Source organism: Urocampus carinirostris, chromosome 7 (assembly GCF_059441175.1).
Source record: "Urocampus carinirostris isolate Australia breed hairy pipefish chromosome 7, RoL_Ucar_1.0, whole genome shotgun sequence".
Lineage (NCBI taxonomy): Eukaryota > Metazoa > Chordata > Actinopteri > Syngnathiformes > Syngnathidae > Urocampus > Urocampus carinirostris.
Window position 1 is genome coordinate 29580464 of NC_142355.1, and position 288358 is coordinate 29868821.

At 39.1% G+C, this 288358-nt stretch overlaps 3 protein-coding genes and 1 pseudogene across 10 annotated transcripts in view; 1 reads left to right on the forward strand and 3 right to left on the reverse strand.

Moving 5' to 3' along the window:
- Positions 1-7435: 7435 nt before the first annotated feature.
- Positions 7436-168787, reverse strand: LOC148362916 (transcription factor SOX-6-like). The gene is made up of 16 exons (XM_088340508.1): positions 168540-168787; positions 137983-138053; positions 106451-106661; positions 103286-103511; positions 86086-86175; positions 80759-80931; positions 71964-72032; positions 56426-56549; positions 54314-54393; positions 43346-43498; positions 39407-39566; positions 34359-34624; positions 24371-24479; positions 19912-20082; positions 17238-17451; positions 7436-12493 (listed from the first exon to the last, which is right to left on the reverse strand). Exons 3-16 carry the CDS (start codon positions 106658-106660, stop codon positions 12199-12201), a joined length of 2340 nt encoding a protein of 779 aa, XP_088196634.1. The 5' UTR covers position 106661; positions 137983-138053; positions 168540-168787; the 3' UTR covers positions 7436-12198.
- Positions 66968-67083, reverse strand: LOC148362917 (U2 spliceosomal RNA; annotated as a pseudogene).
- A 7015-nt stretch (positions 168788-175802) lies between the features above and the next one.
- c7h11orf58 (chromosome 7 C11orf58 homolog) lies at positions 175803-185797 on the forward strand. Its single transcript, XM_088340518.1, has 5 exons — positions 175803-175978; positions 176148-176237; positions 177302-177362; positions 180633-180742; positions 185393-185797. The coding sequence occupies exons 1-5, from the start codon at positions 175925-175927 to the stop codon at positions 185576-185578; spliced, it is 501 nt and encodes a 166-aa protein (XP_088196644.1). The 5' UTR covers positions 175803-175924; the 3' UTR covers positions 185579-185797.
- LOC148362919 (pleckstrin homology domain-containing family A member 7-like) overlaps positions 185661-288358 on the reverse strand; it is a 154541-nt gene continuing 51843 nt past the window's right edge. For 3 of the 8 annotated variants that reach the window (XM_088340509.1, XM_088340514.1, XM_088340516.1), the window contains 25 exons: positions 260960-261043; positions 248046-248157; positions 234602-234709; positions 232318-232390; positions 229366-229466; positions 218459-218628; positions 216852-217328; positions 215133-215679; positions 213725-213808; positions 211421-211597; positions 209533-209586; positions 205582-205647; positions 205114-205194; positions 204894-205043; positions 203016-203117; positions 202833-202941; positions 201632-201762; positions 200175-200372; positions 196263-196347; positions 196082-196188; positions 194986-195177; positions 187341-187502; positions 187134-187267; positions 185995-186125; positions 185662-185908 (listed from right to left, as the gene is read on the reverse strand). In XM_088340509.1, the coding sequence (XP_088196635.1) occupies positions 185883-185908; positions 185995-186125; positions 187134-187267; positions 187341-187502; positions 194986-195177; positions 196082-196188; positions 196263-196347; positions 200175-200372; positions 201632-201762; positions 202833-202941; positions 203016-203117; positions 204894-205043; positions 205114-205194; positions 205582-205647; positions 209533-209586; positions 211421-211597; positions 213725-213808; positions 215133-215679; positions 216852-217328; positions 218459-218628; positions 229366-229466; positions 232318-232390; positions 234602-234709; positions 248046-248157; positions 260960-261043 (3661 nt within the window). In that variant the 3' untranslated portion in view covers positions 185662-185882. Of the gene's footprint in view, positions 185909-185994; positions 186126-187133; positions 187268-187340; positions 187503-194985; positions 195178-196081; positions 196189-196262; positions 196348-200174; positions 200373-201631; positions 201763-202832; positions 202942-203015; positions 203118-204893; positions 205044-205113; positions 205195-205581; positions 205648-209532; positions 209587-211420; positions 211598-213724; positions 213809-215132; positions 215680-216851; positions 217329-218458; positions 218629-229365; positions 229467-232317; positions 232391-234601; positions 234710-248045; positions 248158-260959; positions 261044-288358 lie in introns of all 8 variants that reach the window. The other 5 variants (XM_088340511.1, XM_088340512.1, XM_088340510.1 and 2 more) reach the window with 5 other exon arrangements.

Genomic DNA, 288358 nt, shown 5'->3' on the forward strand with positions numbered 1-288358 from the left:
CGCTAATCCCCAAACGATGTGAATCTTTCACTGTGGGGGATTTTATTAAAGACTGATCAAACAATGGCAGGCTGAATAGTCGGCCCTCACACATTTTCACCTTACCAGGTCCAGCCCGCTTTCTCAAACTATCATTGCACTGATTTCTGACATGGCAGCACGGCGGCGCGGTGGTTAGCGCGTGTGCGGCACAGTTCTGAGGTCATGGGTTCAAATCCAGCTACCAACCTTCCTGTTTGCATGTTCTCCCCGTGTTTGCGTGTGTTTCCTCTGGGCACTCCGTTTTCCTCCCACATTCCAAAACATGCATTTCAGGTTGATTGGCCGGTCCAAATTGTCCCTAGGTGTGAATGAGCGAACGATTTGTCTGTCTCTGTGAGCCCTGCGACTGGCTGGCAACCAGTTCAGGGTGTCCCCTGGCCACTGCCCGAAGATGGCTGGGATAGGCTCCAGCACTCCCGCAACCCTACTGAGGATAACGGATGGATGACACACATTTCTTGAATTTTAAATAACCCAAACGAGGTAGTCATGAGTATGGAGTACCGATAGGCTAAAAGAAAGCTGGTAACTACACAATACGAGTATACCATGTGTAGATACAAACCTTAGAAATAACACAATATAATTATAGGCTAATGTCTTGCATCTAGTTTGTTTTAGTTAGAGTTAGGGCGTTAGGGGGGTTGGGTTTACGGTAAAGGGATAGTAGATAGGGGTTAGGGTATTTGGTTAAGGGTGAGGATTTAGGTTTAGGCTTAAGGGTTACGTTTAGGTTTAGGGGCAGAGGTTAGGGCTTAGGTGTTTGGGTTAGGTTTAGGGCCAGGAGTTACTTTTCAGGTTAGAGGTTAGGGTTGGTGGTTAGGGTTTATGGTTAAGGGTCCATGGTCATGGTTTCTGGGTAAATATTTGGATTCAAGGTTAGGGTTCAGGTTTAGTTTAAGGGTTGGGGTTGAGGGTAAGGGTTTATTGTTGGTTTTGGGTTTACAGTTATGGTTAAAATAGCCAATAGGGGGAGACAGAACTCCAGAGAACAGATACCCTAAAAATGGACCTTGTAACGGACATACTTTGTATTAATATTCGCCCATCTGTGAGAAAATTGAGTTATTTCCTACAATTATTTTTCATATCAGAAATACATTCCCTATGGTAGACACTAGAACATGAATATTTATTATTGAGAGTGCCAGATTCAATACCAATTTATACTGCAATTGTGAGTATTGATAACTAGAATTATAGTTTGATATTGACCTGTAACCATGTTCCAGTTCTGGTTCATCTCAAATTGTTATGTTATGAATTGTGTTTAGAGGTATTTGATCATGTGCATAGAAACTCTAATGTGTGAGCTGCTGATTAGCCCGCAGACCAGTTCTGATCATTGCGGGCTTGTGGAAAATTTGATTTCTAACTTGAATGCTATTTTAACGGTCTATCAAGCCTAATTTAACCCGACTTCTAATGATTACAACTTTGTAATAACATATTAATCATATAGTAATAACACAGTAATAACTTAAATAATTATTAAACTGATTGCTTTTCGCGGTGAACATTCACAAAAAAAACTTAAATTGTGACAAATTCTCAACTTTTTGGAGTTATCGAAAACATTCTGACTTTTTGCTTTGGATCTGGGCCCGAGTGTTTGCAATGTAGATTTTATTGTGTCCACCTTGTTAAAGATAGCGGCCATAACACATTCTTCGCACAGACCAAGGTTGCATGAAGCTGTGTCTTTGATTCAAACAATCAACTTAATTTTTTTTAAAGTGCCCCACTCCCCACTTTTACGACCGCACCCCCCATCTCATACGCATCATATTTAATTAGTAGACTATCAACTTAAAAGGACCCAAGGACTTTTTTTGAAAGACGAAAGAATCATCCTTTTGTTCATGGTTATTTTGCGGGGTGAAAAAAAAATTGCTTTAGATTCGCTCTAATTGCATTAAAAAAAGAAGTATAGGCCTTTATGCTGCTTTTCAAAGCATCCTTGAGCTTTCAAATGATTTTTTTTTTAATATTTAATAAAACATTCTTTCATGCCGGCATTGCATTTAGATGTGTGTTATTGTCAAAGGCTCGCCAAGGCTGCTGACCCCTGCTGTTGTGCCAAAGCGCCCCCCCTACCCCTTCAATATCTACAGTACACTTTTCATGGAACGCTAATGTACACGCCGACTTGTTTTTCGTGTTTTGCTTCCGAGTCCTTGGTTCTTTTGTCTCCTGCGGCGGTATTTCAATTAATGGCTTGTTTTAGGCCATTTTTTTTCTTTTAAGTGTCGGCAACTTTTCTTCCCCCGTCCAAACACACAGAGAAAGGGGTTTTGATACGATAATGGATGGAAAAGTACCGATTAAAGTGATTCTTTATAGTTTAACGCCAACAATGTCAATGCAGAAGAAGGCATTATTAAAATGTTCTACTGAATGCGGGAAAATATTAAAATAGTTCCTTATCCTGGCTATCTATCTATCTATCTATCTATCTATCTAGATATCGATGAAATGAAATGAAATGAAATGATCTGCATTTATATAGCGCTTTTCAAGTCAATGACTTCCCAAAGCGCTTTACATTTACATTGTGCTTCACATTTCCCAATAGCGGCCGTGATCTGTGCAACCATGTAAGGCGCTAACCTGCTTATTGGGGGTATTGGGGTTTCAGTGTCTTACCCAAGGACACTTCGGCATGTAACACGGACAAGCCGGGATTCGAACTGGGATCCCTTAATCCTAAAACGATCGCTCTACCTCCTGAGCTACTGCCGCCCCGATCTATCTATCTATCTATCTATCTATCTATCTATCTATCTATCTATCTATCTATCTATCTATCTATCTATCTATCTATCTATCTATCTATCTATCTATCTATCTATCTATCTATCTATCTATCTATCTATCTATCTATCTATCTATCTATCTATCTATCTATCTATCTATCTATCTATCTATCTATCTATCTATCTATCTATCTATCTATCTATCTATCTATCTATCTATCTATCTATCTATCTATCTATCTATCTATCTATCTATCTATCACCTTTCCTACCAACCAAAAGACCTATTCAACCTTCCTACCTACCGCCCTACCTTACAAAAATACGACCTACCTACCTACCTATTCAACTTTCCTACCGGCTGACCAACCTACCTATTCACCATTCCAATTGACCAACTTACCTATTCACCCTCCATACTGACCGACCTACTTACCTACCGATTCAACCTTCCTACCGACTGACCTACCTACCCATTCATTGTTACTACCCACTGATCAACCTACTTACCTACCTACCTACCTACCTACCTACCTACCTACCTACCGACCGACCTACCTACCTACCTACCTATCTAGGTAAAGCACTCGTCTTGAGATCAAGAGGTCGCAGGTTCGATTCCTGGCTCCTCCGATTACATGTTGAAGCGTCCTTGGGCAAGACGCTGAATCCCTAATTCCCCCAATAAGCAAGTTAGGCGCCTTGCATGGCTGACTCCCTATTGGTGTGTGAGTGTGTGTGTGAATGGGTAAGTGTCCCGACGGATCACCACCTTATCGTGGTGGGGCACTTTGCGCGTCTCCATGACCCCTAGAGCTATGTCGGCGGGAGTCTCGTACTCCTGGTAGGGTTACCCAAGCCGATCAGGTCGAAGGGTAGAGTCCAGACTAAGAGTGATCCCAAAAGCTGGTGGCGGCACGCTTTGAGGCGGTTTCCTACAGACCTGGATCCCGTTAGCCCCCTGCAGTTGTAGAAAGATGTCGGTCGTCTAGGGTCTCCCTTGCCACTGGAACCATCTTCTTTACAATCAAGATAGTGGCGTTGGGGAAAGTGCACCCCTTACGCCACTTTAAAAACCGTCATTGCGCAGGTATCCTCTTTTACCTGAGTCTCCGACCACAATCCAGGATCGGACTGTTCAAACATCAGCAGACTCACAAATAAAAGAAGATGGTCATCATCGAATCGATGGACAACCCCAACAACAACAACGGGTAAGTGAAGTCATTGTAAAGTGCTTTGGGAGGTTTTCATTGACTTGAAAAGCGCTATGTAAATGCAGAACATTTATATTTACCTACAGTACCTACCTACCCACCTACCTCCCTACCTACTTATTCACCCTTCCTACAGACCCACCAACCAACCTACCTACCTCTCTTTTTTTACACTTACTAATTGTATTTGGCATGCAAAAACTGTTAGTTATACCTAAACCTAGTGCTTTATGTTACTTTTCAAAACATGTTTCAAAACCAACTTTAATAAACTGCCTATTAACAAAAATATAACAGAAAATTTAACCCGTGCATAGACGTTTGCATGTATACATTTTCATATATACAATTGATGCGTTGCCAAGGTATTGGAAGGAGACTCTATCAGCATATACAAAAAAAAATATCAAATCAATCTTTAACCCAATGCAAGGCAAAAAGTTTGACTATCCCTGTTTTACAATGTAGGACCTTCTTAAAATGTCCAACTAAATACGCAATATTGTATCAAATCCAACTTGATTTAATGGCTCCAGTCAGGCGTTATGATTATGATGTCGCCGGTAAAACCTTCACATAAACAACATCAAAATCAACATCAAAACATAAACAGACACTTTAGTCCAATGCGCAGCAGGATTTTTGGATGACAAAAAAGGCAAATCCTACGCACAGGGCGGCATTCAAGTCATTTCGGGGATTACAATCAGGATTTACGACGTGGTGCCGGAGGTGATGGGGTGATGGACATTTGTATACACAATGGAACAATACGCCACTTTTACTGTAACCAGCCACCAAAATATAATGATGTGAAGGGGAAAAAAACTTTGGAAAATTGAATCCATGTGCTGGAAATACTTACAAGCGTGAAAAGACATGATTGAGTCACGGAGGCGAAAGTTCTGGCATTGGCCCCTACGAACAAAATTACGAGAAGCTGGATTTGAGGAGTTTAAAAATGTCTTTACTTAAAATCTAGTAGACGCTGCCCTACTTACGAACGAGATCTAGACGATCGTTCGGAAGTTGAATTTGTTCGTAAGTTGCTTCAGTGCTATATTTTGTATGTAAGAATTATATTAGTATGTTTAAGGCTTGTATAAGTAACCTGTATTGTTTTGTACTCAAAAATAAACATTTCATAAAATAATGTGCTTTATAAGAAAAATAAAATTGAGTTAAACTTACTTTTGGAAGATGGGCTTCAAGAGGTTCTCTGCCATGGTGGAGCGTGGACGAAAAAAAGGGATCCAACCATTTTCTCAACCGCATCAAGCTTTCTTATTCCACTTTTGTTTCAAAAGAAACGGCTCTCCTCTTATTTACACTTCACACCAACCATATTGAATGGATACACCATGTATTAAACAATAAAAATGTCAAAGTTCTTAGCGCGCTGGAGATACAGTGTAGAATGTTTACAAAAGAACTAGGGAGAGGAAGTCGGATTTCTCCTTCGGGTTGGTTGCTGGGTGACCTCTCACAGCGCCACCACTCGCCAGTAGCGGCGGAAAGAAGCACTACAGTAATGTCCTCTACTCGGAAAAAGGTGCACACAATACAAAATCTAACTTACACCAAGGTCAGGATATTTTTCGACATCCCGAAAAAAATATAAGTATGTACCGTTTTTCGGAAGTCGAACGATCGTAAGTAGGGGAGCGTCTGTATGTATTTATTCATTTGTTTATTTTTAATAAAAAATAATAATTTTAATTATCACTGTTGGTTTTATACAGTACATTGTCGCTATCATGACAATAAGACCTATCTCTATTTTATTATTTTCAAGAAGATGGAAAAATACACAATTTTTCTAGATGTCTATTTTTCAATATAAAAACAAAAGCCGATTTAATAATAACAGATTGGAAAAAACACTCCTTAATTAACTCTTTAATTAATTTAGTCACTTTGAAAGTCTGAAACCCCCCAAAACGTTTTTCTAAAACATCTGCAAAAACCAGTTCAATTAACTTTTTTTAATTGTTTCAAAACATAGTCTTTTAGATTTTTGTCTTTCGGAGATTCGTGTCTCAGAGCTGTTATCACTTCTCACAGTATCATTGCCCACTTCTTATTTGTATTTATTTTTAATTGAAATATAATTTTGTATGCTTTTTGTGAACCCCACTTGTCATGAACCGGAACAGGAGGAGAACCCAAAATTTTCACACAAGCTTTTATTTTACGGGATATGGGGCAGTCATTCACGTTAACACAAACGCCAGTGATTCGGCGATCGTTGGGCGAAGACGTAAGGCAGCAGTCTGGTGTGGAACGACAGGAAGCCAGAGGCCGACGAGATCGATACCAATTGCACGAGCAGATATCGGACAGATGGGGGTCGACACGGACAGGACGGGACAGACAGGATAGATATCAAACACTGGAGATCGAATTAAACAGGACAAACTAGACGGGAACGAAACTGGGGATCGATATTAAACAGGACAAAATAGACGGGAACAATACCGGACAGGAAACACAAGCAGGAAACTGGACAGAGTCAAAACCCACGTCTTACGGGTGCAGAGGTTCGTTGAGTGACTGACAAAGGGAGATTGAGAGCACTGAGCTTAAATAGAAGGGAAGCCAATCTGTCAATGAGCTGCAGCTGGCGCCACACAAGCGGGGCCAGGGCAACCGTGACACCGCTTGTATAATTTTTTAGGATGTTATCCAAAATGTTTACGACCATAAACAAAACGAATATTGCAGTGTATTCAGAGAATGACCAAGGGGCTGCAGTTATATTTTGTACCAGAGATGGCAGTCACGAGTAAAGTCCTCACTTCCTCCATCATGCACCATCAAACTTTTCAACCATCTCTAAAAGTCAAGTCACATTTATTTGTTACACCCTTAATCACAATGAGTCTAAAAGGGCTGAACAGAGCTCAGTAGGTAGAGCGCTCGTCTTGGGATCAAGGGATCGCAGGTTTGATTCCCGGCTCCTCTGTGTTATATGTCGAAGTGTCCCTGGGCAAGACACTGAATCCCTAATGCCCCCAATAAGCAGGCCAGCGTCTTGCATGGCTGCATGGCCGCTTTTGGGGTGTGAGTGTGTGAATGGGTAAGTGTGAAGCACATTGTAAAGCGCTTTGGAAGGTCTTCATTGACTTAAAAAGCGCTATATACATGCAAACCATTTACCATGATTTCAAACTGCAGACTATTATTACAACAACCCCTGATCTAAATCCTACATGACGGCAAGGAGGAACCCAAACAAACCTTATCATGAGGAGAATGAAGAAACCTTGAGAGGTATAATTTTATACAAAATATCTATTGTCATACACCTATTGAATTCTGTAGTTCCAAAGAATATCTAGATTTTTCCGACTCATTAGTATGCTCGTTGTGAAACTTTATTACCCACACTAATTGAAAAGAAAGAATACAAAGACACTCTCAAATTTCTCATTTATTTCTTTTTTTTCCTTTGATTGTCTTTCTCACCAGTATGACACATACTGACACTTTTTAGAGCCATATCCGGCTAATAAATACAATGAAATGTTTGAACGCACAATTCGAAACACCAAAAATAGTCATCTTAGAATAAAAAAACAACTAATTGTGTGTCTGTGTGTGTGTTGTCTGTAACGACATTAGAAATAGGCCAAATCAAGAAAATAAACAAAAAAACTGGACCAAAACTATGACGTGAGGATAAAAGCATTGCCTCGGTCGGTCATTTGAAGATAAAAAAAGATAAGAAATAAAAAAGTAGGAAGCTGTATCCAGTGCTTAGGATGCGATGCTCAGGCCCAGCTGTTGAAGCTTGACGAAATCATAGAAAAGGAAAGAAAACCGAGGTAACGAGTGTAGAAAGTCAAAAAATCTGTTCCATAAAAAGTGTGAAACATCAAAATTGGGGAAAGAATAGTGTTGAAATATTTGAGTTCCAATCCCACCCATTTCTAAGGCTTGTCAATGTGTTTTACTGAGTAAGATTCATTAAAGTAAATGTCTGTTTTTAGGTGTTATATTGATTAGACATATTTTGTCTTTATTTCTTAACAGGATATTGGTGAAATTAATATCATAACATAGGCGTAGACCAGGGGCCACCAACTTTTTTGTAGATGAGAGCTAATTTTTTGTTATTTATTAGCGCAAATGGCTCCCAATTTGATATTTGATACGAAGATCATATAAAGTATTGTTCATTCTACATTTTCTACATTTCTTTTATTCCGCTTGCAATTAAGAATGATCAAAATGCTAGGGTAGGTCTATTTTTAAGTATCAAAATCTGGCAAGCTATTTTTAATATTAAACACTTGCAACCATTTCCTATAATGCCAGGGTGGTTCTTTTTGTAATAAAGAAACGATTGCAAAAAATAATGCTTATGAGCCAGGGTAGGTCTATTATTAAGTATTAAGAGCTTGCAAATAAGAATGCGCACGTCAGAGTAGATTTTGGTTTTTCTTCCATAAACACTTGTCGAGAAGAATGCTTAGAATGCCAGGGTACGTCGATTTTTATTTACTAAACACTTGCAGAGAGGTTTCCTATAATGCCACGGTGGTTCTATTTCTAATTAAAACCACCTGCAACCATTGCCTATAATTCCAGGGTAGTTCTATTTGTAATAACTAAACAATTACAAGAAAGAATGCTTATAATGCCAGGGTAGTTCGATCTTTGAATATTAAAAGCTTGCAAATAAGAAAGCGCATAATGTCAAAGCACGTCTGAAAAAAAAATACCTCACACTTTTCAAAGAATAATGCTTATGATGCCAGGGTATGTCTATTTTTAATTATGAAACATTTGCAGAGAAGGTTGCTTATAATGCCAGGGTGGTTCTACCTGTATTTTTATTATTAACACTTGCAACCATTACGTATGATGCCAGGGTAGTCCTATAATAAATACATAAATGATTACAAAAAAAGAGCCAGGGTAGGTCTATTTTTAATTCTCAAAAGCTTTCAAATAAGAATGCGCATGTCGGAGTAGTTTTGTTTTCTTTTTAAATCTCTAAACACTTGTCAAAAAGAATGCTTATAATGCCAGGGTAGGTCTATATTTAATTATTGAACACTTGCAGAGAAGGTTCCTTATAATGCCAAGATCGTTCTACTTTTTACTTATAAACACTTGCAACACTTGCTTATAATGCCAGGGTAGTTCTATTTGTAATAATTAAACAATTGCAAAAAAGAATGCCTATGATGCCAGGGTAGTTCTATTTTTGATTGTGAAACACTTGCAAAAAAGGTTGCTCATGATGTCAGGGTAGTACTATTCATAAAACGCTAGCAAAGAAGAATGCTGATACTGCCAGGGTAATTCTATTTTGAATTATTAAACTTGCAAATATCAGTATCATGCAATTACCAGCCTTATTTTAGAGCATTGGTAACCGGGACTCATGGGTGCCCCCTATTGGCTGTCTTTTTAAAGAATGACTGGATATCAGACACTGTGTTGTTGAAAACTACTTGAAATTACTTGGGTGAGTATTGATACATAGTATATAAGTAACAGGGCATTCTATTAAGATATCGATACTCCAGACTCAAGGCCGTCCCCGATTGGCTAAACCTTTAATAGAAACAATGGTACATTTTATTGTCATTCAATGCAATTTTAAAACAACAATATAACGTATTGGTGGGGTTTCCAGTTTTAATTCACGGTATATGTACTTTGGGAGTCATGGCTGCCTTCTATTGGCTTTTATCATTACTACACAAAATCAATGACTAAATTTCAGACACGAACACAATATGTAGTCAATAATTTGATATCATTTTAAAGGAAAAAAATATGCTGCCAAAATCTTTATGTATTTCTTTAGTCTTTTGGATTTTATGTAATCAAGTTGGTGACCCCTGGTGTGGAATTTACAATGAAAACGAGCACATCTTTTCCCTCAATTGTTTACCTTCATAAATTACTTTCAAATATATATAGTAGAAAATAGGACTACATAACAGAAAAAAACCTAAGTACTTTTTTTTTTAAGAACAAAAGTTTGGTGTTATCCACATACGCTTAGCCTGAGACATTCACAAACATCCACTAGCCAAAATACATTTTTTTTCCGCGTCAAAGAAAAATTAAAATAAAATACACAATTAAAAAAATACAGTGACAAGAAACGTTCCCATCCTACAGTAGCGCCATCATGCTAAATGAATCGTAAGAGCTGTAAAAAAACAACTAACCAAAAAATGAAATTTGGCCTCAAGGAATTCTGGGAGATGTGGTTCACACGTGCCGAGTAGCATGAATGCGTAAGACTTTATTTTTTGTTTGTCGTTTTCGCAGAATTTTGCGGAAGTTAAGACTACAAACTTACGGAGTGAGTGTGAATGTAGGTTTTGGCACAGTTTGCGAAAATAATAATAATAAAAATCGGTAGCAGTGATCGGGATTTGCTCCGTGTTTAATTGACAGGACACACTACGTCTCTCTCGTTGTACAAAACCAAAAACACATTCACAAGCTGGCACATCATACCTGAGCTGGGATAAAGATATATTTATATATCGGGAAATATCATAATAATCATGTAAGCGTACTAATACTCAAAGTCATAATAATAATAACAATTAGAAATTTCACGAGTTGTGTTTGTGTGAAACATGAACATAAGACTAGGTTTATAAGCGCTAGGACCTTTTCTTTTTTTTTTTCCATGATAAAACTTCTTAAAGGGACAGTGTGTGTTATTTAGCGCCTGCTAGTGCTAAAAACACGAAATTCATTTAATGTTGTTGTAACATGCAAAATGCAGAACACAATTAACATTCGTCTCTGGTACCGTGACAAAAGATAGTGTGATAAGAAAAAAATCCAGTGCCTTTTTATGTGTTATCCATATCACTAGTGATCCAGTGGTTGGAGTTGGGCACTCTCACTGCTTTGACCTGGGTTTGAATCCTGTTACAACAATTGTTTGGCGATAATATGTTAAAACCTCGTGTATAACGTGCACCAAAATTTTGAGTTCTCTTTCAGGTTATGAATACATTCGGTAGTTTTGCCTTTCCAGAAAATATTGGGTATTTTCATACAACACCATGAAAATTGGGTTAGATTCATCCAAATAACAGATCAGTCCAATTTATTTGACCCAATTTTGGGCAAAACAACCTAAAAATTGGCTACTTTAAAAATATAAAAGTAAAATTATGCGTTGTAGTCACCTTGAGTCTCCGTATTTTGTATTCTTCCTTGTTCTTTTTAGCACTCGTCTTTGGTTGCACGGCACTCGTGGTCAGCAACCACTGGGCTGCGGACTGATACCAGGCCGTGGATTGTGGCCTTATTTTTTTGCTTAAACTGTATATAACAAGCAATTTTTCTACCCTATATTCGCACAACATTGGATGCAACAGAAATCGAACCCGGATCCCAGCGGTGTGAGTGCCGAATCCCAACCACGAAACCACATTAAATGTAGATGACGTCGGAAAAGGCATTAGATATTTTTCTTATCATCACGCAGTTTTTACGGCACCACCCTGTTGAATATGTGGGGCTTAAATAGATTATTGACAACTTTAAGCTCTGAACACAAAATAAAAATGAATGTCCTACAAAGTCCAATTATCCAACACACCGAAGAATTGTTTCCCTCGTTGAGCTTATTTGCATTTATTTGTATCTTTCAGGGCGGATTTCTCTTTTCTCCGATCTCTAATGTTATGATTCTAACTTTGGTCTCTGGTAGTGTAAGTAATAATAATGAGATGAAACCCACTGCCTTTTTCTATGTCATTTACATCCATAGTGATCTGGTAATTACACAATGAATTTAGGCTTATTATTATTATTATTATATTATTATTATTATTGTGAACAAGGATATTGAGGACCACTGCACTTCACATTAGGCGCCATCTGGTGGTCAAATAATACACACTGTGCCTTTAAATTTCAAGTTGTGCCAGTTTCGAATTTTTGTTCAGGCAGCCAGTAAGCCGTCCGGTCATTAAACATTAAGATATATATATTAAAAAAAAAAAAAAAAAAATTAAATATCAAAGAAAGAGCTCACTCCTTTTTAAAACACTTAAGACCGAATAGCTGCTGAAGAGTCTATGCATGCCGGTTAAGAAACAAAAACAGAAGCACGGTCACGCGACGCCGGGATTTTCGTTAGTTCCCTTGTCCAAAAAAAGGTTCCTGTACGTATTTAGCGAGCGCGCTCAGTTAGCGCTGACGTGGTGCCGCGTTTCGTGCTCGCTGCTGTAATCCGATTTCGGCTCGTCTTCGTATTCGTCGTACATGTCCGTGTCGTCGTCGCCGTTGGCGACGGGGACGGGCGCGTCACGGGGGCGTTCGGTCTTGTCACCCCGGGCGACGGGGGCGACGGGTTCGGGGCTAGCAGAGTTGCTGGAGCAGTCCGACGTCAGGATGGGCGGCGGGGTGTTGCCCGTTGCCATGGCGATAGTACCCGGGTATACGCCCGCGCTGTTTCCCAGGGGGAGGGGGCCTTGAGGCCTGTTGGGGAGAATTGAGATTAAGATTAGAAGTAGCCAAGAAGACCGCTAACACGAGTGTCTGTTTTGGGTAGTGCAAAAACTGGCATACCTTATTAGAAGTCACATACATTTTTTAAAGGAAAAACATAACATGAGCTATTTCAAAATAATTAAACAGCATACCTGTACTTTTCTTTCACAAACAGTGCTTGCAGCGATCTATATTTGTATTTAGAACATGGCTCAAAACGCAATTGATATTTGTAGCGCAGAACCCTACTTTCCTTTTATATTCTCATCTCATCTTATCTCATTAGCTGTAACGCTTATCCTCATTAGGGTCGCGGGGGGGCTGGAGCCCATCCCAGCCATCTCCGGGCAGTGGGCAGGGGACACCCTGAACTGGTTGCCAGCCAATCGCAGGGCAAACGGGGACAGACAACTCACTCGCTACGTAAAGCAAGAGTTTTGTGAAACATTAAAACAAAAAACAACAACCTTTTGTATCGAAATTCTCAGGTTTAGCAGTGCTTTTATAAAGAGTTACCACTGTGCTATCCATCCATCCATTATCTGCACCGCTTATCTTCAGTAGGGTCGCGGGGGTGCTGGACCCCATCCCAGCTATCTTCGTGCAGTGGGCAGGGGACACCCTGAACTGGTTGTCAGCCAGTCGCAGAGCACACAGGGACAGACAATTTGCTCGTTCATTCACACCTAGGGATAATTTGGACCGGCCAATTCACCTGAAATGCATGTTTTTGGAATGTGGGAGGAAACCGGAGTGCCCGGAGGAAACCTATGCAAGCACGGGGAGAACATAACAAACTCCGCACAGGAAGTCTGGAGCTGGATTTGAACCCTCGCAGGAGGTTCCCATGACATGAACTGTGCTGCACATGCACTAACCACTGCGCCGCTGTGCTGCCCCCTTTTATATTCTGTTTTTCGTTAATAGATGTTTATACATCTTGCCTGTTGTTGTTTATCTATGTTAATTATGCGCACATATCACCAATTTTTCTTCCTTTCTTTCCGTCTCATTTATGTCCTATTATAAAGTAATTTAAAAGAATGATATCAAATGAAAGTGGCAGTAACACAGCACTAACAGGGCACTAAAACTGCCTCGTTGAAAACGCTTTATTGACATTTGTTTGTGTATTTAGAGCACCCTCTAGTGGTCGATTTTTTCAATGGCATTCCACAATATTAACGACTATAATATTTTCTAATGACCCTTGCGAGTCAATCAATTTTCACCCAAATAATTTAACATGATATATAATGTAGACGCGGGATATGGCATCCTTGCCTTATGGCGTTTTCACTATATGTTAACGAATACAATGATTTTAAAGCACCTTTTTATGGCATTTTCTCAACTATACGACATCAACAACAAATTATTTTGTGAGCCTAAAAACTTAAAAATAAATTCAAACTTTCGGTGATTGATCCTGTCTGCTATTGGTCGACGTCATGTAAAATGCATGTCTGCTTACTTGTTTGCATCATCACATTAAGCATAAGGCCGATATGCTATTGGCTTAACTACATCCCACAATAGCTTTTTCTCTTTTTGTTCAGTTCAGAATCTAGTTGTAAATGCAAATGTTCTGCATTTATACAGCGCTTTTCATGTCAATGAAGACCTCCCAAAGCGCTTTACAATGTGCTTCACACTTTTCCTTTTTACACACACTAACTACCCGATAGCAGCGTCAGCCCTGCCAGGTAACTACCTGCTCATTGGAGCATTAAGCATTCAGTGTCTTGCCGAAGACATATAACTCGGAGGGGGTGGGAATCGAACCTGCGACCTCTTGATCCCAAGACGAGCGCTTTGCCTCCTGAAAAGTTAGTACGGTATAATACTGTATTTTTTGGTACTGTGTTTTTTAATCTATGGCAGCAATACTAAAGGGGAGAGCAAAAACATGATGACCATAGAAATGAAGCTTGACATTTTTAAGAACTGCGATGAAGGCACACAAATTGCTACCCTCACTAAGTTGCATTGCCGAAACCTATTGATGCGATTACTAATGATTTTATTATTCGTATTATTGGTATCCAAATAATGTAAGTGAGAAGAAGCTTTATACAGGCAATAGATTGGTCAAGTTAATAATTAAGCTTATCATTATTGCAACGACAATCATGATTATTATGTTTATTGTTGTTCTTATTATTATCATTATCAACTACAGTATATGTCTATTCTTATTGCTATTGTTGAACATTGTTATTATATAACTGTCACCAGAATATTATGCAAATCCATCAAAATCTGTTTTTTTAGTTATAAACCAAAAATATGAGGTGAATAAATAGGTTGTTGCGGATGCTGAAAAACAAAAAAAAAACTAAAGGAATGTGGATACAATCACATAGATATACATCTTGAAAAGAACACAAAACAGAAATAACCTGCACATCTCATTGTTAGGGCAGACAAGTGGGAGCTTGATTCTGGAGACATCTGGCTCAAGCTCCCGTTACTTGTATTTTTAATGCACAGTTTAGGAAACTCAAGAATAGTGGTCCTGCTGCCTGGGGGAGAACCCCCTAAGGTATCAGGTCCAAAGACGACACACAGCACATAGCAGAGAGAACTATTATTATCATCATACATACTTTAATTATATAATCCTCGTATATTAGTTTTAAAAACAGTTCCCTCCTGAGAACAGACTAATATTGTACCCCGGGGTTCCACAGTATTCCGTTTACTTAATGTCCTCGGGCTTTTTGGACTTTACACAAAGTAGTTTATTTCCATAAATCGGCTAATCATCGTAAAAGGCCCACACTTTAAAACCTAAGAAAGTAGAAGCGTACAATCAAAGCTGCGGATTCCACCCAATTGCCACCGTGGCAACTTCCACGCTTCTTTGTCGGCAATTATCAACGTTAGCGCCGACATTTTTTATGAGAAAGACTTGAAAAACAGCAGCCGTCGTGTTGAAGTGGGCGCTTTGTTGGCGGCTCCAAGTAGCCGTGATTGAAAGCGCAGGCCTTCCATGACTCTCTTTACTTATTGAGCACGCGCTGTCGCAAAAACGCATAAAAAAACGCACAGGCACGCAACTCTATGCAGCATATGTGCTTAAATTTCTCGCTGTTATGCCCCCACGTTTAAATAAACTATTAAAACGGCTCCTGTTCTACAGAATTCATCTATGGAAATCAAATGGCTCCTAAGATTTCTCAACTTTACCTGAATAAAGTGCAATTGCACCTCCACTACACTAGGGCGCAGTGGTGTTTTCGTCAGCAGAGTGTTGTGTTTACATCTAGCCTCTACGCAGTCCATCAAGCATTGAGTATGAAGTGTGGACGCGAAATAGCGCAGACCCTGAAGCGACCGCATCAAAAAATATATTTAATACGGATGCAGAGACAGGCGAAGGGAAACGGGTTTGATGAAGCGTACGTGGCACTTTACTGCAAAAGAGCAGGGTGCTTGCTATGTTTGAAATGTTGGTAGCAGACTGCATGAAACCAAATAAATAAAGCTGTCACTTTAAGACATTGCCACCCTTTCAAGCTCATAAGTTGCTCGGGTCTTTTTTTCTAGCGAAAATGCCAGAAGGCGAAGATTTGGCATGGACGGGGAGACGTGTTTCCACCAATATCGAGCAAAGGTTGTTTGGTCAATATTATGTGACCACCCAAAAGAAAAAATCCATTAAGGACAGAGGATTTCTTCTTCCGAGGGGGAGTGACAGAAAGTAATTGAGAAGCACAATGTTGTGGAGTGACCACCTGTTGATCTACTGGTATATCAATATTTTTTCCCTATAGTGGCAACATAAAAGCAATCTTCATTAATATTAATTTGGAAACCAAAGGGGAACTAAAACTCGAATGACAAACATGGTCCCACAACATTGTGGAGTTACTATCGGTTCATCTAATGGTATATCAATCATTTGTTAAGACACTGGCATAAATGATAATCCATTTTGAAGACTTCGGGGAACTTAAACCTAGAAGACAAACATGGACTCACAACATTGTGGATCTACCACCTATTGATCTATTGGTATATCAAGCAGTTTTAAAGACAGAGGCAACATAATTTTTTTTTTAACAATATAGAAAATTTGATTCAGAAACCTGAGGGGAAGTAAAACCTGGGTGCCAACCACGGTCCCACAGCATTGTGGAGTTCCCATCTGTTGATCTAATGGTATGTCAATCATTTTTAGACAATGGCCGAATGAATGCAATATAAATGGTATGAAATAATATTCCATTTTGAAAACTTAGGGGAACTAAAACGTAGAAGAAAAACATGGACTCACAACATTGTGAAGTGACCAGTTGTTGAACTATTTGTATATCAACATTTTTTAAGACCGTGGAAAGATAAATGCAATCTTCATGAATATTAAATCGGAAACCTAAAGGGGAAGTTAAACCCGAATGACAAACACGGTCCCACAACACTGTGGAGTTACCATCCGTTCATCTAATGGTATATCATTCATTTGTAAAGACACTGGCAGAATTAATGCAATTTATATGATGTGAAATAATATTCCATTGTAAAAACTTAGGAGAACTTAAACCTAGAAGACAAACATGCACTCACAACATTGTGGAGGGCCCACTTGTTGATCTACTAGTATGTCGAGCGCTTTTAAAGACTGTGGCACCATTAAACCAGTATAAACATGATATTAAATAATATTTAATTTTGAAGAAGCAAAATCCAGACAACATTGCGAAGCGACCCGTGTTTTCAGACTCACCCGACAAAGAACTGCCTCATCTCCTGACGTCGCGATCGCATCATCTGCTTGTACTCGCCGATGCGGAGCTTCTTGCCGTCGATGATGCAAGTCCTCTTGGGCCGAGGCTTGTACTTGTAGTTTGGATACTTCTCCAGGTGGATTTTGCTGAGGCGAGCTTGTTCCTCGTAGTAGGGTTGCTTCTCCTGGTTGGTCATTGCCTTCCAGCGAGAACCTGGAAAAGCCAAGAAGACCTCGTTAAATGAACGGCATTCATTTAGGGTTCCTTGCTATGCCACGCTAATGCTAGCAAAAACCATGTCCTGGATGGAACAATCCAAAGAACGGACATTTATGGATGTTTATGGCTAAGTGACCTCACACTTCAACACAGCCGGTGGAAGAAAACCCAACAAAGATAGCCAACAGAGTCCAGCTGTGTTATTATCTCTATTGTATACATGCAAACAACGCCTTCTTCCGCTCTAAACAGATTCCAGAGAATTATTCATCAAGTATGAAAGACACCACTTTTGGAACCACGGACCTGTTTTGCCGTAACGATAAGTAAAATGCTTTAGCTTCACTCTTTATAGCATTTTTGCTAACATAGAATATCACTCAGCGTAATTTGTCATAGTCCGTCTTTCTTAATTTGGTTCAGTTCAACTTAGTGTTCCTATATGTCCTGCAGTGTCTAACTTTCATGTTTTGTCCAGTTAGAGTTGGTGTTGCAACGGTCTCTACGTTTTATCCATTCTTGTTTTGTTCATATCCTGAGTTGTCTTGCTTTCATGTTTTTGTTCGGTTAGATGTTTAGTGTTCCAACATGTGTTGTCTTTCTTACATGTTTTTGATCGGTAAGAGTCAGTCGGTCTTCCAACATATCACGGGTTGTCCCTTCTTGTTTTTGTTCAGTTACCTGGTTAGTGTTCCAATCTATCCAAGTTGCTTTTTCATGTTTTGTTTAGTTAGAGTTAGTGTTTCAACATATCTTGTGCTGTCTTTTCTCATATTTTGTTCAGTTAGTTAGTTGGTTCAAGCATAACCTGCAATGTCTTTCTTTCACGCTTTTTTTCTGGTGCAGCTTTTTGGTGATAGAATATTATGTTCACTGTGTTGGTATGTTTCCTGCCTTCTTTCTTTTGTGTTTAGTTCAGTTTGAATTCCTCCATATCATTTTACTTTTACGGTTTGTTTATTTTGAACTAGTTAGTGTTTCAACATTATCCAGCAGGGATGCGTAGTTAAGCCTGTTAGAGTGGTTGATGTCTTTGAATTCTGAAGATCCTAGTAGAACTCATTGTTCTGTTTCTGTATACCAGGCGATAGTAAATTGTTTTCTAAAATCTTGTTTTGCGTCTCAGATTATGGGATACTTTTCTACGGTCACGCAAGAATCTGACAGGCCGTTTCGCTAGCCCACCGTGTGAACGCTATTATCAGAGTGTCAAAGCCTGTGTTGAAGCAAGACTGTGTGACTAAGTTTTTCTTAGAGATAATGTCGCACCTTTGACAAATCTCCACATGCGCTACGTTTCGTATTATCCGCCTAATCGCCCCAGAACTGTAAAAAATTGTCGATTTTTGAACTGATTCGTGGGAAACAAGAGTAACATAAGAAAGGGAGCATTGTGAAGAGTGTTAGCTTGTAGCTAACAAGAACAGAGATCGACATCATTGGACTGCTTCCTGGTTTCTCAGCAGATTTGATCAGGCTCATGCTAATATACCAATCAATATGAAATTTATATATGGACATTTTCTTTAGTCCATCTTCAAATAGTACATTTAAGATATTTTCATTGCTAGGTTAGGATTGCGAGGTACAGCGTTTTCTCATTACAATATGGAATGCAATGTTTTTTTCTTCCTGCATTTACGCCACCATACTACACCAACAATAAATTATTTTAAAATTTGCAAAATTATTAGCACTGTTGGTGTGAGGTACGTACCTCAAATGTCTCTGAGGTATCATATAAGATGCTGGTCTGCTATTAGTTAGGGTAAAGACATTATGAAGATAAAGATATGCTATAGGCAGAACTCCCTCCCACAATGCATGTCTTATTCGGTACAGAATCTAATGTGCTTTGTATAGACTTCTCGAGTACAATACTGCAATTTTTTGCTGTATTCATAAGCTAAGCGTCCGAAGACCTGCAGTGATGCTAAAGGGGAGGCAAACACATGATAACCATGGAAACCAAGGTTGGGATTAGCAAAAACTACAAAGAAGGCACGCAAATCACCTTATTCGCTACATTGCATGGCCCGAAACATTTAGCAATCAAGACTATTATGAAAAAAAGCAGACGATTATTCGTAAGTGAAAGTTTTAAAATTAGTTTTAATTTTGGTCTGCAGGCTTCTCCCCTCTCTGCATCCACCCACTACTCTACAATACTGGCTTGAGTCATATCTCACCAAAAGTAAATTAAATTTTGGTTTTATCTATAATGTTATTTTATCATATTCACATAGGTAGTACTTCCTGCATACTATTTTAATGTTTATGTATTAATCTTGGGTTACTGACGGTTTATAACGCATTAGCTACGCATTAGCATAGGTTTCTACCCCCCACTATTTAACTTCATGATCCTCACTTATGTCGTATCCCAGTGTCTTTTATTTAAGAACGCTAGTATTTCAGCAATTCCAAGTTAGACCTTATTGACAAAATTCTTACCGAGAATCTTGCTAATGTTGGAGTTGTGCATGTCCGGGAAGGTCTGCAAGATCTTTCTGCGTTCGTCTTTGGCCCAAACCATGAAAGCGTTCATCGGCCTCTTGATGTGCGGCTCGGTGTTGCCTCTGCCTCGGGCCTCCCGGAAAACACGTGCCTCCGCTATGTTGCTACCTGTGAAGAAACGCAGAATTTTGATCGGATTAAGATATCAAGATCCCATGACTAATCTTGGACTTGTTGCCTTATTGACTCAGGACATAAAGTGTCTTGAGACAGAAGGCCCATTGCGGAATTCGTTATGTCCTTTTTAGCTGTCCATAGAAAAATATTTTAAAAATCAATTCTCAAAGCTAATTACTCTCAACAACATGAAGCTTTGACAATCACAAGTAGACCAACAAAAAAGTCTTGTTTACCTCTTGCTACTGCGGGATTAAAAACAAAACGTTCAAGGGGTTTACTTGTTGACATGGAAAGTTTCTGTTGAGTTCTGCTCGCTAAACTGGACAATAAATATTTGCACTGGTTGAATACCTGAATGTGACACAGTGATGCGTTTTGTAATTTAACAACCATAATGAACGCTAACCTTATAAGGCTTGTTGTAAGATTGTAATTGCCACGATTTCTTCATAATCTTTCTATCATAGCTTTTTCATTTCTTATTTATATAGTCGTAATTAATTGCAATCTTAAGGAAAAGTATTGTGTTGGAATATAAAGGTAATTCTTTAAAAACCTGTATTTTTCTCAAAGGAAAAGGGAATTTATTAACTAATTGTCACGGTTGCCATGGCGCCCAACTGGCCCCGCCCGTGTGGTGCCATCTGCGGCTCGATAAGATATTGGCTTCCTGTCTATTTTAAGCTCAGCGCTCTCACACTTCCTTTGTCAGCCCATCAACAAACTTCTGCCCCGCAAGACGTGGGTTTCGACTCGGTCCTGTCCATGTTGGTGTTTCCTGTACGGTATTGTCCCCGTTTATTTTGTCCTGTTTAATATCGGTTTTCAGTTAAGTTTCTGTCTATTTTTGTCCTGTCTATTATTTTCTCCAGTTTTCGTTCCCGTCTAGTTTGCCCTGTTTATTTTCCATATCTTGATTCATAATCTGTCCTGTCCGGTATCGACCCCATCTGTCCGATATCAACTCGGGCAATTGGAAACGATCTTGTCGGTCTTCCTGTCTTTCCACACTAGACCGCTGCCTAACGTGCATGACTTCCTATTTCCCGTAAAATAAAAGGCTTGTGTGAGAACGTCACGTATCAGGATGTGGCTATACCAGCTTCTAATTGCCATTGAACAAGTATTATCAAATTAAAAGAATGGGATACGGCCGTTAAATAAATACGATATCCAGAAAAAAAATGTGATTTTTGCAAAAAGAAGAGGAATTGATGCAGTTAAAGTAACAGTATGTGGTTGACTACTCATGAGTTATTGAACATCGATAAAAGATTTCTAAAAAAAACAGTTTTCCTTGCAAAACTATATTTTTTGTCAAATTAAAAACAAAACATAGAATGGTATGTGTTTTCTCATAAAACGATAAAACTATGACTTTTTACAATAAAATTGGGCCCCTGTATCCCCCATTTTTCCCGTAGGTGGTTTATTTTCCTAAATGACTGAATGAATGGCCTTTATTGTCATAATACAAGTACGGTATAACAAAATTCGAGGGCTTCTCTTCTTATTCAAAAAAACCACAACGTCACCTAATGAGGACAATTAGATTTTGGTGGAAACATATGTTGACCAGAAGAGGGATGGCTGTACTTGCCCAACATACCCCACATGAAATGGTGCCCCAATAATCTTAGTGGTTAAGTGATCCAACCAACCAACCATAGCCGTGATTAGAATGAAGAAGAGTTTACTTTTATTGTCATTCTTTGTAACAATGCACACAGAACGAAATGTCGATACACCTGACCCGTACAGTTAAACTGTAGCGAGCCGATGCAGCCGCAGCCAAACAGGGCGCAGCCATTTTAGTCATTAGGTGACCAAACCCCCCCAATTCCAACCCATAATGCCGAGCGCCAAGCAGGGAGGCAATGAGTACCAATGTTGTAAGTCTTAGGTATGACTCGGCCGAGGCTTGAACCAGCGACCTCCCAGTCTCAGAGCGGGCGCCCAACCATCTAGGCTACCGAGCTGGTAATTCATCAATCTATTCATTTATTCAGTCTTCATTATTCAGCATCTCCATTCTTTCAGCTGTATTTCATTTTGTAGTTAGATAAAGACCTCGATCAATAAAAGTTTTAACAACAGGCCGTTGTGCAGTGAAAATTTCAACAATCTAATTTGTTTAGGTTTTATCTTTACCCATGGACCACCCTCCCAGTATAAAAGTAATTATCAGACATTTACGCTTGTGAATTTTACAGCCATTGTTCTATGCCCCATTTGTGGCCGGAATATTCAGTAAGAAGAACCACAACGGAATAGCTCATTTCCATTTCATGTTTTGCCCGGCCCGTCATCTAATAACTCAGATCCAAACAAACATGCTTAGGGAGAAACGCTCATCAGAGTCCACTTTGGCTTATAACGAGTAGAAAACGAGTTATCCTTATCTGTTCAGGAAAACCACTAATGAGAAAAAACGAAACAAAATCAAGAGCTAGTTAGTGTTACCTATTGATTTTATGTTTGCAAAACGTGTTCTATAGTTTTATGGAGCAAAAAAAAAAAAATTATAATAGGATTTCTTTGGGAATGCCTGGTGTTTTTTTTTTTTTTTTTTTAACTTTCCTTATGACAACTTGAACAATGTTTACCTCTGGAATGATGCTTAAAGCCTTAACCTTAGAATGATTGCTTGATACTATTTTAAACTTTTTGATTCATGGGCCGCATTGGGTTAAAAAAAATAGGAGAGCGACCGGGCCAGGAAGAAAAAAATGATGAATTAATTCAAAATCTTGTATCTGTTGATAAAGAGTCCTGATCCGATGCCTTGACAATGCATGAGGAAAATAATGCATGCTATTTATTCATGAATTGATAAAAATGCATTCATATGCAGATGTCATTTTTGTTTATTTGTAGACCAATTGTTTTATGCAATTGGTTTTGCGACACTCTGATTTAAAGTAAAGTCATATATGATGGCCCATTTTTAATCACTAAATTTGATAATTTGCAATAAAAAAACTCGAAATGCAAAACAAAAACAATTTTCTATTAGTCAGTGGATTCTAATTTTCTACGGCTGTCTGGGCTGATAGTTCTTAAAAATTTTCACATTGCGGTAAAGCTTTTAAGTTTTGAATTCGTAAAGCAAAATTCTAAAAAAAGGAGAGGCTACCTAACAAACACCTACTTAAAGGGACATTTTGTACTATTTAGAGACTCTTAGTGGTAAAAAGTACCTCAATTATTCAAAAAACAAAAACAAAACAATTTTCATTTGAATAATAGGCAAAAATGCATGAACTAACATATTAACGTGCATCGTTTGCATGCATTTTACACAGCATAAACTCGAGGCAGCTGACATGATTGTCTACCATCTTTGTGCTAAGGGTACCCCAAAACCCAAAAACGTTTTGAAAGGCTTGGCTATAAAATTGGAAGAAAACTGGTGCTGTTTGGTCTCATTCAGTCTCCTTAGTTCGTATTCTTTCTTGTGCTTTGTAACGCCGGTTTTTGGGTGGCACTACACAATAAACACCCGCTGCCTGACCTACTTACAAACGAGGGTTGGGACGATCGTTCGTAAGTTGAATTGGTTCGTAAGTTGCTTCAGTGCTAAATTTTGTATGTTTAAGGTTTATATAAGTATGTTTAAGGATTGTATAAGTAACCTGTATTGTTTTGTACAAAAAAAATAAACATTTCATTAAATAATATTCTCTATACAGATAAATAAAGTTAAGTGTAACTTACTTTTGGAAGATAAGCTTCAAGAGTTAGGCTACCTTCTCCTCCGTGGTAGAAAGTGGGTGAAAAAAAGGGATCCAACCATTTTCTCAACCGCATCAAGCTTTCTTATTCCACTTTTGTTTCAAAAGAAATGACTCGCCTCTTCTTTACACTTTACACCAACCGTATTGAACGGATGCACGAGATACTAAACAAGAAAACTGTCAAAGTTCTTAGCGCGCTGGGGATACAGTATATTATGTTTACACACGAACGAGGAAGAGGAAGCGAATGCTGGGTGACCTCTCATAGCGCCGTGTGGCGTAAAGTAGAACTACAGTACTGTCCTGTACTTGGAAAAAGGTGCATATAATACAAAATCTAACTTATAGCAACGTCCGGATATTTTTTAACAACCCGAAAAAAATGTTCGTATCTACCGTTTTGATTCGGTTCAATGGTCGTAAGTAGTGGAGTGTCTGGTCAATAATTACATTACCTTTAAAGCCGATTAGCAGTCTGTACTGCTTATTGCTAAACGGTACATGAAGGGCACAAAAACAAACACCAAAAGACGGCTCACCATCCAGATCTTCTGGTCTGGTCAGGTCGATCACTCGATGGACCATCTTGCCAGCGTCCTCCCCAAGCTTGCCCAGGTGGTGACTCAACGTTTCGTAATGCAAACGTTCCTGCGGGGAAGCAAACACATCTAAAATAGTTTTCCTTTGTTTCCTTTTTGCGATTTCGTCGACAAAACAGACCACGGAAACGTCCTTCCCGCTTTGTATTTTTAAACGTACGGATTCTTTTCATTTGACCGCCTTTGATGGTAACGGCGATCAAAGTAATTGCTGGGTTCATCTGGCTCTTTTGCAGAAGCCTCCGTGGTCTCTCCTTGCATCTAATATGACCTTCCCAACATGCACCACGTGAAATTCGCCATCCTCCCATTTCTGGCGACGGAGGCATTCGTTTTGACGCAAGAGATGGTTGCTGGGTGAAGTCATGTTGGCGTGGCGGCTGGAACTTGTGGGCCGCGGCGAATAGAAGCGTGTGTTTAAGTGTTTGGGGGCCAATGTCAGCACCACGACGGGGCTGTAATCAGGGCGGCCGCAGAACATGTGCCCGGGCAGTGCCGCGCTCGCCGCAGAAGAAGACAGCGCCTAACAAAGGCAGCACTTCGAGGAGGAGGAGAAAGTATGGAAAGTGCTTTGACGGAGAAGCAGAAATGAATTTGCAATCGTATGCGTGATAAACCGTACAGCACAATGCCAGTGTACACACAGGGCGGCTAACAACATAAATTTGGATTGGAAGTTTATTTTCCTAATATATTTCACATGCTGCACAGTGCTAAAAAATAAAAACAAGGTAAAGAAAGACGGTCGGTTGGACGGACGGACAGACAGACAGACCAAGCGATAGATAGGTATGTAGATAGATAGATAGATAGATAGATAGATAGATAGATAGATAGATAGATAGATAGATAGATAGATACTGTAGATATAAAGATAAGGCTAGTGTGTAGTAAGAATTCTTTCTACGACAGATTTTTTTTTTGTTTTTCTCATAGCCTGCACTCCTAGTATAAAAGTGACTGACATGCACTCCAACTGCACACTTTTGAATCAGCTTGCTCTGTTCCTGTTTTTTACACAGTATATTCTTATAATAATAAAATAATTAGTAACAATGATAACGCAGTGGTTAGCGCTTGTGCGGCACAGTTCATGTCATGGGAACCTGTCGTGGGTTCAAATCCAGCTCCAGACTTTCTGTGCGGAGTTTGTATGTTCTCCCCGTGCTTGCGTGGGTTTCCTCCGGGCACTCCGGTTTCCTCCCACAGTCCAAAGACATGCATTTCAGGTGAATTGGCCGGTCCAAATTGTCCCTAGGTGTGAATGAGCGAGTGAGTTGTCTGTCCCCGTGTGCCCTGCGATTGGCTGGCAACCACTTCAGGGTGTCCCCTGCCCACTGCCCGATGATTGCTGGGATGGGCTCCAGCACCCCCGCGACCCTAATGAGGATAAGCGGTACGGCTAATGAGATGAGATGAGATGAGATAACAAATATATGTTAGTTATAGAGTTCATATATGAACAAAGTTTTTGAGTTTTATACAATCTGTTGTTGATTTTGATTTTAATGATAACAATAATAAGAGTAATAATAACAATATTAGTTGTTACGTTTCATTGGACATAACCACAAGTTTCGTGAAAAGAAAAATAATCGACTTTCTTATAGCTAACCAATTTATGTAACAATTCCAAGGATGTACCATTGTAATTTCATCATTGAATGCAAATAATAAAAAAGTTTAAAACCCTTAACCATACGGCACCATGCTTTGCTTTTAATTTTACTATCTATCTATCCATACAACCAAGCTACCTCATGGGAGGTGGCTAGAGTCAAGAACACACTCACATTCACCAAACATTCATTTCCCTTTGCTCTTCCCAACCTGACACCGAACATTAAGCCCACAAAACAACAAGGGGTGAGTTGCTGTGCCATGCAACCCTTCATCAGCAGAGAGGCTCTGCAGCATACACTGGTTTACCCCTTCCGCATCATATGGGTCAATATCAGTCTTTATTAACTATCCTTTGCCCTTCACATCTATCCCTTGCAAACACGTTTGCATCCATTATTTACCGACCTCACATCCAGAGCAGGCTTAACCCCAACCATCCAACCATATTCAAGCCTTCCTCTCCTTCTGTTTCCCATAATTTATGCACTACATACTTTTAGTCAAACAGCCTTCATCCATTCTTTCCATAGGTCCAATTTATCACAAAACATTTTCATCAACACTCTCAGCAAGCTCTCACCAAACCAGTTCTTCTCCTTACTTCTTCATTGCTTAACCTATCCAGTCGTCTCACTCCACACATACTACACTAACATCTCATTTCAATGATATTTACCGATTATGCGCATTTACTCTCAAACCCCACGCTTCTGAGCCATACATCACTGTTGGTACCACCACACCATCATTTTACTAATCCTCTTAAATCTTTTAGTCTAAGATTGCTTTGATGCACGTTCCCATATATTAATGAACCCTGAGGGCAGCATTCACAACTGAGACATTATCTCTCATCCAATATGTTCTTCCCCCTCAAAAATTGATTTTCAATATAAAAAAAACTTGTATGGCGTCTAAAGAAACTAAACAACCCCCCTGCAGAGGCGCCGCACACTCTACACTATTTCAAGTCGTTAGAGCAAAAACAAAATGTCCACAAAAAACAAAACAAAAAAAGAGTAGGGCTTGAGCAAGTTGACTAACAAGGCCTCCGTTAATGAAAAGTGATGAAGGACACTTAAGCGAGCGGTAATTAAAAATATGCTCATAAAGACCACCGAGCCTTTTGAAACATTTCATAAACAACACGCTTCGAATATGTTAACTTTCCACTCAAAATGCGGTCAAAACGCTACGTCTTTCCAAAGCCGCACTAGATTGACTTCATGACTAAAGAGTGAAGCCTCCACAATGCTGTGGAACCAAGGGCCAAGGAATTATGCCTCCCGTTGTATTTGTTGAGCGCTGTATTGCTCAAGTGATGTGGAGAGGCTGATCTAGTTTCCAAGTCACTGAGAGGTGTTAGCTCCACGATGTTGGGAATCATTTCTTGTGTTCTCAGTTTCACACACACCAATTCCCTTTACATTCTGAATGACACAAGTGATATTTACCATTGCAGCGGCCACTCCATAATGTCGTGTGTGCCCATGTTTTTGTTTCAGATAACGTCACAACTTAGTAGTCGCATAGAGTTCTCTTCGAAAACTTCAGAGTTTTTAATATATTAAATAACATGAGATTTTTGGCACGTGGTTGCTCCTCAATGTTGTGTGCACTAAATGTTTGTGTTTTGGAAAACAACACAGCTCAATTGTTCCACAGAGTGCTCTTAAGAAATGTATTTGTATACATTTGATATTTGCGGATTTCTAACATGTTCATGTTTGTGTTTAAGTGAACACTTAGTTGTTCTATAATGTTCTCAGAAACACTTTATTTTATTATAAAGAATATATGGGTATTTCTAACATCTGATTGCTCCACAATATTGTGTGTGCCCACGTTTGTATTTTGGAGAAGAATATGAATTGGTTGTTTTTCAAAGTTCGCTTCCGAAAAGCCGCATTTTAGTGTAATACATTTTTAAAGATGTCTAATATGTGGCTGTTCCCCAATGTTGTGTGCACCCACATTTGCGCTTGGGAGAACAACACAACTTAGTTGTTCCAGAGAGTTTTCCTCAGAAACGCAGTATTTTAATAAAATAAATATCTGAGAATTTCCAGCATGTGATGGTTCCTCAATGTTTTCTAGAGAATCACATATAATCTGCTAGACCCAGTCTACAAATCTTAAGCTATTCAGAGATGCTGAATTTTAATGGAGTAATTTCTAACAAATTGTGTTGTCAATGTTCCACAAACATGTGTGGGCCCATGTTTGTGTTTCCGAGAACAACACGACTTAGTTATCCTTAATAAGAAATAATATCTCTGGATTTCTAACATGTAGTTGCTCCACAATGTTGTGTGTGCCCATGTTTATGATTCATAAAGGAACACAAACAATTAGTTTGACCCCTCTTCCAATAACAAGTCATTCAGAGATGGCAAATTTCAATGGAGTAACATCAAATGAATTGTGTTGTGATTGCTCCACAAAATTGTGTTCAAATAATTTACACAGCTCATTTCTTATTGTCAGACTGTCTCAGATCAAAAATTAGGTTAATACAGAATCCATAGAAATGCCTCTTTACTTTAGTGCACTCCTAAATGTTGTGTGAGCACTTGTTTAGCTCCAGGTAGCCAAGCCCCTTGTAGCCTTCAATATACCACCAACTCATTTTATGTTATGTGGAGGTTATATGGCATTCGCTTGCCCCGCAATATTGTGGTATTTATTTTCTGCCAAACTCATTTTTCCTACCAAACCTGCATGTGCTTTTCTATGTAAATCATTATAATGACAGAAAATAAATCCAAAAATGTGGCAAAGTTGCATGGTTTTGGATCAGAAAATTGTAGAAGATAAAGATAAGGCAGTGCACACAATGTATCGGCTCAAAAGCTAAAACTAAATGAGACTTATCTTGCATTTAGTTCAAGTTTGTTCACAGAGGAAAACCTCCTCACAGTTAAAAATAAAAATCAGTAAAATGGCTGTCAATTTATAACTTATTATCATGAGAAATCTTGGCATTATGTTACCTTATTTCCTCTGAGCTACTCTAATCAATTAAGAACCCCCCCCAAAAGATGGATGTCACTCAACTTTTTGCGCCTCAACCCAGAAAAGACTGAAACGTTAATTATTGGTCCATCTAAATACCGTGACTTGTTCTCAAAAACTGCTCTAAACATTGACAAATGTAATATAACCAAGAGTGACATAGTCAAAAATGTAGGTGTCACATTGACCCCAATCTGTCCTTCCAAACACATGTTAAGAATATGACTGGAACATCTTCCATCTTCGTAATATTGCTAAAATTCACCCTACGCTGTCTCAGTCGGATGCGGAGATTATAATTCATGTGTTTGTTATCTCCTGTCTCGGTTACTGTAATGCACTACTCTCCGGTCTCCCTAAGTCCAAAATCAAGAGCCTTCAGCTGGTACAAAATGCTGCAGCGAGGCTTTTAACTAAGATAAGAACGTTTGATCACATTACCCCGATTTTAGCTAACCTCCATTGGTTCCCTGTTAGGTTAAGATGTGATTTTAAGGGGGATTACCTCATGTGCATTCCCTTCTCAAGTTTTCTTCATTTTCCTCATGTTGAGGTTTTTGAGTTTTTCCTTGCCCTCATGTGAGTTTTATCATAATATGTTATAATAGCCTGCGGTTTGCAATAATCTGTGGTCTGTGCAGCTTTTTGAGACTCTTTGTGATTAAGGGTGTCACAAATAAACATGACTTGACTTTAAAAAAAATTGCAAGTGTTTGCTCACTTCGCTACAGTCGACGCTTCAACAACTCGAGAAGAGACGCACTTCTAATCTCCCGTTTCTTGCATTGTTCACAAACTCGCTTTTTGTAATCAGTTCACAAAGTCATTCTTTCCTACATGGGTGGCTGAGTCGCCGCTAACAATAGCGCTAACAATCGAGCGTCGGCTTCCTAAACGGGAGCGCTCGACTCTCAAGTGTGCTCAGCGTGTTTTTTTCCCTCCGTACACGCGCGTTCTGGCTATTTCCATCGTCTTCGGCAGCCGCTAGCCAGCTGGAAGCCGGTTTAGGGTAAGAAAATACCCAACAATGCCACTAACCCGTCTGCGCAGCGGCTAGGATGACATGAGCGTACACACATGCTAGCATACGCTACTCAGATCACTTTCAGCTTTCAGTCAACAAAGTCCACGCGTCAAATTAAAACATTGTGACAGAAGCACACAAACGGAATGTCCAAAAGCTACGCTTTCTAAAACCGCTACTTTTTCTTGTGTTTTCGTTTGCAAAGCAACTTCTGTCCGTTCAATCTGGTACACACTTCTGTAATAGCACCATAAATCTTTTTTTTTCTCTGAAGGATGCTAGAATTTCCTACACTGATGAAAATTAAATTACGTTATTACTTTAGGTTATTTTGAGTTCTGATATGAATTTCTAATCCCAAGAAAATGATTCAATGAAGCAAGCTGATTATATCAGCACACACACAATGTATTAACACAGAGAATTAATGATGAGGAAAAAAAGGGTAGGACAAGGCGCCAGAGATTTTTGGAGCTTTCGACCGCTGAAAGTCTGGTAGTTACTAGCATAAAAAGAGAGTTTCCCGCTCAGTTTTGACGGCGCACAATGTCGGCTCGAACTGCAGATTAAGATACTGGGTAAACTGGATATGCGATCATCCAGACATCAAGCGTTCGGTGCTACGACCACTCGGGAGTGTTTATTAGCCACGGACTGCTATGTCAACAAGACCCAGCGGCCTACAAAGCAGCGAAGCATAGTGGCAAGACAGCGGACGAGGAAGCGAGGTTGCCGGGCCGGGCTAACAGCTAGGCTAAAGGCTAAACCCTGCAAAAAGCCTCTCCCATCCATTTTCCTCTCCAACGTTCGCTCTCTGGACAATAAACTGGACCATTTAACAACTGGAAGTGGCATCAAACCGCGAGATGACGAACTGCTGCGCTAAAATTCTGACGAAGACATGGTTAATCTTATCTATCCCGGCTGACGTTCAAAGAAACTGTGCGGTTCAGATGTATCGACATTTCATTCTGTATACACGTGTACAAGGATGACAATAAAGTAAATCTGAATCTGAATCTGAATCTGAATGATGCTCGTTGATTTGGGGAGATTTCCTTGTACAGAAAAAAACCCTCGTTCCCAAGAATCAGCAAATATGGTGTTTAATCTGAAACCATCTTCTTACTTGTTGCGGAGAGATTTGACTCGTGCTCTGTATGCTCTCAACGTATGGCCCACATGCTGGGTTTAAGGCTGCAGTGCAGACCTGCCCAGTAGCGCCACGCGGCCGCCATGCGAGACAGTAGAAAAAAGAACAAGAGGGCGATCTATCGATCAGCTCCTCCTTATATATGGACCAGGGACGCCTGACCAGGTCAGGCCTTTTTGGGTGGGGTCATAGACATCTGAGACCACCAGAATTCGGATCACGGTGATTGATGTTGCTAAACTTGTTAGATAGCCTAAGAAGTGGGAAATTTGTGTAATGTTCTGTAGTTAAGAACGTCCCTCCAATCGACATAATTACGTGAGAACATTATTTTATCAATACATAGCTTTGGATGTTTTAATTACATTCAAACTTCATGTTATCAGATTTCATTATGGTACATGGTGAATTGGTACGTCCGGGAACTGTCCAAAACGGGACACAGTCGTTCCATCCATTCCAAAGTTCTGAGTTACTTGGAAGACAATTTTGTGCTGGGCTTGTTTGCTCTACACTTCTTTTAAAGTAACATGCCCAAAATTATCATTGGATCTCAATGATGCCACTCACTACTTTTTAAACAAATATTTTTTTCCCCTTTTTGAAATGGAGTCGGAGCTACTGAGTCATGTGCAGACTAAAAATTGTTGTAGAAGACCCGGAAACGAAACGTACTTCTGGATATTTGAGGTTCTGTAGCTAAGAAACCGAACGGCAACAACAAACACGAGTTGGCCGCCGCGGTTGAGAGAAGACCGCGACTTTAATGACAATTAGTGTTCCAGTTGACGCTTACGTGTGGTCGCCTCACAACGTTGTGTGCCCATTTTCTGCTCTCCATGCAACATTAAAGACGATATGAAAGTTACATGGAGAGAAGAAAAAGTGTGGACTGTGTTCAAACACAAATTCGGTTTACGGGCGAAGAATTACTGAGTGCACACTTTCGGGTTTCTTCTCTGGTTTTATCAGCGTAATGGATCTTAAGGAATCAACTTGGGAGTTCATCAAAACAAACAAAATTCGGGATATTTTGGGCTGATTGGGTTCAAAGGCTGTGTCCTTTAAAGTATTCATGAGCATACTAATTCCTAAACCGGGATGTTTCATCAACCTCAGAATAGACCTTCTCTTTGAGTTCGGCCTCTAGTCCTGGTCTACAGTGCCATACCAGTGAACTAGACTTCTATAACCGTCGTTGGCAGTATAGGAGTTTTTTGTTTTGTTTTGAAAACTCATAATTGAGTCAAATGAGATAAAAAAACGTTTTCTATGATCTCCAACTGGAAAATCAAGGAGATGCATTTGTAGCATAAAAAATGTCTCCACAAAAACATGGGGGAAAAAAACAATACAGTTGACCCCAGGATACAGCGTCCCTGTCATGATTGCTGATGCGGAGCACCTGAGTCTGCTCCGTTGGTGCCAACAGCCGCGGCCGTTGATTGGCTGCTTCCTCTTTTTTCAAATCCCGCATTCCTGACAACATTTTTTGGATCGTCTGTGAACCTACGCTACACGCAAGGCAAACTTTTGTGACTCCTGACTCTATCCTGCACTGTTGTTCTGTCTGATTTCCGTTGCAGACCTTTTTTCTGGACCCGTTTATGTTTTTACTCCTCCGTCCCAGCCATCAATCTGTTTTTCCTCGCTCTCGACATTGCCTGCGCTCGACACGGAAGTGCCACTTCCACCTTCCCAGCGATCTGCTACCCGTGACCGACGACCCCCAGATCGTGGGTGCTAGTCCTTTCCCCCTTCTAGATAAAACTGAGTAAAACGAACACAATTGGGTCCCGTCTCCATTCCTGATCCGTGACAGTCCTCACCTTACGATGTTTTCACTTTACAATGTGTAATATAACGTTTTACGGCATTTACCCCTCCATTTGACATCCACGAATTTCATTGATTTGCCCCACACAAAATTCAAACTTTGCAGTGATAGTGCATATGACAAGTTAGGATGTTAAGATGCCTCTCTTCTATTGGTCGACCTCTTGTAAGATGGCAGTCTGCTATTGGTGTGCGTCTTTACGTGATGATGACGTCGATATGTTACTTGCTGAATTGCCTCCCACAATGCTTTTCTTTCTCTTCGATCGGTTCTGAATCTAGTGGAAGAAACTTGAATTTGTTTGGCAGTGGGGTCCGACACAGTGATGCCAAAGGTAGAAGCAAAACGTAATTACCATGGAAATGCTATGATAATGGCAAAGAAGGCCCATGCATATTGCTACAAGGAGGAACCGGCAGAAGTCACTTTTGTCGAAGGGTGTGCTGTTCTAGCCTGATTAAAAAGAAATGCACTGTTGTGACCACTATCCATTATCCCGATTTGTGTTGCTGATGTGTGCCGCCTAATATGAACTGCACTGTTTTTGGATGCAATCCATTACCCCCCAAGTATTGCTGGGAGAGCAAATTGGTGTATTGAGTGGGTCTATGTTTCTGTTCTCTCCAACTAAAATGAACTGAACGGTTGTGGCTGTTATCCATTATTCCTGGTTAAATTTTGCTGCAAGCGGGGGCCGGCAGAGCACATGTTAAAAAGAGGGGTGGGCAGGGTTGACGTTTTGGTCCCCATTAACCCCGATAAACAAAGGATTAAAGTATAATTATGATATTAAATTCTAAAATTATATAAAATTTAATCATTAGCAGATGCATTGTTATCTTTACCATAACCAATCAACTGTCAGGAAAATGATGAAGAATACAAAGGCAATTAAAAAAACATCTTAAATGGGCATGCTAATTTTTGCAGGTGAAATTTTTTTAACTCAATTTTGATTTTATACAGCCATCTCTCCCTCCCTTTGCATCCACCTGTAACTCCACTCGACCAGCCGAATCACGTCACACCCAAAGTGAATACAATTTAATTTTCCATCAAAAGTATATATTTTTACAATATTATTTAATCATATACACACATTACATATAATTAGTACTTACTATATACTATTTGGTTTTTTAAATGTTTCTACCTGGGGAAGCGGGGGAACACTTTAGGTTATTACCATAGGTTTGTAACAGCAATTTCACTTGCAATCCCCACCACAAAAGGGATTTATGTCATATCCAGAGGGTCTACTGACCAAATCTCTCACCTTGTTGCCGTTGTTGAGGCTCATACTGCTCAGTGCAGAGAGTTTGGCCTCCAGACTTTGGTGTCCGGGTGGTGCACCATGATGGTGATGATGATGATGATGATGAGGAGGAGGTGGCTGAGGAGCTGGAGGAGGAGGAGGTCCGTGCTGGTGATGGAGCTGCTCCCTCTGGATCTGCTCCCTCATGCTTCTGGCCTCCTGGATGGCTTTCATCACGGCGTCCTGGTCCCCGAACAGAGCCGTGGAGTTCAAGCTGGACAGGATATCTAAGGTGGAAGACGGATAAGATTGAATAGCGTCCATTATAAAAAATGAAACATTGAATCATTAATTAGGGCTTCTGTGTTACTTGGCCATTAAGGAATGGTGTTGTACAATTTTTCAGATAGGGAAGGAAGTGTCAACAAGTTATCTTAGAAACAAACAATTTCTTAAGATTACACAGAGGAAAAATAAAATTAAAAATCTTTAAGCATTTTCATCAGTTTTTCACCAATTTTAAGCGTTTTACTTGTTGGTTTCGTATAACATGAAAAGGTACTTCTCAAACAATATAAGGTTAATTTAATATACACATAGTTCAACTCTCTAATTCGTTTTTGTATGTCCATTATCTAATTTGTGACTCAATGGTTTATCAAATAATCATTTAAGGTGTAAGTTTTCTTAAACAGTCTATAATAAATGTATCGTTGCTTTTACTAATTGATTTTTTTCAATTTTCCTAAAAAAATCACAATTATAGATACTTTTCGAATAAGAACTTTGACATTTTTATTGTTTAATATATTGTGCATCCATTCAATATGGTTGGTGTAAAGTGTAAAGAAGAGGCGGGCCGTTTCTTTTGAAATGAAAGTGGAATAAGAAAGCTTGATTTGGTTGAGAAAATAGTTGGAACGCTTTTTTTCTGCCATTTTTTACTACTCAGGAGGACCACTTGAAGAGCATCTTCCAAAAGTAAGTTAAACTCAAATTGATTTATGAATAGTTTACCCAGCTTACACAATTAACGATATTTCTTTAAGGCAAACCCTTTGGGAACCACCCCCAAAAAGACACCATTATTGTGTTAACTGAGCCAAATTGTATCTTGTATCTTTAATAGCATCTTTGTCGCCCGACGCGGCCCTGAATTGTTTTCCGGCCCCGTCCTTGTTTACGCCTTTCCCACTCGTGAAGCGGGTTTACATGTGAAGAATAAGGAAGCGGGCAAATAAAAGGACGCCAAAGTTTCCGTCGCCTTTGCCGTTTTAATTAGCGGAGGAGTGAGGAAGCACTAAATGCTTGGGTGGCCGTTAAAATCCCGGGCAGAAAATAGCACGGTCTGGTGAAATTGTTTTTCATGAGAATGGGGGGGCGATGCGTCGTAATGAGAGGCTTCAGATTAGCCTTAATAACAGATAGCAGATAGGTAGGCTCGTAAAGAGGTCTGGGCCCCGGCAGACAATAATGTGAGGAAGCTCTTTAAAAGGGAAAAAAAAGGCAAATAAATGCGAGCTGGATTTCACTGTTTCCGCTGGCAGGCTTTTCATGGAGGCTAAATACAGGGCTGGGCTAGAGCCTCCAGTAAAACACAGCCGAGGTGTCTGCAGTCTCGCTGGCACGTGCCACCCTGACTTCAAGGGGGTGGCAGCAGTCTTTTTCTTATCAAAGTAAATCAAATTTAATTGTCAGGCAATTCTCAGGCAAAATATTTTCCACTCAATAAAAATAGTTAGCATACAACAAGACAGTAAAATCCATCCATCCATGATCTGCACTGCTTATCCTCAATAGGGTCACAGGGGTGCTGGAGCTCATCCCAGGTAACTTCAGGCAGTGGGCAGGGGACACCCTGGTTCCCAGAGACAGACAATTAACTGCCAATTTGAACAAGCAAATTAACCTGACATGCAAGTTTTTTTCGGAATCTGGGAGTGCCCGGAGGAGACCTATGCAAGCACGGGAAGAACATGCAAACTCCACACACGGAGGTAGCGGTAACTGGACTTGAACCCTGAACCAATGCACTGTGGGCGCTAACCACACAGCCGCCGTGCCGCCTGGTTAATATACAATAAGAACACAGTAGCGATAGAGATCAAATATGATTATGGCAAGGCACAGACTAGCCATGTTAGGAAAGGGTCCTCAGAAAGGCTTATCCACACTGATAAGGATGGCAGCCCCTGGATTTTCAGCCATTAAACCACACCCAACCAGTGTGGCACCCCCAAATGAGGACACACTGAAATATAAAAATAGAAATGAAAAATAAAAACAACTGCAGAACAAATATAAAAGTATGGAATACAAGTAAAGTATTTAACAAAGTTTAACACATTCAAAAGCAAAAATTGATCAATTAAAAGCCATATTAAAAAAGTGGGTCTTGAGCCTCCACTTAAAAATAGGAAGGGAAGCTGCGGACCCCATGACCTTGGGTATGACGTGATTCGAGCTGGTTGAGTGGAGTTGAGGGTGGATGCAAAGGGAGGAAAAGGTGGCTGAAAAAAATTAAAATTCAGTTTATTTCACCTGTAAAAGTTTGCATGTCCTTTGAAGATGTTGTTTTAATCGCCTTTTTATTCTTAATAAATTTCCCAACCGTTGATTGGTTATGGTCATATTCCTTAGCGAAGATACTGTAAGACTGTTCCATAGATAAGGACCAAAGTGGCAAACCTACGAGCGGTGTCGGGCAGGTTACTTGAAAAAAATCATTCTTTATAGTGACTCACTACTACTACTAGTATCACTCTATCAGTGTTCATTTTACCTGTGAAAAGTGATGGGTACCGGGGATTCGCAAGCTCAAAAATCTATGGGTCCCAACAGAGATCTATGGGTCCCCAAAATTTAGTGTTATCGAGGTTGAAATTGTAAATCGGCGACAAATATCTAAATAAATCTATACATTTATATATTCATTCAGTTTAATAATCACACTTAATTGGTGATACAAAGCAGTTATCACTTCAGATTTTTCAGTTCACAAAAATACTGTACAGTATACAAAATAATATTGCTTAAATCTATATAGTCTATATATTCATGCAGTTTTTCAGTTCATATTCTTCGTGGATTGCTGTCCCGCCACAATTGTAATGCCTTCTCAAGGTCCAATTGCAGCAACGGAATTTCCATAGCTAATTTGTGGTTTCCATTGTCGTTGTGCCGATCCAATGTGCTTTTTCTGAAAGTTCGGATTGCGAAATGATTTATGCAATCCAGTTTTTTGTCACGCTGGGTGCACGCATCACAGAACATGTAGCGTCCATTATCATCCTCCTCATAGCGTAACCAGGAATATAATTGAGTCCATTTTGGCAGAGAAGTCCTTTTCTTGCTAAGAGTATTCTTTTGTTTATCTTTCGTCGAATCCTTCGCTTCAAAACATGTGTTTTTCTTGCCTTCGCAGTCTTCTGAAGAATTTCTCTGCCGTTTTTTCGTGCCGGAGTTATTGCCGTTGTTACCGCTTTCTGTATTATGTTTCGACTTATTACCGACACTGAAGAAATTACCAATTTTTTATTGATTTGCACCTAATACCACTGTTTTTACGGAGGCATACTTCTCTTTCACTCGACAACCACCAAAACAATGACGTATTCTAGAAGTTTGCCGAGATCTCGTTTACTGAGATCTCGTTTGCCTGACGAAAAGTTTGGAGTGCGGTAAATCTTTATTAAAAAAAAAAAAGTTATCGGGTAATAATGACAATTTGGTGTCAAAAAAGTTGCGTCCCGAGGACGCACGTTGATTTGACACAATGCGTCCCCAGCAAAAATGATGCGTCTAGGACGCAGGGACGCGGGCAAACGAGGACACCGCTCTATAGTAAAAGTGACTTGCACCAAAAAAATAATCGAGATTACACCGGAAGAAGGCGGTAGCCCCTTGGCCACATTCACCCTAGATTTCTGTGAGAATTTTAGCCCACGCTGTTTCCGACATGATGACTGTAAATAAAAAAAGGAAAGTTGACTGTGAAGGCTGACATTTCCAGGACAAGTGGAGATTAGAGTATTTTTTACACCAAAATCGGAAACATCTGCATCTGCCTGATTTGCCAAGATACTGTGGCGGTTGTTTTTCTTTTTTTGCATTTTACTTTATTTTTTTCATTTTTCTTACCAGGATATGAAAAGGTGGATATATTTCCAAGGAAAATATACAAGAATGTATAGCAAAAAACAACCTTTTCTTAAATATTCATTTTTAATTCAATTTAAATTTGTTTTCATCGTTTTTTTCCCCAACTTTTATTTATCTATTCATGTCTACCTATAAATAATGGGATTTTTTTCTATGTAGCTTTTTTTGGACTACTTTTATTTTTCTGATTTTACAAACATATTTCCAAATGATCAGAAAGTGTTTCACTGGAAAGAAATCGAAAATAAAATTGAAAAGATATGTAAAAATATAATTAAAGAAAATTAGAAAAAAATGGCACTACTGAAAAATAAGTGAATAAATTGTGAAAAGTAAGGAAAAAGTACTGACCGTTATCGAAAAGTAGCGATAAATAGTGAAATGTATTAAAAATGTACTGGAAAATAAGTGAAAAATAGTGAGAAGTGATGAAAAAGTACTGACAATTATTGAAAAGTAGTGTTAAATAGTGAAATGTATGCAAAATGTCCTGAAAAATAATTGAAAAATTGCGAAAAGTAAGGAAGAAGTACTGTAAATTATTGAAAAGTCGTGTTAAATAGTAAAAAGTATGGAAAATCGACTGAAAAATAAGTGAAAAAAGTGAACAGTGATGAAAACGTACTGACAATTAAAGTATTGAAAATGTGTTAAATGAATGGAAAATGTACTGGAAAGTAGGTGAAAAATTGTGAAACGTAAGGAAAAAGTACTGAAAACTATTTTATTTTCGATTGCCTCTCAAGATGAAATGTATGTTTTTGGTGTTTGGTCAAATCAATTTCCACACAAAGTGTGACTTATACTCCAGAGCGACTTATAGGCCGGAAAATACTTGCGATGGACGTGCTGACCGAATCTCACGGCGTGAAGTGAGAACAGTCATTAAAGGTGCGATTTGTACTCACCCAGGGATGCGTTGCGGCCCATGGCGGAGACGGGACTCGGGATTCGAACCTTGGTGGCGCCGTTGGGGCTGCTTTTGTTGCTAGACAGCAAGGTTTGGGACGTGGGCGACATTTTGGGGCGAGCCGATAGGTTGAGGGGCTGCGTGGAGCCTTCCTCCAACTGAGGACCAAAAGATGATAACCATTACTCTCTTTTCGTACTGTTATTTTTTTTTATGTATTTCTCTCTAAACCTGTGTTCTATCTATTCCTCTCTCTCTCTCTCTTGATCTATCTCTTTCTTCTTTTATCCCTCTCTCAACCTCTCTTCTCTCACTCCCTCCTTTCTCTCTATCCCTCTCTCTGACTCCCCACCCCTCTCTTTTTCCTCCCACTCTGTCTTCCTTGCTCCCTCTCTTCACTTGTTTTCTTTCGATCTTTCTTTATCTCTTTCCCGGCCTCTCTTCTCTCACTCCCTCTCTTCTTTCTATACCTCTTTCTCACTCTCCTCTGCCCTCTCTCCATCTCTCCTTTTTCTATCTCCCCCTATCTCTTGATGTTTCTCTCCATCACTTGTTTTCTTTCTATCTCTTTTTTCTTTAATCTTTCTCTAAACATCTCTTCTCTCACTCCATGCGTTCTCTCTAACCCCTCTCTCCCTATCTCTCTTTTTCCGCGCTCTCTGTCTTTCTATCTCTCTATCCCCTTCTCTCAATTACTTCCTTTTTTCTATATCTCTTTCTTCTTTTACCTCTCTCTCAACCTCACTCCTCTCACTCACTCACTTCTTTCTATACCTCTCTCTGATTCTCCTTTCCTCTCTCTATTTATCTTTTTTCATCCCTCTCTGTTTTTCTATCTTTCTTTCTCTTTCACTCTATCACTTGTTTTTCTTTCTATCTCTTTCTTCTTTTATCCCTCTCACTGTCTTCTCTCAATCCCTCTTTCTCCCTCTCCTCCTCCTCTTTCTATCCTCTTTTCCCTCCCTCTCTGTCTTTCTCTGTATCTCTCCCTCGGTTAATCCCCCTCATTTATGTCTCAATTGTTTTCTCTTCATCGCTTTCTTCTTTTATTTCTCTCTCAACCGGTTTTGTCTCACTCCTTCTCTCGAGCCCTCTTTCTCACTCTCCTCCCCTCTCTGTCTCTCTTTTTCCCCTCTCTGTCTTGCTCTTTCTTTCTATTACTTGTTTTCTCTCTCCATTCATATATCCCAAACATTCTCGATCTCTCTACTTTTCTCTCGCTTGCTCTCAGCTTCTCTCTTGTCTTTTCTCACATTCTTTATTCCCTCTCGCACTCTATACTTTTCTTTCTCACTCTCTATTGTTTTCTCTCTTTTGGTTTCTTACTTTCTATTTTTATATTATATTTTCTATACTTTTCTTTCTCCTTTTCCCTCTCTTAAGCTCTCTCTTCTCTTTCCCCTCACCCATCCACACTCCTCTCTTTCCCTCTTTCCCCCCTTTCTTTCTTTCTCCTTCTTCTCTCTCTCCCTTAACACCCTCTTCTTTTCTCTCTTTCTTTCTTCTTCTTTTTTCTCTCTCACTTTCTTTATTTTTCTCTCTCTCTCTCTCTCTCTCTCTCTCTCTCTCATATATATATATATATATATATATATATATATATATATATATATATATATATATATATATATATATATATATATACAGTAGGACCTCGCTACTTCGTGGTTCCACGTTTGCGGGTTCAGAGCTTCGCAGGTCTAAAAAATAATAATAATAATAAAATAAAATAATTTAAAAAAAAAGTTTGTATATACAAATATACAGTGAATAAGAATAAGTATTTGAACACCCTCGTTTGTTAAAAAAAATCATGCATTGCGATTTTTGGATTTTTCTTTTTAGTTTAGCTCTCTCACAGTGGACACGCAATGAAAATTTCTAAGTGGGAAAAATCGAAAAATAGCAGGCTGTTAAAATACTTATTTTCTGCACTGTATATAACCCTCTCTCCCATTCTTTTTACTCTCTTTTGTTCTCAGTTGCTCTTTTGTTCTCTCTTTCTCTCTCTCTCTCTCTCTCCTTGTATCTCTCTCTCTCCCACTCTATTCTTTTCTCTCTCACTCTCTATCCACTTGTTCTCTCTCTTTGTTTTTATATGTTAATCAATTCAAACATTTCGTAAACATTTTCTCGATCCATTTCGACGATTTCTATGTGTGTATTTGCGCGGTGGTGCGCGTGCTCGGTGTCTGGCGTGCAGTTCAGAAGGCGCTAGCGTTAGCGTTTGAGTGCGGTTAGCGCTGACGTGCGGCCATTGTGGATGGCAGCTGCTAACACGCGCACGCAGCACGCACGCAAAACTCACAGAAAACTCACACGCCACACATGTGGCTTCCATTATAGCGCCGGACGTCAAATAAAGACGAGGCGTGCGCTCTCTCGGCGGTGAAGAGGTTTGGCCTCCGGCCAAACGGCAGCTAGCGCCAGGCTCACTTTGTCACTGTCTATGTAAGCGCCGGTATGTGTGTATTTGATGCTAATTGAAAAGGAGAGAGGAGCTGATTTACATGAGAGGCCAATTGAGAGCTGAATCATTCTCATACACATCATATTCTCACACATGCACATCTATACTCTCATACAGACGCTATTATACACTACTACACTCTCATGCAGACTATTATACTCCCTCACACACACTACTAAGCTCTCATACTCACACTACTATACTCTCTCACACATACCACTAGACGCCCTCACAAATATAACTATAGTCTCATACATAAACTATTGTACTCCCTCACTCATTTTACTTTATTCTCATGCACACACTAGTATGCTGTCACACACATACGACTACTATACTCTCATACCTACTAAGATCTCTTACACAAACAACTATACTTTGATAAACAGACAACTCTTTCTCACATATTTCCATACCCTCATTCACACACACTACTATGCTGTCACAGACATACTACGACTCTCTCAACCATACTACTATACTCTCATACACACACTAATATGCCTTTACACACATACAACTATACTCTCATACTCACACTACTATATTATCTCACACATATCACAAAACTCTTTCACAAATATTACTATACTCTCATACATAAATTATTGTACTCCCTCACATATATTAATTTATTGTCACACACTACTATGCTATCACACATATACTACTATACTCTATCAAACATGCTACTACTATACTCTCATACCTACTATAAACTCTTACACATACAACTATTCTTTGATACACAGACGACTATACTCTTTCACACATATTGCTATACTCTCATTCACACAAACTACTATGCTTTCACACACATACTACTATACTGTCTATATGACTGAGAGACCGTAGACAAAAGTGAATATGTTTTCATGTCAAGGTGGAGACAAAATGGAGTGAAAAAGTTTTTTTTGTTTTTTATGAGAGTCTGAGAAGTAATACTTGCCCTAAGATATAACAACATACTCTCATACGAGCACAACTATACTGCAGACACAGTCATAACCATGCACTACTATACTCTCATACCTACTGCTATGCTCTCCCACACATAATACTCTAGTCTCACACACACTACTATACTCTCTCACACATGAATGAATGAATAAATGAATAAATGAACGAATAAATGAACGAACGAACGAATGAATGAATGGCCTTTATTTTCATTATACACAAGTTACGAAATTGGAGGGCTTCTTCATTCAGAGCAAGTAAAACAAATTAAACAATGTATATAATGAATAGTGCATACACTATTATACTCTCTCTCTATATGATTTATGTGAGAGAGTTTGAATGAGAGTATAGTGGTGTGTATGAGAGAGCAGTGATTGTGCACGGATGGCTCTGGCTATGTCCGTACAAGAGTAGAGTTTTTCGCAGCTGTGGCAGTAGAATGTTATATGTGAGAGCAGGTATGATTTACTTCTCAGAAGGCCTCTCATGGATTTGGTCACTTACTTTGACTTGCACGAGTGGACTAGACGCCCGCTTCTCGCTTTTGAGGGCGGAGGGCGACAAGGGGCCGGATGCGCTGGGGGCCCCTGGGGGGACAGGGCCCATCTTGGCCCCCGGTGAGATCTGCATACTTGCCAGCTGGGCGGCGTACAGCTGCTGTAAGAAAAGAGAAAGAAAAAGTTGAGGGAAAAAAAAGAATATATACTTTTTTTTTTCTCGCTTTCAATCTCTCTTGTTTTCTTTCTTCATTTCTCTTTTTCCTCTTATCCTTTCTTTCTCTCTTTCTCCTTCTCTTTCCTTCTTTTTCTCTCTATGACTTTTTTATTTCTCCTTCGATAGCTCTATTTGACTTATTTTATGTCTTTCCTTCTCTTCTTTTCAATCTCACACACTCTCTCCTCCCTCCCTTATGTTTTCTAATTTTCTCTCTCTTTTCCCCGCTTTTTCCTGCTCTCTCTCTTTCCTTCACCCCTCTCTCTTCTCTTTCTTCTTTTCGTTCTATTTTCTTGTCTTTTATCTCTCTCAGTCTCTTTTTATCTCCACTTCTGTCTCATTTTTTTCTATCTCACTTTCTCTCTCTTATTTTCCGTCTCTCTTTTCGTTTCTCTTTTGATTTTCTCGCTCTCTTCTCACTACCTCTCTCCATAGGTCTCTTCTTTCATTTTCTCTTGTTTTCTCTCTTTCTCTTCATTTTCTTCTAGAAAATCTGTTAATCCCTCTGTCTCTGCTTCTTACTGTTCTCCCCCCCTCTCCCTCTCCCTTTCTCTCTCTCTCTCTCTCAAGTCAGGTTGCATTTATTTGTATAGCCCTTAATCACAAAGTGTCTCAAAGGACTGCACAGTCCACAATTACACCATCCCCTGGTTTTAAACGAACCATTTATCTCTTTTTGTCTTTCTCTTTCTCTCTGTCCCGCTCTCTCTCTCTCTGCCTCTTGTTAGCTCCCTCACTCTCTTTTTCTTTCTGTCTATTTTTCTTCCCTTTCTCTCTTTCTCCCTTTCTCTAATTTTTCTATCACATTCTCTTTTCTTTACTTTTTCTTTCTCCCTCTCATTCTTTCGGCTCCATCTTCTTCTTGCCTCCTCTCCCCCTCTCTTGTTTTTTTCTCTCTTGCGCTTTTCTTCCTGTTTATCTTTTAGTTCTCTCTCTCTCTCTCTCTCTCTCTCTCTCTCTCTCTCTCTCTCTCTCTCCCTCTCTTTATTCTGAACTCCCTTTCTCTCTTTCTCGTTCTGTCTATTTTTCTTCCCTCTCTCTTTTTCTCCCTCTCTCATTCTTCTATCATATTCTCTCTTCTTTAGTTTTTCTTTCCACCTCTCTCTATTCTTCTCTCCCTCTCATTCTTTCCTCTCCATCTTCTTATTGCCCCCTCTTTCTTCCCCATTTTTTCCCATACTCTTTTCTCCCCGTCTCTCTTTTATTCCTCTCCTTCTCTCTCTTTCTCTTTGTAACTCACTCTCTCTTTCTATCTATTCTCTCATTTTTCTATCACATTCTCCTTTCTTTATTTTCCCCTCCTCACTCTATTCTTTTCTCGATTTATTTCTTTCCTCTCTTCTAAATACCCGCTCTTTCTCTCCTTTTTGTTGTGATACCCTGTCTCTTTTTTTTATCTTACGCTTTTCCCTCTCTCTTTCTCTCTCTCTCTTTCTCTCTCTCTCTTTCTCTCTCTCTCTCTCTCTCTCTCTCTCTCTCTCTCTCTCTAAAATGTGGGTGCGCGAGCGTAAGTCGAATAAAAGTCCAAATGTTAGCATCGGTCAGCGGCTTTTTCCTCCTCCAGTATCTTTCATTCAGCCACACTCACGTACGCAGTCAACAAGTCACTCATGCGGAGTGTCCCGCTAACAATTTGAGGCCATTGTGTCTCTTTAAGTCTGCTCCAAAACACCAAAGTCCCTTTTTGGGAGCGTATCTTTAGATCACCCACGTCGTGGCGCTTGTGCAAAATAAGCTCCGGTTGCCACGGCAGCCGCGAGTAGAAACCGCTCCGATTAAAGTCTTTTCGGTGCCCGATTTTGGACGCCACCGGCACGCTTTGATCCTATAGGCCACACAAAATGGCGGTTTCAAACTAAGATGGCCGCCTTTGGGTTCCATGTTCATTTTCAAAACGTTGGATACAGACACTGCCCGACTTATGAACGAGATTTTGGAGGATCGTTCGTAAGTTGAATTTGTTTGTAAGTTGCTCCAGTTCTATATTTTGTATATTTTTTAAGGTTTATATTAAGTATGTTCAAGGCTTGTATAAGTAACCTGTATTGTTTCGTACTAAAACATAAACATTTCATAAAAGAATGTGCTCTCTAAAGATAAATAAAGTTGAGTTTAACTTACTTTTAGAAGAAGCGCTTCAAGAGGTCCTCCCCCGTGGTAGAAAGTGGCCGAAAATAAACGATCCAACCATTTTCTCAACCGCATCAAGCTTTCTTATTCCATTTTTATTTCAAATGAAACGGCTCGCCTCTTCTTAACACTTTTCACCACCCATATTGAATGGATGTACGAGATATTAAACACTAGAAATGTTCTTAGCGCGCTGGAGATACAGTATAGAATGTTTACACACAAAGAGGAAGAAGAGTTCTTCTTTTGGGTGGAAATGTTCCTATTTTCTCATTTTAAAGATTAATTCATGAATTCATCTCTTTTAGTTTATAGATTTTATTAGATTTTGAATGTATGTATCCACTCAAAAAGACAATTTTTATATTTTGTCATTTTGAAAATTTTCCGATGTAAATTTTGTATTCATTTATTTATCTTTTTTTATTCATTTTTTAGCATTCGTTCACGTATTTAATTATCTACAGTTTTACTTTGTAATGTTATTATTTTCTCAGTTTATTTATTCCAAATATTTTATTTTTATCTATTTATTTGTATATATATTTCAAATTGATAGATGTATTATTATTTGTTATTTTTTTATTTATGTTTATCAACTTAAAAACTAAGAAAATGTATTTTGAAGGGTTGTTATTTTCTCATTAAGAATATTTTAATGTTTTCTCTTATTATTTGATGTATTTGTTTATTTTGTAATCATAGTTGTTTTTTTTACTTTTTTGCGAATTGTCTAATTTATTTTATATTCTTTCAATATTTTCTTTGTTTCCTTGTTTTTTGTTCTTTCTTTGTTTTTTACTTGAGTTTTAGCGGTGTCAATCTTTGTACTAGCAGATGCATGAAACTAGGGGACCGAACCAATTTTAGAGTCAAGTGACACAAAATAAGCAAACAATATGTCTGAAAACCTTTGAAAGTGTTTGAGTAAGCATTGGCCTTTAAAGTTGCAGTTTGTTTTTTTTAGTTTCAGACGCACTAAAAATACAAGAAAACAACAACAACAGCGCAACTGAGAAAAAAAAAATGACTTGCAAGGGATAATACCACACTAGAAGAGGGGGGAAAACAAATATTTTTTTTGCCGACCGACGTACTTAGCAAAAACCACATACCAGCAAACCAAAGTCTGGGCCTATCCAAGTACTACTCAGGGAAGAAAAAAGAGGGGAAGATTGTGGTATTGTTCGACTTTTCGTAAAAAGTGACTGGACTGCTGATGGGTCCCTGAGGAACTCCACTAAGAGTCTGATTTATTGTTAACTTTGATGGGATCTCATGGTGCAAATTTGTGTGTTTTAAATCTCCGTTTTTGACAAAACTATCAAGAGGTATTGTGCTTGTTTGATTTGAATGGGTCTTGGAGAAAAGTGACCCACATTTCCAAACACATTACATACATATTTGGTTGTATAACACTATGTTACACCGTTAGCTTGACTTGTGTATCTAGCCTAATTAAGGATTGCAGTGCAGGAAAAAAAATATTAACATGCTGTAGTATTTTCTGGAAAATATTATTAAGAGATCAAAATGAATTTGTGCTACTTCAACTAGCTACATTAGCTCATTGTAGCTTAGGTAGTTAACCTCAGCTTTAGATAGATAGATAGATAGATAGATAGATAGATAGATAGATAGATAGATAGATAGATAGATAGATACTTTATTCATCCCCGAAGGGAAATTCACTTTTCCAGCAGCATCCCTAAGCTGAGAACAGTCGACTCTGAACAAATTATTCTAATACATTGAAATTCCTGGGACCCTGGTGATGATATTTGAAAGTAAAAAATAAAGAAAATTGAGGAAAGGCTTAAAAGAAAAGCAATTATTTTAGCAGTTCAGTTATGCTATCATTGAATAGTGTGATTGCAGCTACTGTACATTAGCAACTTGACTAGCGTGTGATAAGACTTGAACTTGGATGGCTTTTTGAGAGTATTGGAAATAGTCTTGCACTTCTTGGTGCACTCAAATCATGTCTAACAATTTACGTTTTTCAAAGAGGCTAACTGAAGATGTGATATTAGCGTCTATACAACGTTAGCCTTCTATTCTTCTCCCAAAAAAGGTCCAAGTCAAAATGGTGTGTGTTTTAAACCATAGTTCTTGAAAGTTGACTACAAGGAGTGATAAGGGAAGATGCTACGTTAGCTTTTTTGCTAACTTACTAGCTATCTAATGTTTTCTTATGGAGTACACCATGGATTTTTTTCACTCTTTCCGCACTAGCATCTGTTCCGTTCCACCCCTTCCTCTAATCCTTCTCCCAGTCAAAAAAAGACCCCCATTTTTCCCCAGCAGTATTGCCATATCCTATTTCTCTGTAGTGGAAACTGCGTTTGTGGTTGGGTCCTCTTCTCCAGGATTAAACATAAACAGAAAAATGAGGGCTTGGCCACTGCCTGAAACAAAGCTACTTGTTTTCCTTCGAAGGCGATGGTAGGCCCTTAAAATAATTTCTAAGAATGGGGCGCTAGCAGAATCCAATCCAGGGGCCCTGCTGCTGTCCATCAAGACCACCGCAGAGTTGCTAACCGGGGAAGCGGCTAATCATATTTTTCTGTCTGTCTTTAATCAGATGAATCTAGATAATCAACAGATAAATTAATGTGTTCATATTTGCTAATGGATAAGTGTAGCACTATGATCTATTCCACCCCAGCATTGGATGTTTTTGGCTATTGGATTTTGGGCTAAATCAGGTCTGTTTTCGATATGGCAGCCTTTTTCTTCTAGATTTTACCAAGTCTTTCTCAGAGAAAGACCAAAAGAAGGAAAATATATTTTTCAAAGGAATAAAAAATGGGTAAAAAAAATAAGAAAAATGAACACAAGAATCAAAAGAAAAGTAAGGAAAAATAAGGAATATGAAGAAAAAGAAAGGAAAAAGGAAATAAAGAAAAGAAAGGAATTAAAGACAAAAAAAATCATATTTTTCTCCTTTTTAATTTTTTTTTTTTATATTCTTTTCATTTTTTTCCAGAGTTTTACGTTTTATTCATTATTCATTATTCATTACAAACTTGAACATTTGTCCTATTCATGTTATGTTAGCATTTCACATAAGTCTTCATCAAATACAAGCCAAAGAACAAACACTACACTTAAAGTAGCTTTGTTCTTCTGTTTTTTTCATTTTTGAATAACCGTGCTCTAAAAACCCAACTGGTCTTACTCCGAGAATCAATTTTTGAACGCTAGTTTTGATATGCTACGTAAACAAGCCTGGTTTCAATTGGTTTCCCCTTCCTGAAGGAAATCAAAGCCTCCGGTCTCTTAATTACGAATTGTCTGAACGCAGCAAAGAGTGGACTACTGGAGAAGCTATGCAAACACAAAAGCCTAGTAAATAACAACATGTTCTGTCAAATGTCCTGACTGTAGTCAACTTTATGCTGTATTTGAATAGAGTAGACTCTCAGGAAATGTATAACGTTTACACTTAACGGTGTGAAATTCGATGTAATTTTGGCCCCTCTTTCCAGTATTTTTGTTTCAAACAACCATTCAATCAGATCATCAAATCATCGGAATCCAGCCAACCAACAATAACTTACTCTCTAATTGTAAGCGTCCGTATTTAGTTTGTTTTTAGATGTGGGGCTACAGCTATATACACTGCACATAGAATACAGTAAATCCTAACCCAGCTCACAAGTGCCACTTAATGGTTGTTTGTGTAACGAACCAGGACAGGGAACAGGAAGGAGAACCCAATCGCGTAACGTTACTCACAATTTATTGGGGAGAAGAGGAATGAGAGCACACTCAATCTGGAGATCGTTGGTCGCGGAAGTAGCTTGATCGGAACGAGGAAGTGGTCAAAAATCAAACAGATCGGGTCGAGAACAAAACAGGAGTAAAACACAGGCAAAAACGGAGATTCACAGGGCTTTGGCAAAACAAGAACAAATAACGCAGGCAAAAAGGGGATTCACGGGGCTTTGGCTAAACGAGAGCAACAAACGCAAGCAAAACGGTGATTCACAGGGCTAGCAAAACAAGAGCAAAAACACTGGCAAAAACGGGGATTCACAGGCTTGACACATCTCAACCGAGTTTAGCAGGAGTTTTTCAGACACTCCGACAACAGGCGCCTCACAAGACAGAGTTTAAGTAGTCAGGCAGCAATCTGTCAATGCGTTTCAGCTGGTGTCAGTGGCCAATTGGGCGCTGTGGCAACCGTGACAGAACCTAGCGCCACATGGCGGGGACCAATTGGGCGCCATGGCAACCGTGTCAGTTTGGGTCACTGGTCAAATCTAAATAAAAGGTCTCTGACAAAATAAATGCACCTTTCAGAAACGAGTGGAGGCGATTTAAGCAACGGGTTCAATATAGCCTGATGCAGTGGAGTAAGAGTAAGGTTTATTTTTCACAAATCTACCAAGTCAAAAGTATAGTGATTTCACAAGTACAAAGTCTTCCATTGCGTATTCAAGTAAATGTAATGGGGTAAATGTAACTCGTTACGACCCACCTCTAAACTTGACTTTGCGATCCTCAGCTAAGAACAAGATCATGTCGTATTCTGGGGGTCTAATTTCAAATTTTTTTTCAAAAACTGCAGAATTTCGCTGTATAACACTTCTCTCTAAATGAATTTAAGACTCTAAGCTCCATCCTTTTTGTGTTTTTTGCACAGCAATGAAAAAGTTCCTAAAACAATGCTCGTAATGACTTTTGGCGAGGCAAATATTTTGGCAACAGCGTCCAAACACGCGTGCCTCCCTCGCCACCTCGCAAAAATTCCCTGCTTAATTGCACGCGAGTCAAAAAAACTCCCCCGTTGTGCCCATGATGAGACGTTTCACCTTCATAAAAAAGCAAAACGTGAAGCTGAGCGAAAACAACAAAGGAGGAATTCCAAACATGTTTCCGTCTTCTGCAACCGTACGCTACGATAACCATTAGCGCTAAGCGCTATTCTCCCCGATGCAGGTGTCAGTAAATTGCGTGATGAATTGCCTGTCCAGGTGTTCCGCTTTCGGGAGGTTTCCGAATTCCTGCCGTCGTGATTCATCGCCACTAGGAGCTTTTGTCTGTCGGGCCAACGATAATAGGAGTGGCTGCTCGCGTCTTGTTCTTGTCTCCCCGAGCTTGCTGGCGCTTGCACAAAAGGATGTGCTTTCAGACCAGGCCAGCACCTAAATCACTTTGTTATTGGGGGAGGAGGGACACTTTCGTTCTTATCATTAGGAGAGTTGTAGCTTACAGGTGGGATCTTGGGCCCGGGGAACGAACCAGGCCCGAACCCGGCTCGAATATAGCCGAAAAACTGCCCAAATCTGGCTCGAACCCAGCCTGACACCAGCCCGAACATTGGCCCGAATCCTGCCCGAACCCAGCCTATACTCAGCCTGAATCCGGCTCGAACCTGGCCCAAACCCTGCCTGACCTCGGCCTGAATCCGGCTCGAACCCAGCCCGAGCCCGGCCTGAATCTGTCTCGAACCTGGCCCGAGCCCGGCTCAAACCTGGCCGGAAAGCGGCTCAAACTCGGCTCAAACCCGGCCCGAAAACTGCCTGAACTCAGCCTGAATGCGTCTCAAACCCGTCCCGAGCCCGGCCCACTCAAACCCGTCCCGAGCCCGGCCCATACCCTGCCGAAAACCTGCCCAAATCCGGCTCAAACCCGGCCCTAGCCCAGCCCGAACATTTACCCCAACTCGGCCCGAACGCTGCCCGAACCCTGCGCGAACCCTGCATGACTTAACCGAAATCCGTCTGGAACCTGGCCCAAACCCTGCCTGAACTCGGCCTGAATCCAGCTCATACCCGGCTCGAACCTGGCCGGAAACCGGCTCAAACCCGGCCTGAACCCTGCCTGAACTCGGCCTAAATCCAGCTCAAACCCGGCCCAAACCCAGCCTGCATGACTCAGCCTGAATCCAGGCTCGAACCTGGCCCGAGCCCGGCCCAAATCCGGCCGGAACCAGAACCAGAAAGCAGCCTTTTTCTTCTAGATTTTACCCAGCCTTTCTCAGAGAAAGACCAAAAGAAGGAAAATATATTTTTCAAAGGAATAAAAAAAATAGGTAAAAATAAATAAGAAAAAGGAACACAAGAATAAAAAAAAAGAAAAGTAAAATAAGGAATATGAAGGAAAAGAAAGGAAAAGGGAAATAAAGAAAAGAAATGAATTAAAGACAAAAAAAACCCACATTTTTCTCCTTTTTAATTTTTTTTTAATTTTTCTATTCTTTTCATTTTTTTTCTGGAGTTTTACGTTTTATTCAATATTCATTATTCATTACAAACTTGTCCTACACATGTTATGTTAGCATTTCACATAAGTCTTCATCTAATACAAGCCAAAGAACAAACACTACACTCAAAGTAGATTTGTTCTTCCTTTTATTTGGATTTTTGAATTACCATTCTACAGGAACCTCTTTTTATTTCTTTGTCTTTTCTTTCTTTTTTCTTTATTTCTCTTCTTTTGAAAAGTAATAATGTGCGTCCTGGTCACTTTGAGCATTCTTCCTCAGTGTTTTTAGCACTCGTTCTCGGTGGCGCGACAGAATACAGCGAATACTGTAATGTGTTAAAACAATACACGCTGTCCCTTCGAAGGCGGAGGCTTCAAACTATCATCCTGGAGGGGGCGCAATCGATTTAGGCTTCTAAGGGAGTAGAATCACAGGCAACACTGCCAAGCCATTTTCATCTCCTATTTAGCAAAACAGACCTCAGAGAACTACACAAACAATGGCACAGACAGCCATGACATATTTCCTCGCCCCGTTTTTTGCTTTCAAGGCGCTCGGCCTTGAACCCGACACCCGGCCGAGTGGTTTCATGCGGCGGGTAGACGCTGAATAGATATCGCAGCAGGCAACGGATAGCGTCCCCGGGATGAAAGCTTCCCTTTCCTATATTCTTCACCACTCGACCTCCGGGAGGCGGCGGATGCAGAGTCGGGGTTTTGTTTATCGGGTCAATGTTTCTTCAAAATACGAGACTTGTTTTTTGCGCGCGTAACGGGCGTCTTGAACACATCGTTTTGTTCCGCTCCGAGAGGTTGCTTTTGTACGCGCTTCTTTCAGGAACGGGGAAAACAGAGAAGGTCGCGTGATGGATACATGTAAAGCGGTCTTTATGTGATGCCAAGGTCAGAGTGGTTAAACCGTTTTTTTCTTTAAATTACCGAGCATTGTCGAGGAAAAGAGAAACGAAAAAAACGCGAGCTTAACATCAGAAATGGAATTACATACAAACTAAAGTATCTAAAAGCATTTCAATATTTAATAAAGCCCAATTCGTTTTAAACTATAATGCATTGTATTTATTATATTGTTCTCTAGTTCTGCCATACTTAACATATTGTGCAAAAGTCTGGGGCAATAATTACAAAAGTTCACTCCAGCCCCTTTTTATCCCTCAAAAACGTGCAATTAGAACCATACACACGGTAGGATATCGAGATCATATTAATATTATATTCCTGCAGACCAAATCATTCAAATTAGATGATTTAGTAAAATTGTTCACTGCACAACTGCTATTTAAGGTCAACAAAAACATAGGACTAGAGCAGGGGCCTTCGGGGTGACCCCTGAGGACAGCTGAGGCGCCCGCGGACCTGTCCTGAATGTTAGCTTACTTGGGTCATTGTGATTTATTAATAAAATGTTATAGTTCATTGATAAGTTAAACGGAGTGACCTCCAGACTGAGAGGCTTTCGCATTAGAAATTCAGACTTTCCTGAAGGTAACATCAGCTGCAGCCTGGTCATCCTGGAAGAGGGATGACCTCATGTGCAGTCCCTTTACAAAGTTTCTTCATTTTTCTCATGTTGAGCTTTTTGAGTTTTTCCTTGCCCTCAAGTAGGTTCTAGATCAGGGGATGGTGTCATAATAGTCTGTGGTTTGCAATAATCTGTGGTCTGTGCAGCCCTTTGAGACTCTTTGTGTTTGAGGGCGCCACAAATTAGCAGGACTTGACTTGGCTTTGCGCTAATTAGTAACAAAAAGTAGCTCTCAGGTTGAAAAAGTTTGGTGATTACCGTTTTAGAGTCGATCTCCACTGTTAGTATAATAGGATTCGGAATAATGGCTCACAGCCGCACAAGTGCAGTTCATTTAAGGCGAAAAAACAGTAACAGAATTGAAAAAAAAAACCTGACAGGCCTGACAAAAATGCACTCTGCAGGATCCTCCTCCAAGAAATTGTCGACCCAGGATAATAGATCGCGGTCGCACAGTTGCTGTTCATTTTTAGCAGAAAGAACGAGAAGCCGACAAACATGACACAAATTTGCTCTTTTGGCCCCCACCGTCAGCAATCGTTGACTGGGAACAATGGATCACGGCCAAAACCGGGCATTTTATTTTAGGCAAGTCAGACAAAAGTGACAACTCTATGAGATTGGGATTGCAGCCTCACAAGTTTAGCTCATTTTGAGTAAACGCGTGAAAAAAAGCTGCCAGTGCGACAAAAATGCACTCTGCCGACTACCGCTCGCGGCGATATGAATCGGGGATAATGGATCGCGGACACACGAGCGCAGTTGACTTTTTGGTGGACACGACATCAAAAATGAGATGACCCCGCCCACAAAAATATGCAATCGGGGATAATTGCTCACGGCATATTTTTCTACCCGCGAAGGACTCTCACCTGTAGCTGAAGTGGACTAATCCCGGACGCCGCCGCCGCTGCCATGGTGGAAGGAATGAACTGCATGGGGTAGTTATCACCTGGAGAGAACACACACCAGCTTTATCTTTATATTCATATGCCGCTCACACTTTTCCATTACAATCCGTTCTCCCGAGATTGGACTCTAAAAGGTTTTTCATGTCCAGGCCTTTGTTACAGTCAATAATGGCTTTTAGACAAGCGCCCTTTACCCTTTGAAAACAAAGTCTAATAATAATGTCTCTCGGGACAAGTGGGCTCATGCAGGAGGAAATCTTTCCGATTGGTGGAACACCTAGACCAAAGAATGTGCACGATTTTCCAGCGCTGTCACGACTATTGTTGCATAGTTCGTTCATGCGTGTATTATTAAGCCAGTGTGGACAGGGCTACTGTACTTGATTTGTATTTTAGTTTTACACATTAGAAAATAATCATTGTGTGTTAGAACAACGAAAATGTATTTACAGTTTTATTAGAATCATAGCTACCAAAGTGGTATTAATACTTTCTTTCAATATCAGTGACTGGTAAAATAATTTTTACTGGTATCTGTCACGACCGGTACAAGCAGGGGACCCAAATGCGTTTAACACAATGCTTTATTAAGGGATCGGCAAGTCAGGGCGAGAAGAAAAAGATAGCAATATGGTGCTTGCTGGGCAGGAGGAGCGGGAAGCCCTCGCGAACAAAGCATGGTCGGAGATCGGAAAAAGACGGGCAGCCGGGACGGGAGACAGAGCGTAGTCGGAGATCGAAACAAGTCGGGTAGCCGGGACGAGCGGGAAGCCAGGAATCAGGGATCGATACGGGAAACAGAATCGGGCAGGATACGGGTAGCCGGGACAGGAGAACGGAGCTTGGATTGGGGATCGATACAGGAAACAGGTCGGGATCGAAACGGGAGCTGGAGTCAAAAGTGCTTGCCTTGCATGTGCTGAGGTTCGCAGACAGACTGACCACGAGTGAACGAGAATGACATGTTTAAATAGGAGGAGGACAAATTAGGGAACGAGTGGCAGCTGAGGCTGAACGAGTGAGGGCAGGTGAGGGCAATGTCATGACAGTATCATTCTGAAAAAGTATTGTAACAAACTGCTCTAGGACATTAAAAATAAATAAATATCAGGCCCGCTAAGGGATTGAATCCGGCCCGCAAGACAACGCTCAGAGAAGCGCAAGAGAAAAACGAGCTGCAGGTTGAAATACGTCCACTTGATGTTGCCAAAGCCAGCTGCCTCTCACAAAGACGCTGGACTTCGATTTCTTTCCATATCTATCTCTCTCTCTCTCCCTCTCTCTCGCTTTTCCTTCTCTCTTTCTACTTCTCCTTGGATTTCTTTCTCTCTCTTTCTTTCCCCCTCTCTCACTATTTCTCTTTTTACGTTCTCTCACTCTCTCTTTTCTCTCTCTCTTTCTCCCTTTCTCTCTTTCTTTGTCCCACCCTCTCTCTTTTTCTGTCTCTCTCTTTCTTTTATTTCTTTCCCTCTAATCTACTAGGCCGGCCCCCGAAAGAATGTTTGTTGCATGGTGTGGCCTTCAAGTTAAAGTGAGTTCGACACCCCTGATAACATATCCAGTTCAGACAGCCATGAGGTCACTGAAAGGTTTTGGGGGCTGCTTTGATGCACCCAGCACTGGACGACCTGAATCTTTGCCCCCAGTAACTATTGAGGCAGTTTAAAAGCTATTCTCATACTATCAAATTGTTCTTATGTTTGAAACATGTTACTGCCTACCCGGAAAGCAGATTTTTGGAGCAGCTTTCAACATGTTGTCGAGACAAAAAAAGAAAAAGAAAAGAGATGACATGACATTCCAGGCTGGGCTGAGTCCAATGTATTGTTGAGCGCCTTGTAAATCTCTCCGCTCATTTCCAGAACATTCCTCACCTGACACACCTCATTAACCGGGACCGGGTTCCCAGTCTATGTCTTCTTGGATATGTGTGCATGCGGGACAACGTGGGAGGTGCCGCTGATAAGAGCTGTCTTTGTCAGAGGGGCGGATTGTTTATCCAGAAAACCTTGATTTCCTCCACAACCGTCACTACATTGTTCCTAGAGGGCCAGTGTGTGTGTGTGGGCATACCTGGCTTGTAGGACATGCCCGGTGGGAAGAGGAATCCCTGCTGAGCGGCGGCAGCGGCGGCCGCCAAAGATCTCTGGTCGTGAGGGAACACCGGGATCATGAGGGGTGGCATGTGACCTTGGACCTGTGAGAGAGAGAGAGAGAAAGAGAGAGAGAGAGAGCAAGTGAGAGAGAGAGAGAGTGAAAAAAAAGAGGGAAAAAGTCAGGGAGAAAGTAAGAGAGAGAGAATGAGAGAGAGAAACCAAAGTAGAGGGAAGGGAGGGAGTGAAAAAGAGATCAAAAAAAGAGGGGAAAATAATAGAAGAAGAAGTGAGAAGAGAAAGAGAAGAGAAATAAATGAAGAGAGAAGAGTGGGGGAGAAAGAGAAAGCAGAGAAAAAGACGTAGAGAGAAAGAAAGAAGAGGGAAGAGAGAGAGTGAGATGGAGAGTGTGAGAGAAAGTGTGAGAGAGAGTTAGGCAAAAGGTAAGAAAGTGAGAGGGAGATTGAAAAGAATAAGAAAGAAAAGAGAAGAGAACAGAACAGAGCAGAAGAGAAGAGAACAGAAAAGAACAGAAGACAACAGAAGAGAAGAAATGGAGAGAGGAAACACATGAGAAAGAGGAAAAGAATAAAGAGAAATAGCAAAAGGAAGAGAGACATCGTGAGAAAAAGACAGAGAGAGAGAAAGAGCGTGAGAAAGAAGAAATAAAGGGAGAGAGAAAAAAGAAAAGAGAGAATGAAAATATGGAAATAGAGAGAAAATAGAGGATAGTAGAAAGAAAAAAAGAGAATTATAGTGAGAAATAAAAAAGAAGGAAAACAGAGATGGAGGCAAAGACAAAATAAAAATAAAAAGAAGAGTGAGAGAGGGAGAGAGGGAGGTCGAGAGAAAAAAAAAAAATAGAAAAAGAGGTATCGAGATGGAAAAACAGTGAGAGAGAAAAGAGAAATAAACAGAGAGAAAAGAGAGAGAGAGAGAAAGGAAAAAAGAGAGGGAGAGAAAGAGAGAGGAAGAAAAAGAGAGAGGGAGAGAGCGGGAAAAAAGAGATGTCAGAGAGAGGGAGAAAAAAGAAAAGCGACAGAGAAATTTGAATTAAAAAAACGACATTTACTCAAAAATATGCATTTTACACTACACAAAAATAGGCCACAATGAAATAAAACATTCTACTTTACTTGAGCTATCTCTATAACTGCAAAAGAGTCATACAGCTCCTACATAGTCAAAACTAACCGAACATTTCATTGAAAACAAATAAGTGAACAAAACAAAAGTGTGTTACTCCTATAAGGCCTTTTTTGGCTTGTCGTTAGCGCAGACCCCCCAAAAAAGCTCCCATTCATTGCGCTCCTCTGGGATTGACTAGGAGCACAAAGATCTCTTTTTACCCAGGAGGTGGCGGGGTCCCGGCCCCTCCTTGGCCCCAAAGAAAACACAGGGGCCCCTACCTCACTACACACTCTCATTCCCACTATTAATAGTCATATTGTGCACGGGTGCAATGAGGACAGAGACGTCACCATGGCGACCGGCCAGGCGACAGAACCTAAAGCGTTTTTAAATGTTTAAAACGTGTTCTTATTGCTGTCTTATCATTTTTTAAATAACTTTTAATTATAATACTCAGGTTTTTTTTTACCATAAGAACGCTTCAAAGTTTGAGTGCGCGTCTAGAGTGACACACAAGGTTTTAAGGTGGTATACTACGTATTTGTGCAAAGATTGAAAAATATCGCTGAAACATCGGATGCAATGGGAATAGAACCCGGGTTGCGGTGGTGAGAGTGCCAAACCACTTTAGATGGCGTACGAAAAGATGATGGATTTTATCTCTTTATAACCCTTTTTTTATTCAAGGTACCAGAGACAAATGTTGAAAAACGGAGAAAACAGATAGCCGTCCTGCAAAAAAACATGATAAAGGGAACAAAAATGAAATGATCTGCATTTATACAGGTATAGCGCTTTTCAAGTCAATGACTTCCCAAAGAGCTTTACAATGTGCTCCATATTTCCCAATAGCGGCCTTGCAGCCATGTAAGGCGCTAACCTGCTTATTGGGGGTATTAGGGGTTCAGTGTCTTACCCAAGGACACTTCGACATGTAACACGGACGAGCCGGGATTCGAACTGGGATCCTTTGATCCCAATACGAGCGCTCTACCTCCTGAGCTATTGCCGTCAACAACTGTTGTATATTCTGATGAATTGGACTTTGAAGGAGATTAAATAAATACATTGTAAATTAAAAGTTGATTTTTCTTCGTAGTTTACGTTGTCTATGAATGTCATCATGATAAACAAATAAACGTAAAAGAGCTGAGAAAAAGTGAAACAAAACTTGATACCGATTTTTATTTTTAAAAAAACAGGACGGCCCGGTATACAGTGGTACCTCTACATACGAAATTTTCGGTTTACAAAGTACCTGAACTGGAAAATATTGCTTCTACAAAATCCAAAATACAGTATGCGCTGCTTTTCGCCGCTCCCAGAGTTTCCTGAATGTAAACAAACTAGCTATTGCTTCAAATGCTCCCAGCATGCTCTTCATGTCACCGTCAAAGCTCAGAGTTCATGAGGAGGAGGGGTTCCGGCAAGAAAGCAGGGAGGAGGATGAAGAGATCATTCATTGAGCCCAAATTAAGGACATTCTAATAAAATTCCACGGAGGCTGAGGGGGATGTTCTTTGAGGTCTTAAACTGCATCTATTTCCGGGAAAGGAATCACCCGGGAAAAGTGTTCACAAGTCGGGCTGTAGCTACGTCTAAAGCTGGCAAAAGCAGACGTCATTGGATCAGTTTTTCCTTTTTCCTCTCTCTCTTCTCTCTCTCTCTCTTTGTTTCCCCTACTCTCTTTCTTCCCTTCTCTCTTTCTCCCCTTCTCTTTTATCTCCTCTTTCTATTTCTCTTCGGATTTATTTTGTTTCTCTCTCTTTTCCCCCCTCACTCACTATTTATCTTTTTTGTTTCTCACATTCTCTCTCTATCTCTCTCTCTTTCCTCTATCTCTCGTTTTCCCTTTCTTTTTACCATCCTCTCTCTTTTTCTCTCACTCTCTTTCTCTTATTTATTTTTTTTGCTCTTTTTCTTTCTTTCTAATCTACTAGTCTGGCCCCTGAGAGAATGTTTGTTCTATCGTGTGGCCCCCAAGTTAAAATGAGTTTGACACCCCTGATCTAAATCAGTACTGTATTAGGTATTTTCTTTCTGAATGAAGTTTTAACACTGGGGGGATGGTAAATAATACACACTGTCTCTTCTATTGCCGTTATTGCATCGGGTCGACCTTCAGTTTGTGTGGATTTAAGAGAAGTTCTGATCTTATTATATAAACCAGGGGTGGGCAAACTACAGCCAGCGGGCTATATATGGCCCATGAGGCTTTTTTAACCAAATGAAAATAGTAAAAATATGATGATCATATATGGAATTGTAAAGTACTAGTAATTAAATGTTTTGGTGCCGCTCTTGTCCCCAGTGTCCCCTCCTGAGTACCGTACTCAAGGCTAGCATGCAGATTGCTGGCTACATTTTCTGTACTAGCAATTTTTTTATTATCTATTTATTTTATTATTTTATTATTATTATTTTCTTCCTGGCCTAGCCAAATAGTTTACCCCATTGCGATATATATGCAATATAAATCATACAAACATATTCTACTTTTTGCTGTTTAAATTTAGTCCTTCGAGCCAGAAGTCTGTAAGCATGTCAACCTGGACTTGGCCTCACTCAAAAACGAAATCCACCACTAGATTTTCTCAGTTATCTACCACATATGAGTTCTATCCACCAGACACATGGACGATGTTAAATTGTGTGTCACTTAGCGCTTAAGTCATTGCACGTGGGCGCAACACGGCGTCAAATTTTAACAACTCGCCCCAAAACGCAAAACTCAACTAAGTCATCCCGCGCGTGTGTTGTGGCGGTAAATCACTCTCGTAAATAAAATAAATCTTGGACGGAGAATCGATTGCATCATGCCCTTTCTCTCTTCTTCTTCTTGTTTTAAGTCGTTTTGCACGTGGGAGGACGGTTTTCTCGGTGACTCACTGCAAACAGTAAACCCCAAAGGGATGTTTACAGGTTTCTATAGCGATCCAAAAACACTCAAAATGCGATGCGACCATAATAAAAGAACAATGCATAAACGAAAACCTAAAGAGGGAAGCGGTGGGACGAGCTAGGAAGGGGCGGGGGTGCCTATAAATGACGAACAGAAGGAGGAACGAGGAAAAGGGGAGGAGGAGTGTGGCTTTGCAGTCATTAATTAGTCCCGTTAGCTCGGGCCCCGAGCGCCGCGGTCGGGGCCCGAGCGCCTTTGTGGGTCCTGGAGGGGAAATGAGCCACATCTGAGAGCCATTACGGGGACAGCTTTAACAAAGACGCGCGCCTGTCAGACAACAAACAGGGCTGCGTGCAAGAACTGGAGTCATTATGAGTTGCATGTCTTGCAAATGTTACTGGATTCAAATTTCGAGACACAAAGTACAAAAGAGGCCACTAAGCAAACAAGGCGACGTAAATTATCTTAAGCTGAAGGGACAGTGTGTATTATTTGACCACCAGATGTCGCTGTTTGCGTAGTGCAAAAAGTGAGCAAAATGCACCGTTTTTCTTATCTTTTTCTGCCCAGTCTTTTACCGGGTTTTTTTTCGGTACCCGTAGCTGCAAGAAAATTACTGAATATACTCACATATAAGCTGAGTTTAGAACCTTAAAATAGAATACTGAAACCAGAGGAATGGCTTATGTGTGCATAAAACAAAATGAAAACAAGGAGGGTAAGAAAAGAGCTTAATGGTTGTGTCCCTATGCTGTGTCCCTATGCTTATTCATCGCCCAGTCTCTTCTTCCTGTAAAGGCAAAAGGGGGCGGTTCCAATTGTGTCTGAGAGGGGCTATATTCCATTATAATGTGATTTTGCGTGTTTTATTGCCTTATGGCTTCGAAATATTGGGTTCCAAGAAAGTTAGCGATAAGGGGAAGGAAATCATCGCAAACTACAAAACATTTGCTTAAAACTACTGGAAATGGTTTAAAAAAAATTTCATTTTTATGATAATTCAGTTAATTTATCTTTATTATCGTTGTTTTGGTACACTTTTCATTATTAATGTAGATTCATAATTGTTTTAATATGTAGCTATTTTAAAGCTGTTTAGGGGGCCATCTTATTTGCAGTGTAGGCTTGTATACCAGCATTTATCTCCTTTTAGCTAAGGGTCATGCTATGTAAAAAAAAATGTAATTTTTTTAAACACGTATTTTAAAAAATGCACGTTTATATGATAATTAGATCGATTTTTGCTTATTTTTGCGTATTTAATTCCTGTAAAACGCATATTTCTTCTGAACCTGTAAAATAAATCAAAGTTCTAGTATACGTCATACATGGGGTTTTACGGTATATTACGGTATGGTATTTGCGCAACGGTCGAAATTATCACTGACCGTAATTATAAAACATTGAATGCAACGGGAATCAAACCCAAGTCGCAACGGCAAGAGTACCGAATCCTAACCACTTGACCACGAGTGTCATGAATGTTAGAGAATGGAGGAAACAAAAAACTTATTATGAAAGATATAAATAATACATACGCTCCCCTACCGAAAAACGGTAGATACGAACATTTTTTCGGGATGTCGAAAAATATCCGGACACTGCTGTAACTAGATTTTGTCTTGGGTGCGCCTTTTTCCGAGTACAGGACATTACTGTAGTGCTTCTTTCCGCCGCTACCGGCGTGTGGCGCTGTGAAGGTCACCACCCCCGAAGAAGAAATCCGTCTTCCTCTTCCTAGTTCATTTGTAAACATTCCATACTGTATCTCCAGCGCACTAAGAACTTTTTATTGTTTGATATCTCGTGCATCCATTCAATATGGTTGGTGTCAAGTGTGAAGAAGAGGACTTTGAAGCATAGCTTCCAAAAGTAAGTTTAACTCAACTTAATTTATCTCTATAGAGCATAATATTTTATGAATTTCCTTTAGTACAAAACAATACAGGTTACTTATACAAGCCTTAAACAATCTTATATAAACCTTAAACATACACTCCATACAAAATATAGCTTGATCGTAAGTAGGGCAGCGTCTGTACACACTGTCCCTTTAAGTGTCAGAACCCAACTTGGACTACACCATGGGAAATAATAGCACAATGCAACTAAATATTGCCGCCCCATTCATAAATAATGTGTTTTAATTCTGCAAGTAAGCCTTTTTTCATAAAGAAAGTTTCATGCTAAAAAAAAAATCGACGGCATATTTTTGGGTTCGTAAAAAAAGGAGGAGGATTTACTTATTGAAAAGTTTTATGAAACTAGAGAAACGAAATCAAGGTAAATCACAAGTGTGTTAGAATACAAGGGCATCATTATTGTAAAGGCGAGACTGTGAAAAAAATGGTTATACATTGCTCACCTTTGTCCAGAGTTAACTTTTAACACGGGAATTTCAAGCGTATTCTGCAATTGTGTGGGCGCAGAACGGTTCTATAAGAATAGGGGTCCTTCGGAAGTATTTCTTTAACCGATGGACTCCCCCCACACCACTGGCTCTCCACACCATTTAAAACCACATGACAGGAAACTCGGGTCACTTTGAACTTTGAAGAAGCGAGCACACAAGCACATGCACGTCAACACGATTTTACAGGGGGGGGGGGGACAACGCACCTCTGAACTTTGCAGTTGTTTGCATTTTTTTGCAAGACTTGTTAAGAAGAGGAGGTGAGCGGAGAAGACCGAAATATGCAGGAAGCAATAAGACACCAGATTTTGACAGGCCTGTTAAAATCGACTGCTTTCGGGGTGGGGGCGGACCCAAGCGCAGGGGCTTGTCTCGTTTCAAAGTGATCTGATCTCCCTCTACAAAGTTGCGTACGACCCCCAAAAAAACTGTTTACGGTTGGATTACATTTAATGCTGGCTATGAATACATAAAATAAAAGTATTTTCCTTCATGGATGCAGCACTTCATTGTCAGATAACACACTGACAGAATACCAAATCATCTATGTATCTGCCAGGTAATAGATCATCTTCCTCATCCTCTACATTTGACCACAAAGAAGAGGACAAAGGAGACTGTGATGATGATGATAATGATGGAGGGAAAAGACGGTAAAGAAGAAAAAGATGAAAAAAAAGAAAGCAAAAGTCATAATGGAATAAAAAGAACAATATGATAGAGAAGACGAAAAGAAAGGCGAAAACAAAGTAGAAGCCAATGATGACAAAAATAAAGAGGATAAGAGAGAAGTGGGCGAACAAGAGGAAGAAGATAAAGAAGAAGACAAAAAGGAATGAGAAAGTGAAGAGGACAAAAATCTGGAAGAAAAAGGAGGACAAGAATAAGACATACAGCAAAAAGATGAAGAAAAAAAGAAGAAAGATGAAGATGAAAAGGAAAAAGGAAAAAAGAAGAAGGGTGAGACAAAGAAGCGTGAGTAGAACATGACAAAGTCAAAAGGAAGAAGATGGAGAAAATCTGGCAAAGAAGACAAAACGGGAATGAGGATAAAAAAAAAACAGGCAGACGAACACAAAAGTTAGAACTAAAGAAATTTGAAAAAACAAGAGGATGAAGAAGAACAACAATAAGAGCATGAATATATAAGAACAAACCAAAAACAAAAAATAGAAAGAACAAGAACAAGACCAAAAAGAACAGAAGCACAGCAACAAAGACAAAAAACACAAAAAAACACAAACAAGAAGGACAAGAAGACAAAGAAAAAGTCTATATAGAAGACAAAACAGAAAAGAAAAGAGAACTTGAAAAAAACTATCAAGAAGAAGAAAAAATAAAGTCGAAAAAAAAAGACAAATATAAAGAGGACAAAAATTAGACACAGAACAGAAAAAATAAAATGAAAAAGGCAAACAGGGAGATGAAGAAGAAGACAAACAGAAAGAAACAAAACAGAAAGAAGAAAGAGAAAATAAACTCGACAAATAAAACAAACGGGAAAGAGAAAAAGAAAAAAAGAGAAGAGGAAGAAGAAGAAGACTAAGATAATTAAAAATCAGATGAATAAGACAAACAAGAAGAAGGAAGAAAAACAAGCGGATTGAAACTACAGTAACTTAAAAAAAATAAAAGTGAGGGGAAAAAAGGAAAGAAGAAGAAGAAAATAAGGAGGAAGAATATTTAGAAAAAAAGGAATATTAAAAGGAGGTGAAAGGAAGATTAATAGAAAGCAAAAAATAATACAAACCAAAAAAAGGAAAAAACAAGCAGACCAAAAAGAAAATGATGGAGAGGAGAACAAATACAAACAAGACAAACAAGAAGAGCAAAAAACAAGATGAAAAGGAACAAGAAGAAGACCAATAACAAAAAGGAAGAAGACGAAAAAAGAAAGAAAAAGACAAAAGTATAATAACAATGGCCACTAGCTCCCTGTTTGTAGAACGAGGATTTACTGCACTAAAAATGAAGGCATCTACTATAAAACAGCCCCCCTCCCCTCCCATTGATCAAGTTCATACTTGGTCTTGTTCTTTCTGTCAGGAAGTGAAAACAGTAGCGCTGTCATCTCCGCCGGGGAGGAAAATCTGGATTGGATGAGTGGAGGCAGAGCCACTGAATAAACAGGCCATTTCAGTGGCGAAAGTCAGGCCCTCGGAGAATTTCTTTCGGCTCTTTTCGGGAGAAATATGGAGTTAGGGTTGGCAAGCGCCACCGGAAACTAGACGCTCCGGCTCGGAAAGCGCAGATAAATGAGCGTAAGGATTGTTTTATGCGGAGTCATACAAAGCACACTCCTTGTTTTGTATTATTTTACGAGGCGAAGAACACTGAGGTGGATTGTGAAGCCGTTTCGCTAGTTTCGGCTCGTTTATTGGTTGTGCTTCTCTTTGACGAGTGAGCGACATGAGACGGAAAGGTTGCTTACTGGAGAAGTTCCAAAATCCCTTTTCCTCGGAGTGGTCCTCGGTCTCTCTGTCCATCCATTTGTATTTTGGGCGAACTATCCATGAAATATAATTTACTGAATCTGTCCATTCTTGTTTCCCATTCTCTCCTCTCCTCCACTCCTCCTCTCTATCTATCTATCTATCTATCTATCTATCTATCTATCTATCTATCTATCTATCTATCTATCTATCTATCTATCTATCTATCTATCTATCTATCTATCTATCTATCTATCTATCTAACTATATGTGATCATGCTTTCCCTTTATAATTCTCTCCTTCCTCTCTAATTCTTTCTAATTCATTTCTGTCTTTCTTTCTTCTTCATATCACTTTATTTCTCTCTCATTTTGCTTATTTCATTCTGTTTCTTTTTTCCTTATTTCACTCTCTTCTTTCTTTCTTTCTTTCTTTCTTTTTTTCTTTCTTTCTTTCTTTCTTTCTTTCTTTCTTTCTTTCTTTCTTTCTTTCTTTCTTTCTTTCTTTCTTCCTTCCTGCCTCCTTCCTCCCTTCTTTCTTTCCTTCCTTCCTTTCTTCCTTTCTTTCTTTCTTTTACTCTTCCATCCATCCTTTCTTTTTTTCTTTTTTTTCTTTCTTTTTTAGCATCTGTCTGTCTGTCCATCTGTCTGTCTCCCTCCCTACCAACCTCCTTCTGTCCCTTCTTTCTTTCTTTCTTTCTTTCTTTCTTTCTTCATCCTTCCTTCCTTCCTTCCTTCCTTCCTTCCTTCCTTCCTTCCTTCCTTCCTTCCAGCCTCCCTCTGTCCCTCCTTTCCTTCCTTCTTTTATTCCTTCCTTTCTTTCTCATTAATCAGAATGTTATTTGCCGAGATGTAGATAGCGCGCCAGTGCAAACGGACACTGCTGGAATTGACGGTTGAGAAAGGAGCTCCAGCTGTGAAGAAAGACGGCTCCATTTCTGCCCCTTTCTTCCTTCAAAGCGGCGGCCTCTTCGGACAATCCCGACCCGCCGTCAGGTCCGAGGCTGCCGACCCCACCCCCCACCGATCCCCGTCTTCAGATCCTCGCCTCTTCCTTGAGGTGTGAGCTAGTTAACGAGCTCTTGTTTGGCTTATTTTCACCGCGAGATTGCCGCCCCCTCCAAGCTTAATAAAATTCGTATTTGACTTCATTAGGAGCGAGGCACCGCGGGGGGGTCGGGCCGGGGGCAACGCGTCCGATGAGGATTCGTGCTGTGAAGCACTACCGGAAGGACGGCGGTGTGTTGTTATGGCGATCTCGGCTGGACCGCTCGTAAGCCAAACATTAATTTTTTCCAAATCTAATCCTAAAAAAACAGTACAAATGCCATTGAAAATACATCTGATAAAAATGCAATTAATACATTTTAGAGGTTTACAACAAAAAAAACAACTAAACTCCACAGTGAACTTTCAAAATACGTGAAGTAGAAACCTTTAATCAATTTCCATACAATTTAAATACTCAATTCTACATTTAATTGGGGGGAGGGGTGTTGTAGAGGTTTACTGTTCTTTATTCTTTATCAATTATCCATTATCCATTATCAATCATAATATACTACAAAGCCGAGAGGCTGAGACACTTGCTCCCAGCCAAGAGGCTGAGTCAAGGTCCTAGCCACAAGGCCAAGCAGCGATCAGTGCGACTGCACCGTTCCCGGAGGTACTGCAATACCGGGCCGATGCGTGGAATGGACAGAGCAAGCTCTTATTCCATCTCCCGATTGCAAAAATCAACTGAAAGGGGATGCAGATATGGTACACAATTCATCCACCACAATCGGCGTACACAACTCAATAACCACAGCCGGAATTTAATAGGCTTGATACGTTTACATTTGAGTAGACACTGAAAAAAGTAGAGAAGAGAACGTTTTTAAACCTGCAAGGAGAACAGGGAGGAAATCCAACTTGTTCTGAAGGCCCTCACCTGAGTCCATTCTTTTTATGAAATCTCCTAGGTTAAGAGGAGATACGCCCTAAAGGGTGTGAGTATCAAAGAACCGCAACATAATTAGCAAATAGTGACAATGAGGTAAACAGTTTGTAAAAGTCAAAATAACGAACAACAGTGAGGTATGATAGTCCAAATAAAGAACTGTCATCTGATGCAACATGATTGGCCGATAGGGACAATGATGTGAACGGTGCATTATAGACGAAAAAACTACAGTGAGGCATAATAGTCAAAATAAAGAACAGGAGTCTATTCAACACTATTGGCTGAAAGTGTCCATGTAAGTAGTGCATAAAAGTCAAAATAATAACCACGTGTAGGCCAAACGCCAAAAGCCATCTCGTATTGGCAAGGGTCCAGGGTCGTTGGTGGGGACTGCGATGGGCTTATACCTTCACCCGCTTATTGTCATTAACTTTCTATTATTCAGCCCTGCAGTTGGGATTGGCCATGTCTTGAAACTTGAATGTAATTAAGTCAGCATATTAAAGCCGCTAGTCAAGTCAAGTCATGTTAATTTTTTTATAGTCCTTAATCACAAGGAGTCTCAAAGGCCTGTAAAGACTTCAGACTATTATGACACCATCCCCTGATCTAAAACCTATATGAGGGCAAGGAAAAACTCAGAAACCTCAACATGAGAAAAATGAAGCAACTTAAAAAAGGGACTGCACATGAGGTCATCCCTCTTCCAGGATGACCAGGCTGCAACGGATGTTACCTTGAGGAAAGTTTGAATTCACATTTTCCCTTCTAATGCGAAAGCCTCTCAGTCTGTAGGTCACTCCGTTTAACCAATTTATGTACTAAGTCTATCTACATAACGGGTATCCATTTCCATGTTCCTCTACCTTTCATCACAACACCCCTTTTTACCCTACTTACATTCCTTCCTACCTTCCTTCCATTCTTCCTTCCTTCCTTCCTTCCTTCCCACCTTCCTTCCATTCTTCCTTCCTTCCTTCCTTCCCACCTTCCTTCCAAACTTCTTCCATCATTTGCGTTTTTGTTTCTATTGTCCTTTTTTCTCCATCTGTTTTTTCTTTTCATTCTATTCTTTCTTCCCACCTCCCTCGCTTTCTTTGGTTCGTTTTTCTCCCATTCTTCCTTCTATTGCTTCGATCTCTTTCTTCTTTCCACATATCCATCCATCCATACATCCACCCATCCATCTTTTCTTCCTATCTTCCTTCTATCATCTTGCTCGTTCTGTCCTTCCTTCCTTTCATGCTTTTTACTTCCTTCCTTCCTTCTTTACTTCCTTCGTCTCATTCTTTCTGTCCTTCTGTCCTTCCTTCCTTTCGTCCATCCTTCCTTTCCCTCTTTATTTCTCTTATTCTTTCGTTCTTCCTCTTTCCTTAATTCCTTCCTTCCTTTCATTCCCATTCCTTCCTTTGTTTCTTTGTTTCTTTCTCTCTCTCTCTCTCTCTCTGTACTTCCTCCCTTCCTTCCCTTCTTCCTATGTTCTTTCTTTCCTTCCTTCCTTCCTCCCTTCCTTCCATCGTCTTGCTCTTTCTGTCCTTCCTTTCATCCCATTTCCTTCTTTCTCATTATTTCCCTCATTCTTTCTTTCTTTCTTTCTTTCTTTCATTCTTTCCTTTTTCTTTTTTCTTCTTTTTTCTTTCTTTCTTTCCTTTTTCTTTCTTTCCTTCCTCCTTTCTTTCTTTTCTTGCTTTCTTCCTTTCTTGCTTTCCTCCTACCTGCCCTCCCAAATTGTCTCCCTCTATTCCACTCTTTCTCTGCTCCCTTGTCCTCTATTTCATTTTTTCCCTCCAAACTCTTTCTTTACTTTCATTCATCCATCTTGCAATCATTTTTCCAACCATCCATTTATCCTTCCTTTCTTCTTTGCTTCCTATTTCCTATGTTCCTTCTGTCCACTAACCCTTTATTTTCTTACATCTTTTTCTTTATTTAACTGATTTCCATCCATCCATCCATCCATCCATCCATCCATCCAACCATCCATCCATCCATCCATCCATCCATCCATCCATCCATCCATCCATCCATCTGGGTCAAGGCATTTATGAACACCCTGGATTGAGTTTCCCTCTACTAAACAATCGAGTGCTATTACCACTGCTTCAAAAAAAGAAAAGAAAAGGAAAAAAAAATGTGTTTCGAACAAAATCATGTCTCTTTAAAATTCTATTTCTCCATTTATGAGAAAGGAAAAAAAAACCTACAATAAGAGTTTGGCGGAATTAAAAAAACGAAGAGGTGATGTCAAGACGTGAGAAATGAAAGCGCGAGGATGAATAGAGCGGGGACGAGTGGGCGGCCGTCTGGGGGGCATGGATCGGAGTCTGGCCGATCAATGGGAGGGTGAGCGACCTAGCGATAACGCGGCAACTACAGGGTCAGCTAAAGCTTGAAAGCCTCGCACCTCTCTGGGACAAAAGGCGAATGTTTGGAACCTGTCGTGTTATTAACGCCGTCTCACCACAGGCCGATCGATGCCAAAGGACAATGGAGGCGTTTGAAAGAAGGACGGGCGGCCAGGAATTAATGAGCGGTGGCGGCGAAGGGGTCAAAGTGCAGGCGGGAAGTATCCGATGTACACGTGTTTATAAAGCATATGTTTGTCCCTTTTCTGGACAAAAAAGCAGGGACAACCAGATGAATGCTATAAAAGGTTTTAGTAATTGTGAAAAAAAAATTGAACACAGCTCTAGAGGGAATGCTGGTCTACTAGTGATCCCAAGAGTCAAGAAGAAATCCGCAGGGTTGATAGCGTTCTCCATCCGGGTCCCTGTGCTGTGGAATGTCCTGCCTTCTGAGATTCCATCTGCAGAACTTAGATTCCATAGCTTATGAATGATCTATATCTGTGTATTTTTGTTTTTTGCTACATGCATTGCAACTTGGTCATTATTTTGACTTCATATTATACTTTAATTATTTTATACTTTATTTTTAAATTGATTGTTTGTTAATGCAACATCCGTTGCAGCCTGGTCATCCGGAAGAGGGATTACCTCATGTGCAGTCCCTTCTCAAGGTTTTTTCCATTTTCCTCATGTTGAGGTTTTTGAGGTTTTCCTTGCCCTCGTGTAGGTTTTAGATCAGGGGACGTGTAATAATAGTCTGTGGTTTGCAATAGTCTGTGGAGCCCTTGTTTTTGAGTTTTTCCTTGCCCTCATGTAGGTTTTAGATCAGGGGACGTGTAATAATAGTCTGTGGATTTCAATAGTCTGTGGAGCCCTTGTTTTTGAGTTTTTCCTTGCCCTCATATAGGTTTTAGATCAAGGGACGTGTAATAATAGTCTGTGGATTTCAATAGTCTGTGGAGCCCTTGTTTTTGAGTTTTTCCTTGCCCTCATGTAGGTTTTAGATCAGGGGATGGTGTCATAATAGTCTGTGGTTTGCAATAATCTGTGGAGCCCTTTGAGACTCCTTGTGTTTAAGGGTGTCACAAATAAACATGAGCTGTCTCGCAACTTCCATTGTGTTCTGCATTCTGATTGGCCACACAGCCTCGCCGCTCATTATTATTCAGCAGTAGTCATTTGTATAAAAACGTTTATAAAGTACTTTTAATTGTTAAACAAATCTTAAGCCTTGCTAAATGTATTCTTTTTTCATTATTGGCCACCTCCAAAGCAGATTGCATAGGATGCAAATTCTTTATCTTGACTATTATACCTCACTGTTAATTACTTTGACTGTCATGCACATTTACATTATTGTCACGATTTGCCCATTATGTTACATAAGATGCCAGCTATTAGTTTTCACTATTATACCTCACTTGTTATTTTGACTATTATGCATCGTTAACATCATGGTCACGAACGGCCAATCATGGTCCATAGACGTGGGTTCTGACTGTCCTGATTCCCTGTTGATATCTTCAGTTCGGTATTGTTCTTGTTTATTTTTGTCCCGTTTTATTTCAGGTTGCAGTTGCGTTTCAGTCTATTTTGGTCCTGTTTATTATTTTCTCCAGTTTTCGTTCCCGGCTGGTTTCACCTGTTAGTTATCGCTATCCTGATTTGTTGTCAACCCTGTCTGTCACTTCCTGTCCGGTATCGACTCCATCCGTCCGATATCAACTCGGGCTATTGGAATCGGTCTCGTCGGTCTCTGGCTTACTGTCCTTCAGCGCCAGACCGGCTTCCTAATGTGCATGACTCCCCATTTCCCGTAAAATAAAAGGCTTGTGTGAGAACGTCTTGCGATTGGGTCCTGTATCTGTTCTGGTCTCTGACATTGGGTTGTTAATGATGCTGTAGTGAGAAAAATGCAGTGGAAAGAGGCCTCAAAAGATCGTCTTCCAAAAAATACCTTTGAAGCCAAGTATGTAAAGGGCAACCCTGAACATTTTACTGCTTTAAACATTCTCAAAATGTCAAGAGAAAATAGTTTTAAATTGGACCGAATGATTGTTTGAATAGCAAAACTTAGTTTAATGTAGCCTGATGTGGTCTTTTCTCGAGCAAATAAATTGAGTGGATGACAAAACATGACACAGTAAAACAAATATACTGCTTTAACGTCAACACATCGTAACATATATGTTTTCTACGAATTTCCCCCCGCGCATTTTCCAGCCATTTATGGCGAAAATGTCACTTTTTTTGGGCGACAAACGGCCAGTTTTAACCCGACTCTCATCTCCGTGACAGATTAGCCTTTCTAATGGAAGCGCGACATTTCCCGAGCGCAACAACTCACCTGAATTTGCTGTTGGAGTACGTTGATCTTGTGTTGTTGCTGCACCAGCTGTTGCTGTTGTCTGGCAATCTGCAAACGCAAAAGAAATATCCCTGTATTCCAAAGCATGAAGGCAACAGAAGCTAGCATGCTAGTTAGATAACCTCAACAGAGGCCATTGTGACTTGAGATGGTAATATTGATGTGTCAAAAATAAACAAAAACAAATTATTCTTGGGCTAGTTTAGCTGATTATGGTATTGCTTATTATATCTTTACAAACAACATCAACGTTTCTGTTTTTTCTTTAGTCTTGGCAATTTCTTTTAGCCATGCTAATGATACAATTAGCTTTTATCGAGTGAAGGTCATTTAAAAAAACATAATTGTAAAAGGTACTTTGATATCAAACGCAATTCGGTGCCAGAGCTTTGTCGTTGAAAAGATGAAAGTTTTGACTGCTTGGCTGGTCTTTGAATGCACTACAAGTCCAGATCTGTCATTTAATAAACAGTGTCTCTTAATATTGTCACAACAAGAACGGAATCAGGACCCAAATACGTAGCGTTACCCAAAGTTTATTGATAGAAAGAGGAAGGGCAGCGCCCGCAATCCGTTGTTCGCTGGACGCGGGAAGCAAGCCAGTCACACAATCGGATCCACAGAAGTGGAGATGGCGGTGTCAATGACGGATTAAAAAGAACAATAGCAAGGACAGGAGAGCAAAAAACGTGGTCGGGATCAAAAACGGCTCATAAGCCGGGACGTGAAGCAAACGTGGTTAGGGTCAAAAACAGGTCGTAGCGTGAGACAAACGGGGAGATCAGGAATGGACGGGTGGTAAAACAGGTGCAAAAAGCGGGATCGACGCGAGTCAAAGTCAAAATGCTTGCCTTTTAGGAACAGAGGTTCCCTGACGGAATGACAACAGGAGAGTGAAAGGACTGGGCTTAAAAAGGACAGGGAACCAATCAGGTAGGCCGCAGTGGCTGGCGCCAAATGAGCGGGCACAGCTGATCCAAATCAGTCATCATGACAAATATTCTTTATTTTGATTTGTTTTCGATACATAAATTCAACCAAAAGGCTATTCATATCGAAACCAATCTAGCATGATTGAACGTAACACTGTTGGGTGTTAGCTAGCAAGATTTAGCAAGAATCTGTCTTTTTTGGGGGGCAGGTAGGGGCGCTGGCTTACTTTCATTACATACATTAAGCTAAAGATAATTTAACTACAGTGGTACATCTACTTCAAATGTCTCTACAAACGAAAATGTTTAGGCTACCAAGTATCTGAACAGAAAAACATCGCCTCTAGTAACAAAGAGACCAGGAGTAGGAGGCATTCCAGCAGGGAGGAGGAATGCAGCTATCGTTCAGTCAGCCCAAATTAAAGACATTTTAGCAAAATTCCACAAAGTCTCAGAATTTGTGGACAAGAATCACCCAGAAAAAGTGTTTAAAGTTGGGCCGTCGTTAAGTCTGCCTCACGCACTTCCGACAGATTGTCAAAAGCTTACGAAAGCAGACGTCATTGGAACAGTTTTTCAAGAAATGCACTGCAAAAAAAGTGAATGAATATTTTGATTATTTGCTTTATTCTTTGTTTTTTTACTTGATGTGCCTCTCATTTTATGTTCATTTTACAGTAATCTAATTTTAACATTATTTGTTTCATGATCTGATGCTCGTTTACGATTTTATTTAAAACATACTATACTATACTATACGTTTTGTTAGATTGTTAAAATTGGTGACTGTGTATGTTGTCACCATAACATAGGTTTTTCAGCTATATTAAGTTTATTATTTAAGCATCACAGCACTTCAATGACTTACTTCAATGTTAACATTACTCATTTAGTTGTTATAAATGCACTTATGTTCATCCACATATTTCAAGTCAAGTAAAGTCACATTTATTTATATAGCCCATAATCACAAAAATGTCTCAAAGGACTGCACAGGATTACAATGACACAATTACCTAATCTTAAACCAACATGCGGGCAAAGAACAACTCAAAACCTCAGCGTGAGGAAAAAGAGAAACCTTGAGAAGGGACCTCACAAGTGGTAATCCCCCTTTCAGGATGACCAGGGTGAATTACATTTAGCATTACAGTACACAAACATAGTAAAACACTAGGTAACATGTTGAAAATTTGTCCGTAAAGTGCATGACCGCAGCGACGCCCCCAGCCTGTAAACTAGTTCAGAAAGTCTTTGACGGCCACGACGCAGCTTTAAGTTAAGTATTTACTTGCTGTATCCTTTCTTAGCAGTACTTTCCCAGCAATGGTCTTCCCCCCTGTCTTATTATACAACCTTCAAAATACATCTGCAACAAAGGGCTCTTGAATAAGATGTAAGTTCCTTTCTTTGCCTGTTGAAGTTTCATGTACCATTTTGCAAATCCACACCCCTTTCCTATAAAAACTGTGGTCAACCATTTTCGATGACCTTTTGACTGTGAAAAACTGTCTCTTGATCAGACCGTCCCAGAGTACTCTGTTTTACCTTTATCTTTAAACTTTGTAATAAATGTCCTCAACTGCATTGCTTCTCTCCATTTTTTCGAAGTCAGAAATGTCCTTTCGCCTTCAGTTTTCAGGTTAAGAAGCTACAAATTGAATTAAATTATATAATTATATAGCTTATATAAGTAGAGGTACCACTCTATTTTTGTCTCTCCGGTGTCTTTGAATATTAGCGTGTATGTATTTTGGCTAGTTAGCCGTAGCGTGCATCTGTGGACTCCCCCCTCAATTTGTTTTACTTCAAACATTCGAGATCCATCGCCGACGGTAAAGCACCTGAAGAAAGGAGGAGTGAAAAAAAGCAAAAAAGTCTCCAGGACGGGCTCGTTCGTTATATTTATTCCGTGTGGTAATTACAGGCCGGCGAATGGAAGGCGGTAACCCATTTGTGTACATGTCATATTTCATTAAAGGCACGTTTTTGTCTGCAGGGCGTTAGCAGCCTATCATGTCTCAACAGTTAAATGACTGCTAGCTGTGAAAAAAAACAAGATCTTTTATTCTCCTGCCATCTTTCCTTTCTTTTGTCAGCGCAGGAATGTGTTGTGACGGGCAGCTAGCCAAAGGAGCGTTGACCGAGCGCTAACGTGCTAACGAGCGGCGATCTCACCTCTCTGTTTTTAATGGATAGGTACTAATTATTTATTAAGTGTGACGCCTGCAAACACTTTTCACTTAAGGCTGATGTGCTAATGGACCTTCTCAGGTAATAGCTTGTTTGCTCGGAAAGGACTGAAACTTTTCCATTTTAGGATCAGGAAGTTTTGTTTGCTTATTAATTAGCATGAGATAAGAGAGTGAAACTGTGCTAGCAAGTTTAAAAAGGTTTCTCAACCGTTTTTCGTAGTATAAGAAAAATGCTGCTCAAAAACTATTGTTTAAATGAAAGGGGGGGGCTTTAACGTCGGATGCACGCTAATGCTAGCTACGTAAAATGCATCAGAGTTAGTCCTCAGACATACTGAAGTTTTTTTCAGAGTAAAACGTGAAAAATAATACCTAAAATAAGCAAATTTGACAAATTGGAGATAACTATACTAATTCTAAGTACTTTTTATGATAATAAGGTTAAATAATACCCCTTTTTTATTTTAGTTAATATAAATACCTCCAAAAATAAATCCTCAGATGAGCATTATTATGCTATGCAAGATTTTTAATGGAATATGTATAATATCAGATCATTCTTAAGGACTTGTCCTATTTTTGTCATGATTACTGATTTGACTCACCTGTGCTTGCTCCTTTGGCACCAACTGCCTCGGACTCTGATTGGCTCCCTGTCCCTATTCAAACCCACTCCTATCTGTCCCCTGTTGTGAGTCTGTCTGCAAACCTCAGTTTACACTAAGCAAGCTTTTTTTCGACCCTGACTCTAACCTGTTTTTGCTCCCTTCCGTCCCCCGGCTTCGACCCGTTTTAGATCCTGGTAACGTCTACTCTCCCGTCCCGGCTTTTGACCTTTTTTGTCCTCGACCACGTCTACTCTCCTTTCCTGCCTTACGACTCACTTACGACCCAGACCATGTTTTTGCTCTCCTGTCCCAGCTACTGACCCGTTTTTCCGTTCCCGACACCGCCATCGCTCGCCGCGGAAGTCCCACTTCCACATTCAGAGCGACCTGCTTCCCGCGTCCAACAATTGCCGGATCGCGGGCACAAACCCTTCTCTTCCTTCAATAAAACTTGTGAGAAACGTACGCAATTGGGTCCTGTTTCCGTTCTGGTCTTGACAATTTTAGAAAGAATAAAAATGTGAGGTATAGTGAGTTTTTCTTATTTCATAGAACAAAAATGGAAATAAAGTATAGTTAATTAATGATAATCTTGAAATGAGGGACAAAATGTATTTATTTATATATTGTTTGTTTATCTAACTAAATATTTATTTATTTAATCCTTTAACGGGCCTGTAAAATTCGCCTAAAATCCCAATCGAAGACGCACCGATACTAAATTGAATGCTGTTCTTGAACCGTTTGAAGAAAAAAGAATGTTTTGGTCTCTTTTGAAAGGTAAGATTCTGAAATTCTGTCCCAAACTGAACTAATCACTGCAAGTGCTACCAACATTGAGTGATCTGAGTTAGAACACACAGCGATAGAAGGCTTTTATTCTCGCCTGCATGGTTTTTTCTTGCAATTAAATGCCTGCTGATGAGTGTAGCATGGGCCTCTTAGCTGGAAAACAGGTGAAACAATAGCTTTAAGCCTTACTGGGTACCCTGTCAAATTTGATCCCAATCTGAAAAACTAAACGTTTTATTTCACACATTTTTCTAATGGTAGCTCAAAGTTTTCCAAAAGTGGCCATTTGTGGATGACCAGTTACAGCACTAAAAACTGTGCAACTGTGTATTTTGTCCGATTCGTTAGACATTTTGAAAGAGTTTTAAATGTTTGACTTTTCTTTCGAGAAGTCAATCAGGGATTATGCACACCTGCGCGTAAAAATGGCACGTAAAAATGAATCATGAGTGGGTTTACGCACACTAATTCCAGGGTCAAATTTAATTACAATAGAGACATCTTCATATCGAAATATTCAGAATTTCATTGGCTAACCAATGTTTCCATCATCATCTCAATCACTTTTGGATAGTTATTCGGAGGGGAAGATGTTGGGTCCTTTTTAATAAAACAAAGGCTGCAATTGGCCGAAAAAGATGTCAATCGCAAGTTTGGATGCCAACAGCCTATAGAAAATAATTTTATTTAGAAGTTATGGGGCTAAACAGATGGTTAGCAACAAAAAAACGACCAATAATGCGGAGATGTTTTTCAGCGTTTTTTTTGTTTTTTTTTTATCTGTTGGCAGTATGGTGTGTTTTGGAGTAAATATTTTACCCGGTTGGATTCACTAGACCCTCGCGAATGTAAGGAGGCTCTGGTTGCATACTATCATTGAATTTAATGGCCGCATGATGACGTCTTAGGTGAGTTACGACGGCTTTATAGTTTATGGAAATCTTGTGTACGAAGAAGCCTAGCAAGTTGTTCTATTCTTATTCTAAAATAAATGTGTTTTTTTTTTTAAATAGTAGATTTTTCTTATTTTACGAGGAAAAAAAGTTTAGTATATGAATAATAATATTTAAAATGAGGAGCAATATTGTTAACTATGTATTTATTTTTTAATACTTTCATGTATTTATTTTTTTAATGTATGTAATGTATTTAATTTATTTTTCACTGTATGGATAAGAGGCAGCACGGCGGCGCAGTGGTTAGCGCGTGTGCGGTACAGTTCTGAGGTCATGAGATCCAACTTCCTGTTTGCATGTTCTTCCCGTGCTTGCGCGGGTTTCCTCCGGGCACTCTTTTTTCCTCCCACATTCCAAAAACATGCATTTCAAGTTAATTTGCTGGTCCAAATTGTCCCTAGGTGTGAATGAACATGCAAATTGTCTGTCTCTGTGTGCCCTGCGACTGGCTGGCAACCACTTCAGGGTGTCCACTGCCCCAAGATAGTTGGGATGTGCTCCAGCATCCCCACGACCCTACTGAGGATAAGAGGTGCAGATAATGGATGGATGGATGGATAAAACAAGCATATTTGAAGACATACATATTTGAATATATAGTAAGGTATTCTTATTTTACCAGAAAAATACATGGAAAAAGTATAGTAAATTAATAATAATATTTGAAATGAGGGATATTTAATTTAAGTATATGGAGAGGCAGAGCAAGTAGTTGCTTTTGAATCAAAGCTATTTTTTAATTATCATTTTAATTATTTGAATGACATTTTGAAGAGCTTTCAAGCATCCACAATCAAGAATCGCCAGGCAAATCAATTTTAAAAATCCTTTTAGTATTTTTTTTAATAAATAAATACCTCTTTTCATAACATCAAGGTTATTTTAGGGCAAAAATTTAAATAAATGTTTTTGTCTAATTTGGCAAACAAAACTAAACAAACGGGTTCTGGGCTGTTGAAATCAAATTAATCGGGAGAAAAAAAGTGTTTATTGATGCAAAGTACTGTAAAAATGGGAGAATAAGCCACAACGTTTTTCACAAGCTTTTAACCCTGCGGCTTATGTGTCACAGTTGCCATGGCGCCCAATTGGCCCCCGCTGTGTGGCACCAGCCTCTGTCACGATTGCCAATTGGCCCCGCTCATGGACACCAGCAAAAACTCGTTGACAGAGTGCTCCCTGTCACTACTTAAACGCTGTCCTGTGAGTCGCCTTTTGTCGGAGCGTCTGCGAAACTCGCCAAGCCCTGTGAATCTCGTTTTTTTTTCCTGTGTTTTTGCTCCTGTTCTGCTCTTGCCACGATCTGTTTACTTTTGACCACTTCCGCGTTCTGAGCAATCTACTACCCGCGACCAACGATCTCCGGATCGAAACGTGCCCTATATATAGTGCCAAGCACAACTTTCATGTCAGCTTTGGTTTGGCTTTGTGAGTCTTTGAACAGGATTAATAGCTTACGTTTTGGACGAGATGGAGAAAATTTGCATGCAATCAAATTTGTCTCCGAGCCACAGGTACTCATAGAAAGAGCCATATATGGCTCGCGAGCCATAGGTTCCCGACCCCTGCTATAGCCTATGAATAACCTATATTTTTATTATATTATATATTTCTGTGTATTATTTGTTCATGCTTCATCCATTGCAGCCTGGTCATCGTGGAAGGTGGATATCCTCATGTGTGGTCCCTTCTCGAGGTTTCTTCATTTTCCTCATGTTGAGGTTTTTGAGTTTTTCCTTGCCCTCATGTAGGTTTTAGAACAAAGGGATGGTGTAATAATAGTCTGTATTTTGCAATAATCTGTGGTCTGTGCAGCCCTTTGGGACTCCTTGTGATTAAGAGGTATACAAAGAAACATGACTTGACTTGAAACAAACGGATTACAACAAGCAACGCCCAATAAAGCAGAAATGTTTAAGGCAGATTCCTATTTATCTTTTTGCATTATCGTGTTTTTAGAGTAAAAAATTTACACGGTTGGATTCTATGGGTTGTCTTTGATGTAATGAAACCTTTTTCACAGACATTCAAAGAAGGTGAAGACGGCCAGGGGACGTAATCGGCTTTATAATTTTTGGGTATCTTGTTTCAGACAAATCATGATGTTTCTCTGATGGCTTTATTTTGAAATGTTTGAAATGCTTATTTTGAAATAGCTTGAATCCCAAGAGTTTAGGCTTTCCAAATAATATGTAGCATGACGTATTTCAGTGACTGGTGACATCATACAGACGCGTATTTGTTTATCAAAAGTCAGGCGGCCCACCGGCGGGGCGTCAGATCGTTGAGGGGTTAAGGTACCAGATATCAGCAAAACTCTTTCTTTATGAAAATCTCGTGTTTCAATGTGGGCACATGCGGCTTATAGTCAAGTGCAGCTTATGTATGTACAAAATGGGTTTTCCTTTAAAAATGTACTGGGTGCGACTTATAATCAGGTACGCTCTTTAGTCTGAATGTTACGGAAGTTATTTTCCCGGTTATTTCCTCTTCTCTTTCTGTGTAATATTTGATCACTAAATGTCGCCGTAGTGTGGAGAATGACCGAAAACGAGTGCTAAAAAGCACATGGAAGAATACAAATTACAGAGACTCAGACAGCAGTGTTTTTCTTCTCTTATTTTTTCCAGCCTTTTGAAAGATATTTGTTTTTTGGGGAGTAACCATAGTAGCAAGATGTCTCTCTCTCTCTCTCTACATATACATATACATACATAACTATATATTTTTATTGTATGTTTTATTTTTATTTTATAAATTACATTTTTACAACTAGGATGCACTTAAAAATTCATACAATACAACATGTCCCTTTAATTATATTTTACAGACTCTGGAGTACAAGTCACACCAGCCATAAAATGGGTAAGACAGAAGAAAAAACAAATACATCGCACTAGAGTATAAGTCTATTTCTGTGCAATCTTTCTGATAAAAAACAAAACCAAGAACAGCTAAGTCATTATAAATCTAAATGGTGAATTGTTCAAAATAAATAAGGGTCAACAACCAGCTGAATGGTATGCTTACGTTAAATGACTAAATAAAGAAAGTGCGTGTGTATGTTCATATACCATTTTAAGAGTTGTTCCAAAAACTATAGCAGATATAGTCTGTAATCAAATGTCATAATCCCGGCAAAATGTGTTACTTTTCTGTACTAGTCACTCAGAGCAGAAATCACATCCCCACTAGAAGACGCTAAATGATACACACAGGCCTTAATAATTATTGATTTTGATTTAATTTTTATGCGACTTAAATGGAGGGCCCCAAAATGGCAGTGCGTACCTGCTCCTGCTGTTGCCTGGCCAGTTCCATCTGCTGCCGTTGCTTTTCCAGCTGCGAGGCGGCCATCTTTTTCTGTTCGTCGTGGGCGCAGAGGAGTTGCTCCCTCAAGTTAATCAGCTGACCGATCATAGCCGACAACTGCCGTTCTTTCTCCTCCAGAGACTCGGCTGTCCCTGCGTGACAAAATACACAAAAAAATACATGAAAAAATTCGTGACAAAATAAATAACAAACTACACCACAAACTACGCTGCAAACTACAGAACAAAAGGCATGACGACACGCACTAGAAAATACTTGACATATTAAATAAAAAAAATAAATGACTACATGAAAAACTGTGCGACAATAGTCACCAAAAATACTTTATAAAATGCAAGACCAAATATATGAGACACTACAAACTACAAGACAAACTACATGAGATAAGACACGACAAAACACATGGCAAACTACATGTTCTGTAAGATACACGAAAAAATAAATGAAAAACTACACGACAAACTTCACGACAAAATACATGTCAACCTACACGACAAAAGTCACCACACACTATATTAAATATATTAAATGCATGGCAAAATAAATGACTAACTACACGACAAACTACATGACAAACTACACGAAAAACGACACGACAAAAGGCACCAAAAATACTTGATAAAACACATGACAAAACACATGTGCAAAATAAATGACAAAATAAACCACAAAATAAATACTGGAATAAATACAAGACAAAATACACAACGAAATACATGACAAATTACTCGACTGAATACACAAAATAAATAACAATAAACTACGAAAAACAACAACAACATAAAATCCTGAAAAACGACAAAATCTATCTATCTATCTATCTATCTATCTATCTATCTATCTATCTATCTATCTATCTATCTACCCTGGTCATATCCCTCGAGAGGGGTGACCGACAGCAAGACGAACACGTATACAAAAACAAGGAAAAGAAAAAAGGAAAAAGTAGCAAAAAACACAGACAAACATTTTTGGGCGACCATGCCCAACCCAAATGCCCAAACACCCAAACAAGTTAATCACCTCAGCACCTAAGTTGGTCATGCTTTCGTCCCTCCAGATGAAACGGGACACCAGAAAGCGGCCATGTCTCTCGGGTCAGGGGTGACAGAACACACTCTTTTGTTCAACAGCAGGGCCCGACAGCTTTCACTGGTTTACCCCTGCCGCATCATACAGGTGTCCTGCCCATCCCTTAGAATGCATCCAAACATCCTACTATTCTTTCACAACACCTCTCCACATGGCAAAATACTCGCCCAAATACAGTACGTTACAAAATGAATACAAAAAACCCCCCAAAATAAATGAATAAATTTCATTTACGTAATATCTGTAAGTATTTCATTCTTTCTCAATGTATTCATTGATTTATAGGGCATGCATTTGACTGTCTTAATGTACACAAATATTTCTACATGAGTCAGTATGGCTCCTCCACAACGGGGATGGTCTTTGAGGATTTCTTGCAGCTTTTGCAACGGAAAATAACTGCGTCGGATCTAAGGTTAAGATATTACTTGTAGATGTCACAAACGCGTTATCCGCTTCCCACTTCGTTCAAGTGGCTGGCATTCTTCTTTTCAACCTTGCGCCGGAATCCACAAAGGCCGCGCCTCAAATCATTCACTCCTTTTTTTTGTTCCAATTAACGAGAAAATCTGCAGAACGATAAGACTCGTGTAGCTCGGAGTGCTCTTCGCCTTCAACCGGCGACGCTCTTTCAGCCAATGTCAGGGCAGAACTCCTTAACAATGAAAATGACTTCTCCGGGCTTCGAGGAAATATGACCGCTTATTAGTCGAGCCCGCACACGCAGGGTGGGCGTTTTGTCCTGCTTGCCGCAACAATCAAAGACGCTTGCTCTTGCGAGCTTTTGTCGGTTTGATGATTCGCATGCTTGGGAGGGCGGAGGAGGTCACACACGAGTGGATAAGGTGTTATTGAACATCTTTAAGCAAATGCAGTTGTAGTTCTATTTTTCTGGCTATATATCTATCCACAGTGAAGAAAATAATTGTTTGAACACCCTGCTATTTTGCTATATCTCCAACTTAGGGGTCTGAAATTTTCATCGTAGGTGCATGTCCTCCGTGAGAGAGATAAACTGAAAAGAAAGATCCAGAAAAGTATGTATGAGGAGTGAACATTGATTTGGGCTCACGTGAGAGCTTACTCTTTTGTGAGTGGATTTTCAACGTATCAACATTATTTGTAGTCAGTGGTTTTTAGCCTAAAGCCCCTGCACTTCATAACACTCACTGCAAACTTTGCCTCAGCGCCCTGACCGCCACCTTCGATTTCAAACTCCAAAGGTAGAAGACAATATCGTAAATAAAGTTTCCTGCAAGAGTCAGTCGGAAAAACAAACGGGATACGTGTGTCGACGTCTGCGACTTGTAGAGCGTGCACATGTGTGTGTTTGTCTACAAGGTCCTGCCCCGGGGCCATGTAGGGAGACTGAAGGGTGGCCCCGACATTACCTGCATACTAACAAAGTCTCCATTGTAGTCCCCTTTGTGGGGGTGGGGGCCCCCGGCCGAATACGCCCCTCAACACACACGCGCGCGTACAGAGAATTAGCCCTCAGCGCCCCCGTATCAAAGGCAACATTCTCCTCTTCTCGTCTCTTTGTTTTCCATCCTTTCACTTGTTTTTCTTTGGCCGGCAAACAAGCTCACACGGTTCTCTTCGCCTTTCTGGTTGAGCCCCAACAAGTTAGTGTGAGAGCACAGAGGGCCAAACAGACTTCAGTCCGTCCGTCTAGAGAGACAATACCGGCCGAGAAAAAGCACTTTCCCACACGCCGAGTGTCGATGCCTTGAGGAAGACAAGCATGCGGGGACGATTGGACGTGCTCAATGAGCGCAGAAATGAGAGGCCCGCAGAAAAGCGGCCATCGGATTGGGAAGCGACGGAAAAGAGTTCGGATCGCGTTACGAGATGGACAGATGCGTTCTGTATGTGTCTAAGAATAAAACAATTCCAAATAGATAGCTGGATGGACAAAAGAAAAAATGATAAATTACAAAAGAAAGAAAGAGCCAATGGAAGAAGGACAGATAGACAGGCAGGCAGAACGATAGATAGATAGATAGATAGATAGATAGATAGATAGATAGATAGATAGATAGATAGATAGATAGATAGATAGATAGATAGATAGATAGATAGATAGATAGATAGATAGATAGATAGATAGATAGATAGATAGATAGATAGATAGATAGATAGATAGACGGACGGACCGACGGACGGACAGACAAACAGACGGAAAGACAGACAGAAAAAAAGCCAGAAAGCCAGTATGAGCAAAAAGTAGAGAAGGAAAGAGAAAAAATAATATGCAGTGAAAAAGAGAGTGAAAGAGAGTAAGCGAGAGGGAAACAAAGATGGAAAGTGAGAGAAAAAGAGAAGGAGAGAGAAAAAAATGAAAGAAAGAGAATGAGAAATAAAGAGAGAGAGTGAGAAAAGAGGAAAAGAGAAAGAAGGAGATAAAAGAAAGAGAAAAAGAAAGAGAGAATGAGCAAGAGAAAGAGAATGAAAAAAAAATAATGGGAAGAAGAAAGAGAGCGAACAAAAGAAAGAGCAAAATGAATAAAAAAAACAAAAAGAGAATAAAAAATGAGAAAGAGAGAAGGAAAGAGAAAGAAAAAAAAAGATCGATAGAAAGAGAAATAAAGAAAGAGAAAGAAAGGAAGGAAGGAAGGAAGGATGAAAAAGTGGATCTTGACTTATGGGTGAGATCTTGAATAGTTGTATCCAAAATGAATGACTAAAATGGTGTAAAAATGAACAATAAGAATGTGTCACTTATATTGGTATCATGTTGAGATACTAAACATTTTTCTACTTCAAAATAAGTCAATATTGACTCATCTGCATGAACAATCATCTCACAGTGTAATAATTGTCCTGTTCTCAGACTAACTCGTATAAGTAACATTTCCATGCAGTATATTTGTTTTTCTCATGTTTGACGTTTGGGCTTTGTCCATTATTCTGTCGAAACACAAACTTGACACTCCCTCTGTGCATACACTGCGTACTATATAGGACGTACTTGTCATTCGTTATTGTTGCATTATAACAATACGGCATACTGATTATGACTGCAAGGCGTGTGGACCTTGGATATTAACACAGTGTGCAACAAACACAGTAGACCCTTGTGTTAAAGCATCCCCGCCTTAAGACGTTTCCGTTCCTGATAACAGCATCAAAATTCTAACTTTGTTTTAGCATATAAAAAGTTCTTGTCTGCTATTGGATGACGTTATATAAAATCCTAGTCTGCTATCAGTTTTGCGTTGAAAATACAGATACGCTGTTGGCTGAACTCCCTCCCACAATGCCTTTTTCTCTTTTCGTTCAATGTACTTTGTAAACTCTTGGCAATACAATACTGTATCGTCTGTACTTTTTTTAATCACTATCGCCAAGGCTTGCAGTGATGCTAAAGTGAAAAGCGAATACATGACAACCATGGACACTAAATTTGGGTTTATCAAGAAATACAAAGAGGACACACCTTTGTGATGTTGCGTGGCCATAACCAATTGACGATCAAGACTATTATTTAAAATAAACGGATGAATAAAGCATGGAAATCATCCAAGGACATTACCATTACTTGCAAGTGGTGCGTTTAAAATCAGTTAACATTCTAAACCTTGTCGCCTTCTTCTCCCTCCCCCTGCATCCACCCGCTACTCCACTCGACCAGTTAAAGTCACGTCACATGAAAGGTAGGTAAAATTTAAATGGTATCAATTGTTATTATAAGTATTTACATTTTTATTTAATCATATAGATGTATATTACACATAGAGAATTAATTACTGTGTATTATTGTGGTATTTTAACCCTTTTAACTGGGGTACTGGTATTTTGGAAGACATAAGCCGATTTGAATAGGTTTCTTTCCCAAGTATTGCGGCAATTTCACTATGCGAACGCCACCTCAGACCAGATCAATGCCATATTCAGCCGTCTACTGTATTTGAATTTTTTGCTTGTATTGTGTCCTTAGCATGCTAACATGACGCCGCTTTTTTCCCGCATCCGTCAACCGGAAAGGTGTTTACGTCATAATTACATTGTTTACACATTCAAGTCGACTCTAATGCATCCGGGAGCGCATGATGCGGAAGAATTACGGCATGTTTGCACTTTTAATGGCGCTTAGATTTACACGCACTTTTTTGGAAACATTCCAACTGCCTTGTTTTTCCAAGAATGGACGCTATTTTTTGGGACGGCCAGAGCTCCGACCCACCACCCACCTTTGACGTCGCCCAAAAGCTCGGTGGCATCCAGGCGGTCGATGCGTTCCTTCCACTCGCTGGGGAGGAGACTCTCCATGTGCAATGAATCTGAAAAGAAAGAAAAAAAAAACATTATCAACACTGTTAGCTGTTGGCTACAGGAAGAGATAATGTTGGATAATCAATTGAAAAAGATAGAAAATGAATAGAAAATCATTTGAAAGATGTGAAGAATACTGTAATCCTGTGCCCCACCCTATCCCTATTTTTAACTCGAGCTCTGCCATTCCCCAATCGCAGCAATGGTAGAGCGGGGATAATGGATCGCGACCGGGCAAGGGCTGTTCATTTTAGACGGAAAGAACGGAAAAAAAGCCACTACGCATGACACAAATTTGCTCTCTCGACCCCCGCTCTCAGAGATAGTCTCCTGGGGAATGGATCACTGCCACAGTCAAGTCATGTTTATTTGTAAAGCCTGTCAGGACCAGAACGGAAAAAGGACCCTCTCGCTTAACGTTTACCACAAGTTTTATTAAAGGAACGAGGAACGGGTGCGCCCACGCTCCAAAGTTTGCTGGACGCAGGAAGCGAGTCGCTCTCGTATTAGGCTTGTGATCCGAACACAGAAGTGGATCTTCCGTGGCGAGCGATGGTGGTGTCGGGGACGGAAAAAACGCGTCGGTAGCTGGGACAGGAGAGCACAAACATGATCGGGGTCGGAAACATGTCGTAAACCAAGACCGGAGAGCAGACGTGATCGGGATCAAATCGGGTTGTAGCCAGAAACAAACGGGAGCAAAATGGTATTGGCGGGAGTCAGGGTCGAAAAATGCTTGACTTGAACACATGGAGATTCGCAGACGGACTGACCAAAAAGGGACATATAAGAGTGGATTTAAATAGGGACAGAGAGCCAAACAGAGTACGAGGCACTTGGCACCAAAGGAGCGGGCACAGCAGAGTCACATCAGTAATCATGACAAAGCCCTTAATCATAAGAAGTCTCAGAGAGCTGTACAGACCACAGGCTATTATTACAAGATCCTCGTGTTTTAAAACCTATATGACGGCAAGGGAAAATTCAAGACACCAGCATAAGGAAAATTATAAACCTATAAACCACCTTCTAGGATGACCAGGCTGCAATGGATGTTGCAATAACAAATAATACACAGACATCATCAACACGAAGTATAGGTCATTCATAAGCTATAGAATAGAAGTGTGTTTTAAGCCTGGATTCGAACAGTTCCACTGAGGTTGCAGATCGAATCTCAGAGGGAAGAGCATTCCACAGCACCGGAGCCTGAATGGAGAATGCTCTCAAACCTGCTGATTTCTTCTTGGCTCTTGGGGTCACTAGTAGACCAGCATTTTCTGAGAGAAAGTTCCCAGCAGGAACAGCAACATTTTATTCCTTGAAAACAAGTTTAACCAAATTTCACAACATAAAACTATGACAGTATAATATCCCTCAAATTTTTCTGCAGAACCTATTCGAAGAATGTGGGGGTGCTGCAACCCCGATAAACAAGGTATTACAGTATAAACTAAAAATTTGATTTCATTTGCTTGCCCACTTGGGACTATTACCAAAAATTCTGAGGACACAAGTACTCAACCAGTTAATTTTCCTAATTGGGCAGAAGAAGGTGATATACGGAATAAAAACGTGAATTTGTTGCCAGAAAGAGTCGCAGTAGATAGGGAAGAGCCGCGTAACTGTGATTTATAGGTGCACTTAAGCAGGAAAAGACAACTCGTGTGTACAATTTATGAAAGCTCCCATGGCGGTAAACAGCGCGCACCATGTTTCTTACCCTACATGGATCTTTATCTGTCGGGATCAAGTGCTGTTTACAAAGGCCGCCCGTATCAAAATTCCCCGCAACGCTTCATCAAGTGGAGGAAGAGAAAAACGAGTGTCGCCGAGGGTCGAGTGAGAGCCGGGTGGCCGAGGAAAATTCTCTCGGACGGGAAACGCCGAATCCAAACGGGATGCAATTCATGGAGGAGACTAAAACTAAATTGAGAGAATTTAGTCAGCTGAGAGGTAAGCGCATCCGGGGCACAGTTCTGAGGTTATAGGTTCAAATCCAGCTACCAGCACTTCCTGGGCGGAGTTTGCATGTTCTCCCAGTGCTTGTGTGGGTTTCCTCCGGGCACTCCAGTCCCCCCCCCCACATTCCAAAAACATTAATGTCAGGTAAATTGGCTGTCTCCTGCCCACTGCTCGGAGATAGCTGAATGGGCTCCAGCAGCCCCGCGACCCTACTGTGGATAAGCGGTGCAGTAAGGACTGATAGCGACTCGATTATTTGTACTCATTTGAGATTTAGATAATATGGTTTTCTGTTTATTTATGTTTCAAAATGCAAACCAATAACATATGTCTGAAAAACAGTTGTATCTATAGTGGAGGCTTTAACTCTTCAACTGTGAGCTAACTTCGAGTTAAGTTTCAAAGATATTTTTTTAATTCAGGAATATGGAAAATTAAAGTTAAGTTAAAACATCTATTAAGCTTTCAATTGTTGAAGCTCCTTCAGATATTTAACTTTCGGGGTTAGGCTTCAAAGCAGTTTTAAATGCAGAGATCCAGCACATTAAAGCTTTACTCAGAGTTAAGTTAAAGTAACTTGGAAGAAGTTAGGCCTAAAACCTGTTTTGGATAAAGAAATAAAGCACATTAAAGCCTTTACTAAGGAGTTAAGTTGAAACGGCTTTTAAGCTTTCGGTTCAAAACTGTTTCTATGCAGCATTAGAATTATAACTGTGCAGTTTCTCAGAGTTAATCTTTCAAAGTTGTTTTAATCCAGATGTAAATATTATACTAGCTTTAACTCATAGTTAAGTTAAAATGTTGTGAATTTCCCTGCGGGGATGAATAAAGTATCTATCTATCTATCTATCTATCTATCTATCTATCTATCTATCTATCTATCTATCTATCTATCTATCTATCTATCTATCTATCTATCTATCTATCTATCTATCTATCTATCTATCTATCTATCTATCTATCTATCTATCTATCTATCTATCTATCTATCTATCTATCTATCTATCTATCTATCTATCTAAAACAGTTTTGAAAAATTAAGCTTCAAAGCTATTTAATATACGAAGATAAGACACACAAAAAGTCTAATTTAAAAATAAGTAAAATCAACTTTATGTCCAAGTAGATTTTAGCTTCAAGGGCGAGTTAATTCTGAGTTTAGTTGTTTTAAATCCAGCAGTAGAGTACGTTAAAGATTTCACTAAAACAAAAGCTGCTTTAAATCAATTTAAGTTTGAACTTAGAGTTGAGTTGGAACAGCTTTTAAGATATAACTTTAGGGTTAAAACTTTATGTTCAAGCTGTAAAAAAGGTTTAACTGTTAGCTAACGTTGAATTAAGCTTCAAATCAGTTTTAATTTCGGAAGTAAGGTAAATCAAAGGTAATTTAGTTCTAACACTTAATTTATACTAAAACGTTTGAGTTAAAACTTTAAATCTTTACCTTTTGACCTTACTGTCATTGATATGAACGCTGTGAAACATTGTATGCAATGAGATTAGACACGACACTCCAGTGTAAACATGTAATCAAGACTAAAAAAAGACCATAAGGATTAAAGGCAGTAAAAATAACGTGGTGCTTAGAGACTTAAGTTATATAAATAGTGCAATGATTGTGAATGAAAAATAAAATGGAGGATCGAAATAATAGTGGGATGAAAATAAGTAAAATGCCATTTAGCACCCACAAGAAAGCAAAAAAAAAAAAAGAAAAAGTCGCAAAATATGTCTTCACAGGTTTGTGCTCCCGTTTAGGGTTGTGACGCCCCTGGGAAAGACATGCTATCAGTTATCTGTATCGGTCCGGAAAGGCTGGACATTATCGGTTCTTTGTATGGGTAGCAGAAGCTAGTTAGCTGTTAGCTGAAACAAGAAGTGGTTTCGAACGAAATTATTCAATGAAGTAAATCACGAAAAACCGAAAATAAGCAGTAAAAAAGGTTTTAATTGTTAGTTAACATTGAATTAAGCCTCAAATCAGTTTTAATCCCGGAGGTAAAGTAAATCAAAGCTTTAACTCAGACTTAAGTTAAAACATCTCTAAAAAGTTAAGCTGCAAAACTTAGCGGCTTTGAAATTTGTAGTTAGCGCTTCAACTGACAAATTTTAAACTTTAACTTTAGAGTTAATGCCTTAAATATGCTTTAACTCTCGAGGTAGTTTAGTTTTAACACTTAATTAACACTAAATCGTTTGATTTTTAAGCTTAAAACCTTTTCTGTTAATTCTTATTTTTTCTTCAGCTCAGTGTATCTGATCAGAGATCATACATTATGGTATCCTTGCTCCTTGTTTTATGTGCGTATAGAAATGCTCCTAAATATATATTGAGCTCTTCATAATACTCCGGCCATTTCCGCACATGTTTGACTCCTAGCCAGTTAAATCTTTAAAGCAGGGGTAGGGAACCTATGGCTCGGGAGCCATATATGGCTCTTTTCATCAGTACGTATGGCTCAGAAATAAAATGTCACTATTGCACATCTCTCTGTGGCGTTCCAAAGTCAAGTGATTTCATCCCGATTTTGGTCCATATAAAGCCGAAGCAACTTAATGCAGAAGTTTGATAAGAAACCATTTAAACTGATAAATAAAAACGCTGGCAAACGACTTTGATTGGGTGAGCAGTACAGGTGGGCGGATCCCTGCACACAGCGCAAGGCACTTCCTTCCCTCTCTCTCGCTCAGTGCAGTCTACACCGAAAGTGAATATGACGATATGCTTATCGTTAGCAGTCATTTGTGACATTTTTACAAAAGAACTTTGCATGCACATTGTTTTGAACCCGTTATTAAGGACAAATGTCATGGAAAAAATTGCCTCAACACTCTTAACTGAAGGTGGAAGAAAAATTGTAAATGGCATACTTATATTGATTTGGGACACAGGATTTGGCATTATCATCATTTCATACATTTGATTAAATCATCAAATGACACACAGAGAAATAAAATGTGCTGAACAATTAACTTTTGTCTAGAGAGCGTGTTTGGCAGTTTTTTCAATTTTGTCTGAAAATATGTGATGTGGCTCAATTTCTTTCCAAAACATTTTTTGCTTTTATGGCTCTTTGGGTCAAAAAGGTTCCTGACCCCTGCTCTAAAGCTTTAACTTCGACAGCACTAATTAACATATTTGTTCCTTTGTTTTATTCTGGCTAAGCTTAAAGTTATTTTAATTGCTGTTAGTCTTTAGTTTTTATTCTAAAATTATTTTGGACAGTTTTTAGCTGAGTTAACTCAAGATTTTGAGAATCAAACGCTTTTACACTGAATCCAATGGCATAGTGTCAAGACAGTGCTTTAACTGTGATCTGGATAAGACGAAACAATAAAAAAAGAAACAGGAAGTGGGTGACAAGCAGGAAACGAGAGGGGTCGGGATTGGAAGTGGCGCAAAGGAGCAGCTGTCCCACTCCTCACAGCTGTCCGGCACGATTGATGGCTATGTCAAATCAAGCTCAACATATGTCCAAACATCAGGACACACACAGACTCGCACGCACACGATCATAAGTACACGTGCATCGGGGTTGTTAAACCATTAGAACGCCATGCGGTTGGCAAGGTTTCTGTTTCACACGTGCGCTATTTTCGTCCGACAACTGACACCCGCTTGACATACACAAGGCGTACAACCTCGGTTGCAGGGAATCTTGAAGTGCAACAGATAATAACGAATACCATTTTGTTTCAAATCAGAAATAAAATGTGAGTTTTCAAAACACTGTATGATAAGTTTAGAGTTTACTAAACACTCAAAATAAGGAGAGAAGACATCAATGGATTTTAAACTTGCAAGGAGAACAGGGGAGAGCCCAAACCTCAGATAAGAAATTCCAACCTGTTCTAGAAGCCCTCCTAGTGCCCTTCTTTTTAATCAAATCCAAACCTAAAGGGTGTGCATCTCTAAAAACAGCAAACTTGATTGGCCGATCGTGACAATGACGTAAGCGGTGCATAATAGTCAAAACAACGAACGACAAAGCACGATACTAGTCAAAATACAAACTGGCATCCTATGCAATCTCCTTTCCCCCTTGTCCAAAATGAATTGCTCATTATTGCTTGAAAAATATATGGTATATACATTTTTATTGATTCTATGAGAAATGACCATGAATCAGAAACACTAAGTGTTACGGTTGCCATGGCGCCCAATTGGCCCCGCCCATGTGGCGCCAGCTGCGGCTTGTTGACAGATTGGCTTCCCTTCTACTTAAGCTCAGTGTTTAAGCCTCTGCCCCGCAAGACCCGGGTTTTGACTCTGTCCGGTTCCCTGCGTGTGTTTCCTGTCCGGTATTGTTCCCGTCTATTTTTTTCTGTTAAATATCGATCACCAGTTTCTTTGTGTCTAGTTTGTGCTGTTTAATTTCAATATCCAGTTTTGATATCAATCCTGTCTGTCCCTTCCTGTCCGGTATCGCTCCATCTGTCCGATATCTGCTCGAGCAATTGGTATCGATCTCGTCGGCTTCTGGCTTCCTGTCGTTCCACACCAGACTGCTGCCTTACGTCTTCCGCCCAACGATCGCCGAATCACTGGCGTTTGGGTTAACGTGCATGACTGCCCCATTACCCGTAAGATAAATGGTTGTGCGAGAAATGTCACGCATTTGGGTTCTCCTCCTGTTCCCGTTCTTGACACTAAGTTCCCCCCAAAATAAATAAATATATAAACTACAAAAATAAAATACTATTTTTTTTTTAATATTAGGGGGAAAATGAATTTCAAAAATGACAGTAAAGAAATAGAGATTTTTTTCTGCATGTTTTTGGAAAAAAAAAAATCGTATTTATCTACTTATCACTTGTACAGTCTAAAAACATATCTCCATATTTCAATAACAGTGTTTTTTTTCATTCTTCTGAAAAAAAGAAGAAACAACCACAGAACAGAATCACTGGGGTCAAAAGACAAAAACTAAAATAATTAAATTTATTAATTAAAAAAGGGAAAAAAATTGGGAAAATAATAAATACATAAATTAATTCAATATAAATCAATTATTTAATTAAACAGTTTTAGAGAGCTTCTTGACACTAAGTTCCCCCCCAAAATAAATAAATAAATAAATAAATAAACTACAAAAATAAAATACTAATATATATATATATATATATATATATATATATTATATATATATATATATATATATACACAACTTTCCACTGTCACAAAAAAATCCTCCATATGGTGAACAACAGTTATTTTCAACCGATTTTGGACAATACATCATTTGAGGTGCCATTGTTTCCATTTGGTTTTTAGGATGAGAGCGTCTGACATTGTCAGGGTGGGGGGTGCACAAGTGTTCCTTTGTGGTAGGCACGCTCCCCAAAACCGCAACTGTTCCAGACTTGGGCTTCTGGTTCCACTTTAGCCCTGATATGTGAAACCGCACGCATGCACACGCAAAATCACACACGTGTGCTTCAGACACAATACAAGCATTGTTTTGGGCCCCGGGTCCCGCTGGGAGTACCTCTGATTTGGGTCACACAGGAGTGATATTGTGTGCATGCAGGAGGGGGTGTATTTGTACAGCACCCCCACCCCCCACCCTAACCTGCCATTTCAATAGACGCAGGCAACAAAGTCAAAAAGCGTTTTGAAATGATCCCAATATCAATTGCTGAATTTTAAGGCCAACAGATGGCGTTATTTTGTTCCATTGATAGCATGCGGCGGTTTGGACAATATTAAAAACATACATTTGCGTAGTTACCATATTTATTCCGGTATAACGCACTTTAATTAACGCACAGTTGCCATGGCGCCCAATTACTGTCAATCCCCTTTGGTCAGTCCGTCTGCAAATCTCCGTGTGTTCAAGACAAGCCTTTTTCAACCCTGACCCCCCCTGTCCCGTTTTGCTCTCGTTTGTCTTCCGCTACTATCTGTTTTGATCCCGATCTTGTCTGCTCTCCCGTCTTGGCTTACGACTCGCTTCGGATCCCGACCACGTTTTTGCTCTCCTGTCCTGGCTACTGTCCCATTTTTCTGTTCCCGACAACGCCATCGCTCGCCCCACTTCCGCGTTCAGAGCGACCTGCTTCCTGCGCCCAGCGATCATTGGGTCGTGGGTGCAACCCTTTCCTTTTTTCCAATAAAACTGAGAAAAACAAGTGGGTCCCTGTCTATGTTCTGGTCCTGACAATATATGCATATAACCATATTTATGAAATGATTGATCAGTTGGCATTGTGTTCATAGTTTATGTTGTCATTAAGTGATTTTAATTTGGTCTGCATGTATTCATCATTGTTTGTTATTGACAATGTTCAGTTTTAGCTGGGAAGCGAAAAAAAAAATTCATTCTTATTTTTGATCAAAAATTAGCGATGTGCGTTATACATGAGAGCGCTTTATCTATCTAATTTAAGCTACTTTAAATGGTAAATGGTCTGCATTCATGGAGCCCATGGAACCTCCCAAAGTGCTTTACAATATGCTTCACACTTACCTATGCTCACATAAACTCACACACTGATTGCACCTACGTCCTGAACTACTGTGTGCATATGTGACTCATAGGCTCTAAAACGAGTGATCCGATTTTTATGAAAATTTACCCAGATGTACTTTCGGCCTCCGCGAGTGTGTGTAGCTAGGTATTGTGTCAATACACCCACAATAGATACCAAGAAAATCGATAAACACATGCTTCCGTGAGGCCTGCGATGCCCTCTGGCGGCCAAACTGGGTACAGCTCCTGACCACCGACCACACCAAGCAGCCAAATCCCATCTTCCGCCCGGCAACACCGGGACCATAATGTTTGCGTAACATGTGTAATATGTCAGCTACTGTTAATCTCAACCCACACACACGCGGCCCACCGCGTCAATCCGGTCGAGTCAATGCAAAGAGTGTGCCCCCCGATCCAAGACCTCGTTAATTAGCCAATGAGATTAGCTCTCGGACCCAGCCCAACTGGGCTGTTAAGCTGTCATCACAACGTCTTACACCTTCCTTCTCGGATCTATAAGCCCCCTACGCGTGAGCCCGGGTCAACATGGCCACATCCTAGCTGGGGAGGGTTATAATCGCAGAATGAAGCTAAATGAAAGAAATTAGAGACCACCTATGCAGCTAAATTATCGGACTGGCACGTATCAGACATAACATTACTTACCCTGAATTGCAGCCTACACATTTTTCTAAAGCCGCGTGAACAAATTTAAGATTGAAACGCAATTGAGGCACCAGATTTAGAGCTTCGGTGTGTGATATTCGACCACTAGATGGCACTGTGTTGTGCAATGCGGACAAACATGGCAGAGACCTACAGTAGGATTCCAATACCTGAAAGAAATACAAGTTTCTCGACTTGTTTAGAAAATATAACAATGGTATGATGGTTGAGGCATTGTTGGCCTGGAGAGGAGTGGGAGGCACCAGGTTGTACTTGCCCAAGACACACCACAGGAAATGGTGCCCCTAATACCCAAGTAATCAAGGGATCCAACCAAGCATTTAAATGTCATGATTACCGATGTGAATCACCTGTGCCCGCTCATTTGGCGCCAACCGCCGCATGCTGATTGGCTCCCTGTCACTATTTAAACCCAGTACTGTCAGTTCCCTGTAGTCAGTCCATCTGCAAACCTCTGTTTTTACACAGCAAGCCTTTTTTTTCTCGATCCTGACTCCCGCCTGTCCCGTTTTTGCTCCCGTTTGTCTCCGGCTACGATCCGTTTTGATCCTGACCACGTCTGCTCTCCTGTTCTGGCTTACGACTCGTTTCTGTCCCTGACACGCCATTGCTCGCCACGGAAGATCCACTTCCGTGTTCGGATCACAATCCAAGTCCGAGAGCGATTTGCTTCCTGCACCCAGCGAACACCGGATCGTAGGCACAGCCCTTCCTCTCTCTTTCAATAAAACTTCACACAAGTGGGTCCTGTTTCCGTTCTGGTCCTGACATTTAATCTTTTTTTTATACTAAATTAAAGTTTTTTGTACCACTAGGAGACACTAAATCCTACACACTGTCCCTTTTAAGCCCAAAAAACGCAATGGCGATATAGATTGAATTGATCTTTTGTCATTGATATGAACGCTTTGAAACACTGTATGCAATGAGATTAGACACGGCACTCCAGTGTAAACATGTAATCAAGACTCAAAACTCAAAACAAATATAAAAGACCATAAGGATGAAAGCCAGTAAAAATGTTTACAACGTAATGCTTAGAGACTTGCTTAAGTTATATAAATAGTGCAATGATTGTGAAAGATAAATAAAATGGAAGATTGAAATAATGAAACAACATTGAGCAGCAACATATAAAGATAAAAAATAAGAAAAAGTCCCCAAATATGTTTTCACAGCTTCGTACTCCCGTTTAGGGTTGTGATGCCCCTGGGAAAGAACCTGTCTCCAGTTATCGGTATTGGTCTGGAAAGGCCGGACATTATCGATTATCTGTATATGCGAGTATTGGCTGGTAGAACTGTTTTCAAATCAAATTATTCGTTGAAGTAAATCACGGAAAAACGAAAATAAAACACCCGATGGAATTAGTACCAATTAATATTTCGAATGATACAAGATCAATAATGTCTTTTTGAGAGTTTTGGATGTAAAAATGTGTGTTTTTCTTTTTTTTTTAATGGTCTTATTATTTTGGTTTCAAAAACATTCCAGAGTTGAGTGTCCACAAAATATTGACGCCGTCGTGCAGGAGTGTCACATAGCGTTACGGTGCACGTCAACGCGGTGCGTGCACCCAACACTTGAAAAATACATGAACTGACCGTCCGTCCGTCACGATACGTGACCATTTTTGAAGTTTCCTCAAATTGTGCCCTGCGGTATCATGGTAAGAGGGAGCCAAGGGGGCAGGGCTTGTGTCCCACTGAGGGACTACTATAGGGCAGCCTTTTGTATCATTTGATTCAATCCAGTTTAATTTAGTCAAGGGTAAATAAACACATTTGATACATATCAAGTCCAGTCCTGTTTATTTGTGACGCCCTTAATCACAGGAAGTATCAAAGGCCTGCACAGACCACAGATTCTTGTAAACCACTGACTATTATCACACTATCCCCTGATCTAAAACCAACATGAGGGCAAGGAAAAACTCAAAAACCTCAGGATTAGTCAAGTCCTGTTTATTTGTGACGCCCTTAATCACAAGGAGTCTCAAAGGGCTGCAGAGACCACAGACTACTGCAAGCTACAGACTACTACAAAAATACATTTTAATACTAAAAAAAATAATAGAGTAAAACTACAAAAAGACAACAGTAAGATTACAAAACACGAAAGCGAAACTACAAAACTACTTCAATAATACTACAGTACAAAATACAGCTATGGAAATACTACAAAGATACTACAGTAAAACAATAATAGAAAATTACAACTATGAAAATACTACAAAAATACTACAGTAAAACTACAAAAATACAACAGTAATATAACAAAATATGATAGTCAAACTACAAAAATACATCAATAAAACTACAATACTACATTACAGCTATTAAAATACTACAAAAATACTATAGTAAAACAATAATAGAAAATTACAACTATAAAAATACTGCAAAAATAATAAAGTAAAACTACTAACTAATACAACAGTAATATTATGAAATACCATCGTGAAACTACAAAAATACTTCAATAATACTACAGTAAAAAAATACAGCCATGGAAATACTACAAAAATACTACAGTACAACTATAATATAAAATTACAACTATGAAAATACAACAAAAATACTACAGTAAACCTATACTATAAATTTACAACAATGGAAATACTACAAAAATACTTAAGTAATACTACAAAAATACTACAGTCATACTACAACACACTTCAAAAAATGTACAGTTAAACTATAAAAAATACGACAGTAAGACGATGGTAGTACTAAAAAAATACTATAGTAATACTGCAACAATACTTAAGTCAAACTGCAAAAAATTACGACAGTAATATTACAAAATTCGATAGTGAAACTACAAAACAATGGAATTACAAGAAAATTTACGATCGTAATACTACAAAAAACTTATAGTAATACTTCAAATTGTAATTCTACAAAAATATGACTAAAGTACCATAGTACTACTAAGTACTACAACACAAATACTACAAAAATACTAGGGTAATAGTACAACACACGACAAAAAATGTACTGTAAAACTACTAAAATACTACAGTAAGACTATGCTGATACTACACAAATACGATAGTAATACTGCAAACATATTAAAGTAAAAAATACTGCAGAAAAATGAACTCTCTTTATTCAAATAACCCATCATGTCTTTTTAACCTCTTAAAACTAAAAAAAGCAGCCATTCTCGACATTCAAAAGGTCAGAAATAATAAAAAATGATGTTTGCTGTTTATTGTGACATACTTACAAAATAACTCTGCTCGCACCTTGTTTTAAAACCACTATTTACTGAAAAAATGAAGGTGATAATGAGCCTTAATGATCTTCAGTAACAGTGGAAAGGAGATAAGTTTAAAGATGGATATTTGTTGAGATGGAACACTTGCTATGAATAGTTTCCAATTCACTACTTTAAATATTTTGATTTTAAATGACAATTTTGTGTGTTTGCCTCTCTACTTTCATTCTTCATCTCAGGAAACAAATAAGGGCAATAATTTAAGCGCTTTAAAAAATAATAAAAAACCTTTTAAATAAAAATGTCAGTCCTTTTTTCTTGAGACCCGTTAATCAGGGCAAAAAAAGGGAAATCGAATCAACAAAATCAAAATAAAATAAGATGTTGTACCTGTCAAACGTGCTGATTGACCAAACAGATAGAAATGTATAGTCTGTACAGCCCTGGAGGACATTTTGATTCAAAATGTCATGTCATAGTATAAAAAAAAGTACTCCAATGTTTTGATTGGATTGTTTCTTGTTAATTTGAAAATTGTGTAATTATTTTTTAATTGTAATTTAAAATTGCAAGTACTTTTGATGGAGAAGATGTATTTATTTTAGATATCATGAGCCTCACCGACAGGGAACTGAAATCATTATCAGGCATCTTGCTGCTAGGGGTACCTGAAAACACTCTGGTCCCTTTGAGTCTCCAAAGTTTGCATTCTTCCCTGTGCTTTTTAGCACTTGTTTTCGGTTGCATGACACAATACAGAGGTCATAAAATGCACACTGTCCCTTTAAGTGTTGTTGTTTTCTATCCATTTTCTATTTTGAATATCAGCTTTTAATAGCAGGTATCGTTCTTCATGAACACCAATAGTCGGTATCGGTAAAAACGATATCGTGGACCTCTAATTGAAAATACTTGTGCGTGCGTGCGTGCATTTGGACGCTTTTTTGTTTTTCCTTTAGCAAGTTTTCTTTTGAACTTCTCAAATGACAACAGAGAAGCTCTGGCTTGTCAGATCTCGATCAGTACAAACGCAGCTTTCCCTTTCTTTCTTCTTCTTTTTTTTTTTTCCGCGCCTCTCTGATGTGAAGCGTATCCCAGCATGCCTCGGCCTGCCCTCCAGTAGCCAATGGCGGCGGCACCTACGAGTACTCGTCTGGATATCAGAACGCCGCTTGATGTTTTTTTTTTCCTGACTTTGTCGCCGACGCGCTAAACACGACGCCCCTCGGGCGCTACCACGTGAAAGCTGGCCGCCCAACTGCCTCTGAGACGGGGCTCTCCAACGGGTGGTCCGGGAGCCGATTGGGGCACGCGGGATGACAGTTTGAGGCCCCTGACTTAACACGAACGTTTAAATGGATGAGGAGTATTATTTAGCGCTCCCTAGTGGAAAAAAGCATTCATTAAGATAGCAATATTGAACAATACATCAACTATGATCGAAACGTGCATTATTTAAAAATGCTCTTAGGTCAAGAAGTTTGCATTTATCGGACAAAACATAAGGCTCACATTTCCTTTTTTTATTTCTTGCTTTTTTTTCCCCTGTTTTCTTATCACTTCTATTTTTCTTTTTTTCCCTTCCTTTTCTTTTTTTGTTTTATCTATTTTCCATATCATTTTCTTTCTTTTTTCCTTCTCTTTTTTTCTTGCTTTTATGTCTTTTCCATTTCTTTTTTCTTATTATCTTTTCTTTTTCCTTCTCTTTATTTCTATTTTTGAGTTTCATTTATTTATTCTTTAACTTTATTTTTCGCTTTTTCTTTTTGTTTCATTTTTCTTGTATTCTTCGTTCTTTTCTATTGCTGTTTTTCTCTTTTCCTTATTTATTCTTTCTTTTATTTTTTTTCATTTATTTATTTATTTTTGCTTTCTTTTTTTCCTTTGTTTTCTGCTGATTCTCTCTTTTTTCCATTCTTCCTTTTTAAAAGGGCAGGCAAAAACATAAAAGTGAAAATGTGTGTTTTGGTCACTTTGAGTCTCCATGATTTGTATTCTTCCTTGTGCTTTTAAGCACTCGTTTTGGGTTGCACTAAACACTACAGCAACAACAAAACATACAGCTCACCTTTCCTTTTTTTCTTCTTCTTTCATTTCCCCCTTTTTTCTTGTCATTTTCATTTCTCTGTTTTTTCTTTTTCATTTTCTTTTTTCGTCCTTTATCTCAATTTTTGAGTTTCATTTTTCATTCTTTAATTTTATTTTTCTCCCTCTTTGTTTTTCTTTTCTTTTTCTTGTATGTTTTGTTCTTTTTCACTTGCTGTTTTTCTCTTTTCTTTATTTCTTCTTTTATTTTTTGGTTTCATGTTTTATTTATTATTTCTTTTTTTCTTTGATTCCCTCTTGTTTTCTATTCTTTCTTTGCAAAAAGAAAGAGGAAAAAAATGTGGGGGGTTTTCACACTGAGTCTCCATAGTTTGTATTCTTCCTTGTGCTTTTTTATAACTCGTTTTGAGTTGCACTAAACAATACGGCGACACCTAGTGGTCAAATAGTACACAGTATCCCTTTAATAAAAGTGCCGCCCGCTCAAAACATCAATTCAAAGATTACTGATTGATTTTAATATTAATTCTTAATATTTTTTATACTTAGATCTTAATCCGTCTAGAAAATCTTAAGAAAGATATTTGAAAACAGTAGTGTTTTAATCAGAACTTTTATTGTGAAAAAAAAAAAAACGGATCGTCCCATCCTCAACCAGACCCCTTCTCAGGCGGTCCCCAGGTATATTGAGTTTAAGACCCCTGCTTTAAAATATTCTGGATAATTTTGCCCTGCTTGCCGACTGCCAGGTTCTTCTTACCAAGTTTATTTACTCGAACTCCTAATGATTAAATCTTCATTGAGTAGTTGAAAAGTGATGACCGAGATGCGTTCCTCTCGTTAGCCTTTTAGAAACTTGGATCAATATGTCGTTAGTATTGACCACAATTGTCAGGTGTGCGAAGACCTCCCGGTAAACGGGTTCTCGCGGGGATGCTTTTTTTCCAGGTTTTTTCGTCAGTTGATTGATCGACAGTTTAACAATGGCCTCCTGCCGCCGCAGCTCGCCGGAGAGGGCCCGCCCCCATTAGCTAGCGCCATCAAACGCTTAGCGTAAACGTCCCTGTTAGCAAGCCCGCTAATGAACAGGATGCAACGGATTACTTAAAAGTGCTCAAGTGCTCATTAAGGTGGTGCAGGCTAGCCGCATCGCCGCACAGCGGGTGGGCGTCCTTCGGCCATCTTCAAGAAAGTCACTGTCCCTAGCGTAGCTGCATTAGCTTGAGCTGTGAATTTCTGTTTTTCGACCATTATTTATGACATTTTTCCCCTGCTTTTTTTCTCTATTTTATAATTGCAGTTCTTTTCAACAAATGACATGTTTTTTTCAAGGGACAGTGTGTTATATTTGATCAATAGATGTCGCTGTTTATTATTGTGCAACTGTAAACAAGTGCTTAAAAGCACAAGGGGGAATACAAACTACAGAGACTCAAAGTGACCAAAATGCACTAACTTTCCACTCATTCTTCACCTGGTCTTCTGATAAGAAAGAATAGAAACGAGCCGGAAATAGCAGGGGGAAGGAAGGATAATGAAAGAAGAAATGAAAAAAAATGAAAGAAAGAAGGAAAAAGGAAAAGAGAAAAAAAGTGAGGGGGGAAAAACAAAGAAATACAAGAAAAAAGGAACAAAAGACAAAGAGAGAAAACGAAAATAGAGAAAAAAGGCAAGGATAAAAAGAAAAGAAAAAGACATTTAAAAAAAAGTAACATAAAAGTGTTTTTTTCTCAACAAAACCATCATTTTTAACAGATGACATCATTTTCTTTAAGGGACAGTGTGTATTATTCAACCACTAGATGTTGCCGTTTATTGTTGTGCAACCGTAAACGAGTGCTTAAAAGCACAAGGGAGAATACAAACTACGGAGACTGAAAGTGACCAAAATGCACTATATTTCCTCTCATTCTTTACCTGGTCTTAGAGAAGAAAGAATAAAAACAAGGCGGAAATAGCAGGGGGAAAAGTAAGGAAAATGAAAGAAGAAATGAAACAATGAATGAAAGAAAGAAGGAAAAAGGAAAAGGGAAAAAAAGCAAGGGAGGAAGAACGAAGAAATACAAGAACTGGAAACAAGTGCTTAAAAGCACAAGGGAGAATACAAACTACGGAGACCTAGAATGATCATAACGTACCATTCTTTTTTACGTGAATACAGAAACAATGCGGAAACAGCAGAAAAAAAAGAAATGAAAGAGGTAGGAAAATAAATGTAAAAAAGGAAAGAAAGAAGGAAAAAATCAGGAGTAAAGAACAAAAAAGAAAAGAAAAAGGGAACAAAAGACAGACATAGAAAAGGAAATACAAATGATCAAATGAACAAAAAGAAAAATTAGGGGGGGGAAAAGCAAGAGAAAAAAAGAAAAAGAAAAAAAAAGAAAGAAAAGAAGAACGTTTCATGCTATTTTTTAGTTTTGAATGAAAAAATTAAATAAATGCGATCAAAAAAAAAAAAACAATAAGCCCTTTCGGCAGGATGGTGATACAGTCAGATGAAAAACCCAAAGAACAAACCAGTCGCCAGAGCTTTAGATCTGTAAGTTGGAGATTCCCGCTGGTGGTCATTGAACGCACCATGACCGAAAATAATGGATTTTGCAGTTGAATTCAAATTCTCCAAATTGGAATCTGAATCCTGTGTTTTGACTAGTGAATATACAGCTTAGCGGTCGGGTCTCCTCCGAGCGATCGCGGGCAAGCGTCCTAAGCTCCTTCTTACCGTCTTGTTCCGTCTTGGTCATCTCCACCATCTTCTTCTGCTTCAGCGTGTCCACCACATCTGCCAGGCTCCCTTTCCGACGTTCCGGTGTCGCCGAGGCCAAAATCGAGCCTGCCCCCGCTCCCGTTTGCTCGCCGCGATCCCGGGTGGCTTCGTCTATCTTGGGCGGGGAGGTGGAGTTGTACGAGTACACCACTGGTGAGACTTTATTGGTGCACTCCGTTTCCTGAAATGGGGGAAAAAAAGAGTGCGTTACTATCCCTGTAATACAGGTTTATTTAAGGATTACTTTTCAGGATTTCAATTTTATTCAAAAGCGTTTTTATGTCGCGCACTACAAAAGACAACATTGGAGTCCGGTGTGTGTTAGTTTTAACATTTTCTTCTTCTTTTTTTTCTCATTTGCAATAAACTTTGTTTCCATTCGCCATATCGGTATGCGCCTCTCTCTCTGCCGTCTCATTCGTTCCACACACACGCAGCGGTGCGCTCACCATCAGGACCAACAGCCCACCCCCTTTCCTCCATCCGCGGAGCTGCCCAAGGTGCCTGACATCCATAGGTGGGTAGTAACCAAGTACATTTACTCCGTTACATTTGGTTGAGTAAGTTTTGGACCTTTTTGTACTTCTAGGAGTATATTTAAATCCAAATACTTTTACTATTACTTACTATTAGTAAATTTGTGAAGAAAAAATGGTACTTCTACTCCGTTAGGCAACATTGAAGTCGTTACTTTGTTACTTCATAAATCCCCTCCATGTAAGGACGTGTCTGTCTGTCTTCGCTAAGGCGCAATTATTTGGACGGAGATCTCCGGCAGGCTCCAACATGTTTAACCAATCAAAGGTAGCAGCCTCGTCACGTGACCATATTCAACTTTGGGGGCGGGGGAGAGAAATTGGTTATGGATGAAACATATGTCTCTTAGCAATACCAACTATGAAACCACAGAAGAGGAGGCGCACCCATGGCCTCACATCAAAAGCATGTTCCCCTTAAAAAGGCTGCCGAACATCAGTTACAATATGCAACGTCTCCTTTGTTTCAGATCATGGGCTAGCTTGTTGTTCTGCTAGCAGAGCCTGATAAGTAGTGGGGCATCAAATGTGCTTAAATTATTCATTTGATTTATACTATTTTTATTTCATTGTTTATTAAAGCACTCCAATTTACGTTGATTATTTTAATCTACTTTAAAAAAAATTGTGTGTGGATTGGATAGACTTTGATCATTTGATGATCTGATTGGTTGTTTGAAAAAAAATTAATAAATACAACATAGCTACTGTTACTCAGTACTTGAGTCATTTTTTTCACCCAAAAACTTTTTCCTTGCACTCAAGTAAGTATTTGGAAGACTACTTTTACTTCTACTTGAGTAAATTATTCTAAAGTAACGGTACTTTTACTTGAGTAAAATTGTGGCTACTCTACCTACCTCTGCTGACTAATAGAAAAGTCTCGTGTGATTAAAGTGCTAGTAAATAGACAACATCAAAAATCAAGTATGGACAAATGAAATAACGAAATGAAATGATGAATGCACGCTGGGTGGTAAGCACGCAGCCCCAAGGAGGAAAGGTTCAGGGTTCAAGTCCAGCTATTGCAGTCTCCCTGTGTAGAGTTTGCATGTTCTCCCCATGCTAGCGTGGGTTTCCTACGGGCACTCCGGTTTCCTCCCAGATTCCAAAAACATGCAAGTCAGGATTATTGGCCTGTCCAAATTTTCCGCATGCGTGAATGAACAAGTAAGTTGTCCGTCTCTGTGAGGCCTGGGACTGGCTGGCAACAGTTCAGGGTGTCCCCTGCCCACTGCCCGAAGACAGCTGGTATGGGCTCCAGCACCCCCGCGACCCTACTGAGGATAAGTGGTCCAGATAATGGATGGATGGACAGATGTCTGGTCTGCGCCTCTCTCTCTGCCCTCTCATTCGTTTCACACACACACAGCGGTGCGCTCACCATCAGGACCAACAGCCCACCCCTTCCCTCCACCCGTGGAGCTGCCCAAGATGCCTGACTACAAAACATGACTATATGATCATATACTTTGAAAAGTGCTATGTAATTAAAGTGCTGCTAAACAAACAAGCATGAGCAAATGAAACGAAATGATCAATAAAATGTAATGCCTGGGAGCATGTGTCTTCTTCCACAGCCTCCTTTCAAGCATCCATTCATTCGATTCATGCACTCCTTCACGTGTCTTACATTTACAAACACATAATTCACTCTTAGATGAATTTTGACTATCATAATTTCAATTACTGAGGCTAGAGACAGAAAGAGATGTCCATAAATCCCAGAGCGTGTTGTAAATTTAGAAAGTGAACAAACCTGACTCCTGACTTTCTTTTTCAATATTACATTGTTTATTCATCATATATAGTTTTCTTTGTCTTTTACTATCATATATGGTATTGAAGTAATCCAAAAGTATCCATCCATTATCTGCACCGGAATGTGGTAGGAAACTGTAGTGCCCGGAGGAAAACCATACAGGCACAGGGAGAACATGCAAACTCCACACGGGGAGGCTGCGGTAGCTGGACTTGAACCCTGAACCTCTGCAACGTGGGGCTGCGTGCTAACCACCCAGCCGCTGTGCGGCCCCTAACCAAAAGTAATCAAAAGTAATAACGTTACATTAATGCAATATTAGGGTATTAAGATTATCTGACTAATTACATTTTTCTACAGGTAATCAATGAGTAGCTGTATCCGATTACATTTTTTTAAGTAACACTCCTGACCCTGTTAACATGCTAGAAAAAACAGAGTTATCTGTTAAAGCAAGGGTCTCAAACTTGTTTGACTTGGGGGCCCGCTGGAGCTAGGGTCAGGTCGAGCCAAAATCTGTTTTCCACTGTTTTTAAATATCTTTTATAACATATATATATATATATATATATATATATATATATATATATATATATATATATATATATTTACAAATTCTGGATTACATCCTGTACCGTCCATTTTTTCAAAGTATTTCCACAACACAAATAGTGTACACACACACCAAAGGGCCGAATTCTCCAAAGGAAGACCCTCGCTGAGCTGCCTTCAGCAGTGCCTGCAGCACAGGACCATAGTTTGTGTGCATGTACCCCCCCTGCCAGGTTTCATGCGTGTTTCATAAGGCTTGTTTTGTCTCACCATCGTATTCGGGTTGTCCCAGGGATCGGTGTCGGACGTCTTCTCTCTGATTAGCTGCTCTTCGCTGGAGGGGGGCCGTTCGGGCGATGGCGTCTCTTTGGGGCTGCGCTCGTCCAGCCAGGTTGCGTTGTTGGCAACGGGGCGGCCGAGGGCATCCTCCACCTCGGCCGCTGCGTGAAACGGAGACGACGCTCGCATGGAAGACATCATTCTGGGAAGGAAGAGAGCATTTCTTTTTAGGAATAATATACGTTTTATGTTAACCGGTAATTGAGTGTTAAGACGAACAAAAATGTATCTAAGTCAATCCTGTCAGGCCTGGTGGATAATTTTTTGCAGTTCTGTCCACCAAAAAGTGAACTACACTTGGCTGGCCGCGATACCTTATCCCCAATCGCATATTGCTGTGAGCGAGGATCGGCAGAATACATTTTGGTTAGAGCTGGCGGTGAATCACAGTCGTGTGGCGGCTATCCATTATCCCCACTCCTATATTGCTGCAAGCAGGGACCAGCAAAAGTTTTTTTTATTTCGGGAAGCAGGATGTTATGCACGGTTGTAGGTGCAATCCACTACCCCCAGTAGATTACTGCTGAAAGCAAGGTCGAAAGAGTGCGTTTTTTGGGGGGGTTCCCCGTTTTGGGTTGCTGTTGGGTTTGGGTTTGCAATTGTAGCCTACCTGGAAGGAACTGCACTGTTTGGATGCAATCCAATACAAGCAGAAGAAACTTTTGTCAGGAGGCGTGACCTTCTGGCCTCCCTAAAATTAAATGCAGTTATGCCCGTGTTCCATTATACCTGGTTGACTATTGCAGTAAGCAGAGGTTGAAAAATCTACACTACATTGTTAACACTGGAAATAGAGACAATTCTAATTGTATTTTAAAATATCCAAACAATTATTATTATTAGAAATGTTACTTCCTGGTTGTCTTCCTTGATTATATTTAATAATCCCTGATAATTAATGACTTTGCTAGAATGCTTCCAAACTGTGATTTCCCAAAATAAATCTACATGGTAACTCAGTTTGTTGTGTCTGCACTTTGGTTTGTATCCACAACACGTAACAGATTTAAAGTATTATTATGTAGTATTTATTTTTACTACTTTTCTTTTACTAGGTCGAAATTGAGCTAAATGGATCAAATTATAATCTATAGTAGGTTTTTTTATCAATATAGTATGCTATATGTGTTCAATTTTTGCCTTTGCCTTCTGGAATGAGCTTACTCTCGCTTCCTTAGCATCAAGCCATACGAGACTTAATGGGGGGCCCTGAGAAAAACAATCATCCATTGTCGGGTGCAGGACAAATGGAGACCTGTATCAGAGTAACAGATGAGAGGAGGCCCTCTCAACACCCCCTCACGAATAAACCCCCCCATCCCCAAAAAGAGTCAGCATACACTAGCCCCATTGAGCTGCCGAGTCCCGCCAACCACTTGGGGAGCCCAACACCAAGAATTAGATGCGTGGTTCAGTTTAGGGTCTCGTCGCAACGAACCAACAAGAGAATTTGTTTCACTTTATGTCCACAAACTCGTTTTCATTCAACTTCAACAATAAAAAACCCTTCGGAACTAACAAAGGCTGCTTGTTAGCGGCTAACAGGAATCCATTCAAGAAAATGGATGCAAATTTTGATCCCCGTTTGAATGAGCTTTACTCCTATTAACGTGCTACATAAAATTTAATGTCTTCCTTACACGGAAAATTAGGTTTGTCTTCACCTGAAATGGAAAGAAAAACACCTAAATGAAAAATTAGCACTACATTCTTGGCTGAGAACAGGCATCGTTTTCTTCTGAACTGAAAACTAGCGTCTTTTTCTACGATTTAGAACAAAGGTCATCAAGTCACATTTATTTGTATAGCCCTTAATCACAAAATGTCTCAAAGGAATGCACAGGTTACAACTACACCATCCCCTGATCTTAAGCCAACATGCGGGCAAGGAAAAACTCAAAACATCAGCACAAAGCCATGCCAGCCACGACGGTTTTGTGGTCCTGCCCTAAGAAAAATTGATATTTTAATTGATTTGATGACATAATATCACTTTTACAAAAAAATAATTATTGTCTTAGATTTTGTATTGTGGGCACCTTTTTCCGATTACAGGACATTACATTAGTGCTTCTTTCCACCACTACCGGCATGTGGCGCTGTGAGACATAACCTAGCAACCACCCCGAAGAAGAAATGTGCTTCCTCTTCCTAGTTTGTTTGTAAACATTCTATACTGTATTTCCAGAACGTTAAGAACTTTGACATTTTTATTGTTTAATATCTCGTGCATCCATTCAATATGGTTGTTGTAAAGTGTAAAAAAGATGCGAGCCATTTCTTTTTAAATGAAAGTGGAATAAGAAAGCTTGATGCAGTTGAGAAAATGATTGGATCGCTTTTTTTCGCCCACTTTTTAGCATGGAGGAGGACCTCTTGAAGCGCATCTTCCAAAAGTAAGTTAAACTCAACTTTACTTATCTTTTTAGAGCATATTATTTTATGAAATGTTTATTTTTTTTAGTACAAAACAATACAGGTTACTTTACAAGCCTTAAACGTACCGTAAACATACAAAATATAAAACTGAAGCAACTTGAGAACAAATTCAACTTACGAACGATCGTTCGGAACGTATCTCGTTCGTGAGTAGGGCGGCGTCTGTATGCATTTTAGGCCCACAATATAGACAGCCCAAAAAAGAAGAGTATAAATATATGTAATTTGTATTCATCCAGGTTGGAGTTTTTGTGGGTTTTGGTGGATTCATTAAATTTTGCTCAGCACAAACGTCCACCTCACTGGGGGACAACTCCCAGGTGCGAATGAATGGCCAAAAGCGGCCGAGTGTGCAGACTGGACAAATAGTGACGGAGATAATGGACCTTGTGTGTCTGAAGCTTGTGAGGAGCCTTGTTAGTGGGGGCGCTGTCAGAGGTCAGACCTGAGGAATGCCGACATATACACTCCTTTTTTTCTTCTACTTGGGATCGCCCCCGACCACCAACATCACTATCCTTGTCCTGCCACTGTCACCAGAAAAAAAGAACCTCTGAAAGCTTTTCTAATTGGCAAAAAATAAAATCTTGCTTAATAATAGTATATTTTTTTTAATTTTAGGATATTTCATATTGTTTTTTGTTGTAAAAGACGTTTGATCTGGCCAGCAAGACAATGTTGAGAGAAGCACAAGAGAAAAATGAGTCACAATGATCTGCAGTTTTAAATATGTCCACTCGATGTCACCAAAGAGTGCTGCCACTCGTAAAGCATCCACTGTTGCTGTATTTGCTGAGTACCATTGATCAATCATTAATCAAATCAAAATGTTTATTTTACGTGAGTAGTTTCACACAAAAACCTGCAAAATTCCAACAGGAGCTGTAAAAGATGATTTTCCTTTGCCTTTCACGCAATTCTTTCCCCCAAAGTGGCTTAAATTAAAAAAGTTGGTCTACTCTTAAAGAAGCCACTGTCACACAGAGAACCTGCAAAATCACTAAATAAAAACTGAAAGCAAAGCTCTTGTGTTTACGTGTCTTAACTAGCTGTCTATGAAAAAAGAAATATTTTCCAGCACCGTTAGATAAAAATGCTTAAAACAAGTAAAATGATCTACGACGTGCTTATTTCATTTATTATGTTTCTTATTTTATTATAAAAGCCGGTAAAAATAGCTTAAACCTAAGAATAAAATAGTCTAAAATAAGCGCAACGTCAACAGTGTAATATATTTATTTCGGATATTTCTTTTTTTTTTTCTTTTTTGCAAAATAAAAGACGTTTGATCTGGCCAGCAAGACAATGTTACGAGAAGCACAAGAGAAAAATGGGGATCATACTAATCTTTTATTCCTGCGGTCCAAATTATTTAAATTGGATGATTTAGTACATTTTCTCACTTCACAACTGCTACTTAAGGTCAACAAAAAAACAGTGGCAGAAAAAATCCAAAAATGATTCACTCGGAAAGAGGGAAGTTCTAACTTAAGGGGCTGTTGTAAATTTAAAATCCCAAAGGTGATTACCACTAGGAAAAGTGTGTGTGTGTCTGTGGAATAATTTACAACACGAGACCAAACCATGTCCAACTATTCACGTGTTCAAATATAAATACAAAAAAACATTACTGGCAGAATACAGATATGAAGAGAATGGCGTATGAGTGATACTAGAGATTGGAAATACTGCGTTTACGACTATAGTTAACCTTGTTGTTATTGTTACTATTATATCATAACTGTTATTATTGCTATTGTTGTTATTATCATTGGTGTCACAATGATATTTAGTGAACTAGTAATACTATAACGTTAATAGATGGGTACAACGATGATTAGTGTATAAAATATGTGACTATTGTTATTATTATAATTATTGATATCTGACCTAGGCAGCACGGCGGCGCAGTGGTTAGCGCTTGTGCGGCACAGTTCATGTCATGGGAACCTGTCGTGGGTTCAAATCCAGCTCCAGACTTCCTGTGCGGAGTTTGTATGTTCTCCCCGTGCTTGCGTGGGTTTCCTCCGGGCACTCCGGTTTCCTCCCACATTCCAAAAACATGCATTTCAGGTGAATTGGCCGGTCCAAATTGTCCCTAGGTGTGAATGAGCGAATGAGTTGTCTGTCCCTGTGTGCCCTGCGATTGGCTGGCAACCAGTTCAGGGTGTCCCCTGCCCACTGCCCGGAGATGGCTGGGATGGGCTCCAGCCCCCCCGCGACCCTAATGAGGATAAGCGGTACGGCTGATGAGATGAGATGAGATATCTGACCTATGTAATATGTATATGTGTGAGATTGTGTTATATTTAGACACAAAAGAGGAGCTATCGATAAAATGTAATTAATAGGGAAGATGAAAATAAGCGTCTGCTTCTTTCTACCCCTTTTCGAACATGTTAAGTTAACATTATTTCGGTTGTTGAGTCATCGTTTTGGTCCTGTTTTTATTTTACAATATTCGAAATAAAGTTCTCATTCATTCATATTCATTTTTGCAGTGCAGCTAAATCTAAAGATCGGGCCCTCGATGAATTCTCATAAACGCAGCATCATTTGCAAGGAATAACTCTTTAAATCATAAAACAGAATCGCGCACACTCAAGAAATATTTAATCGTGCGTCCGCGCATTAAAGCCCGTCTCTCATCGTCTCGTGAACTGACGTTTGTTACCTTCATTCCTAATGAAATGGAAAATCCAAATCAAAAGAAGGAATGTATTTTATTTTTTCGAAAGCTAAACACGATGTTTGCGCAGTGGGCGTAAACACGCCCCGCCGTGCCAAGCGCTAACCGCAGGACAGAAGTGGACGCCATGGCCGACACACTAGCTTGTGTGGCGCTTGTTTTTCCTGGCAGGGCAACACACCCTAGCTAGCGCAAACACAAGAGCCGGCATACATTTATCTGCTTTGCGCGCTAACACTGAACCATTGACGGCAACATGGAAGCGGCCATTGAAGAGGGAGAAACGTCAACATCAGGTTTCTAAGAACACTCGGTTACCTTGTCGAAACCGCACCGCGTTCCAGCAACTGAAAGGTTATTTTTTAATGACACATGTCGCTCTACAATAAACAATGTAGGAGTTGACACCATTCCTATTCATTAGCGCTTCTATGATGGTTCCCGTTTTGTGTTAGCATTATGCTAGCAGAGTTTATGACACGGTTATGCTCATTCTATTTGATCAGTCTATCCCAAAAGCTTTTGACCTTTCAAAACAAAAATTAAGAATATTCTTTTTTTTTTTTTGTTGTAGTTTAGAGCAAAATGGTCAAGCAGTAGTTGGATTCGGCTGCTTGGAGTGGTCACTGTTTGGGAGCTTCGGTATTCATATTTAGCCGACAGAGAGCGTTAGAGACCCCACAAAAGCAGACCACATGAAAGCAGATGTTTATAGATTTTGCTCCTATTTATTAGGGGTACCTTGACAGGAAACCAAGCTTAAAGAAAGCCCTAAACAGAGTAAACTTTCATGAAAATTGGTGCGGCTCTTTCAGAGACTATATGTCACATACAAACACACACACTCACACCCAAAATTCGAAGTTTATAAATAGTTTGGATGGATTTAGATTCTATTTAATTTTCAATTTGTACATACAAGTAAAAAAATTATTAGAATTTCAAACATAGAAAATGAAAAAAAAGCCACTATTTTTTGTATTGTGACTACAAGAAAAATATGGTTGATAAAAATCCAAGGTGATTTAAGAGTTTCATTTTCTGTTCCTTGGAAAAATGTAATCTGCAAATAGGAAATATTTCAAATAACATTTAAAAAGGCCTAATAATCTAAATTTTTGCTTTGGTTCTAAACGTTAAAACAGAAGCAGACTGTGATATTTCCGGTTATGTGTTAGCCTGAAGCAGCGTTGGGGTTTTGCTTCAATTACAAAATAAAAGATACTTCTGGATTGTTAGAAAATCACCCTGACATGGCCGCTTCAAACTATGTATTAGCATTAAGCTAGCAGAGTTTAATTCAAAGTTATGCGTATTTAACCTCATATTCACAGATTTGAGCTTTTTAAACAAAAATGAAGAATTTAACCTTAAGGGGGGCGTCAGAGGATGTTTTGATTTTATATCAAAGTACCTGATTAAGGCCTATTGGATTAAGTACAAAAGCACCCTAAAATGGCCGCTTTAAACCAAATGCCAGACTAATTATTTTGTTGTTTTTGTCGGCTCAATTTACACTAAATGTGAAACAGTCTTGCTCGCTGAATTTCAACCAAATTCTAGGTTGACTCACTAAACGACAATAAGTCCATCTTTGCCATTATCCGTGAACAAAATGTGACAAAAATACACTACTAAATGTCTTACTGTCAAATCAGCCACGAGTTTTAGAGAAATATGTATAATTTGTGCTCAAATATCATTAGTACATTGACACTATTCCTTCTCATTCGTATTTCTGTGATATGTCCGTTTATGTGTTAGCATTAAGTTAGCAGAGTTTAACAAGAGGTTGAGTTGGTTCTAGTTCATGATGCTATTCATTTCAAGCATTTCTCTTACTCTCTCTCTTTCTCTCTTTCACTCTCTGTCTCTTTTTCGCTTTCTTTTTTCTTTTTGTCTCTTTCTCTCTCTGTGTATTTTTTCCCTTCTTCTACCTTTTTCCTTTTCTCTGTATATTCTCTTTTTTTCTCTGTCTTGCTTTCCCCTTCACTCTTTCTACCCTTCCCTCCTTCTTTCTTTCTCTCTTTCTGTTTCTCTTGGGATTTCTTTCTTTCTCCCTCTCTCCCTCTCTCTATTCCCCTCTCTCTCTTTCTCCTCTCTCTCTTTCTATGTCCCACCCTCTCTGTTTTTCTCTCCCTCTTTTTCTCTTATTTCTTTCTCTCTAATCTACTGTCTTAAAAGTATGCCACTTTGATTTTATCCAATGATCACCCAAGTAACTGTAACATTCATTCATATCAGTAGGTGGCAGAAGACTATTTTTTACATGTTTATACACAAATATCTGCTCATGAGATAGTACACTATATTTTGTTTGATGATGTTGCACAGGTTTTGCTGATTTAAATGATAGCTCAGGAGGTAAAGCACTCATTTCAGGACTGAGATGTCGCGGGTTTGATTCCCAGCTCCTCTGAGTTAAACATCAAAGTGTTCTTGGGCAAGACACTGAATCGCTAATGCCCGCGATAAACAGGTAAGAGCCTAGCCAGGCTGATGCTGCTATCGGTGTGTGGGTGTGGGTGTGATTGGGTAAGTGTGAAATACATTGTAAAGCGCTTTTGGAGGTCTTCAGTGACTTGGAAGCGCTATATAAAATACAGCCCATCAACCATTTGTTGCTTTCTGTTTTGGTTTTGGTGGCTAAGAAATGAAACTGTCTTGCCAGCTGACTTTCAGCCAAATGTAAAAGTTATGAAGGAGGAAATCATATAAACATAACAAAATTTAGGCAGTGAAATAGTGCATTATTATCAGGTGGTAAACTAAATGACAATATTAAGGACAAACGTTGCTATTATCCAAAGACATGCTAGGACAAAAATATGCTCCTATACTGTTATATCAGAGAGAATCTTTCCCACCTGGACTTTTTTGCCATTTTGACTCGTTTTTGAAGGCGTACAGAAAAAGGAGGCCTGTAGTAGTTATATAGACATTAGAAGCATAAAAAGAAAGCTTGAACCCTGTTCTTTCATTAGAAAAAAAGGGATGTTTTGAGCTTTTACCATTGTGTAGCATTGGAAATTTCTTAAAAATAGTTTCCAAGAAAACCTTTGAGAAAAGGGCTTTTTTGTGAAAAGATGCATTTCAAGCAGAACTTTCACTCTGGTGTCTTTTTTAAATACATATTTGTGATACCTCCACTATCCAAACGATGCTTTCCATAAACACAAGGGCACTTTGCTTTCAAAATACCATTTTCTCTCAAGAACTTTACAGCCCGAATGTTTCCGGTGAAGAAGTCGCATGATTCGGGTCGTCATGGTGATCGCCTGCGTGTACCAAACGTCATTCCTCTCTGTACCGACGATTACGGAGGCTCTTTGTCATCTTTTTCAAAAAGAAAGCTTTGAAGCGTTAGCAGTCTGTATTTATATCTTCGCTTTTATCACTACACTGCGTGTACTTGGCATGGCTATACTGCGCCTACACACTGCTATACTGTGTCATACAGGAGATACAGGGACAAAACTAAGTACTAAGTGTTGACAAAGATTAGTTTAAAGCCACTCCTGCCATCTAGTAGTGATTTATCATACTGAAATCATTCCCTGAGGCTTGGTACTCACCGAAGGGCTGCACCAAAGCATTTTAATTTTTAAAACAACATATTTTTACATTTTGGCGCTCGTAGACAAGGCTTCTGAAAACATATTCATACGTTATGGGAATGAATGAATCGAGGAAAAAAAATGAATGTGTTGGAAATAACCCCCCTCCTCCCCCCAATAAGAGACAAAAGAAATAGCTTCAAACTATTTCAAAATGTCCATCCTACAAGATCGCAGGGAAGAAGGGACACTGTAAAAATATATTAAAAATCAGGATTGTATGCTAAAATAAAGAATATTCGTGATATCAGAAGTCCTTAACAAATGTCATGTCAGGTTAGCTAAGCAATTAGCATAGCCTCATTTTGTCAGGGAATTAAACCGACATCCAAATTAAAAATCCCCAACGGGCTTTTCACTATCTTTCGATTCAGTGCAAAATGAAATTTTTCAATAGCAAACAGCAATTTGGAACTTACCTCGAGCTGAAAAGCTGTTTGAGTATGAACTTGTAAACGAAACAATTATGAACCCCCCCTCTTTTATTTATCGAATGGTAGGTTCAAATGTGTCTTCGGCCACAATCCAGGAAGTAGCCAGCTAAGTAAACCGACAGTGTATTTGTACTTTATCCACACTTCATTTATTTACCATAAATGACATAACTATCGACACATTTCCAAAGTAAAGTGTCTCCTTTGTTATTCCTAATATTCCTGCAGGAAGCCTCCCCGTCTTGAGTCTAGAAGTTAATATGTGAGCAGGCCGCCCTCCATCTGGCTAGTAGCTCCAATCCTCATTATCACATTGCTAACCTATGACCCCTTAAGGGCACCATAATGCGGCCGCCGTGCACAAATAGTACACTCTGTGACTTCGCCGTGTGGGTAAAAAATGAGCGAATGTTTGTGTTTTAAGGGGAGAATAGCTGAGCTCTGCAATTGCATATACTGTACCGTATTTTCCGCATTATAAGATAATCCGAAATACAAGGCGCACCACCAAAAAATTGTCTTTCGCTATATAGTTCTCATATATAAGGCGCACTGGACTATAAAGTGCATGGGATTAAAACTACATTAAGAATTATGGTTGCATTACAAATAAATATATTTGAATTAAAAGAATGTATTTCATAGAACATAAATTAACATTATGGGATCTGGTTTCACCACTAAAATTAAATCATTCAGAAGTTGTTAAACCATAAAACTAAAAATAAAGTCAAGTCAAGTCATGTTTATTCGTATAGCCCTTAATCACAAAGAGTCTCTAAGAGCTGCACAGACCATAGATTATTGCAAACCACAGACTATTATTACACCATCACCTGATCGTCAGATTCCTCCATCGGAAGATATAGTTGAGTGTCATCTGCGTAGCAATGAAAACTGATATTATACTTGCGAATAATATCACCTAATGGAAGCATGTAAATGTTGAAAAGAAGAGGGCCAAGTACTGAACCCTGCAGAACACCACAGGTAACACTAAAGGGCTCAGATGTCATTTCACTATATTTAACACAGTGCGTCCTATCTGAGAGGTAGGATCTGAACCATAAGAGGACCGTTCCTGAGAGAACAATGCATTTTTCCAACCGTTCTAGTAAGATATTATGGTCCACAGTGTCAAAAGCAGCACTAAGGTCCAGCAGCAGCAAGAGTGATGAAGCGCCGGAGTCCATTGCCAGTAGAAGATCATTGGTTACCTTAATCAGTGCTGTCTCAGTAGAGTGGTTAGCCTTGAATCCTGATTGCATAGATTTGAAAAGATTATTCTCGGATATAAAATCATTCAGCTGCTGTGCCGCAACTTTTTCAAGTACTTTAGAAAGAAACGGTAGGTCTATAATTACATAAGCTATCTGGATCAAGGATAGGTCGTTTCTGTGTAGGTTTAATAACAGCGGATTAAAAAGCCGCCGGAACTACACTTGAGGAGAGTGATATGGTTATAATATTTAGAACTGAAGGTCCATGGACCCCAAAAAACCTTTAATCAAATGTCCCATTGGGTTGCTAACTATGAAGGAAGCCTGGGGCTAGGATTAAATAAGCATATGCTTTTTCTTATTCTCTTTTGGACATATACGTTAACATTGTTTTTGTTTTTGGACTTATTTCATTTTTATCACGTTGGCAATAACGTTTCATTCATTTATTCAATTATACAAATAAAATCGAAGATATGCTAAGGTAAGACAAGACATGCTGACTCCAACTCAAACATGAGTGCGCATGTTTTTAATTTTAACAATAAATAAAAATCTTCAATCAAGTCACAATAGGTTTCGTACTTTTGAATAATTATTGTCCTAATTAATGACAAAAGCGGATTTGCAATGAGCGTTCAAAAATTAGCGCGTGAGCTGCCGCTCTATTTAGTTTATATCTAGCGACTTTTACATTTTAGCATTTTAACAACGAGAGGAGACTCAAAGACCACTCTAGGTTTCTCAAAGGCAGAGTAGTTACCGTAAGCAGTATCAATTTTTTGTAACCACAGTATTCATTTCGGAATTTTTTTCACCGTATATTCCGGTATACAAGGCACACTAGATTATGAAGCGCACTTTCAAATTTCTGGCCACATTGGGGTTTTGAGGTGTGCCTTAGTCCGGAAAATATGGGTTTTTTGCCTCACCATTCTATAAAAGTATTACTAATTTACTTCATACAATTACAGAAAAACAACTCTCATATTTTCAAAATAACTATTGTTAATAGTTATCTAAATATATACAAATATATTTCTATATGGCAGCACGGCGGCGCAGTGGTTAGCGCTTGTGCAGCACAGTTCATGTCATGGGAACCTCCTGCGTGGGTTCAAATCCAGCTCCAGACTTCCTGTGCGGAGTTTGTATGTTCTCCCCGTGCTTGAGTGGGTTTCCTCCAGGCACTCCGGTTTCCTCCCACGTTCCAAAAACATGCATTTCAGGTGAATTGGCCGGTCCAAATTGTCCCTAGGTGTGAATGAGCGAATGAGTTGTCTGTCCCTGCGTGCTGGCAACCAGTTCAGGGTGTCCCCTGCCCATTGCCCGGAGATGGCTGGGATGGGCTCCAGCCCCCCTGCGACCTTAATGAGGATAAGCGGTACGGCTAATGAGATGAGATGAGATATTTCTATATATTTTTTTAAATTATTAAAGCAAGTAATTGCTATTGTTTTCATTTCAAATCTATTTAAATTAGTGACCAATTTTACAAATAAAATACTGTTTTATGTATTCCTTCCAAAAGAAATAACATATCAAATGTATTTGTAAATAATCAATATTATAGAAATAATCCCCCCCCCAAAAATAATAATGGAAATAATAATTACATCTAGATATTTGTATAAATTATGAAATATTTTTCATGGCGCTTTAGTTTAATTACCTTTTATTTATTAAAGTATTTCCTTCCTTTTATGAAATATTTTAATTTTAGCATTAGTTTTTGTATTATTTTGTCAATCTGTATATCATATTTTAATTTATTTCTGTATTATTTGTTTTAAATAAATAATTGTTTTTAATTGTCACAGTGTTACAAATGAAGTTCGAGAGAACCAATAAAATGTATTCATTAATAAACAATATAATTATTATGATCATAAATATTGCTGGATTATTATTTTTTCAATTTTCAAAATAATTTTAATGGTGCATTTTTTTCTTTTATAAAATAAATTTATTTTTGATTTGTAATTCATTTTAAAAATTATTTTGTTATTCCGTGTATCATATTTTTATTTTTTGATTTGTTTTATTTATTTTATTTTACGGTATGTTTTTTACAAGATGCATGAGACAAAATATTTTTAATTAGTTGCCGATTTTGAACATCACTAAAAAATTGGTATTATTATTTTGCAGTTTTTTTTCTAAAGAATCAATATAATCAATTTTATAACAAAAATTACTATAAATGTCTGGAATTGACTAAATGTTTTTAAAGGTGCTTTTATAAAATGTAATTTATTTTTTAGATGTTGTTTCATTGTTATATTTCATATTCATAATCTGTATGTAATATGATTGATTTATTCATACATGTATTTATTTGCTTTTTTAATTATACCGTTTAATGACTATTTAGGTTAAATACATCTACAATTTTAAGGTTTACAGGATAAACTAATTTTGAATACATTTTCCCAAAAAATAACAATATAATAAACGTATTTGTGATCCAAATAATAATCAAAAGAATTTAAAAAAAATAGATAATAGTAAAACGAATGTGAAAATGATCAAAAATACTTCAGTAAAATATCTGATAAATGAAAATAGAGTAATACTTTAACAATAAAGATTTTGTATTTAAATAGTAAAAAAAAAACTCGAAAAATCACGAATCAAGAAACAAAAAGGTATGGTGCACAATATAAATTTATGATGCCGATGCTAATGGTCCAAAAAAACTATTCTGCTGCCTGAAAAGGACTCTAAATTTCAAATGAATTCATACAAATCCCAACATGAGCTTAAAATGGCACAAATTTAATCAATAATCAGATTATTGCAAACCAAAGACTATTATGACACCATCCCCAGATCTAAAACCTACATGAGGGCAAATAATACACAGATATTATCAAAATAAGATATAGGTTATTCATATGCTATGGAATATAAGTGTGTTTTAAGCCTAGATTTAAACAGTTCAACTGAGGTTGCAGATCGAATCTCAGGGGAAAGAGCATTGCACAGCAACGGGGCCCGAATGGAGAACGCTCTGGAACCTGCGGATCTCTTTTTGGCTCTTGGGATCACTAGTAGACCAGCATTTTCAGAGCGAAGGCTCCGGACCGGAACATAGGGGGAAATTAAATCCGAAAGATATGAGGGTTGCAAGTTCATGCATGGTTCTTTATACTACCAACAGAACCTTAAAATCACATCTTAAGATGATAGGGAGCCAATGCAGGTTGGCTAAAATCGGTGTAATGTGATCAAACTATCTTGTCTTAGTTAAAAACCTCGCTGCAGCATTTTGTACCAGCTGTTACCTCTTGGTTTTTGACTTCGGGAAACCGGAGAGTGGTGCATTGCAGTCATCGAGACGGGAGGTAACAAACGCATGAATTAAAATCTCCGCATCCGGCTGTGACAGCATAGGGCGAATTTTAGCAATGTTGCAAAGATGGAAAAAAAGCTGTTCTAGTAATATTCTTAACGTGTGTGTGAAGGGACAGATCGATACTTTCCCATCCCCGTACAAATAAACATGTAACAATGCCGTTTATGTAACTTTTTGTATTCTAACTTCCCTTTTACCCTTGTTTTGTCCCAGTCCACGTCAGTTTTCTAGAACGCTAATCCAAAAGGACAAGTTAGCGTTGAGGAATAGCACGACCGAAACTCACAGAATGCGCAAACAAAAACCCTTTTTTTATTTAAACACCCCGAAATCCCTCCGTGACGAATAAGTAACAAAAGTCTTAAAATAATTCGATTGTGTCCACCCAGCACGTAAAAGTTTGATGGGACAAAAGAATTAAGAGTCAAACAGGTGGCTTTTAGCGCGCCGGCAAGGTGCCAAATCCCACTAATCCCAGATTAGGAGTGACAAGTCATTTCACTGACTTCTCCCTCGATAATCCCGAGTGCACTTCCCTGTCTCCTCCCTTTGACAATGAGCTTTGTCTCAATCGGTGCCTCAATAATTGACTGTTGTAAATGTGTAATGTGTGCAGATGGCACATACTTGAGGTCCCCCAAAAACAAAAATTAAACTGCATTTTTCCCTGGCAACAACTACCGTATTTTCCGCTCGGAGAAAAAGTCGCACCGGCCCGAAAATGCATAAATGTATTTGATCCAGTCCAACACCAAAAACATGTCTACTTAAAAGGTAATTTAAAATACAATCTAAAATAAAATGTCCCCCCACTTGAATTCCCCAACCCCTAGCATATGTCAGTCACGCAAACGTTACTATAACGACTTTGTATCTCATCTTTGGGGGAATGTCTGTTCTAGAACAGTAAAACACAAAGCTGTTAGGGTCTGACAGAGCTCATACCACCAGAAGGGCCCAAAAGGGGTTTGAACTGGGCATGGGTGTGTCCAATCATCACACACCCTTCAAAAGGAGATTATGAACATTACACGCCGCTGGGTCATTTTCAGCACCTCGACGCCAATTTTGCTTTTGTTTCAGGTGTTTCTTTGTTACTTTGCTCATCGCAATTTCCATTTACGGTTTCGGTCGTTGTTTCTAGTTTGATCTTTGGCAGGTTTGGTTTTTGTTTTTCGGTTTCTTGTTTGGACATTTTGTTAGTGGCTTTGTGCTTACTGTTTTGTTTTCTGCTTTGGTCTTGGTGTTGTAAATAAATACCGTCCTTGTCTTGAGCACCCCTTCCTCGAGTTTCTGCATCCACCACATGGGTCCATCAGCCACAACCAAAACGTAACACAGATCATTTGCGCCTTGTATTGAAATAGTGTTGGAGTAAGTTGCAAATATTCAATTTGGCAAAATGAGCCTTATCTTCTGAACATTCGTGTTCCTATTGTTAAGAAAAGGTAGTTTCATTTCGCTAAAGTAAATATTTTGAACTTACTTAAAATGTTTTTCTATACAAGTTGCAAATGCTCTGTGCTTTACTGTTCTATTACATTTCCCAAAAAATGAAATACATTTGAATGACTTTTGTGCGAGTGACGTATGCTAAGGGGGGCATTTCACGCGGTGTGGACATTTTTCGGCACAACACAACGAGGTTTAAATTGTTGACACAGGCCTAGAGTGCCCTCTTGTGGTTTAGTGTGAAAACAACATGTGAAATGATAGAGGTAATACAAATTTCAAACTCAAAGATAGAGTAGTGTGTCAATAATTTCACACCGGTGTATAAGTCACACCCCTGGCCAAGCTATAAAAAGAACCGCGACTTATAGTCCTGAAAATATGGTACCTGAATTTCTCCTGAAGGAATCAAAGATGCACACGAGTTGTATTCTACCTAGATAAGGTTTCCCATTGTGCACTAGAGGAAACAAAATACATTGTTTGCAGCCTCGCATTGCACCGTAATCCTGCCAATCAGAGCGCCCCGTTATTCACGCAAGTTCCAAATTATGGCTTGGAGTCAATTAGTGGACAGTCATCTTAGTGGATACCCACAAAGAAATGCATTTGGCATTCTAAAGATGCCAAATTTAAATAGATTCAAATGAATATGTGCCACAATTTGCATATTGTGAATAAATCAACAATAAACTTAATACAGATCCAAGCAAATTGAATTATTAGTTGTATTTAGTTTTGTTTAGCAAGTTAGATTATCATTTTATAATAAACAACATTTGTATGATTTAATTGTGTTGAATCAAGTCAAAGAATCTTAACTTGTTCTTCCAGCTGTAATTTTTTTCCGGTCCGAACCTCAATTTAAAAGGTTTTACTACACTGTTTTCTTGAAGTTTCACAAAGAAAACCTTCAAAAACGACCTCAACTAAAAGCTAAGGTCTTGTGTTCAACCAGCTCAGCCTTTAACACAAAACTTAAAAAAACAACTGAACCAGCTGTAAAAAATTGGATTTTTCAGTAGTTTCACACAAAAACATGCACAAATCCATAAGAGATGATCACATATCTGTCTGCCTTTATCTTTCACATAATTCCTTTCTCAATGTGGCCCTCAATGAAAAATTTTTTAACCCCATCGAAGATATTGTTGTTTTACAATTGCTCCTTTACCACAGACAACCTGCAAACTAACTACATAAAAACTGAAAGAAATAGTTTAGAGTGTATCCAGCTCAGCCTTCAACGGAAAACATCATGATACAGCACTTGCACACAAAGACCTGCAGAATTCTCAACGCAAATTCGAAAGATAATGTCACATGTCTTCCTTGTGGGTGTTTACAGTTTGTTCTGTGGGTTTTCATCATAAAGTGTCTCAAAAGTGAACATCTACTATATAAAGGCTTCCTTAGTGATGTAAATCCAAAATGTATGTTGGAGTGACACTGTGATTGTGAACTGTAGTTGACATTGTGCCATATACAGTGGAACCTCGGTTTTCGAACGCCTCTCAGTTCGAACAAATCGGTTCTCGACCAAAAATTTCGAGAAATTCTTGATTTGCTTTTCTTTCAAAAAATCAGAGTTTGAACGCCGGTACGCTAGGGTGCGATGCTGAGCGGCGTACGGGTGTAGATCGTGTAGATTGCCCCCAACCCTCGTGACCAACTGTTATCACGTGCGCACTTGCTTCTTTTCGCTTACGCTTTTAATATCGGTGACGGAGTGTTTTAGCCCCTAATTATGCCTCCGAAGAAGGTCGGTGCAAGCAGCAAAGTTGCTACAGGTGAAAAAAAAAGAGTAGTGGTACAACTATTGCATTTAAAAAAAAAAAAATATGAAGAAGGTGTGCGAGTTTCCCTTCTTATGAGGGAATAGAGCATGGCTTCTGCAGACCACCACAAAGGTAAGAAAACCTATTCATAAGTCTTTTATTTATCCTTTAACCGCTCACCACTTTTTGTGGAGACCCGGGTGCTAAATGACATGTAAACGACCTGATTTTTTAATTTTTACATGTTCCATACGAAAGATTACGCTAAAGCGAACGTACGATTAGCCTGGGTTAGCTTCATGTTTACGTTCATGGTAAACATTCAGGGTGTTGGAACGGATTAAAACGATTTTACATTACTTTTAATGGGAAAAACTATTTCGGTGATCGAACAAATCGGTTTTCGAACAGGGTTCTGGAACGGATTATGGTCGAGAACCAAGGTTCCACTGTACATACTGAACATGGTTAATGGTCGTCACTGCTCTGTTCAATTTGTAATAATTCAGGAAAATTGTGAAGGTCTCATTTTATTTCCGAGCCAGATGTTCTCATGAACAGAACTATAGGTTCCTGGCCCCTGTAGTAAAGTATTACACATCCACAGCAACATTTTATTCCCTTACCCTATATTAAAAATGGAAGAAACAATCCAGTGTATCAATCTACAGGAACTATTCTCTTTCATACAGAGAGACTGCAGAGTACTGGAAAACAACATTTATTTGGCATGATCTGTATTTGCCTCTGGCACAGTACCCAGCAAATTGGGATAATGACCTCATTTGCAACTGTTGTTTAGACAAATTAAAAAGGTAGTACATAAAATTACATACTCGTCACTGCATTTATGTTGCTTAGCCTCTAACACATAATCCAGTAAATTATCTCAGAATTCAAAAGCCACAGCAACTCTGTACATCCATTTTTCGGGTCTAGTTTTTTGAGTTTACACTTGACTGACAGAGAATGCCTACGAGGAGCTTCCTCTCCGCCAAGACGATTTTTTTGGTTGCTCTCACATAAAATCTCACACAGCCATACCTAATAAAGTTGCCCCCACCACAGTAGCTCAGTTTACACTCGTGCAGACGAGCACACTGTGATTAAAGACTCCGATCCCTCAGTTGACTTACCTGACGGGCCAAACTAATTGATGATGACATAGAGAACACAGAGGAAGGATTATGGGATTCACACAGGTACACAAGCTCTCACACATTTTCTCACTTGCGCTCTCGCAAATACCCACACTCCTGCATTGTCTGACACTATAGCATACACTGATACTCGTACACACTCTCAAACCTCTGTCACGCAAACCCACAAAAACTCATACAAGCTCTGTAACTCTACCACAGACATATACAGTCTCTCACATACTGACACAGACATTCTCGCACTCACAACCAATGCAGGGTTTTACTCATTCATACCAGCCAACACTCAAAAACCTGTCTGGTATCACACTTTTTCCTGACACTGCTTGACTAAAACTCTCACAGGATAGCAAAGACTGTCATACTAGGTTCTTTGACCTCCGGACTCACGCATGTTGTTGAATCTATGAAAAACTCACACATTCTCCCCATCAACCTGGCTCTCACATCCTTTCACACAAAGACCACACTCAGGTGTAAACGTATACAGGCCTGATAAGCTCGCACTCAAAAACCTGTCTGATATTAAATATTTTTTTATTGACACTGCTTAACTAAAACTCTCACAGGATATCAAAAACTCTTATACTGATTCTTTGACTCTAGCACACTTTCTTGAATCAATGAAAAAACAAAGTTCATACACCCTCTCTCACAAAAAGTCCAAACCTTCTCACTCACTTAAAAACACACTCACAAAAATGTATGCACTCGCATGTTATCACACAGTTCTACATAATTTCCCAACCATACAAAATGACTCTCTGTCTCTCTCTCTCTCTTTCTCTCTCTCTCTCTGTCTTATATGCCTGTCCTTTTTTCTTGTCTTTCTCTCATAGTCTCTCTCTCTTTTGTTTTCCCTCGTTCTCTCATTTTCTATTTTGCTTACCCTCTGTCTCTCACTCACTAACTCAACTGTCTGAGTCCCTCTCTCTCATTCTGTTTATGCGTCTGTCTCTGTCACTCTCTCAATCACTCGCTTAATGTCTCTATCCTTGTCTCTCAATGTCATTGTCACTACTTATTTATCTGTTTGTCTTTTTTTCTGTCTCTCACTCTCTCACACTGTCTCTTGCTCTCTCTCTTTCTCTCTTCTTTTTCTAATTTTCTCTGTCTCTGTGTCTGTCTATGTTTCTCTAACTCGGTCTTTCACTCACTCCATCACATTGTCTCTTTCTCTCTCTTTCTCCATGTTTCTCACTTGCTAACTCAATTGTGTCTCTCTTTCTTTCCCTCTATGTCTCTTTTTCTGCCTCCGTCTCATTTAACCCTCTCTCCCACTCAGCCTTGTCCTTCCAGCCTCATGCTCACGTTTGGATTACGTCTCTCAAACGTCAGAGGAATGAACTAAGCCTTTCATTTCCAATTGTGTTCGGGCCCTAAGTAAGGGCCTCGTTGCCGATCACAACTCGCCGGCTAATTGTTTGACACATCGCCCCGCGTTGATGCTAAACAGTAGTGTCACAGTCCACAATAGATCTAAATGGGATGAGCTGGAGAAGGAGGAGGAAGAGGCTTTGTTTAAAGCTGGCGTAAATCCCATCAAGGGAGAAGAGCCACTGGAAGATTGTCAATTTTCCTTTTGCTTTCATGTAGTGTCTGCGGTTACCACAAGACTGAATCGGAATCTTTTTTTATTGGCCAGCACGCAAAGAATTTGTCTCCACTGTTATGAGTCCGTCACATATTAGAGAGCAAGCAACTAAACAGATATAGAACTTTCAGATGGGGGAGTAAATGCTATCACAGGGAGGTCAACACATTTTTCCATAAAAAAAATATTTTTTTCCCTATTTGGCAGACATATTTGCTCATTATATTTATTCACACAGAAAAACAGCAAAAATCACCACAACTAAAAGCAAAGGTATTTTATACAGCTTAGCCTTTATAACAAAAGTAAAACAGCTGTAGAAAATATAACTTTTCAGTATTTTCACACAAAAACCTGCAAAATTCTCATCATAGCTGCGAGTGAAGATCACATATTTCTGTGCCTTTCACACAATTTTCCTCACTTTGAAAGTTTTTTTTCAAGTAAGATAATAAAAATGATTTTAAATAACCATTTTGCGTACGTGAATAAATTTGTACCTTGTTTTCCCCATTAATAGGAAAATGTGTCTACCAGGTCAGCTATTTTCTCTTCTTGTAAGAATTTTAAAGCCAGTATTGTAGGCCTAAAATAACTAAAATTAGAAAGATTATCATTTATAAATGAAATTCATAAAATATTTGTCTTAGATTTAATGTTGTTTAAAAAAAATCATAACCTATTTTATAGTTTCTGGATGGAAAATATTAAAATGCATAATTCATAAAACCGCATGCAAAAAATACCAAAAACCATGAAAAAATCATCAGTGTCAAGTAGAAAAGTACATGCATCCATTTAAATCCTTTTAAGTAATGATATAGAATGTTTACAAACTAAAATGTGCAAAACATATTTTATGACAAAAATAGAGATTTGTCTTTTTACACAACAGCAACATAACACAATTATGTTAATAAAAAGTAAATTATTTAAAAAGCACTAGAAAAAAACTAACTTTTCTAATGTCCTCTAGTTGTCATCAAACTGTTAAACAATTTTGAAAAATATCAGTCTACTGCGCGCGATATTGTTTATTTCAATAGAAATATTACCTAGCTACCAACCAACCAAACAAAGCCATATCCCCCTTATTGAAGGTGTCTAGAGTCAAGAACACACTCACATTCTCCAAACATTCATTCCCTCTTCGCTCTTCCCAACCTGACAGCGAACATTAAGCCCAGAGAACAACCGGGGGTGAGTTGCTGTGCCCTGCAACCCTTCACCAACAGAGAGGCCTGACAGCATAGACTGGTTTACCTCCTCCGCATCATATGTGTTGTCATTCTTAACTATCCTTCGCCATTTACATCTATCCATTTATTCTTAAACAGGAGCATTAGACATTCTTGCATCAATTAAATTAACCGACTTCATATGCAAAGCACGTTTCTCCCCATCCATCCAACCATATTTGGGCCTTCCTCTTATTCTATTTCCCACTACTTCTGCACTACATACTCTTTTTGTCAAAAGGCCTTTATCTATTGTTTCATATGTCCAAACCAGAAGTACAATAAAATAGAGAAATAGAATAGAAACTAACAGCCTACCAAAACAGATAATGGAAATTTGACTTCACGGTCAATAACACTGAATATGTTTGGATATTATCCCTTTTTATTTCAGGGGAGCTCATTCCGCATCCACGGATCCGACGTGAGACGAAACTCTCGGCTGTCAAGCGTCCAAACGTGACGAGTGACTCACGATGTCTGCACATATAACATCACGCATATGTCACGCTCTACTACTTTGGTCTGAAATGATTTGTCCGAAATTCTTCAACGCAAACCCGCTATCTTTCCTACCCGTGACCTCAGCTGAGGAGGACCCGCCCACAGCAGACAAAAGGCGCTCATCTCCTGGATGACGCCGCTTGCGGTCAGGGGGAAAAGGAGACGAGAGGGGGAAAAAGTGACTCAGCCCGACGGTTTCCTTTCTTCTAGCCGAGAAAAACCACGAGAGGAGCGAAGAGGGGGTTGGTGATGATATGCCGGGCAGACCCCCGCTTCCAGGGCGGCAGTAGGTTTGGGAGGAGGCCACCAAGCTCGTGCGCCTTCACTGATAGGTTTCACTTCCAAGTAAGGGATGGAGAGGCCAATAATTGGCCAGATTTGAAGGGAAATAGCGATGCCAAAGGTTTCGTGTTTGGCCGATGCTACCAAAGGAGTTGCACCGTTCCACTGGAAATAAAAAGATATATAGGATGGGGACATTGTGGAATGGAATATAAAAGTCTGAGACCGAATGCAAGAATTTTTGGGGGAAAAAACTTCTTGAATGAAATATTCTAGTGGAGAAAAAAACTCAATAGACACACACACACAAAATAAAATAAAAATTTCATATGTGGATCAATTCCAGAGAAAAAAATCAAATATATGAATTTACAGGTATGAAAGATTGATACTTATGTACAAAGAAATATTAAATACATTTTTATCAAAGAATTGTCATGATTACTGATGTGAAGCAGCTCATTTGGCGCCAACCACCGCAGGTTCTGATTGGCTCCCTGTCACTATTTGAGCCCTGTCCTGCCAATCCCCTGTTGTCAGTAAGTCTGCGAACCTCAGTTAACACTAGGAAAGCCTTTTTTTACCTTGACCCCCGCCTGTCCCGTTTTTGCTCCTGTTTCTCTCCGGCAACAACCCATTTTGAATCCGATAACATCTGCTCTCCTGTCCCGGCTTACGACCCCTTTTTGTTACCGACTACGTCTACTCTCCCGTTCTGGCCGACTCGTCTTGCTCTCCCAGTACCGGCTACCGACCAGTTTTCCGTCCTTGACACCGCCATCGCTCGCTACGGAAGATCCACTTCCGTGTTCAGATCACAATCCGAGTACGAGAGCGATTTGCTTTCCGCGCTCAGCGATCACCGGATCGTGGGCGCAGCCCTTCTTCCCTCTTTCAATAAAACTTGTGGTAAACGTCACGTCATTGATTGAAATAATAATTTTAGGGGGAGCAGAATTCAAAATTTACAACTTAAAACATAGATACAAAATTGTTGTAAACAAAAATGAAAATATCTATTTAACAAATAAAATGTAAAAAATATAAAACAGAAGATAATCATAGTAAAAAAAATAATCAAAGAAAAAAAAAGGAAATACAGAGAATCCAAAACGTTTTACTTAAAAAAAACTACAAATTAAAAGAATGAATACATCAAATGTAATGAAAAATAAACAATAAATAAAAGATTCAAACAACTACAAAATTAAAAATCATAAAACACATCTAAAAACACCAAAACAGTAGGTGAAGAAAAATAGGACTGAATACATCTATAAGAAACAGCCTGTGCAAAAAACATTAAAGTAAATGTTCAATATCAATTTTTGTAGCCTGATTTAAACATATTTATGTACTCCTTGATTAATCAAAAATGCTAAATAGTGACACCTCAATGCATTTATTGTATTAGATTTATCTATCCATCCGTTATCTGCACCGCTTATCCTCAGTAGGGTCACGGGGGTGCTGGAGCCCATCCCAACAGTCTTCGGGCAGTGGGCAGGGGACACCCTGAACTGGTTGCCAGACAGTTGCAGGCCACACAGAGATGGACAACTCACTCATTCATTCATACCTAGGGACAATTTGGACCGGACAATTAACTTGATGTTTTTGGAATGTGGAAGGAAACCGTAGTGCCCGGAGGAAACCCATCGGGCAAGGGGAGAACATGCAAACTCCACACAGGGAAGGCTACGGTGACTGGACTTGAACCCTGAACCTCTGCACTGCGCATTAACCGCCCAGCTGCCGTGCGCCTGTATTAGATTGAATCAAACATAAAAAATGTGACTAAATACATTTACTTGAATGAATCTTCCACAGTATGCAACCAATTCTTCCTGAGAAGAACGCAGTTAACTCCATTCTTAGTTCCCGTTATCAATAAATATAGCAAGATAAATATGATTGCAACTTCTAAAAAGAACAAATATAGTTATTACTTAGTTCTTAACTTTGCACATTGGACCAGCTTTCTGTTGTTGATTGTTCTCGACCCCTGACTCCAAATTCTTCTCCCCCTTTTCCCATCGCCGCTAAACTCGTTTTCCTACCGCGGTACAAATCGGATCAGTCGCCTAAATGTCCCAAATCAAAAGCTGATCTAATGTCCGGCCGTACCTCCATTGACTTTGAATGCTGTTCAATGTTGCCCATTAGCACTGCTAATTGCGACCTAATGAAGGAAAAGGAGCTCATGAACGAGATGGGGGCCAAACAGGTAACCACAGTGCACCAATTAGCTTGTTAACTTGTTAGCTTGGGACAAACGCCAGCTAACGTCCGCTTTAAATGTCTTTTCTTTTGACGTGCTGAAAGGTTTAATGTATTGAGGAACATTGTCACCTTTGAAGATGAGCGCCACCTAATATCAGCATCTAAACAAATGGAAATGTAATTATTATTAATGAGGGTGCACAATATGTCATATAGCATAAGGTCTGATTTAATCATAGTTACAGTATTTTTCAAACTATGAGGCGACCGGATTATAATCTGCAGCCATAAAAACAAACCGCTGCAAAATTTGGCTGTATAAGGCACAGACTTTAATGCGCATAAAAGTACAGATGCTCCCTTACTTACGGCCATTCGACTTACTAAAAAAGGAAGTTCACGGACATTTTTTTGGGGATGTCGGCATTGCTGTTATATTTTGTATTGTGTGCACATTTTTCCTAGTACAGGACATTACTGTAGTGCTTCTTTCCACCGCTACCAACGTGTGGCGCTGTGAGATCACCCAGCATCCACCCCGAAAAAGAAATCCTGAGGCGTGTTCAGGAGAGTAATCAGACATGTAGTCGCTTGTTAATCGCTTGCCGCGCACTGCTGAACGTTTTGTAATCGCTCACTGTGATTGCCTTACTGATCCAAAATGGCCGACGACAGTACAATGGATTTCGTTCTACAGCTTGCTTTGAGCGAGTTGGCTTATATGAGCGACAGTTCGCATATTGACACAGTTAAGGTTATCCTAAACGCAGTGGAAGGGTCATACCTGTCTTGCATTGTTCACAAACATTACCAGGCAATGTAAGACGATATATTACATCGCCAACAGCACTCGTCAGGGTGAGATCCTCCATCTTCTGCACTGTCGACGCCATGTTGGAAATCAAAGTAAGCGGTCTTTCTCCCGTGATTACTCGGGCACGCGAGCGCTCAATAATCATTGGCCGTTCAGAAGCTAGCGATAGCTAGCGATAGCAATCGCTCACTCTCCTGAACACGCCTCAGGTTCTACTTCCTGGTTCGTGTGTAAACATAACAATGTGTACTCTATCGCTAGCGCGCTAAGAACATTGACATTTTTATTGTTTAATACCTCGTGCATCCATTCAATATGGTTGGTGTAAAGTGTAAAGAACAGGCAAGCCGTTTCTTTTGAAACCAAAGTGGAATAAGAAAGCTTGATGCGGTTGAGAAGATGTTTGGATTGCTTTTTTTCAGACACTCTCTAACACGGAGGAGGACCTCTTAAAGCTTATCTTCCCAAAGTAAGTTAAACTTTACTTTTTTTTATCTCTATGAGCATATTATTTCATGAAATGTTTTTTTTTTGTACAAAACAATACAGGTTACTTATACACGCCTTAAACATACTTGTACACCTTGAACATACAAAATATAGCAATGAAGCAACTTACGAACAAATTCAACTCAGAAACAATAGTCTCATTTGAAGTAGGGCAGTGTCTATAACACTATGGTAAGCTCCCCGGTTGCATCAAAAACAACAGTAAATAAGAATGTTTTCAAGATAAAGGGACTATGTGAAATAGTTAGTGCCTGTAGTGGTACAAAAATTGATTTGAATACCATGCAAAAGTCAATTCAAGTCCTGTTTATTTGTGACGCCCTTAATCACAAGGACTGCAAAGGGCTGCACAGACCACAGATGATTGCAAACCACGGACTATTATTTCACCATCCCCTGATCTAAAGCCTTCATAAGGGCAAGGAAAAACTCAAAACCACAACATGAGGAAAATGAATAAACCCTGAGAAGGGACCGCACATGAGGTAATCCCCCTTCCAGGATGACCAGGCTGCAACAGAGGTTGCAATAACGAATAATACACAGATATTATCAACATAAAATCTATGTTATTTATATGCTATAATAGAAGTGTGTTTTAAGCCTAGATTTAAACACTTCTACTGAGGTTGCAGATTAAATCTCAGGGCAAAAAGCAATGTTCATTTTCATAGGTCGAGAAATTTTGATTTCGTTTACATAGTAAAATCCCTGCCTATAAATCGCTGCCATGTTTGTCTGGCGTCTTGCTGCTACACTGTGCTCTCGGCAGTGGTTTTGGTTCACATTAGACAATACCATACCTGTCAACCTGTACGTTTTTGCCGTACAAAATACGTTTATTATGCATTTTAAGACGTGTACGACGTACAAGAAAATCTGTGCGGAAAAACGCAAATTTGTCAATGATGTGTACCATCCAGTATACAATGACTATCACGAAACGGCAAATCAATAAAATCAAACGGGTTCGCCGCGGTAGCCTCTATCTCAGTATCGTTTTTGAAAGCGAAAGGAAGTCCGAACCAGCTTTTTCGGCTCAACTCATTGAAGAGAGCCGGCTCTCAAACGGCTCACTTGCTTTAATGCATTATATTACCAATTATTATGTTGTATAAAGACGTTTTGAAAAAAAGGAAATATAAAAGGAGAAGATGAAAAAAGACAGGTTTGTGGTTATCCCTTTAATCAGTATATTACCAACAATAATTTAATGCAGAAAATGAATTCATAATTTGAATAAGAAAATGTATTATTCTACTTAATTATATTTGCATGTATTTTTTCCTTCTACAGTAAACGTCCAAGCTACTTAATTTTGGAACTTTTTTTTATTATAAACCTCATTCATGTCGAACAACTCAGTATCACACAACAAAATGTTTAATTAACAATATATATGATATAACGAAACACATGTACAATACAACATGTTAAACTACAAAAACAAACACATTTGGAAAAAAAATATGGTGTAAGATAATTTTGTATTTTGTATGGGAAAATACGACAGTTTGTAAGGGCATGCAGCCCTTTGAGACTCTTTGTGATTAAGGGCTATACCAATAAAAATGACTTGACTTGACTTAGAGCCGTGGAGGTTGACAGGTATGCAATACAGTGACATCTAGTGGTCAAATATAACACGCCGGGGCTTTAAGGTTGCATAATATGTTATGAAGTATAATATCTTATTTTTAAAAATGTAATCCTAATTTTATCAAAGTTACCATATATATCTCAATATAAGGCGACTGGACTATAAGCCGTAGCCTCAAACAAATTTGCTGCAAAATTGTCATGTATAAGGCGCACGGGACTTAAAGGCGCGTGAAAGTAACATTATTGTAAAATGCAGGGTTGCATCTAAAACCACAGAAAATAAGAATTTTTCCATATATAAGGTGCACCTTCAAAACAACTATAATGGCTGATTTTGAAAAATTAAATGCCAATTGTGTCATAGTTGCTGAATTTTTCTAACTATAAGGCATATTATAAGCATATTTCTGACCATTTTTGGTTCATGTTAAAAATAAACCATTGTCAATTCGATATAAAACCCTAAAGCAGTAACAAAAAATATCAAATAAATCAGTTTTTTTAAAAGAACACAAAATCTGGTTTGGATTGAGTAGTTAATGCTAAGAGCTGCGTCTGAATGTTAGCCGCTAATGCTAGCTACTGTGCTGGTGTTCCTAGCTGCTTATGCTTACAGCCATATCAAAATGCTAGCTGCTAGAGTTAGCTGTGATGCTAATACTTATTATAGATTGATGTAAAAAATAAACCCCGGCCAACATATATTTTTTCGCGAGAAAGTTGTATTGATTATAAAAAAGGATATATATATATATATATATATATATATATATATATATATATATATATATATATATATATATATATATATATATATATACATATATAAACTGTGCGGGTCAGATGTATCGACATTTCGTTCTGTATACACGTGTACTAGAATGACAATAAAGTAGATCTGAATCTGAATCTGAATCTGAATATATATCATATATATCATCTCACTAGCTGCACCGCCTATCCTCAATAGGGTCGCGGGGGTGCCGGAGCCCATCCCAGCAATCATCGGGGAGTGGGCAGGGAACACCCTGAATTGGTTGCCAGCCAATCGCAGGGCACACAGGGACAGACAACTCACTCGCTCATTCACACCTAGGGACAATTTGGACCGGCCAATCCACCTGAAATGCATGTCTTTGGAATGTGGGAGGAAACCGGAGTGCCCGGAGGAAACCCACGCAAGCACGGGGAGAACATACAAACACATATATATATGGGCGACATTGTGCTAGATAGTGTAAGATTACTTGTTTTATTAAAATACAAGTTAAAATAGCTTAAAAGTAGAAAAATACCTTTAAAATAAATAATATATGGGCCATTGGAATTTGTTTGCAGTGCCTTGCTCATTCAATTGTAATAAACTTCTTTAAAATAACTAGTGACAATATCTTATATTCATTCATATTAACGTCATCAATTCATCGATCTCACCATTTATCAAATTATCTAATATACAAAAATGATGAATAAATCAAATCCATTTGATTTATCGACCAGCCTCAGGTATATCTGCGCAAAATTTAAACTAGCTATTGTCGAAAAACATTCACTAACCGCAAACACGTGAAAGTCCACTGCTGTAATTTCGTTAGGACATTCCCTCTTGTCATCCCGGTAATTGCATCAACTCGTTAAAAGGACGCCGTGATGCCATCTCGGCTTCCAGCATGCCGACGAAACAGACTCAAAGGCGCTCGCGCCATCGAGACCCCTGCCTCAAAGAGGGGCAGGCTTTCCGGCCTTCGCTTTAAGAGGAGAAAATCAAACGACAACGCTGATCGCTATTTCAACCGTACTTAAAACTTTATTACATGCGCAGTGGATCGACAGGTCCTCTTTTTAGTGTGTGTTTTTTTAAGCAAATGTTCCAAAAACTGCTGTTAACTTTTACCAGTACAAAGAAAACGAGAAGAAGACATAATTACAGAGTATGGAAATGAAAGTCAACTGCGCACACTTAAATACCGTGGTGTCAAATGACAATGCTCTATTGTGACATTGAAAAAGAGCACACGCGTTAAGGTGATTTTGTTTCATTTTCATAATTGCGAAATATGACAAACATCAGAAACAGCTTGGTCGCAAAACATCCTGTCAGTATGATGGAATGTCATAAACCTTAATCCATAAAGAACACAAGATCTGAGGCAGTTGCTTGCCTAAAATCAATTTCCCAAACCACAAACATGGACTTAACACAACATTGTGGAGTGACCAATACTTTATTGTACTGGAAGGAGAAATTGAAAGTGATGTAGCTTCCTTAAATGTTAACATAGACGCACAACACGGTGGAATTACTCCTGCCAGTTTACTTACAGGATAAATATAGTTAAATACAGCAAGTGCAAAGGAAGACTGGTGGAACATAACCACGGATGTACACGATGCTGTGGACCGTACGCAAGAGGGTTCTGAAAGCCATGTAGCTCCCTGCAAACATGGATGAACAACACTGTGGAGTTACCCCCGTCTGTTAGTTATTGTTAAGGACAGCATATAGAAAGAGAAATGATTCAATTAGTGGAACATAAACCGTGATGTACACACCGCTGTGGACCCTATGCAAATTATTCCAAACGGTCATGTTGCACCCTAGACTGTGAATATGGACTTACAACAATGTGGAGGTATCCCTGGCAGTTACTGTAAGGATAAATACAGTTGAAGACAGCATGTAGCAAGAAAGATAAAGAAATAAATTGACAGAACCTAACTACTAATGTACACAACGTTGTGGACCGTACACAAAGTGTTCTACAAGTCATGTACCTGCCTGCAATGTAAAAACGAACACACAACACTGTGGAGTTACCCCTGCCAGTTAATTTTAGTTAAAGACAGCATATAGAAAGAAAAATAAATAAATAAAATGGTGGATCATAAACAGTGATGAACACAACGCTGTGGACCGTACGCAAATTATTCTAAAGGGTCATGTTGGACCCTAGACTGTAAAAATGGACTAACAACACTGTGGAGGTATCCCCGCAAGTTTTTTGCTAGGATAATAAGGGTTGAAGACAGCGTATAGCAGGAAAGACAAATAAATAAATTGGAGGAACATAACTATGGACGTACACAATGCTGTGGTAAGCACCATAAGCAAAGGTGGATTGACATTAAAATTGTTCACGTGAAGTGAGGCAGTTGGGGCGTCAAAAAATACCTGTTTTTACTCCACAACCATAACATCAATGCACACAAAACTGCAGTGATGCAACAAGATTCAGCGTTATCACATGACTTTTTTCCATATTATATTATTACTGAGACCAATAGGATTGATTCAGAAAAGTCTTGAAACTCCCCAGTACATAAACATGAATGCACACATTATGGACCATTCATAACTAACACTAAGGTAATAACAATATTATTTGTTAAGCTGCAATAGGAAAAAAATGAAAAACAGTTCAGAACTAATAAGCCATGATAATTATTCAGAATAAAAACATTAAAGGTCACAACATTGTGGAATGACCCAAAAGTCAAGAGAGACACCAAAAATACAATCTTATTTTAACATGACATAGAATGTAAGGTCAACTGTGAAGAATCTAAACGTTCCATAGTATCTACATAAACATGAAGCGCACAATGTGGAGCATCAGCAAGCTAAGACTAATTGAACCCAAATTATTTTGTGAAGCTGTAGGCCTATAATCCAGAATTTGGGAAAAAAATGTTCAGAACTAATCGTTTGTTCATTCGGACCTAAAAAAAACAACATTGTGGAGCAACCTGGAATTGTTTTATAAGACACCACGAAACGCGATCTTATTCCTAAAATAACATACAATCTAGGGCAAACTGTGATAAACTAAAAAGTCTTTTAGCTTCTACATAAACATGAAGGGCACACAGCACTGTGGAGTCCACACCAGAAATACTTATGCTTTTTTGGGGGGGTAAAACAGTCATTTTTAAACAACTGAACTCCTTTTGATAAGACTGCAAACTCATTTGGGATGCTGGTCGCAAAATTGGCGTAGGTGATGCTGTTTTGGCTAAAAACATTCCATGGCCCCACCGCCCAATGAAAAGCCCCCAAAAGTATTTGGAGAATATACAAAACTTACACACACAAAAAAAAAAGTAAAAAAATATAAAAGTAAATTAATTGAGATAAATAAGAATAATAATAATAAAAATGAATTAAAAAGAGTGTTTGTAAAAAACAATGACAATCAATCTCATCCATCAATCAAAGCTTTGAAACCAAATCCCAATATCAGGCCGTAGATTAGCCTCTCGAAACACAACACCGCGCCTCATCAGACCGCAATTCAAGCGTCCACTCTATGACCTGCTGCTGACACCACTGACGGGCCATTAATAAATATTCTTAAACAGGAGCATTAGCCATATGGTAAGATCACTCTTTTGCCCAACCTCTGCCTCAGCTGCTAAATCCTGATCGGATCTTTACTGCCGGCGTGCTTTTGGAGTCCGATTTCCTTCAAAAGCCCTCAGCGGGGAAGGGAAGTCGCTTTTGAGCCAACTTTGTTTACCATCAAGTAATCAGAAAAATAGACTCACACACCTAAGAGGCTTGAACTAGCTGGACACGCCCTCTTCTCACTTGCAGGACACTTGGGAAGTCTTGGACATCACCTGAAAACACAACGGAAAATTATTTTTATAGTTTTAATTAGCGTTGCCTGGCCAAAGGGAGATTGGATTAGGGTACCTGGAGTGCCTGCTAGTCAGGGGCTGCATTACCTCGTTGGCAGCAAGAGGACCCCACAAAGCAGACCACACAAAAACACATGTTAACTGATTTTTGGGGTATTTATTGAGGGTGCCTTGACACTAAACCTAGCTGAAGACACTCGTGGAGGCCTCAAGTAATAATGTGCGTGTTTTCATGAAAATCAGCCATTTCCAAGCCTATAAGTCACTTACAAACACACACAAGCACACAGATCTGGATTTATGAAGTATTTATTAGATTAGATGGATTCGATTATAAATATGCACATTTGTTCAATCTCATTTCAACTGTCTAAAGTGACCCTAATATGTAAAAAAATAATTTAAAAAAACACTTAAGGGCCTTGTGTGTGTCCTTTTAAAAGGCAGAGCTTCATTTTATGCTAATATTTAGGTAAAAAAAAAAAATCAACAAAACTGGGCCAAAAATGGAATAATCGTTTTTTTTTCGTTCAAATTCATAAAACAAGTTTATTTGTGACGCCCTTAATCACAAAGAGTCTCAAAGGCCTGCACAGACCACAGATGATTGCAAACCACAGACTATTATGACACCATCCCCTGATCTAACACCTACATGAGGGCAGGAAAAACTCAAAAACCTCAACATGTGGAAAATGAAGAAACCTTGAGAAGGGACCGCATATGAGGTAATCAGGCTGCAATGGATGTTGCAATAATAAATAATACACAGATATCGTCAACATAAAATATAGGTTATTCATACAAAATAACGGCAATAAATAGAAAATTAGCTGAAGAGCTGTGAGCTGCTGCGTCCATCATAATATTTTAAAAAAAGGCCCAGTTTTTGGAGGAATTATAAACAAAAACACCCGTGTTTTTGCTGAATTCCTAATATAAGCCATTGTTTAAAGCTAATTCGTCTCAGTTTTTCACTGGTTTGAATACAACATGTAGTTTTTTTCATTTTTTTAAATGTATCTTTTTTTTTTTTATAATTGACCTATATTATGGGACATCTATGTAGCAATTGATCAGACATACAGTAATTACGGTACTGCACTACTCTCCGGTCTCCCGAAGTCCAAAATCAAGAGCCTTCAGCTAGTACAAATTGCTGCAGCCAAGCTTTTAACTAAGACAAGATCACATGACCCTGATTTTAGCTAACCTGCATTGGCTCCTTGTTAGCTTAAGATGTGATTTTAAGGTTCTGTTGGTATTATACAAAATCATGCATGGACTTGCTCCCTCATAGCTTTCAGATTTAATTTCGCCCTATGTTCCGGTCCAGAGCCTTCGCTCGGAAAATGTTGGTCTACTAGTGATCCCAAGAGCCAAGAAGAGATCCGCAGGTTCGAGAGCCTTCTCCATTCAGGCCCCGGTGCTGTGGAATGCTCTGCACTCTGAGATTCGACTACAACCTTATCCAAGCTTAAAACACACTTTTATTCTATAGCATATGAATAACCTATATTTTATGTTGACAATATCAGAGGATAGTGTCATAATAGTCTGTAATAATAGTTTGCAATAGTCTTTGATCTGTGCAGCTCTTTGTTATTGAGGGCTATATAAATAAACATGACTTGCCTTGACTTCACATACGATGTACCGACCTATTTTTCGGGGTGTAGGGAGTATAACAGAGCAAAGCAACCTAAAAAGTTGGGTACAATGAACCCAAGTAATGGATTGGTTCACTCTCAACCAAAATTGGATGATGGATGGAGATATAGATAAAAGGACGGATGGACGGACTTGCCTAGACAACACTCACACAGAATAAAATGCCTTTGATTCTTCCATATGAGGCAAATTGAAAACAATGAAGAGACATAAAGAGCAAACATCGGATCTGTGATCTCGAATTCATGACGACCAAACGATTCTCTCATCCGATTCTCTCCCCTCAGATGTTCCGGTTACTGCGTTCGATCGGCAGCGAACTCGCTCCGCTCTTGATGATGAGTGAGTCGTTAAAATTGTAATATTAAGAAAACAAAAGCTTACATGCTGAAATGTGTTGTTTATTTTTTGGTTTCTTCGACAGGCCGACCCGCTTCGACATGTTCCGAGTTGTCTGCAGAACCGGTTTGTCGACTGAACTCAACTATGGTGGCCTGCAGACCAGACCTCATTACTGTTCAGCTCTGTGAATGCCAAATTAATTTTGTTTCTTTTTTGTCTTTATTGAGAGACAGAATTGTTCAACATAACAGGCAAACGTAATACAATATACAACAATATACACAATATACATAAAGAAGCAAACTATTGATCTGTTTTGGTATGGATAGAAGCGCATTTTCTTTTTAATTGCTTGTGCATACAACAAATATCATATATAAATATAATTTTATATATATATATATATATGGCGGCTGGGTGGTTAGCACGCAGCCCCAAGGTGCAGAGATTCAGGGTTCAAGTCCAGCTACCGAAGCCTCCCCGTATGGAGTTGCATGTTCCCCCTGTGCTTGCGTGGGTTTCCTTCGGTCACTGGAGTTTCCTTCCACATTCAAAAAACATGCATGTCAGGTTAATTGGCCGGTCTGAATTGTCCCTAGGTGTGAATGAGCGAGTGAGTTGTCTGTCTTTGTGTGTCTTCAGACTGGCTGGCAACCAGGTCAGGGTGTCCCCTGCCCACTGCCCTAAGATAGTTGGGGATGGGCTCCAGACCCCCGCGACCCTACTGAGGATAAGCGGTGCAGATAATGGATATGTATATATATATATATATATATATATATATATATATATATATATATACATACATACATATATATATATATATGTATATATATATATATATATATATATATATATACATACATACATACATATATATATATATATATATATATATATATATATATATATATATATATATATATATATATATACACACACACTAAAGAAAATACCGTATTTTCCACACTATAAGGCGCGCCTAAAAGCCTTTATTTTTTTCAAAAGCTGACCATGCGCCTAATAATACAGTGCACCTTATATATGGATCAATATTAAGTCGCAAGGTCTCGCAACAAAAGCAAGCAACCGCCGACTAGATTTTTCCTCATAGGCGATGTGGTCCGCGGTGTATGCTGGGATACATATGCCGGCGTTTCATTTCCCAGCCAATGTGTCAATCATCATTTGAATCGATCACTATCGGCTAAACTTATTTGGAGGTAAAGGGGGCGGATCCTTTTTATAATTTACAGGCTCACATAGGCTAAAGGGGCAAAACAAAGCCTGCAATTGGCCGAAAAAGATGAATGTGAATAGCAAGTTTGCTTGAACTACGGCAGAGAGAAAACATGTTTTATTATTCTGTATTTGTAAATATTTTACTCTCCTGGATTTACTACACTCACGTATATAAGAGGACCATGGTTGCACATTATTATTGAAAGCAACGACTTTGGTGAGCTACTCCGGCTATATATTTTCCCAGTATCTTGATTCAGACTGATCTTGATGTTTCTGTGATGAGTCTATTTTTAGATTAACCTCAATTCCAAGTGTTTATTGTCATATGCACAGTAAAGTTGCGAGCGAAAAAGAAAATAGAAACTAAGGAATGGTTGGCATTTCTTGAATCCCAAGACTTTAACCTTCCGAATGATATTTGGAACGATGCATTTGAGTGACATCGTACAGACACTGTTTCCGTATATGTCTGAGACACGTATTTGCTTCTTTGCAAGCTTTGGGAATGTTAAGGGGGTAATAAGTTTGACTGAACTATCTGACTGTTTTGTCAACGTTCCCATTGTAGTGCCTTATAATCCGGTGCGCCTTATGTATGGAAGATATAGGACCAAAAACTATTTTTGGGGGGTGCGCTCTATAACCCGGTGCGCCTTATAGTGCGGAAAATACGGTAAGTATTTGAACACCCTGCTATTTTGCTATTTATATCACACAATTAAATCGTCAAAAATTCATTGTGATTTCTGGATTTTTCTTTTTAGTTTATCCCTCTCACAGTGGACATGCATCTACGATGAAAATTTCAGACCCCTCCATGATTTCTAAGTGGGAGAAATAGCAAAATAGCAGGGTGTTCAAATACTTATTTTCTTCACTGTTCTTGTAAACATACCTATTGATCTGAAATACTGAAAAATACTTCAGAATTAATCCCTGTCCTAGTATCAAATTTCAAATTAAAACTCTCAAGAATGAAGCCAATTAAAATAACTAAGAAGCGGTTTTTCAGGCTTTCTCCGTGTTCTGCTTTCTGCTTCGATTGGGCACACAAAGTACCTTGAGTACGGCGTTAGACAAACAATAAAAACGAACGAGCGTTTGTATCGGTAAATCTAACAATGACGAACGTGTCCTCACACGAAGACTGACAGAGACCAAAGGCGGTTAATTGAAAAGAAGGAATGCTCATCTAATTGTTCGCATTGTTGGCCAAGTGCCAAATTCATTATGAGTTGGGCAATAAGCACCCATTCCTTTCTCTATACTTAAGCTTGAGTACATACAGAGTGGCTGTAAATCATACGTCATAAACTCCCGTCCGCGAGGGCTCCCCCAACAAACCTGAATCAAAGAATCCCGATTGCTATTTGGTTGTCTGCAGAGGCTACCAATGAGATAAACCTTTCACTTGGGAGTCTTTGATGAGGGAAACCATTTACCGCTTCTATCGAGGATTGGCTTTTGAGACTGGTTCTGATTGCGATCAGCAGTTTTGGGAAGCTCTCGAGGGGCTAGTGTTAAGAGGTAAACTTTGTGTTCATAAATTGAGGTTAATGGTTTACAGCTGTAGTTGGAGATTTGGGAAAGGGTTTAAGATTAATGTGTTGTATTATTGTCAATACAATTAACAGATTTGGGATTCTCTTGAAGGGTAAGGGTTAAGGGGTAAACATCTGGTTTATAGGTTGAGGTTAACTGTGTAAGGCTGTAGTTGAAGATTTTGGCCAAGGGTTTTAAGTCTTTGGTTCTTTTTTTTGCGTAACTTTCAACAGTTTTTCGATATTTTCTCTTTTTTTTCCATTATCTCCAGTCAACTACAGCTGAGAGAAGGATCGGGGAAAGAAAATTTATGTCATACACTGCGTTTCCCCCCTGTCATTTCCACCTAAATTGACCATCACCCGTGCGACCGCAATCCATTATAGCCAATCCTCCTATCACTAAGATTCTAACATCTAACATTCTTTCTTTTTTTGATTCAAGCCAGCTGAAGAATGCCCGCCTTACATGAGCTGAAAAGTTTTGGAAATTATCCATTATCCCCAGTCATCAATTGCTGAGACCAGGCGCCAAAAGAGCAGATTTGTGTCGTGCATGGCGGATTTATTTTTCCATTCTTTTCGCCTAAGATGAACAACACCCGTGTAGCTGACATCCATTATCCCTGGTTAACTATAGTTGTGAGCAGAAGCCGGCGGAGCGCATGGTAAAAATGGGGGAGGTACTTTGGGGATTTTCGCATATTGATTGATATTGTTTGTCCTGGTCCCTATTAACTCATTCAGTGCCATAGTTTTCAGAATCATTGTATCTGAATGCCACAATGTAACATTTTTTTGGTTTTATTTTGAAAAAAAAAGCTCTTATAACAGCTCTTGGAACTACTGATTAGAAAGTATAAAGCCTCTGTGAATGATTTCAGTTTGATAAACGACCAAAAGATATCAGGAATGGTGTTGATCAGATCTTTGTCCACACATCGAGGAGCCCCCACTTTTGCTTCCTCTAATCAACGAATTAGAGTGTGTGCCCAGCCCCCAGGTGACCGAAATCTGGAAATACTGGGCCCTAAACGTTCTTGCAAAGTTCATGTATAAATCCTAATAAAATGTTATTTTGCAGTTTAAGTACAGTTGTTCTTATGAAAGCATTGTTTATATATTACAGGTATCACAAATATAGCTTGCATCAAATAACTTTGTCCTTCCGGACTCTCCCGAGCGTTATAAGGTCGTGCATTTGCATATCTTTACCAAAGTAGAGGCACAGAGAATACAAGAAAAATGGATAAGCGGTTAGGAATCAAGCCAAAACCTCAGCCTCAGAAGAAATATTCAAAAGAAGCTAACAAAATTGATGACGCTACAAAACGTAAACGTACATTAAAAGCATTGTGGAAAGAGGAGTTCACGTGGCTTTTAGCAGACGACGCAACGCAAAAATTGCATGAATGAAGATGAGTAAATACAGGTACATACTGAAGGCAGAATGGAAAACAGCGATGTCATATACATGCAATGAATTTTTAAAGTGTTCTGTTTTATGTTCTGATTACCAATCCTTAATACTTTGCAACAATGTTTTTTTTTTTTCAATTAGTCATCTTATTATGTTTCAAGTTGTTAAAAATGGGGGAAGCAGCTTTATGGCTGGGCAGGCGACTTTTCAGAGTTGTACGGTAAATTTTTGTCCTAAGTTTCAGACACTGCTTATAGCTAAATAATCTTCTGTAGCCCTTCAAAAAAGAGTCAAAAGGGCAATAATTGGTTGGCACCCGCACTTCCCATTAAAGAGAAACGCCTAGCATCGATCGAGTTAACTCGATTCTTGTGCATACTATCATTTACGCGATCAGAATACTAGCAATAGTCCATTTCTAATCAGGTTATTTCCTCAACGTTAAGGCTAGTAGCGCTAGGCAAATCATCATTGGAATTTCACCTAAAGAAGAGCAATTGCAATCTCGAAATGCTTTTGTCAAAGCTCAGGTTGGAGCGAGCACACCTTTGATTGCTCGGACCCACACTGAGGATGTTTGCACGGGCGCTTTCTGCGCTTTGTGGCCGGCGTCTCGCAAAAGAGTGACAGCACGGCATTCTCTGCTTTGAGTCACTCGGTTCACGATACGGCGTCCAAGGCGAGGAGCGGCCCAGGCCGGGGCAAGCGCCGGCACATACGTCCTCGCCTTAGCATCCCCCCCGAAAGAGATTACGTTACGGGCGCTCGCTATTGTCTGGCGTCTTGCAGACAAAGCTGTGCAAACGCCGCGCCTCGCCGGAATTGTAAAAACAAGAAGTCAACGTCAAAAGAGTCTCTTTTGTCCCGTCCACCAGGTATGCGCAAACACACTCGGCTTGGCGTGACAGAGAAGAAAAGGGGGAGGATGAACAAGAGAAGTACGTCTGTTACGTGGGGAGAGCGTGAGAAGACCTCCGCCAGAAAAGACCACGCTCAGACATAACATGTTCTCGGTTGATGACCTGTGACTGCTAAACAATTTGAGTTTTTTGGGTGTTGTTCTTCGGGTGTCTGGCTAGGAAAAAAGTCATTTTGTTCAATTGTAGATTCAAGTTTTTTATTGTATTACTTATCATCATTTCCAGACTATCAACCGCAAATTGTAACCCTGCGGCTTATGCAAAGATGCGGCTAATATATGCATTCCTTCCACCGGCCGCCAGGAGGCAGAAAAGTTAAGAGTGATACAGCTGGTGTTGAAGAGGACTCAAGTCACAAGCGCCTATAAACAACATAGGAAAATAAGTTTAACGTACGCCAATGGTTCTGAAATAGTGGGGTGCAAGGCTCTGTCAAAGGGGGAGTGTGAGCTTTTTTTTTTTATTTCCCAAAATAAAGTGCAATTGCACCTCCACCACACTAGGGTACAGTGGCGTTCTCATTGGCAGTGTTTAGTTACCATTTAGCTTCCACGCAGTTTATATAGAGACTAAGTGGAGCAGACCCTGAAGTTACCACATGAAAATAAAATATATAACACAGATGTGAAGATAGACAAAGAGAGATGGTGTAAAGAGTCAAACAAAAGTCTCATCCCGAAAGCTTAGACGAGGAAGTTTGACGAAACGTACGTAGCACTTCACTGCAAAAAAACAAACAAAAAAGGGACGAGCAAAGAGCGATGTGCTTTCAATGTTGAAAATATTGGCAGCGGACAGCATGAAGCCAAAAAAATCAAGCTGTCACTTGAAGACTTACAACTCAATGGACTGAGGTGACATATTATCACCAATATCGAGTATTGTAGTTTTGACCCCAACAATGTTATGTGATCACTTAAGAAGGGAAAAAAACATTGGGTAGGGTGCTAGAAGATTTCATCTTCTGAGAGAGGGTGTGCTTGATACATAAAAAAAACGATAAACTGACCCCGGTCATTCACTAGGTCCTTAGGTGTTTCTGGGAGTTGACTCAGCTTTCAAGTTAAAAGCAATCCATCTAGCCGATATAGAAGGAAAAGGAGCTGTTGCACGTTAACTACACACTGATAAATTGATGGTAAGACCCTGGGAACGGCAGCGGCATGAACTGGAGCAATGTAAAAAGTAAAAAAAGGAGGTTTTAGGGGTAACAAAAGCAGGTGGCACGATCTGAGACACATTCTTGAAGGCCGGGTGAGCGCACAGAGAGCAGATGACTGAGGTTTTTCCACTGTGCACATGGGCTTATAGTCAGGTGGACAAGAGGGTTTTACTTGAAAAAAAGTACTAAAAAATCTTTGCAGAAAACTATGCTTATTTTTTGTTTCATTTATCCAATTTTGATGGGTTTTGCTTGTTTTTCTAGTAAAATCAAACCATTTATACCTAAGTTAATCAACATTTTGTAATCCAGAAAATGGTTCAATGAAGCATTTATTTTATGTTAATAGAAGATTGTATTAAATAAAACTGATGAAAAAATTCTGCCCTTTTTAACAATCTTTCTTTTTTATCTTAATAGAGAAAAGAAACAAAAAAAATCTACTACTGAAAACAATATTTAAAACAATATCGCAGTGTAATGCTAAGATGACCAAACTTGTTCAATTTTAGACCAGAGGTGGCAGTAATGAGTAAAATACTGGCTTCGTCTACATAGCAGCCACAAAGTACCCCATACGGTAGACCCCCATGTTATGGTACCTTACGATGTTTTTTTACGTTTTGATGTGGAATACGATGTTTCCTTTGCCCCCTTGTTACAGCATTTCCCTTTCGATAAGAAATTCTTCTGCGAAGTTTGTGCGAGTTGTCTCTAAAATGCCTGTCTGCTATTGGTCTGTGTGACACCATTGTAAGAATACAGATGAGCCATTAGCTGAACTCCACTCCACAATGCACTTGAATTTGTTGAGCCACAAGTTCCAAGATTTGTTGGTGCTAAAGGAAGAAGCAAAACATTGATAACTGTGGAAATAAAGCTTAAGATAATAAAGAAATATGAAAAAGGTACAAGGATAGTGAAGCTCGATAATTAATATGACTGTAACCGATCAGGTTAATTTTTATCCGCCAGCTTCTCTGCATCCACCCGCTAACTCCACTGGACCAGCTCAAGTTCTATCACAACAATGGTAAAAACAATGTCAATGCTAAGTAATTTAATAATATACGAGTTAGATCCCTTAACCGCTAGGGTGGTAGGGGCACCGTTTCCTGTGGTGTGTCTTGAGCAAGTACAGCCTGGTGGTGCCCATCCCTCTCCAGGGCAACAAATGTTTCCACCCGTTCTCAAGCCGGAGACCTTTTACGTGTTAGGCTAATATAAGTACTTCTACGATATACTCTTTTGTTATTTCAATATTTTTATCTGTGGTACGGTGGGTTGGAACAGTATTAGCCAGGCAAGTTAAGCCTGGCCAAGTGTGCGTAAAACACACACAAGATCCACAATAGAGTCTTTATGACATAAGCTTCTTTCGACTACAAATGGGATTTTTCCTATAGGCGGCCTCCAGCAATAACAAGTGACATCACAGACGCGCCGACGTATGTTTCCCATATTGAAGGGGCTTCTGGAGCGACACTGCTGAGTGAGCGCTCCTTTTATTTATTTATTTATTGTCTCCCGTGCACATTAAACGCATCATTTACGCCTGAGTATCACCAGGCCGACGCTGCGCCGCCATTGTCGGGGAATAACCGAGTGTAAATACTTTGCAAAGATACTTAAGTATATCCATAAGCTTAAACTATATGTATATTTGTGATTTTTTTTTTTACGTTTTGAATCATTTCTTTGTATACAGGAGACCCCCGGGATACGGCGTCTCCACCTTAAATGTTTTCATGTTACGATGTAAAATACTCAACTCAACAACGACAAACTATTTGGTGTGCCCAAAAACTTACAAAACTCCAATTTTGCGGAGTTGGTGCCTTCGACAATGCAAGTTATGTCTCGAAGATACTTGTCTGCTATTGGTCAGTGTTATATAAACGACTACATGAAGATGCTAAAATGCTTTTAGCTGAACTACCTCCCACAACGCTCCCTTTCTATCTCTTCATTCAGTTCAGAATCTTAGGTAATAATCTTGAATTTGTTAAGCTATAAACTTGGAGTGATGCTCAAGGGAGAAGCAATGATCACTGATCGGAACAATTATTAAGGATCAGAAGACGGTTGAAGCAGGGAGTTCTTTTAAGGGGATTAAAATCCTCCTAACTTGAAGTTTTAAAATCAGTTTGCTGCCATATGTATCCACCCGCTATTCCACTGTACCAGCTCAAGTTAAATCACACCAAAGTCAGATAAAATGTTGTATTCCCTTTCCAATATTTCCTCACTTTATGCTATTTTTAGTGGCTACCTTTGTGTCCCATATTATACAATGACCAATTATTTAACCAGTTATTTCGAAACTCCACATTATCGACGAGTGGCGCTAACTAATCTATTCCACCCTGGTCATCCTGGTAGAGGGATTACCACTTGTGAGGCCCCTTCTCAAGGTTTCTTTTTTCCTCATGCTGAGGTTTTGAGTTTTTCCTTGCCCGCATGTTGGTTTAAGATCAGGTGATGGTGTAATTGTGATACTGTGCAGTCCTTTGAGACATTTTTGTGATTAAGGGCTATATAAGTAAATGTGACTGTGACTAGACTTGACTAATTGCATTAGCATTAGCATCTTACTTAATGAATGTTGTTTGTGGCTCAGAGGTTTGTCCGGTAGCTGCATCAGCATCAGCGAGACTTTTTCAAGACAATATATGTTATTTTCTGTCACATTAATCTTGAATACAGTAATCCCACACACAGTATACTTTTCACAGTTTTGCTACTTCACAGTTTAGCATCGTGCATTGTGTTCGACATTCTGATCAGCTTATTATTATTTGATGGTAATTGTTTGCAAACATTTACACAGTATTTGTATCTGTTAAACAAATGTTTCAGCCTTTGAAAGGGGTTTGCTAGATGGTTTCAGTGCATAATAGAGTATTTAATTGTGTACTAACCATGGGTTCTTCTTGGAAAGTAACCCTTGCGATAAACGAGGGATCACTGTACATGTATATTTATTTTTTATTACATTTACACATTTAGTAGTACTTACTATACACTATCTATACACTATCCACATATCCGACGACCTCTCCTGGTCTGCAAACACCAGAGCGGTGGTAGGGAAGGCCCAGCAGCGACTGCACTTCCTGAGATTGCTCAGGAAAAATAACCTAAAACAGCAGCTGCAGGTGTCCTTCTACAAAGCCACAGTGGAGAGCATCCTAACATACTGCATCACGGTGTGGTATGCTGGGTGCACAGCAGCAGACAGGAAAAAGCTCCAGAGGATCATCAAAACAGCCCAGAGAATCGTCGGCTGCTCTCTGCCCAGTCTGGAGGACATTGCCTGCTCTCGCTACCTCAGCAGAGCAGAAAACATCATCATGGACTTTTCTCACCCCGGCCACCACCTCTTCGACCTGCTGCCTTCCAGCAAGCGCTACAGGTCACACAAAGCAAAAACAAACAGACTCAGAGACAGCTTCTTCCCCACAGCCATTACCACCCTAAACAGACACCGCACAAAAAAACTGAAAACTGTTGCAAAAAACTACCTCACACGAATGTAAAATGGTACTCACGTACATGCTGACTGCACTATGTTTGTTCACTGCTCAAAACAGACACAGCACAAAAAACCTGAAAACTTGTGCCAACACTACCTCATACGAATATAATGGTACTAATGTCTATGTTCTTGCACATGTCGACTGCACTACGTTTACTGCTCACCTTGCACAATGTCTGACCATTTCCTTTTTTCTGCACTATGTTGTCTATGTTTGCACCAATGCATATGCTGACTATTTTTTGCACTATGATGACTTTGCACCAAATACAATATTGCACAACCCTTACGATACCAACGGTATCACGACAACACTGTATGTAACATCCCACATGCCGACATTTCTTGTGTAAATACCATGTAAATTATAACTATAGCCTTATCCCCCTTGTTTTATAACCTTATCTTCTCTGTTCCTTTATCTTCTTGGCTCATACCTCATTGTGAATGTGTAAAACTGGAGTGTCATGCCCAATTTCGTTGTCACAATATGTTAACCCATTTTGTAACAATGACAATAAAGGTATATTCTATTCTATTCTATTCTATTTTGTATTTAAGATCAGGTAATGGTGTAATTGTAATCCTGTGCAGTCCTTTAAGACATTTTTGTGATCCTGCGATAAACGAGGGATCACTGTACATGTATATTGAATTTTGATGTCATTTAATCATTTCCACATCAGTAGTACTTACTATACACTATTTTGTATAGTTGTTTTCATCTGGAGTATCTGGGTTTCGGAAGGCGTTAGTCAGACATATCCATTGATTCCTTTCCCTTGCTATACAACAATTTCACTTAATGTCCTCTACTTCAGAAGAAATGAATGTCTTATCCCGGGGGTCTACTGTATTTGATTTCTGATTTTGTTTTTTAACCGAATGTTTTAATTTAAAAAAAAATATATATATATATTTTTTTAAATATGTAATTTAATCATTTACACATCAGTATATATATATATATATATATATATATATATATATATATATATATATATATATATATATATATATATATATATACACATATATAATTGCACATTAAATTCGAAATCGCCACCAGGATTCCATTTTTTTACGCCTTTTTTAAAATAAAATATTTTATTGACATAAATGTATTGAAAACGATACTATTATAAGAATATAATGAGTGTGACGAACGCATTTTTATGATTGCGTTCCGTAAAATGTATTAATGTAAAATGATTTGATGGAATGAATATATCTTAATACTTATATTTTTATTTTTTTGTTCATAATTTTGTAAAATATAGGTAAAATGCTTATCATCTTATTTGATTAAATCGTTTTAATGAGATAGATAGATAGATAGATAGATTGATAGATAGATAAAATAAAGATATAAAATACAAAAATACCCAATATAACGTTTTGCTATAGAGTATTTATATAGTGCTACGGAAAATACACAATGTAATAAAAATAGGGTAATATTCATATGTAGGGGTTAGAGCTAAGATTCATGGCCCGAGCCCGAACCCGAACCCGAACCCGAGGCAATTTCGGGCCGGGTCGGGCCTGAAATGTCAGTCATACGGTCGGGTCGGGTCGGGTTCGGTCCTGCTTTTTTTTTTTTTTTTTTTTTTTTTTTTTTTTTTTAAATTAATTAATAATTATAAATATATGTTCATTAAAAATATATACTTAAACTATGTATGGATACTAGACCAAGGAATACTTGTTATAAAATAAATAATTTGGATAAAACGGAGAAGGAGCTGTAATTGCTTTTAACGGAGCCAGAGCATGCTCTGTGCACGTGACGTGACGTGAATGCTGTCCTCTTAATAATCTTCCCCTCCGCAAATTCGCGTGATTTTGGCCTGGTATCCCCGATATGGAGTCGGACCAACAAGAAGTTAAGGATAAACTCAAGAGAGGAGAACTGACGAGGAAAACGCACTCTGGTAAGAGTTTTAATAAGCGTTTTATATAGAATACGATCGCTTTTGTCGGAAGTGTACATTGACGTTGGTGACATTTTCATCCGCGTTAAAAAACGCAATTTGCAGAATAAAATCACGCTTTATTGTTTAAATAAACGCGTTATATAGACTAGGATCTCCCAATTATTATAATTAGCTCGCTTTATTGTTTTAATAAGCGTTTTATATAGAATACGATCAGGGGGGGGGGATTTGCATAGGAGTCGGAAAAGGGCACAACACGTCAACACCCCCTCAATGATAGTGCCGCGCTAAAATCTTAAGGACGTACTACTACTGCTGCTGTGGATTATGGCCCAATGATCAAGTCGTCAAAATGACGGACGCCCTTAAATGTTTTCGCTACCTCAAAAAATGATGTAAATGTTTATACAGTTTTATTTAACTTAGGCCTAGATGTTGTAACAAAAGGCAGAGTTTAATTTGTTATCATAAATCACCCCTCCTTATAAATAAAATATGTAATTTCGGGCCCCCTCGGGCCGGGCCAGCAAATCCAGTTAATTAGTCGGGCTCGGTCCGGGTCGGGTTTAATACCCCTCGGGCCTGCGTCGGGCTCGGGTGCTTTTTTTGGGCCCGATCTTACCTCTAGTAGGGGTGGGGTTTAATGTGGGGTTTTACACTTCCGGGTGGAGTTAAAGAGCCTCATGTCAAGTCAAGTCAAGTCATTTTTATTTGTATAGCCCTTAATCACAATTAGTCTCTAAGGGCTTCACAAGTTATTACATATAAGATTAGGTTACTCGTATGCTATAGAGTAGACATGGCATGTACTTTGAAAGATAGTTGTGCAAATAAATAAATAAACCAAATGTATTCGACTAAAACTTATAGAACATATTTTAATATTTACAAATTATTTTTTTATTTAACTATTCATCTATCAAAGTTATAATCATCTGTTTTATTGAAATGTTTTGTATAAAATAAAAGTTATATTTGTATATATTTTTAATTGCTTATTTTTGATTGTGTCTTTTTTCCTTGATATATACAATTTTAATGAATCCAACAAAAATATGTGGAATATTCTTTTCCATTTTCTCATCTCATCTCATTAGCTGCACCGCTTATCCTCAGTAGGGTCGCGGGGGTGCTGTAGCCCATCCTAGCAATCATCGGGCAGTGGGCAGGGGACACCCTGAACTGGTTGCCAGCCAATCGCAGGGCACACGGGGACAGACAACTCACTCACTCATTCACACCTAGGGACAATTTGGACCGGCCAATCCACCTGAAATGCATGTTTTTGGAATGTGGGAGGAAACCGGAGTGCCCGGAGGAAACCCACGCAAGCACGGGGAGAACAAACAAACTCCACACAGGAAGTCTGGAGCTGGATTTGAACCCACGCAGGAGGTTCCCATGACTTGAACTATGCCGCGCATGCTCTAACCACTGCGCCGCCGTGCTGCCCTTTTCCATTTTCTATCACTTCTTAAATGTTTCATGATTTAAACATTTGATTATAAGTTGTATTCAAAATACAGGTTAATATTTACTCTTTATACAGACAATAATTCATATATTTATTACTTTATAATCGAATTGTAAATAATCTTGAAACTATCATTGTTACTTATCAGGTACGGTAAGAAATTTAAAAAAATGATATGTACATTCTTTTAATTGTGGGCTTATTTAGATTTTCATAAAAATAATTCACTTTACAAGATTTTATCAATTATTTGGATGTATTTTTACCCTTTCAAAGTTTCAATCATCAGGGTTTTTATTTTAAAAGTTGTTGTCTTGTATACAAATAAAAGTTATTCCCATATCATCTGATTAAATTACAATTTCCATCTGAAAGAAAAGTTTTATTGTTTTTAATTATTATAAAGTTCTTTATTTTTTTACATTTTGAATTATCTACCTGTACTTTTTTCCTCAGAATATTAACAAATGAATCTAATTCAGCCACTACAATTTAAAGAACAAACTAAATAGTTTATGCATCGATTATTTTATTTTTTCTCTATTTAATATTTTCAAAATAGTTACTACCAATTATATATAAATATTAAATATTTTAAATATATGAAACATAACAATACTTTTATACAGTTTAAATGTATTTTTTCCGGGTTTTTTCCCTATTCTTACGTCAATATATAATATATCTATCACTTATTTTGAAAGTTCAGCACCTTCACAACCTGCATTTGCATGAAGTCAACTTGTCAAGAAAATGACATGAATTTACAATAAGAGGGAGCAAACAGTACCAAAAATCAGTTTGCAATGTTTTGGCTCGTGCATCGCTATCTGGATGGGAGCGACAGCAGACTATATAAATACATTTTGTGGTTTTGATCGCCGGCGTGGTACTCATTAGTCAGAGTAAGCGCGACGTGCCAGCAACAATGAGGCACACTAACAACGGCGCCACCAATAATTTATCTTTCTTTTTTTTCCCCTTTTTGACGCTCCTAATAGAAACCCGCTGCACCACAACGGCCGAGTCAACAATACGAGACAATTACACTTGCAGGCAACATGGACACTTTGCCTTTTTTCCCCCGAGGAGGGTTGTTTGTTTTAAGGCGCGGGGCGTGCTGCGGGGGTGGTGTCGATGACATGGAAACGGAGTCTTCATATCGCTTTCGTTTGATTATTAGAGCCTGGAGATTACGGTTGCTAATGTTTTTGGCTAGCAGGTAAAAGAAGAGTTGAAGGTTGAAATATTGATTCGTGAATATCGATATGATGCATCTATTTTGTAGTTTGATGAAAACAAATTGGTCAAATGCTAACTTGTATGCTACAGCCTAGAATGCTGCGAGGCTAAAAAACAGAATAGAATAGAACATACAGTATTCCTTTTGTAAAATTTCAATTGTTGTATTATAGTATTACTGTATTTTTGGAGTATTTACAAAGTAGTAATTCGAAGTATGACTGTAGTTTTATTTTCATAGATTGTTGAGCGGGAGAACAGCTACCATGACAATAAGAAACAATAAGTAACTCTTTAGTTATTGGCACGATACCACTAGATGGCGCTAAAGCAAGGGTGTCAAACAGGCGAGATGCATCAGGCCTGCTAAGGGAATGATTCCGGCCCGTGAGACAACGCTCGGGGAAGCACAAGAGAAAAACGAGCTCCATGTTGAAATATGCCCACTTGATGTTGCCAAAGCCAGGTGCCTCTAACAAACGCTGTACTTGTATTTCTTTCTTTCTCTCTCTCTCCCTCTCTCTCTTCCTCTCTTTTTCTCTCACTCTCTCTCGCTAACATGAACACTTTGCCTTTTTCTTCCCAAGGAGGATTGTTTCTTAAATGTTAATGTTTTGTTTTCAAGGATTAAAAAGTGCCTACATTTTGGGTTAGGTGCTTGTAAATGCTTGGAATTGTTGCCATGTTTCACAATGAATCGGCTTCAAACACCAACACTACTCTTTGGTGACTTCGGTTTGCATTTTCCCTTGTGATTAATGGCAGCTGGCATTAGTTTGTATGGCTTTTAACCTTTTAGCTAGCAATCTAACTCCATTTTAGTTTTTTCCCTGAGTATTAACTTTACATTATAATATCATTACCATTGATAGAACAAACATTCAGGGGCCGGACTAGTAGATTAGAGAGAAAGAAAAAGAGACAAAAAAAAAGAAAAAAGAGAAAGAAAGGGTGAGAAAAAGAGAAACAAAAGTGATAGAGAAATAGTGATTGGGGGAAAGAGAGAGAACGAAAGAAACCCAGAGAGAAAAGAGAAGGAGAAAAAAGAGAAGGAAGGGGAAAGCAAGACAGAGAGAGAAAAGAGAGAGAAAAGGAAGAGAGAGCAAAAGGGGGTAAAAAAAGAAACGGAGAAAGAGACAAAGAGGAACAGAGAAAGAGGAAGAGACAGTGAAAGAGAGATAGAGAAAAAGGGAGGAAGAGAGAGAAAGAAAGAAACACAATGACTGTGTGATAGGCAGCCGGCTTAAGCAACACCAAGTGCACATATTTCAACCTGCAGCTCTGAGAATTGTCTCGCAGGCCGAATTTAATCCCTTAGTGGGCCTGATCCGGCCCACGGGCCGCCTGTTTGACACCACTAGGCTATACAATTAAATATGACTTGACTTAATAAAATGCTAACACTTGGACTCCTATGCTAACATAACTGTGTATCCTTAAAGCCCCAAAATCGGACCATTAGCTGTGACTCTAATGTCCAATGCAAACAAAATCCTGTGCCAAATGAGCTCAGTGTAGCAGCAAGATGCCAGACAAACATGGCGGTGTTTTCTAGGTAGGGTTTCCGCTATGTAAAACAAATAAAAATTCATCGACCTATGTTTCTTTAAAAACAATTAACATTTGTATGATCGTTCATGAAAAAGCTGTTGCATATCGTTACGTTTAATCTCCGCCCACTTATTCTCTGAAGATGAGCTGTGATTGATCATTACCTGAGCCCTAAAGCAACTTGGAGGCCATTTTTTTACGTTACTGGCAAGAAACAAAATGGCAGCCCCCTTGAGATGAAAAAGAAAAGACTGTTTTTTAAATTTAGACTTTCGACGGCATATACAACCGGCTGTTGTTAGCAAAAACAAAATTTTCGGGGGTGAGGGACTCAGAACATTGTTTTGTCCATGAAAAGTGAGGCTTTCATCGCCCAAAATATTTTTGAATGTTTTTTTTTTTCCATCATGCACATGGTTTGAGCGATGCTTCCAGAAAGAACAACGACAACAGTACGCTGCTAGCTAGCATAACACCAACATGTACCAAGGCGAATTAAAGAAATTAACGTTTTTCTGGATTATTAAACATATTGCCACTTCAAACGTATCCAAAACTAACATGCTAACTACAAGTATGCTAAAAAACTAAACTAGATAAGAACTAGAGTTTAATTTTCATATTGCTAAATGCTACATGCTAACAATAACAGTTGCCGACCAGTTAAAGGGTATTAAATCAATCCGAATGACTAGCGGTGTTAATTTTCCTTTTTTGTTTTCTTATGTTAATAAAGTTGTATGCTCTAGTAGTAGTAGTGTCACAGAAAAAAACCCAATTTTTGCTGTAAATCGCTAAATGATCCTTGATATGGAAGCTCATTAAACAATATATGTTTATTGAAAGACTTAATGATGAAAAGCCACAGACAAACTTTAAAAACCTAGAAAATCTAGAAAAGCACATAAGGCAATTTAGTGGGGCGAGGGGTGGGAATGGGCGGATCTATACACACTGCACGTGCACTGCTTCTTCCTCCAACCCAGTGCTGTCTGCACTGATGAAATGAAATGAAATGATCTGCATTTATATAGCGCTTTTCAAGTCAATGACTTCCCAAAGCGCTTTACATTGTGCTTCACATTTCCCAATAGCGGCCGTGATTTGTGCAGCCATGTAAGGCGCTAACCTGCTTATTGGGGGTATTGGGGGTTCAGTGTCTTACCCAAGGACACTTCGGCATGTAACACGGACAAGCCGGGATTCGAACTGGGATCCCTTAATCCTAAAACGATCGCTCTACCTCCTGAGCTACTGCCGCCCCGATTGTAAATACGTCGTATCCTTGTTTGCAGAATTTAGTGACATTTTTACAAAGGAACTTTGCTTGCACCTTGTTTCGGAAGCATTATTCAGGACAAAAATGAGCCTCAACACAGGCTTTATCATCATTTCCTCGATTTTGTATAATCATATGAATATTTAGGTTTTGTCTAGAGAGCGGGTTTGGCAATTTTGTTTAACTTTATCATAAAATATACGGTGTCACCCTCTCAGATAAACAAATATATATTTATTTTTTTGGCTTTCATGGCTTTTTGGGTCAAAAGTTTTTTTTTCTTTTTCATAACTCTCTTAAGTGAAGAACTGTTGTGTTTTTTGTTTTGTTTTTTTTTCAAAATTCAACCACACCCTGCTAGTTCTAAAGCCGGATAAGAACAAGAAACCAACCTCGGGGATGTTTGCCAATAAAGACCCATTTATCATTTCCACGCACTTGCATCAATGGGCCGTGCTGTTCTCACTCTTTGTTGAAATCAAAGGTGTTGGTTCTAAATAAAATATATTTGTATGCGGTATATTTTATACCAGCGTTAATTCAGCTAAAATAGTTTGAAAGTTACTGAATACTTAGAAGAACTATTTGAATTAAAAAAAAATACTGGCACGTTTTATTGTTTTAAATAACATAACATCCAAAACTAACATGCTAACAAGACGTATGCTAACAAATTTAGGTAGATAGTTTATTTCTATCATCATTACTGATAATATGCAGCGTGCTGACAGTAACACATGCTGCAATGGGATGACCAGTTACAGGGTTTTAACAGTGTTTATTATTCGACCACTAGATGTCGCTGTATTGTTTCGCACAACCGAAAACGGAGATTCAAAGTGCCTAAACTGCAACATTTTGCTTCTCGTTTTTCTGCTGAGCTTTTCAAACGGTTTTGCGGATTTTCCAAGTACCCGTAGCAGCAAGAGGGCTCATGTTATGTAAAGAAATGTAAAATTCTCGACCTGGGAGTATGAAAAAATGCATGTTTATGCAGTGTAATAGTTGATGTACTTTTGTTTGTTTTTAGATCAATATTGCTTTCTTTAATTAATTTTACTTTTTATCTGCTAGGCGGTGCTAAAAATACACAATGTCCCTTTAAACACCGTTACTTTGACAATAAATTTCATTTTGTTGTCAGCATTTTATTTTATAAAATAGATTCATCTTGTAAGAAACATTTTAATTACTAGCATGTTTTTAAAAAATAATCTTAATTAAAAGGACAGTGTGTATTATTTGTACCACTAGATGTTGATATATTGTGTGCCAAAATGCAAGCATTTTACTTCTTTTTTTAATGCACATTAATATTTTATGTTCATGTACTTTTTTTTTTTATTATTCATTAATATTTTTTGTTGAGGGCAGCACGGTGTGGCAGTGGTTAGCGCGTGTGTGGCACAGTTCTAAGGTCTTGGGAACCTCTTGTGTGGGTTCAAATCCAGCTACCGGACTTACTGTGCGGAGTTTGTATGTTCTCCCCGTGCTTGCGTGGGTTTCCTCCGGGCACTCCGGTTTCATCCCACATTCCAAAGACATGCATTTCAGGTGGATTGGCCGGTCCAAATTGTCCCTAGGTGGGAATGAAAGTAAGCGAGTTGTCTGTCTCTGTGTGCCCTGCGATCGGCTGGCAACCAGTTCAGGGTTGCTGGGAAGGGCTCCAGCACCCCCGCGACCCTATTGAGGATAAGCGGTGCGGCTAATGAGATGAGATTGGATTTTTTGTTGAATTATGTATTTTTTACCACCAGGGGGCACTTAAAATACACAATGCCCTGATGGCTAGCGTTATTTAAACAAGAATTGTAATCTTTTTGTCTGAATTGAAAGTTACAGAATACATTTATCTTGAAAGAAACTATTTAACTTATATAATAATATTTTAACTAGTATATTTAATATGAATCTTGATTAAAAGGACAGTGTGTATTATTTGACCACTAGATGTCACTGTCGTGCAACCAAAAATGAGTGCTAAAAAGCACTAGGAAGAACACAAACTACGGAGTTCAAAGTGATTACACGCAACCATTTTTTGGGGGTTTTCTGGGCACCCGTTGTACCAAGATGGCCGACAATGATGTCAGCTCCATCTAGGTGAGGCTCATGCAATGTCAAATAAATGCAAAGTATTTAAAAAAATGCCCGTTTATATGATAATTCCTGTTTTGTTTTGTTTTTTTGCTTATTTTTAAAAATCAATATTTTTGTTATTTTTTTTAACGAATGAGGTTTTTTTTTTTACCGCTAGGAGGCGATAATAATACACACTGTCTCTTTAATATATATAAAATGTTAAAAATATGGATTGTTTTTAAAGATATGTAAATTCCTAGCTACATATGCGTCAACGGATTTAGGCGCCTTTTATTCTTCGTGTAGCAACGCTGCAATTTGGGTGTGCCTGAGATAAATATACCGTATAGGACCCGCTAATGTGCACTTAGCGCTTATTCAGAACGCTAGCGACCAAAACGTAAAAATTTGTGTTTAGTCGAGCCAACGCGCCGTAGCGGCCCGCGGGAAATCATTAGTGTGGGAATGTTTTCAAAACAAAGAACACAAAGTTGTTCATTTATGCTAAGTAGTAGCATGTTAGCATGTAGACAATCCTTTATAGAATAGGTCCCTGGCTAGTAATATAATATCATTAGTGGATAACATTGAACTAGTTTTGTGTCATGTGTGGGACGATTTTTGCTACAAGCTAGTGAGCTAGCAAGTGAGCCGGCAGCTAACGCTTAGCAGCAATGTTATGGAGAAGTGTGAAATGTAATTTCTCTACCAGGTATAGTTGCTTTTTACATTACCATTCAAACATTTTTACAAAAAAAATAGTATACCACATACAATTAGCATAATCTGCATCAGCTTTAGAACATTAGCATGTGTACACCTCATTTTTCACTTTATGTTAGCATGCCCACTCCAAGCGAGCTAACTGTTGTTCATTTTAAACAGTTAAATTTGTGATGAATTTAGATTTGATTTGTTTTTACTAAATCAGCGATCGAGCTAGCAAGCTAGCATGCTGAGCTTTATATGTTTGCATTCAAACATTTTAACAGAAACATTAGCAGATCACATAGGAAGCGTTTTTTAACTCAATTTGTTCTGTATTAGCATTTACAGGGATCAGAATGGAGATTTTCATTTTCAGCTGAAATAGCCAGCGTCCAGGAATAAACCAGGGCGGAGACCCCCCACACCACCGCCAAACCCCCCCCCCCCCCACCCCCACCCCAAAAAAAACAGGGTTTTAGGCAATTTACTTGTCCAAAACCATGCTTATATTTATCGTTTAAGTAACATTTTAAGAAGATTAAAATAATTTGCCCACATAACTGATTTTTTTGTAAATACTGCAAGATAAGTTCAAATGCAGTTCAGTCCCTGCAGCTTGTGCGACAATGCGGCCAATTTTTCTAACGGCCGCCAGGGTGCGCCAGAGCAATAAAGGAAAGAGTGAGACAGTCGGATTTTGAATTTGTTTGCTACGCAAGAGAAAAAGTGAAAAAGTCTTTGGGGTTCAAAAACAGCGGAAATCCGCGGATCCGCGGAAAATTCTGATCCCTGCATTTAACAGTTAGAAATTCAGCTTTTGAATATTAGCATTTTTTTTCACTTAATGTAAGCAAGCTAACTCTTATGTTCATTTGTGATGATTTTTTTTAAATAATTCTGTGATCAAGCTAGCTCGCATGTGTACTGGGAGTAGCAATGTCATGGAACAGCGCAAATTGTAAAATATATAGTTTGAATGTTTCAACCAACTAAAGTACTTTCTGCATTAGCATTCAACTGTGTTTAAGACAGAAATATTGGTATAACTTGACTTTTAATTAGCATTCCTATAGTTAGCATTTAAACTTATGTCCATCACCCTTAGGACATTAGCATGTGTATGCCTGATTTTTCACTTGCTGTTAGCCTGCTAACTTTCAGTGCAATAGCTGTAATTTTGATTTGAACTGGCAAATTTTTATTATTTTATCTTAAAGATTCTGCAATCAAGCTAGCAAGCTAGCACGTAGACCGGCAGCAACTGCAGGAAGTGTATGACGTAAAATACTTTCTCTGCCAGCTACAGTTGCTTCTTATATTAGCATTTACATTTTCTTTAACAGATATTTTAGCATACCATATAGAATGATGTCCAATTTCCCTGAAGCTTTTTCTAACCAAATTGTTTTGTATTAGCATTCCAACAGTTAGCATTTAAATGTATGTCCATCACCTTTAGCACTTTAGCATGTGTACGCCTGAATTTTCACTTGCTTTTAGCATGCTAACTGTAGCAAGTTAACTCAGTTTAAATAATCAAATTTGTGTTGTTGTTTTTTTCTTTAAAATAATTCTGCTTACAGAGTATTCTAACAAGCAAGTTTTCCTAAAAAAATTCAACAATTGCGTTCGAAAGACCATCAAAAATGTTTTTCCAATCCTTATCTCAGTTCATGTTCTAGCACATATGTGAGGCGTTTAAACGCGGCGCGGCTAAACGTGTACTCACAGCTCAAAATTGTGATTTGCTGTCAATCACTAAACACATTTGAGTCAAAAATTAAGTCAAGTCATGTTTATTTGTATGTGTCTTAATCACAAGAATTCTCAAAGGGCTGCACAGAGCACAGTCTATTATTACACTATCCCCTGATCTAAAACCTACAGGAGGGCATGGGAAAACTCAAAAACCGCAACATGAGGAAAAAGAAGAAACCTTGAGAAAGGACTGCAAAAGAGGTAATCTGACTTCCAACATATTGTTATTTTGGTTTGTATTCATTCATACAGTTTAGTCATTTGTTCATAAAATTAGAGTAAATAATTACAAATACTACAAAAATCAAACCTTTTCATTTGTGTTTTTTGTTTTTTACTGGATACATTGTTAATAAATTTAATTAAATAAAAGTTTTTTTTAATTATATTGAAAAAACTATTCTGTCGCATGACGCATATACGTATATTTACATTTTTATGAATGATTTTTTAAGAAAATAAGAGTGCACACACAACAGAAAACTCTTTAAAGTTTGTAAAATATGTGAGCACCAGCTCAAGGAATACATTGTAATTAATTCTAATTCCCCTGTATTGCAACTGAGTTAACACATATTTTCTGTTCTAACGTCACCACAAATCTTTTATAGCGCTTTAACTCACAAGTTACGACAGCTTTAAAGCTTTAACTCGTTGGTTGTATTAGTTGAATATTTACCGGCTATAATGTGTGAGTTAAATCAACTCGAAAGCTTTAACTCAAGAGTTGAAGAGTCTTTAAAAATGTCTGCGCTCTTTAACTCTTGAGTTAAAAACTTCAGAGTTTTAACTCAGGAGTTAGAAGTTTTAAAACTTTAGCTTAAGAGAGAAAGAATATTTAAATGTGTACTGGATTTAACTGTGAGGAAAGAAAAAAAACTTGAAAGCTTCGACTCAACCGTTTAAGAGGCTTTAAAACTTTGTACCTGATTTAGTTTTCTAAGTTAATATAACTTTAAAGCTTCAAAGCTTCAATGTCTCATTTTTGACCACTAGATGGCAGAGTGTTGTCTGGTACAAACCCAGTGTTCAGATCAATGTGTTTTTTTTTACTGGGTGGAATTTTTTGGGGACCACTGGGAGGCACTCAATATTAAACATTGTCCCTTTCACTCAGGAGTTGAGTCTTTAAAACTGTCTGTGTACTGTCTTTTCATTTTCCTCATGTTGAGGTTTTTGAGTTTTTCCCTTGCTCTCATGTAGGTTTTAGATCAGGGGATGGGTCTTTTGAGACTTCTTGCGATTAAGGGCTATACACATAAACATGACTTAACTAGACATGATTAATTCATCAGTTATACAGAATCAAAGTTTTAACACACGGGTTAAATGGTCCTTAAAACTACACTCTTTAACTCGTGAATTTAAAAAAAAAAGCTTTAAAGCTTTAGCTTAAGAGTGGAAGAGAATTTAACCGTGTACTTGATTTACTTGTGAGGTAAAAACAATTATAAAGCTTTAACTCAAATATTTACCGATGCCTAAATATCAAGAAATTATGCTTGTTGGAAACTTGAAACCTGCTTTGAATCAAGAGTTAAATAGCTTTAAAGCGTTAACTCAAGAGTTGAAGAGGCTTTAAAAGTTTAAACCTGGTTTAACTTAAGAGTTACAAATGTCTTAAAGCTTTAACTCAAGAGTCGAGGAGCCTTCAAAACTGCAAACGAGTTGAACGATCAAGAGTTGATGATTAATTACATTACATTAATGCACTAACTCCTTGGTTGCAACTGCTTTAACTGAAGAGGAAAAGTGTGTACCTTATTTAACTTATGAGTTAACTCTTGAGTTAATCCAGCTTTAAAGCTTTAAGAGTTTTTTTTTTAAACTTGAGACTTAAAAGGCTTTACAGCTTCAACTCAAAGGTTGTTGAGTCTTGAAAAGTTTGTACCACCTTCAGACCTTTAAATCAACCGTCAACACTTGTTTAAAACTTCGAATGTGCTTTAACTCTTGGGTTATAGCACCTTTAAAGCTTTAGATTTAAAGATTTAACAAATATTTACAGCTTTAACTCAAGGGTTGAAGAGTCTTTTAAAGTGTATGCCTTCTTTAACCCGTGAGTTAAAAAGCTTTAAATCCTCAACTCTATGCTTAGCACCTTTTGAAAAAAAAATTAGACCTGTGCCTAAGTTTACACCTTCTCAAAACTTTAGAGTTAAAAAAAGCTTTACAGCTTTAACTCAAAAGTTAATGACCCTTAAGAGGTTGGTACCTGCTTAAATCATGAGTTAAAAAGTTTGAAATCTCTAACTCAACAGTTGACGCTAATATTTAACTTAACAGTTGTAGCGTCTCCAAAACTCAGGTAAAATCACTAAACAACAGCGGACAGGACAAATATACAGAGAGAAATCAACACAGCCCAAAATATCATCAGCTGCTCTCTGCCCAGTCTATAAGACATTGCCAGCTTGCTAAACTGTAGCAGCACCATTAACATTCTAAAAGACAATTCCCACCTCAGCTACCAACTGTTTGACCTGTTGCCCTCTCATAGGCGTTACAGGTCCCTGAAAAATAGGACAAACAGGCTATGAGACAGCTTCTTCCCCAGGGCCACCACAACTCGAAACGAACGCACAAAACTGTAAAAACATATCTAGTGACAATTTGTGGTATATCGATGATTATGTGTGGTTTGTTTGTTGTATCCCTTAACCACTAGGGTCGTAGGGGAACCATCTCCTGCGCTGTGTCTTAGGCAAGTACAGCCTGGTGGCACCCATCCCCCTCCAGGCAAACATACATTTCAGGCAGTGGTTAGCACATTCCCTTACCACGCGAGAGGTCCCCGGTTTGAGACCGGGTGGAAACATATGTTGGCCTAGAGAGGGATGGCACCAACTTTATTCGTTGCACTATTCTTCTTCATTGCATTGTTATTATAACTAGGACAGTTTTTCTAAGCACTACGTTGTCATTATTTTTTTGCCTAATCATCCTGATAGTCCTTTATCTTTTATTTGTCTTCAAAACTGACTAGTAGATTTAAGAGAAAGAAAGAAAGAAAGAGAGAGAGACAGTGGGAGAAAAGGAGTGAGAGAAAAAGAGAGAGAAGGCAAGAGAGAGAAAAAAGGGAGGAAGAGAAGTAGAGTTTTTCCTTGCCCACATGTAGGTTTTAGATCAGGGGATGGTGTCATAATAGTCTGTGGTTTGCAATAATCTGTGGTCTGAGCAGCACTTTGAGAGTCTTTGTGATTAAGGGCATCACAAATAAACATGACTTGACTTGACTTGGAAACTCTTTAGATTGCATTGTTTTACCCTGGAGTGTCATGTCTAATCTCATAGCATACACTGTCTTACATAGTAGATATCAATGCCAATAAAGACGATTCGAATTCTAAACTAGTGTTAAACGGTGAACCTAAAAACAAGAGCCTTTTCTATTCGATTCCAAAGAACTGAAAAATAAAGAAAACCATCAGTTTTATGATGAAAGAAGAGCGCTTTCTCTGGAAAAAACCAAGAACTTGGAAAACGACTGGCGGTAAACGAGGTCATAAATCACCATACTGAAATATTAGGAAAAGCCGAGTTACTCATGATCATTTTGCAGTCAATGCAAACTTTGTCTGCACACAACCGACGTTTCTCTTGTGCACGACTAATTGTGAGCAAGACCAGGGGAGTGGGGGGGGTCTGTGGGACAGGTTTCGGTGGTCTTGGATTTTACAAGAGCAGTTATGCAGGCCGGGGACAATGTGCTGAATTGGCAAGCCTATATATAAGTCTGCCATTTGGACGCACTAATGCCACTTTACCTTATGAGGGAACGACGGCGCCGCAGCACCTGCTAGCAACAGAATGCCATAGGAGATCAACTTCTGACACCCCCCCCCCTCTGCACACACACACAACTCCCACCCTCTTTTTATAAGACCCCTACTCAGATTGTTTTACAGTACACAAAGTGTGCGCATGGTTCCCTCGACTAACGCAAACACCCCCGCACAAAGGAATGACAATGCGCGTTTGAGGCGTCAAATCACTTTTATTTTATTTTTTTGCAGGAGGAGCGTTATCTGGCTAGCGCCGCGCGGGGGACCACCCCGATAAAATCCGCTATCAGACGTTCGCAGACCCCCAAACCCCCCCCCCCCCCCCCTCGGTCACTCTGTCCTGCCGTACCCTTCTTCACAATATCAATATCGAGCACATTGTCTCGTCCTCACCTTGTGTTTCTGTGCGCTATTTTTACACGGGCCTCGTGGCCTTAAGACACCCTCTCAAGCACTCGCTCGGCTACATTGTTCATCGGACGGGACCACCACTCGCTTTTTCGTTCCCGTCATAAATGAGCCCCCTCTCGGACACAAAGAATATCTCCGGGCTATATTGTTGCAATTTATGGTTCTAAAATCATCCTTTATACCGATATTGGGTGATTATTGACATATTTACATCCAATTTTAAAGATATTCTTGAGTAAACAGCTCGATTATTACACCTAATTTCACATTTTGGCTATAATTAATATTTATATAAAAATTATGAAAGTAATCTAAAAAAACAATAGATAGGTTCCTACAGATAATATAATATATTGAATATAAAATAAAAAATAGATTAATAATACAATCTTTTGAGGTGGTAGTCTAAAATAATTGTTCTTCTTTGTCTTTTTTAGGGTGAAATATGATTATCGGTGGTAATTGACGTTTAGAATATTTTTTGTTTTTTCGGCGGTGAAACGTCATATTTTTGGCAGTACTAATAAGCAGTTTATCATTAACATAATTAACATAATATTTGGATGAGTATTTTTTACAGTACTCATGATTTTACATATAAAGATAATATTCATAATATTTTGAAGAGGTTATTTAAAGAACATTTGTGTCTTTAGATTAAATATCATGTTTTTATAGTACTGATAAGATTATATATGTGGATAATTAGTCATTGTTAACATTCATAACACTTTTATGAGGAATTTTTTAAAGTACATTTTATCTTTTTTTATTTTGTATGAAACACGTTATTTTGCAGTATTCATGAGCTCACCTCTGCATACTGTATAATGAGTCCTTTTTGGAGTAATAAGTAGGAGCTTACATAAACAGATTTTTTTGTACCTGTGATCTCGACTCTCTTTGCAGTTTTATTGATGTTTATTACCGGTATTACTTTTTATTACTTTTTTAGTCATATAATAAAACGGTATACTGTATATTGTAAGTAATATTTCCATTACAAATATTGCAGGTTTATTATCATGTGATTTTTTAAATAACATTTTGCAACCTTTTAGGTCAATATTTTCTTTGTTCAGAGTCATTATGGCATTTTTTCTTTAATTTTTTACAATATATGCCCTGTTTTTTAATGTGGAGATAATTAACAATAAGATAATAAAGGTATATATTAGAGTTGACTTTTGTCAATTTCACATTCAGATATAATATTGCGAAATGTTTGCAGGCGATAATATATAAGTCTACTTGTCATTACAAAAAAGTGGACTTTAAATGTAATAATAAGGCACGGTGGCTTTTTTGGTTTGGTTTATAAACATGAATACACATTTTTTCCCCGGACCTAATTTAATATTGTTGCAAGATGATGAGGACTATGACAGGGTGGAATCAATTTTACCGGGTTTGGGATTGCTAAACCCTCTTGTAGTCCTTGTTTTCGGTGTCATTATCAGGTTATATCATACAACAGGAGGGTCATTTATAATTGAAAATTAATGTTTTTACACAGACTAAAACATAAAAAGGTCCCTTTTTTGCAGTTTCTTTGATGTGATAACCACGGTTTCTGATCCTTTTATTTTGACACCTGATACAGGAAATACAGGAATTATGAGTTTACCTGTGCATATAATAAGTCCTTATTCACCATTTACAATCACTTGTTATTTTGCATTAAAAAGTACCTTTTTTGTATTGAATTTCGATTAACTGACATATTGACTTGAGCTTATTAATCTTTTTTTTACTTTTCTTAGATTAGGCAGGCATTTTTGTGGCATTGTAAAATAAAAAGTAAATAAATAAGAAAAAAAAATGTGTGGCCATAATAATTTAAAAAGGGAAATTATTATTATCGTTATTAGTTGAAAAATGTAACATATACTTTCATTATTATCACCACCAATTTATGTGTGTATTTACTCATGCATTTATCTAGTTAGTTAGTCAGTTAGTAAGTTAATGAGTGTAATTGACAAAATCCTCGTTTAGGACACCACGTATCCGGTTAGAACATGCAATTTATTCCGCGATTTAATTCTTTATATGCTAAATGTGAGGAAATTTATCGTTTACTACATTTAATAATTATCTGATTGGAACGTGCAAAGAAATGACAGATGCGTGGTGCGCTCAAGTCCACGAGGATCAACTGCTGCTCTTTAAATGCATTGCTAGATTCGTTTTTGCAACTATAGACGTTTATAACAAGCAAACGTGTGCATGTATTTGGACTTTGTGAAAGAAAAGTCGCTAATCCTGATCATTTAACGTCGCCAGCAAGCTGTCAATTGAGTTATTGTCGGCACAAACGACAAAAGTGAGCGAAAGTGGAGAAAAGTGAACGACATTGCACTTTTGCACAAGTTGGAGTGACGTCACGCGGTTCTTACCTGCACGCTTTCTTTTGCGCGGAGACTCCTCGTGCAGCAACTTCTTCAATCACCACAAAACGTGCAATCCCGCGCGTAAAGTCACCATTGCGCACTTTGGATGCGGGTGGCGCTGTGGGGGGAAAGAGATAAGGGGGAAAGTGGGAAGTTGTCCCGCTCCGGTTCTTGCAGTTCTTGGTTCGAGGACAGGAGGTGGAAAGCAGCCAAAAAGTTATTCCTCTCTTTCTTTTCCTTCCTTCACCGTCCAGTGCGATGTGGACGTGAAGTGAGAGTCTGTGACCCAGTGACTGATAGAAGGAAAGCTAATCCCTCCCTCCCTCTCTCTTTCCTTCACTCCTCCCTCTCTCCTATACACGCGCACTCTCGTGCTTACACTCCTTAGGGGGGCCCGTTCAAGAACTTCGGGAATAAAAAGTTCGCTTACTTTCTTCGAAAATGGAAATTGCTTGGGTAAATAAAGAGGAATAAAGTAGGGAAAGTCTTCGTGCAGGTACGAATTATGACTTTCATGTGCAGGCACGTCGCAGTTAATAAAAAGAGGTTTTCCGTGTCTTTGTAAAGACATTTGAATGTCACACTCACAAAAGCAATCAGTAATCGTGTATTTTAATGTAAATGAATAGTCACTAACTCTTCTGAAAATATCTGCCGCCTTTTAAATTCAAACAACAACTAAAACTTAGATTTAAGACTAGTATTTTAGTGTGCGGCTGCTATATTTTGAAGCAAAGTTTTGTGCATGATTAATACACTTTTGATCACATTTGATTTCCGTTTTGGTCCAAGTTTGCCACTTCCGGTTTTAAACAGGCTCGTGTTTTATTTTTTAATATTCCGGAGACGTGCCTAAAAATTGACAGTTCTATCAAATCTACAGCTTTTAAATGTCAAAAATCTTGGCAAGTATGCATTAATTGTTCTAAATTCGAAATTGCTTAAAGTTGGTGTATGTAACTTTAAAATATTGTACTGGCTGGTGTTGCTTTGGTTGACATCACCATTGCAGCTCCTTTTGTTGCGCGTGCGAGTATGTGGAATTCTTGGACACCCTCGAATAAACTCTGCCAATTTCATCTTTTTGGCGCTGTGGGAGAAAAAAGAAAGACTCTTTGAACTCAGTTGGGCATTGTTAACACATACTTAATGGAGAAAGAAAATGTACTTTCAACTTTTTAAGGAAACCTCTAACAATAAACCCTAATCTTAATGTAAATATTAGGGCAAAACGGGTCACGGTATATCACTCCAGCCGGGGTCTAGAATTCAATTTACTTGGGGGCAACCGGAACTAGGGTCTGAGGTGAGATTGGGATGTGTCGGGTTTTCAAAGAACGAAACTCACTTAAAGCTCCATATAAGATGCATAAAATGTCCTTTAAAGGGACAGTGTGTAATATTTAGTACCTTCTCGTGGTACAATAAGCATCATCATATACATATTGATTTTTACACATAAATAAAAATCATAGGTTGTGAAATATTTTTTTATTTTACATACTGGAATCCCTTCCTAGAAGTCGCCACCATATTTTTCTGGAATCTTCCTGCTACGCTGCGCTCTTGACACTGGCTTTCATTCGCATTGGACAACACAGTGCCATCTAGTGGTCAAATATTACACACTGGGGCTCTAAGTTTCAGTTCAACAGCAGTGACTCCCCATTTTGCCCCTCGTTCCGCATTTTAAATTAAATATGTTGCCATTCGTTTGCAAAAAAATGATTAAACGAATCAACGAATTTCTTGAAACTTATCTCTGATATGTACGTTTTGTCTCAAACCAGGAAGTAGCAAGTCAATTATATAGCAGATTGGAATTACATCGATCTTTAACGTTAGCCCTTCCAAACGAATAAGCACAAAGTTAGCATTCATTTCAACCTCGCGTGGACCACCCTTAAACATTAAGCTTCCATATTATGGTAGGGGCTGCCAATGGCCCGCGGGCTGCGATTTTTAGACCCCTATACTACAGTAATGTAATACGGTTGCATTCCAGGTAAAATATTCAATAACACTTAATTAACTCAATGATTATTGAAGAAAAGCCACTCAGTTCCGTTGACTTTCGGTCTTGTTTTGGAGACGATTGAGACCAGAAATAGACTTCTGTAATTGAGCGGTGGGAAAACTACTACCCGAGGGCCCCTTGCGACCCCTCGGCTTTTTAATCTGGCCCAGCACCAAAAAATAGTAAAGATATGACACATATAATGGTAAATGAAGTACTTTTAATTACAAATGGCCTCAGTAGCTCAGGAGGTAAAGTGCTCGTCTTGGGTTTAAGAGGTCGCAGGTTGGATTCCCGGCTCCTCTGTGTTATATGTCGAGGACACTTAATCCCTAATGCCTCACGATAACCAGGTAGTTGCCTTGAATGCCTGATGCTGCTAGTGGTGTGGGAGTGTGTTTGTGAATGGGAACATGTGAAGCACATTGTAAAGCGCTTCGGGAGGTCTTCAGTGACTTGAAAAGCGCTATTTAAATGAAGACCTTTACAAAAAAATGTTTGGGTGCAAGTTTTTTCCCCAGTGTCCCTTTGTGTATGTTTCTTTTCATGAACCACGCTCAAGCCAAAGTTCAAATACCTGGATATATTTTTAAGAAGCTATTTAATTTGTAAACAAATATAAAATTACATTTCCTCCTGGTCCCAGCAGAATTTTTTATACTGCGGCCAAAGACACAAAAAATTGGACAAACCCTGGTTTGGGCGATCCAATGAGGACCAAGTTTAGTCCCAAAAATGGTATTCAGTTGCTGTTTTTACTTCTTCTGTGGTCCAAATTGAAAAAGGCCTTCTTTTAATTTCACTCCTAAAACAAAAAAAAGACGTCTTTTGGACGTTGAATTCCGGACTAAGTATGTTTTTAGAAACGGTTGTGTCCGGAAATCAAGTCTAAAACTTGGTTGTTTTAAAACCATCCAATTGTTAAAACTGTTCAACCTCCTTTAATAGGGTCCAAATTTAGCCTCCAAAACCTCGTCTTTTCAACTTCTTGAAAGAGACATTTTTTCGACTTTCAGTTTTGAACCAAATAGAGACGTCTTTTGGACGTCAAATTGTGGAAAACATATAGTTTCAGTCGTGATTGATTCCAGAAGAAGATGTGTAACCTTGGGTTGTGTTTATCCCAGGGGTGATTTGAGGTTCGGAGATTTGAGAGTGCTGAGCACCCAGAGAGTCTGGCTAGTTAGAATATTTTATTTTTCATTTCTCCTAAAGTGATACAACATGTCAAATTCAATTAGGATCATATTTTAATCAAAATAAAGGCTTTTTGTTTTAAATGGTCGTTTTTATCAATCGAAGGTTTTTTGAAGGCTGTTTTTATTCATTTTTAAAAATTGAATCCTGGCCCTCTTAGGCTTTCATAATAACACACTCTCACCGTAATACACCGGAGCCTCCACAGACTCCGCAGCTATGCCGCAAGTGACATTAGCTGGGCAAAAGCTAGAAAGCAAAAAGACTGTACCATTTCAGGTCAGTGGAGTATTACTGACACTGCGTTGTTTAGTTTTTTGCTTTGTTTTACCTTTTTTATGTTTTATCCAGCATTTTTTATTATATTTAAGCCTATCCTGTCCTGTCCTTTATTAAGGAAAAAGGTTCATAAAAATGTTGTAATTTTAGGGGTGGTTGGGCACCCCCAAAAAACGACTGGTTACGCCCATGGTTTATGGTTTTTGCTCTTTTTTTTTTTTTTCCTTGCTATTCTATTTTATTTTATTACCCTTGCTTTTTCCCGCCTTTTTTCTTCTTGCAAAAGGCCGGGCAGAAAAAAAATTGGTTTGGTCAGCTTGAGTCTCCGTAGTTTTCTTCATTGTCAAGCGCTTGTTTTAAATATCATTATGCAATACAGTGACATCTAGTGGTAAAACAATACACAGTCCCTTTAATGTATGGAAAATATGGATACATTTATTACTGAATTATTTTCTAACTAGGGCAGCACGGCGGCGCAGTGGTTAGCGTGTGTGCGACACAGTTCTGAGGACATGAAATCGAACCTCCTGTGTGGAGTTTGCATGTTCTCCCCGTGCTTGAGTTGGTTTCCTTTGGACATTCCGGTTTCCTCCCACATTCCAAAAACACGCATGTCAGGTTAATTGGCTGGTCCAAATTGTCCCTGAGTGAGCGAATTGTCCGTCCCTGTGTGCCCTGCGACTGGCTAGCAACCGGTTTAGGGTGTCCCCTGCCCACTGCCCGAAGATAGCTAGGATGGGCTCCAGCACCCCCAGGACCCTATTGAGTATAAGCGGTGCAGAAAAAGGATGGACTGATGGAGGGATATTTTCAAATTCACCTTTAAATGTTTTTTATTTAAAATCTTATTATAACTTGCAAATTAATTTTTTATATATGTTTAAGAACAGTGGAATGTGCAAAATCTGCAAAAAGCTCCTGAAAATATTCTATGAGACAGTAGTGGCAAGCGCCCTCTTCTATGCGGCAGCTTGTTGGGGAGGCAGCGTCAAGAAGAAGGATGCCTCTCGTCTCAATAAACTGGCTAGGACAGCGAGCTCTGTTGTGGGCAAAGAGCTAGACAGCCTAACAACAGTAGCTGAGAGACGGGCACTGGAAAAGCTGCAGTCAATCATGGACAATCCATCGCATCCACTACACAGCATTATCTCCAGACAGAAGAGCAGTTTCAGTGACAGACTGCTGTCACTGTCTTGTACTACAGACAGACTGAAGAGATCTTTTCTTCCTCATGCCATGAGGCTCTTTAACTCTACCCGGCAGAGTAAAAGCCCACATTAAACCACACCACCTACATTGCATATTACCGAATCTTATTGCAATATGTATTGTGTAGCACTATTTAGTTATTCTATATAACACGCTACAGTGGGCATTTGCACGTCACACTGGGTATTTGTATATTGTATTCTTTTTGCTTTATTATTGTATTGTTCTCAGCTCAGGGATGCTGCTGGAAATGTGAATTTCCCTTCGGGGATGAATAAAGTATCTATCTATCTATCTATCTATCTATCTATCTATCTATCTATCTAAAACAGGATTATGGCCCAGACCTTAGTTTCCGTGGCCCCCATCTCAATTGAGTTGGAGACCCCCGATTTAAAAGTTTTTGAGCTATTTTTATACTGACGAATCAATTATGTCTGTAATATATTGATGAGGCGTTCAAAAACCATGTAGTCCAAGGATTTTTTTCCTTAAAAAAAAATCATTTTCAATTTTCACTTTTTAACAAAGTAAATACGTCTTTTAGGTGGAACTTTGATGTCTTTTTAACGTCTTTTTACACAGTTTGTGTTGCATGGGAACATATTTTGGGTTTTTATTAACACTTCTAAACACAGGTACCCTGTTCTAAAATTAAACAACATTAAAAAAACATTAATTTTAATAATACTGTTACGTAAATCTACAATAAACGAATTCGCGATAGTTTGTAATCTCATTTCTGACTGCATTTAACATATGAAAATAATACATTTCACACTGACTTAATCGTGTTTACTGTGTCATTATAATTAGCTGTTTAGTTTTGCGCATATCGCAGGTGTTTAAATAGCTACGGTAAAATAATGATGATTGACACTTTAATTGAATTCTTATTCTAACTTGTCTATTATATGGCAGCTGTTTACATTCAAATCATGACGAAAAAATAAACCGTCTCATACATATCATATAATTATTAGCATCTGGAAAAAAGTGAGATTTTGATGAAAATCCACCAGTAAAGTGTTCCCCGTGCGTCTCTTTTACGTTATTGCACTTACTTTGGCGACATCTATTGGCAATTTATATGAATGACAGTCCTTTTTTATAACGTTATACTGTAGATAGATAGATAGATAGATAGATAGATACTTTATTCATCCCCGAAGGGAAATTCACTTTTCCAGCAGCATCCCTGAGCTGAGAACAATCGAAAATAACACGGGAGCTGCTGGAGTGGCTGCCATTCGTGACGGCGCCGGAATCAGTTTCTCCACTGATGAGTTATTTTTACTGAACTTTTGTGTACTTTTCTTTAAAATTAGCAGTCTTTCAGGAGGGCGTTTTTTCATGTATTTATAATAAAGTGGTATCAGTGCTAATTTTGTATAACATTGACAACTGATGAGATAATATCCATTTAAAACCCTATATAAAAACCCGTTCTCTTGTCTAGTTGAACTAATGCTGCGTTCATGTGAAATGGGAAGTTTAATTGTTCTAGGTAGTGTGTAAGGGCACGTCCCACTGTTCTCAAACGCAACACATTTCACCTTTTCGTCGTAAGAAAAAGAAACCTAAATGTATTCAATAGAGTAGAATTGTCTTTGTTTGGAACGAGATTAGACGATGCACATCATGATAAACCTGTAATAAAAGACGTAAAAGATACTAATTATTAGGATATATGGGGAATATCTGTATTCATTTCGGAATAATAGTACACAAAAAAAGACTCTTCTAACATGAATTATCATTAATAATATGAATGACAGTTTTCCAAACGTGATCACAGGATTTGAAAAAACGCTAACTTCAAACCGTCAGATTTATATTCCAAACAAATTGAAAAACGACTGAGAATATTGACTAAATGATTCAAATGTAAAATGGAAATTACTTTTTTATACATTGCGACAATAATATAACGACTATTGGCTATCTTCTACGAATTATATATTGATTGTTTCATAACTAAGGCGATTCAAATACAGGAAACGTTTTTGCAACAATGATAGCGTTTGTCTTTTTATTTTAGATTCTTTTTAATTTAAATACTTGTTATTATCCTACTGTTAGCGAATTATACTCACGTGAAATGTGTCAAGACATCTGAGTGGAAGGAGTCCAAGATAAGCTTGGATTGTTTCCTCATCAGCTCATATTTTCTCTCTTTTTTTTTTTACTTAAATTGTTATGTGAAGATAAAGGGACCGTGTGTAATATTTAGTGCCTCTTAGTGGTACAAAAACATCATTAAAACCCCTAAAATATAAGATTTAATACCAGGCCAAAATACACAAATTATCATAACAATAGCATTAAAATAAAATAGGTCGAGAAATTTGTATTTCTTGTACATAGTGGAATCCATAGTTAGTAGTCCGCCATGTTTGTTTGGCATCTTTCTGCTTGCTGCGGCATTAGTTTTCGTTGGCATTAGACAATAGTGTCATCTAGTGGTCAAATATTGAACGCTGGGGGTTGAATTTATAGTAACCTTGTGTCTGGGATAAAAAGAGTGTATTTAACGCTAGAGGCAGTAGAGTGCCAATGTAAAGTTGACCGCTGCATCCCCGAAAAAAACCGGATGTGACGACACATCTCCTGCAAGTCGTCGCCTTTACTACATGGCACTGTTTTGTTTTTATTTTGTAGCATTATTATCTAATTAAGACAAATTATGAGTTCCCCAAATGAGAAACACGCCACTAAACGACCGGCACCCTCCGGCGAAGTAAGTAAAACATGCGGATTTTTGGCATAAATAAGAACATTGGGGTGGTTAGCTCCGTGCTAGCTAGAGTGCACTAGTTAACGTTGTTTGTAAACAATGGACGCCTCTGCAGGATCGTGAATCGAAATGTAAACATTGAAATTATTTATGTGGTTTGTGCACCTTTTAGGTACCGGAGGATTCGACTCAATGGGCTTCCGCTGACCTGGGAAGTGATGAGAGGAAGCAGAAGTTTCTCCGGTTGATGGGCGCCTCCAAGGTTGGCCTCCCATCTCCTATGGATTTTATACCGAGTTTTTCGTCAAATGTCTGAAATAGTTCGGAACGCCAGGATTTACTATGTGACGCTAGTTAGAATGCCGTTATTTTAATCTTTGCCTGATGACAACTGGCATTTACAGCATGACCCTGAGATACGGCATGAATCCGTCATGAGGTTGGTATAACAAGCTCAAATTGTCGTATGGCGGGGGATACACGCCAGAAGTAATTAATTACCGTGTTTCAACTTGACGACTTAGTCTTTGTTCTGATTAAACATCTAGATTGACGTTTAGTTACACCTACAGTATATTCCTTAGCAAGAATAATGATTTGTGCATTTCTTGATAATCGCATGATTTGTTTCTAGGGTTATTATGTTTTTACTTTTACCTTTAGCATTACTGCAAGTCTTGGACGTTTCATTCCAAAGCACACAAGATTCTGAGCCTTACAAAGAGAAAGACATTGTGGGAAGGAAATGAAATGAAATGATCTGCATTTTTATAGAGCTTTTCAAGTCAAGACTTCCCAAAGTTCTTTAAAGTGTGCTTCACATTTCCCAATAGCGGCCGTGCAGCCATGTAAGGCGCTAACCTGCTTATTGGAGGTATTAGGGGTTCAGTGTCTTACCCAAGGACACTTCGACATGTATCATGGACGAGCCGGGATTCAAACTGGGATCCCTTGATCCCAAGACGAGCGCTCTACCTCCTGAGCTACTGAGCATATTTGTGTCTTCATGAAAAATATCTCACCAGCATTTTACATAATGTCAATCTATAACACATAGACGTGACTTGCACAGTCATACAAACATGATTAAGTTTAAAATGTATACATGTCTGGGAAGTTAAGAATAATTTATTGGTTTATGTTGTGTTGTGAGGAAAAGGTAGTAGGGCCCAAAAAAACATCTCATTACACATCATAACAAGAAAACATCATAATGTAGGGGCGCCACAACCTGGGTATTTTGTATTATGGTAATTTCAAGATTAGATCGGATGCTTTTTAATCAATTTGTATATTGAGTGACACCATTATGTGTTTCTTCCGCAGAAAGAACACACTGGACGTCTCGTCATCGGTGACCACAAATCGACGTCACACTTCCGCAGTGGTAAGACGCTAAAACATAATCATTGCAACGGGAAATTTACCTTCCTTTAGCATGTGGAGAAGTCCACATTTGTTGGAAAAAGAAAGCATCTTCCTCTGAATTTTGGTGATTTTGTGGGTGTTTTGACATGATGATGACATGATGGCTTTTAGAGAAACTTGAAGTTGAAAAATTAGCATGCGTAATGTAGGTCCGTCAAACTAATTTAGGTACATGTCCAGCTTGGCAACAATATTGACGCACAGGCAAAGGCAAAAAGGGGTGTGGCAACTCCTTAGCCAATCAAAATGCAGAACACAATGATCAATGAATCTGCAAAGTGAAATGTAAACTGAATGCAGTGAGACATTACAGTAATTCCAGTCCTGTTAGGTTGATTTTGTGATTCTTAACACTAGACCAGGGGTCGGGAACATATGGCTCTTTCAGTGAGTACATCTGGTCCGGAGATAAATATGAAAATCTGCAATTATGTACTGTATTGTTACAAGTGCATGCGATTTTAGCATGTGCAAAGCCGGGAAGACAGCGTTACAGATATGGTTTGGTTCAGTATATTTAGGGTACAACCTCAACTACAATTTAAAGTCAGGGTGTCACACAAGCAGACCTTGTTTTGGCTGTACGTTGCAAATAATCTCTTATATAGAAGCTCATTAAACAATTGGTGTTCATTGTTGAGACACTCGATGATAAAAACCCATAGAATAAACTGTAAACACCCTGAAGAACCTAGAGCATGTGGATTGAATGAGCGTAAGGAATGGGCGGAGCTATACACATAGAATGCGTGTTTTTCTCCCTCGCTTAGTGCCGTCTGCACCGAAGGAAAATACGTCTGTATTTTGTGATATTTTTACAAGAACTTTGCTCAAACCTTGTTTAGATTAGTTTGGGCAAAACCGGCGGTCAACTATATGTGTTCTGTGTATATAGTGTTCTCGTTTGCCCGTGTCCCTGCGTCCTAGACGCATCATTTTTGCTGGGGACGCATTGGGTCAAATCAACGTGCGTCCTCAGGATGCAACGTTTTTGACACCAAATTGTCATTATTATCCAGTTACCGTATTTTCCGCACTATAGGGCGCACCGGGTTATAGGGCACACCCCCAAAAAATAGTTTTTGGTCCTATATCTTCCATAGATAAGGCGCACCGGATTATAAGGCGCTACAATGGGAACGTCGACAAAACAGTCAGATGATTCAGTCAAACTGATTACCCCCTTAACATTCCCAAAGCTTGCAAAGAAGCAAATACGTGTCGTAGACACGTGCGGATGCGGTGTCCATACGATGTCACTCAAATGCATCGTTTCAAATATCATTCGGAAGGTTAAAGTTTTGGGATTCAAAAATGCCAACCATTCCTTAGTTTCTATTTTCTTTTTCGCTCGCAACTTTACTGTGCATATGACAATAAACACTTGGAATTGAGTTTAATTCACTCAACTCATCACAGCAACATCAAGATCGTTCTAAAACAAGATACCGGGACAATATAAAGCCGCATAGCTCACCTAAGTTCTCACATTCAATAATGATACGCAATCATGGACTTCTTACAACCGTGAGTGTAGTAAATCCAGGAGAGTAAAATGTTTACAAATACAGACTAATGAAACATGTTTCTTTATGGCGTAGTTTAGCAAGCTTGCTATTCAGTCATCTTTTTCGGCCAATTGCAGGGTTTGTTTTGGCCCTCTAGCCAATCCGAGGCTCCGAATAACTTCAGCCAATAGCGATCGATTCAAATGATGATTGACACATTGGTTAGCCAATGAAACGCCGGTATATAAATCCCAGCATACACCGCGGAATACTCCACGTTCGGGGGAAAATCGAGTCGGCAGTGTTGCGGAAGTTGCGAGACCTTGCGATTTAATATTGAGCCATATATAAGGCGCACTGTATTATAAGGCGCATGGTCAGCTTTTGAAAAAAATTAAGACTTTTAGGTGCGCCTTATAGTGCGGAAAATACTGTACTTTTTTTTTTAACAAAGATTTACCGCACTCCAAACTTTTTGTCAAGCAGATCCGCCATTGTTGTTTTGGTCTCGCGCCGATCTCGGCAAACGAGATCTCGTTGCTTCGAGATGACGTCATTGTTGTGGCGGTTGTCGAGTGAAAGAAGTATGCCTCCGAAAAAACATTTGGTACTAGGTGCAAATCAACAAAAAAATTGGTAATTTCTTCAGTGTTGGTAACAAGTCGAAAAATAACACAGAAAGTGGTAACAACGGCAATAATTCCGGCACGAAAAAAGTCAGAGAAATTCTTCAGAAGACTGCGAAGGCAAGGAAAACACGAGTGTTCAAGCCAACGATTCGACGAAAGAAAATAAACAAAAGAATACTTAGCAAGAAAAGGACTTTTCTCCCCAAATGGACTAAATTATATTCCTACGCTATGAGGAGGATGATAATGGATTGGACCTTGAGAAGGCATTACAACTATGGCGGGACAGCAAATCACAAAGAATATATGAACTGAAAAATTTGAAGTGATAACTGCTTTGTATTACCAATTAACTGTGATGATTAAAACTGCATTAATATATAAATATTTCAGCAATATTATTTTGTATAGTGTACAATATTGTGAACTGAAAAATCTGAATTGATAACTGATTTGTATTACCAATTACTTCTGATGATTAAAACTGAATGAGAATATAGATTAATATAATTATTTCAGCAATAATATTTTGTATAATGTACAATATTGTTGTGAACTGAAAAATCTTGGAAGTGATAACTGATTTGTATTACCAATAAACTGTGATGATTAAAACTGAATGAATGTATAGATTTATATTATATATTTGTCGCCGATTTACAATTTCAACCTTGATAACACTAAATTTTGGGGACCCAAAGATCTCTGTTGGGACCCAGAGATTTTTGAGCTTGCGAGTCCCCGGGACCCATCACTTTTCACAGGTAAAATGAACACTGACTATACGATGTGGCTCTATCTCTCTCCAAAAAAAAAACAATGTTTTTAATTTTATGGCTCTTTGGTCAAACAGGACCCCCGCACTAGAGGTAACCCATGTCACCCTTTTGATAGGTAAATCAAAACGTATAGCCGTTTTCAGATACTCAGAATACAACCGTATAGAAAAATTCAAAATCCCTGTTAAACGAACAAAACATGAATGATGATGTCGGAACATAAAGCGGTTCACCCGGAATAAAAACATCAGTAACACAAGATTTGCCGTTGCCCTTTCGGTTCATTTCAATGTCCCCCCCTTTCACGGCGCAGGGACGGAGGATGAGCGAATCAGCGAGCGCCTGGAGATGCAATATCAGAGAGGCATGGACGAGAAGTTGTCCGGACGGGACCGAAGACACTGCGGACTCGGTTTCAGCGAGGTGACCGCGACAACGCGTCCGTTCCGAGAAGAAAAATGACCGGATGCGCTTCATAAGGCGCACCCGAAAACCCTCATTTGGCCAGCAATTTGGCCATGAGTGCAGTCGGTCATTAGTGCAGGGGGAAAAAAAACATAAAAATACGAATAAATCATATCATACACATGTTTTATTAGGAATATGACGGAATTACAACTACCGTATTTTCCGCACTATAAGGCGCACCGGGTTATAGGGCGCACCCCGAAAAAATAGTTTTTCGTCCTATATTTGACATACATAAGACGCACTGGATTATAAGGCGCTACAATGGGAACGTCGACAAAACAGTCAGATGATTCAGTCCAACTGATTACCCCCTTAACATTCCCAAAGCTTGCAAAGACGCAAATACGTGTCGAGAACACGTGCGGATGCGGTGTCCGTACGATGTCACTCAAATGCATCGTTCCATCATTCGGAAGGTTAAAGTCTTGGGATTCAAGAAATGCTAACCATTCCTTAGTTTCTATTTTCTTTTTCGCTCGCAACTTTACTGTGCATATGACAATAAACACTTGGAATTGAGTTTAATTTAAAAATAGACTCTCCATTCCATCCATTATCTGCACCGCTTATCACAGAAACATCGAGTTCAGTCTGAAACAAGATACTGGGAAAATATATAGCCAGAGTAGCTCACCGAAGTCGTTGTGTTCAATAATAGTGTGCAGCCATGGTCCTCTTTTATCCGTGAGTTTAGTAAATCCAGGAGAATAAAATATTTACAAATACAGAATAGTAAAAAAATGCTTTCTGTATGCCGTCAACCACGTGCTATACGCATTCATCTTTTTCGGCCAATTGCAGGCTTTGTTTTACAGCTTAAGCTTATGCCAGCCTGTAAATGATAAAAAGGATCCGCCCCTTGACCTCCGAATAACTTTAGCCAATAGTGATCGATTCAAATGATGATTGACACATTGTTTAGCCAATGAAACGCCGGTAAATAAATCCCAGCATACACCGACTACTTGGCATTTGGGGGAAAATACGTATAGTCGGCGGCTGCAAGTTAGTTGGAAGACTGCGATTTAATATTGATCCATAAATAAGGCACACTGTATTATAAGGCGCATGGTCAGCTTTTGAAAAAAAATTAAGACTTTTAGGTGCGCCTTATAGTGCGGAAAATACGGTAATTTATTTTGAAAGATTTTGGAGAAAAACAACCCATGGGGCCATTTTTTATCCCACTTATGAAATCAAGGGTTGATACTAGTGAAAGGGCTATCAGACTATTGAGAAGCAGATGTGTCTGTACACTTAGAAGGTATATATAATACCATCCATCCATTATCTGCTCTGCTTATCCTCAGTAGGGTCGCGGTGGTGCTGGAGCCCATCCCAGCTATCTCCGAGCAGTGGGCAGGGGACACCCTGAATCACTCGCTCATTCACACCTAGGGACAATTTGGACAGGCCAATTAACCTGACATGCATGTTTTTGGAATGCGGGAGGAAACCGGAGTGCCCGGAGGAAACCCACGCAAGCACCGGGAGAACATGCAAACTCCACACAGGAGGTTCAATCTCATGACCTCCGTACTGTGCCGCACACGCGCTAACCGCTGCGCTGCCGTGCTGTCCTATATAATACCAATGTTGAGTTTTTCAGATGGTAATCAAGTCATGTTAATTTGTATAGCCCTTATTCACAAGGAGTCTCAAAGGGCTGTACACAAACACCATCAACGTGAAATATAGGTACATTATTCATAAGCTATAGAATCGAAGTGTGTTTTAAGCTTGGATTTAAACAGTTCCACTGAGGTTTCAGATCGGATCTCGGGGGGCAGAGTATTCCACATCACTGCGGCCCGAACCTGCGGATTTCTTCTTGGATCTTGGGATTACTGGTAGACCCGCATTTTCCAAGCAAAGGCCCTGCGCAGCAAGATAAGGGGAAATGAATACATTTTTGAAGAGTGTGATAACACTTTAGGCAGAAAACCGAGGGTGACTAGATGATGAAGGTGCTGTATCTGAGTCAGATCAGGAGGCCTCCATGGAACGAGTACTATATGTTTCATGTGGGGGAGAAAACCTCTACCCCAAAAAAAAGCGGCTCTGAGAAAGGGATGGGCACCGCCAGGTTGTACTCGCCCTAGACACACCACAGGAAAGCGCTGATGGGCAAAAATGAAATTTGCCAGGACACACATTTCACACGAATAAAAGAGGTGGACATATTTCTCAATTGCACAAATACAGAATTATTAAAAACAATTACACTATACACAAATAAATGCTTACACATTATATACAAATAAACTATATTCATAACAATTGCAAATATGTATCAATAAAAAATGCTTAAATAATAAATACAGATATGCCCACTGCCCGAAGATAACTGGGATGGGCTCCAGCACCCCCGTGACCCTACTGAGGATAAGCTGTGCAGATAATGGATGTTTTTGGTTTGGAATTTTATCCTTGAAAATGTGATACTCTACTTTGACCTGGGACCGGGTTTCCTGGTATGGTCCCAGCTGTTTTCCAGCTAAGATGTAAAACCTTGGATTTCTATTACTTGGATTACTAAATGTTAGTAGCAAATGCAGCGATTAATCCATTTTCGGACAAAACTCGAGAGTGTTATCTTTCAAAAAAGACCCAAACTGTCCGGATTACCCAAGCGGTTTAACAACAGCATTCAATTTACTTTGGATTGGGATTTTATGAGAATTTGACAAGGGTTAGATTTGGCTAAACAGCGCCCTCTTCTGGGGAGTTTTGCTGTCTATAAATCCTCGAAAATACCGGTGTATTATTCTTATTATTAGTGCAATTACAGCAGGGTTCCCGCGGATTTTTGAAAACTCTGAAAATGCATTAAATTCATTATTGGAAAGAAAAGGCCTTAAATGGCACCAAAAGGTCTTAAATCTAATTTTTCGGTAGTCTTAAAATATGAACACAAAGATTTAGTTGTATTTATCAATTGCCCTCATCTGTGGAAGTTTAAAGTATGTGTTTTTAGTCAATTTGGTTTTAAAAATGTCAAAAGGCATTGAAAAGTCTTGAATTAAACTTGCCATAAACTGTAGGAACCCTTTAGAGATCAGTAGATATTTATGGTAGCAACGGGGACCCGAGCCCAGATGGCGACAATGAGAGCCAAATCTAAGGGATTGAATCGGGCCCGCGAGACAACCCTCAGAGAAGCGCAAGAGAAAAACGAGCTGCATGTTGAAATATGTCCACTTGATGTTGCCAAAGCCAGGTGCCTCGAACAAAGACGCTGTAGTTGTATTTCTTTATTTCTCTCTCTCTCTCCCCTTTTCTCTCACTCTCTATCCCTCTAATTCACTCTCTCTTTCTCTTTCATTGCACCTCTTTCTCTCTGTGTCATTACCTTCTTTTGCCCTCTTCCCTTTTCCCTCTTGCTTTCCCCTTCTCTCTTTCTCCGCTTCTCTTTTCTCTCCTCTTTCTATTTCTCTTTAGATTTCTTCCTTCTCTCTTTCCCCCTCTCTCACTTTTGATCTTTTTTGTTCCTCATGATCTCTCTTCTCTCTTTCTCCCTCTCTCTTTTTTTGTCCCACCCACTCTCAATTTCTCTCCCTCTCTTTCTATTATTTCTTTTGCTCTAATCTACCAGTCCAGCCCCCGAAAGAATGTTTGTTCTATCATGTGGCCCCCGAATTAAAATGAGTTTGACACCCCTGCACTAGAGGGATAGAATGAATGAATGAGAACTTTATCTCAAACATTAAAATAAAGACAGGACAAATAGAAATTGCAGAAGGCAATGGGTCTTTTCTCATTATTACTCTATTTTTAGTCATGGTACCAGATACAAATGTTAGAGGAATGAGAAAGCAGAAAGTGATTAGAAAGGGGTACCATTTTTTTTTCACTTTTTCTCGTAAGTGACAAACGTTGAATACGCACGGCCATGAGTTTATAGCTTTCAGGACGGCCAAAATACTTCCCATAATGCCTTTCTCGCCATTCAGTTCAGGATCTCGCATGCTTTTTGAAGACGTTGCAAGTCGGCGATACATTTAATGTCCTGCAAAATGTTCGTCGCCTGTCCATATAATAACGCTGTACCGTGATTAAAAATTAGGGGCGTGACGATATTCGATTGTATCCTGATACTAAGGTGCCAATTCGATTTGTATATACTCTGGATTTCTAATGTATGAATGCCGGACTGAGTTCTCATCGCTCACTTTCTTCCTCCATTTTCCACTTCGGCTTGCTCCTCCACATTTTTACGTCCCGGATTAGACGTGACAAAAATCGTTGATTTTAAAAATCGCCAAAAATAAAAATGGGCAATGAATCGATTATCTATTTTGTCTCAAAAAAAGTTTGAAAATGTGATAAAGCGTAATGGATTTTTGTGGGTCGTTTATCCCGAGTAGCATAGTGGCCTGCTGCGATCTATGTTCATTTTCGGTTGCATAAAATCAGCTATATATCAAATTATCGATCGATGCTCAAAAATAGTACTTTTCTAGTATTTTTAGTGCAACCCTAGCCCTTTAGTTTGAATTCCATGCACCTTATAGTTGAGTCCAAATTTGAAGGGGTTGCGTCTTATAATCCAGTGCGCCTTATAGTCCAGAAAATGTATCGTTGTGATTTGTTTCCCTGCAGTGGGAGCCCACTGAAGCTCCGCCCCCTTCGGCCCCCCCACCCAAGGAGTCCAAAGAACCCGAAGAAAAAGCGCCCGACACAAAGACGACGGAGAAAGAGAAGGACGAGGACAAAAGCGTCCCAGAGAAAAGCCAAATCGACGATCGGAAAAGTGGTTATAAGATGTCTTTCGTTAAATCGTCGTAGGATCCGCCATCTTGGTTTCCCCCCGCTTTTGACTTTGTTTGATTTTCAATTTTTTGGGGAGCATGGACAAAAAAGGAGAGGCCTCACGACGGTTTTTGTTCTTTGACAATTTATTTTGTAAAGTGAACAAGTGGTCCTCATAGTCGGAAATACATCGCGTGGCCACTAGGTGACGCTACCAAATGATCAAACGAATCAATAAAAGTGTGTTGTTCTTCATGCTTGTTAAAATCCTTGTGTGTGGCACTCTCATCGTCCCACGGTGGTCGTATACTAAATGACCAGTAGAGGGCGGTAAAAGCGGTCACTGGTGGGAAGCAGCAGCTTTGGCTAAGGGAGAACAGATTAAAAAAAAACAACAAAAATGGGCTTTTTGAAGCAGATTTTTTTTTATCTTTCTGGAATCAATTCTCCACCTGCCACCAATTTGCTCTTCCTGGACGCCTGAGATGCGAGCGCCCGCGATGCCTTCATGATCTTCTCTTGTTCCTGGAGAATTGCATCCAGCTCACTCAGGTCCAATGTTGCCGACTGCAAATTCTGAAGACTGAAGACACAAACTATAATGACCACACTGCTTTTTTTGGACTCGTATCTAATGCGTTTAAATAAGTGTGCCATTAGGGCTTGCCTGAAATGAACTGTACTTTTTGGCTGCAATCCCCAATTGACTATTGCTGAGAGTAAGGTCAGAGAAAGCAAATTTGTCAGGGCCTGGCAGCTTATTTGCTGTTATATCCAAGAAGGGAACTGAAATCATGTGGCCGCAGACTATTATCCCCGATCGCACGTTTTTGTGGGAAGACCGCTCTCCTTCAGCCGCGTTCCTTTATCCCCAAGGCCCGTATTGGTACAAACATAGACCGACAGAAGGCACTTTTGTCAGGAGGCGTGCTGTTCTGTTCTGACCTGCTTAAAATGAAATGTATGGTTTCTGGTCACATTCTATCATTCCCGGTTGTCAGGCATGGCAGTTTTTTGTTTTTTTTCCATCTAAAATCCACTGCTATAGTGCTGTGAACAGGGACTGTCAGAAAGCACTTTTGTTAGGAGAGGTGGCGTTGTGGTCTGCCTAAAATGAACTGCACTGTCTTGGGTTTGCGATCCATCATCCCCCAGTAGACGAGAACAAATTTGTTTCAAGCATGAAGGCTCTTTTTCCATTTGCTCTCCCTTAAGATGAATAGAACCTGTGTGGCTCGATCCATTATCCCTAGTTGACTATTGATGTAACGATGGCTGGCAGAGCGCATTTCGATTATCAGTTCAGGCCCCCAAAGCATGCCATTGTGGCCCACTTAAAATGAACTGCACTTTTGGGGCCACGATGCATTATCCCCAGGCCATTATTGCTGAGAGCGGAGGCTGAAAGAGCAAATTTGTGGCGGCTCTTTTTTCAGTTCTTCCTGCCTAAAATGAGGATGATCCATACCGCCGCGATCTATTCCTGCCGGTCGACCATTGCTTTTCATTAGTTTTGTTATCAAACTGTACATTTAAAACGTCGAGTAAGAAATGTTGCCTCCCGATGTTCTCGTGGTTACGGGTGACTCACTTGGACTTGGCGAGGATCTTCCGGATCCGTTCGCTCCGTAGACTCCGTTCTTCCTCTTCCTCGGGACTCAGCGGCTCTTCGGGCTCCGACTCCACGTAACGTTCCGGGATCGGGACCATCCGCGGCGCGGAGAGCTGCGAGAAACAAAATGGCCCCCGGGCGTCAACACCTTCACGGTCACGGTGGCTGTCGTCACCGGGCGCCGACCTCTCTTCGGATGTCCATGTCGAAGTCCGCCGGCTCCGTCTCATCTTCTCGGATCGGTCTGGCTTTGGCCGTCACCCACTCGTCTCCTCCTCCCTTGTGACCTTCATCGCTTTGACCTTCGGCCCAGGGACGCTCCCCCCGCCGATCGGACTCCTTTTGGTCCTGAGGAGGCCGAGAAAAGTCATCAAAATCACCGATAGCCACAGAGGTTGCGTTTACGCTCCCCTCGTATTTGACATCTTAGGTCCGGTGTGATGGTTGTTATCGCATTACAGTATTAGGGTTACATTTTTATTCATGTTTATTCATAATTTCTCTCTCTCTCAATTATTCTCCATCTCTCTCTCGCTCTCTAAATCTCTTTCTATCTCTATAAATCTCTGTCTCTCTCCCTCTTTATCTCTTAATCTTTCTTTTTTCTCTCCCTCCCTCTCTCAATCCCTTTTTCTTCCTCCCTCTCTCTTTCTATCTCTCTCTCAATCTCTTTCTCTCTCCCTCATTCTCATTCTTTCTATCGCTTACTTTTCTCTCTCCCTCTCTCGATTTGACCTCACATACTCAAAAGAGAGATAGAGTAAGTTTTTAGCGATTGCATCACATCCTCACTATCAGGTGAAACAGACATATCCCTCTTTCTCTTCACTCGACAGTGACGCTATATGGTTTGAGGTTTTTCATTTGAACATTATTATTAACATTATTGTACAAATGTATGTGTGTGTAAGCTTTTAGGCAATATATTATTATAGGATTTTTTTTATCATGGGACCATTTTATTTCACTATAGAATATTACCACGTATGTTAAAAATGTATTTTTTCGTCTATAACCGTACATCGCTTACTGTATGTAGGAATGTATATCATATTTTCTATCATTATTCAATGGTAACACATCTAATACACATTGTCTTCCTTAATATTGTAAAATAAAGGTTTTATTATGTTTATGTATTTTTATTATTAGGGTTATGATTATTATCAGAATACTATATTAAACCCAGATTTTCTTAAACTAGTTCGTATAAAGAATACTATTAATAATGTTATATTACCAGTATATAAACTATTATTAGACTACTATTTTTTTAAACATGATCTTACTTTTAAGAATAATATCAAATAAATATGATATCCTTATTAGTATGATCATACCACTATAATATACTATTTTTAAAGGTTCACTTCAAATAATTAAGAATACTGAGATTTGAGTATTGTTACTATTATATAGCTATTGTCAGAATACTACATTATACAAGTTTTAAGAATAAAGAATATTATTCATAATATTGCATTACCAAATATTATTTTGATCAGACTATTTTTTTCAAACATTACTTTAGAAAAATTTATATTAAGAGTAATATCAAATAAATATTAATATCATTATTACTGTCATCATGCCACTACAATACACTATTTTTCAAAGGTTTACGTTAAACAATTATTAATACTGGCTTTTTAAAATGTCTTTAAACATTTCAGATTATAAACAGACTACTGCGTTACACGAGTTTCCAAATGTTTGCAATGTTGCGCAATAAATGAAATATTGTAACGAGAAAAATGAAAATATATTTTTTAACAACAGTTTATTATGCGCGACCTCATTATGTTGATTTATGCGTCGCAATATTGACAGAGAGAGAGAGATAGGTTGAAATGTCGCTGCTGGATTCGGCTGCAGCCACAAATCCTTGGCAGATTTCGAGTCAATCCGTCTGTGGGATTCGAGTCTCATTGGGAAAGCGCGTCGTCATTAGTTGCTGTTAATTGCAAACGCTGCGTGTGCGTGTGCATGCGTGCGTGCGTGCGTAGTACTTGTGTGAGTAATCATCCAAAGCCATGCAAGGCGTCCTCCGGGTGCAGCCGGCGGCATCTGGCCACGCTTCTGTGCTTGCCATCGGGAGAAAATCGAGAGATGGAGAGAAAGAAAGGAAGAGAGAAAGAGAGAGAAACTAATGGAGAGAGAGAGAGAGAGAGAGATGGAGAGAAGAAAGAGAAATACACAGGAAGAAAGAAAGATTGAGAAAGAGAAAAAGATAGAGAAAGAAGAAGAGATGGAGATAGAGAAAAAAAAAGAAAAATGGAGAGAAAGAGAAAGACAAAAAGAAAAATGAAGAAAGATATTGGGAGAAAAAGAAAGATACAAAGAAAAAGGGAATGTAAGAGAGAAAAGTAGAGGGGGAGAAAATATAAAGAAAGAGTGAAAACAAGAGCTGTAAAGAGAAAAAGAAAGAGGGATTGGGAGATAGAAAGAAAATCCAAGGATCGAAAGAGAGAACAAAAGAGGGAGAGGAAGAAAGAAAAAGTGGGGGAGAGAAATGATAAAGAAATAGTGTGAAATAGAGGTATAAAGAGAGAGCGAGAGGTAGAAAGAAAGTGAGAGAGAAAAATAAGTGAATGAAAGAAAGAGAAGGAATGAAACAGAAAGAGCAAAAGGAGTAAGGAAGAGAGAAAGATAGAATGAAAAAGAGATATATTAAAAGAGAGAAAAAGAGAGGATAGTGAGAGAAAAGGAAATAGAAGCAGAACAAAAAAGAGAAACAGAAAGGAGGGAAGAAAGAAAGGGATAAAAGGAGAGAAAATGAAAGCGGATAAAAGAGGAATAAAGGAAAAGAGGAATAAAGGAAAAGAGGAAAAATATAGAGAGGGAGCAGAAAGGAAACTAGGAAAGAAAGAGAGGTTGATGGAGAGAGAGAGAGAGAGAGAGAGAGAGAGAGAGAGAGAAGAAACAACGAAGGGGGGAGAAAAACAAAGGCAAGGAGAATGCATGCTGGCCAAAGACGAAGACAAAGACAAAGAGGCGAGGAAGCAGACACTCTTTATTGAGGCGTGCAAACAAGGACATTTACTGTTAGTTGTCTATCTACTTCAGCTAAACAGCGCCCTCTGGTGGACTTGACTGCTGATTCATGTAACATTGGTTAGAAAAAAAAAACGGTTTCATACCGTTGACAGATAACAAACAAAAGGGCATGACATGTTTGTGGGGCCGCTCCTTGCAAACAATCACTTCATTTCTTGTTTTTTTGTTAATTTTTCTGCCAAAAAATCGAATCTTTTATGTGAATTACCGTATTTTACGTACTATAAGGCAAACGGAAAAAAACAGATTTGCCTGGAATTCCAAAGACCAGAAAGCATAATTTATAGATTTATCTTTATTTTAAAGCTTATTTTAGATGTTCTATGGGTTTTTGCAAGCCTAGCAGTAATTTTTTAGCTGAGTGCTCCTTATAGTCAGGTGCGCTTTATATAAGAAAAATATCTTACAAAATACTGTTTATATTGGATTTCTTTCTCACATAAATTTTTGTTTTGTTTATTTTTGTGATATTTCGAGTTCACTCTAAAAATTAAATTACTTACAACCCCTTCTATTGTACACACATATTTTGGAATCCAATGATGGCATCAGGAGTTTTATAAGTATTTTTTTTATCTTTTTCTTGTGACGAGTCTATGTTTGCTCAAATCGCGTAACGGGTCAAATATTTGTAAACCAATACTGTATCATTTTACAACTTTTTTTTCTAGGATTCCAACTTTAACTAAAAAAATATTTTCTCCTGTAAACCTTTTCTACTTTTTTTTTCAATTATGAAATTCTGTGATCTATAAATAAGAAGTAAATACATTTTCTCCTAAATTCCCCCCCAGGCTGGTCACATGTGAGCATTAGAAGTGGAGGGAAAAGCTTTGAAAGCCTGGTTAAATTAAAAAAACCCATAGAACAAACTTTATATTTGGTTCAATGCCTTCTTTTCTAACTTAACATCCAAAGCGAGCGGCCCCAAACATGAAAGCCGATGTGTTGATTTAACCCCTCAATGTTCCTGTCAAATTTGCCTAAAATCCTACTCCAAGACGTATCCAAAATAAATTGAACGCTGTTGTTGTTTTGGTCTCTTTTGAAAGGTAAGACTCTGCCATTTTGTCCCAAACTGAAATAATCACTCACTGCAAGTGGTACTAACATTGAGAAATCTGAGTTGGAACACACAGAAATAAAAGCATATAAAAGCCAGCAGATGAGTGTAGCATAGGCATCTTAGCTAAGACAATAGCATGAATCTTTGTCTGGTCTGAAAAACCAAACCTAGCATTTTACTCATTTTGTCCGAAAATAGCCATTTGAAGACAACCAAGTTTCCAGCCCTAAAAACCTTACAACCGTGTATTGGACTTTGGCCATTTTTTAGACATCGTGAAAGAATTGTAAATGTTTGACTTTTCTTTACAGAAGTTAATCGCTTGATGATCGCGCGTAAAAAAGCATCCCGAGTTCCATTCATGCACATGTATTATCAGCTCTCTTTTGACTACAGCCCAAAAAAATGCATACAATGACGTTGGCGATTTTATTGGCTAGCCAATGTGTCGATCAGACAGAAAACAATGAGAAAAAAACTTGAATTGAAGAAGAAAGTGATAATGGAACAACAGGGGTGTCATTGAACAGCTGTTCAAAGGTACAGTAAATGCTTTAAAACATCTAAATATTTATCTTTATTGTGTTATATTATTTACACATTTGAAAAAATAGCATTGTTTAGGTACATGTTCTATTCATATTTCGGGTATCTAGTTTTTCTTTTGCTTTTTCTTATTGTCATGAATTGCACATTACGTTGGTAATTTCTTTGGCTAGCCATTGTGTCCATCAACATTTGAAGCGGTTACTATTGGCTAATGAATTTTGAAGCCAGAATAGGTCATGTCGTTTTTTTTTCCCAATACAAAAGCCCATATGTTGGCTAAAGACCGTGAAAAAAGGGCTCGCAATTGGCCAGGAGTGGTGTCAAACAAAAGGTCAAAGGCTAACGGCCTTGATGTAAATCATCTGACGAGTCGGTTTATCTTTAAAGGGGAATTATGGAGGAAAAGGAACCGTGCGAACCCTTCTCAAGGTTTCTTCATGTCGAGGTTTTGAGTTTTTTCCTTGCTGTAATGTAGGTTTTAGATCAGGGAATGGTGTAAAAATAGTCTGTAGTTTAAAATAAGATGTAGTCTGCGCACCCCTTTGAAATCCTTGTAAAAAAGGCTATACAAATAAAACTGGATTGACTTGACTTGAAATGATGCAGGAATGCATTTAGGCTGATTTTTTTTAATCAATTTTCGGCATTATCGTGTGTTTTTAAGTAAATATTTTACAGGGTTGGAATGACTGGTTTCTCCTGAATGTAACAGGACTATTGTTTGGGTGAGTTATACCGAATTTATAGTGTTGGGGTGTCTAGTTTCAAGAATGATGCTGATGTTTTTGTGATGAGTACACATTGGTACCTTGGATCCCAAGAGTTGAAGCTTTCTAACATGTGGTATGGTGTATTTCAGTGACTGGTGAGATAGTGAAGACACCACTTTGCTACTCAACAGTCTACCGGTGGAACGTTAAGGGGTTAAAGAAAACGTGGGGGGTGGCGTTTGAGCCTCATGTTGACATCTCATGTACGTCTTTGTTTTTTTTTTAACACACAAAAATTCTCAAATTCTCCACTCGGATGACGTTAACCACATTGCTTTGCATACACCGAAACTGATTTCCATTTTTTTGTGATTTTCTCCCTTAGAACCTCTCTTAAATACGACATATATCCTTTATATTATTGCATTTTTTGAAATGATCATAACTGCATTCAGCATAGCTTGGCTTGTAAACAATCGGCCGTTCAAAAGAAATGGAGAATAACAAAATAACTGCTGGAATTAATACCATGAACTAAACAATTACGTTTCCACAACCTTGAAAGTGATCAAAGAAATGGTGTCCCGAAAAATGTATACAAAATGTATACATTGGCCAAGAAACAGGTTCGATTCCCGGTTGAGTTAAATGTCAAAGTGTCCCTTGGGCAAGACACTGAACCCCTAAAGCCCCAGAAAGGCATGTAGATGCCTTGCATTGCTGCCTCTGGCTATCGGTGTGAGTGTGTGTGTGTGTGTGTGTGAATGGGTGCGTGTGAAGCACATTGTGAAGCGCTTTGGAGGTCTTCAGTGACATTTACCGTTTTAAAGTACTGATGGTGGTCGCTTGGCTTAGGTTTGTACAAAAAAGTTCTGAAAATGTGGGAAAAAAATACAAGTTGGGGTATGTTGGCCCATTTTCCGCCACTCTTACAAAAAAAAAATATCGGTACTAGAAAAAAAAAGTCTATTGGCCATTTAAAGTCAAATTGTGTATTGTTTTTTTGGAACACCCTGGTTGGTTAATTATTGCGATTTGTGTGATGGCACAGTGCAGTTTTTGTTTTTGTTTTTTTTAACAACCATGTTATTATTGTTAGCATTTTAGCATCCAACGCTTAACATACGATCATTAATAGTTAGATTGTACTAAATCAACTCACAGATTTCAACAAACGGGTTCAGCTTCGACACGTGATGAATGAATTTCCTTTTTAAAAAATCAAATCATATAAAATGTAAAATGTGGGATTTTTTCAAATTGTGATGAAATGTTTCTTACTCATTTTTTGGACTACATTATTCTTATAATTCTAATAAATATTATCATTGCTACAGTAAAAACATTTAGGGCAGGAGTCGCCAACCATTTAGAAGCTTCTTTTTGGTTACTGTTTAATGCAAAGGGCTACCAGTTTGATATGCATCTCTAAAATAATAACTTATTATGTTATTACTGTGTTATTACTGTGTTTTTACCATGCTATAATTAGAAGTGGGGTTGGGGTAGCCTAAGTCAACTAAAACGACCGCCTTGTATGAAAGCACTGAGTGATTTCCACATACAAATTATAGGCCAATTTTAAAAATAATTTGGGAAATGATTGTTATGCATTTAAAGACACTCCTCATGTCAATTATTTCTCATTCCAGTTAGAAATGGAATTTCCTAGAAAATCACAATGACTCACTGGTGAGGTGTTTTCAGAAGCGGTCTACATAGGTAGGCTTAAGGGGTTACCACGGTGGTGACCCCTGATTTAGGGGAAAGTTTGCATTGATTTCAATTTTATTTCCAGGTGTAAAAGCTGAAACATCGTCAATAATGATAAATCAGTTGGCCCTTGTCGTGGGTCCACTCCACCTCCTATTTGCTTGAATTCAAAAACTGTCATAACTTTTGTAGCACCCTTAGCTAAAACTTCTTTTGCTAAGGAAGAAATCCAGCCTGCTATACGTACTTGTGTGCAATTTAAAATAGATAACCCAAAAAAAGGATAAATAACAGACAAAAAGGCAAAGATGGATCTCTCAAAACAAGGCACTTCGATTTTGACGAAAAGAATGCGGGGGTCCGCTTCCATCTTTAACCACCGGCATTTCCTGTCCAACCTGAAAACCTACCAGCCATCGTCTCTAGATGATCGAAATCTATATAGCAAATCTCTACAAAATATATTTATATGTATACTGTACAACTATATACTTGAAAATATCCCTCAGTAGATAAATAAACGCCTTGGCTTTTCTCTAGTTCTGCATCCGGTCAAAATGGTCCAACAGAGTACTCCTTTGGAGCCCCTTACATTTTTTTTTTGTTTGTTCTTAAAGCGTTAACCAAGCTAGCTGCTAGCTTGTTAGCTCATGCGGCTTTAGCGCGTTAGCATCCCAGCGAGGTTACTTTGCGGCTGGCTCCTGCGGGGAGGCGCATCGGGGTGGAGGTAACGTACAGGGACAGGCGGCGGGGCGGGGGAGCGCTCGCCCTGTTGGAGGTTCCGCTTGCGCTCTCGGACTAGCGCCCTCTGGTGGCGCTTCATGCGATCCAGTTGCTCCTCTGCGCTCATTCGGCTGCCGCGGGGAGGAAGAGGCGCGCCGGCCAGGTACTCGGAGGACAGATAATCCAAGGCACTCTTGGGTCGCTCCTAGGGGAGATACAAGAGGAGTTTATCACTCATTGGTGGAAAATGCCCTATAAATCAAATATTAGCTAGTACATGCTAGAAGCAGGGTTACCTCATGTGCGACCCCTTCACGAGGTTTCTTAATTTTCCTGCTGCTGAGGTTTTGAGTTTTTTCCTGCCCTCATGTAGGCTTTAGATCAGGGGATGCTACAATGATGCACTGTGCAGCTCTTTAATACTTGTTGTGATTAAAGGCTGTAAGAACGGGTATTTTTCGCAAATGGTCATTTAACTTGAAATCCCTTTAAATCTGGATTTTTATGCTAAAGCTTATTGATGTGGGCGGAAAGCTTTCATTGAGAGGCCCAGGTATTGTTGCATATTCCATTATCTTTCGCCTATCCGGGTTCAGGTCGCAGGGGAAGCAGCCTTAACAGGAAAGCCCAGACTTCCCTACCCCCAGCCTCTTTGTTCAGCTCATCTGACGGGATCCCAAGGCGTTAAGAGGTGGTCTCTCCAGCGTGTCCTAGGTCACCACTGGGGCCTACTGCCGGTGAGACATGCCCCGAACACCTCCCGAGGGAGGCGTCCAGGAGGCATCCTTATCAGATGCCCGAGCCACCTCAACTGGCTCCTCTCAATGCGGAGGAGCAGTGGCTCTACATAGAGTCCCTCCTGGATGACTGATCTTCTCACCTTATCTCTAAGGAAAAACCCAGACACCCTGCGGACGAAACTCTCGAGTGCGTAGAGAGCTGGGTGGCAGCCAAAGGAGTGGCCATTGGCGCGCCGGTCCCCGGCTACAGAAACTGGCTTTTGGGACATGGAATTGATGCATATTATGAAATGATAAATATTTGAGTGTGGCAACCATTTCTTTCCAAACCTACAGAAAACTTCATTCAAGTTCTAAGGCGAGACTCACCCTATCCACAGCAGTTCCGGGACATCTCCTCAGCGTGACGTAAGACGACAAAGCAGCCGACTGGTCGGTCGTCTGCCACGATGACCCCGACCTCCCGGATCCTGCAGCTTGTGATTAAATCAGATTAATTGATATCAGAAACATTCTAACGGGAGTTAGTATCATATCAAAATCCCCTTACAGTCAAGGTAGTGATGGTCTGCATTGTCGTCGTGATTGTTGATCGCCAGCAGTTCAGGTTCGCTCAGGAACGATCGCAAATCAGACTGAAAAGCACCAAAAATGTTAATGTTATGAGGGGAATACAATCTTTGCTGAAACAGGGCTCCTGCAGACCAAGGCAAGACTTTTTAAGACTTTTGAAACCAAATTTAAGACCAAGTTGACAAAAACTATGTGTATTGTGGGTAGACCTAAGACATGCGTCCGACTGAAACCACATCACCGATTAGATAGTTCCCTTATTGTGGTCACGCCATGTTACCACCAAAGTTAATTGGTCCATTGTGAAAAAAAGACAATTGATAAATTGTCCTAAATATTTTTAGTGCAAACAATTATGAATCTTATTTATGTGTTCGCATTTTTTAGAATTTCAAAATTTTGATTTAAGACATTCTAATTCCAATTAAGCCCCTACATCTAGAATAATGAATTCAATGCCTTTTAAGACTTTTCAAGGATCCATGGGAACCCCGTGATATGATGAGTGAAGCAGATGTGCTTTGGAAATAATGAAATTACTAAAATTAGTGTGTAAAATGTTATACATGATTTACTAAGGTTGTCAGGAACCAGAAAAGGATCAGGACCCAAATGTGTGAGGTTCTCACACAAGCCTTTTATTTTACAGGAAATGGGGAGTCATGCACGTTAGACAGTGGTCTAGCGTGGAAAGACAGGAAGCCAGAGACCGACAAGATCAATTCCAATTGCCCAAGTTGATATCGGACAGATGGGGTCGATACCAGACAGGACGGGACAGACAGACAGGATAGATAATGAAGCAGGATATCTAAAATAAACAGGACAAACAAGATGGGAACGGAAACTGGAAAGAGTAATAAACAGGACAAAAATAGACGGGAACGAAACTGGAAACCGGTATTAAACAGGACAAAAATAAACGGGAACAATACCGGACTGGAAATACCAACAGGAAAACAGGGCCGAGTCAGAACCCACGTCTTGTGGGGCAGCGGTTTGTTGACGGACTGACAAAGTAAGAGAGTGCGCACTGAGCTTAAAAAGACGGAAAGACAAATTGTTAACGAGCTGCAGCTGGCGCCACACGGGCGGGGCCAATTGGGCAACCGTGAAACTTTAGGAACATAGAATCTAATAATAATGAAAATACAGCATTTTTTGGGTGTCAATTTAACGCACGTATTCATTGCAATGAAATTTACTACAGTACTGATATTTATTATATTTAGTTTCCTTTCTTTTTGATAGTCATTGCTGTCGTGTGAAAAAACACTACTAAAAACATAAAAAATGAGAACATACAGTATCTCTGCAGTTTGTTGTTATGGGGTAGGAACCTTTGTGCGGTATGTGTTTACCTGTTTGCTTACGGCGTGAGTCACTTTCGCCCAAAATGTATCAGTGAAAGGATTCAAGATGAGTGGTTAACAGAGCCCCATTCCAACACACAATCTTCTTATTTTACCGGATAGTCTGTGGTCGATTCACTAATGATTTACACAATAAGTATTGTCATGCGTGTTTGAATGTAGAGAACGAGTGCTTTTTTTTTTGTTTTAAAAAGTTTATTGAAAATAAGAGAGTTCACTAAGTAGCAAGTTCAGTTTTACTTCTTTGATACGGAGTGTGTCCCACATCCACTTTATTCACATAAATTAGTTTGGAGTTAATAGTTGAAAGAGTAATGGATGAGTGTGCTTTACGTTATTTTATTCAAGGATAAAAATGCACTTGACTTGATGAACACTAATGGAACTTTACAAAGGGAAATTGTTTATTAATACTTTGTTTAGATGTCTGACTTCTCCATGGAGTGTTTGTTATTTATTACAGTAATAAAATGATATTAGTGTAATGATTCAAAAAGAGTGGTTTACACTAGGGCTGCAACTAAAGATTAATTTCATAAACGATGAATCGGTCGATTCTTTTTTTTTTTCGATTAATTGATGAATCGGATTTCTATTCAAATATTAGTCTTATCATTATCTAATATTACTACTATTATCTTATAAGTAATAGTCTTGTTCCACGGACAGACTGAGGAGATCATTTCTTCCTCATGCCATGAGGCTCTTTAACTCCACCCGGGGGAGTAAAAGCCCACATTAAACCCCACCCCCACATTTGTATATTACCCTATTTTTATTACAGAGTGTATTTTATGTAGCACTATTTAAATACTCTATATGAACATGTTATATTGGGTATTTCTGTATTCTATTTCTTTTATTTTATTATTTTATTTTTGAACACGAGGATACTGCTGGAAGTGTGAATTTCCCTACGGGGATGAATGAAGTCTCTATCTATCTAGCCATCTATCCATCCATCTATTAAAGATTTGGATAGATGGACAAAATATTCTATGATATATAACAATGAAAAAATATATGTGTTTGTCAATTGATTTGCTAATAAACAAAATCCAGAGAAATGTATGCTATAAACCTGCAAATATGTAAGATACTCTTTTCCTACAACCATATTCATATTCATATTAAATTTGGACTTATCATACAAAACAAAAAAGCGAAAGATATACCTTTCAATTTGCGAAGATTTTGTTCCCCCCACCCAAAAAAAATAATAATAATCAAAAATGTAAACAAACCCACTTTTCAAAATGTTGTCCACAAGTTTCTTTTTGGGGGTTATAGTTTGGAAAATGAGAAACATTGCCAATATGAAAATCATATATGCTCTAGAATTTGCCCCTTGGCTAGAGTTGAACATGTAATTAGTATTATTTTCATTTTATTTATTTTATACTTATTTTCTGAGAGGTCACCCTGATGAAGAAATCCGGCTTCCTCTACCTAGTTCTTGTGTAAACATACTATACTGTATCTCCAGGGCGCTAAGAATTTTGACATTTTTATTGTTTAATATCTCGTGCATCCATTCAATATGGTTGGTGTCAAGTGTAAAGAGTCGGGCCATTTCTAAATGAAACTGGAATAAAAAAACTTGATACAGTTGAGAAAATGGTTGGATTGCTTTTTTTCATCCATTTCTACGACAGAGGAGGAAGCTGCTTAACTCTTGAACCTCATCTTCTAAAAGTAAGTTAAACTTATTTTTATTTATCTTTATAGAGCATATTATTTTAATTTTCAGTATAAAACAAATAAGTTTCTTATACAAGCCTTAAACATACTTATATAAACCTTAAACATACAAAACATAGCATTGAAGCAACTTACGAACAAATTCAACTTATGAACAATCTTCTGGAACCTAACTCGTTAGTAAGTGGGGTAGCGTCTGTATATGAAAAAATATACATAGCTTTTATGAAAACTGCCTTGGCGCCCTCTGCCGGACCAAAGCGGTACTACAATTCCCAGTGTCACAACCAAATGGTGTGCACTCTAATTCGCATCGATTTTACGTTCTTGGTGGCTCATAAATCACGGGATACAACGAATCAGTGATCTAATTGGTTGCCGACGCTTTTAATCATCGATTTTAACCGATTTTGTCGATCGGTTGTTGCAGCACTAGTTTACACAGCCTCATTCCAACACACAATCGTCTTATATTACAGTAACCCTGTGGGTCAGGCCTAGGCCACTTTAACATGCGCACCGTTTGTCACATGGGCTCGGTAGCTGATGCCTAAAACTTTCTTGTCACATCGCATCTCCAAGGCCTTGATTTTCTCTTCCAATTTTGCTGCTAGAGTCCATCTCTTGCAAGCGTAAAGGAAGATGAAAGAAACCAGCGCTTGCACGAGTCTGATTTTTGATCTCACCGCTATTTCTTGTCCCACTGGATGGATTTAAGCCTGGCAAATGTGACTGCGGTTTGAGCAACCCTGGCCATGATTTTGGGTTTTGACCTCTATTCTGATATGACCGCAGCAAGATATTAACAAGCTTACCTTACAGTCTCCATTGAGGACATAGTTTCCGCCCTCCCGGTCCCGCTTCCTTTCATCAGACTGCCGCTTGAGGCCTCGCACCGACAAGTGACGGATGGCTGCCGAAGCTTCTTTGGGTAGCGGAGGCACGGCAGGCGGCGTCTCCTCGTAGTCATACAGGCGAGGGAGCGGCGGTCGAGGTGGAGCGTCATCCTGTGCCTTAGGTACATCGCAATATCATTAGCATTTCATATATATACCAGGGGTCGGGAACCTATGGCTCGCGAGCCATATATGGCTCTTTCTATGGGTACCTGTGGCTCAGAGACAAATTTGATTGCATGCAAATGTTCTCCATCTCGTTCAAAACTTGAGCTATTAATCCTGTTCAGATACACGCAAAGCCAAACCAAAGCTGAATTTCAAAGCAGTACTTCGCAGAATATATAGGGCTCGTTTTTTACTACAATTTACAATCAAGGTGTCACACAAAAAAAAAAAAAACTCGTTTAGGCAGGACAATGCTAAAGGACGATGGGGCAGAGGTTAGTGCGTGTGCAGCACAGTTCTGAGGTCATGAGATCGGACCTCATGTGTGAAGTTTGCATGTTCTCCCTGTGCTTGCGTGAGTTTCCTCCGTACACTCCGGTTTCCTCCCACATTCCAAAAACATGCATGTTAGGTTAATTGGCCGGTCAAAATTGTCCCCAGGTGTGAATGAACGAGCAAATTGTCTGTCCCTGTGTGCTCTGCGACTGGCTGGCAACCAGTTCAGGGTGTCCCCTGCCCACTGCCTGAAGATAGCTGGGATGGGCTCCAGCACCCCCGCGACCCTACCGAGGATAAGCGGTGCAGATAATGGATGGATGGATGGATAGCACAGTGGTAACTCTTTATAAGAGCACTGCTAAACCTGAGAATTTCGATACACAAGGTTGTTTTTATTTTTTATTTTTCATGTTTCACAAAACTCTTGGTTTACGTACAAGGGTAAATCCAAGCTATGAGTAGTACCAGAAGCTACCACTAGAGACCGCTTGAGAGTGCTGCAACAACAGATCGACAAAATCGATTAAAATTAAAGATTAGAAGCGTTGGCAACCAATGAGATGACAGATTCGTTGTATCACGTGATATATGAACGTGAAAGAACGTAAAATCGATGCGAATTAGAGTGCACACCATTTGGTTGTAATTGTAGTACTACTTTGGTCCGGCAGAGGGCGCCAAGGCAGTTTTTATAAAAAAGCTATGTTACATTTTTCAAATACAGACGCGAACCCACTTACGAACGAGTTAGGTTCACTTGTTTATATCACGCAGCAAGTGTGTTTTTATTGTATTGCATCTTCTTTTTGTACCCAAACCAAAGGTTGGAAATAATGAAATTACTAAAATTAGTGTGTATGAAGTCAAAAAAGGAGTCCTTGTATAGAAACTGAATTAATATCACAGGCACTCGACTCGACTTCACTTACCCACTTTGGCACAAAGTTGTTAGGCAAGGTTTGCGAGAAGACGCTGTGGACGGAGCTCCGGGGAGGCGGCCGGATGTCGGCGCCGGAAGAAGGCACACTGGGCTCTGACACCGAAGGCACTAACTTCCTCTCTAAGTCAATAAGGATTTACACACAATAGATGAGCCACAAAAAAAAAAATAGAAAGACAAGAAACATACCTGTTTTTAACAGTACGGTACTCTCGGTATCCTTTCTTTTAATAACAAAAAAATCAAAATAATTTTCTTTAAAAGTGAAAGTTACTCTGAATTATTTGGAGAAATATCGAAATATGAAATAACTAAAAGAAAGCACTACCTTGAAAATAAATACACAATAACATGCAAATACATTATTTAAAAATATATTTTAAAAAATTAATTACAAAATAATAAAAATCCAGATATTTTTTCATGAATCGTTTCAGAAAAGCACTATGTTGAGAAAAAAAACTAAAAACATGCAAATACTTTATAACAATATTTGATATCAAAAGAGACTAACAATCAATTATTAACAAAAAGGGAAAATTAGTTATTTTTATAAGAAAAAGACAGAAAATACTAAATGATTACTGGCAAATGAAAAAAAAAAACAAGACTTGTTATATTTTTTTAATGACAGCAATTCGATCAAAAAAAAACCCAACGCAAAATAGCATGCAGATATATTATAAAATAATTTTCGACAAAAGAAAACAAGGAACAATTTTTAAAAATTGTGAAAATTCCTAAGAAATTTTAGAAAAAAATATAAAAAATTAAACAATTTCTAAATAAAAAAAATCCAGATGATTTATATGAATTGTTTCAAAAGATAGAAGAAATGCAAATAGGTTAGAAAAATATATTTTGTTATTTAAAAAAATGAATGATCAATTCTAAGAATGCGTGAAAATCACAAGGAATAATTGGTCAAATTAAAAAAAATTGTAAAAATAATTAAATTGCTAAAAGAAAACAGATATTTGATATGAATTGTTTCAAACAGGCACTACTCTGAGAAAAAAACAAGCAAATACATTTTTAAACTATGATCAAACAAAAATGATGGAATGCAAAAATATATCTAAAATATCTAAAAATTGTATTTTATTAATTAAAAAAACAACAACAAAAAAAAACTACTCAAATCAGAAAAAAATGTATTACTGAAATTACATCCAATCACCCCAACAAACCTGGGTTCTGAACAGAATCAATGGTAACTTTATAGTTGGCTTTTCTGCCGCTCAATCCTGCCATCACGTCCTCGATCCTCCACAACTCCCGCTTCATCTCGCCCTTTTCCTGCCGCGGGAATCCACGCGAGGCGTTTTATACGTGGGAATTCAGTTTTGTTCTTGTCAAGGCCCGCATCTCACCTGAGAGGTACCGCTGTGGCTCATGCGGTCCTGCAGCGCCGCCCTCAACTGCTCTACCGAATTCTCCAGCCAGCCGTACTCTTCCCAGGCACGTGTCATCTCCTGTAGCAGATCACAACAAGTGTCTTTTGAGAATGAGAATGCTTCGCGGGGGTTCGGCACGAAAAACCGAGACCATCAGACACTTTAGGTCGGAACTAGAACAGGATGTGTGTGTTAATGTGCTTTATGTGGGGATTTTTCTAGCTTTAATATTGAAAATCGTTAGGAATGAAACAAATTGTTCTTTACTGCAATCAGTAAAATAATTTGCCTCTAGGTGTTGCTTGTGCTCCATTATATCTTTTTTTTCTTCAAAGAATGCTAGAATTTCCTACACTGATTAAAAAACTTGAACTAACTTATCACTTTGAGTTCTGATATGAATTACTAATCCCAAGAAAATTGATTCAATGAACCAAGCCGATTGAAACAGCACACACACAATTTATTAACAGAGAATTAATGATAGGAAAAAAAAGGAGGAGGGAAACGCCGGAGATTATGGGAGTTTTCGACTGCTGAAAGTCTGGAAGTTACTAGCACAAAAAGAACAATTCCGCAATAATGCTAGTCGATATGGGGAGATTCCCCTGTACAGAAAAAATTGCTTATTCCCAAGAACCAGCAAACATGGAGTTAAATCTGAAGCCGTTGTCTTACTTGTTGTTGTAGGGAGATTTGGTCTCGTGTTCCAAATGGTCACAACGGGTGGCCCATGTGGCTGACGTGCAATCAATTACCCAGTTAGGAGAAAAAGAGCTAGCGATGGTCTACTCTTTTTATATGGACCAAGGACTCAGATATCTGAGACCACCAGGATCGGATGATGGTGTTTGAAATTGCTCAACTTGTTAGAAAGGCACTTGAGAATGTCCCTCCAATCGACATAATTACGTACGGTGAGAACATTATTTTATCAATACGTTGCCTTGGATGTTTTAATTACATTAGATTTTATTATGGTACATGGTGAATTGGTACATCCAGGAACCGTCCAAAAGGGGCCGCAGTCGTTCCATCCATTCCAAAGTGAGTTATTTGAAACAAAAAATGGGGAAGTCATTTGTACTGGTCTTATTTGCGCTCTCTCTCTCTGTAAATATGAATTTCCCTACAGGGATGAATACATTATCTCTCTCTCTCTTTCTCTCTCTAAAAACTTGGTGAGTTTCTGAAGGAAATGTAAAAGGCAAGAAAGAGAAGAAAATATTTTCAAATAAAATAAATAAAAAACACATACATTACAAGTTCATTTCAAAATGCAAAATATGTTAAAATAAAATAAAAATGAACAAAATAAAATAAAAAATAAAAATGAACAAAATAAAATAAAAAATAAAAATGAACAAAATAAAATAAAAAGAGGAAATAAAAACATTATGATTGAAAATTAGTGGGACTTTCATAAAGGGACAGTGTGTAATATTTATTGTCTTCTAGTGGTACAAAAAAAAAACAATAATTTGGATAATAGGCCAAAATTCATGAACTATCATACGAATCTTAATTTTTATAGATATTCATTAGTGGGTAAATTTGCATTTTTTTCACACAGTGAAATCCATACCTAGTACTCGCCGCCATGTTTGTCTGGCATCTTGCTGCTACCCTTTAATCAGCATTGGTCAACTATTTCACAATGCACCTCCATGGAAATATAAGGAATTTAAAGAAGATCTTATCTTATAGAAAAGATGTATATTTAAAATAGAAATAAAAAATAAAGTAAAATTTGCAATGTGGCATGAATTATTGAAACACTGCATACAATCAGACCAGAAATAAAAACCAGGTCCACAAAAAAACTACGCTAGAATGAGCCGTGTTCATCCATACCGTTGACAGTCTTGAAATCTGGGCCCTAATAGAGACCAGATCCTCTTGCAAGAGTCTCTGCTGGTAAGCGATTTTGTGCGCGTGGGCTGGTTTTTCCTGAAAGAGCTCCATCTGCTGGTGGGAGACATCCAGCACGCTCTCCAACTTGTCCTGAAGGACGAGACGCATCCGTTCTATTTCAGTACTCGTACTTCTGTTTGGTTTCCGTCACAATTTTCACCTTATCCTTCTTCAGTGTGCTGATCCGCACTTCCAAGTCCTTCAGTATCTTGTCTTGCTCACACAGCCGACTCAGCTTCACCTGCAGAAGAATTCTCCTTTGAGAAACGCCTTTAACGTTTTCCCCTCGGTGACAACTTGAATTACGGTCTGAGAGTAAATGAGTCTCATTAACAAAAGTGTAATGACGCTGGAACAAAGGTTGCTTCAGTTTATCAGGCCTAAACATTGGTTTTATGATGTTGCGTCGGGACCAAAAGTGCAGGAACTGGAACGGGTCAAAAGATGATCTCGCCGTTTTATTTAGCACCGCTGATGGATGTCATCCACACGTTCAATTCACGCCCTTAAATAAGGAGTCCGGTCCTCGGGCGTGACAAATCCAAATAAGAGTCATGTTTCATTAACAGTGAGAGAGCAACCCTGAGTAAGCGGTCTGAGTAATAATTTGAATTCAAGTGGTACTCACGTCCACATCACTTTCTGCCACCTTGACCGGCATCCCTGGCACCTTCGGCGTTTGACCCCCAACCACCTGAAAAACGATCCATTTACATTTCACACCTTTCTCGCAAAACATCTCGGTAACAATGCAGATTGAACATGGACTGTAAGGCTTCCGCACAACCTTATGGGCAAGACGACAGGAACAAGATATATTGCAACATCACCTGTTGCCATGGAGACCACAATATACACTTTGAAGCTCACAAATTCACAATGTTCCATTTCAAAGTCATGATTCACAGGGTTCTACTGTGTCAGCATAGCTCACTCATACTATCGGCATTAGTTCGCACGCTTCCTTGCGATGGCTACTACACAACTTTTTGTTTATTTACTTTTGTTTTACCAGGTTTTATAAGATCTTTTAGTTGTTTTTCATTTTAACATATTCAAGCAGATAACAATTTGACAACAATTTGCTTTGTAATATGCATTTAGTCAAAACATCATTACTATAAATAAATCATTATTTATTCAAAACTGTATTAGTAGTATCTTATCAATTTTTGATATTATTAAATGATTAGTCTACGTATTGTTTATATTGCATGTTCATCAGCTTTATCTACTGCCTGGATTTGAAAACATTTTTCTACTAATATACTATTAATATCCTATCAACCTTAATCAAAATTGTTAGTAATACTTTGTATTACAAGTCTTATTATTAGTATTGTTATTTTACTGGTCAATTTGTTTGGTATTGCAGTGCTGCTTTATCGTTTTGATTTGAAAACTCTTTTAGATAGAATATTTGGTAAATTATTAATATGTTATTAGTGTATTTGTCACTACAAATAATATATAATGAGTCTAAGTGTATTTATTATTACATTATTGATATGACTATCATTACTAACAAAATGATATTAGTGAAAGTATTATCATTATTTATTTTGTTAATCTGTGTTACTTAATCAAATTATTATTCTTTTTTTATTAGTCTGTTTGAAATCATAATATTAATAGTCTAACTGTTGCTATTATGTTATTTTTCAAATTATTTTTGTAGTAATCATGCATTGCGATTTCTGGATTTTTCTTTTTAGTTTATCTGTCACAGTGGACATGATGAACTATAAGTTATTTAAAAAGAAAAAAACATGCCTTTTGAACCGATGGCAGTAACATATCAGTCAAGTGTTATGATCCCACAGCAGAAAGCCCAGCATGACATCAACACGAGGGTGCAGCGTTTCATAGATGGCGCTAGAAGCAACCAACTCATTTTTCACCACTGAGTCACAGTTACATCAGCACATGCACTGCCGAGCCGGCCCATGCCTGCTTTGATGCTATATTACTGCGTGTGCGTGGCAATGAGTGGGAATGGGGGCCGACGAACATGGGGGTAAGACACGGAATCGAACAGTCGCCTTTGCATGCACGAGCACGCTGTCTGTAAAGCCAGTGGTCGGCAACCACCGGGCCACGGACTGGTACTGGGCCGCACAGAAAAAGATGTTCTATTATTTTTCACCTATTATTGTATTACTGACACTTCTATGTCCCAGACTAACTCGAACCAGGGCTCTGAGGTGATGCGTTTGCATTCAAACCAGTGAGGTACGCATGGGCGGGCACGGTTGCCTGTCAGGCTGTGCAACCGTCACATTGGAAATAAGCATGTTTTAATAATACGGTTGCTCTTTAAGGATCCTAATAAAAGTAAAATAAAAACAACATGAGTTGAGACACTGTTTCCTGCTCTCTTGATGCCCCTTTTGGTGGGGAGAAAAACAAAAAATGAAAATGACAATGGACTGATTTATATAGCGCTTTTTAAGTCACTGACGACCTCCCTAAGCGCTTCACAATGTATTCCAGTTACCCATTCACACACACTTCCATGTTAAACGTTTCAAATCTCATTGATATTCAAATAGATAAAACATACAAATATTTTTTGCAATATTTGTACCTCTGGGAGTATTTCTAAACCACTATACTTTTGACTTTTACTTGAGTACATTTGTGAAGAAGAAACTGTACTCTTACTCCTCTACATTAGGCTATGTTGAAGCTGTTACTTAACTCACCCTTCACGTAAGTACGCATCTGTCTGTCTCTGCTAAGGCACATTTATTTTGTCAGGGGACCTCCTTTCTTTTATTTACATTTGACCAGTGACCCAAACAACCACCAAGTGGCACTTGTGAGCAGGATTTTTTTTACTGTATGTGCAGTTTATATAGCTGTAGCCCAGTGTTCATTTTACCTCTGAAAAGTGATGGGTCCCGGGCACTCGCATACACAAAAATCTATGGGTCCCAACAGAGATCTATGGGTCCCCAAAATTTAGTGTTATCGAGGTTGAAATCGTAAATCGGCGACAAATATATTATATAAATCTATATATTCTTTCAGTTTTAATCATCAAATTATTAATTCATTTTCTGCATCAAATTATTGTTGGTTGTTTACCGATTAAAGAGATAACAAACCTGTCTTTTTAAAATTTTCTCCTTATATACTTCCTTTTTTTCTTAACTTCTTTATACAACATAATTCGTAATATCAATCATCAAAGCAAGTGAGCCGTTTGAGAGCCGGCTCTTTTTAATGAGCCAAAAAAGCTGGTTCTCTAAAAAAAGATGGACTTCCTTTCACTACACAACGAGATCTAGTTGGCCGAGATCGACGTGCAGACGAAAACCCGAACCGCAAGACCAAAACAACAATGGCGGATCGGCCTGAAGAAAAGTTTGGAGTGCAGTAAATCTTTGTTAAAAAAAGTAATCGGGTAATAATGACAATTTTGTGGCAAAAAGGTTGCGTCCCGGGGACACACGTTGATTTGAGACTATGCGTCCCCAGCAAAAATTATGCGTCTAGGACGCGGGGACGCGGGCAAACGAGAACACTGTGTAGCCTCAAATATATATATATCCACCCAAACAAACGGAGTACACAGCCACGTCATTTATTGTTGATGGGATAGACTTTGATGATCTGATTGAATGTTTGTTTAAAAACTAATTTGTTGCTACAGTGACCCAGTACTTGAGCAGTTTTTTGACTTTGACTCAAGTCAATATTTGGATGACTACTTTATACTTCTACTTGAGTCCTATTATTGTGAAGTACCAGAGTCCAAAGATGGGCTCCACGAAACATTAAAAAAACGAACACAAACCACATAACACGATTTTCGCAAGGTTTGTTCATTTAGTGAATTTCTATTCTATCGTTGCGATAGCAACCAAAGTGTGTTGCTATTAGCATGTCCGCCTCACATTTCAAAGATCCAGAGTTCAATTCCAGCTACAGGCCTTCTTGTGTGGAGTTTGCATGTTTTCACCGTGTCCCCGTTCACTCCGGTTTCCTCCCACATTCCAAAAACATGGCTGGGAAGGGCCAAGCACTCTCTGCAACCTTCATTAGGGGAAGCAGTTTGGAAAATGAACGGATATGACTTTGGTGCGATGTTACAAGGACAACTAAATGTTCCACATGACAAAGCAGTGGACTTATGCTCATTCTTCTTATTGTTGTTGTTCTTCTTATGTATGTTATAATTGTTATTATTATTATCATTATTATTATTTTGGACAAAGCACAACCATGTTCAATGCCCGCTACAGGCCAGGCCTTTGCAAATATTGTCAGTCAATGGTACAGAAACGGTTGCCGACCACTGTATAAAGGTGCGAGCGCACACGGAGCTTACGGTCAATAGAGGCCCAAGAGGCCCAGCAGTGCAGTGCAGTAGCAAACTGTGAACTGCGAGGATCAGGGGCTCTAGAGCTCTGATCTGCGAGTCAAGAAAAGAGCTGCAGTCACATGTGCTACCATTAATAATGTAATCATGATCTTTTGTGAGCTGCTAAATGTATTTATTGGATGTTAGGCTCACATACATAACAACTAACATTTGGGGAAAGAAGCAGCGTGGATAAAACTAAGGTCTGACCTTCAGGTCCATATAATCCAGGTCTTGCTTAAGCTGCTTGTATGTGTCGTCCACCTGCAGGCAGAAATCAAATATTTAATAATGATTACAATCAAATGATACAAGAGTGTGTGAATGCTGACAATGTGCCCAAATACTAAGGTACACTTTCAAGCAGGGATGCACAGTAACTGTTTTCCTACCGATACCACTAACCGATTAACATCCTGCTTCTAGGGACTGACACCTATACCAAATGTGTTTTTATCAACTGCTAGTTGGATTTTGAAGTACACTTAAATTATTTAGCTTTTTGTAAATACAGTATTTCTCCAAAGTAGTGTTGGAGAGGCTAGCCTGCCGTGTCCCAGCTGGTTTAGGCCCTTTTAGCTCTCTGACTGTTATTTTGCCAGGTTGCCCCAATTTAACTACTCGCCATTTGTTGTACCAATGCTGCACACACCCACCTACGACACAACGCCTGGGCATTTTCCATAAAAACTACCAAAACTTTGCTTAAAACACTCAAAACATTTTTGACCAACATGTAAACCAATATGATGAGTGGCTTGCTAAGGTGATGGGGATCTTTACATGACGACAAAGCTCAGGAAGTAAAAAATGAGACGGACTGTCTTCAAAATGTATTATCTCGGAAGTATAATTGGAATATACCTCATGTTTGGCCAATTATTGCTGTACACGTAAGGCAAATTTATGGCATTGATAATTTGATAAAGGCGCACAAAACATGGAAATATGTACAGTACACTTTGTGTGTGTCGCCTATAAGACACATTCTTGTCAGGGAACTTTTTAAATATTACTGAAGGAGCTTAATTGGCGTACACTCGCAGATAAATGCAGAAATACAACAAATAGAAAAAAATATTTTATTAAAAAATGACAAGCAAGCTCTCGTGTGGCTTTCGTCCATTATGGAGGTAGAGAGGAGACGCGACCAAGTTATGAAACTACCTCTAGAAAAGATCAAAATATATTCTTAAGAGGACCTAAATGCTTAAAATAATACAAACAACTAGCGACAGCTGATTAAATACTATAGTATAGCGTCAAGTGACAAATTTATCAGGTCTTTTTTCATATTGGCCCGATAAATATAGTGCATTCTTTATTTCAAAGGAATTAAACTTGTACGCTGCTAGCAAAACAAAAATCTTAAAAAAACGTATATAGCATGGATAGCACTGAAGGAGCTAATCATGTTAGGATTTTAGGGACACATGTCTCAGCTTTCACACACAAACCATAAAAATGTTTCTGACAAATATTTTGACTGCCTTGGGGGCTTAAAAACACAAACCAAGGAAAACATTTGTCATCCCCATTCAGCCAGCGTCACTTCCACATTCAGCAAAGCAGCCAAAGCAGACATCAGCCAAGAAAGCGACACGCTTCACCACCAAAATAAACACACTATAAAACAGCACTGCACGGAAGCCGACCAGACGAGCGGGCAACACGATGCTTTCTCTTTCTCTGCTTGAAATTGACTTATGAGAATTTTTGAGGTAGAGGCTGCCATTTGACAAAATGCTGAATTTTTGTTCTAGTTTCGGAAAAATAAATAAATAAAGATATCTTTATCTTTTTAGAGAAAAATAAATGTTAAAACAGGGGAAACTGTGTACTGTGGTTTCCATATCATGCGCCATACATATGAAAACAATTCTCATAAATGAATATTTTAAGGGAGCACCTTATAATCAGGTGCGCCTTATTGCCCAGAAAACCATGGATTATTTCCTCTTTTCTCCAAAATGGAAGATTTCAATAGTATTTGTAGGGTCCCATTGATAAACTTATCAGGCAGACAAAAAGTTAATTTCCTTGGAGCAACCTCTACCCAGCCTCTCTAGGATGAAAGCGGTCGGGTGAGGCCGCCCACCTGCGTTTCGCCCGAGAGACCAAGGTGGGAGAGCGCGGGAGGGGAGTCGACGGCGAGGAGAGCTCCGGCACCGGACAGGCCGTGGCGCTGCAGCCGCTCCAGGGTTTGATGGCGTGCGGCCGCCATCTTGGCCTGCTGCCGGCGCAGCTGAATGAGGAGCAGGGTGAGCTCATCGGGCTGTCCGCCGCCATTGTTAGAACCACATGCACACCAGAGTGTTAAAATGGACGCCGAGCGGTATTTGTCTCTTCGAGTGGACAGAATTTGGAGGTGAGGGATCTTGACAGGGTTTGTTCACCTTTTTCATGACTAAATTCAAGCACTTTTTGAGAACTTTCAAAGTCAATTTTCCTTTTTTCCCCAGTACTATCAAAAAAGAAAAAAACTTTGAGAATCATGTAACCGATTCATAGTGCCCTGTTTAGTTGTAACATGTAGCAAACCGTTAGCAAAAACCTCATCGTTTGGCTAGTCATCTCCGTGAGTACCTTTCCTATGACTAGCAAGCGCTCACTCTCCCTTAAGAAGAGTTGGATCTCTTTAGTGCATATTTCGCAGCATGCTGTGCGTGGATTTGTTCCACGTTTTAACCATGGTTTGCATTTCTTTTGGAGCTTAAAACTGCAATCTTCTAGCATCTTGGTGTGATGCACCTGATATGATGCACCTTTCCTACTGCACCTGTGGGAGACGATAACGTTTAAGATGAAAATGCCATTCAAAGCACTGCAATCGTAGCTGCTGTTTCAGCGTCATTTTTAAGCCGACTATATTATTAATTAATTTATCTATTTTTTTTTTCGTTTAATGTGTTGTCTGTCAAGTCAGACTTCTGAGAAACATGGGAATAATTTTCAAGTATTTTCAAGCACTTTACTCAAAATGGAATCATTTTCTTGACCTTGAAAAGCACAACATTAAAACTGAAGCATTTTCTCGGATTTCAAGCACCCGTACAAACCCTGTCATGAAACCCTGCCGATGACTATATTTAAATCCTACAATAAAACCCCAATATGACTTAAAATCTTAAATACGGTAATCCTTTGATATATCTCATTTGACTTTTCGCGGTTTCGTGCATTTTCATTGTGCATTTTGTTCTGCATTCAGATTAGTTAAACAGTCACCCCGCCCCTTTTCTGCCTGTGTCTAAGTTGTACACTTAGCTTGCTTGATGTACCTACATTAAGTACACACAAATCATTTTCAATTTTGAGTTTTTCTAAAAGCCATCATGTCAACAAATCCCCTTGGGATGACAAAAGCACCGGCGATCATGCCTAAAAGGCAAAGGAAGATGCTTTCTATTGCCGACAAAGTTGGACTGCTCAACAAGCTAAAGGAAGGTAAAATCCTTTTACTTTTATTTGGTGTTTGGAATGTTCTTTTCCTAGCTAATACTTTGACAGCACGTTTTTGTCTTTCAATAATGTGTACATGATGGGGACAAAATACAATCCTAAGTAAAAATGGTGTGACCTGAAATCATTTACAAACTTCAATGGTGCAGTTCAGCACAGCAGCAAAATTATGTTTAAAATTATAAATTGACAGTACTGAAGTAGTTTGTTTGGACTTGTATTTGTTAAAAAAAAGCTTGAGCCTGTAAATAGGGTTTGTTCTCTGGTTTTAGATAGATAGATAGATAGATAGATAGATAGATAGATAGATAGATAGATAGATAGATAGATAGATAGATAGATAGATAGATATTTTATTCATCCCCGCAGGGAAATTTACAAGCATGTTTAATGTGTAATAGTGTATTTGATGAATCAATAAAGTTTTCTACTTAGCACGGGTCATTTTTGTTGTTTAGAAAAATAACGGTTTACTTTACTCTAATATGGGGTTGAAACCCTAACGAAACTTTAAATCTCCAATTCAGACTTATATTTACAATCCAAAATGTGTTTGCCACCCCAACCTACACAAGGCTGGAAAAAAAAACCCAGGCATTTGATCTATTCCTGGTTTAACGCTGTCCTCCAAATCCCATTTTGAACTTGAACTCTTCTTTTCAGTAATTTGGAAACTCCTTTTTGAAAATTTCAAATAGAAAAACTTGTTTAAACTACCAACGTTAAAAATATAATTGAAACAATCAAATTAAATTCCTCATAGAAGCCATAACCACAACCTCTATTGAAACCTAAACTGAGCTCATGATTGCACAAAAATAGAAATTAGAGGATATTAGTATTAGTAGTACATGACAGTTAGTAACAGCAGGAATCATTATTTGCATCATCAAATAGGCTGTTGGATGGAAATATATGTTTCTATATAAATCAGACGTACCGTTTTGCCATGGAGGCTGGGCGCGCTGACCGTGTGCGTGATATAGTTGGACTGGGGCAAAGAGCGCCTCTCCATGGTGGACGCCTGCGGCACACAAAGCCTGTTTTAATACTAAATAAAACAAAACATAACTAGTAACTCTTTAGCTCTAATAGAATCTAATAACGAATTTTAGAACCCAAATTAAGATGTGTCAAACTTGTGTCATGAGGACCAAATGGGGCTCACCGCATAATTTATGTCTAAAAATATACCGGACAAAAAGTGCTTTGACCTAAAACTACTTTTCTCACAAAAGCCGTCGACTACGATATCCGCAAAGTGATTTAGCACTACTACAGGCCAGTATATTCGAATCAATGAGTGGAAGTGAGAAATAAATTATCCTAAAAAGGTCCAGGAAGATTTTGATATTTTGTAATACAGTGATACCTCAACATACAACATGAATGTGTTCCTAGATTGTGCTTGAATCTCGAATTGCTTGTATTTCGGGCAATTTTTCCCAATAAGAAATAACTGAAATCCAAATTAATTTGTTCCCGGCCTGTCAAAAGCGTCCAAGTTAACCCTTAAATAGCAATAAAACACATCTCCCTGATCATAAAAGATAAATTCAAATAGTACTTAAACACGAATATACAGTACTAAGATAAATAAATGATAATAAAATAACATTTAAAGCAACAATGATTAATATTTAGTGACTTCTAGTGGTCCAAACAAAACTCAAGTTAAAAAGAATCATTGATCTGAATACTAGGAAACAATACATGAACTATCATACATATATTATTTTTGAAAATACTCATAGGTCGTGAAATTTGTATTTATTTTACATAGCAGAATCTAAACCTAGTAGCCACTACTATGTTTGGCATTGGTTTATGTTTGCATCAGACAATACAGTGCAATCTAGTGGTCAAATATTACTCAATGTACCTTTAAAGCCCACATCATCCCCTTATCGTTTGGAAATTCTCATAACTTGGATTTTATCTCGCATGCCGGGTATCATTTTTGCTCGAAAGACTCACATCTCAAATTTTTTGTACCCCGTATGTATCACTGTATTTCATGTATAACATATATATGTGGAGTGACATTTTTTTAATGCAACTGTAATGTTTGAGACTTAACTATCTCTTAAATTCGGAGTTATGATTTTACACTTAAATTACATTTAGTTACATTTATTAGGAACTTGGGCTGTACTTGCACAAACACACCAAAGGAAATGGTGCCCCTTGGATTCTAGTGGTTAAGGGATCCAACCAACCAACCAAACAACCAACCGACCAAAACCATAAGTAACATCAGGCCCTTTGAGGGAAACCAATGCAGTGATGAGGCCCTCAGTGAAATTGAGTTTGACACCTCTTCTCCAATTTAAGGGATAGTGATTTACCTTGAAGATCTGAGACTTAGACCTGCGCGGTGAAACTGCAAAAATACTGTCAACTTGCGACGCACCACCCGAGGGTCTCACTGTCACTCGACCAATCGGCGTGTGTGGGCGGCGCGCGGGCGACAAGGTCCTACTGAAACCGGGTGGCGGCCCAGGAGGGGGGATGTCCTCTGGCGATGGCGGTACCGACACGCACCGTGGGGGCCCGTTGTGCTTGGCGGCCGGCGGAACGGCGGCGGGTGGCCTAGCACCGAAAGGGTAGTCCGGTGCCGGCGTGTAGAGTGGTGCCGTTGGGCTACCGTGGCGGTACTGCTGGCGTTGTTGCCACTCGTACAGTTGCAGGACTGTGTTGGAACCGGGTCCGGCCAGATCGGGGGTGAGGTGGAAGTGGTTCATGCGGTCCTGGGCGTACTTGTACTCGCCCAGGCGGGCTGCCGGGGGGCTGTGGCGAGGGGTCTTTGGCAGGGTCTGATGTGCTTCTAGGGTGCCAAACCTAGGTTGGGTCGGTGGCGTTCGGCGGGGGAGGGTGTTGTCTCGGGATGGAGGGCTGTGACAGAATGCACATGCAAGGGTCGGTCTACAGAACATTTGCAGGGTATCATTATCATGGAGATGCTGATAAAATACTGGCTTAACTCCCTCCCACAATGCTTTTCATTCCCTTTGTTTGGTACAGAACCTTGTGTCCTTCACAGGACTTTGTCAATTAGTGTGATAAAAAAGTGTTTTTGTATAATGTATTTATTTAGTATGGGTCCCAAGACTCACAGTGATGCAAAAACATGATAAAAACATTTAAAATGAAGCTTGCGATTATTAGGAAATTTGAAGGAGGCACACACATCGCTACTTCCACTACGGAATATGGCCGTAACCAAACAACAATCTGGCCAATCATTTTTAATGAAGAGCAATTAAAGCGACAATGTCTTTTAAGGGCATGTAAATCCTTTCAGATAAATCAAATTAAAATTTTCCTTGATATGTACATGTATATACTACTGGTTACATGCCATTTTCTTACTCATGTGTAAAGGTGGGGTGCGTCGTTTGAGATGTCCTTAAAATGTTGAAGGTAAATAATTTAAATGTGTGTTAATGATGCTCAACTGAGGTCAAACAGCCTTCATACTTTTTTTTCACCACCCCCATCTGTTTTTATTTTATTTTTAGCTCAGGTGTTCCTATGGCCATAGGATCTAGGAAAGATTTCATGCTCGTGCTTACGGTTTTCTGTTACTGTAGCATGCCAATGGTGAAAGTTAAAAAAAGACTGTTTCAAATACAGTCCAAACCTAAACCTCAAAAAAGATGAAAAAAGAACAGTTTATTCAAGCATGTCTAAGATGTGCACATACTTGCATGTGCCACACAAGCACCTTAACAGAGGCTGCAATGATGATTTAAGCCAGAATATGGCGTCAGCAAGTAAAACATTTTCAATATCCGGACAGCACACCTTTAATATGTACAGGATATCAAATTTCAATGTTTTTACTGCGGGTAACGGGGGTTTGGAACTCATTCGCTAATTTCCATAGATTTTCTATCCCCTGTCATATGACAATTTCACTTACGGTCCCCTCCGCAGTACGGATAAAGTTAGTATACACCAAAGTTATCCATTATCAGTTATCCGTTTACATTAAGTATGCTGGCATTGAACAAAAAGGACCACATCCACAAATGATTGAGTCTTGCATATTTTTAGCCACCTACCCTTTGTGTTCAGCTTTCTGCACCTTCATCCACTGCTCCACCTGTTCCAGAGTACTCCTCCTCCTCGTTTCCTGGGGGGCTTCTGGCCCCCTTTGGTAAGTTCCTGCCGCGATTCCGTTAGGTTCCAATATGGGGCTGCTGGGCGTCTCCACCATGCCGTTCCTGGCGCCGACACCCAGGGGAAGCGTGGATGTGGACCGCGAGGGAGCTCTAGATGGCACTCTGGACACGGGAGCTGACAAGGACAGGTTGGCCGAGGGAGGGAGATCGACGGGCATGGGGTCGGTGGGCAGTGAGGTGTGAGTGTCCATTTCTCTGCTGATGGGAGATTCCTTGCGCAAGCTGTGGCGGTCTTCCAAATCTTGGTGTATTGGCTCCAGGAGAACTTCGTGGACCACGGGTCTCTGGGGTTCCGGAGCCTTGTGGTTGTGAACGTGGTTGTTTATGGAGTGGAAAGGATCCGACTGCTCAGATAGTCTGTATGAAGCCATGAGAAAATTAGGGAGTGGAATCAATTTTATCCATTTAGATTGCTTGATTTGAAACTTAAATGTTTTGCATAAAATCACTCAGACTTGAAACCTGATCTAGAATCCAAATCTGGATTTCAACCCTAAATCTATGAAGCTCTAACCCTGCCTTGAAACAGTTATCAATATTCCCAACCCTGATTTAATACGTAAATTTGAGGCCTCAGCTATGAGCTTGAGAACCTAATTTGAGAAACCAAACCCTAATTTCGAGTGCGCTATGAATTGAACCCTCTCCGATTTTAAATTGACATTTTAAAGACAGATTTGCAACAAATTTTAATACTCGTCAAAGAAACACCATCGACTTTATGTAAGAAAGTCTTTCTGCATTGGCAGAATTTGTTCCTCATTTTATGTATTTTTTATTTTATGAAAATAAATGAATAAAAATTACCCTTTAACTAAGAAATTATGGCGTAAGGTTCTGTATACGACAAAAATACATTCTTACCCAGACTATATGTCCCAATTGTATGTATTAGTTTGTTATTTTTATTATTTATCAAAAACTCAAAAAAACAATTTTAAAAAATCAAGGAAAAGAATAAATGGAGCCTTTGAGCCATAATCAGCAATAATAAAATATTAAAAAGCTTGCAATATTTCAATTGATTTGTAACGAATCCAGAATGTATAAAATTGTTTAATTGCATTCCAGGAAATAATGAACTTTATTACATCCTAATATTCTGAGACGGTCCTGTACATTATCTTATTTTACGAATAAGAAGAAATGTGTAAAATAATCAACATTTTATGCAAAAATGTTGTTTTAAGATGTCATGACTATTTTTTCCAATCTATTGCAGTTATTTTGCCACGCAAGCTTTCATTTGAATTGAATTTTGCCTGATCTGGCTGTTTGGGGACTCGCTTAACAGGTAATTTAAAGCTCCATTGCTTGTGTGTTCAGAAAAGCCTTTGGAGGTTTATTTGACCGCCGGGTCAGTCGTAGAGGACAAACGGTAATATAAGTCAAACACTTTAGAATTCGAAGAATTATTTTTAAAGACTGCAGCATTTAGTCTCTGAAAAGGATTTGGGATGATTTTTCTCCCATTGTGTGCTACTGACCTCCCGCTCGTGTCAACGGGGCCTTTTATTTTGGCGGCCTGGTTCATGGCCCTCAACCAAGTGTTCATGTCCTCCTGTGTGTCGGCGCTGAAGCAATATGTGCGCATGCCCGGGTGTTCCGCCTGAAAGCCGACCACAGAGTTGTGTTTGTCAGCGCGCTTGTAGACGGCCTGCGTGGGGGAAGACAGAGCACATCCAAGGTGTCACCACATTTGACTGACCAGATAGCCGACGAGGGGGCGCCGAATACACCCAGGAAATGAGGACAGGGATCACGGCGGCAGCCAGACACCATCAAAAAAAAGACGAAAGGGAATAATAAAGACATCCTCTCTTACATTTTAGGCCAGTATATAACCACTACCTTGTAAAATGTGCCTCTCTATAATAACATTTTTTAAGCTTATTTTGGGTGTTTCATTCTTTTGAAATTGCGCGTCTATCCTGGAGTAAATGAATGAATAAAAACAACTTTGTTTTAAACATTAGAAAACAAAAAACAAAAAAAAACAAGAAGTCAAAAACAAAGTTAATCTAACATGTCCAAAAAGGAGTAGGGAGAAGCATATGATCATTTATTACTACCTCTTCGACTTTTTTATTACTTGAGTCTCATAGTAAGATCACCTGTGGATTTACATATATCAACCACCTCATTAATACTATATAGTAGATTCATAATACAAGACAAAAGAGAAAAACGAATAATAATAGTAACAATAATAAACCATATGTAGATAACAAGTGAATACATGATTACTCCACATATAGAAATTTTAAACGGTTGTAATGTTGTAAAAAATGTATATTATGTTGTAATGCTATTCCATTCGATTCTTTTTTTTTTTTTTAAATATGGGGAAAAAAAAGATTGGGCCAAGGGTAGACTTAACTATTACTTGGGTTGTTCCTGGGTTGTTTTTCAAATTAGTTCAAAATTAGTTTATTTTTTTTATTTTAACAATTTAGAAAAAGAAGAGGTTTATATATATATATATATATATATATATATATATATATATATATATATACATATATATATATATATATATATATTCTAACATTCCTAAAAATAAGATGATCTGTTTAAAGGTGAAAAAGTGGATTGTTCAACCGCATCAAGCTAGTAGGTTTTTATATTTGTAAAAAATAACCCAGAAAGTTGGATGGTAATAGTTGTCATTTGTGACCATATAGACGCTCCCCTACTTACGACCATTCAACTTACGAAAAAAAACGGTAGATACAAAAAAAAAAAATTCAAGATTTCGAAAAATATCCGGACATTGCTGTGTGTTAAATTATGTATTGTGTGCAACTTTTTCCGAGTTCAGGACAGACTGTAGTGCTTCTTTCCGCCAATACCTTCGTGTGGCGCTGTGAGAGCTCACCCAGCATCCACTCCAAAGAGGAAATCCGCTTCCTCTTACTAGTTGGTGTGTAAACATACTGAACTGATTCTCCAGCGCGCAAAGAACTTTGACGTTTTTATTGTTCAATATCTCGTGCATCCATTTAAGATGCGAGCCGTTTTTTTTTTTTTTAAATGAAAGTGGAATATGAAAGCCTGATGCGGTTGAGAAAATGGTTGGATCGCTTTTTTTGGCCACTTTCTACCGAGGAGGAGGAACTCGCCTAACTCCTGGAGCTCATTTTCCAAAAGTAAGTTAAACTTAACATTATTTATCGTTGTACAGCATATTATTTTATGAAATGTTAATTTTTTAGTAAAAAACAATACTGCCTTAAACATACTTATATAACCTTAAACATACAAAATATAGCACTGAAGTAACTTACGAACAAATTCAACTTACGAACGATCGTCTGAATCGCGTAGTAGGGCAGCGTCTGTCCTGTATTTAGACTACACATTATTTGTGTATACATCTGCTTTTCTAATAGTTAACGTGTTCAAATGAGTTAAAAAAATAGGTTTATTTTTCTAAATAACTCATACATATATCTATACGTGTAAACACACACACACACGCATTTTATATATATATATATATATATATATATATATATATATATATATATATATATATATATATATATATATATATATATATACTGGACTGTCTCAGAAAATTAGAATATTGTGATAAAGTTCTTTATTTTCCGTAATGCAATTAAAAAAACAAAAATGTCATACATTCTGGATTCATTACACATCAACTGAACTATTTCAAGCCTTTTATTATTTTAATATTGCTGATTTTGGCTTACAGCTGAAAAAAACTCAAAAATCCTATCTCAAAATATTAGAATACTTCCTCAGACCAAGTAAAAAAAATAATTTTATAACAGCAAAACTAAATCAAACATTTGAAAATGTCCATTGATGCACTCAGTACTTGGTTGGGAATCCTTTTGCACGGATTACTGCATCAATCCGGCGTGGCATGGAGGCAATCAGCCTGTGGCATTGCTGAGGTGTTATTGATGCCCAGGATGCTTCGATAGCGGCCTTCAGCTCATTTGCATTTGTAGGTCTGGTGTCTTTCATCTTCTTCTTAACTATACCCCACAAATTCCCAATGGGGTACAGGTCAGGGGAATTAGCAGGCCAATCAAGGACAGTGATGCCATGGTCAGTGCACCAGTTACTGGTGGTTTTGGCACTGTGGGCAGGTGCCAGATCATGCTGGAAAATGAAATACTCATCTCCATAGAGCTTTTCAGCAGATGGAAGCATGTAGTGCTCTAAAATCTCTTGGTACACAGTTGCATTTACTCTGGACTTGATGAAACACAGTGGACCAACACCAGCAGCTGACATGGCTCCCCAAACCATTGCTGACTGTGGGAACTTCACACTGGATTTCAAGCAACTTGGATTTTGCTCTTCTCCAGCCTTTCTCCAGACTCTGCCGCCTTGACTTCCAAATGAAATGCAAAACTTGCTTTCGTCTGAAAAGAGGACTTTGGACCACTCTGCAACTGTCCAGTGCTTCTTCTCCATAGCCCAAGTCAGACGCTTCTTCCGTTGTCTTGAGTTCAGAAGTGGCTTGACCATGGGAATACGGCTATTGTAGCCCATTTCCCGGACACGTCTGTGAACTGTGGCTTTTGATACCTGGACTCCAGCTTCAGCCCACTGTCTTTGAAGCTCCCCCAAATTCTGGAAGCGGCTCTTCTTCACAATTTTGTTAAGGCTGCGGTCATCTCTCTTGGTTGTGCAGCGTTTCCGGCCACATTTTTCCCTTCCAACAGACTTTTTGTGGATATGCTTTGAAACTGCACTCTGTGAACAGCCTGCTCTTTGAGAAATTTCTTTTTGTGTCTTACCCTCCTGATGGAGGGTATCAATGATGGTCCTCTGGACAGCAGTCAGATCAGCAGTGATTTAGTTTACTGAACCAAGCTGAGTGTTTTTAAGGCTCAGGAAACCCTCGCAAGGTGTTTCGAGTTAATTAGATGATTCAGGTGATTAGTTGAATAGCCTACTTGTATACCTTTTCATGATATTCTAATATTTTGAGATAGGATTTTTGAGTTTTCTTAAGCTGTAAGCCAAATTCAGCAATATTAAAATATTAAAAGGCTTGAAATAGTTCAGTTGATGTGTAATGAATCCAGAATGTATGACATTTTTGTTTTTTTAATTGCATTACAGAAAATAAAGAACTTTATCACAATATTCTAATTTTCTGAGACAGTCCAGTATATATATATATATATATATATATATATATATATATATATATATATATATATATATATATATATACAGGGTGGCCACAAAGTCACGCACCAATGTTAATATTTATTTTTTGTTAATATAATTTTTTTGTTTTTTATTTCAGATCAGACATGCCATTGACTACAGAGCAGCGCGTAGAAATCATCTTATTATCTGGTCATGATGGTGCAACCAACAGAAGTGTTGCTGAGCAATTCAACAGAAACCATCTTCATAAAAATGTTTCACACACTTCTGTCGGTCGCTTAATCAAGAAATTCATCATTCATTCATTCGTGATTTGGATCATCTGAAGAGTCGTATTATTGCTTGTCAACAAATTGATGGTGATGCTGATTTACGGAATCGTGTCTACAGGAACTTTGAATTTCGTATTGGCTCGTGCATAGCTGCAAATGGCGAACATATCGAGCATTTCTAAGACTTGTAAAGAACTTTGAATTTGAATAAATGTTACTACTATAACTTCTTTAATTAACATTGGTGCGTGACTTTGTGGCCACCCTATATATATATATATATATATATATATATATATATATATATATATATATATATATATATATATATATATATATATATATATATATATATATATATATGTATATATATATATATATATACATATTATACATATACACGTTTCCCACTACTCCTCCCTCAACTGGACCCGCAAAATAATGTTTTTTATACATTTTTAAAAAATCCTAAAATATTGTTTCCCTTTGTGAGAGTCACTGTTTGAAAAAAAAGAAGGAACGAAATTGTTAATTGTGTAAAATATATTTTTAGGGGGTAAATATCCTAAATATTCTAATACATTGTCCGCTACTTTCACCAAATGACACACAAAAATGTTTTTTTATTTTTTATTTTTTTTATTAAGTGAATTATTTTAAACATCGTCCCCTTCAGATGCAGCATTTCATTTTTTGTCCATAGTATTTTGACATAGCCACAAATTGAGCCCCGACGTCCCCGTAAAATAAATGACTCCTCATGAGGCTCCGTGCACTAAAGCAAACAAAATTAGAGAAGCTCTAACTTCTTTTTGTGCTAGAAATAAAAAGTGTCTGCGTCTGATTAATGCAAAATAGATGAATTGCTTGCACCAGCTAACAGCTATGAATTGACTTATTTCATCACACATAGATGCCTAATATTTAATCAAATGTATTTTTCAAAAGTACGCAACAATGTGAAGACAAAATCAGTGATGCAAAATTATTAATATGTCTATACTTAAAATCAATTCCTGAGTTTTTTTCCCTCCTCACTGACTATTTTCTTCCTAAACATTGCTGAATGTGTCTCTAAACAGCACCTAAGGGAGTTCACCAGAGTGCTTTTAGCGTCTACGTGGGTGGCAAGCCCTGGAGTAATAACGGCAGAAAAATAAGAGGTCCCTATTAGTTTTTCTTCCATTAGGCAGACCAAAAAAAACAGCGTGGCTATAGTGGGAGAAGAATGCCCATAACGGAGACCATGTATCTGCTTTTAATAAATAAACAAAATGTTTCTGTAATCCCTTGTTTTTCGTAGATGATGGGGATCCGAACTGCGATATGCGGAAATTCGCAAGGTAGTATCCCCCCCCATTTTTAACAAGCGCCCTGCCTGCCCCCACTAGCAGTATTAGTCGACCGGGGTTATTGTATTGCGGCCGTACGGGCGCTGTTCATTTGAAAAAGAATGGGTAAGAAAAGGGGTCAAGCACGACGCAAATTTGCTCTCTTGGGGCCTGTTTTCAGCAATATTCGACTGAGAATGATGGATCCCGGACAAAACAGTGCAGTTCATTTTAGGTGGGCTTCAATGCAAGCCTTCAGCAGGCCTAACTGAAAAAAACGTACTCATAACAGCACGCCTCCTGACAAAAGTACCCTTTGCCGGTCCCCGCTCAAAGCAAAATGCAATTTAGGATAATGGAAGTGCAGTTCACATTTTATTTTGCACACAACGCCCCCAAAAAACCTGCTTTACCGGTCTCCGTTTCCAGGAAAGTGCATTCGGGGATAATGGATCGTGAAGTACAAAGTAGCGAGGGATTACGGTCGTTGAACTTTGTGAGGTCACAGAGAAACAAGTCTTCACACCTCAAGCAGAGCAACCTGGGTTCATCTTGAGGCCAGACTGCAGACTTTGGCCAGAATTCACGTCCTGAAGCCTCACAAGCTCATCGAGCTCCTTCCTTCCCAGGTGGACATGAAAGATGTAGCGTAATCACAAGTAAGATGCAGCACTAAGTCTCGGCGCATCCATTATGCATCTGAGGCAAAAGACGGAATGCTCGATTGCACTGGAATATTAAACACAGTGCGAACCTCAAGATGAGAAAAATAATCAGCCGCACATAAATATACATTTAATTAAAACTGATTGCATAATTGTAAAGGGAATCCTCCTTTTATGAGGTATTAAATGTACGTTCTGATGCACATGCCTAGTTTGGTCATATAGTGTGTCGGTACTTCAGCTGCAACTTAATTTAACCTTTTTTCTAGTTTTAATAGATTTTAGAATTCTTACTCTAGTAAAATAAGAAATATTATGCAGAAAACGTAAAGTAGTATTTTCCAGTGGGATTATTTTTAGAATATTCGTAAGAAAATAATTTAAAAAGAAACTGTAAATAGGACGAGAAACATTTTTTTGGTAAGGCCAGTGTGCAAGCCTGGTTGTTCTTTTTTTGCCGTAACTGTATTTACACCTAAAATGAACTGCACTGTTGCAGTTGCAAACCTTTATCCCCATACTACTGCGAGCTGGGACCACAGAGCGCACTATTGGCTATGGGCATGGAGGCTCTTTTTTGCATTTACTGTATTTCTGCCTACCATGAACTGCACTCGTGCGACTACGGTATCCTCAATCCCATATTATTGTGAGCAGAGATCAGCGGAAGGCCATTTTGTCAGAAATAAAATGCACGGGTTTTGTTAGGATCCATTATCCCCGGTCAACTACTGCTCAGAGCAAAGGGCAGAAGACAATTTTTTTTCGGTTCAGGCAGAGGAAATGTGCCATTGTGACTCGCCTAAAATGAACTGCACTGTTTTGCCCAGTCAACTATTGCTGAGAGAAATGCCTGAGAGAGCAAGTGTCATGCAGGGCAGTCTAAGTTATCAAATTTCTCTCTTCTTTTCGCCCAAATTGATCACCACCCACTCAGCCACAATCCATTATTCCCAGTCGACTAAGACAGACTACAAACTAGGGCCGGCAGGCAACATGTAAAAAACGGGGTGAGATTTTCACATATTGCAGGGGGTTTGGGTCCCAAAAAATTGCAATAAAATGAAGGATTACAGCATTAAACTAGTTTTCTGTTTAGCAATAATTATAAACTTGTCACAGACTAAATAAAATAGGGCAATTTCATGCGACACACCAGACGAGAACTAAACTTCTTAGGGCTCACTGCTGGTTGAAAAACACTTGTAAAAAAATAAACAAAAATAAACTTATTTTGTCTTCTACTGTTCACCTTCCCGCTGAATGATGTCATGCTCCATTTACATAGCAGCTAATCGCCACCCCGCCTAGCTTCCTTTCCCCCACCAAACATTACTTTCCAATGGTGCTTCCTTCCCATCCTTTTTCAACACACAGTCCAGTCTCACGTGTCCACACTCTATTTAAAGAAAGCATTGTGCTCATAAAGATAAGCCAGAGAGCTGCCTAGCCTCTCCTGATAAAGGTGCATTCTCCCAAAACGGGCATTGATTTTACAGTGGGGGAAAAAAGCATCCAAAGAAAGACAATAATAGCCTCTGGTTGTGTCCTTTTTTTTAGTCTGAAGCTTTAAATGGATTAAAACAAACTAAGTGCTCTCCATTTGTAAAGATGTAGGATGTATAACACCTTTCAAAAATATTCTACAGTGCAGTTTCTTTCTTAAAATATGCAATACAGTATTCTTCTGCCACATTGCAGTTCAACTTTTGTGTCCTCCGTGCTTGTCTGATTTTTTTCTATAAATGGGTTGCAAGTACTTTGCAGAATGACTGCTTCACTTGACAACTGCCTTTACAAGCAAACCAATCAGGGAACAGCTTTTTGTTCCCTGGGCACTGATCGGAGTAATCAAAATGGACCATTTACGAACAAACTACACTAATAGACGTCGTTTCTGCATTTAAGATTGACATTATATAAGGGATTATTTTATTCATGTCACACACCGAAATTACGTGTCAAACCTATTTGATCACACTCAAAGGTGTGCTACATTGCTGCATTTCGTGTGTTTACATGGTGTGCTAGTCGGTGGTTTGCCAGAACCATAGACTTACACACTACATAGATGGATACAACCGATGGATTGTTTTTTTTTTCTTCCTAGGACCATTACTGCATTGGTACACTGACACAGAGGCACATAGTCAGGGATCCCGCGAATCCTTGAAAAGTCTTAAAAGACATTGAATTCATTAGTTTAAAAATAAGGCCACCCTGGTCATCCTGGAAGGGGGATTACAACTTGTGAGGCCACTTCACAAGGTTTCTTTTTTCCTCACGCTGAGGTTTTGAGTGTTTCTTTACCCGCATTGGTTTAAGCTCAGGCGATGGTGTAATTGTAATCCTGTGCAGTCCTTTGAGACATTTTTGTGATTAAGGGCTATACAAATAAATTACTTGACTTGACTGGTTGGCACTAAAATGTCCTAAATCCAATTTTAGAAAGCCTTAAAAATGTAAACTATGAGATTTATATTTCTTTCAACTAAAAATATTTCATTTTTCATGCATCATGATTAAAAAATGCTTCACGAATGTAACAGAAAAGTTCTTTGGCATTAGTAGTTGTCTAGTAGTTTTAAATGAGGATCTATGATGTACAGTAAACATCTTTTCTATTTATTGTTTTCAATGACTAAAACTTTGGAGGGTGCAACGTTTTTTAGATGGAACCAAAATGTGATTTCAAAAACAATCAAAAAAACTTTTGTTTAAAACGGCCTCTAATTCGTTTTTTTTTTTTGTTTCAATTATGTGTTTTTTTTTTTGTCGATTTGGTCTTAAACTTGATTTCAAAAGGCATTAAAAAGAGGTCTTAAAAGTCTTGAATTTAATTTGCCCTAAGCTGTAGGAACTCTGACAGTAGAAGAGCAAAAATATTGAAAAATCACCCAGAAGCAAATTTGGGGCCCACTCCATTAGCAGACTGCATGCAAAGAAAAAGACAGACGCCACTGAACAAGAAACCCCATGAAAACCCACAAATGAAAAAAGTACAGACAAAGGAAAAAGCAAAACACGGAAACCACAACATCACGTTGATTATTATCATGCACAGGGGACAGACGACAACGTCATGTATGGTGTAGTCAATCCCACATTCAAAGTAGGGGAGACAGTACCTATTTTACGTGAGGACTGTCAACGTGACACTCGCAGGGTTGTGTGCGAGGATAGTCCGGTCGGGCAGCCAACCAATGAGGAGAGAGGGAGGTGCAGGGTGGGGTTTAATCATGAAACTCCTCGTACACTAACTCAATAGATTGCAACATGGTAGTGCAAAAGAAGCTTGACTGTTGACATGCTATTAATCGGTATCAGGGGGAGGGGCATCAATTACCTCACAATAAACCAATCACTTTTCAACTGACCAATTCTCCTTTTTATTAACATCAATTACGAATGTCACCATTAAATATTGTTATTCACTTCAAAAGAGATCCCGTCGAGGGCGTGCATGTTTTCCCTTCAGCATCATTTCCAAATATAAACCCGCCACGTCTTATTTATAGCCCAAGGCGCGGAATCCCAAACGTGATCCATCGTGGCTGTAAACAGCTCACGCCACAGCATTCCGACAATAGCTCGTTGTAATATAATAATACAAACGCAAATAGGATTTTGAAAGGGCGATGGATGCCCAATAGTGGCGGCAGTAAATTTGTTTTTCCAAAATCGAAATACAGTAAACCCTCGCTATAACGCGGTTCACCTTTCACTGTCGGCTACTCCACCGATCTGCACTGTGCATTGTGTTCTGCATTCTGGTTGGCTGTTCTCTACCTGATAATTGAGACTATTATATGACAGTATTGTAGTTTTTTTGTAAAAAAAATAAACCAAAATGGTTTATACAGTGCTTTTATTTGTTAAACACATGCTCAAGCGTGTAAATAGAAGGTTTGTTCGGTAGAACTGATGTATGATATATATTTGTAGAACAATTAAAAAAAAAAAAAAAAAAAATTAAAATAAAGTTTTATACTTTACAAATTTTGCCTGGCACGGGTTATTTTTTAGAACCCCGCGATAAACGAGAGTTCACTGCAAATTTAATGCATGAAACCCTTTATTGCTTACTTATAAGTAAAATATCATTACATTAAATTGATTACCGTAATTAACCAAAAGAACCGAGTAAATCAATTACACCTTTAGAACAAATTATAATAATTATAAAATAAACAATATGAAAAAAACAAAAGATTACCAAAAATTATAAAGAAAAACACTCCTGCACTGTAAAAACGTTAAAATAATTTTTAACATATGTCAGTTTGAAAAATAAATTGATAAAATCAACCTCTCACGACATAATGTTCTTGCATCGCGTTACAATAAATCCGGTTACAGATTGTTGCCAAAGGGAAACCCATTCCTCAAAGGCATCGCTATTCAAACCTTCTCTGACAACCGGAACAAATTTCACAACTGCTGGTGTTAGCTGCCAAATCATACCAAAGGGCTTTGCTCTTTCATACCGATGAAAACGTATCCGATATTAGCACACGGGCCAAGATGATCCATAAAGCTGTTGCAATTATGCGAAGCATTGCGATCATGTTGCGGGCTATTTATTTTGGAAATCGGCCCAAACAGAAGAGAACTATCGCAAAGTCCCATAGATTTTTTCAATAATTTGTTTTGTGCTGGTGTAAAAAAGTATAGTCACCCAAATTTAAATGTGAAAAGTCCTGTATTACTTACCTTTTCTTTCTTATGAGATGTTAGCTTTCTTTTCCTCCTCATTCCTTGTCTATTCTATTTTCTTTCAACTCATTGATTTCTCCTTTTCAGTGAGAGGCTGCAGCACTAAAATTTTAACTTTCACCGCAAATTCAACCATTTTATTTTGGAGGTACAAAGAACATCAGTTCTAATAAATTTGTAGATTACGACCGACATTTATTGAGTTCTGCGTAAACCAACAAGGTTAAAAACAAGAGGCCCAACGTACCTTGAAGGCATACTTGCGGCTGATGTGGTCCTCGGGTCCCACGGGTGAAATGACATAGCTGGGAAGTGGAATGCTGCCCAGGACCGCCTCCTCTCTACTGTCTGCAGGGGCCGTGGGTGAGGGGAAGGGCAAAGGAAGGGTGAGGAGGCGAAAAAAATTGATATTTATCACTCTCTATGTGGGCTTTAAGATTACCTTGTATTACTTTGCAAATTCAATTCTATGTCCCACTGTTGAGTTACCATTGTAATTAATAAAACGTGTGCCAACTAGCAAAACACAAGAATTTTCGATCAAATGTCTATAAATAGTGGTGACTTAAAGCGACAGAAAGTAAATTTTCCCACGAGAGGTTGTTCCAGTTTAGAATGCAGCTGAAACGTGTTCATACAAAGAACAAAAACTACGGAAACCCAAAAGATATCGCTTTGCAAAATTCGGAAGCCTGCTTCTATTTTTCTTAAATTATAAAGGATGAATTTCACCCAACGACAAGTAATAAAGGTGTTGTAATTTAAATTAGCAACACCAAAAGATTGAGTGAACTGGATACAACTGGAGCGGTTGAATATAGGAAATAGCTGGAGTTGACCAGAGCTGGTATAAGAGCCTAGCGGGGGAAGTTCCTAAAAAGGCCAGTTAAAGACTGTGTAGAGCATTACAAAATGGACTTCCAAGTAACTTAAAACTTTGGAAAGGATGGAACCACTGCGTCCCCTTTTGGACAGTTCCCGAACGTACCAATTCACCATGTACCATAATGAAACATAACATGAAGTTTTGAATGTAATTAAAACATCGAAGGGAATGTATTGATAAAATGATGTTCTCACCATACGTAATAATGTCAATTGGAAGGGCATTCTCAACTCCAGAACATTACACAAAATTCTCACTTCGTTGGCTTTCTAACAAGTTTAGCAACTTCAAGACCGCTACCCGATACTGCAAGTATCACATATCTAAGACCACGCCCATATAGGCATGATCTGGTCAAGCGTCCCTGGTCCATATAAAAAGAGGAACTGATCGATAGTTCCCTCTCTTTTCTACTGCCTCGCATGACGCCCACGTGAGTTCAGCACATGGGCCAGACGTTGCAACCTACTGGAGCACGAGACCAAATGTCTCCGCAACAACAAGTAAGACGGCGGTCTCAGATATAACACCATGTCTGTTGGTTCATTGGAATTAGCCTTTTTCCCGTACAAGGGAATCTCCCCAAATCTACGCGCATTAAGCGTGAAACTTTCTTTTTGTGCTCGTAACTTTCAGCAGTCAAAAACTCCCAGAATATATGCCCCCCTCCTCCTTTTCCCCATCATTAGTTCTCTGTATTAATAAATTGTGTGTTCTATTTCAATCAGCATGGTTCATTGAATCAATTAGTAATTCATATCAGAACTCAAAGTAATAATTTTAATTTTTTTGATCAGTGTAGGAAATGTATCATCCTTCAGAGAGAAAAAAATATAAGTTGGAATATAAGCAAAACCTAGAGGAAAATTTGTTTACTGATTGCAGTAAAGAAAATGTTGTTTTAGTCCTAACGATTTTCAAAATTAAAGCTAGAAACATCTCTACAACTGCTAGCGCAAACCATAATCTGTCAAGTGTCACGATCCAAAATTCATGGAACTTAGTGACGTTCAATTGCATGACCAGCTCTGAAAGGACCAAGCAAGCATTATTTACATGGATAAGCTAACAAAAACAATAGTGGAGAGCTAAAGCTGGTCGTATGTGGCTAACATAAGTGGATAGAGAAGGAAACAGTGGAACCAGATGCCTGATTCACAGGACTGGGCATCCATTACATGCAGGGCTTAGCTGTGGACAATAAGTGTCCGTTCAGTGTTAAAATCAACACCAGGATAAATTGTCAAAATGATCATTAGGGCTTCAGTAGTGATAAGTTAATAGCCGAAAATGTCAGCTCCTTCAAATGCCATCTAAAGTTGTGTAATACGCTAACAAATTTGGAAAGTTTTTAAAACAATCTTGTTCTTTTTTTTGAGAATTTGAATCAATAGTGTTAGATTTAAATTAATTAAGTGTTTTCATGCCGCGAGGGGTCATTATACAATACACTCTGGGAATTCAAGTGTTTCTTTCCACTGAGTATATGTGTGTGTCTGTGTGTGTAAGAGAACTCAAGCAATTATGACTTTTTAAGCGTTGTAACAATGTAAAAAGACGCACCTCATGGCCCTGGCTCCAAGAAAGGTAGAATAAAAGGGTATGGGTATATAATTGTTTAAAAACAATCCAAGGACCTTTGGAGGAGACATTCTCTAAACGAGGGGTTAAAGGTTGGCGTTTTTATCTGGCCTCTCACAACACAAACACCATGTCGATGACTACAAGAGCCAGACAGGAGTCAGACGGGCAACGATGTGTTTGAGCCCTCAAAGCAAAATCATTGATTGGCGAAGAGGCTTTTCATCTTGTTGAGTGCAGAAAAACTCACCTTTTGAAGTGAGAAAAGAAGGATCCGGGAAAAAAAAAAGAAAAAAAGAAATGATTCCCTTGCTGAACATGAGGAGGCGTGTCCGAACAGTGTTTTGATTGACATGATGAAGACAAAATGACGCATAAAAGTGGCATGGAGCAAATGGAGGCGGATGCGGGCATGATTCTTCATTTTAGCCAGACATTTCACATAATTAATTACGCTTTCACTTTTTCGTCAGCCTATAAAGAGACGCCTGGATGATTTCGCAAAACCTCGGGTATTAAATGTCGAACCAAAGAAAGAACATTTAAGAGAGCAAACACATTTCCTAAATCACTAATAAATAGGAAGCTATTACTGAGCCACAACACATTTGTTGTTGTTGACATCACAGGGCTCCTGGCGATAAACCTAAAAGTCCACACGGCCAGCTTGTATTTAGCACAGGGAAAACAAATTTGTGCTTGTTGTCACCCTGGGGGAGAATGAGGTTTTACCTTTGTAATAGAAAAGGCAGAATTCCGACAAAACGAACCACTTCCTCTTCCAAAGACGCATCCCGGAGCTGTCCTGGAACGAGACATAAGAAGGAAAACGAAAGTCAAGCAGAGAGAAGGTAGACTGTATCACTTGTCTGAACACAGCCCAAATGAATTCAAAAATGTTCATTTGCGCACGTAGCTTTTTTCATTATGAAATGTGAGGATACAATAGCCTCCATTTCACAGGAAATGACACTCTACAGTTAGCTCTCAAGTAGTGCTCTTGGGCTAAGTGTAACGGCTGCATTAAACATTTGTTCAAATGGGAAGAAATGCAACTAAAACCGCACGAATTCTCAGTTGTTTGAATGGTTCAGGGATAAAGAGACATCTCAAAACACAAGTAATCTCTTGCATGTGCATTTTTCCTCAACTGGGATAATTGTATGCCGCAAAGCACTGTGGGATTCATGGACAAATGATCAAGGCAAACTCTAACTTGCTAAAAGAGTCTTGTGTATTGATTGGTTGATTTCACTGGTACATTTTACGTTTTACTTACTTCATCCACAACAAAAAACCTATAGTCCATTTATGGTAAATGTAGCAGTTGTATCCATCCATAATTAGTGTAAGACTATACTTCCGAAAAGCCACAATCAGCGTACCTCGGACTGGACGCCACCAATGAAGCACCTTTGGAGTGAGGAAACAAGCACAGTACTTGCTAAATTGAAGCGTTATTAAAATGCTGCATTAAATTCACATAACAATAAATATTACATTTTACAAGTGTGCAAAAATATGCTACGAGAATGCATCATTACACCGCAGAACATTGAATACGTGGCCAGTGGGAAAATTAAATATCCTAGATAGGAGTAAGCAGGTACTGAGGTACAATTTAGAATATCAAAATTATCTGGGTGTCACATAATTAAAAATCACAGTCCTCAAATTCCATTTCATGCAAAATGTTAGTATGCAAAACATTTTTTACATTTTAACTCGTCACAGTCTTGACAAGTGAGTGATCACTGGTGGCTATTTTAAGACCAATCTCCAGCAACTACAAAAGACAACCAAGTGGAAAAAATCAATATAAAAAGTCATAATCAGAAGTGTTCGATTATTTTCCACAGCAGGCAGTGTTTTTGCTTTAATACAGTGAAGAAAAAAACCTGCTATTTTGCTAGTTCTCCCATGTTCTCCCTCATGGAGGGGGTCTGAAATTTTCATTGTAGGCGTATGTCATATGTGAGAGGGATAAACTAAAAAGAAAAATCCAGAAATCACAATGCATGATTTTTTTAACGATTTATTTGTGTGATTTGGCTGCAAATAATTATTTGAACACCTGAGAAAATCAATGGTAATATTTGGTACAGTAGCCTTTGTTTGCTATTACAGAGGTCAAACATTTCCTATAGTTTTTCACCGGCTTTGCACACACTGCAAGAGGGATTTTGGCCCGCTCCGCCACACAGATCATCTCTAGATCAGTCAGGTTTCTGGGCTGTCGCTGAGTTTGAGTACCCTCCAAAGATTTTTTATAGGGTTCAGGTCTGGAGACTGACCTTGATATGCTTCTTAAGGAGCCACTCCTTGGTTTTCCTGGCTGTGTGCCTTGGGTCATTGTAGTGTTGGAAAACCCAGCCACGACCAATCTTCAATGCTCTGACTGAGGGAAGGAGGTTGTTTCCCAAAATCTCACAATACACGGCCCCAGTCATCCTCTCTTTAATGCAGTGCACTCGTCCTTTCCCATGTGCGGAAAAAAAACCCCAAAGCATGATGCTACCAGCCTCATGCTTCACAGTAGGGATGGTGTTCTTCGGTCTGTACCTTTTCATTCTTCTTTATCCAAAGACGCTTAGTGGAATTATGATCAAAAAGTTCTATTTTAGTCTCATCTGACCACAAAACGTTCCCCCATGACTCCTCTGTATCACCCAGATGGTTATATGCAGGATGATACATGGAGTGCAGGTGGACTTCTAATGAGCGGGGTAACAGGTCTTTCAGGGTCAGAATTCCAGATGATACGCAGGTGTTTAAATACTTATTTTCTTCACTTTGTATTGTTAATTTATTATAATAATTGATAATATATATATTTATATATTCATTGAACACCCCTATGTCTCTTCTTCTGACTGAAAAAAACAACAGTTGAACATTTACACTATAGGCTCTCCGGTGTAATTTTGGACTAAATGGGTGCAGACAAAAATTGTCTACAAAGTGTGCAAGAATACAATATTTCTGTGTTGTACATGTATTTGCTTTCACATCAAACCTGTTTATACAGCCATCCTCGGACCACAACAGGCACATTGGGGTTCCTCTTGATAGATTGCTCTCTCTTGCCAAAGCTGTGCACCCTGCTGCCACCAGGCCGGGAACCCTGAAAGAAAGCGGTCAATGTCATCCAACAAATCGCATTAGCGCTCGTTTTATCTCTCCAGTGTCGATTTTCACCTATTCAACGATGGATGTCCCTTAATGAATTTTGGATGATAAATGATTGATTCGCTCTTGGCTTGTTTGTTTAATCGGTCGACCTCATTTCATAGTGGCAAAGTAAACAGAAACAATGTCTTTGCCTATCTGATGATTTGTATCCTTCCGTCTTGCAAACAACCGGGCATCATGTAGCCAAATGTATTGCCGAAAGATTTATTAGTTAGGTCTATCTTTTCTGTTAAGGGGGATTTAGTGTTAGTATTTCCATTTACACACCAGTCACGACAGATACACTAAGCAGACATGGTGATTTCAATCTCTTCTGTCCTGTGCAAAATATGTAAGAAGTATGAATGGCCTTTATTGGCGTTGTAGAATGGTATAGCAGAATTGGATGGCTTCTTTTATTGCAAGTAATACAAATTTAAAAAGTTAAAATGTACAAAATCATGCAACGTCCAAAAAATCCAAGTGGATGGGACTGCAGATGAAAGTTATCAAAAGTGAATTTCAGAGATAAATATTTTTTTACATTAAAGGAAGGATGCATTTATGCATTTATATCAACAGATTTAGAAAACAATTTCACATTTACGACCATAAGGCAAACTGTCCTATAAAGTGTTTGGGATCCCGATACCAAGATGGAAACATTGGTTACATAGTGTATGTGTTTTGTTTTTTGCGGATGTACAAAAAAAAAAGACAATGTTTGTGAGAAGTAATGCACGCTAAAAAATGACAGCATGCCAATGCGAAAATGACAGTGGAAATGTACTGCCGCGATTGCAACACCAGTAATGGTGATGCATGGAATAAACTACCATAGTCTCCATAACTAACATACTTGTTGTTATTTAATGTACAATCAATGGCTATATTTCCCCTTAAACGTTTTCATGGTGTCCTCTATGTCCACCTTACAACAAAAATACAAGGTGCATCACACTATAGGGTGCATCACACAAAATGAAGAAAATCTAATACTTATATGTGAATCTTTTAGTAGTCAAAATAAAGTACTCTTAAAAGAAAACTTTAATAAACCATTGAGGTATAAATTAGATGATGAACACTGGAAAATACATTTTAAAATAAGTCTTTTTCACATGACAGCAACTTGACAATAACAATTTAATGATGAAAACTAATAAGAGGAGAGCTGAACCTAACGATTATTTTAGAAAACGACGAAACTGTCTTTTTTTTCTTCGTTAAATCGATGAATCAAAATTTTGAAGAACAGATTTTAAATTTACTCCTCTTTATTTAAAAATTGAAATTTTGGACAGATAGAAAAATAGCGCACAAAACAATAGAATATTCCACAATATAAAACAGTAAAAAAAATGTTTGTCAAATAGCTTAAGAAACAAAAATACGTACAAATGTATGCTGTACACCTGCAAATATGTAATAACTCCAGTCTTGAGGCGCCCTCTACCGGACCAAAGTGCTATTGTAAGTTTGTCGCCAGATGAAGAAAACATCGCACAACAAAATGAGGTCTCGAGTCGCCCTCTGCTGTATTAAAAAGGTACTACAGGCAATGTCACAAAAAGGCCAATGCACTCTTATATGCATTGTATTGAGTAGATTATAAATTGCAGGACACAACAAATCGATGCTAAAATCGTTGCAAACGCTTTTAATCATCGTTTCTAATTACTTTCCGTTGTTGCAGCACTAAATGAGAGTATTTAATACCAATTACACCACTAACAAAGACACTTGGCAATAGTCCGTGGTCTGAGCACGGTACTTTTGTCTCCCAGCGTGGACCTTCGCCTACGCACCGGGGTGAACTTTTTCAGGAAGTATATAAGTGCAGCCCCGCCGGACCTCCACATGCATTAGACCACAGGCGAACTCAATAGGCTATTACTGAGTGGGAGGTTTGAAGAGCTTGAGTGCGACCCGCTGGCCACAATACGACATTGAGTAGACGGGAGAAAGCGCAAGGAATAAAGCGACCAGTTTGACAGATACAAGTCATATTTTTCAGGTAAAATGCATCTAAAAGTCATCTTTTATTTTCATTTTGACAGACCTGTTAACTTGAGTTTGTAAAAATCAGACAGGTTAAGCTAGAAAAACAAAACAAAAAACAAATAAAAAAGCCCATAAGTTAGCCCCAAAATTCATATATATTTTTTCTTCTGGTAAGGCATACCTGTCAACTGCGAGTAACTGGAATCAGATTATTCTTCCCCTTAAAAATGTAATTCTTTTTTTTCTTTGGGGATTTTGGTAAAATGCCAAGAAAATACTCAATGATCACTAACATGTATGCAGGGGGGGAATTGGACTTTCCTCCCAAAAAATATGAATATTTTGTATTTTTTTCTGAAGGGGAAATAAAATTCATATAAAATACTTAAAGGCAATTCAAATGTGTACAGGTAAAGCTAAAAAAAAATTACACTTCTCCCCCCCGAAACGTGATTCTTTTTTGTTTTCTTTGGGGATTTTAATAAAATGCCAAGAAAAATGAAATAATCACTAATATGTGGGCAGGGCGGCAGCGCAGTGCTCAGCGCGTGTGCGGTACAGTTCTGAGGTCATGAGATCGAACCTTCCTGTGTGGAGTTTGCATGTTCTCCCCGTGCTTGAGTGTGTTTCCTCCAGGCACTTCGGTTTCCTCCCACATTCCAAAAACATGCATTTCAGGTTAATTGGCCGGTCTAAATTGTCCCTAGGTGCGAATGAGCAAGTGTGTTGTTTGTCTCTGTGTGGCCAGCGACTGGCTGGGAACCAGTTGAGTGTCCCCTGCCCACTGCCCGGAGATAGGGATGGGCTCCAGCACACCCGCGACCCTACTTAGGATAAGCGATGCAGATAATGGATGGATAGAATATTCCGGTGAAATATACATATTTTTTTTGCAGAAATCAGGTTCTATTTCCTCACATTTTGGATGTTTTAGAATATGGGAATACCCTTAAAGATAAAACTTTTGTGATAAAGGGCTATACAAATAAATATGACTTGACTTGATAAAATCATAGAAGTTGAAAAGTATGTTTTAAGATCCCGATTTATTTTGTACCCTTAGTACTAAAAAATAATTCATGATGAACTCCCACCAAATCATCTTCCATTTCTTGTGTACAAATCAATTCGGCAAACCATGTTCTGTTTGATTACTGCCTCGGTGTGCGCTCGTGCATTTGCGTTTGAGTGCATGCCAGGAAGCACCAGCCTTATCCAACGTGCACACATTCAACAAATCACATTACACAATCATCTGCTCTGATATCTTAGCAGGAAGCTTCAGGCGCTGGTTTTACTGTGCAAACAACACACACTCAAATATGACTGTATGATTGAGTGTTACGCTACATAAGGGATGCGGTGTGAGCTTTCCCTGCAATAATTTGGCGGTGGTTGCTTTGCCAGGCGTGGCAAACACACAGTACATACATGCACTCACGCACATGGGGGGTTAAACAATGTAAGAATGGTGTGCATGTCTCAAACATGCTTGCTGTCCATTTTTAGCTGGGAAGAGATATACTAGTACACGTTAACGACATGCTTCTGGGTCTTTACACTGGTCTGAGACAAACTATGGAATATAGATCCAGTAGAACCTTAGCTTAAAATGTTTTCCCTTTATGATTTGGAATATGATGTTTTAGGGGACGTTCCTGACAGTATTTTCCCACCAAATTAATGTATGTGCCCCAAAAAACTCAAACTTTACAATATTCTTGCATATATGAAAGAAGTGGCTCATAAGTCTCCAAGATGCCTTTTTGCGACTGGCAGACATTATATAAACTATTTTCAGCTATTGATTTGCTTTAAGGCATCATGAAGATGCAGACACTGGCCTGTTCTTGGGTAGTGGCAAAGTTGGCACCAGTCCATTCCTCAATTTTGTCTTCCCAGTTTTTTTCCAGTCTTCCTCTTCTCCTGCCCCCTTGGACTGTGCCCTGGAGATTTATCTTGGCCAGTCCTGATGATCTTGTGACATGACCATACCACTGAAGTTTCCGTCCGCGCACAGTTGATAACGGTTCTTCATTGGGTCCTTTGTGCCCTCTGATAGTGTTGTGCACCGTTTCGTTTGTCACATAAGCTAAGTAGCTGATGCGAAGAAGTTTACTGTAGCATTGCATCGCCAAGGCCTGGATTTCTTTTCAGATTTTGCTGTGAGAGTCCATGTCTTGCAAGCCTAAAGGAAGATGGAAGTAACCAGAACTTGCATGAGTTTGATCTCTGATTTGAATGCTGGGTTCTTGTCCCTCCAGATGAGGCTGTGGTTTGAGATACCCTGGCCATGATTTCTGGTTCTGACCCCTCTTCTAATATGGGAGCTCCAAGATATTTAAATTTGGTGACAGGTTCTACCTCTCTGTGGTTAATGGTGATGTTTGTGGTGATACCTGGGTGATTGATGGTGATTAGTTTTTTTCTGTGCTGATTTCCATCCCATACTGTGTTGCTGCTTTGTTCAGGCGATTGACCAGTTCCTGTTCATCTCCTTCCAATCCAGAAATATCAGTAAAATGGAAGTTAGTGAAGTTGTGTCCCCCATTTTGCTCGAGGGTTTTGGACATGATCCTCTCCAGAAAGATGTTGACTAAAGTTGGAGAGAGAATGTAGCCTTGTCTCACACCGACTGGGGTTCGAAACCACGCTCCAATGGTACCATTGATCAGTACCGCACTGGCATTGGCATACAGTTGTTCAATGGTCTGAACTAGTTTCTGGCCCATGAACTAGTTTCTGGCCCATGAAGTACTCCCGCATGGTGGCCTATAAAGCGGCTTGTCATACTCAAACGCCATCTTGGAATCAACAAAAACGTGATAGAGGTTTCTCTGGTGTTACTGAAACGTCTCACATAGGATGCATGGATTTAAAATCTGTTCTGTGGTGCTCCTTCCCTCCCTAAAACCTGCCTGTTCTTCGGCAAGAATGTTTTTAGCCTGTGGTTTCAGTCTGTTCAGTAGGACCTTTAGCATAACTTTACTTGCATGGCTGATGAGACTGATTGTTATGTAGTTGGAGCAGAGTTAAAGGTTTCCTTTCTTTGGTAGCATAATTACAAGCAATTTTCTCCATGCAGATGGACTATGCATAACAAAATAATTGAGCCAGCTATTAGTTACTATTTCCCGTAAAATGATGTTCTCTCCAACAATATTCTTTTTTTTTTTTCTTCCCCTTTTTCAAACAAAACTGAATACTAGCTGGTAAACCCGCCTTGAGCTGTTCATCAAAAATAAGTAAAAACTTTCTGTGCTTTGATTTGGGAGGACAGGCCAGCTCAGGTGTGCTTTATAAATCTGTTTTATGAATTAGTCAAGCAAAAGAAACACGCGCCGAGCTCTGAAGTCTTAGCCGTCTAGTCAAGCATGAAAAAAATATAAAGAGAAGGCTTTACAAAGTGTTCCCCAAAGCTGGATGTGGGGAAACAAGTTATTTACATGTTTTATTCATTCATGACAAATGGGGAATTTATTTCAAAGCAAGTTGTGAAGTGAGGATTTAGGAATGCTTGATGATCAGGGGAATTGAACATTTTGTTAATTATAGTTGCCAATTCTAGAATCAAGAAGAATTTCATACGAATGTGAAAAAATAGGGAGGATAATAAATTGCATTTGCTTTCATGCAAATTCAAGATGGTGTATGTTGGGAGTTAAAGGTATTTCTTTTAAAATCTAAAATTGGAGATTCATATATTAGTGATATGAGTGGCCAATGTAACAAAATTTATCACATCACAATTTTTGGGGAAGTAAAATCTCAATCCCAAATTCCTTTTTTAGTCAACTCGCACACTTCTGACAGTTCTCCTTTTTTTGCTAGAGAATTACAATATTGGATTGTTTGACTCTGCGATCCTGGCAGTTAAAATGGCGCCATGTTGGCTGCAACGCTGGCATAAACCGCTAACGGCTGGGTCGCGATGCTATCCATCAAATTGCGTCAGAATACTTATTTATCTGTTGTTTGATCTGATGCTTTCCTTTGTAGCTGTCCCAATCTGATGCTGATATAAAAATTTATGCGTTTGTTACCTCCCATCTCAATTACTACTCTCCAGTCTCCCGAAGTCTAGCAACAAAAGTTTGCAGCAGGTACAAAGCGCTGCAGCAAGACTTTTAACTAGGACATGAAAGTTTGATGACAATACCACGATTCTAGCTGACCTGGCTCCGTCTAGGTTAAAATGTAATTTTAAAGTTCTGTTGGACCTGCCCCATTATATCTTTTTGATTTAATTTCCCCATTCATTCTTACACGGAGCCTTCGCTTGGAAAACGCTGGTTTACTAGTGATCCCAAGAGCCAAGAAGAAATCCGCATGTTAACAAGCATTCTCGAACAGAGCCCTCGTACTAGCCCTCTGAGATTCGATCTGCAACCTCAGTGCATGAGTTCAAATCTCGTCTCGACACAGACGTATATTTAATAGCTTATGTGTGATGTTGACATAGGGCAGCACGGCGGATGAGTGGTTAGCGTGTCTGCTGCACAGTTGTGAGGTCATGAGATCAAACCTTCCTGTGTGGAGTTTGCATGTTCTCCCTGTGCTTGCGTGGGTTTCCTCCGGGCACTCCGGTTTTCCCCACATTCCAAAGACATGCATTTCAGGTTAATTGGCTGGTCCAAATTGTCCCTATGTGTGAATGAGCGAGTGAGTTGTTTGTCTCTGTGTGCCCTGCGAAGGGCTGGCAACCAGATCAGGGTGTCCCCTGCCCAAAGATGGGTGGGATGGGCTCATGCACCCCCACCAACCTACTTAGGAGGAGCGGTGCAGATAATGGATGGATGGATGATATTGACCTAATACCTTTGTCTTCTTGTCCCCAAATAAGAAGGATGACTCTGGTTGTTTCAAGGTGCATACATTTCAAACTGTCATACTTGCACTTGGACATGATGTACACCATAGTCTAGATCCTGCTGCATCGATCACGATTTTGGAACAGAGGCTGTCAACTGGATATTCTGTTATTATCTATATTTCATGTTCATGATTTCTGTGTACTTTCTGTTGATCCTCCTGCAAGGTCCATTGCAGCCTCCTTATCCCAGAAGGGGGATTACCTCATTTGCTGCTCATTCGCAAGTTTTTTTCACTTTCCTCATCCTGAAGTTTTCTTGTTTTTCCTTGCCCTTATGAAGGTCTCAGGGGATGGAGTAATCATAGTCTAGTATTTAGTCTGCACAGCACTTTGAGACGTCTCGTGATTAAGAGCTTTCCAAATAAACATGACTTGACTGAAATAGCTTTTAATGTTTTTTTTTTTGGGTGTTATTTTATTATCATTTTTAATTCCCAGGGGCATAATAGCTGAAAAATAACCTTCTGGCTAATGTTGGTTGGCTTTAACCATTTTTCACGAAGTTTCTTAAATTGCATTGCCCCCATTTTAAATACACCAATTTGTAAATTAATTAAAAAAATCAGAATTCAGTCAGGACACTGATACTGAATAATTGATCCTCAAATGGCAAGCTACTATCTCTCAGCTTCACTATGATGATTTGCTGAACCTTTTTAATTTTATATACATATAGAGAATTTTTGTGTCCTCTGTTGTGGGTGAATGAGCATATTTCATGTTGTGCTGAACAAGATTGCTTAAATTCAGATTATTTAATAGATATTTAAAGAGTGTTTCTAAAAAAGTCCACATTAAATGTATCCTTGCTTCTTGTTAAAACAAATCCTAAATTCATTCTGGGGGGAAAAATCATCGTGCTTAAAAGTTAAAAATATTTTGTAGGTTGTTATATATATTTCTGATTAGTCTATTCCTGATTGAATATGTTTATAGCTAAATATGATGAAAAACCACAAATCTGTACATGATAGTGACTTCTCTACAGCCCGTACGAAAACTCAAATCATCAACCAAATTGTTTGACAAACGGGAGTCTAATCATCCCCTGTGATCTCTTCAAAGTGAATGAAATTTCCTTTCAGGGGCGCAGCAGGAATTCCTCCACGGCTCGTGCTTTGATGCTTCCCTTCGAGGCGGCTGCTTGTGAACATCACGAAATCCGAACGGATCGGCGGAAAGAAGAGAGCTCAAGGGGGGGAAATTGTGACATATTTTTGAGGTGCAATGTGCCACGGAGTACTGGCTCTGATGTTCTTGTCACTGGCGGGATGAATGTGATTCATTTCTGCAGTGTGCCACGCAAAAAGGGAGGGCTCATCTATCCTCACAAACTCTTGTCATAGCGAGGCAGCTAAATTTCCCCCGATGTTACATGCCAGGGTTGATGAGCAAGAGCACCTAGGGGCGGCGACAGACGGGGTAAACCGAGGGCACGGTTAGGGTGGCGGGGCTTTGATAGATGCCCCCGACATGAGAAGATCTCTGGGCGGCTGCACCTGTTGATTGGGCAGGAAGTTATGCTCAAGTGCATGCCAGGGTGTGCACAGAATCCAGCGAGTGGCGAAATAAAAGAAAATACAAAGCTGGCCATGAAAAACCCGACAGAGTTTTCAAACAGACAAATTAGTCTTTAATGAAGGATTACGTCCCTGGAGAAAACTTGATGCGTTGATTTTTACATTACCACTGGTTTCTCAAGTTTTATCTTCAAAGGTATTCCCATATTCTAAAACATCCAAAATGTGAGGAAATAGAACCTGATTTCTGCGAAAAAAATATGTATATTTCACCGGAATATTCTATCCATCCATTATCTGCATCGCTTATCCTAAGTAGGGTCGCGGGTGTGCTGGAGCCCATCCCCATCTCCGGGCAGTGGGCAAGGGACACTCAACTGGTTGCCAGCCAGTCGCTGGCCACACAGAGACAAACAACACACTTGCTCATTCGCACCTAGGGACAATTTAGACCGGCCAATTAACCTGACATGCATGTTTTTGGAATGTGGGAGGAAACCGGAGTTCCCGGAGGAAACCCACGCAGACACGGTGAGAACATGCAAACTCTGCACAGGAAAGCTAGTAGCTTAATTTGATCCCATGAGCTCAAAACTGTGCCGCAGACACGCTTACAACTCAGCTGCCATGCCGCCAAATAAACTTATGTACTATTATAATGCATTTTGAAAACAGCCTGCTACGTCATGTGAGGAACACCGGCACACTAGCAAGCCAGTCACCATATATCTTTACATGTTAATCAGTCAAAGAGGTTATGAGTGCTTTAATAATAGTTTTGGTAGTTGTGGAGAATGCCTGTGCGTATTGCAGATGGATGCAGTTAACTACAACAAAGGGCAAGCAGCCAAAAAGGGGCTGACTGGCAAAAATAACACACAGCTAACAGACGCTAACTAACCGGGATCGATCAAGGATAGGCGGCCACAGCCTCGGCGGAAAAAAGTGGGGCTGGCCATTAACACGCATTGAGCACCCAGAGTAACTAACAACAAAAAATGGCTATAGCGAGAAATGGAAAGCCAGCTGGGAATAAACCAAGAACATGGCAAAATCGTCACGAACGACACAGTTTTGCCAAAAGTAAGATAAATGCAGATTGTCGCGGTGGGAAAAATGGATAAAGGCTACTTGACTCAGTTGGGCATTGTTAACGCTTAATAGAAAAACTGTTCTACTTTAACTTGTTTAAGGCACTGACAGTGGTTCTATCACGTCTACCCAATTTAATAAACTCGCATGTGAAAATGTCCATTTAGCCCAAATTTATGGACTGTATTGTTGCTATAATTTGAGGAGTACAAGACAAAAAAACCAGAAAATGCCAAATGTATATGTTTAAGGAAGCCACTGTTATCATCTCTGAATTGACTAACAAATAAGTGTTATAATGTTTGAAAGAAAAAGCATCCAAAGGTGTTCAGGCAATAAGTGAACCTGTTATTTTTTCCTTTTTGGGTAATTTAGTTTTGTGATGTGAGGATAAAAAGGTTAAGAATGTAGTGTTTTGTTTGAGGGCCATATACAGGAAAAATAAATACTAAATAGTAAAAGTCTTTCATTAAAGGTGCTTATTTTGTGTTTTGTTTTTCTAGCCGATTTGCTCCAGTTACATGACTGATCTAAGGTTGAAAGTACTTGACAAATGGTTAAGGATTGTTCAATTTTCAGACTGGACTAGGTCCACCAATGCATTTCCCATTTAAGAACCACTAGAAGCTGTAATTTTTAGTCAATGCTTTAAAACACTGAAAAACTTGTGTATTCCTGTAATTTCAAAGCGTTTTGATCGGGACCTTGACACAAAGCCAGAGGGAGTACAGTAATCCCTCGGTTATCGCGGTTAATGGGGACCAAAACCACCCGCGAAAAGTGAAAATCTGCGAAGTAGCGACGCCCCTTCAAAAATGGTTATAAAAATAAAATAAAATAAAAAAATATTATTTTATTTTATCATTATTATTTTTTAGACCGAAGCTCTGAACCGCGAAGTAGCGAGGTCCCACTGTATTTTAAGTATGAGACCGTATTACAAGAATCCAAAAATGTAGCGAAACCAATTAAAAATAAGATTACTAAAACAGGAAGAAGTCAATTCGTAAAAGTCAGAGAAAAAAAATAAAGAAAGTGTATTAGTTAAAAATGGAGAGTAAATGTCAGAAACAAGAACTGGCAAAAAAAAAAAAAACGAACACGACAAATTCCAAGAAAAATAAGTTATTTAAAAAACCCTGCTTGTCAAAAGAAAGTTTAAAAAAGTTTTAAAAATGAGATATCCAGAAAATTGACAAAAAAAAATCAATCAAGTAGCAAAGAGGAATGTTCAGCAGCGTTCAGAGGAGAGTCAGTAAAAGTCTTGTCAAAAGGAATTGAGTATGAAAGAACAGAATGAGTGTGTGTGTGTGTGTGTGTGTGTAGAGAGGGACAAAAGAACAGACAGCTTAATACAAAAGTTAGAAGCTGAAAAGTTTAATAAAAAAAATAAAAAAGTGTTTAACTTTAACAATGTGTAAAACTCATTAATGGCCAGCCTAGTATCAATAAAAAGGAACCTTTAAATAAACAGCCTTCAGTGGCATTTAAAGAGCTATTGAAGACTGTTTGAATTCTGGCCAAATGACAATCTATTTCATTTCTGGGGAATAATTGTACAATCAGAGGGTTTGTCTCGATGGTCAGAAGTTAGGGAGTGGTTGTTTTATATTGAACTCTTAAATTAACTCATTCATTGCCAATGGCAGCTATATATTTTGGGGAAATTTACTTATTTACTTCCGTTGACAGATGCAGACGTCAATGGCAGTGAAGGAATTTTGTGAAGCTATTTAAACTCTCATCCATCCTCTCCATGTGTCCAAACCAACAGAGTACTGTAATATCCACACGCTTGCTGAGTTCCACAACTACTCCAGTTCCGTTTCTCACAATTTAATTTCTCAATCTATCCAATCTTGTCATTCCAAACAAACTTCTCAAACACTTCATCTCGAAAATTTTTGTTTCCTTCTCAAATCTGCGTTCAGGCTCCAAGTCTCTGCACCAAACAACACAGTCGGCACAATCACACTCTCATACAGTCCTCTCTTAACATCCATACTCATACTCCTCTAACTTATTGTTGAAGAGAATCTCCAAAGCAGAAGTAAATGGAAGGAGACCAAGAGGAAGGCCGCGATTGACCTGAATGGTGTTATGAGTGCACTGCAGGAAAGAGGTCTGGATATAGTGGAAGCAAGAGCTCTTGTTGGTGATAGGAATGAGTGGAGAGGTGTTGTAAAAGGATAGTGGGATGTTTACACGCGTTCTAAGGGATGGGCAGGGCACCTGTATGATGCAGCAGGGGTAAACCAGTGAAAGCTGTCGGGCCCTGCTGTTGAACAGAAGAATGTGTTGTGTCACCCTGACCCGAGTAACATGGCCGCTTTCTTGTGTCCCGTTTCATCTGGAGGGACGAAAGCATGACCAACTTGGGTGCCGAGGTGCTTAACTTGTTTGGGTGCTTGGGCATTTGGGTTGGCCGTGGTCAAATTTTTTGTGTTTTTTGCTACTTTTTTCCTTTTTTCTTTTCTTTGTTTTTATGTGTTTGTCTTGACGTCGGTCACCCCTCTTGAGGGATATGACCAGGGTAGATAGATGGATAGATACAATTTAAACTCTGGGTTTAACCACTTCAGCATGTATGAGAGCTTGACCCACTTCTTCTTCTACCAAGTTCCTCCTGTGTGCAGGCAGGGAGGCTCCAACCACGAAGAAGAAATCGCCAGAACAGTGACAGTGAATATAATGATATATGTCATAGTTCACGTTTCTGGATAGGATCAGATCTTGTTTTTACCAAAACCAATCAACCAAGTTATTCTGTCCTGGCTTGGACTTGATACAGATCTGATGGATCCACACACAATAGTGTTTATTTTTGTATATTAGTTTAATACAAGGGATCGACAGATATGGGTTTTTCGGGGCCAATACCGATACCGATTATTAGTATTAAGAGGAGGCCGATAACCAATATTTGGAGGCGATATTCCTTTGCTGGTAAAAGCTTAAAAATTAGAAATGTTTAAATAATAAAAATAAACAAAAAATATTTGTTATGAATTTAAATAAAACTTCATTAGCTCCCTGGAACTTTTATAGCGAATAAATTGGAATTTCAGTACAACTAGCATGACTAATCTTTCACTTAAACCAAAAAATAACCGTACAGGAAACAGAATTAGGCGTAGCAGTAACTTGTATAATGGTACATAAAAACTAAAATAGCTCCTTGATTTTTTTTTACAATAAATAAATAAAAATGTCAATATCAGCATCATGACTTAAATTAACGTAAAACAAAAAGTACATGTAAATTTCAACAAACCTGGTGAATAGAAAAGTGTGGGCGTTTTAGAGCCAGACTGACAAACTAATGTTATGGTAAGTGAGCTAATCACTTCCAGGTTAGCGTGCTTTTTCTCCTCCGTCTCAGTCACAAATACATACGCCTAATTGACGAACTAAAGTTATAATAAGAGCTAGTATATCAGTCTCCACTTGAACTTTCCTCTCAGAAACAAGTTAACTACAGTTTTTACGCTATCTCTTAATAGCAAACATACTTTTATATCACTGACACAGGCATGTCAGTTAGCAGAGCTATTGCGCTAATGCTCCTGCTTGAATGTCTCCGCCCCCGGTGGCTTATCCAATCAGAAGGCACGGGGTGGGTAGCGGGGAGGGGAGATGAAAAAGAGCAATTTAACAAGTAAGAGATATTTAAAAAAGAAAAACAAAGCAAATACCGATATCCGTCAAATTCCCATAAATCAGCGCTGATATTCAGCTTGCAAGATAATCTGTCGACCTCTATAAAGAATCACTGTCCACTGAAATGCCCTCAAACTGACCTTGGAAATGGGAGCGGCGTCAACAGCAGAAGAGGTGGTCATGGTGGAGACCTCACTGACCGTAGTGCTTGAAAGGTGATCGGCGCCGGACATGATGCGAGTACCCGGTAGTCTGTAAACAAAATCATATATTGGATCACTTATGAATTGTGAATTTCTATTTGTTTTAGATAAATAAAGTTTTGCTGAAAAAGAGTTGCTGGTTTGTGTGCATTTACAATAGAATTTTCTTCATGTTTATAAGGTAGTGCTTGTAGACTGGCCTAAGTTTTAAGTCCATCACAAATAGTGCAAGAAAACAGTGCAATAACATTGGCTGCAAATATCCTCCAGACTGGGCAGAGAGCAGAGGATGATTTTCTTGTTGTTCTTTGTTGATGACTCTCTATAAGGTTCTTCTGCCTGATGCTGTGCACTCAGCATATAACAACATTATCAGAATGGCAATATGCTCTCCACTGTCGGTCTGCAGAAGGAAACCAACCGATGTAGTGGTGCTAATGCTAGCTTCAGCGATGCTAGCAATGGTCTGCAATGCTAGTTGCTAATGTTAGCAGGCTGAGTCACAGATGTGCTGGTCTCCAGGTTTAAAACTGATGGGAATTCTAAATATATAGCCCAACATATCAGGAGAGCAGAGTGGGTCAATTTTATCGTTTTTGAAATTGTCCTTGATAAAAACATAAGTTGATTCTCAAGTCAAGTTTATTCGTATAGCCCTCAATCACAAGGAGTCACAAGGGCTGCACAGACCACAGATTATTGCAAACTACAGACTATGACACAATCCCCTGATCTAAACCATACATGAGGGCAAGGAAAAACTCAAGACCTCATCATGAGGAAAATGAAGAAACCTTGAGAAGGGACTGCACATGAGGTAATCCCCCTTCCAGGATGGTCAGGCTGCAAGGGATGTTGCAATAACAAATAATACACAGGTATTGTCAACGTGAAACATATGTCATTCATAGGTCTCTCTCCCCTCTTTCTCCCCGTCTCACCCCGAACTCCGTATCTCCCCCTTACTCCTTCCCTTTCTCTGAAATCAGCAAGTCCACTCCAAAGAAGGCCACCCGTTAAAAAAAAGGTGTACCCAGATTTTCACTTTTCGCGGGTGTTGTCGTCCCCATTAACCACAAAACAGGGGGATCTCTGCACTGAAAGCTGATGCTGATCATTTATTACTAACAAGTTGAATCGTAGCAAGTTAGCTAAAAGCAATGAGTAGCATTTTTGTACACGGGCCAAGGGTGTTGAATTAAATTTGTTATGAAAGTCCAGAGGTGGGCAAAATACAGCCCGCGAGCCACATTTTACAGACTATTACATACTACAGCCTATGATTACACAATACCCTGATGGTAGACTTTGGGAGACCAGAGAGTAGTCGCACATGTCTACCATTAAAGGCAAGGTGAGTCATTTGAGGTGTCATTAAAAAGTTTAAAGTTAAATACTTTCTCTATTAAATATGTGTTAACAATTTCCAACTTATGCTTTATTTTCTGCTTTTGGGGGGGTAATTAATAATATTTTGACCTCATGGTCATCCATCCATCCATCCTTCCTTCCTTGGCCTGGGGGAGTCTTCAAAGTTCATCTCAAACAATACATTTATAATAATAAAAATGGTACATGGAAGTAAAGGACCAATGCTCGACTATATTTGTCACAAAAGCAGAAACGACTTAAGAAATATTAACGATTCACCAATGAAATGGGGCAGCATTAGCTAAGGAGGTAGAGCGCTCATCTTGGGTTCAAGAGATCGCAGGTTCGATACCCGGGTCCTCCGTGTTATATGTCGAAGTGTCCTTGGGCAAGACACTGAATCCCTAATGCCTCCAATAAACAGGTCGGCGCCTTCCACGGCTGCATGGCCGCTATTGGTGTGTAAGTGTGTGTGTGTGAATGGGTAAGTGTGAAGCACATTGTAAAACGCTTTTGGAGGTCTTCATTGACTTGAAAAGCGCTAAATGCAGACCATTTACCATTTAACAGAATTGAAACCGCCATGATTATTGATCATGTATCGATTCAGGCAGCAGGGAGAAAAGATTTTGAGTGGATTAACAGGGACAGGTAAATGAAATAAAAATTAATGATATGATAAACAATAAATTATTAAAATGGATTAATTGTACATTATTATTGATTTTATAATATAATTACAGTAGAGTCTTGCTATAACGGACGCCCTAAAAAAGGCACATCTTAGTTCATGATTTGAAGGGTTTATCAGAAAAAAAGACTAAGCCTAGCTTTCATTAACCTATTGAATGTTTGGAGTTGTTGAAATGATAAATCACATGGCTGAACCCACTTTTCCTGTTCATTATTGAGAAATTAGGTTTAAAATTTGCATGTCAAATATGTATTGAATAACTTGCATCACTACTACTATCAACAGTGTCTGACAAAAAGTTAGCGGACACCAGGGCAGACAACTCTGAAAAGTTGCATGCCCAGCAAAAAAGTTGCCTGCCACATTTTTCACGACTTGAAACACAATAAGACGACTAATCTAAAAAAAAAAAAGCCCACGATTGTAAAGTATTAAGGATTGATAATCAGAATATATAACAGAACAACACTTTAAAATTGAGATTATTCTAAATCCATACCAGCCAACTTTTGAAAGTGAAAAAGCCTAGTGTCTACGGTCAGGTCTAGGACGATGCCGGGGTGGGGTGGGGGGATATTGCGAATCGAAAGAAAGCTCAATAATGTATTTAATATAACAGTCATAGAAAACCCTCATAGTTTTCTTTTCTTTTCAATATTTGATACAATAAGAAACAAAACATTTAATTTCATATATATATTTATTTAAATCTTTGTGCCCAGGCATACACTACCTCGTGTTAGCGAGTCCACTGCAGCGGGGAATCGGAGAGGAGGTTAGCTCCGGGTAGCTCCACGTTAGCGTCCGGGATGCTAGACGTGAGCCACGTTTCCGTAAAACACAGCAAACTGCACTTCCTGTGCGCTTCGTTTTTATTTGGTATAGAGTTCACATTTACGATGATTACGGACGATACAGAAGACTTATAATGCCGCTAGCCGCTTAGCCTTAGCTCCGGCACTGCATCTACGATAGGACCCACTCATCACGCCGGCGCGAGAATTGTTCAGGGCAAGGAGTTGATTCTGGCAGCGCCAATAGACTTTTGTTTGAAATTGTACTTTGTCTCCATATTGCGGTGGAATGTTTTTACGATTTTATTTCATTTATTTTCTAAGGGGAAACCCGTAGTATTTTGTGATCCAACCGTAACACCGTAGTGGGTTCAAGAAAACCGTACTCATTACGGCAAAACCGTGGTACTTGGCAGGTATGTAAATCTACTTAAATGATGAAATGAAATGATCTGCATTTATATAGCGCTTTTCAAGTCAATGACTTCCCAAAGCGCTTTACATTGTGCTTCACATTTCCCAATAGCGGCCGTGATCTGTGCAGCCATGTAAGGCGCTAACCTGCTTATTGGGGGTATTGGGGATTCAGTGTCTTACCCAAGGACACTTCGGCATGTAACACGGACAAGCCGGGATTCGAACTGGGATCCCTTAATCCTAAAACGATCGCTCTACCTCCTGAGCTACTGCATTCATTGCATGTATATGACATCGCTGTTTTCCATCTGCCATCAGTATGTCCCTGTATGGACTCATTTTCATTCATGCAATGTTTGCGTTGCGTCGTCTGCTACAAGCCACGTGAACTCCTCTTTCCACGATGCTTTTAATGTACGTTTACGTTTTGTAGCGTCATCAATTTTGTTAGCTTCTTTTGAATCTTTCTTCTGGGGCTGGGGTTTTGGCTTGATTCCTAAACACTTATCCATTTTCTTGTGTTCTCTGTGCTATATGCAAATGCACGACCTTATAGCGCTCGGGAAGGTCCAGAAGCACAAAGTTATTCGATGCAGGCTCTTGATTGGCTGCAGAGTATGCAAATTCCTAAACGAACAGAAATTCCAAAAATTTTCAAACCGAACGAAGATTTCTAAATCGGAATAAAGCAAACGTTCGATTTGAAAAAAAATATATTTTTTTTTTTTCTTGAAAAGGTTGTCGGCCACCCGGGCCGAGACGTTTTGTAAGTTGCACGCCGGACGTTAATTCAGCCACTGCTATTAATTGTAAAAAAAAAAAATCGGATATCAGGTTTGGTTTGGTATATATTTTATTGAGAAAATGAGAAAATTGGGCAACCTGTCTTAAGTCACACTTCTAATGTATGAGCTGTAATTAACAATCAAATATTATTTTAACTGTATTTCATTCAAATCACGTGGAAACCAGTGCTTTTGGCCTAACTCAATTAATTTTCACATAAGCACATTAGTCCAGCAAATCTAATATTTATGTGTTTCCAATCAAGCAATTTATGATCCAATGAAGTACTTGCCTTGTTTCCAACTGCTTTTAAATTACACACTTAATATCCTTCACATCCAAGCATCGTATTAAACTCACATTAATTTAGAACCGCTTTTTAAAAGCAACATTGAACGATAAACACACACACGCAGACTATTCCTCCATCATTAAAACATCATAGAGATGGATAATTCACCCTGACTTGAATTTTAATGTCTGCCGGACAGAAATAAAACAAGAACTTTGAAGTGGCTAGCGAGAGGTAGGCAGCCATCACTCTCGCTGGTGTCATTTACCGAAACGTGTCTGCTTCTGCCCTGCTGGAGAAATGGAAATCTACCTTTCCCAAGGGAATGGTGAATATATAAATATAAAACTCAACCGTCCACATCAGCCCACACTAATTCTTTGTTTCTCCCGTGTGTTAGTGTTATTCACACCGCTTGCAGTGCTCGTTTCCTTTGTTGGAAAGGATCCATTTCCTGTCTATCTTCGTTTTTGTGCCAATTTGAAAGCAGGCGTACACCCACGGCACGCTTAGAAAAAGTTGACTCAGTGCCACTACTCAAGGTGTAGAAAAAAAAGAAAGATGATATTTATTTATTTAAAGATTTAATTATTCTCTCTGCTTTTTCCTGATAACCACCGGCAAGATTTTTCATTACCAATGGAATCACAACTTTGATAGGATCAATACCAAAACTCTTGGTATTGCTCACCCTTGTTTAAAAGCAATTGTATGCAAAAATATATCATTTTAGCATATACGGCCAATAAAATACATTTTATTAATGTAACTCATTGCACTCAAAAATTGCTAGTCAATTATATCAAAAAGATTTGTTCCTGAAAAGCATGGACATAGTGAAAGTTATTCACATTCCGGGAAAAAGAGATACATAAGTTGTTCCTGTTCTATAAACATAAATAAGTAATAAGAATGACCAATATTTTAATGTTGATGGTGTCTGTGTATTGCTTGTGGATGCCCTTGAAACATATATTGCAGGATGGTCACATGTTGAGGTCTTTGAGTTTTTCCTTGCCCTCATGTAGGTGTTAGATCAGGGAATGGTGTGATAAGATTCAGTAGTCTGTCCAGCCCTTTGAGACCTTTTGTGATTAAGGGCTATACAAATAAACATGACACGACAAGCCTTTTATTTTATAAACACAAACTGTACTTTACTGACCATGGCTTCTTGCAAAATAATTTATCGTAACGTTTCACTTCTGTGGAATATAATGAAGCAAATACACCTAAGTTGGGCTCTGGTCAATCAGATAAAACGAGTTCAAAACACTGCAGAAATACCCAAATATTATTTGCGAGGTGCGTCCATTGTCCTTTAACCTTCAGTTCAACTGCAGTGATGATCTATTACCAAAAGAAAACATACATACTCCTCTACATTAAACTTCCATGCCAAGGCGGGGGAGTCACAATATATCTGGCCCTTGGACTGCATGTTTGGGACCCCTGATCTCCATGTTTAGGACTAAACTGCTTGTTATATACACATTGTATTTAAAATAGTGAACTTTTTATATGGGCCAGAACTGAATAATGGGTTTGACATGATTTCTTATTGTAAAAAATAATTTTAGACTTTTTAGACTGCTATCCTGGAACGGATGAAGTCTGAAACTATTGTAAACCAGTGGCCAATTTGAAGAGTGAGAATGTGATCTTATATCTGAACAAACGGGTCCTTTTTAGGGTCTTTTAAAATTATTATGAGGCATATTAAAAGGAGTTTTCCCCAGTTTTGCAAAACACTGATCAGCATTTTTACCTTTTCTGTGTCATGTAAACAGGCCTGGTTAAACGATTCTCATTCCAAACCACTAGATCAATTAGCGATAATGCGAAGGTTATTTCTAACCCTAACCCTAATACGGATATCAAATTAAGTTGATGACATGTGGCTTCCGTCTCACCCCCACACACTTCCCCCTATTGTGCTTCATTAAACACGCCTCCTTCCTCCTTTTTCAGCGTGAACGCGGATGTATGCACGAGGCCGGCAGGTTAGATTGTTCCCTCGCTCTGGCTGCTGATGGATCAGTCTTATTAGCGTCAGCGTGGGCGTCGAGAAGACCCGTCCAAGCCTCTCTAATCGTAATGCAATGGCAAAAGCAGTGCTGTTTTATGATGTAGGTGTACTGATAGCATACATATACCCTTCCAAAAAAGACTTGATATTAAAATATGTACTGCAACAAGTCAGGTATGCTGAATCAAATCAAATAGATCTGATTCCATAGCTAAAAGAATTGCAAATTATATATGGGTTGCTACAAATGAATTACAACAGAATCACAGCATCACAGTGAGGTATGCTAGGTGCAAGGCAACGGACAGGAGAAACTTAAAAGTGCTTAACACAGCCCAGAAAATCATAAGCTGCCCTGTGCCCGGTCCAAGAAACATTGCCGGCTCTCGTTATTGTTGCAAAGCCAACAACATTATTAACAAATTAATTATAATTGAAACACGGCATCGCAGTGGGGCATGCTGGGTTCACGGCAACAAACAGGAGAACCTTAGAGTCATCAAAAAAGCCCAGAAAATCAGATACTCTTTACCCAGTCCGGAGAACATTATGGGGCCTCGCTACCCAGCAGAGCAAACAACATTATTGGCAGATTAATTATAATTGAATCACAGCATCACGGTGAGGGATGCTGGGTGCATGGCAACAAACAGGAGAACCTTAGAGTCATCAAGAGAGCCCAGAAAATAATCAGCTACTTTTTGCCCAGTCTAAAGAACATTGCAGACTCCCTGTACCGCAGCAGATCCAACAACATTATTCACAAATTAATTATAATTGAATTAGAGCAAGCACGGGGAAAACATACAAACTCCGCACAGGAGCTGGATTTGAACCCACACAGGAGGTTCCTGAGAGCTTAGAACTGTGCCGCACACGCACTAACCACTGCGCCGCCGTCCTGCCCCACCTAAGTGTGCAAGTATGTAAAATTCTTATCATCAGTGTCTTATCACTAATCTATACTAAATACTCAAAGGTTAATCTGGACTTTTTGACTTTTCGAGTTCTATTTCGTCTCACAAGTTTTTTAGGCTGTCATCGCAGGGTGAAAAACAGTATAAGAAAACTTGACAGCAGCATGAATGTGTATTTGAGTGTATGTGTGGTGTCAGAGAGGTTATCGCGCAAAAGTGAAGTGGTTCAAGTGTCAGGACTTTACTATGTGGCGGGCAACTTATCATGGTTACTTTTTTTAGAAGCGGTTGAGACGTGGTGACTTACTTTTGTTTATTTTAGAAATAATTAAGGATGCAAAATAATTATCAGACCGATCGTGGCAAAATATGACGTCACAGTTATCGTCGCGATGGTTAAAAAAAAAAAAATACAGATTCTCCCCTACTTACGATTATTTGACTTACGAAAAACGGTATAGATACGAACATTTTTTCGGGATGTCGAAAAATATCCGGACATTGCTGTAAGTTACATTTTGTATTGTGTGCACCTTTATCCAAGTACAGGACAGTAATGTAGTGCTACTTTCCGCCTGTACCGGCTTGTGGCGCTGTGAGAGCTCATCCAGCATCCACCCCGAAGAAGAAATCCGCTTCCTCTTCCTAGTTCGTGTGTAAACATACTATAATGTATATCCAGAGCGCTAAGAACTTTTTTATTGTTCAATATCTCGTGCATCCATTCAGTATGGTTGGTGCAAAATTTCAAGAAGGGGAGAGCCGTTTCTTTTGAAATGAAGGTGGAATAAGAAAGCTTGATGCAGTCAAGAAAATGGTTGGATCGCTTTTTTTCTGCCATTTTTTTACCACAGAGGAGGACCTCTTGAAGCACATCTCCCAAAAGTAAGTTAAACTCAACTTTATTCATCTTTATAGAGCATATTATTTTATGAAATTATTATTTTTTAGTACAAAACAATACAGGTTATGTATACAAGCTTTAAACCTACTATAAACCTTAAACACACAAAATATAGCACTGAAGCAACTTACGAACAAATTCAACTTACGAACGATTGTCTGCCTTGTTCGTAACTAGGGCAGCGACCTTACTTGTTAGAAAGATTATTAATCATTCACTATATGTTCTTAATTATACTATATTAGGAATTTTCTATGAAAGTAGTTGCCAAACGTAGTCGTGTCTCTTCCAGACATTATGGAGTACCCATAGTTTTTTATTGTCTATACAATGTTTTTTCCCTCCATCATTGGATTTTGAGTGTGAGGTTATTTTTCCGACAAAATATAGCAAGCGGTTAAATAAAATAATAAACTTATCGTAGCACGGCGGCGCAATGATTAGCGCGTGTGTGGCACAGTTCTGAGGTCATGAGATCGAACCTCCTGTGTGGAGTTTGCATGTTCTCCCCGTGCTTGCGTGGGTTTACTCCGGGCACTCCGGTTTCCTCCCACATTCCAAAAACATGCATGTCAGGTTAATTGTCTGGTTCCTCGGTGTGAATGAGCGAGTGAGTTGTCTGTCCCTAAGTGCCCTGCGACTGGCTGGCAACCGGTTCAGGGTGTCCCCTGCCCACTGCCTGAAGATGGCTGAGATGGGTTCCAGTACGCCCGCAATCCTACTGAGGATAAGCGGAGCAGATAATAGATGGATGGAATAAATTTAGCGTTCTTCAGAGACGAGATTTTAATCGGCAATTCTTATCGGTAGGAATCTATCTAGCTATCTACCTTGGTCTTATCCCTCAAGAGGGGTGACCGACAGCAAGACAAACACATACAATAACAAAGAAAATAAAAGGGAAAAAAAGAATAGCAAAAAACACACACAAAAACCCCCAAAAAACCCAACCCAATTGCCCAAACAAGTTAGGCACCTCGGCACCTAAGTTGGTTATGCTTTTGTCCCTGCAGATGAAATGGGACACCAGAAAGCGGCCTGTCACTCGGGTCAGGGTGACACAACACACTCTTTTGTTCAACAGCAGGGCCCGACAGCTTTCACTGGTTTACCCCTGCCGCATCATACGGGTGCCCAGCCCATCCTTAAGAACGCGTCCATAATCCCACTATCCTTTCACAACATCTCTCCACTCCTTCTTATCACCAACAAGAGCTCTCGCTTCCATTATGTTTAGACCTCTTTCCTGCAGTGCAATCAGAACACCATCCATCCACGTCAAACGCGGCTTTCCTCTTGGTCTCCTTCCATTGACTTCTGCTCGGTATATAAAATAATAAAAATAAAATAAAAACAAATATCTTGCATTCTGAAATGGGTTAAAAAACTTGCTAATATATTAACATGTAAGGTTAATTAATCTAATAATTGGAAGTATGCGTAAAGTATGAAGATTAAGGGTCATCCGAGTCACGGTTGACAATCCACCAGACAGCTTGACTAGGAAAAATCTATCTTCACTTTCCATATTTCAACAATAACAACATTAAAACAGGGATACTACTTAATAGAAAGGACTTTTTATAAATTGAGGAAATATTTTACTTTAAAAAAATGATTCGGAAATAGCACATCAATTTAACGAAGTGAAAAGTTAAAGTGAATTAAATGAAAAGATGATGCTTTGAAAAAAATAGAGTATTGACTCTTCAGACTAAAAGCAAATACAACATTTTCAGAGAGAAACTATTTTGAAGACATTCCCACTTTAGTCCATTTTCAAAATAATGATAAGCTACGCAAATGTAATTCCTCTTCTAGATGTTTACCTCACTCTAAACCAGGGGCTACATGATTAGAGAGAAATAAAATAAGAGAGAAAGAAATAAGAGAAAGAGAGGGAAATAAAAGTAGACAGGGTGGGACAAAGAAAGAGAAAGAGAGAAAGAGAGGGAGAGAGAGAGAAAGATAGCATGAGAAACAAAAGAGACTAAAATAAACAGTGAGGGAGGGGGAAAGAAAGAGAGAAAGAAAGAAATCAAAAGAGAAAAAGAAAAAGAGGGAGATAAAAGAGAAGGAGAGAAAAGACAGGGGAGAAAGAGAGAAGGGGAAAGCAAGAGAGAGAGAAAGAGAGAGAAAAGGAAAAAAGGAAGAAAGAGCCAAAGAAGGTACAAAGAACCAGAGGGAGAAAGAGACATAGAGTAACAAAGAAAAAGAAAAAGAGAGACAGAGAGCATGAGAGAGAGAGAGAGAGAGAGAGAGAGAGAGAGAGAGTGAGAGACAGAGTGAGAGACAGAGACAGAGAGACAAAGAAACAGAGAGAGAGAATTAGCATCTGGCTTCGGCAACAGCAAGTGGACAAATTTCAACCTGCATCTCGTGTTTCTCTCGCTTCCCTCAGCGTTGTCTCATGGGCCAGATTCAATCCCTTAGCGCAGTGTTTTTTAAACTTTTTGGAGCCAGGGCGTTTTTTTTACATTGGAATTTTTTTTTGCGGCACACCATTAACCAAAAATGTTATAAAATGACACTGAAGAGTATGTTTAATTACAATATAATTGATAATACCTCCAGTATTTTAATGCGCAGACACTTGTGACAATGACATAATATTTGCAGAAAATGATTCATAAATGTTTTATAAAATTTTAAAAAGTGACATTCATCACATCCACTACACAGCATTATATCCAGACAGAAGAGCAGCTTCAGCGACAGACTGCTGTCACTGTCTTGTACTACGGACAGACTGAAGAGATCTTTTCTTCCTCATGCCATGAGGCTCTTTAACTCCACCCGGCGGAGTAAAGGCCCACATTAAACCACACCCCCTACATTGCATATTACCGTACTTTTATTGCAGTGTGTATTTTATGTAGCACTATTTAAATACTCTATACAACACACTACACTGGGTATTAGCACGTCACATTGGGTATTTGTATATTGTATTCCTTTTGCTTTATTATTGTATTGTTCTCAGCGAAGGGATGATGCTGGAAATGTGAATTTCCCTGCGGGGATGAATAAAGTATCTATCTATCTATCTATTGGATAATTTCTCACGGCACACCTGACGATCTCTCATAGCACACTAGTGTGTCGCGGCACAGTGGTTGAAAATCACTGCCTTAGCGGGGGCCGCCTGTTTGACACCCTTGCTCTAAATCAGGGGTCGGGAACCTATGGCTCGCGGGCCATATATGGCTCTTTCTATGAGTACCTGTGGCTCGGAGACAAATTTGATTGCATGCAAATTTTCTCCATCTCATTCAAAACTTGAGCTAATAATCCTGTTCAGATGCACGAAAAGCCAAACCAAAGCCGAATTACAATGTAGTACTTTGCAGAATATATAGGGCACGTTTTTCACTACAATTTACAGTCAAGGTGTCACACCAAAAAAAAAACTTGTTTTGGCTGTACAACGCTAAAGAATCCTTTATATAAATACGCCAAAACACCGGAAGAGAATTTAAAGTTATTTGATTGGGTGAGGCAGCACGGCGGCACAGTTCATGTCATGGGAACCTGTCGTGGGTTCAAATCCAGCTCCAGACTTCCTGTGCGGAGTTTGTATGTTCTTCCCGTGCTTGCGTGTGTTTCCTCCGGGCACTCCGGTTTCCTCCCACGTTCCAAAAACATGCATTTCGGGTGAATTGGCCGGTCCAAATTGTCCCTAGGTGTGAATAAGCGAATGAGTTGTCTGTCCCTGTGTGCCCTGCGATTGATGGCAACCAGTTCAGGGTATCCCCTGCCCACTGCCCGGAGATGGCTGGGATGGGTTCCAGCCCCCCCGCGACCCTAATGAGGATAAGCGGTATGGCTGATGAGATGAGATGAGATGATTGGGTGAGTGGGAGGGATGGGTGGAGCTATGCAAAAAGTGCAAGCACTCCCTCCCATCTCTCGCCCTACGCCGTCTGCGCCAAAGGTAAGCACATCAGGCACCCCATTTGCAGAATGTTGTGACGTTTTTACAAAATAACTGCTTGCATCTGGTTTTGAAACCAATATGTATGAAAAAAAGGGTCAAAATGAGTTACACCGATCTTGAGTAATTGCAAGAAAGAGACAAGTTTAAAGTGGTATGTTCATTGATTTTGGGACACGGGCTCTGGCATTATTCTCTTTTCATAATTTTTATCAAATCATCAAAAATAAATCTGCTGAAGACTAAGCTTTTGTCTGGGGCGCGGGTTTAGCAATTTAGTAAATTTGCCTCATAATATATGTTGTGGCTCTTTCCCAAAATAAAATTAATATATTTTGTTTTTATGGCTCTTTGAGTCGAAAAGGTTCCCGACCCCTGCTCTAAATAGTCAAAAATCTGTGTATGTCACTGTGATGGAATTTCAAGTTTTACCAAAAGAAAAACACTCAAAAATCACTCAAGCAACATGGAGACCGAACATCAAAGAGAAGCTTTTAAGAGCATCCTGATTTCAAGTTATAAGAGCACTCCTCGTCCTTGACTGACCAACCTTACGGCACTTTATTTAGAAAAAAATAACACCAAGAAATCAAAGTGACACATCTTGACAGAAAACAACCCCCACTTGACTACAGACGTAGACAAATCATGCAAATTCTGAATAACTAGTAGTCAAAATCAGACAAAAAAAGAAGCGGTGAAGCATCACTCACTGATCTTGGAGGATAAAATCGATGTTCTCTGGAGAAACCCGCCCGGTCACGGGATGACGAAAGGTGGTGCTCCTCTGGTTGTGGCTGAAACCGAAAATATAAATAAGACAGAAGAAAAACTGGTTAGGAAAATTGGCTTATAGCCTCAATGCGACGACGGACCAAACAGACTGAACACGATTGGGACCACAAAAGGCCCACCCACGCCCACTCAAGCCACTGTCCTCAGCAGTGTATAGGCTGTGTGGACTCAGCACAAAATACTGGCAGGACTGGGCCTCAACGGAATTCAAAGGCAGATAAACAGCATGGCCGGCCACCGCTAGTTAATACATCAAAGTTTTAAAAAAGAACTATCGATCCTGTGAAACAAAGAGATTAAATCAAATCATTGAATGTAACATTTGGTACCTCGTTGCTTTTCATACAAGGATGCGCAATGATGATTACTGATTTAGCTTGTAATATTAAACTGCGCCCTCTAGGATTAGCAAATAATGAATGTCACAAACAGAAATATGTCAGAGAGCTATACATTTAAATACATTTTCCATGTTCAAAAAGCTGTTTGAAATTGGATCCAAATATAATAACTTCCTCTAACTATGTGACGCAATAAAGATATATTGTTTGCACTGTTACATTGACTCATAGAAAAGATCAAAACGCCAAAGATTTTTCTGTGAAGTCTACTGTTAAAAAAAATGGATACAGAGGCTTAATTGTGGGCAAGCATTTCTAGATCAATGGCTAGCACACAAACTTCAAGTCAGGTCAAGTCAAGTCATGTTTATTTGTGACGCCCTTAATCACAAGGCGTCTCAAAGGGCTGCACAGACCACAGACTATTGCAAACTACAGACTTCTAATACACCATCCCCTGATCTAAAACATACATGAGGGCAAGGAAAAACTCAAAACCTCAACATGAGGAAAATAAACAAACCGCATTCAACCAAAACTGACAATCACTGTCCTTTAAGACTTCTACCTAGTTAGAAAATATTTTTTCATCACACACAAAAGTAACAACGTCAGTTTTCAGCGTAAATGACTGGTTGAAGATGCTAAACACGGAGGTAAAATAACGACGCTTTTTTCAGGGTTCAAGAAAATGACGAGAGTTCAAATACGATATAGCGTAACACAAACTCTCAGTGAAAAGCAAAAGAAGAATTACATATACTGCTTTGAAGTTGAAAACCATCAATTTATCAGACCCAGAAAGTTGTATGGTGTATGAAAAGTGCATGGAAGCGTATCCTGCAATGATATCATGGATTTTATACAATTATCCTGTATTTCCTTTTTTGGTCCACATACATTTGCTGTCCATGATTTTGCTCAGCTTCGTTTTGGTATCACATAATCTATACCAAAAATGCCCCGCAGACCGTCACAAAACTGGCAGCGCAATGCATTGAGGTAACATATGTTAAGTAATTTCTACAGGTGTCACAAGACATCTATATCACATAAGCAGGATGACTGATATGACTTTCGTCTCATGTGTTGTAATCATGTTGATTGGCATTTCTATTTGTTTTCCACTGGTCATCACATGCAAGGTTACGAAAGTTGAAATCAACAGTTTTGATTAACAATTGACGGAGAAGAACAGAAAAAAGGCTGACAGGAAAAAGCCGTAGGTTCTTTTGGCCCTTTTCTCTTAAAAACCGGAACACTATTCACATGGTAAAGTGCTTTAAACTTTCTCTATAAAATGCTCGGAGAAACAGCGAAACAGAGAGTGTAAGAGCAGTTCCCGCTCTCCCACATGCGTAAATCAAACTTGAATAACTATTGTCTTTGGTTTTTGTTTGGATAGAACATGGGCCTAAAGTATAAGGCTTGGTGGCCTGCATTTCTCTGCAAACACTGTTTTGACACATGTAATTGTGTTGATTCTATGACAATTATATGGTTATGTAAGCTAAATAAATATTAACCGGATTAAAATCTTACTCTGCAAGTAAAAGCTCTCACAGAGCATCATATGTAAGGGGTGAAAACAATTGATTAGAACTGGTATTTTTTAGAGCAGGGGTATCCAACCTTTTTTAAGCTGAGCTACTTTTTGTTACAATGGGCACTGAGTTTCAGATGATTTTCTAAAAGGTAGCTAGAAAAGCCAAAATTTAGATTGATAACTACAAAAAATAGTAAATTGTTAGCTAGATAGCATGCAAAAATCTAGCTAGATAGCTAAAAAGCTAGGAAGGTTACTAGCTACAAAGTTAAAAGGTAGCCAGATAGATAAAACCTGTCACGGTCGCCATGGCTACCAGTCTGCCGCGCCTCCGAACTCAGCTGCAGCAGATCAGCTGATTGCTGGTCTGCTATTTAAGGCTGGATTTTGGGTTTGGCGGGGGCTGGCTCATTATACATATCTACACAATCCCAGGTCTGTTATGCCTTGTCCTGTTTTAGGTTTAAACATTTTCCGTCTGTTATGCCTTGTCCTGTTGAGTTCGTGCCGGAGGAACTCTGTATTGTTCTGTTTTGGTCCCGGAGTATTGGGCGACTTTTATTTTGTTAAATAAAACTTATGATCGTCAACGCATATGAGTTCTCCCTTCCTGCCTCCGTTCTGGTCCGGTCACCCCTTCCACTCCACCACGCCACGTGACAAAAACCCATAAATTGGAATTTAGTTTCTTGTATTTCCTGTAAAATAAATTGATACAAAGATAAAAAGATACATTTGTTTAATACATAAATAGTTAATCATTTGATTATTTAAATTTATTGCTTAAAAATCAATACTTGAATACATTTTTGTCTATGAAGCCCATTAACTGGAATTGAAATACCGTATTTGAATTTCTAAAATAACAGTTATCCAGTTATCACTATGTTGTTAATATGTTATTACCAGGATAATTGTTTAAAAATAGGGTTAAAAAGTCTCAGTCAACAAATAAAAAATCATTTGACTAAAAAATCCCAATGACCCAGCATTGGTGAGCTATTTTCAGAACAGGTCCGCGGGCATCCCAACTGTCCTTAGGGGGCAACCTGGTGCCTTTGGGCACCGCGTTGGAGAACCCTGATCTTGGGCATGTCTTCTTGAAACTTGCTCTTCGGTCCACAAGTCATCTAGTGGTTACATTTGCCAACGTTCCGGTGTGCACCGACTTTTTTACGAAAATCTTCATGCTCTTATCATCTCAGCGTTTGACCTTCCAGTAAATCCCACAATTGCATGTGGCATCGATCAAGGTCGGGGGGTAAACGAGTGGGGGGATATGTAAACACATTTGTGACTGGCGTTCGTGTTACACTAAAGTACTGTAACCATACCCACCCCGTGAAACCATAGGATGCAAACACACATGTACAACACATGATATGACATCGCAATGCTGCACCTGCCGCAACACATGACTTCACATGAACGTCCATCACTAGGCAGTTGAGAAGCTTACCGCTGTGATCGGCACACCAATATTTGAGCTACAAACATAAGTTCCATTAAATACTATCTCAACTCTAAACTAATATCAGAAACTATTTAAAAATATGGAGAGGCTTATCCTGGGATTTTCCCATAAGTGAAGTCATGGTGGACAACCCATCAGATGTGAAGCAGACAGCTTTGTGCAAAGTTATCTGGTAGTGGGTGTTCTCTCCACGTCAACGTCTATTTAAAGGTTTTTTTCCACACGAAATGCCTTTCAAGTGCAGCGAAGCGAGGCGACGTGCAGAGAGACAAGGTCATTCTCCTTCCAGTCCATGGTGTTTTTTTTTTTTGTATATACGACTTTGTGAGGACCTGCATGATTAAACAAATACAGAATAAGGATATTCCTGGAAATCAAGGATAATCTGGCTGCTCCTCAGAACTCTTTTTAAAGGGTCAAGACTTTGTTTTACATTAGAGGTTTGAATTGGATTTTGACTGGAGTAAGACGGTATGGGGTTTGGTTAGGCAATCAGTAGTGATCGTCAAGGTTAGAGTAAAAGGCTCTCAATGGATGTCCTTGGAATGTAAACACTACAAAGATTCATTGATCAAACCAAGAACAGTAGGTTTAGAAAATGAACCATACAGAGCCATAACTGCAAAGTAAACTGAAAAGATCTACCTAAACTGTTTTTAATGAAAGAATGAACTTTTATTTCGAACATAACATAACAAACCAAAAACAAAACAACAAATAAAAAAAACACTAACAATGTTATTTTACATGTTCAAAAGGGAGTAGGAAGAAGCATATGCTCATTAAATCCTACCCCCAGACTTCATTAACAATCACATCCCACATCCTCTGTGTATTTGCATGTAATAAGCTCGCTTATAAGTGTACATATTTACATTGGCTCTGTGGATACACAGTCATTATCATCATCCCTATCACTACTTCCATCACTTATTTTACCATCATCATTAATGCTATTTCCATACATTTTCAGCACATTGTATGATTAGAGTATCTATTATGATAACTTAGTACTCTTGGGTGCTCATGGTGAAACTGACTGCTATGTGGTGTGTTGACAGCTATCGACATCAAAGATCCATATTAGCTGGGCTGCCATAGACGAATGCAGGTATTAAAGCTCTTTTAGCTAGGCTGTTTTTGATGACTTAAGACATTAAAGATCGATTTTAGTTAAGCTGGCAGTGGCCGATTTAATCATTGCCACTAAACAACAATAAAAAGTCAAATGCATGCTATAGATAAGAAATATCCTTTTTAGCAAGGCTACTTTTAACAGTGTAAACATCTAAGATCCATTTTAACTAGGTTGCTGACAGTTTGAGACACCAAAGATCGACTTTACTAAACTGCAGAGGGCATAGACATCAAAGATCTATTTTTGCTAGGTTGGCAGTGAATGACAACATTGCCATAGAAATAATGATAATTGGTTTCTGTTCTTCCCTGCGACTGGCTAGCAACCATTTTAGCCCACTGCCTGAAGATAGCTGGGATAGGCTCCAGTCCCGAGTGCAAAATTGAGAAAACGTGTTTCATAAAATATACGAAACAAACTCACTGAAAAAAAGTACTGAAGAGCAGGTTAAACTCAAACATATAATGCACAGGCCATTCATCAAGGCAGCCATTTGACATTTTTTGTGATTATTGGCCAAATGGAGCTTGATTTTGCTGTTTCAAACCAAAATATCAGGCTATTTTGATATTCTCCAAGAATGACATTTTTTTTGTTTTGACTGTGCTGTATAAAAGAATGCAGTGTACAATAAGACACTAAAATCCCCTTCGTTATCCCCACCCAACTACCCAGAACACGAAACGCAGACACACACAATGGTTAAAATACAATGAAAACAAAACTAACAGTACTAGAAATAAAATGTGATTATGACGGGGCACAGACTAACAATGTGAGGAACGCTCTTCAGGGTAACACGTTAGTGTGTGTGGATTACTGATAAAGTCAATCCACTTTCCACATTCTGAGCTCAGAACTCAGACATCTGCAGACCCAAATCATAAAATACAGCATGCACATCAACGTTCATTCACACACTTGTGTATGCAGTGCTAAGACCACTACCGATATCTAAACCCTATGAGGATTCAGGCACCTCACTGGATGCTTTACCTTCTGTCCGCATGATTAATTCCGGGCCTTCTCCACCTCTCTGTCCTTCCAAGCATGAAAATGTGCCACGATTACACCAGCACGCTCGGAAATAGACGCAATGTCGTTTTAAAGCGCATATCCGTGCAAACTACTACATTGAGTCAACAAGCTGAGCTCCAAGCTGGCCCGGTTTGTCAGTGAATTTGAGCGAGCATACGGTACTGACACATTTGGTTCAGCTCCACATTGCTGTCGCAATCATCCTCATTGGGTTTCACCACAAACAAATTCTCCAAGAATATAAGGACGCAATTTACCGTTGTGGCTATATCACTTTTTCAACTTAATTGTAAAGCATATTAGTTTCTATTGATTAATTCTGCAAATTTTTTGCTGGATCTCTGAGTCACACCAAGAGGGCCAGTAGGCGCGAACCAGTCTAAAAACTGGCTTCTGTTTCCTAGGCATTGATTGGAGCAATCACAATGACATGTTTCAAGACTAGTGATAATCGACCTTGTTTCCGCATTTAACTTTTGACAATATTAGATCACGGTTGATTTCATTCATGTCACTCATCAAAATTAACAAAGTTAGGGGCCGGTCACACAGACATTTGCGGCTGAATCACGGCCAGAAATTTCTGCCTTTGAGGCGGACGCTATTGGACGCATTGAGATCGCCAACCAGACGAGATACAGCGGTGCTTAACACGAGGTCGCAAATTCGCGCGCGGGTAGCAGCGCGAAACAGATTGGCGCTGCTCAATTCTTCAGAGCGCGGGTACACAGCCTTTCACGAGCATATTGAGGCTGAACCACGGCCAAAAATTTCTGGCCGTGAAGCAGATGCTGTTGGGCGCTGATGGACGTTTTGAGACCGCCATATAGACGAGATAGAGCAGTGCTTTACTCGCGGTCGGAAATTTTCACGTGGTTGGCCGCGCTCAAAACTTTTGAGCTGCTCAAAAGTTTGAGCACGTGTTAAACCGCGTGCCACACACGTGGTCAACACGAGGAAATGACGCGGAAATGACGCGGAACGACGTGCTCTGGCCGCGGCCAGGGCGTGCTTACACATGGGTAGGACGGGAAATTTCAGCGGGTCATCGTGGGTGGAGCATAGTAATAGCATGTTCTGCGCCTGTATCGCGGTGTTATTACGTGAAATTAGCGCGTTACGCGTGTGACAGTCAAACGCCTTTCTCCGCGTATAAACAGCGCGAATGCCGAGCACACGTCAGTTGCGCTCGTGACGTCAAGGGGGTGAACATGGATCCCCGTCAGTGTAGTTTCTCTTCATTTCGAATAAATCTTTCGGTGCATTCGCAATGATCGCAGCAAGGCTTTAATGCAAGGACCTTAGCTTGGCCTTTTGGCTGAGAGTAAGAGTCCCTGCTCCTAAGCTTTGTAGCGTATTATGAACTGATCGATAATGGATGATGAATGAAGAAAATAGACCAATAACCCTTAAAGCCCCCACCCACCCCCACCCCCCACCACCCGTCAGCGTAGTGACCTCGTCTTGATCCATTTTTATTTCTTGACATTTCTCCTCAAGATAATAAAATAAAAATGATGCCATAGCTTGAAATCTTGATCTTCACGGGACTGTGTCTTGTGCGGTTATGATTTCTACAGCCCGGTGCCGAGATTTGCATTCCCTCGCTACTACAACTACTATTACTTCGATCTATCTCACTTTTAGGGAAAGTAATGGCGAATATATAACCAAAACCACTTCGTCTTGCATTTGTTGGAAGTTTAATTCAACTTAAACCACTCCGTTTTTGTTTTTGTTGTGAACGTAATTGAATGGTTAATCCTCCCCCCCTCGCGTGAACGAGCATTCTGCTGCGCTTCCAACGAAAGCGATCGTATTCTATATAAAATGCTTATTTAAACTATAAAGCGAGCTAATTATAACAATTGGGAGATCCTAGTCTATATAACGCGTTTAATTAAACAATAAAGTGTGATCGTATTCTACAAAATGCGTTTGTTGACGTGGATGAAAAAGTCACGCGAGGGGGTGGGGCGGTGTGGGTGTTGCGTAGGAGTCGGATTTGGGCACAACACCGGCTCGGGAGCTTTTATACCCGTGGTCCACACGAGAAAATGACGCAGAAATGACGCGATGAGGAAGCGGAACAGTCGCCGGCGTCTGTTTTGCGGGCATACCACCGATGAACAGCGGGTTGGCCAATTTTGCGCATTTTCCATCCCGGGCAACCACGGGCAAAAAAAAAACGCAAAATTTTAGCCGTGATTCAGCCGCAAACGGCTGTGTGACCGGCCCCTTAAGTTGCTCTCACTCCAAGAGTGTGCTCTAATGCTGCGTTCCTTGTGTTTAAAAAGTGTGCTCCTATGTGGTTTTACAGAAGCATAGACTTACACTACATATGGATGGATACAACTGTTATATTGATTAAACTGTATATGGGCTAAAGCCTTTTCACCGTGGGGTCAGAAAATACAGCATAAACGTTCTGGTCAAATCAACCAATACACTTGAAGCTTTTAGCGAGTAGACTGAAGTTTGCGTGTATCAATCCTCTCAGTACTACAAGTCCCACAGTGCTTTAGTGTTGAACATTTTACCTTCCATTTTAAATGTGTGTGTGTATTAATCATGTGGTAGTTAGCTGGCTGATAGTAGTACGGATTTTAAAATCCTCCTATTGTTGTCTGCTGCCATCCCTATCAATGTGGATAAGCCTCCCTCGGGTCCCTTTCCTCACTTGGTTAGCCTTTGTCTTGTCATATTTTTATGTATTTTTTAATTTAATATAATTTTTTTAAGGGGTGTGTGATTTTGTGTATTTGGTCCACTGAATATTAGTGTTTTCGTAGTGTAGTGGTTAGCAGATTTGCCTAAAACGCAAAGGTTCCCTGATTCGAGACCGGGTGGAAACATTTGTGGGCCTGGAGAAGCATGGGTGCCACCAGGCTGTACTTTCCCAAGACACATCACAGGAAACTACCCCTGCGAGCCTAGTGGTTAAAGGATACGACATTCACAAAATTATATATTATACTTATATTCATATATCCAATGTCTGAAACTCGTGACAAAAAGTGTTGGGACACTAGGGCAGCCTGCCCAGCAAAAAAGTTGCCTGCCCCATTTTTCACAACTTGAAACACAATAAGACGACTTATCGCAAAAAAAAAACATTGTTGCAAAGTATTAACGATTGATAATCAGAATATATAACAGAACAACACTTTAAATTAAAGGTTATTCTAAATCCACTTATAACATGCATTGCATGTATATGACATGGCTGTTTTCCATCTGCCATCAGTATGTACCTGTATTGACTCATCTTCATTCATGCAATGTTTGCGTTGCGTCGTCTGCTACAAGCCACGCAAACTCCCCTTTCCACGATGCTATTAAGTGTATGTTTACATTTTGTAGCGTCATCAATTTTGTTAGCTTCTTTTGAATATTTCTTCTGGGGCTGAGGTTTTGGCTTCATTCCTAACCACTTCTCCATTTTTCTTGTGTTCTCTGTGCGTCTACTTTTGTTAAGATTTGTCAATTTAATAGCGCTCTTACTCGTGATAATGTGGTAAGACGTTTTCCATTGTGTGACGTCATTACGCACGCACCATATTTCGTTTTGCTATTGTTGATTGCCATGTTGTATTGAATGGAGCAGTGTTCTTGTTTCGCTTGCTGTTGAAGAATAAATACGCTTATAGGCTGAACCACAATATCCTGCTTATCTTCTCAAGCATAAGGAAACCGCACCCTCTGACATATCCTTAACAACTTTGGAAAATTATATGCAAATGCGTGACTTCATAACGCTCGGGAAAGTCCGGAAGCACGAAGTTACTCAATGTTTTCAGATCGGCTGTAGAGTATGCAAATCGCTAAACAAACCGATATTCCTAAATTTCCAAACCGAACGAAGATTTCGAAATCGGAATAAAGCAAACGTTTGATTTGAAAATAAATCTTTTACTTTTGTTTTTTTCCCCCCTTGAAAAAGTTGTCGACCACCCGGATGGAGAAGTTTTGTAAGTTATACACCCGACGTAAAAGATGCACGCCCCGGGCGTCCGGGCAAACGTTATTTCAAACACTGATATATCACAGGGAATACTGTGCTGCCCTAGTAAGCCTGTTGTATGAAATAATACAGGCTGCTGAGAACAGATGTCAAAGATCTTCAAAGACTACTACAAAAGTACAGTTCTCACGCACAAACGCTTCAGCAGGCTTCCCTACGTACTAGACTAAAGCTGTGTACTCTCAAACTCCCACTCAGGTTTACAGACAACTGGCATGACTTCATGAAGTTGGTCGTTTGTTGTGTCTAAAAGCAAATCTCCTGACCAGCCCGTGATATTTTCTTCCTGTGTGAAGTTTTCATTCATTGGTTCAATCATTATTTCATTAAAGGAGATATTTAAAAAAATCAAACTAAGTTAGCATCCTACAAAAGAGTAGCGAGATGTTTAGAAGACTGATGTAATGTGGAGTGGCTCTAACGAGTTATGAATAATCTTTCAAGTGTGCAACACTCGCATTTTGAATTCTCTTCTATGATCTTAATCAACTCAAGTGGATGAGCAAATGAAAGTTAATTTACAATGCGTGCCCTTAAAAAAGAGGATCAAAAAGCAGAGTCGACTACAAGATGCACAGTAATGTTAATTAGATGGAGTTCCAGATAGGGTATAGGATAATCAAGTAACAACAACTTGGTTCATCATCCAGCAGATAGATAATTACCAATGGTTGACTACCTAACCTAACTTGAATGGAAATCATTGTAATGAAAGGCAGTAAATAAAAGTGGGTACGTTCACATGCAGAAAATGATCTGAGTGGAAACACCCACAAAAATGTCATGAAACAGAACAGGATTAGGACCCAAACGTGTGACTTTAATGACGCAAGCCTTTTATTTTACGGGATATGGGGAGTCATGCACATTAGGCAGCAGTCTGGCGTGAAATGATAGTAAGCTAGAAGCCGACGAGATCGATTCCAATTGCCAGAGATGATATCGGACAGATGGGGTCGATACCGGACAGGACGGGACAGACAGGATAGATAATGAAACAGGAAATAAACAGGACAAACTAGACGGGAACGAAAACTGGAGAAAATAATAAACAGGACAAAAATAGACGGAACCAAAACTGGAAACCGAAATTTAACATGACCAAATAAACGGGAACAATACCAGACAGGAAATACCAACAGGAACAGGACCGAGTCGAACCCCACGTCTTGTGGAGCAGAAGTTCGTTGACAGGCTGACAAAGGAAGCGTGAAAGCGCTGAGCTTAAATTAGACAGAAAGCCAATCTGTCGATGAGGCGCAGCTGGCGCCACACGGGCATGGCTAATTGGGCGCCATGGCAACCGTGACAAAAAAATCCATTTGAGTTTTTAGTCCGACTACAATGGTCGGGTGACACCTTTCATCTTACAGTTACTCATGCATGTAAACAAATTCGAATAATTCGATTGCTTGTGCGCACAAGTAGTTGACCTCAACCGGGATACTTTTATGCACTGTGAGACTTACAGCAGAGACTGATGATACACGCAAAAACAATTTTATTTCCTAAAGAAAAGCCTCATGTGTCTTGGTTGACTTCTCCAGGACATTATAGTTTTGAGTTTGGCTGCAACGGCGAAGATTGCAGTTGCATCAATCCATATATAGTGTAAATCAATGCCTCTGAGCACACCTTGCAGACAGGACGCAGCAAAGAGGCAGACTTTTGAAGTACGTAGCAAACCAAAATGGTACTTTAATGAATTTCATCCTTTATATGTACAGTGCATCCGGAAAGTATTCACAGCGCTTCACTTTTTCCACATTTTGTTATGTTACAGCCTCATTCCAAATTGTATTAATTTAATCTCTTATCTCAAAATTCTACACAAAATACTCCATTATGACAATGTGAAAAGGTTTTTTTTTTTTTACTTTTTTTTGAATGTATTAAAAATAGAAAACTAAGAAATCACATTTACACAAGTATTCACAGCCTTTGCTTAATACTTTGTTGATCCACTTTTGGCAGCAAATACAGCCTCAAGTCTTTTTGAATATGATCCCACAAGTTTAGCACACCTATCTTTAGGCAGTTTTGCCCATTCTTCTTGGCAATAGGTCTCAAGCTCAATCAGGTCGGATGGGAGACGTTTGTGCACAGCCATTTTCAGATCTCTCCAGAGATGTTCGATCGGATTCAAGTCTGGACTCCGGCTGGGCCACTCCAGGACATTTACGGAGTGGTTCTGAAGCCAATCTTTTGAGATCTTGGCTGTGTGCTTTGGGTCGTTGTCCTGCTGAAAAATTAACCTTCGCCCCAGCCTGAGGTCAAGAGTGCTCTGGAGCAGGTTTTTATCCAGGATATCTCCATATATTGCTGCATTAATTTTTCCTTCTATCCTGACTAGTCCGCCAGTTCCTGCTGCTGAAAAACATCCCCACAGCATGATTCTGCCACCACCATGCTTCACTGTAGGGATGGTATTGGCCTGGTGATGAGCGGTGCCTGGTTTCCTCCAAACATGGCGCCTGGCATTCACACTAAAGAGTTCAATCTTTGTCTCATCAGACCAGAGAATTTTGTTTCTCGTGGTCTGAGGGTCATTCAGGTGCTTTTTGGCAAATTCCAGACGGGCTTCCATGTTCCTTTTACTAAGGAGTGGCTTTCGACTGGCCACTCTGCCATACAGGCCTGATTGGTGGATTGCTGCAGATATGGTTGTCCTTCTGGAAGGCTCTCCTCTCTCCACAGAGGAACGCTGGAGCTCTGACAGAGTGACCATCGGCTTCTTGATCACCTCCCTGACTAAGGCCTTTCTTCCCTGATCGCTCAGTTTAGAAGGCCGGCCAGCTCTAGGAAGAGTCCCGGTGGTTCCAAATGTCTTCCATTTACGAATAATGGAGGCCACTGTGCTCATTGGGACCTTCAAAGCAGCAGACATTTTTCTGTATCCTTCCCCAGATTTGTGCCTCAAGACATTCCTGTCTCGCAGGTCTACAGATAGTTCTTTTGACTTCATGCTTGGTGTTTGTGCTCTGACATGCACACTCAACTGTGGGACCTTATATAGCAGGGGTGTCAAACTCATTTTGACTCAGGGGCCACACGATAGAATACCCATTCTGTCGGGGGCCGGACTAGTAGATTAAAGAGAAAGAAAAGGAGAGATAAAGAAATAAGAGAAATAGGGAAGGTAAAGGAGAGATGGTGGGACAAAGAAATAAAAAGAGAGAGAGGGAGAGAGAGCATGAGAAACAAAAGATAAAAAGTCGTGAGAGAGGGGGAAAAGAAAGGGAGAGGAAGAAAGAAATCCAAAGAGAAATAGAAAGACAGAAGGAGAGAAAAGAGGAAAAGCGCGAAGGGTTTGAAAAAGGAAAAAAGAGAAAATGGAAAAAAAAGGAAGTTGGAGTAAAAGAGGTTAAAAGACACAGAAGAAGAGAAAAAGAGACAGAGTGAAAGAGACAGAGAAAAAAGGGGTGAGAGAGATAGAGAAGAAAGGGGTGAGAGAGAGAAACAGAGAGAGAGAGAAAAGGGGAGAGAGAGAGAGAGACGGAGAGAGAGAAAAGGGGTGAGAGTGAGAGAGAGAGAAAAGGGGAGAGAGGGAGACAGACAGAGAGAAAAGGGGTGAGAGAGATAGAGAGACAGAAAAGGGGTTAGAGAGAGAGAGAGAAAGAGAGAGAGAGAGAGAGACAGAGAGCGAGAAAGAGACAGAGAGAGAGAGAAAAGGGGTGAGAGAGAGACAAAGAGAGAGAAAAGGGGTGAGGGAGAGAGAGACAGAGGAAATTGGAGAGAGAGAGAGACAGAGACAGAAAAGGGGAGAGAGAGCGAGAGAGAGAGCGAGAGAGAGAGCGAGAGAGAGAGACAGAGAGGGAGACAGAGAGGGAGACAGAGAGAAATAAATACAAGTACAGTGTCTTTGTTCGAGGCACCTTTCTTTGGCAACATCAAGTTGACATATTTCAACCTGCAGCTTGTTTTCCTCTTGCGCTTCTCTGAGTGTTGTCTCGCGGGCCGGATTCCATCCCTTAGCGGGCCTGATCTGGCCCGCGGGCCGCCTCTTTGACACCTGTGTTATATAGAGAGGTGTGTGCCTTTCCAAATCATGTCCAATCAACTGAATTTACTGCAGGTGGACTCCAAATAAGCTGTAGAAATATCTCAAGGATGATCAGTGGAAAAAAGATGCACCTGAGCTCAATTTTGAGCTTCATGGCAAAGGCTGTGAATACTTATGTAAATGTGATTTCTTAGTTTTCTATTTTTAATAAATTCAAAAAAAGTAAAAAAAAAAACTTTTTCACATTGTCATAATGGAGTATTTTGTGTAGAATTTTGAGATAAGAGATTCAATTAATACAATTTGGAATGAGGCTGTAACATAACAAAATGTGGAAAAAGTGAAGCGCTGTGAATACTTTCCGGATGCACTGTATAAATGCACCTATATAAATAAGTATATTAATGAGGTGTTTGTTACATGTAAACACACGGGACCTATCTGTAAAACCCAATTATTTAGGAAAATGTGGGGGATTATAAAAGCATTTGTCCTCTTCAGACATGTAAAGTTAACATTCTTTTTATTTTCTAGTTTTTGTCTGGTTGTTTTGTTTTAGTTTTTATCATGTTCGAAATAAAGTTTCGTTTGCAAGTGAGCATACAAAGCACGCTCAAATAAAAGGCTGAGCTGTTAACATCTAATCATGCACAGTAATCCTAATTTTAATTTAATGTACCTGTAATTTGTTTCTGTTACTGTAACGGAATACAATTACATTTTTTGTATCCTAATTACATAATGCTGTTACATGTATTCCATGGCCCATAATGTACAGTATTTCACAAAAGTGAGTACACCCCTCACAATTATGCAAAGATTTCATTATAATGTTTAATAGAACATCACTGAAGAATCATCGCTTTAACACAATGCAAAGAAGTATGTAAACAAAGACCATGGCTTACTGAAAAGGTATCCAATGGTCTGATAAGACAAAGATTAATCCATTAGGCTCAGATGGTGTGGAGCATGTGTGGCGAAGTATAAACATGTTTGTGTCGTGAAGCATTGGGTTGGGAGTGTCATGGTTTGGGGCTGCATGAGTGCAAGTGAAACTGGGGAGTTGCATGTAAATGGTCTACATTTTATATAGCACTTTTCAATTCAACGAAGACCTCCCAAAGCGCTTTACAATGTGCTTCACACTTTTCCCTTTACACACTAGCGAACCGATAGCAGCGTCAGCCATGCAAGGCAACTACCTGCTACCGGGGGCATTAGGGATTCAGTGTCTTGCCCAAGGACACTTTGACGTATAACACGGAGGAAATTGAACCTGTGACCTCTTGATCCCAGGATGAGTGCTCTACCTCCTGAGTTAATGCCGCATTTCATGAAAGGAAACACAAACTCAAGGAAGTAGGTGCAGGTGGACTTATGCCACCCAAAACAGTTTGGCATGAAAATCTCACTGAAATGTAAAGAACCACATTGAAGCACTTCATATTACTTGCTGCCCTCGTCTCAATGACAGGTAGTCTCATAAATTTGCTAAGCACTGTCACTTTGACTCTCTGGGTGTATATTGATGTCAAGGTTACCATCATTCCCTTTATCAACCATCAATCTGAGGGGAAACTCAACAATGTGCGAGTCAACTTGACAACAAATGAGAGGAAACATTCAGACAGGCGTTAACGCTCGTCTCACGCCGTAAACACTTCACACACTCCGTCGCTCGGGCTGATGAAAAATGACAAAACGTGGAGAAATAGAAGCCCCGTGGGCACGCCGCAAGACGGGAAAGACACTTTTCTGCAAAGCCACTCTACCGATGTAACCTACAGGAGTGAAAGTAGATATTAATTGGAGCAGTGTTTTTCAACCAGTGTGTCGTGGTGCATTAGTGTGCCACAGAAAATTGTCTAATGTCACCCAATTAGTGACAACAAATTTTTTGCAAATAACCTGTCATCGTCGAGTATCTGTGCAATCTTACGGATCAGTAGGTGGCAGCAGATCTCGATTTTTATTTTTGCCTGTTTTACTTCTTTTTGTCAGTATTTGTTAATAGCGTAAGGAACAGGAAAACACAAATTTAATAAAATTGAATTGGATTGTCTTCCTTGTCGGTCATGATTACCGATATGCATCACCTGTGCCCGCTCCTCTGGCGCCAACTGCCTCGGATTCTGATTGGCTCTCTGTCCCTATTTAAACCCACTACTATCTGTCTCCTGTTGTCAGTCCGTCTGCGATTCAGTTAACACAAGGCAAGCCTTTTTCGACACTGACTCCCACCTGTTTTTGCTCCCGTCCGTCCCACGGCTTCGATCTGTTTTTGATCCTGACCACGTCTACTCTGCCGTCGCGGCTTTCGACCTTTTTTGTCCCCGACCACGTCTACTTTCCTTTCTTGGCTTACAACTCGCTTCTGACCCCCGACCAAGTTTTTGCTCTCCCGTCACGGCTACTGACCCATTTTTCTGTTCCCGACACCGCCATCTCTCGTAACGGAAGATCCCCTTCCGCGTTCAGAGTGACCTGCTTCCCGTGTCAAGCAACCACCGGATCGTGGGCGCAACCCTTTCTCTTTCTTCCAATAAAACTTGTGAGAAACGCAACGCAAGTGGGTCCTGTCTCCGTTCTGGTACTGACATAGTCATTGATACCAACGTGGTGAAACATTGTATGTAAGGAGATTAGACATGACACTCCAGGGTAAACATTTAATAAAGGACTTAAAAGAGAAAAATAAGATAAAGAGTGTCGGGATAAATATGCAATGTAAAATAATAATATTTGCATTGTAGTACCTGGACTGGCCTAAGTTATACTATTACTGCCAATAATAGAATTAATGAAAAGTACAATAAATGTGTTTAATAGAGACGTTTAAGCTTGTTTTGCAATACGAAATAATTCACAAAAAAATATTATCTCTAAATTGTTTTGCTCCCTTTCTTCATGATTACTGATGTGACTCAGATGTGCCCGCTCATTTGGCGCCAACTGCCGCGGGTTCTGATTGGCTCCATGTCAGTATTTGAACCCGGTTCTGTCTGTCCCCTTTTGTCAGTCCATCTGCGAACCTCAGTGAAACCTAGGCAAGCCTTTTTTGACCCTGACTCCCAGCTGTCCCGTTTTTTGCTCCTGTTTGTTCCGGCTTCGACCCGTTTTGATCTGGACCACGCCTGCTCTCCCGTCCCAGCTTACGGCCTCTTTTTGTCCCCAACTACATCTACTGTACTCTCCTGTTCTGGCTTACAACTTGCTTCCGACCCTGAGCACGCCTTGCTCACCCAGTCCCAGCTACCGACCCATTTTACCGTCCCTGACACCACCATCGCACGACCCAGAAGATGCACTTCCGCGGTCGGCGCACCATCAGAGTACAAGAGCGACTTGCTTCCTGCGTCCAGCGAACACCGGATCGTGGGCGCAGCCCTTTCTTTTTCCTCCAATAAAACTTGTGAGAAACGTAACGCTATTGGGTCCTGTTTCCACTCTGGTCCTGACTCCCTTAAGTGTCACTGTTCGAACTTTGCTAAAAACACACAAACATGTAGTTAAAAAAATAGAGAAAGGAACGTAACAATGAAAACAGACATATCAGTTAGCTAGTTTCACATATCATTATTATTTTCACTGGGAAGAAAGTTAAGAAATATATACTATGAAACAAGATAAAAATGTAGTAAGGTACAATGAATGAAGATAACTTCATAATTTTAATGTTTGTCAATTTAGGCAACATTAAAGCCTGTCCTCAGATATAAAGGTTAAAGAAATAAAACATAAATACAGTGAAATAGATTTTTAAAAATATTTTTTTACAGGCACTGTCCCTTGACATTATTTAAATTACAAAAAAACAAGTCTAGGCTCAAAAAAAGGTTGGATTGCATTGAATTCAAGGATGCAACATAAGCATTGGTTGCGCCCTGATAGGGTTGGATGATGTGAGGATTATGTTTTTAATTGTAATTCATTTATGTAAATCCGGCATTAGCAACTGATAGAACCTAATCCCATTGTCGGTAAAGCTGGTGGAAGGAGAAATTAAAATAAATATTTAGTGAAGGGTGCCAGTATGTAATGGTAAGGCCCATAAATCACCTTTAAGAGGGAATAATACAGCCTTAATTGACTTTGATCAGAGGAGACAGAAATAAATTACAATTAAATTATTGACCCTGAGGTTTAGTTGCAGTGGTTTAGAACATGCATGTTGTTAATCGAGTTCTGTCCAATACAGAACTACTGAAGTATCCTTATGCCATGCGGAGCTAGGCAAATGCACTAGCTCTTACCTGAAGTCACTTGAGCTACTTACTGTAATATGACATAAAGTTCCACGCTTGCAACGGTCTTTACCGTATTTTCCAGACTATAAGTCGCAGTTGTTTTCATATTTTATACTCCGGTGCAATTTGTAGTCCGGAAAATATGGTGGGTTAAAGAAAAACGATTATTTATTTATTTCATTTATTGTTAAAATACGCCGATTACAGTGTTGGCGTAGCAATCAAAACCCTTTGCCCTTCTGGGTAGTATACCTGTCCGACAACACCTAAAAATTAGCCTGCACCACCCCATGGATAAAACGAAAAGAACAGCACACATACATACAGGGGTCATCAACATTCTGTGGGCAGCAGGTAACCCCTAAGAACACCTGTATAGCTCATGGACCTCTTCTGAAAAAAGCTCACCAGTGATATTGGGTACCTACAGCTTAAGGCAAGTAAAAATCCAGACTCTTGAAGATGTTTTAATGCCTTTGAAAATTAAATTTAAAACCAAATTTCCAAAAAACGCAATTTATACAAACAAAACAAAAGCACAATTAAAAAAACCTTCATTTTGTTTGTTTTTCAAATCGTATTTGAAAACTTTCCCTCTGAGAACAGAGCACTCAGCAAAGTTTTAGACATGGAAAACAAAGAGAAAGGATGTTTACAGTACATAATGGATCCTCATTAAAACTACTAACTACTAATTCCATAGACAAAATCCCTTTAGTTCAAACAAATATAAATCTTATGTGTTCACATTTTTAAGACTTTGAAAATTAGATTCAAGACATTTCAATGCCAATCAGGCCTAAGAATAAAGAATTTATGCCTTCTAAGACTTTTCAACGGGGGAAACCTGTGATAGGTCATTGTGTCTTTAAAAACATGATCGATCTGTATAGCATTTATTGTGTAATGTTCCTATCATTCATATAAGTATTATACAAGGCAGATGTTTAATTGTTTCACTGAGACGATTTGAAACTTTTGAAACGTAATAAAACTCATTACAGTGGGATCTCGCTACTTCGCGGTTCGACGTTTGCGACTTCAGAGCTTCGCGGTCTGTAATGGTTAATTAATATTTATTTTTTATTTTTTTTAAGGGGCGTCGCTACTTTGCAGATTTTCACTTTTTCAAGGAATCCCCCTCGGCCGACGACCGCAGGGCGGCGCGCCGTTCTCGTTTCCTGGCGCGCGGTTTCGGTGCAGCTTCACCACCCCCCCTAACCCCACAGGTCCCCCCAGCTACCCCTTTTCCCCGCGGCTGCCCGTCCGTTGGCCGGAGCCAGCGGGAGACGCCGGGCTCCGGCCTCCGCGCCGAGCGCCCGACCCGCTCGGCTTGTCGCGGTGTCGTGCGTATCGCGCCCGAAAGTACCCGCGACGCGAGTTAGGGGCTCGCTCGCGGAAGCAAGTATAAACCCTGTCGTGAATTTTTCTCCGATCGTCCCAGGCGGACGTAAAATCGCCCAGCTGTAAGACTCTTAGCGGTGGATCACTCGTGCGTCGATGAAGAACGCAGCTAGCTGCGAGAACGAATGTGATTTGCAGCTGCGATTGGCTGGCAACCAGTTCAGGGTGTCCCCTGCCCACTGCCCGGAGATGGCTGGGATGGGCTCCAGCCCCCCCGCGACCCTATTAAGGATAAGCGGTGCAGATGATGAGATGAGATTTTTATTTTTATTTTTTTTTAAGGTGCGCCGCTACGCGGATTTTCACTTATCGCGGGTGGTTTTGGTCCCCATTAACCGCGATAACCGAGGTCCCACTGTATAATAAAAATGTAATAACATAACAATTTTAGAAATGCATATCAAACTGGTAGCACTCCGCACTAACCAGTAACAAAATGTAGCTCTCATATACATAGAGGTTGTAACCCCTGCTCTAGAAAGTACAGATTTGAGTAATGCAGGATCAGAGGAACCAATGGCATTGAACTTTGTTTCAGGAATTATTCAAAATCAATAATGGTTTTCTTGCCTTAAGGGGTCACTTTTATCGCTTAATTCCACAAAGGTTGTTCTCGTTTCTGGTGTGTTTTTCCCTGTGTCATTTTAGGTTACAATTTTTAAGTGGCCCTTAATTGAACTGCAGCTTAGAGGCACCTGGTAAATTCTCCACCGCTTGTGAACTTTCTTGGTTAGGTATAAATTTGCGTTTGGAGTGGGAGTGGGCCGGGGGTCCGCATTGCCAAGGATTAATCAAAAAAGAGCAGCCTGAGCTCTGACTGCTTTGCATTGTGACGCCAAAAGACGGATACAACAACACAGGCCTCTCAGGAGAGTTCCTTAGGACATCTTGTTGCTATGGTAACATTTTGATGAGACCATCTTTAGCCCCTTTACTTTAATGTCCAGCGACGTAGATTCATCAAACCAGTGCCGGGATGTTGTGGCAGATGGAGATTAGAGTACTTCCAGCAACACCTCATCTAAATATTGTGTGTGCGTGTAAGCTTCTAGGAAGAAAAAGAGGCAGTCGGCATGGCGACTGACAGCCTGGCATGCTAATAGACGACAAGCTGACAGCGCATTCCCTTTCAAAATATTTCACAGTGTCCTGAAGGGTCCTGTCTGAAGGAAATGGGATTCTGTGACATTTGAATCAAAGCCAAAGTTTGTGGAATGGGGGATGAATGGCCGAAAACCATACATTGTGAGACAACTCATTAACGCTAAATTATCTTTTGTAAAATTGACACATCATAAAAAGATGGCCGACAACAGCAGAGCCAAAATGGAGTGATAAACATATTCAATCCTGGGGAAATCAATTTCTTTTCAACTGCGAGATTGTGGTTCATTGTTTTCTCAGTCGCTCACAACCTTAACCATATCATCATTTCAAATGCACCTGCAAATAAACATACATCGTTGAAAAGCTGACTCCCCAAAACTGATTTAAAATAGCCACATACTAAAAGAAATCTATGCCCAAAATATTAACAATGATATTTACTAAATGTGTGATAATAAAAATTAACATACCGGTAAAATGGTGTATAAATGTAACAATCTTAAAACATTTACTGCAACTAAGCAGTGCTTCGATGGCAGACACTCATAGAGTTCTTACACTTTTTTCAAGGCCAAATTTAAGTAGTTTTTCAGGACTTTCAAAGCCAATTTTTCAACTTCTCCATTACCATTAAAAGGATAAATCTGGAATGAATAATGTAATTTGCAGAGACAGAAATTTATTTAATTTTAATCATGCATGTGCATTTATCAAGACATATGATTTTTAGATCGTGAGTAAATTGCGAATATATTAGTGGATCTGAACAATATGTGCGTAAATATTTTGAGACAAATCTCTCCCAATATGCATTTTGGGTAAAAATAACAGTAATTCAATACTTTTACAATTTACCATTGAGAAACTCTACCTTAATTTTTTGCATGGCCCATAATAGATTGCCAAAATTGATACCTAATCCTTGCACTAATAGATATTTCATAGTGCCCTGTTTAGGTGTAGCATGAACCTGTCCTTAGGGAGCATTGATGCTTCATGAGACAATGCCATACAAAAGTTATGTCGGCACCCGTTAATCAAGAAGGAAGAAGAAAACGCAACAGCAAACTGAAACCACCAAGAGAGCAGTGTATGCGTCATTTTTAAGCAGTTTCGTTAGGAAAGATTGTAGCAATTTCAAGCATCGACAAGGACATCACCCAAAAGTATGCCCCTTTTAATCCTTGAAAACACAACATTAAAATTCAAGCACTTTCAAGTATTTCAAGCACCTATACGAACCCTGTATTCACAATTTTCATATTTCACGATCAATACCTTTCTTGACTGTATAGTTTTGTCATCGTTTTCTACTTTTCCCTCCCCACTGTAAATTACAATAAAATGAGATGTGGTCCTTTCTAGACACAATGGGACAGCGCAGATTGACTGAACAGGAAGGAAAAATAAGGCAAGGGGAGACATTAGGACACAGCACGGCCTTGGGCCATTGGGTGGCTTGGTTGGCTATGCCTGTCTTACACCCTATTTTGTAATTTTAATTTAAAGGCATATAAATAAACCCCCTGGTTTCAGTCTTGTATTTCATTCTACAATCAGCTTATACGCGAGTCTAAAATGTCCAAAATGGCTGCTTCAAGCCTAAATAAATGACTTCCTGTTGAACGTTAGGTACATCTAGACTAGGGGTCACCAACATCGTGCGCATGGGCAGTGATGGGTGATTTCCATTTTCTGATAAATGTGATTTCTTACTGGCATCAGAAATTATTTACATAATCAGTGTCTTCAAATACATGACCAATTCTTTTTAAAACAAGCATATAATTTCTTTATGCAACTCAGTCAGTGCCCTTATACAAGGAAAATATTCAATGGTTGACAGAGCCAATTTTAACCTTACTTCTAAGAATGGCCACCTGGTAATAACATAATAGTAACAGCATTGTAATCAGGTATTGTTTTAGCAATACATATCAAACTTATATCGCACCAACTAGTAACTAAAAAGTACCTCTCGGGCTTCAGGTTGGTGACACCTGTTCTCGTCATGTTTACGTGTTTTAATATTAAAGACGACTCATGACAATTATCCGTCAAGGAGTGTTGGTGCCGAATTATTTAAGATTCACTTTTTCATTTCAAATGTCAACATTACTCAATTCTGACAGCACGCACATTAAAAGCGCGGCTTCATGCGGGGAAGACGAGCATCTTTGTTCCTTCATTCACGTCCTCAAGTTCATAAAAATTAATTGTAACAGAAATAAAACACCCTAAAAAGGTTAAAACTCTAAAACACATGATTATCTTGTTTTTAGTTTTTAACAAAACCGATTGTGATAGAATTTCTTACCAGCATTCAAATTACAAACTCAAGAGAAACATCCATCTATCCGTTATCTGCACCGCTTATCCTCAGTAGGGTCGCGGGGGTTCTGGAGCCGATCCCAGCTATCTTCGGGCAGTGGGCATGGGACACCCTGAACTGGTTGCCAGAGACAGACAATTAATTGGCAATTTGGACGGGTCAATTAACGACATGTTTCCTCCCACGTAATGTAGGAGGAAACCGGAGTGCCCGGAGGAAAACCACGCAAGCACAGGGAGAACATGCAAACTCCACACAGGAAGGTTCGATCTCGTGACTACATAACTGTGCTGCGGATTCTCGAGGGCATGCTTGAATGGATTAGGAAATAGAAAAACCCGCAGCTCAAGTACCAGCTACAGCAAGTTGCCACTGATCACATTCCGACAGGTTTATCCTTTGATTCAGCTTGAAATGTTTTCTAATCTGGAAAGAAACAAAGAATCGGAGGTCCTTTCAAAGATTAAAAATAAAATAAAGAGAAAATTGAAAATACCAAGCTTAGCAACATAAAAAGTTGTGCTATGTTGTAAGTATAAGTTCTGTTGTTTGCTGAAGTTTTAATAACTACATTTTTGATTTTATGACGTCTCAAATACATTTGTTTGAGTTAAATAAACCCCAACATTGTGTCAATGTTTGCACGGTGCTAATAAAGTAGCTACGTGTGACACAAACTTTACCAAGCCGACGCCTTTGCATTTTTTTTGCAAATCAGTGTTCGCTCGAGGGCTTTATTTGAACAGTGGCGGAATCTGCCCGACATCGACATTAAAGACGTTCTGCTGTAATAACTGCCTTGAGCGCCGTAACCGCAGATAAATGGATAGTTCACTGGACAGAAGTGTTCCATGATGATGTAACGTAAGCACACACCGGCGCCCCTCATTTTATTATCAGGGCGCCAGGAAATAAACTATAAAGGTGACTACAAGGGACTGATAGAATGACTGTAGGCAATTTTACCATACAATAAAAGACTGGAAATCAATGTGAGCTTGCTGTGGCTTTAAAGACTAACATCTTACTCTGGAAATTGATAAGGTATTACAGAATTACGATTCTTGGAGGTTTTAAAGGGTTCCAAAAACTGTAATACAGACCCTTACTTACAACCATTTGTGTTCCAAAAAATGTTGAAAAATACCCGGACATTGCTGTAAGTTAGATTTTGTATTGTGTGCACCTTTTTCCGAGTACACTACCACGACCGGCGGGAGGCGCTGTGAGAGGTCACCCAGCATCCACCCGGAAGAAGAAATCCGCTTCCTCCTCCTAGTTTGTGTGTAAACATTCTATACTGCATCTCCAGCGCGCTAAGAACTTTGATATTTTTATTGTTTAGTATCTCGTGAATCCATTCAATATGGTTGCTATAAACTGTAAAGAAGAGGCGAGCCATTTCTTTTGAAATGAAAATGGTATAAGAAAGCTTGATGCGGTTGAGAAAATGGTTGGATCGGTTTTTATCGACCACTTTTTACCACGGGCGAGGACCTCTTGAAGCGCATCTTACAAATATAAGTTAAACTCAACTGTATTTATCTTTATAGAGTATATTATTTTATGAAATGATTGTTTTTTAGGACAAAACAATAAGGTTACTTATACATGCCTTAAACATACTTGCATAAACCTTAAACATACAAAATATAGCACTGGAGCAACTTACGAACAAATTCAACTTACAAAAAATCGTCCGGAACCTATAGTGTTGTATTAAATTCAGATTGCGCCGAAAAGGAAATTTAAAGCTGAGACTGAAGTGCGAAAATGTGAAAAGCTTGGCTGAAAACTGAAAATAAAACACTGACAATCATTTTAATAAAAGTACAGGGTATGTAAATACTGTACTTGTTTTTGCACTAACTGTTTAAAAGAAAAGGTAAAGCTCTAAAATGATGAATAACTGACAGGCTTATTCCTAGATGCTAATGTTGAGTGTTTAATTTATCAAATTCTCATACCACAAAAAAAAAAGTCACTAAGGTGCTTAAAAAAATCCAGTAGGACAAAATGAAAGGGAAATAGAACTTTGAAATGCAAATAACACAAGCACACTCATTGTAAGTTCAGTAGCATGCCAGGGTATAATGAAAAATAAATAGCTTTTAGCTACCACACTGTGCAGTTTAATGCAGCAACTGCACGCCAAAGTAAACTAATAATAATGGTAAATTAAACTCTCTACATTCGTAGCTAAGAGCCAACTAATCGACGAACTGACATAATGTCACACAAAAAGTACATGTTTACAAATTGAAACAGCTCCACTGTAGTAAGTTAGCTCTGTAATGTTAGCTAGCTGCTAATAAAAAACTTGAAAGCAGAGGGACACAAACTTTATTTTGAGAAATGCGCCCAGTTTAACAGTGTCCTAGCTCTCCTGCCTTCTTGTGCGCAAAATAAAAAATAAACTGCCGTGTCGCACACAGACTCGACCCCAAATGAAAGCCAGCTTTGCATGTCTCGCCTCACCTTAAACATGATCACTACATTGGTCTTTTGTAAGCCTTGTTGTTTTTTTTCTTTTGTTCCAAACTGAAAATAGAATTTTGCTCATTTATAGCGGAATAATTTTTCGGTGCTGGAGATTTAGTGCATAATTGGTTTAAAAGGGTTCTAAAAACTAAAATACTGTCGCGGTTGACCATTGCCCCCAATTGGCCCTGCCCGTTTTGCGCCAGCTGCGGCTCGTTTACTGATTGGCTTCCCTCCTACTTAAGCTCAGTTCTCTCACTCACCCTTTGTCAGTCCGTCAACGAACCTCCGCACCCGCAAGACGTGTATTTTGACTCTGTCCGGTATTGATCCCGTCTATCTCGCCCTGTTTGATATTAGTCTCCAGTGTCTGGTATCGATCCTCTCTGTCTCACCCAGTCTGATACCTTGCTACAATCTCCAGTATCGGGTGTCGTCCCTGACGATCTCGTCCTGTTTGATATCGAACTCCAGTCTCCAGTGTCTGGTATCGATCCCGACTGTCTCGTCCTATCTGATATCTGTCTCCAGTCTCCTGTATCTGATATCAATCCTGTATGTCCCGTCCTGTCCGGTATCGACCCCATCTGTCCGGTATCTGCTCGTGTAACTGTTGTCGATCTCTTCGGACTCTGCCTTACTTCGTCCGCCCAGCGATCGCCGATTCACTGGCGTTTGTGTTAACGTACATAACTGCCCCATTCCCGTAAAATAAAGCTTGTGTGAGAAATGTCACGCATCTGGGTCCTCCTCCTCTTCTGGTTTTGACAAATACGAATAAAATATCTTGTTTTAAATGCCACCTTTTTCTTAAAACGATCCTCCATGTTCATTTTAGGAAATTGCAATAAAAATTATGTCTCATTAAATAAATTATTTAATAAGCTTAGCAGGGGGTTTCCTGATTTAAATATTTGGTTTGCAGCTTCACTCATCTACATTCATCACTTGCCTTTACAGAATAAACACATTAGCTCCTTCATTAGGGAACCCAATATACACAGCAATATTTATTAGTCAGCCGTGCGTACTATCAAAAAGTCAAAACACAGCGGAGAAAGTTAGAAAAATATATCTCTATATTTAGGTCTCCAGTTACGTGCTCTACTTCTGAAAATGAGCATACACAGCGGTCACCGCCGCCCCGAGTATTTGGACCGCGAAGGGAAAAGAAACGAGATTCGAATGAGACGCTACGCTTCATTAGGGGGCTGCGAGAGAAACGCCGGGGAAGACGAGCAGCACAAATGTGTTTGGAAGCTTCTGTCCCATTTAACTGCTTTCACTCCCGAGTCAACGTCTTCATGACTGCAGAGACAACATGTGCTCGCTATAGAACCAGCTATTAGTTTGCTCAATTTGGTTCCAAGGCTCAGTATCCAGATGTTTTTAATGTTTTATTAAATAAATAGGATGAACAAAGGACAATTGATAGCGGTAATTAAATATGTGTGAAAGCGGGTCATTACCATCATTTCCGTTGTGCAGGGTGCACATTAATATATAGCTGCAAAAGCCAAATTTAGCATTCAGCCATTACAAAGAAAGCATATTGAAAAAAGTGCACATACACTCAAAGAATGGCGTGATTTTTCTGTTGAATAGCCCAAATGTTTTTCACCTCATTATAATTGTAAAAGGGACAGTGTGTAAAATTTAGTGCCCCGTAGTGGTACCAAAAAATGTTTATCCAGTTTGTCCAGCAGGATGCCGATACTGGCCCGTGCTCAAACCAGACCACACAGCTATCTATGCATCCATCCATTATCTGTACCGCTTATCCTCAGTAGGGCCGCGAGGGTGCTGGAGCCCATCACAGCCGTCGTCAGGCAGTGGGCAGGGGACACCCTAAACTGGTTCCTAGCCGCAGACAACTCACTCACTCTCTCATTCCACTTAGGAACAATTGGAGTCAGACAATTAACCTGACATGCATGTTTTTGGAATGGGAGTGGGAGGAAACCAGAGTGCCCACGCGAGCACGGAGAGAACATGCAAACTCCCCACAGAAGGATTCCATCCCATGACCTGGGAACTGTGCTGTGGATGCGCTAACCACTCAGCCGCCGTGTCACCAGTGCCATCTAGTACATGGATAAAAAATGTATTCAGAAGTGAGAGCTGGATACACATAGTGGCGCTAAATTAACGACTAAAAACTTAGCTAGCATAGCTTGCT

What these genes read in the sequence shown, in the direction of transcription:
- LOC148362916 (XM_088340508.1), bottom strand. Translation starts at nt 106,660, where the DNA reads ATGATGTCTTCCATGCGAGCGTCGTCTCCGTTTCACGCAGCGGCCGAG. An exon ending in GCCTCAACAACGGCAACAAG is followed by an intron (nt 24,480 to 34,358) that starts GTGAGAGATTTG and finishes GCTTCCCCGCAG; the next exon opens with GAACGTTTGCATTACGAAAC. An exon ending in ATGAGGCAGTTCTTTGTCGG is followed by an intron (nt 12,494 to 17,237) that starts GTGAGTCTGAAA and finishes TCTCCCCAACAG; the next exon opens with GCCTCAAGGCCCCCTCCCCC.
- c7h11orf58 (XM_088340518.1), top strand. Translation starts at nt 175,925, where the DNA reads ATGAGTTCCCCAAATGAGAAACACGCCACTAAACGACCGGCACCCTCC. An exon ending in GACCGGCACCCTCCGGCGAA is followed by an intron (nt 175,979 to 176,147) that starts GTAAGTAAAACA and finishes TGCACCTTTTAG; the next exon opens with GTACCGGAGGATTCGACTCA. An exon ending in GCGGACTCGGTTTCAGCGAG is followed by an intron (nt 180,743 to 185,392) that starts GTGACCGCGACA and finishes GTTTCCCTGCAG; the next exon opens with TGGGAGCCCACTGAAGCTCC.